The sequence below is a fragment of the Crotalus tigris genome, unplaced genomic scaffold, assembly GCF_016545835.1.
Source record: "Crotalus tigris isolate CLP2741 ecotype Arizona unplaced genomic scaffold, ASM1654583v1 scf7180000018829.1913635, whole genome shotgun sequence".
NCBI lineage: Eukaryota > Metazoa > Chordata > Lepidosauria > Squamata > Viperidae > Crotalus > Crotalus tigris.
The window spans coordinates 1,711,034-1,913,635 of NW_024097219.1; the positions used below are offsets into that span (position 1 = coordinate 1,711,034).

The window sequence follows — 202,602 nt, forward strand, 5'->3', positions numbered from 1 at the left end:
ATTTTTATGATCTGGAACAATGCACATGAGGGCAACGAAGAATCAAGTAGGGAAAAAAAGTTCCACCATATTCAGGAGAGATTGAGAGTTTGGCCTGATCGGAAATCGCAAACAAAGGCTTTGCAGTATGCTGCATTCCCATTGCTGAGAGTCCCTTTGGAAGAGAAGTCTCTTGTGTGCCTGGTTTTGTGTAATGAAGTACCCTGGCATCGACTGGGGGAAGTACTGCAAACACAAGGGTCATGCGAGCTATTACCGATTACTTTATATGGCATGTTTTCTGACTTTGGAATGCTCTACCAAAATCTTAATTCTATCTGGGCCACTTCCCAGACTGCCGCACATCAGCTTAATCTACTCTACTTAGGGGAGAGGATAAGATGGACTGCGGAAACAATCCCCCGAATTTCAAATCCTTCCCCTTTGAGTTTATTTTTTTGCATTTCTGTACAATTCCTCCCCCCCCTTTTTTTTTTGAAATAGAAACAGTTTACAGATGGTTTAAATTTAAATCCAGAGGTCTTCACTCCTCAATTGTGTGAAGCAGCAATATGTAACGTTTCTGTTTTCCTCCAGAAAGAGTAACCACAGCCCCCTCCTCCCCCCCCCAGTATTTGTTTTCAAATACGGCAACCCTAAGCGTCTCACAATTTGTTTCTTCACAAAAAGGTTGTCAAGACCCGGCTAGCCGAATGTCAACCCTGGGCGCCCCACCTCTCCACCAAACGGGATCGCCTTTCCTGCTTATCCAGTCCCGCTTGAAGTCACTGGCGGCGCCCACGCCGCACCCTCCCCGGCGACATCACCCCCAGCAGCGACTCCAGGGGGAGCCTTCAGGCCGAGGAGGGGCTTCCCACCGCCGCGCATGCGCTCCTAGCAAACGGCGCTCGGGCTGGGCTGAATGGTGAGGTGGGCGGGGCTATTCTATCTGGGCCGAGAGGAGCGCGAGATATATATATAAGGCTCGCTCTCGTCTGCGCGGCGTCGGCGGCGAGCGCACTGAAACCTCAGTGGCCCCTCCGTGAGCTGAGGCGGAGAGACTGCCCTGCGCGGGCCCGGCAGGTAAGTAGCCCATTTTATGGAAGAGAGGGAAAGGTGGTAGATTTGGCCTTTCTTGGGAGAGCTCTGGCATAGCCTCGGGGGGACGGGACGGGGGGGGCGGCGCGCCTGGCCATTGAAGTAAGTCCGGAGACGTGACTTGTATCTCGGTTGTAGCCCGGATCGCGTCGTAGCAGTGCAAAGCGAGCGCCCTTGAGCAAACGGTGGTGGGTCCCGCTTGCTTTCCTCGCTCACTTTCTCGGACCTCTCTGCCTCCTCCCCACCCCGCATCTTCGGCGCGTGTCCCGGAGGTGCAAAGAGCCGGACGCCCCGAGTAAGTCATCTACTATCCTTCCCTCCGAGCCCCGTTTCTATCTTGCCGCCGAGGGCCAGACCGTTGCAAGCGCGTCCGAGTCCGGGTTGCTGCGACACCGTCGGGGGTGCTCCGCGGCCCTCGTGGCGCCTGCCGCGATGGGCATGATCTTAGCTCCTGGATGTTACCGGCTTTCCCGGCTTCCTTTGCCGGATCGGAACGCCCGTTTTCTGGGAGTGAGCGGGGCTGCAGACGACGGCAGTCTCTCCTCTCAATCGGGGAAAGGATCGGGCTTTGGGTCCTGCTGCGGCCGAAGGAGAAAGTGGCTTCAGGGGCTTTTCGTGAAGGGAGGAAACGTGAATTTCCCTGAAATTAGCTATTTCGGTCTGTTGGACTTACATCCCTCGCACCAACCATCGATGCCATTGGTTATGGATGATGGGAGTTTTGTTGCCCAATGCATCTGGACTGTCCCAAGGTGGGGAAGTCTCCTGTATGTAGTAGTATTCTGTCACTGGTTACCTCCTAACAAATGGACCTTTCTGTGTTGTTATTTATATACAGTATTTTTATGCTCAAACTTAATACATTATTTTAATTGTACGGGTGCTAGCGGTATTTAGAAGAACCCAACTCCAGGTAAGCTGTGATATAGTCTGGCTTTTGTAGTGGGCCTGAGCTGGGGTGCTATTAAGTTGGTAAAGCATAGCTCTTCTTTGGCATTTTAACTATAGGACTTTTTTTAAAAAAAAAAATCTGATTGTGAATAGATTTGGAAGTGATGTTGTGATCCACACCAACAGTATACCTCTGTAAACAAGACAGTAGGAAGAATCCTAGTTGTTCTTTAATGGAGTTTTAGAAACGTTTGTGTGCCCACGATCAAGAAACAGGATTCTGAGCAAAATGATCTCTTGATCTTATCCAGTGGGGTTCTTGTTTTGATAGCTTAAAGAAATTGTTCTAGGGGAACAAATAAACTAAATGACATGCTTATATATGTGTGTTTCTTTCTTACTCTGGCATCAACTGTGGTGTGAAGGGACACCCTAACCAAAAGAAAGTTCAGTTCCTAAGTGTCAAAACTCTTTATTAATTTTAAGGAGAGTGCGGTTGAACAGGGCTATTGCATTATTAAATCATTTATCTTAAACAAGATTAGTGAGGAAAAAGATTTCCAAATGAGGTTGGGGTTGGGATTAATATTCCCTGGCTATTGCTCATCTGGTTCTTTCCATTTCGGAGAACTGCCAGCTGAATCCACATAATGAATAAACTTCTTCTGGAAATGTGCAGGGTTAGAGAGAAAGAAAGCCTATTCATTCTCCATGTCTTCCATTGCCCTCCACTCCAAAGTGATCTTACTCTGAAAAGCAAAAATGAAAGTTCTGATCTTTGCCAATATTAGGGATTTTAAACATGCTATCTCCTGGGACAGAACTTGCTTCCTTGAAGTTGAGAGATTTGTGTGCAAAACAAAAATCCATTGGGTCACTCTCAGCTAGGTAATGAAATAAGAGATATGTTTTCCTTTCCCAAAGTGAAGGGGGAAAATGTGAAGAGACATTTCTTTTTATTTCTAAAATATTTCTTTTTATTTCTAAAAGTTTTATAACAGTATTTTTGTGTTAAACTTTGCAAAGGAATTGGAGGCTACATATTGAAAACTAAAATTCGGTAGACTTTTTCTTTAGTGCTGGTAAATGTATGGAAAAGTTTCTGCCTTTTTTTTACTAGTACAGTGGACTCCAGCATTGCTGAGTGTTTTTACTTTCAAGACAGTGTAATAGTGCATGAGTAATTTTATTCTCTTCTGCTTCAAGGAAGAAGCCTCTCCTTATTCCCTACTTTTTAGTTAATGCCTGCTGGTAGATTGATTAGCTTTCCAGTTAGGTTTGTATTCTGCTTTAGGATCCTTTGATCATTAGGGATTCTAATAGGGATCGAGAAGGAGAAGCAAGTGATGAAATATGTGACTGACCTCATGAAATGAACTCTGACCCGGACAGAGTTTATCTCATGATGTTGGTATGTGTGTTATTATTTCCTTGTCATCGTGGTTGCCAGTAGATGCTATGCTATGGTCAACTTTCTTGGTGGAGTTCTTGGTGCTCTCTGAGCTTGGTTGTTTGCTTTCAGATGTTTCATTCCCTAACTAGGTAACATCATCAATGCGTGTAGTATTTTGGCAATGAAATGTTTGTTCAATGAAACAACCAACCTCAGAGAGCACCAAGAATTCCATAGTTCCAATAGAAGAGAGTATCTGTAACTCTGGAGTGGAGTTACAGATATTCTCTTCTATTGGAACTTCCTTAGTGCCTGTCAATTATTCTGCCTTGCCTGACCTAAGTTTTTGAAAGATTCTAAATTTAAAGCACAGGGATAGGCAACCAGGGCATTTGGGGGGGCTGTAGGGGGACAGAGCCTGGAGTTCAATCCTGACTGGCTCATGGTTGACTCAGTCTTCCATCCTTCTGAGGTCAGAAAAAGGAGGACCCAGATTGTTGGGGGACAATATACTGACATAGTAAACCACTCTTGAGTGCTGTAAAGTGTAAAGCACTATGGATCAGTATATAAGTCTAAGTGCTATTGCTATTCAGCCACAGTGCATTTGGGGTGGGAATTTTGAAAACTGCTGTAAAATAACTGCAGAATCAAGCTCAGAGCAGATTCCACGTTGTTTGCAAGTCTTAAGACTGTAGGCCTAAACATGTATTAAATATATTATGGCCATCTACTCTGAGTGGTGACAATATCCAGATATACAATTAAAGGTATCTATTGTAAGCCACAGTGACACCAAAATAAACCTGTGTCATAATACAAATGACAAAATTCTGTGCTTTCATCATGAGGTCTTTTGAGGTATATCAATCATATCACTTGCATGATGATGTTATGACACCTTTGTCATAATTTATTCTCTCATAGATTCTTGTGTTTGCAGTGTGTCCACAATTGCTTTAGCATTATCTTTACTTACAGATAATGATGGATAGTTACAGCCCATTCTTCTTTATAATAACCAGGTCAGAAAAAAAAAGGGTTGTGGAAATCATCCATTTGGGATGAATTGTGGAAATATTTTTTTTATTTACTTTTTGATAAATGAATGTTTTATGATTGGATATGCATATCAGGACAGCCATTTTGGGAAAACACTAGTAACAAGTACACAAAATTTCAAATATGCCTATCGGCTCCTAAAAGATTGTTAAGCCTGTTGAATATAATTTCTTCATTTCAACCTTAATGCTAATCTCAACACTTCAAACTTTCCTCCTAGCCAGTATAGATATGTATGCCTGCTAGTTTAGTTTAGAATAACACCGATGAAGTGATTTCAGATTCATGTAAACAAATACATTTGTTATTCTTTAAAAATGCCAGAGTGCTTGAGGGAAGCAGAGTCTCTTTCTGGAATCTCTGTGGTTCCTGTCTCCTTCCTTTTTAGCACACAAATCCTAGCAGTGTCTGTTGGTGTATGTAGGTATGTTACCCTATTTAACTGACACATTGCTTCAAAACTTGATCACTCCCGAAAAAAACATATAGATTAATAAGGCAGAAATTTTACTGTACGAAAACCTTTCTCTGCTTACTAGTGTTTTCCTGCATTTAGACAGAGCCTTTCTTTTTCTCAATGCCTCAATTCACCTTCCTTTCTCCATATCCAGTATGTTTTATCACAAGGACAGCTGACTCTATTATTGTAGTTTTCTAACTACAAAGCAAACAATGTTCCAATCAAGAAACTACTAACTCAGACAAATAAGCTAATACTAAACACCAGCCCAGTCAAGGAATCACCAAGTCCACTCTCATGAAGAGTGACAGAGCAAGCCATTAGTATATAAAATGAGAGCAAACCCCACTCCCTTACTTGCACTTATGATGTTACCTAGTTGATAATGAAACATCTGCAAGAAAGCAGTCAAGCTCAGAGAGCACCAAGGACCCCATAAGTAAAAAGACCTAAAAGACTTTCCCACTGTCTAGGGAATTCTGGGAGTCGAAGTCCAGGCATCTTAAAGCTACAAAGGTTGAGAAGCATAGAGGTAGCCTGAGACTGCAAGAGCTGTGTAACGCAGCATGCTACCACTCTTGAACCCTGGTACTTTTGGCTAGGGATGCTCTGGTGAATCTGAGGATGCTGTAGAAACCTTGCACCAGGCGGACAAATAACTGATGAGTGAGCTCTTGTTATGAGGCATAAGACATTCCTCCTGCCCGTCCAGGCATGTTTTGCCAACTCAGGTTTGGGAGGAGGTGGGAGAAATCTAGGCTCTCAGATTCTTCCAGCAAAGCATGTTCCTCTGCGATTCCCAAGGAGAAAAGATATTAAACTCTTGGAAATGTTTCAAGCTCTGAAGCACCCCAAGGGTGCAAGGAAAGGATGGTTCAAGCTAGTGTGCTGCCAGAATTTTTTCTCAGGGAGCGGATGGGGGTCATTATCCTCCCCCTGGGGGTCATTGTACTTCCCCTCCCTGTTGGTCTTCCCGATATACATTCCCATCTCTCCTGCCTTAAAAGAAAGCCACGTTTTGGGTGTGGGAGTACATTTTTTCTTTTTCCTTCTGATTTGGCCTGATTTCTATTAGATCAAATAAGAACCAAGTTGACACTTGGGAGAGTTCCCAGTGAGTGCTGCAGCCTTGATGAGCAAGCCTTGGAACATGACAGTAATGCTTGCCTTATATAGGCAACGCACTGCCTGTGGGAAATGGAGGAGGCAAAGGAAGGGCTTTGTGTTCAGAGGAAACCTTTCCTGCTTACAGTGCAGGGAGGAGATTTTAATCAGCTTATGTTGTAAGGAGATAGGGGATAGCCATATCTAAGCCATATCTTCTTTTTAAGTGATTGTCCACTAGGACTTCAAGGTCCTTCTCACAATTACTGTTTTTGAGCCAGGTTTTGCCTAATTTATACTTGTACTTTTAGTTTTTCTTACCTGTGTAAAAACCTCGCTTTTCTCCACATTAAATTTATCAATAAATTTATTAAATTTATTCATGTGTAGGAAGTTGGTTGTCAGTAAAGACAGTGTCTGTCTTGATCGATCAATCACAGTTTCTCAACTATGGCAATTTGAAGATGCATGGAATTCAACTTCCAGAATTTCCCAGCCAACATGCTGATTGGGGAATTCTGAGTGTTAAAGTCCACATATCTTCAAGCTGTAAAGGTTGTAAAACACTGCTCTAGAATTGGAGGTGCTGTTGCATCCTATTTTGATAGGGGAGATAGGAAGTTGCCTTAAACTGGATTGATTTGAGGTATGCAGGGAGAAACAGTCATATTGAGTTAAATAAATTGAAGCACCAGGTCTTTACATAACTGCCATTTTCGGCTTCAGGGACATCTACGTTATTAGAGGCAAAAATCCCCCAAATTAGAGTTTTTAAAAATACTTCTTGTTGATAAATTTAACCCAAGCTTTTAAAAACTGAATGGAACAAGGAGTTGGCAGATTTCCATTTTGCCTAAACAAGTGGGAAAGTGTCCAAACATCTTTACTGAAAGTTTCATTAAATCTTAGATCTTCCATCCTGATTGGGTCCCATTACAAAAGGAGAGTGTTGTTGGAGATGCCATGAGAAGAATAGATTTTTGTACCATTCTAAAATTGCTATCTTCTGACAAAATATCATTCCACATATTCAGTTGACTTTGAGGCAGATATCCTGGGACTCTAGCTCTCAATATTACCAATCAGCATGGCAAAATTTTCTGGATTTTCTGTATCTTTCTGTATTGCTAAATGGATTTTCTGTATCTTTCTGATTGCTAAAAGTCTTGCCTTTTCTCATTGGAAGCAGTTATGGCCCCAATTACTTAATGGATTGAAAACATGATGTTACTGGGAATTATGAAGTTGCTTACAAATGTATATTATGCATGGATATAGTAGTTCTAATGGAATATGGTAATCATGTACTCTATATAGTTATGTAAATACATGCATGAGAGGTGCTTGAATATCTATATTTATCTATTGTGCCATTTTGTTGTTTTGTTTTTTTATTGTTTTCCTTTTCTATTCTTTTTAATTATATATATATATACATACACACATGCATGTGAAAAATATTCTTTTTAAAGAAAAAAGTCTAGTCCAGGAGTAAATTTAGTGCCTAGGTATGTAGCAGCCTTATTTATGCAACTACTCCAGGTACTTAATAAAACCTGAGCAAAATTGATGGGAATATAAAACAAGCCGATCCAAACACCATGTAAATTGACCCAAAATATCGGAAACTCCTGTGTGTTAAGGCTGTTGGAAATACAACTTGGAAGAGAAGTACCTTGGCTTCTAGTAACTGGCTTCCAATATATTTTTGGACAAGAAAACCTTGTGGGAATTTTCTGTGAAGAAGTGATGGGGAATGAAACTAGCTCTGGAGCAAATGGAAGAAGTTTAATAGTGCAGTAATTGGGCAATGATATTTGCATAGAATAGCAAAATTCTAAGATCTTGCTCTGCAGCATGCTATCATTTGCTCACCCTTTGGCACCACGCCTCTTCTGCGTGCTAGGTATTTCTTGTTTCTACTGTTTTGTGTAACTGTTAATATTTTCTAACCCCTTAGATATGAGTGACATGGATTCATACAAGATTCTTCTGGATGGGCCAGCACCATGGGGGTTCAGACTGCAGGGTGGCAAGGACTTCAATATGCCACTCTCCATTTCCAGGGTAAGTAGTATCATCTAAAGCCCCGTTAATGGAACTGCTGTATTTTTCATTTCTCCCTCTACCATGCACACTTTGCAGGGGTTCTCAACCTTGGCCACTTTAAGACTTGTGGACTTCAACTCCCAGAATTCCTCAGCCAGCTTTGCTGGCTGAGGAATTCTGGGAGTTGAAGTCCACAAGTCTTAAAGTGGCCAAGGTTGAGAAGCCCTGCTTTGGAGGATATTGAGACATTGCAGTTATTGTGTTACTTCATCGTTTTGGTTGCAAATGTTGGAGTTAAAATGTTCACAGCAATTTGTGGGCTTGTGTTTTGCTCACCAAACCAAGCAAGGCCCTTCCCTCAGGAAACTGCCAGTTTGGATTGCTCCCATGATGTAATGAGAAGGTCCTCAGCATTTAGGCTGTTACTTGATATCGGGCTCTTGAAGCTCCCACACACTATTTTTGAGTCTGTGGCAATAGCTCTTGCCATGTGGCTAGGTGGAGATAGCAGTACAGGAAGGGATTGTGGTAATATGAATACACATGCCTGCAGTTCCAAATGTGTTGGCAAGATGTGTAATTTAGTTGATCCAGAGGGCAGCAGTTTCTGTTTGACACATTACTGGCAGCTGATATTTGTTGGTAGCTAATCAATCTTGGTTTTTTTTTCCAGCTGTTGGGTTTGGGCTTTTTTTAGGTTCCCTTTTGCAAATTCATGAGGTTTCCACTTAGGCAAAATAAGACTGAGTTTTGTAGCAGGATAAGAATAAGATGCACAGCTTCTCTCTCTTTTTTTTAATTAAAAGTTTTATAAATTTATTACAATATAAACCCCCCACCCCTTACCCCCCTTCTCCACTTCCCAGAGCTGATTACAGGGTAAAACAAAATAATACACAAATATAATCTAACATAAACCAACTATACTATCAGTCAAAACCATAACACACTTTAACTCCTTCTCAATACAAATATTAACAAATTAAGTCAAAAATAATAATATAATTAAAACTATTAATAATTATCTAAGATCTACTCAAAAGCAAGATAATACTTTTCAATTTCATATTTCTTCTGAATATAATCAATCCATCTTCTCCAAACCATAATATATCTTTCTTGTGAATGCACAGCTTCTCTTCTCCAGAAGATCTTTTTGGAGATTACTCGCTCTAAGCTCAGTCTCTGCATCTCCAAAATGAAATATATGGGAGCCACTCTCACTTTCCCTGTTCATTTTTTTTTTTTTTACATATTCTACAGGAAAGCCTACAGATTTTCTTTCCTGCTAGAGACTGTGGGCAGAGAAGCCACAAGACAGTAGAAATAAGGTCTTACTAACCTGGCACTCTCTGGTATTTATTTTATTGATTATTTATACTAATTCTTTCTGCTTATGTAAGCACCAAGCAGATATCCTGGGATTCTAGCTCTCAATATTACCAATCAGCATGGCAAAATTTTCTGAGTGGCAAGTAGGGTTTGAGATTACAAAGAACCATGTTTTGGGAATGTTCAATTCAAATATCAGTGCAGCTGTAATTTGACAAAACAGCATTAAGATGAATACTTTTTAAATGCCTCAGCTTCTCATGCCTTATGCAGAAATCTTAACTGTCTCTTTATAAGGCAATAATGAATGCATGAAGGGCCAGTTTGATATTGGGATTAAAACCAGGTGATGATGAGTTCTATTCTTGCCTTAGGCACAAAGCCAATTGGGTGACTTTGGGCAAATCAGTCTCTCCATGTACTGAGAAGAAAGCAAAGATGGACCATTTCTGATAAATTTCACTAAGAAAACTAATGGGCTTGTCTATGTAGTTCCTGGGACTGACATCCCCCCTCAAAAAAAATCATGAAGAAGGTTTCGGCCACAGAGCAAGTGCCACAGAGTCTGCTTTATTGTTAAGATTAGTAACCAACCGCCCCTTGGGATCCGCAGGTATTTTCTCAGTGTTTCCTTTTGTTCATTATTAAGTGTACCTTGGGCTTTGTTTCTGGGCTTACTGTCACCCACTGTGGATCGTTCTTGACCTGAAAGTGCCTCTCGGGGTTGATTTGGCTGCTTACAAAGCTGTCACTGGATGGCTTGCAGACAATTCCCCCCTCTCCTTGGAATTGCCTTATAAGCCTAGGAATGCTGAATGCAGCCACCGCTGACGCCTGCAGCTCTTTGGCAAAGCAGAAAGTTTCTTTATGAGCTAGAAGCCCTCAGGGCTGGAGAAGGGCACCATGAAGTCTCCCAGAGCCAGACACCTCCTCCCCGTGCAAACCCGCCCCTAAATTTTGTTTTTGTGCCTCTCACCCTCCGGAGCACCTCTTTCTTTCCAGTTTGGTTTGTCTGGGGCAGTCCTGTTTATATTCTCTGCTTGGCTATTCTTGCAAAAGTGTTCTTCTAGCCCATCTCAGGGGAATGAGCCCTGCTTTCCTGCTAGGAGGGTTTTCTGCTGAAACAGCCCCAGCTATTCCCACTCCCTCCCTCTTCTCGTTTTGGAAAAAGATTTCTCTTGGCTCACAGCCAGCTCTTAACAAAGCCCCAGCCTAGACAGGGTAGAGCTGTTCTGTGGCCAGACCCCAGCTAGTGCCTCCCACAAGCATACCAGACAAGAATTGTAGCCCCTCTCCTTGGCCCTAGCATGCCACAGCAGCCCATCCCTTTTGCAAGCGAGGTGGGCTCTTCTTTAGTGGTCAGGCCTTGGGAGAACTTTGCTTCCTCTACTGCTGTGGCTCGCTGCATTTGCCAGCAGGCATCATGGCTAAGAATAGTCGGTATCCCTCCCTCCCTCCCTCCCTCCTTCCTCCCTCCCTCCCTCCCTCCCTCCCTGGGCAAAGGTAGATGGCTACCACTAGCCTATGTTCTGGCAGAGCACCATTGTCTATTTTGGCAAGCTTCAGAGGGAATACGGTGCAGGGATTCATTGCTGATTCTGGCAGTATTACATATTTCCATTAGAGTTGCCTCGTTTTACTTTTGTCCTTCCAAAAATGATGTCTTTATTTTTCAATATATGCTTTCCTCTTTTTGGTTAAAAAAATGTTAATTTCCTTTTCTGCTTAATAAACGCTGGGAAATTTGTGCAACTTCCGGAAGGAGTTGGTCAGGTATGTCGATTATGATGTATCAGGAATGATTAAGTTGGGATTTTTTTTCTGTTAAAAATTAATAAGGCATTTGGGTGAAAAAAATGCTAAAGATGCCTTTCGGTCAAGCTGGATATTCTGTGACTACATGGACCAGGTTGAGGCTTATAATAAAGAGGAAAGGAGCCATAGAGCTATTCAAAAACTGAAGGTGAAACTTGTTGCTTTCTAAAGGAAACTGAATTGCAATTCTCAGCCAGTGTGATCTTAGTCAGGACTTTGGGATTTGTAGTTCAGTAAAACCTTTGTTTCATAAAACTCGGACGGTATGTGAGAACTTGATGGAGTTTTGTAAGACTAAGAACAAAATAATACGCTCCGCTGCCAATATTCTATCCCTAGAGTTTTGCCTCTTTCTTTCTTTTTAAATGGAAACTTAATCCATGTGCAGGGGCCATACTAATCATCTCTATATCATTACAATTTTAGTATATGTGCTGCTGAAGCAAGCACACTAGAGCTTTACTTCTTGATTAGAAATGCTGGAAAAATTATCTTTAACCAGCTTCTTGGTCTAAAACAGTTTGAAAACCCCTGATCTTGATGGCTGTAGTACCTCAAGTATGATATGAGTAAAACCATAGGGCAGAAGACAGAGGTTTCAGGGCACAAAATGCAGAAACTTCTGGCATTGAAAATAAATAGTGGAATGCAAATAGTGGAATGCACTTGGCATCTTCCATTCAAGTATTAGTAAAAGATCTGTGAGATATTGAACATACCCTTAGTCATGTGTGCAGGACTGCCTAGCATATTTAGAGTTTTCAGTAGACGTGATCACATACAAGTTTCTATAGTCTCTAAGTCTAGAGAATAGCAGCTTTGTTATTGTAAAACAAAACAGAATGGCAACAGCTAAATTGTATATTATATAGGTAGCAGGTGGGGAATATCTAAAAACCAAATATGGCTATTCCAGAATATGGTTCATATATTGTTCAGCTTGATTGATTAATAGAGGTGATCCTCTTGGTTTGGAAGAACATGAATTTTAGCTTTCCTGAAACCTGAGCCTTGTTCTAGGACCAAAAATGTGAAGAGGAATTGATACTTTGCAGCTTCATAGCATTGTCTGTAATAATTTTATTACCACTGTAACATCTTAGAAATATATAATTTCTTTTTGTTTCTGGTTTGCGTTTTTACAAATGCTAGCTTGGACAACATGATGCTGTGTCTATGGCTCATAGGTTATGGCCATTTGGAAGAGGTTTTAAAGATGGAAATGTATAGAAAATTCTTCTATTTTTAAGTATAGGAGTCCTCTTTTGGGACTGCTCTCTAAGGTTAGGGTTTCTGTAGTGCTTCTTAGGCAGAATGTTCAATTCCAAGACCAGGTGCTCATTCTGGATTAGTTGCCTCTATCCTAACCAGAGTAATCTTTTTTTTTTCCAGACTGAATCAGAATATTGTGATGAAGGATTGTGCATACTTTTCACATGTTTTGTCCTTTGCACTCTGAAGAATGATCCTTGAAGATCAGAAAGTTGGTTCAAGTTTAACTTGGGAATAATTATCTTTCAAATAATCCATATCCAGTTCTTAGTACTTACCCATAAATGACTAGGAAGGCAGTCAGTTACTACTGCCTGAAAGCGAAGTGAGTTCCCTTTTGGAGTTGTGATTTTAAGGAATTCTTGGCCCAGGATGACTGAAATGGATTTCTAGAGCCCATCTGTTCCGGGATGGCTTTGTTTTTTTTATAAAGTATTTTATTAGGTTTTATAAGGGTGGGAAAGGAATGGGATCGGTACGGGTATGGAAAAAGGTAAAGATAAGGGGTTAGGGATTAGGTAAGGGTGGGTACCATAATGGGGTTGTCCCAAACAGAAATGTTGAAGAGCAGAGCTTGGCTAGTGCACTCTGCTTAGGGAGCTTTCTTCCCCTTAGTTCTCTGCTCTCCCTGTCCTTAGCCTGCATAGCTCGTGGTTAATGGCATGAGGATGGGAAAGAATAGCTTAATAAGACCAGTTTAGTGAAGGCAGTATAGCTGATATCTTGAATGGAGATGCATCCAAAATAGAAGCAGCTCTCTAACATTTTAGTGAGTGATTCTGCAAAGATGAATGTGGGTCTTTCTTGGAAGAGACAGTTACCTTCTTTAGCATCTCCACCCAACTCTGCTATGTGTGTGGGCTTCTTTCCTGCAATTGTTGGCATAAGTATCTAGTAGAGAAAGAAGTGAGGGATAATGGGAGATGCTATTGGAGCAGGCATTCCGTTTCAGATATTAGGAGTGGATTTGTATTATGTATTCGACTAACTTTTTGTACAGGCTCCCAGGTATAGGCCAGTTCGACTGAAATTAAGTTTAAAATTATACCTTAGCTAAAGTCATCCTTTCTACATGAGTTACCTGGTATCTGATGGAAACTAGAACTGGGTGGCCTATTCTCTTAACTCATTCCTTACTTCTAGCTCAGACAAAGTCATGCAGCTTGGTCAGCCCCAAGTCTGGCTTTAGATAGGAGTGACGAGGAATACACAATGAATTTTTTAAAAGTATTTCCTGCTGTAATACACAAGGTTTCTTCTGTGATTCAGTAACTTTTAGACAACTTTAGTCTAATTTGTAAACCTCTTGACCTGTCAAAAATCTACAAGAGAGTAGTAATGCTGTGGTGTTCATTTAGCTTTGATTTATAAGCAAACTGCAGTACTCAGGGCATAGTATCTTTTTTTTAAAAAATATTTATTTATTATGAAACTTCTAAGCTGGCCATCTTGCCGAGGTAACTCTAGGCAGCTTATGGTCAAATAATTAAAATATGATATGTTTATTCATTGTCTTAAGGTTTTATATCTTTAAAATTCAGTTACATTTTGCCTGAAAACTACAAATAAATACATTGGGATGCTGCCTCTGACCAGTTTCATACTGGTATATGTGGTTGTATGCAGTAACAACTTAGAAATATAGGCTAATTTTATTTCTTTTTCTATCTCAAAATACCTTTTGAGGCCTGTAATTACCATGTTTCCCCAAAAATAAGACAGGGTTTTACAATACATTTTTTTGGACCAAAAGACCCATGAGGGCTTATTTTTGGGGGATGTCTGACTTTGTGGCTGGCCGCCTGCTCCCTCCTATCATCTGCTTGCCCCCAGCCCCAACGGCTTAAAGGACAGACGCTCGGGAGGTGAGGGCAGTGCTGGCGGAAGGGGTCTTCAGATGAGGAGAGTGGTGCAGACAGGTGGGAGAAGCCGAAGGACCTGGCAGTGCAAGCCTCTCCTGCCGCCTCGCTCCACCTGCCACACTCTTTCCTTTTGCAAGCAGGTGAAGCTTCCAGTCTCCGTCAGTTCTCCGTCAGGGTGAAAAATGTTTGGGCACCTATGGGGGATCTTGATTGCCAGATCAGATCTGTTCCCATGAATGCTATCCTTAACTACTGCAGTTATCCAGGAAGAAGTTAGTAGAGAAACCTACAGTAGCTACAGTACTTGCTATAGAGCCCTCTATAAATATAGAGCAGGTTCATTCATTCATTCAGGAAAAAAATAGCCAAAAGTCTATTAAAAGAATGAAAATAAAAGACATGACTGACCAATATAGAGGGAGTTTGATTTCTATGTTCTTCATCAGGTAGATCTTCTGCATAGATATGACTTCTTTTAGTCCAGTGGTTCTCAACCTGTGGGTCGGGGCCCCATTTGGGGTCGAACGACCATTTCACGGGGGTCGCCAAACAATGCAGTCCGCCATTTTTTTCCCCCTTTTCCTTAGCTGTGCTACTCCCTTTTATTCTATTGGCTTTTGAAAGCCAATAGAATAGACTCTCTTGAATAGAGTCTAATTCTATTGCCTTTCAAAAGCTAATAGGAATTGTCCAGGGTGTCTCTGCCCTGCTGAGCCCGCCAAAAGTCCCATTCTGCAAACGGTGCTGCACCAGTTGAGTAGTCCTCGACTTACAACTGGTTGAGTAGTCCTCGACTTATGACCGGTTGGGGGTCGCGGCATTAAAAAGGTTGAGAACCACTGTTTTAATCTAATGTAAACAGCTAATTTACCTCTATCAAGTTCTTAAAGTTTCTGCTGTTACCTAGTCCTGAGCAAGAGGCTGAGTTTCTTTTCTGGAAAGTAGAGATTAATAGTTCTGAAATTTGATGGTTTCCAATAAACCATTTTAGGAATTAGAATTGAGGCTTCTTACGTTTTAAAAAAGAAATTATTTGTTGGGCCAATTTCTCTATTGTTTGAGTGGTCTCTTCTGCAGAATATTCAGAGATGCTGTTTTATTCCAGACAGTAGAACACTAAATAATCAAGATAGCTAGCTCATTTTGTCTATGTGGTTAGAGCATCCTACCAGAGATGGAAGAAGCTGTCTTCCAGGAATATGGAGTTTAACATCTGTCTGGTTTCTGCATTGTGGGATAGATACTAAATAAACATTCAACAGTTGCAGTACAGCAGAACCTATTGGCTCATTAAATTCTATGCCCTAGAACAGTGGTGGCGAACCTATGGCACGGGTGCCAGAGGCAACACTCAGAGCCCTCTCTGTGGGCACGCATGTCGTTGCCCCAGTCCTAGGCCTTCAGCTGGGTTTTATAAAACCTTTTCGCTTTAGGCCTCCACTGCCGTGTGCAAAAAAAAAAAAAAAAAGGTTCAATCAATCAGTCAATTTCAACTTCTTGTGGGAAAAAAAAAAGATCTTGCAAAGTTGGCATTGATTGATTGAACTTTTTAGTCCCACCCAGTCTGCCGTTACTACCACAGCCACACCCACCCAATTGGCCACACCCATCCAATGGGCCACACCTACCCAGCACCCGACGATGTATAAGTGGGTTTTGGGTTGCAGTTTGGGCACTCAGTCTCTAAAAGGTTCGCCATCACTGCCCTAGAACTTGAGGGTTCATGGAATGTATGACTGCTCTGGGCTGCCTGTTTCCTTTAAATCATTGTGAGCTTGTAACTTTTGCATAGTTCAAGTGTGCAAGTAGAAAGATGTATGAGTCACACGCTGGCAAGTAGATGAAATATTTTTGGTTTCCTTATTGCAGCAATTGTCAGAGTGGTCTTGCAACTCATGTACAGCTGGAGAAGCCCAAGCTTTTTGTGTTTATTCTGACATATCTAGCTTGACACAACTTGCCAAGGAGTATGAAGCTGGATGAATTCCATTTCTCAGGTTCCTGGCTCTGTTCATCATACCAAGTGGTCTGCTTTTTCTTGTGCCTGGTGCCTCTCTCCTAATAGGGAAAATGTGCTATAGGAAGGTTATTTGAAGAATCACATAAACCAACAGCCAGGATGATGATATTGTATGGGGCATAGATGTCAGATCCCTGCCCTTCCAGAAGAATGAGAGAATGGTCGATGACAGAAAAAAGCAGATGGGATGATTTATGCCCGACTTGTTCAGCTGTCCCAAAGCTGAGTTCTGAAAACCAGGGAGGACTGCTGAGGTCAAATGGAAAACAGGATAAAAATACACTCCTTGCTATTAGATAAGGCTGAAGCAAGGTGGGCATTTTCCAAGGAAGTTCATTGGCCAGATGGAAGAGGTGCCTCCCCCAGGTGCTGCATATGTCCTTATATGGGACATTTTCCCAATTTGTCTGGTAGCTTGGAAACTAGATGCAGAACTGCTGTTTACTGAGAATGGGATCATTGACAGGTTTCTGAAACCCTGGTTAGATACGTTATGCACTTGTTGAAGTTTAATTCTATCAGAACTACAGAGGGGAAAGGTTGCAATCTTAGAGTTTGGCTCTATAAAGCAGAGAAAGTTTGTTCCAGGGTTGGAAATCCAGGTAGAAATCCATGCCAGATGCTTTGAACTGCCAGTCATACAAGTCAAGTGAAACTGCAATGGGGTGAGGTTTTTTGATCAAGATGAGAGGCAGAACACTGAAGTCCTTCCTGAGATGCTGAAGGTCAATATAATCACCCGTTGACTTTCAGGTTTCTGCCAGATATTTTTGCTGTCCTTTAAAACATGTTTTCATTGAGGACTTGGCTCTTCTTCCCCAAACTGTCCCTCTATATCATTTTGATTCCTGCATATATAATTTTGGGCCAGATGAGATGTTGGTTGAATTTGATGGATGCTATTCAATTGAGGAAGGCTGGCCTACTTGCCTGAATGCATATCAACAAGTACACATGCACATGCACACATATACACTCACACAAGCATGTTAAACTAGAAAAAGCCCTAATAGTGATATTCCTGGAATGCTTGTGAAGATATATTCCTATATTTGTAAAACGCAAATACCAGTTCCTGAAAGCAGCACCAAATAAGAACAATACAGATGAGTTTTAATACACATATTAAATGAGCAACATATCACATTTAACCTTCCTTGCTTAAATATTAGTAACAGAAGGATAGCAGTTGGCTCCATAATATCTGTTCCACAAGAGAGCCAGATATTTGAATGGAGAGCCAATTTCAGAGTCTTGATTCCTCTTTCAAGGTTGGCTGCAGCAAGCAGGTATGGAACATCTAATGGGAAGGTCATCATCATTTGGGAAGATCAGGGAATGAAGAAGCATGAAATGCAGAAAGTTGCAAAAGGAAAAGCCAGTGGGTGGAGAGTGAAGGAAGGAAGCCGAAAACCAGGTGTTGTCTGAGGCAGCTGGCTTCAGGACTGAAACCTCAACCCAGGCAGGAAGTAGGGAAGTGCTGGCTTATACTGTAGAAAGAACATGACCTGCCTGCTTTCCCTGGAGTGGAGATTGTGGGGCCTCAGCGATGATATGTGCCTGGGAATAGACTGCCTGTCCATAGGGCAGACCCTGGAGCCTTGAACTTCCTGCCCAGCCTGATTAAGTATACAGCCAAGAAGAGGGCAGTTTGTAGACTTATTTGGTCTGTAAAGAAGGAAGGAAGTGGGGAGGAGGGAGAGAATTCAACTGTGCCAGAAAATGGAAGGTTAATGCATTCTTGATATGTGCTTGTTGGCCAGCTTCAGGTCCTGTGATTTTCCTGGTTCTTGCTTCGAGAATTCCAGGCTCTTTCTTTGCCCTGTAACACCTGGGATGGTGGGTCTGTATGCACTGCTTGTCCTTTAAAGGTTTCTTCTGTGTGTGTTATGCTGTACAGTATTATACTGTAGTCACATTATGCCAAAGGATAGGTTCCAAAATGGTGATCCGTGTTGTGGCTTGAGCTCCTCAGTATTGTGGAAACTGTTATGGGTCTCCTCCAATATTGCTCACATCTAAAGAGTTAAGATGATCTGATTTGATTACTCCATTCCTAAAAAGCCCATAAGTTTCACCTTTCTTCTATACTTCTCTCTGAGTCTGCCCTACTAGGTAGACCAAACAAAGACCCCCCTACATCGTCCTACCAATAGATCTTGCATACTTCCATCGTCATCTTCCTTACTCTGAATATTGAATGTTTTCTCAATATTAACACTCCTGACATTGTTTCTTCTAATGTTACCAATATATGGCTTTATAGAGCATTCTTTCCTGGTGTGGCATTCTGTGGGTTGTGTTGGTTTCCCAACATTTCTAGAATTTGTCTCAAAACTCCTGGAATTGTAGTTCAAACATATCTGGAGACTGCTATTTTGGAAAAGGCTGGTGTGGAGTAACTCTTAGAACATAAAAGTCTGACTCAACCTCTTCTCAGTAGTAGCATAGAAGTCATTGCCAAATATTGGCTTCCCAATCTGCTGCTTCCATAGCCCCAACATTCCCTGGAGCCCTCCAATCTAAGTTCTAAAGCCGCTTCACGTTCAAGATTAGCTGGAGTATGTTCAGTGCTTCCATCCAGTGAAATAATGAGAAACTAAGCCATGGCAGGCATTCTGGTGTTGACTTTTTTATTATGGGAACTTATAGCAGTGTGTATTTCTTGCAGCAGTTTTCCTTTTATGAAAATATGAACTGATGAAGCATCTGTTTACCTGTGGAAAACATTTAGCTCTGAAGAATGTTTGCACTGGCAAATATCAGGGCCTAAATTCCTTTGTAGCTCTACCTCATTATCCATTCTCACTTTTCCAGCTCTACTAGAGCATTCTCTCCTTGGTATTGCTTGCAGGTCTCTTGGGATCTGTTGTCACGATGTTAAATGTGATATTTACAAGCCCAACGACAGTCTGAATCTGCGTCAAGAAAGTCGGGCTTTACTGCTGGGCTTCCATGGAGATTTGCCAGCAAGCATTCATTCCTTTTATGTTCATGTTGAACTGGACTTACAGAAATACTTTATTCTTTCCCAAGTACTAGGACGGGTAGGCAACCCAAAACACTCAAAGAGCCACTTGAACCCGTTTCCCACCAAAAACAAAACACTGGGAGCCGCAAAACCCTTTTGAGATCTAAAAGGAAGATAACACTGCACATATCCTTTTTTACCTTATACATACATACATAACATACACACACACACACACACACACACACACACACACACATCTCATAAAGGTAAAAAAAGATATATGCAGTGTTACCTTCATTTTAGATATCAAAAGGGTCTCTGTGTCTTTCTCTCCCTCCCTCTCTCTCCCTCTTTCTTTCTGCCCTTGGTCTGCCAGGCAACCTCGGCTCTTTTATGACTCATGGACTTCAATTCCCAGAATTCCTGAGTCAGCATAGCTGGGCTAGCTAGCTCTCTCCTGCCCTTCCTGCTTCCTGCTTTCTGCAGAGACGCAGCAAAGGCAGGAGCCACGCCCCAAATGATTTTCAGCTCGTCGGAGAACACGGTGAGTCCACTCTCTTTTACACACACACACACACACACACACACACACACACACACACAGAGAGAGAGAGAGAGAGAGAGAGAGAAAGACAGAGAAGCAGGGAAGCTCAAGTGCCTCTCTCTGTCTCTGTCTCTCTCTGCAAATGGCAGAGGAGGCTGGGAGCCACAGGGGAAGGCTCAAAGAGCCTCATGCGGCTCCAGAGCCGCAGGTTGCCGGCCTGTGTACTAGGAGATCTCCATTCCAAAGCTGCAGGAGCCACTAGCATCTTTAAAATACATATTTTGTCCTATTTTTCTGCCTCTTCAAAGTTTTTTTAAAGAACAGCTTCATAGAGACAAAGGAAAAAAAAAAGTCTGTGAGCGTGATGGGAAACCCAATGGTTGATGTGCTTGTTTAATATGATATAGTGACATTTCCTAAACGTATGACTCCTTATTTGTGTGTTCACACCAGGTGGCTATAGTAGTTATTGAGCCTTACTTAGGAGAGTTGCTGAGAAACATGGTTGCTTGGCTCTTTAGAGTAGACTACCATGGAAATATTGATGATGGCATTGAAAACATGCTGGGATATTCAAGGCAAACGCAGCTTCTTCCAGAAAAAGCCATACCAGCATTTGTGTGGAGGAAATTCATACCCTGTTAGGAAAATCATGGTGGATTCCATTTGTATGCGTATTATCACAATCAGTCTTTTCCTATAATCTCTACTGCTGTAACCTGAGATGAAGGCAGGAACTGTTACTGGGTTGAGGATAAGCATGTAATTGTACCTTTGAACCCCAGTAGAGTGGACCTTTGCATTCTTTTCAATCCATCCAGTAGTGAGCACTCTTAGTATTAATATGAATAGAGCATCCCCTCTCCCCAAATGTTCATCATGTATTCTGCTTGTAGAAGTTCCTCCCAGTCCTGCTTTAAAGGCTTCTGGGGCACCCTTCTTCTTCCTTGTGGAAGGCTGTGGAAGAAGGAAGAGTATGAGAAACTTTTGTGTGCAAGCTGATGTACTCCTTTCCATTTTTATTGGGAGCAGGGAGGTGGGCTTCAGCACTTGCAAGGTTATGCTGATTCCAGGACCATTTTGGGAAACCAAGACAAAGCCTCCTTGCTCTAGACCAGGGGTGGGAAATGATGACTCTTTTATGACTTCTGGACTTCTGGGAGGGAGTTGAAGGCCACAAGTCATAAAGGGGTCACCCTTGCTATAGACCAGTGGTTCTCAACCTGTGGGTCGGGACCCCATTTGGGGTCGAACGACCATTTCACGGGGGTCGCCAAACAATGCAGTCCGCCATTTTTCCCCCTTTTCCTTAGCTGTGGTACTCCCTTTTATTCTATTGGCTTTTGAAAGCCAATAGAATAGACTCTCTTGAATAGAGTCTAATTCTATTGGCTTTCAAAAGCCAATAGGAATTGTCCAGGCTGTCTCTGCCCTGCTGAGCCCGCCAAAAGTCCCATTTTGCAAACGGTGCTGTAAGTTGTCTGCAGCGAAGGCGAGCTGTCTGGAAGTTTCCACCCTTCCCTGCTGAGCAACTACTAAAAATGTAAGTAAAAGAGGGCCAGGGGTGGGAGGTGGGAGGCTGGCGGGTGCAGGGAGGGTTGCTGGCGCGCGTGGGGCCCGGCAGGTGCCTTACCTCCCTTGGGCTGGGCCAGCTGGTGGCCCAGCCGGTGGTCGGCCTGCTCCGTCTCTGCCGCTTGCCAGCTATGCCTCGGCTGGCGCAGGGAGCGGCACCACGCATGCGCGGCACTCCCGGGCAGGGAAAGTCTTCGACTTATGACCGGTTGGGTAGTCCTCGACTTACGACTGGTTGGGTAGTCCTCGACTTACGACCGGTTGGGGTCGCGGCATTAAAAAGGTTGAGAACCACTGCTATAGACCTATAGACATTGAAAACAAGGAGTTTCCATGTAAAACTCTTTCCCTACAGTCTGTGCAGATGACTGTATCTATGTTCTCCAGTTCAGCTTCCTGCTTATCACTGTTATATATTGCACTGGTGACTGTCATGTCTCAGACCTACCAAAATGGTACAAGAGCACTCCTGCTTTCCTCCGCTTTGACTGCTGCCTGGGGCCCCTGTAGCAAGAAGGCTTTGAGTTAATGGTTCCCTGCCCCCAGGGTAGGTATTGCATTGCTGCTGATGAGCTAATGTCTCTGTTTGCTGACAGAGGGAGATAAATTAGTTGCTGGGAGAGGTGAGCCCTGTGGAGAGGTGGGCTGATTGCAACCCCCTCCGTTTCACAGAGCAGATGTAAAAGCTTTAGGAATTCTTGTGGGTTGGTAGCTCTGAGAAGCATGAGTGTGACCACATGGATTGTGTTAGAGAAAGGTGTTGATTCACTCCAGTGCCCTGTTCTCTCCATAAGTCTGGTGATGGTCTGAAGATGCTGGAATCCATCAACCCGTCCTTTTCTGAATGAATCAGGCAGGGAGAACAGTTCACTGGGTTCCTCCAAATTGTCTTCTGTACTTTTACAAAGATGGATACACACACTGGTTGTGTATGTGTGAGAACTTTCTTTGTAGGGTATAGAATGGGATTGGGGTAAGAGAGGAGGACACAAAGAAGTACTTATGCAGTTAATCAACTCACTGTCTGTCTGAATTGGCCCATGAGGAAGAAAACATAAGGGAGACTACAAAATAGTTGTTTCTAACTGGAAGTTAGCTGCTGTCCCCATGTTAATTTTATTCAACTTGGTTTATGAGAAAGCATATGATTGTGGTGCATATAGGCAATTTCTTTTCTGCAACTCTGGATGAATCGATCAAAACAGTGGTTAGATATCAAGGTAAGTTAGGATTAATGTTATGACATTATTTTAGTATTCAGTTCTGGAGATAGGAAATGGGAATGAAGGATGCTGGTCCTTCTCCAGTTAAGCTATCTGAAATTTCTCCTGTGGCTGTGCAAGGGTTAAGCAATGGACAAGTGGCCTTTATAAATCAAAGTTTTACTGAGATCATGATTTCTCAGTTTGAAGAAGATAGGCAAACCACATGGTGATTGCATTTTCCAGGATATGTCCAGATGATCTATGAACATGTGTACTAATCCAGAAATAACCTTCAAAACTATACAGTTTTCCTCCATTTCAGTTCCATTAACAGAAGAAGTGCCTTCTATATTTTTAAAGATGTGTGTATATTTGTGTGAGGTGTTGGCAGAAAACTATGAGTTCTAGCACTGGAAAAAGTTAGCATGCACCACACTTGAACAACCTTGTTCCCTCCATATACAGTATGTTAAACTTTATTTCCATAATTCCTAGCCAGTATGGTTGTTGGCCATGTTGTCTGGGAATTATTGGTGTCTGACAATCTGGAAAGCATTTAGAAGAAAAACCGATGCCATAAAAGATTAAAAAAAAATCAGTTTTCATGACCGAGAGTTGCTCACAAATAACAATACTCAGGAGTCCCTGCTATATATTTCACACAATACCCAAAATAATCTGGGTGAACTTTCTTGAGGGAAATGTGATTACTGGTATCACAGAACCTGTTTGGTGTAGCAGAGAAGGCACTGGCTAGGAACCCAGGAGACTGTGAATTCTAGTCTGTCCTTAGGCTTTGTGACTTTGGATCAGTCACTCTTTCTCACCTCACTGGGTGGTTGTTGTGAGACTGAAGGAGTATTACATATGTCTATCTCCTTGAGTTATAAAATAATAAACGTGGGATTATTAAACATAATTAAGTGTTGAGTACAATCTGATGTACCTGAACTACTGTAGAAGACAGAAGCTTGGGGAAAAATGCAATTGAAAATCATTTTCTCTGAGGAGATGGCTGTTACTGACTAGAGCAGTGGTTCTCAACCTTTCTAATGCTGTGACCCCATAATACAGTTCCCCGTGTTGTGGTGACCCCCAGGGGTGTGACCAAGTGGGTGTGGCCACCAATAAGAGGGAGTAGGACAACTAGGGAAAAGGGGGAAAATGGCAGACAGCGTGGTTTGGCGACCCCCGTGAAATGGTCATTCGACCCCAAATGGGGTCCCGACCCACAGGTTGAGAACCACTGGACTAGAGCAAACTTGGCCCTTTTATGACTTGTGGACTAATTCCCAGAATTCCTCAGCCGGGCATGCTGGCTGAGGAATTCTGGGAGTTGAAGTCCACAAGTCATAAAAGGGCCAAGTTTGAAGACCCCTGGACTAGAGGAACTGAAGCTATTTTAGAGATTTAGAGACTGTCAACCAACATAAAGTAGGAAGCAGTTAGATCTGCATATCAGCCATGTTATTCAGATTTACCTAAGTGTAAATTTTCCCTTCAAAGATACCTGTTAAGTATCTTTGAACTTTGAAGGAAGATGTTTGTTTGAAAACAATAGAAAATAAAACTTGTAGAAAGACCTATTCTTAGCCTTCAGACAATAATTTGGTATAAATCAAGCAAATACAGGTTTAATTATATGTCAGAAAATTAAAATATATTCCCAACCCCTTTGGTGTTGTCTGAAAAATAAAATGCTTTTGAGCATACAGAGAAATGTCATCCAAACTAAACTGTAAAAATGAAAACAAGAAATTGTAGTGTCTTCCTCAGTTTTCTGAATATCTTGCCAGTAGATGCATCTGATTCTCCTAGCATGATTTCCAATTCTATAAATTATACTTTTACATTCTTGGCTTGAAATTTTAGAAATATCAGGTTATGTCTGTTTTTAAAGCAAAATAATAATAATAATAATAATAATAATAATAATAATAATAATAATAATAATAATAATAATTTCCCCACCAGTCTCTCTGCTCTGTGAAGCAAATTAAAATATTTACCTGACCTGCAAACTCTTTTATGTTTTAAGGCTGTAAATATTTGAACCTAAGTTGATACTTTTCTGAAAATTCCTGGACTCCAATTTAGTAGTTAATCCACAATTGCCCTATTGTGAGGCAGAATGCAGATTACTCAAAGGTTAGTTCTCAGGTTAGTTCTCATTCCCAGCAGTCTTCATCGTTAGTCATTAAGTGCTGCTTATCTTCCCCATCCCTCACCCCTTTTCTTTCTCAATAAAGCACTCTGTTTTTCTGCTTAAACTGTGTGGGTTAGTCCATTTAGAAACCTATTGCATCATGATATCTGAAATACTTAGTGCAGCAAGAACTTTGCTAAACTAGAACTTGCTTTCCTAGATTTACAGATACTACAATCCAGTACAGGCTTGCAATCTGGGGTTTAAATGATGGTCAAACTGCAGAATTATATTCTTTGCATAACTGCAATTATCTTTAGGCCTTACTTGTAGACTACCGATAGCCCTATTTTAAAACTATCTTGGGGATGCTGTTTCTGCAACTTTTGCTGATTCCTTCTGCAAAAAATAAATACATAAATAAATCCAAATTTGTCATGAAAAAGGGTCATTCTGAAAGTGTGTGGCTTATCTGAGTATCAGATAAGTACTCAGACTTTATGAATTTTAAGAAAGTCATAAAATGACAGCAATGGGAGTATGTGGCCAGTCACAAATATCCCATTAGGCAGAAGAAAAGATGGATAAAATAAAGATGAGGGATTTCTCCAAACACCTGGGTAGAAGGTATAAGTAGAACAGCACACAAAAACCCCCATTCCTCTTCTATTCCCAGTTTTTGCCTTCAGCTGGCCAACCATTCCATAAACAAGTTCCCCTCAAATTAATTCATTATTCTGCCTTTTAAACTCCAATAAACATGAATCTCCCCGACTCCCAAAGCAAACTCACACATCCCACCCTGCAGTGCGCGAGAACCATGCTTGTGCTTTGGCCTTCTTGGAACATGTTTGTGCAGACATACTATAGATCATTGGTGGCGAGCCTATGGCATGCATGCCAGAGGTGGCACTCAAAGCCCTCTCTGTGGGCATGTGCGCCGTCACCCCAGCCCCGCCTCCCCAGCAGCCCCCCCCCCCGAGGAGAGTCACCTCTGGGCACAGCCTACACGGAGCAGCACAGCCAAGGACATGGCAGCCAGGCAGCAGGGACAAGACTCCGCCCTTGTGTCCCGTCGGCGCGCAGATGATGCTGCGGGGCGCGGGTAGAGGGCGTGGCCGCTGTGGCGCTGCAGGGCCCCTTGGGCGGGCTGTGGAGGCAGTGGGTGCGGAGGCAGAGCAGGCAGGATGGGGGCGGGGTGGGCAGCAGAGTGGGGGGTGAGTGGGGCAGTTTTTGGGCACTCGGTGTCTAAAAGGTTCGCCATCACTGCTATAGATACAACACCAAATGATAGGATTCATTTCCACAGGATGTAATATTTAGATCAAGTCACGTCAGATGTGACTATTAGATGCACATGGTCTATCTCAGTTGTTATGCACAATATCAGAGGAGGGACCCATCAAAATCAGTTGGAAGGCAATAAGAGTAGAAGAGTGTTATTATGCTTTCTGGAAGTGACACATTTGCTGTGGTCAAAAGTGTGCCTTGTGCCCAATTCAGAAGGCTGTGGCTGTGTTCTGATACTCAGAAAGCAGAGGGGAAGGTATTCCAATTCCCTGTGTGATCATTTAGGGTGGATGTAGCACACTTTAGGTGCTCTCAACATGATCATAATCTGTTGGTTTTAGAAAATTGCCAGTTTCGGGGTTGCCAGTTTTTTCCCCCTGCAAATTCAAAATTTTAAATCAACTTTTTAAACAGACATTCTGTAATCACAGGAAGGTTTACTTATTACAACAGGCAGGTGCACGTGCTTCATTTCTGCTTTTTTAGTTTAAGACGTTTTGATGGGGAAGGAAGAATAACAGCGCAAACAAGCAACCAGCCCAGTTCTAATTTTGAACATTTTTCATTTGGGCTTCCAGATTTCCACAGAGGATTCTAATTTTGCAGGGAAAGTGGAGACTTTATTCTTCCGTTAGAGCAGTGGTTCTCAACCTGTGGGTCGGGAGCCCATTTGGGGTCTAACGACCATTTCACAGGGGTCGCCATTTTTCCCCCCTTTTCCTTAGCTGTGCTATTCCCTTTTATTCTATTGGCTTTTGAAAGCCAATAGAATAGACTCTCTTGAATAGAGTCTAATTCTATTGGCTTTCAAAAGCCAATAGGAATTGTCCAGGCTGTCTCTGCCCTGCTGACCCCGCCAAAAGTCCCATTCTGCAAACGATGCTGCACCAGTTGAGTAGTCCTCGACTTACGACCGGTTGAGTAGTCCTCAACTTACAACCGGTTGGGGGTCGCGGCATTAAAAAGATTGAGAACCACTGCGTTAGAGGTTTAGACTTCCGATCCTGCAAACAAAATCGATCTTCAGAGCCTCATGTGAAGGCCACCTTTCAAATTGTTTACAATAGTGTGACTTAGGTGTACAGATAGTTGTTTTCTGAATATGATTGTTGTTTGCATTTCTAAGAAGGTAATGTGTAAATACATCTAATTAAGGCAAAAAGAGAGCAAAGAGGTGGAGCCGAGGACAGTCCAATCTGAAAATTGGAGAAATATTTTATATTTGTTTCTCCTCCTGTTTTCAAATAGTCTTTAATATACCAATGGTATTTTTTTTTTTAAATTCAGTATCCTTTCAGGAAATTGGGTTCCTGTGTTCCAGTGTTCAGAAGCTAAGGAGTTTTGTCAGCTTGTTCAGGTAGTCTTAATTAGGCTGTCCTCAGAGGACCGTTTGTGTATGTGAGCATACAGCTGCTAAATTTGGGAATGATGCAAATAGAAGCAAAGGGAATATGAAGCCAAATATTTTATGGGGAGGCGTGTTGCTAGAGGGCAATGGCTTTTGGACTTACCTGGCTTTAATAGCTGACTGTCACAGATAACAGCAGGTGCACCATCTCTGCCACTTGGCTGACAATTGACGTGCTCATATTTTAAAGGCCTAAGGAGTCCACTCTGGATGGGCAGCTGGCACCTGCTTAACTATGCTGAGGTGGTTCTGCCTGGTTTGCTGCATTCATCAGCAAGTCTAAACTCTCCCACAGCCTTGGGGGTCTTCCAAAGAATGTGCTTTATTGCTCAACCACTGTGCATTTGTTGCTCAATATTTTTTTTTTTTTTGCAGTGGTTTCAGATAAGTTGACTGCTGCAAAGGGTAATGGAGAATCTGCTGGGGTTACCAGCTGTCATTTCTACAAGATTCAGCTTCTGATGCAGGAATTAAAAATTTAGCACCTACCAAAATCTCTACATCTGTACAGATGTTGCAGTGGTAGCATCCTGGGTCATACCGTTTACCTCTTTTAGCTCTCATCTTGTACAGATTCATTCTTAATCCGTCATTATGTTGCTTTGGTTGCTTATATTGACTTGCATTTTTTGTTTTTGTTTTTTATAAAAATCAGCTTGATAACAATCTCGTAAAGTTGCCCTGAAAAATTCTACAAAAACTAATATGATGAAACCATGACTACAACTCCCTCTTAAGGTAGACCAGTTACAACACATTAATGTAATGCTGCAACTCCCTTTCTCTTTTAATCCTGGTTGAAAGCCCAGAATCACTTTCTTTTTAGGATTGCTAATAAGTACTATAGTTAGCGCTCTCCCTTCATTGTGCACAAAGCCAGTTTGCTTTTCACTGTCCTGTTAGCCAATCCAGGGAAACAGTAGAGGTTTGCCACAGATTTGCTACTGTACAATTTAGCTTAAGGTCTGGTTAAAAATACTTTCCTAAGAATCAAAGAAAGGGATAATGGGAGAAAAAGAAGAGAGGAAAAGAAATGGTAAGATGTTTGTTATCCTTTGCTCTTGGAAGCGAAGCTGCATATTTGCACATTTGGCCAAAGAGATTTAGCATGGAACACACTCAGATATCAAAGAATGGGGTGCTGAAAGAAAAGGGAACTTGTTCTGTAATTATTATGATTAGGCAGGATAGACCAACACCCTCTTGAATAAGCTCCAGGCAGGAAGGCAATCTTAGCACCCTTTGCATCTTAGGATATTGTGGTAGGAAGATGTTAATGAAAAAAAGGATTGCTTTCTGAGCTGCCTGAAGCCTCAAAGAGATCAAAGGATTTATCAAATTCCATGTCTGAAACTGTTTTTATTTCAATGCCCTGAGCAGAATGAGACTAGCTATGAGGACCGTGTTGTTTGTGTATTTGTTTTTATTGTTTTTTTTTTAGTGAAAGAAAAAATACTAGGCAAGACTTCTCCTCCATAGTAAAGGAAACAGGACAGTGAAAACGATTAGCCCACTTACACTTATTTCTCCCTGGCATGGACACTTCTACTATAATACTTATTTTTCCCTGGCATGGACATGTAATGCATCTACAATAATACATCTACTGAGTTTGGCATTGGTAGTACTGTAATATTTAAGTTTATAGAACACGGGTCTCCAACCCCCGGTCCGTGATCCGGTATCGGGCCACAACATGCCAACAATTGGTCCGCACAAACAAGCAAAGCCCCCATCTGCAGGATGCAGGCAGCACACGAAACCACACCCCCTCCGGTCCACGGAAAAATCTCTCTCCATATAACTGGTCCTTGGTGCCCAAAAGGTTGGGGACTGTTAGAGAATACAGAATAACAGAATTGGAAGGGACTTTGGAGGTCTTCTAATACAGGGCTTTTCAACCTTTTCCCCCATTGTACCACTTTTAGGATATGGCAACATATGAGTACCACCAGTCGCCTAGCAAGGTGTCAAAAACGTGATGACCAAAAAAAGGAAAAAAGTGATAAAGTACAGGTAGTCCTCAACTTACAACAGTGACTGTTTGAAGTTACAATGGCACTGAAAAAAGTGCCCCCCAAGCCACAGCCAAGCAAGACACGTGCCTGCCTGCCCGGCGGCGCTCTTCCTCCTGTCCGAGGTTTTCATTGTTGTGAGCATTTCTGTTGAGGATTGGCAGCGGGGGTGGGGTGGGGGGTATTTGGTTTTTATTCCCTCCATCTGCTGGGTGGTTGCAGCAGGTTTTGATCACTTCACATGATCCTGTGACACCGTGACCGTCATAAATATGAATCAGTTGCCAAGCATCTGAATGTAAATCACAAGACCCTGGAGATGCTGCAACATTCCAGCTGATCGGTGCTTCTTCTGGGCTCAGCAGAAGTGCCAGGATCAGTGCTGCTTTCCAGCTGATTGGTGCTTCTTCAGGGCTCAGCAGTAGCACCAGGATCAGTGCCGAGCTCCAGCTGGAGCCTGGCGCTGATCATGGCGCTTCCGCTGAGGCCTGACAGCCCTGCAGCTCCAGCCATCTCTCACTCAGCCTTGTGCAGTACTGCCACCAGTTCAGCTCATTCCCCTTGCCCACTATCACTTTTCTAGGATGGTCACGTACCACCTGCCAGATGCCAGTGTACCACAGGTGGTACCCTTACCACTGGTTGAAGAGCCCTGTTCTAATCCAATGCCCTGCTTGAGCAGGAGACCCTATACCAGGGGTTGGCAACCTCGGCTCTTTTATGACTCATGGATTTCAACTCCCAGAATTCCTGAGTCAGCAACAACAGTCAGCATAGCTGACTCAGGAATTCTGGGAGTTGAAGTCCATGAGTCATAAAAGAGCCAAGGTTGCTTACCCCTGCCCTATACTTATAGTCATAGAAGACTGCTATCATGACGTCCCTACTCCTTCCCTTCATTAGACGAGACCAGGGTTCTCCAAACTTTTCAGTCAGAGGGCCGCATTGGGCATTTTGCAAAGATTCAAATATGGGGGGGGAGAGAAACAATTTTACAAATGAGTGAATAAAATTTAATTGAATAAGTGTGTCTTTATTTTGCTCAATGTAATATGACACATGCACACCCTCTTCCGTCAGAGAAACTGTTTCTCTGAGGGAATCCTACCTTCCTTTCCAAACAGTGGTGAACACAGCCCTGCTTTCTCTCCCTGCACTGCTTGGAAAGGATGGGAGCACAGCACATGGGAGGAGGTGGGTGGGCCAGAAGGAACCTTCCGGAGAGCCGTAGGTCTCTGGACTAGACATTCCCAGTCCCCACAAATGTTCATTATATGGTTTAATCTCCAGTCCCCTGATCCTCTTTGTTGCTGTTTTCTGAATACTTTCTAGAGTCCCAATGTCTTTTTTGTATCCTGGTGACCAGAACTTAGTATTCCAAGCGTGGTCTTACCAGTGCAGTATAAAACGATACTAACACATTTGAAAGTTTTGGAGACACAACTTGATGATGAGCAAATCTTTGGACTATTTGAGTTGTAAAAGATGTTTGCTGTTTACTGTTAGTGGTTTGTCTTCTTGCTGAAAGATAGCATCAGTCCTGTTTGCTTGTAAACAATGAAGGAGTAGCTCTAGAGTTCCAGGAAGACAGAGCCAATAGCAGAAGCATCTCTGGCGTAGCTTATTACAAAATCATCTTTTATTGAAACTTAAAAAGGATCTGCCTGAAAACATAAATCAGTCTCTTGATAGTAAAGAAAATAGGTGTTCTGTAGCGGATACAAACTTTTTTAAAATGCATATTTTGTCTGACCACTCTGAAATGTCCCTCTGAGATTGGCGAGACTGAGAAATATGACTTAGCAAAGGTATGGGTTGCCACCATTTGGAGATGTCCCTTAGCTTGCTACATCACCCTGCTCCCAAACACCATTATCTTTTAAGAAACTTCTTTGGGAATAAATAAGTTTACTACACATGTACTTTAGCAAAAAGTATAAGGGCATAGAGAAAAACGAGAATTCTGTCCGCTTCCATTTCTCCTGGAAGGATTGGAAGGATGTTTGTGATAGGTTCCATTAATGATGTCTTCATATTGGGAATCATTTTTCTTTCCTTGCAGCTCACCCCTGGGGGCAAGGCAGCCCAGGCAGGGGCTGGAGTTGGGGACTGGGTGCTCAGCATCGATGGACAGAGCACCAGCACCATGACCCACATTGAAGCCCAGAACAAGATCCGTGCCTGTGGGGACAAACTCTCTCTAAGCTTAAGCAAGTAAGTAGCTCTTAGGCTGATGCTGGGCTTTTTCTTTTAGGAACATAATGTACATGTTGGAATAATTATAACTTGGTTTCACCCAGATGTTTATTTCATTCAGACTCAGTTCTTTTGGATAGCAGTTGGCTTGGCAGCTTTCATTTTGGAATTTAATAAAACAAACAGCCACCTGCCTAAATTTTACATCCTGAAGGTAAAAAGGCTCCTGAGTAAGACCAAATTGATAGGAAATGTAATCTGTATGTTCTATTTTTTTCCCCCCACAAGGCTTCCCAACCATCACATTCCCTGTTTAAAAACTTAAACCAAAGTAATAAGCAGTGTAGAAAGTTTTAGATCAGAGCATCTGGATTTTTAAACTAGGACGCCAGTTGCTCCTGTAATAAAGGTTCATTAGAATTAATAGGGGAGAAATCTATCTAGCTGGCTGCTTTAATTAGTCCATGTATTGTATTTTACTGTTTAAGCCCCTGAGCATTTGAAAGATAAAGCAGTATACAAATTTAATATTAATAACAATAATAACCCCAAAAAAGTGGCAGCTCAGTATCCAGAATTGTTAAGCATATTGTAGAGCCTCTAGACAATTTCCTGCATAATCAGTGTGGCTCTGATTCCAGATGTGCATTTTCTCCTGCAGAAAAGGGCTTTGACTGTCTTGTAATAGCGTGACTTCACATGGATTTCAGCCAAAGTATCCAAGCTGATTTCAGGCTACACAAAAGGGATTCCTAGATGAAAACAGGTGTGGATTTGAAATAATAAACAATTAGCAAGCACAGTGGTGGTGGTGCTGCTTGGTATTTCCTGAAAGTTTAGAGGCAGGGAAAATGCCTGCCAAAACAGCCTCACTTGTTAATTGTTTATTATTTCAGTTCCACACCTGTGAAACAGATAGCATGAAAAACGTTATAGCCAAAATAAATGTGGGCTGGCCAAAGCCTGGCAAATAAAATTATTTTTGGATGAACACAGGGCTTGTTGTTGGATTTCCTTATAAGGATAGCTTGGAAGTTGTAATTGGTACAGAATGTAGTTAGTAGGATGACCCTCTTATTTGCTATGAATTCTGAAACCCTTAACAGTCAAACATTCATAATTGTAGTTACTTGCATAGACTAAATGATAGGTGCTGGAAGCTCTGTTTTTATCACTGGTGGACTTCTTAATGTGATGCCAAAATTATGAAATGCTATCCCAACAGGCTTTCTGGTTTCAGAAAAAGCAGTTTAGCTGTTTTTAGCTGAGTGACTTTTAAAGTTTAATTTTTCTGCTATCTAATATAAATTTAATTGAAGTTTATCTTAATATAAAAACCAAGTGAAAATTAAGACTACAGAGAAAGTGAGCAGGGAAAAGAAAGGGGGAAAAGATGTGAGAGAAAGAAAGAAAAAAACTTTTTTGGTGCAGTTAAGATACAGAGGAAAGATACAATCTCAGCTTTCTACTTTTATATAATTAGTAATTATATAAACAACTATAAATTTTATAGCAAACTAATCTAATCATCAAAACCCAAAGTCAAAAATCTATTTTTTTCCATTTTGTGCACAAAATCCAGAAGCAGTCTCCAGGTAGAAACAAAATTGGATACATTTTTTTCTTAATTAGAACAGTTAATGTTGCCATCTCTGTTAGTTCCATCACTTTTTCCACCATTCTTTCATTGCGGGAACTGACGTATCGTTGAAATTTTGCATATGTAAAATTCTAGCTGCAGTGAAACTATATAATAACAAAGCTCAATTTTTTTCAAGATCTTTATACAATAATCCTAAAAGGAAAACTTCTGCTTTCAGTTATATATTTGTTTTAAGAATACAGAATTACTAAAATATGCACTGTATGTGTACATATGCCATAATATATATGTGTTCTTCATAAGAACAATGTTTTTTTGTCCTCTGGAAGAAGGAAGAGTCATGTGACAGGATTCCCCTCCCCCAGAAACATAACATGAACTCAAACAATCCATAACTGCAGTACAAAAATGGCAAGAACTATGGCAAAAAAATCAATAAAATTTATTCCATGTTATCATTTAAGGGACAATTGATATAAAATATTTTACAGATGGTTTATGACTCCATCAATAATTTTCAAGTTGGATAAATCATATAAAAATCAATGTTGGAAATGTTACAACAAAGAAGGAACATTTTATCGTATGTGGTGGTTATGCCAAAAACTCAACAGTATTGGAAAGCAATACATCAAAATATTCTGAAAATCCTAAAAATAAAATTTAAACTGAAACCACAAACATTTTTATTGGATACAACCCCAGAAAAAATAATAATCAAAAATGTTACAATTTACTAAGATATGTGCTGACAGTTGCAAGAACAAATTTGGCACAACATTAGGAAAGAGGGCCTTTGCTGACGATACCAGATTGGAAGGCCATAATTGGAGAATGTGCAGCAATGGCAAAATTGACAATATATATTCATAATAGAAGTCTGACCCCATGTGTGCAGTAATGACTTCCATATAGACTGCATGTTATACAGCAGGGCAAAAATTTAGACATTTAAAATAACGGTTTTTAGGAAGGAGGTTATGAGATTAATGAAAAAAATAGATGAAAGAATTGAATCAGATACTAGCAATAGCCTTATATGTTTAATAAGTTTGTACTGTATATCTAAGTTATGGTTAGTAGTTGGGGAAATATCTGAAAGGGAAGTGGAGAAAGTGTTATTAGAAAGTTACCCATAATGTTTTTTTTTATTTATGTCTTATTAGTTGTTGTTTCTTCTGTGTTATTCAATTGTTACTATCCAATATAGTCCTTTCTTTAAAAATCTTGTTTGTCAGGATTCTGTCATAATGCAAAAACACAGGAAAGCACATATATCTGATTTATTTCAGTTTCATCTTATGTCCCCTGTTATTTTCAGTCTGCAACTATACAGGCAGTCCTCATTTAGCGAACACAATCGTGACCAGACACTTGGTTGTTAAGCAAAGCAGTTGCTAAGTGAAACCACTACTGTGCTTACAATCTTACTTCAGCTTTCCTTTGCTTTGTGGATCTGTGAAGGACATAAATGATGATTGCTTACAAAATTACTTGTTCAACACTGTGGTAACTGAATGATTGCTATCCAAGGCAGTTTTTAAATGACTATAGAATCTTTGCTACTCTTTTGGCAGTATGGAAGTACATAGAGTATGCAAATACCCAAGGTGATATTTACAAGAGAGTGATCTGAAGTGATGAAATCGTTTTTTGTTTTTTTTAAAGAGAGTAGGTTAGAATGCAAAGGAGAAATACTATTTCTTCACTGCAGGAATTTCCAGACAGTCTGGGGGGGGGGGGGAACAGACACACTCATTGAACTATCTAAATTCTCATGACTGTTCTCTTCCAAAGCTTCCTTTCCAGATGTCTTATGGTGTGAAAGGAGCTGCATTGCATATACTAATTTGCTTTAGCTCTCCATGGTTACAGATGGTTGCAGCAACGTAGATCCCTTGCAGCGAAGGTGCTGATTTGCAGAAAGCTTTGATTGTAAATTGTACAGCTGAATTCAACTTCTTAGGCAGTGCCTCTGTTAACAACCTTTTTCTCTTGCAGAGTCCAGAATCTCCTAGGCAAACCTCAGAAGGTGCGTCTGTGGCTGTCTCTATCTGTGTCTCTCACTTCTCTTTGGGAAACTGTGAAATAAGTTTGGAGGTGGCCTCTTAGTTACAAAGAAAACTGCAATGCATAGTTACATAATGGGTTTCAAAAGCAGGATAATAAATGTCCATATATAGTTTGGATAGAAGTGTGAAAAATATTCCACAGTTTGAAAGCTCTGATCATGCAACATTTTGCAACTAAGCCAGACAATCTTTGTTCAGATAGTTATTTTAATACCCAAAAGAATAATAGATATAGGTGTCTCGAGGTATATAGAGAGCCTTCTTAGTCTAAATCAGGGGTAAGCAACCTTGGCTCTTTTACGACTCGTGGACTTCAACTCCCAGAATTCCTGAGCCAGCCATGCTGGCTCAGGAATTCTGGGAGTTGGTCCACGAGTCATAACAGAGCCAAGGTTGCCTACCCCTGGTCTAAATGGACATCCATGCTGAGTTCCTGAATAATTCCAACTGGAATCTCTCAGCAATGAGTAGAAATGCTGTGTTTGTTTGTTTTTGCATCTGGCAAACCACCCGGAGTCATTTTATGAGGGAGATGAGTGGTCGCTAAATATGATACAGATAGTCCTCAACTTGTGAACACAGCTGAGCCCAACATTTCTGCTGCTAAGCAAGGCAGTTGTTAAGTGATTTTTTTCTCTCTCGTTTTATGATCTTTTTTTTGCCACTGTTGTTACGCAAATGATTGCAGTTGCTAAGTGAATCATTCGGTCATTAAGTAAATCTGGCTTCCCCCATTGATTTTGCTTGTGGGAAGCCAGCTGAGGAGAAATGGTGATCACATGACCCCAAGACAGTGCAACTGTCATAAGTACATGCCAGTTGCCAAGCATCCAAATTCTGATCACGTGACCACGGGGATGCCACAACAGATAGTTGTAAGTGTGAAAACTGATTATAAATCACTTTTTTCAGTGCCATTGTAACTTCAAACAGTCACTAAACGAATGTTTGTATGTTGAGGACTACCAAGTATATAAATAAATAAATTCTCCTCTCCTTATACTCTTTCTTAGAATTAATCTAAGAATTAGAATTAATCTGATGTTTTAATTTTATCTAAGTGTGATGTTCTGATATAGGATGGCAATTTAAAGAACTATAGAACACAGTCCCTTCCCCCCCCCTTCCTGAATTTCCAGCTCACTGCTCATTGTTAGCTTATTTTTAAATTGTACTTCAGAAGTCAGAAATTGGATTTGGGCATTATCCTGGTGTAGCTGTGTACAATTCTCAAGGACAAATGGGGATATAAGCTCGAAGCTACAAGTGGGGGGGGGCATGTTGATCCCTGAATCAGGGTCTTTGCTTCTTGCAGTAGTGAGGCAAATGGTCAGATCCTGGCCTCTCCAAGATCTTGGTAGGGCTGCCCTGGAAGACCCCATTCATTTTGTCAGGTCCATTGGTGGAAGAGGGAAACGAGATGAGGCTTACAGAAAGAGACTTGCATGGTTTGGTTTTGCTCCTTAAAACGTCAGCATGTGCCCGTCAGCATGTGCCCGTGTAAACGTCTGTTTCCGCTGTTTGGATGGAAAGCAATTGATTACCTTGATTGCTTCCCTGCAAACCCTCTGGGCAGCCATAGAGGGGCCCTTTCTGCCCTTGAAGGGATTTGCTGAACAAGGCAGTGCCCTTTTAGGAATAAACAGAGGCAGAGAGAGATGGACCACTGGCTTACGTTGCAGCTGCTCTGTGCCAGCTTGTATTTATTGCCTTGGTGCTCAAAGAATGGCCTGGCTTCCATCCAGGACACTGTGGCCTCTGGCTCTGCCTGATTATTGAGTGCTCTTGCATGCTGCCTGCCATGCCAGCTTGGGCATTGTTGTTTTGTGTTTTATCTAGGACGCACTCCCTTCTTCTCAGGTCCCCAAATATAACTTCACTCCCAGTTCTGCCCTCAACAAGACAGCCCGGCCCTTTGGAGTTAACCCTGCTCCAAGCACTCAGCCCGTGCGGGTGACGAAACCCGTGCAGTATGTACCTCCTGCATCCGTCTGCACCACACAGCACAATGGGTATGTTGCTGTGCTTCTGACCATCTGGGATGGGGTGAGGGTGGAGTAGTGATGTGATTGCGAAACTCTGCACACTGGCCCTCCTCTAGACACCTGTGGATGCAAACTTGTGCATGTGTGGCTTTCCACTGAGGGGCACCTGGTGGGTAAGAATGCCCCTCCTCCCCATTGAAAAATGTAAACCTCTAATGTTGCAGTGACCTCTTGTGGCTGGAAAAAGATATTGCAATTCCTAAGTGAAACCATTCCCCAATTTAATGATGTTCATTCAGTCCAGAATGTCAGACTGGCAGCCCAGTAAATTGTGATTTTAATCGTAACAACTCACTTTTTAAAATTGAATCTTCTTACATGTTCTGGAAAACCCAATAGATGAATTTGGAAATATAATGCAATGTCCCAGGGAAAATGTTCTATTGTACATGTAATTCTTTTTACCAACCAATCGCAAATAATTCTTATCTCAGATAGTTTGATTGTAATGGTAGCATATTATAGCTAGTCAGCTGCATCTACACATTCATTATTGCCTGTCTTTATAAAATAGGGTAAATGTAAGTGGATGCAGGATGGATGGGGATTTATTAATTCGGTAAAATTAATAAACTTTGGAAAAGGAGAGGGGAAAAGAATATGCTTGGAATCAGCAATGTTGGCTTGCTTTTTCTGCCAGGATGAGCTGCTAAAGTGTGGAAGACAACCCTAAGTGCTTAACTGCATGCAAGTTGTTGGCAGTTCAGAGGTTGCTGAAAATAAAGATGCTTTAGGCGAGCTCTTCTACCTAGGTGTATTCAGCTGGTTTCTTACTTTATTTATTTAAGCTAATTAGTGGTACTGGTGGGATAATGAGAATACTTAGTTGTTTCAGCATTATTTCATTTCCCTAGCAAGGGATAGCTTTCTGTGCAACAATTTCTAGTACAGAAGAAGTTGTGAAGACTCAGTGGTGAACTGACCAGGTCTTTCTTTGTAGTTTTCAGTAAAGGGCTTCTATAAACTTTCTGTCACTTGTATGCAAATATAACTAGTGAGGACTACTCTTAATTTGTTTGGAGAATTTTTAGAAAGTAAGGGTTTTTTTCTTTGGATGGGAGACTCTTGTTCTAGTTTTTGTTTGGGATTGCACCACACAACATGCTTACTCAGCATTGTTGTAGGCCAGTGATGGCGAACCTATGGCACGCATGCCAGAGGTGGCACTTGGAGCCCTGTCTGTGGGCACGCGTGCTGTCGCCCCAGCCCCACCTCCCCCTGCGGCCCCCTCCTCACCAGCAGCCCCCCTGGAGGAGAGTCATCCCCAGGCTCAGCCTGCGCGGAATAGCGCAGCCAAGAACATGGCAGCCGGGACAAGACTCTGCCCTCATGCTCCTTCGCATGCTGATGCGGGGTGCGGGCAGAAGGCATGGCTGCAATGGTGCTGCAGGGCCGCCTGGGCGATCTGTGGCGGGCAGTGGAGGCGGTGGGTGGCCCTGCGGGCAGGCGGGGTGCGAGCGGAGCAGGGGGCGGCAGGGGTGGTTTTGGGGCACTCGGTCTCTAAAAGGTTCGCCATCACCGTTGTAGTCTATGATGATTGGTGATTATACCTGTCATGATTTAATATACTCTTTCTCAAATTGGAGCCCTCCAAATATGCTGAGGTTTCAGTTCCTGGTTAAGATGGATGTCATATTAGAGATAACAAGTAGGGGGATCCAGCGTTGGAAGGGGTGTCAATGAAATCAAAATGGGTGATCACAGCCTTGCTCCTTTTTACTTGCCTGCAGTGCATGTTAAAAAGGGCTGGGCTTCAATCAGCTGGTTGTGCCTGCCATTCTGCTGCTTTGACTCCCTTGTGGATGCTCTGATCGAAGGCCACCTGTTGCCTACTCAGAGAGTAGGGGAGCATTGTTTTCTCTGCTTTTGATTCTAATCTGTCTGCCTTTCCTGTCTTTTTTCTCTTTCCCTCTTTTTCTCTCCTGCAGGCACAGAATCCTGACAAGTCAGTAAGCTTTTGGTCTTCTCTGTAGCCTTTTTGCTAATTTGCATGATGTTTTTCCATGTCAGGTTTCTCCTTTCCCCGATCACCCCATTTTTGGGGGGTGGAGTATGCTGGTGAAAGGAGTGGGGAATTCTCCTCTCAAAGAAATCCTAAGTTTGTTTTGATGGGAGGGGGACAGAGAGCTTCAAAGCTCACAATGGGCTTAGATGGGCTGTTTTCACCTAGCAAGAAAAGCAAAATTCATTTGCACCTTCTTGATCAAATCCTCTTCATGCAGGAAGGTCCTGTTTTTGCCATTTTCCTGGGAATTGGAATAATTGGAGGTGAAAAGACCTCTTTATATGGCAAGAAACCATATTACCCTAAGGTTAAAGTTACAAAAAAGGTTTGATTTTTAAAAGAGGGTTCTGGTGCTTCTGCCTGCGGCTGGGACAGCAGTCTGGTGCACCTCTTCCTAGTCTACATTCATCTATAACTGTGACTGCCTGACCTAGATAAGGGTGAGGAATTGGTGCTAAATTTGGCAGGGAGCTTGTGGCTTCTCTCCTCTGCAGGGAAGCTGCAGATATCTCCAGGGACATTAACTGCTCCCTACGAGCAGCAGACTTGTGAATGTTCTTGCTGTGTTGGGAGGGAATAATATTTTCTTACCTGACTGGTACTTTGCTTTCTCTTATTCTTTGCTATTCCTGTCCTCAGGGTGATTGCTCACCCACCTGAGGTGAAGGCGGTGCCTGCAGATAACCCACCACCTGATTATGGAGATTACTACCTGGAGGACCAGTAAGACTTGGGAATAGAGTCCAGGGCTAGGATGGCTATGTCAGTAATGTTTGTACTGCATGTGGATGTTCTTGCCTCATAGCTTGCAAATGTTCCTCCCAAAAGTTGCGGGGAACAACCCCTGAGACACCCATGGCTACAATTCAAGTATTTAAAAAAACCCCAAAACCTCGGGTTAAGAGGATATATTAGAGTGTCACCTGGCAAACTAGGCCACTTTATGACATGGAAGCTCAGGATTCAAGGCCTATCTCTTACAAAGCCAAACATTAGTCCAGCTAGCCCTGTGACTGCCTAATCTAACAGCACTGGAGCAGTCCTGTTAACAAACTCAGTGCTTTGTTAACTCAGAATCAACACACCATCCCATGAAGCAGTTCTTATTTAACTCTTGATTACAGTTTAACTGATTACTGTTTTCCAGTCCTCAAAAGAAAATCCAGTTTTCCCTCTTGAGGTGATTCCTTTGTGGGATCAGATATTTTCAGGTACCTCTCTCTTGAGCCATTCTTTAGGTGAGGATTAAAGTGTTCCTGCTTTCTTTGATTGTCCTGTTTTCTCTACCTCAGTGTTTCCCAAACTTGACAATTTTAAGGCATGTGGACTTCAACTCCCAGAATTCCACAGCCAGCATTGCTGGCTGTGGAATTCTGGGAGTTGAAGTCCTCATGCCTTAAAATTGTTAAGTTTGGGAAACACTGCTCTACCTGTACTGCTTTGCATGTCCTTGGGTTTATAGTTCCCCTCCGTCAAATGGGGAGCCTCAGCCAGGCCTTGAAGGCTGTGAAGCGTCCTCCCTCTTTCCCTCCTCCCTCCCTCCCTCCTTCCCACCCTCCAGCCAGATTGCAATTTACAATTCCGAATGGCTGTTGCGTTTACAGCAGACAACCAGAAGGTTTTTGGTGGTGTTCAGGGTAGGAAGCACTAGTTTTTTTGTAGCCTTTCTGTAGATGGGGGTTGCCAGGACACACCCACATAAACCCCACACTCACACACCCTTAGCCCCACACAAATAGTCTTTCTTTGCTTCTCGGGATTTTTGAAGGAATTTCTTACAATCTGCTGGCTGTTCTGGCACACATTTTCCCCTTATTCTGGCCTGCAGAAGGATTTCCATGCATTGATTGGGTTAGGGAAAAAAGAAAAAAAACAAGGTCTGAACTTTGCTGACGTTTAAAAACTAGTCGGGACAAAACAAAATGAGATTTAGTTCACAGTAAGAGCTGTACAGGCAGACACTCTATATTTTAAGGGTTGGCTTTAAAAATGGCCACAGAAAGGGCTGAAGACATTGATAAGAAAGGACCTAGAATAAGTCACTTCACAGCTACCACTTATATTCCCTAATCAGCGCCTTCATATTCGGAAGCAGTACATCCTAATCAGAAGTGAGAAAATGTCTGCAGCTTTACATCAGGGATAGTCAGCTGTGTGCGGCTCCTCAGAGCCCATCTATGTTCACTGCTGAACAGCGTTTAGAAAATAATTTGCCACTGATGCTAACAGTGACATACCAGCTCTCTAGCCTTCCCTAGTCAGGTGATCAGCCCCCTGATGAAAAGGTTTCCCTTCTGCTTGAAGGAAGTGCAAATATGAGAGCTTCCTATTTCCTCCCAGAGTATGGTCCGCCTAGTCTCCCTTCCTCCCAGTAAGTAGAATCACGGGAGCGGGGAAGGATATTAAAAGCAGTCTTCGGAGCCTTCACCCTTCATATCCGTTAAGATTGTGACTCTCTGGACTGTCAGCCATCTGCAATTCTAGCTGATGTATTTCTTTAGCTACAGAAAATTAACCACTGTGGACAGACGGATGGGGTGAGCTTCAGGATCTCATTATTACTTCTGAAGGACAGGCTGTTTATCCGGCCCTTTAGAGTGGCCTTGTCTTGATTCATTGCTGTGTGTATGTGTGTGTGTTTGTGTGCAATACATGGCTGGCAACTTCTCTTTTTAGTGCAGTTCTGGCTGAGTGCCCTGGTCTGTTTGTAGGCACTCTCTGCGGCTGGTGAGCCTGCCGGCTTTCTTTCCCAGCGATGCCAGTAAAAAGAGACTTGTTGAGGACACAGAGGACTGGCGACCACGGACTGGGACTACTCAGTCTCCTTCCTTCCGCATTCTGGCCCATCTCACAGGAACAGAATTCAGTAAGTGCCCCTTCGGTGGAAACTATTTAAGGGCCATGGCAATTTTCCCATCCCTGACAGTGGCCAGTTCCCAGTAGAGACTCAGGAGAAATTGCAAGCTTTTCAGATCTGCCCCTTCAAGAAACGGGTGCAGTGGTGCCTGAGTTTTGGTGACAGCTCTGGTCCTTCTCTCGCTCAGTCTCCATGGTCAGTGTGAGATGCTTGCATTGTCCCTCCTCCTCCTCCTCCTCCTCCCTTGTATTCCTGCGGATGCCCCCTTGGCCTTATGCAATCTGTCTGGGGATGCAGCTAAATGTTCTGCAGGCATCTCCTTCTGCTTCCCTCACCCCAACTACTATGCTCAGACCCCATCTCTCTTGGGGATAGTCCTAATTAAATCTTGTTTTTTCTTTCCATCTGCCAACCTGATTGGCCCAAACTCTGATTCTCTCTCTTTCTCCTTTCCTTCTGCTGCTGCCAGTGCGAGACCCAGATGACGAGCATCTTAAGGCGGCCAGGTAAGAAGGGCCAGACCTTTGGGGCGTGGATTTCTTAGGGTTAGATGGAGGATTTCTGCTGGAGTTCCTTAAGTGCTATAGGGATGCCAGCTGAGATAAGTTTAGGGTTTCAGACTTGCTTATAGAGATACTTTTTCTCTCTTATCACAAATAGTTCGTACAATACATCCATAGTTAACCATGATTTATCAAGCCAGTTTTCTGGGTTCACATGACAGACTAGATCATAAGCTAATGGCTTAAATCAGGGGTAGGCAACCTCGGCTCTTTTATGACTCATGGACTTCAACTCCCAGAATTCCTGAGTCAGCTAGGCTGACTCAGGAATTCTGGGAGTTGAAGTCCATGAGTCATAAAAGAGCCGAGGTTGCCTACCCCTGGCTTAAATTGTTGTTTAATTGTTACTGATTTGAGGTGGTGTATGAATAACTTGCTTCACAGCATTATTGTCTGCTGGGGGAAAGAGAGGGGGGGGGAGAGAGGGAGAGAGAAGTCCTTTTTTTCCTCCTTGAGGATGGGGTACCATCGAAACAGGTTGGGCATTGTGTGACGCGTGTTCTGCATGCGCTCTGTTTCTCTCTCCTCTTCCTCCCCCCCCCCTCATTACTGTTTCCTCTCCACTGTCTGTCTTCCCTTTCATTTTCTTTTTCCAGAGAAAAATTTGTCCAGGAACTCCAGAGCCCCCGTTACACTCACCTGCGTGACTGGCACCACCAGCGATCAGCTACCTCTCTGAATGTGCTCTCCTAGGATGTGTAGACTGATCTTGTCTTGCTCTTCTGACTCAGCCCTTCTGTTGATTGTATGCCCATGCAGATGTTATAGGGAAGGCAGATTTCTGCCTGCTTCCTTCCGGCTGTTGAGTGTAACTTGAATATAGGAAGTCCCTCCCCCCCCCCAACTCCTGGAATGTAACGATTGATCTGTGCTGGAGAATGACTTAGTTAGGGATGAGAAATAAGCAGGAGACTTTTGTTTTACAGACTCGCACTTTGAATTCCACGCCTCACTTCCTGCACCTACGGAAAGAAACTTTAGGATCCAGCTTTACCATTGGAGAGGAGGGCTAGTTTCCCCACCTTAAAGAAAGGTTCTGATGCAAGGAAGCTATTTCCACTGAAGTGGGAATTATTTCCTGAATTAAGAAACAGCATGTACCCATATACAGCTGGCATTTTCTACCAATGCAAGAAAGATCATCTGGATTTCTCAGGCTGCGCCTTGTTTTTACGAGCTGTCAAAATTTTCCCTCCTGAACAAGCATTACAGGAAAAGGGGGCATTTTTAGCCATTTGTTTTTGTTTAGGCATTTATGACATTTATAAACTAGCCTCCTTCCAAGGAATGTAAGATCACATGCATGGCTGGCTCTCTGCCCTTTCCTCATAATGCAGGGCTGGGTGCAGGAAGAATGACTGGCCCAAGGAAACACAGTAGTGTAATTCGTGTTTGAACCTTGGTCTTAGTCTCCAATACCTGCACAGGTAGCTCTCAGTTTAACCAACTCAAAAATCTCCTTGGGCGGCATAGAATCTTGGAACAGTAAGGGCTGTACAGTCTACCTTTGCCACTTTCTGATATAGTTTCTCAGCACTGGACTGGAAATGGAGAAACACTCTTTTCCAGATAACCCCTCTCCTTCTGCCTCTCCACAACTGTTAGAGAAAATGGGTCTTCCCTCCAGTCTTCCACCCTGCCATGGTTATCCTTTTCCTCTCCTTGCTCCCTTGGCTATGAGTGTTGGTTTGTTTGCTACCTTCAGGGAAGGGTAGACATTCCTCTCTGGGTGGGCTGTTGAGATCTTGAGAGATTGCAAAATTATCTTGCTGCCCGTAATTTGATTGGAGATGTCTATTTTGCACTTGATCTATACCCAGGCACCTTAATTTGCAAAAAAACAAAAACAAAAACCCAACCCTGTTTGAGAAGTGCCATACAGATGCTCTTGCTGGGATCAGAGCAGACTCAGGAAAAGGGGTGAATTGCTCTGTCTCTCTTTCTGCATCGAGAATGTCCTTTTCCCTAATGGAGGGCATGTTACATGCTCCTCTGTTGACTACAATCCTTGTTGTAAGAGTTTTGTCTATGTTTGGCCTATGTGCATGATACAGAATTATCTGTACAGTGCTATAGCCGCCTACTGTTGAGTGCCTGAAATGTAGTCAAGACTTTGCAGTCTAGATGGAGACTCGCTTACTACTTTCCATTTTGTAGTAAAAAATAAATGCTTCTATTCTCATATCTGGCTCCCGGCTATTTATTACTGTATAGGCTACTGAAACTGGAGATGCGGAGTCACTGGTGAACTAAGCCAAGCCGTGGGTGAGCAATTGTTCTTCACTGGAGTATCAGCCTATGTGTCATCTGAAAGGTCACTTAGGATGCAGTTGGGAAAGCAGTCTCTGTTCACTTGTAAGCTTGGAATTTTCTAACTTTCTGGTGCTGGTTGACATCAGTCTCTGCTCTAAGGCAGGGGTAGGCAACCTTGGCTCTTTTATGACTGGTGGGCTTCAACTCCCAGAATTCCTGAGCCAGCATAGCTGGCTCAGGAATTCTGGGAGTTGAAGTCCACGAGTCATAAAAGAGCCAAGGTTGCCTACCCCTGCTCTAAGGGTTAGGTCTGGAAGAACTAGAGAATTGCTGGCCTCTGTGGCAACTGGCAACCATAGGCTTGTCTCAAATAATCACTGCTCCTATGCATGCAGATTGGCCTATGTTGAACATTAATTTTCCTCAAAACGGTTGGGCTGTGATCCAGATGTGGAGGGCGTATCTATCTCTTTGTTGTGATCAGATCGTTTCCTGGTCCATTTGAGATGTACTGCTATTGAGGACTTCTGCGGACGCTGTAGCTTATTAAAATGGTCTGTCCAAGGCAGGCTTCTGGGAGGTACTTGAGAAATTTCTCTGCACCTGATAGGCAGTTTCATTTATTGCCAGGCATCAAGAGGTGATTCAGACTCTTGACAAGACTGTATTCACTACTCCTAGAGTATATCTTAAATTATTGAGGAACTCTGGGAGAGATGAAGCAGAAAATGTGACATTTGGGAGTGTTGACGGAGAAAAACAAGGACCCAACCTGAGTATATGGGTGGGAGCTCAAACTCAAACCTTTATCATGGCAGTAAAAAAGTGCAGCTCTCCATTGTAACATTTGTTTGTTTATATCCTGTCTTTGTTATTTTTATAAATAGTTCAAGGTGGTGAACATGTGCAACATATCCTCCTCTTTCTATTTTCTCACAATCACACCCCTGCGAGGTGAGCTGGGTTAAGGAGAGAGTGAGTGAATGACTCGCCTAAGGCACCCAGCTGGCTTTAATGGTTAAGGGAGGTCTAGAACTCACCGTCTCTGCTTTTTAGCCTGATGCCTTAATCACTAGACCAGGGGTAGGCAATCTTGGCTCTTTTATGACTCATGGCCTTCAACTCCCAGAATTCCTGAGCCAGCATGGCTAAGCATGGAAACCTCTCCTTTTTCCCTCAGCATGGCTGGCTCAGGAATTCTGGGAGTTGAAGTCCACGAGTCATAAAAGAGCCGAGGTTGCCTACCCCTGCACTAGACCAAACTGGCATAGGTGGGCTATTGATTAGAAGCTTCATTTTGTATGTCTAGGTCTCTCTTGGGGAGCATGAATAGGTGTAGTTCCCTCCTGGCCATTGTAGCTGTTTCACACAGCATTTTCTGATATATTTACTCAGAGTTGCTGACGTTTTGACTCTTTATGGGTGATGTCCAGTGAGGTGATTCAGGTGACACCTTACCATATCCTTTTGACCTACAGTATTGGTGGGGGCATAACTGGCTGGATTTGGAAGATGACAATGCCAGCAGTCTTGAAGGAGGCTTTTGTGGAGCCTCTCCTTAATAGATTGTGCCCGTACAGTATCTGGTTATTTTTGACAGCTATTTGACACCTCCTTTTAGGGAAGGTTTTTGAGTGGGTGGTTGGGAACAGTTCTCACACAATCAAAAACAAACAACTTGATACCAATCAAAAACAAACAACTTGATACCACATCAAAACATGGATCAAATGGAAACTTCCCATTCCACCCGAAAGAGAGTCTCTTGCAGGCATGTATACTGAGCAGGTAGGAGAAAGATGCAAGAATTTAAATATTGATTGGACTACAAGTAGAAATTGCTGGAATTGTTTTGCAATAGTTTCTTAGCTTTTCCACAGTAATTCTCATGTTCTTGTACCTTTGGGTGCTTGTTTATCTGTTCTAGTCCAGCTCACTGGGAAGATGTTTGTCAAGGATTCATTGAAGACCAGTCCAGTAGAAGCAGATTATTTGAATGTATTTCAGTTAAAGGTTAGTTTTGAGCATAGAACAGAGCTGGAGTTGGCCATGATTTTATTGAGATTTGCACGGAAGTGGTGCATCCTTCATGATCCTTTTAGAGACTTTTTTGTGGCTTCAGGACTGTTAATTGTGGGGAGTAGAAGCACTGTTTATAGTGGTACTGTTTCTTCCTCAATTCCAGTTGGTTGACATTAAGAGAATGGTTTGAGTCAATAATCATTCTCTTGTAGGGTGGCACAAGGTTTGGTCTTTTGCAATCTCTTCAGCATTAACATAAAGCTACTGGAAAAGGTAATCCACTGTTCAGAGGTGAGATAGTAAATATGCAGATGATACTTAATTGTACATTACTACCCTGGGCCTGCCAGAGATGCCACTGAAGCCTTGTCCTGATGTCTGGTGGTTTTGCGTCCTGCATAGAATAAAACAGAAGGTTAAAGATGAATCCACTGGTGAAGTTGCTGTTTGTTCACTGAGGTTCTTCGTTGGTTCCAGTGTTTTCTTGGGGAGGGACAGGGGACGGAGCACTATGCTTGAAGGAGATCTATATTTTGGAAACCTTCTGCTGGATGAGATGGGCAGATGTAATTAGTTGTGGTTAGGAGAGGTTTGTATCTTCATTTAGTATGCCAATCGTAACCCTATCTTGAGTGGACCATGAGGGAAACTTGGGCCCTTGTTAATGCTTGTTTGGAATACTGCAATGTGATCTGCATGGATTGCTTTTGAAGACCACTCAGTAACTGCAGTTGGCTCGAACACAGTGGTCCATTTGGTATCTGCCTTTGTGGGGGGCATGAGCATATTATATCTGTGCTATGAGTGGAGGACGAACTGCTGGTTTTAACCTACATTGTAAAATACTTAATAGCTTGCCACTTTGGTATCTTGCGAAACCATTTTCTCCAACTAAAATTGACCTATGTAATACAACTATCCTGGGGAAATATATTGATAGAATCCCATATTTATGAGATGAAGTCCAGGAGACACTTCTTAGTACTCATACAAGTATTCTGGATTATTCTAGATTAGTTCTGTCTGTGGTAGCCTTCCATAAATTAATGAACAATAGACTGTTGTTTATGACTTGATTACTGTTTCTTTCCTCATTTTCTTTATATTTATTTTTTTTACTAGGGATATTTTAATTATTTTGTCTGGTTTTTGTTGTGCTGCTAATAGCTGTGAGTCTTTGGAAGTTATGGCTGTATATATATTTAAGAAATAAGTATTTTCAGATGCTGTTTTATCTTGGCATCTTTGGGGGCAGAAACCAATCAGCAATCTGGAGTTTTCTTCCCCCCCCCTTTCCTCTGTGGACTGTTTTCTGAGGATTACATTATTAGGTAGTGAGTAAGAAACAGGATGGTGGTTGAGCCTTCTGTTCTTGTCATGGAACAGAGATAGAAAAAATACCCTTTGGGCAAATCATTGTATGAGTAGAGGTAAATGTGGATTTTTTTTTAAAGAAAAGGACAAAGTCCCTTGATGTAGAGCAGAACAAACCACTACACAGCCTCTGTAAGGTGGCAACATTCCGTTGTTTTCTTCAGCCTGGGAGGATGTGGGGCAGATCTTGCTGAGCTGTGCCACTTTTCACTGCAGGTGGGGGTTAAGTGTGAGGAACAATCTGTTAGAGAGAGAGAGAGAGAAAGAGAGAGAGAGAGAGAGAGAGAGAGAGAGAGAGAGAGAGAGAGAGAGAGAGAGAGAGAGAGAGAGAGAGAGAGAGAGAGCCTGGTGATACAAATATGTGAGATTCCTCAAACATGACAGTCTCTGATGTGAAGAAACGTTGCCTGTGTGTTTTAAAGGTGTGTGTGATCATTTTCAGATCTACAGTCCATCACTTTCAATCAGAATGGTAGAGTTTAAATAAAATCACATACCACAGTTGTCGTTGCATGGGATGGGTGGGGGCGGTGGCTGTGCACTTGGACCCTGAGGAGGTGTTTTCTTTCAGCTCACCCCAACTAGATATCTTAAGAAAGGGGAAGGAAATAATTGATGAGTATCCTGGGATATCTGTGTTTTAGTTTCCCTTCCAGGAGTGTGTTCTGCCTCTTTACTTCATTTGACATTTCTTCAGTTCATTATCTTTCTATTTTTGGTGAGCTTCTGTTCCGATGCAGGCCCACTGCTCCTTGCAGGCCACATTTTCTGCTGAAGTGCAGGTAGCATCTTGCTCTCTTCCTCCTGGATCATCTGCTGGGGAAGGCTGGCTTCAGGGCTGAGGTGGCTTCCTCTGTGATTCATCACACAAACACAAACTGCCACTTGATTTCATCTCTTCTCTGCCACAGACCTCCCTGCGGTAACATTTGGCCTTGAAATGTCCCCCTAAGCTCTACACTGATGATTTATTTCTACTCAATGATCTATGTATAAGCTGGATGTCCTTTTTTTCAGGCACAAGGCCTGAACATCTGGGGAAATCTAGCATGGTCCTATTATCCTGTTGGTTTGGGGTGGGCATATGATCCCATTGAAACACCACTGACTAGAGTTGTATGTGAAAACAGCACGAAGCTGTACCAAAGTATACATTACATCCTCACCCTGTCCTCCCAACATACTTTATCAGATACCACACATAATTTATCAGATATCACAAAAAGCACAAAAAGCATGTAATCGTCAAAGAGAGATAAAGGTAGCAAGAACTGGGTTGGCTAATTTTCTTAAAATATTAAGAATATAGTTCAGCATCAGTCCAGTATGATTCCGAAAAGATGGAGTGTTCTGTGGGTGCTTTCAAGCAGCTTGGTTTTTTTTTTACAAAGCTGCCTCCTGACAGTTACACCGGACACACAGCTTAAGTGTAAGTATAAGTTGCCAACTACTGTTGTTCCTGACCTAGTCGCAAATGCCTTCAATCAGAGGTACTGGATAACGTTCTGTGCCTTGTTTTGATCAGGATCTTCAATTCTGCTAACCCACCTGAGTGGGACAGTCCTACTACCTCCTGCAGGGAACCTTAGTGGAGTTTGCTCTTCTACAACATTAATACCAGGCACTGTTTCTATATCACTGTTTAATGACTCAGGAACTGCCCCAACAGAACAACTATTTAAGAGAAGTTTCCTTTATAAGCGTGCAAGATACACACTTTCCCCTACAGCCTTTGACTCAATCTTGACTGCCCTGGAGGAACATGGTGGGCTTGGAGAAGAGCTGGCTGTTGTTTCCTGTGTCTCTTTTTAGGAAGGGAACCTACATAGAGGAATAAATGTTCTTTCTTCTGAGTGTATGTGGAGACAACAGTCCCTGCCCTCAGCGCTGTGTACAGTAGTTCTTTAAACCTTCTTTTGAGGCTAGTTAAACTGAACTTTTCCTTGGTCCTGTGGAGGACAAAAGAAGGAAGCCACCTTTCCACATAAGTTGGAAGAATACTTTTCTTCTCAGCCAGCTTTGGACTTTCTGGGCTCAGAACTGACACTTGCCATTTAGTTTCATGGACTCCCCTTCCTTTACCTCTACTGTATTGGGGAACCAAACCAGCCAACAGGGGTCACTGCTACACAGAGAACGCAGCCTATGCTTTCTTTGTCCTGGTTTTAATTCCTGCCTGGGGAATGGGGAAGCCCCCCCCCCCAAGCCTAAGAATTTAGGTTGGGTTCTCTCCTCTGTTAAGTGTATATGAAGGGCCAGCCTCTGCTTGAGTATAAGGTAAAAGGCCAGGTCATTTGGAACTAATTGGTTATTTTGTAGCCAGGTCTCCATGCCAGATCTGCCTTCTGCACCCGTCTTGACAGTGGAACCTGAATATGGTAAGCAGGAGCCTTGCATGCTAGGGAGAAAGGCAGCTGGAATGGTGGTCCCTCAGCAGGAAAGATGAGGGGTGGGTGGGTGGGGGGGAAACCTCAAAGGAATGTCCTTTCCTGATTGTGGAAGCTGCTACAGCTTTCAACTCTGTAAAACACTGAGCTAATTTTTAATTGTTCTTTGTGCATGCATAGATTAGAAGCAGATTTATTTGCTTCCCTTAAGAAAAGCTGAAGGGTAAGGTATTCCCAGTGACCCACATAGAATCATAGCATTAGCCTTGCCCAGTTTGGATCACACAAACACCCCATAAAATGTGAAGTGCCAGATACCTTGTGTAATCCCTCCAGGCTCTACTGCTCCAAAGCCTGCACCTATCACAGGACCTTCTAGTCGTCCACCCTGGGCTGTGGATCCTTCCTTTGCTGAGCGATATGCACCAGATAAAACTAGCACTGTGCTGAGCACGCACAGCCAGCCAGCCACCCCAACGCCTGTGCAGAACCGCAACTCTATTGTCCAGGCAGCACAGCAAGCCCCGGAGAGTGCTAGCAAAACACCCATCTGCTATCAGTGCAACAAAATCATCAGGTAAGCCATGGAGTTTTTCATCTAGGGTGGGGGACTCATTGAGGTCTCCCCCTGCTGCTGTATTATAGCTCCAGCAGCCCAGCCAACATGGCCAGCGGTTAGAAATGCTGGTGATTGTACTTTAGCAGCATCTAGTGGGGCCTGCTGTTCCTCTCTTTTCTCTCTCATCACTTGATTGAGGAGATAAATGTACGAATTGCCTTTGCTAATGAGGATTGAATATCTGTGAAGTGGAGTCTCAGAAGTGTGCTTTTTGGCTTCCTGCAATGTGCGTAATGGAGGCTGGTGAGACCGCAACTGAAGAGCGTTGCTGCTAATCCTCCACCAACCCTTTCTCTTTGCTTTCCAACAGGGGGCGTTACTTGATGGCTCTGGGGCGCTATTACCACCCAGAAGAGTTCACCTGCTCACAATGCAGGAAGATGCTTGATGAGGGTGGCTTTTTTGAGGAAAAGGGCTCCATCTTTTGCCCCAAGTGCTACGACATGCGCTTTGCCCCCAATTGTGCCAAGTGCAAGAAGAAGATTACAGGGGTGAGTTCAGGTGAAACGTGGCCTTTGGGGTAGCAGGTTACAGCTTCGGGTATGCTGTAAGTTAGGGACACTTAGGAAAGCCTGATGACTCTTAACCTGTCAGCTGTTCCTGACTTACAGTTCCCTTCCTTCCAGTTCTTTAGTCAGTCTGGCTGAGCCAATGAGAGTTGGAAGTCCAGCAAGAACTGGAGGGCCACCCTTATTTATTTATTTTATGAGACTTATATACCGCTTTAAGTGCAAGCACTCTCTAAGCGGTGTACACCAGTAAGCAATGTATATATATATTTACATTGCCCCCAACAATCTGGGTCCTCATTTTACCTACCCCGGAAGGATGGAAGGCTGAGTCAACCTTGAGTCAGTGAGATTTGAACCGCTGACCTGCTGAACACAGTCAGCTAAAGTGGCCTGCAGTACTGCACTCTAACTGCTGCGCCACCTCGGCTCTTTTAAGCTTACATTGTATTAATTCAAGGGTGGTTCATGCCATAGGAGAGAGTAATATGGTTGTTTTGTCAAGGCCTGGAACAGAAGTGAGTGCTAAACTATTGGAAGATTCAGAGCTATAAGCTAGAACTTCCTGGTCTGTCTTTCTCCAGGCATATTTATCAATCTCCTGTTTACTCCAGCCTCTTCCCTGAGCATATCCTGGCCTAGGATTATCAAGATGATGGCTGTACAGCATGTTCAATGCTAAGTGCTCCATAAAGCTCTTTTTTCCCTAATTATCTCCTCATATTGGCCAAGAAAGTGCATCCATTCACTGGAGTGACTCACATTCCTGTGTATTGCTCTAGGAAATTATGCATGCTCTGAAGATGACCTGGCACGTTCAGTGCTTTGTCTGCGCTGCCTGCAGAACACCCATCCGCAATCGTGCCTTCTACATAGAAGAGGGGCAGCCCTACTGCGAGAGAGGTACTGCGTACTGAATGATTGAGGGATGGCTCCATGTTTCAAGCCTTCTGAAAGCCTTTAGCTGCCGTTCCAGCCTGATGAGATGGAATGTGTCCTGATTGGTCCTGGTAGCATCCGAGGATCTTGTACCAAAAAGGAAAGCCTTGGGTGAAAACATATATCATACAGTGTATTGTTAGCCCTGGATTTTCTATCCTGGGCAGCAGGAAGAGCTTGCAAAATGAAATATTTGCCGTGCAATTCTCCCCTGTCCCTGGTTTGATCACCTTTTGTTGATGGTTGCTGGGCAGTACAAGTTCTGCTGGGTTACTATGGAGATGATAGTTTAGTACCTGCCTCACATAGAATGGCAACAAGCATGCTGGGAATTGTTGTTTTTTTTTCTCCCCCTCCTTTCATTCTGGTTCTGAACAGTGCTGCTCTGGAATATTCCATTAGGAAATAGGGGGAGGGATGTAATTTCACTAACAAAATAGTCCCTCTTTCCCCCTCCATTCCGTTATTGGATGCTGTGAACAAATCTGGTATTTTCCCAGATGAACAAGCAGCTGCCTTTCATCAGAAAATGGGTAGGGATGGTGCACAGGATTCTTAATAGCATGTGTAGCCTTGCTTGACTTGAGTGTGAGGATTGTCAGCCATCTCTAGCCCAACAAGCACAACAGTTGTTTTAGACCATAAGCTTAGCTTATAATAGCAGGGAGCTGGAGCTGGAGGAGGGAGGTCAAATAATGGAATAGAAGCAGAAGGAAACCCAGAATGGAAATAGTAGAGTTGTAGATTGGACTAAAAGATGTTAAGTAGAGCTGGTAGTATACTTGAGGAGTGCAGGCACTGGAAAGAACCAATGAACTGTCAATTATTTTGAAGCATTGCCATGTTAATAACAAATTAGAAAAGCAGTGCCAGAAGATCCTGTGCTGAATTTTCAGAATCTCCTCTGGGCTTAGAAGGACTCCAGTCTGGAACCATGGAGAGTTTTTGATGCTCAGCATTCCTTAAGTAAAATAAAGCTGCAGGATATGAACACTTTGGGACCTCTCTAGATGCTTTGAGGGCCTGGCCCTCTCACCAAGCCATCCAAACTTCTATTCCATAGGAAATGCACCTTATGGGAGCCAGTACAAGCAAAGCCCCTTTTCCCCAGCTTAGGTACAATACTGTGTTTGAAAATGTTGGCTCAGGAATAATGTCATTTTCCTGTCCTCCTATCTCTCCCCTTTGTGCAAGATTATGACAAGATGTTTGGAACCAAGTGCCGTGGCTGTGATTTCAAAATAGACGCCGGTGATCGTTTCCTTGAGGCCCTGGGCTTCAGTTGGCATGACACTTGCTTTGTTTGTGCGGTAAGACAGTTTCTTCCCTCTTTCCCTCTCTCAAGTTTTAACTAATCTAATTCTACTAACTGCTGCTGGACGTCAGGGAAATGTATTCTAAAAGAACTGCAGGCTATTATTCCCAGCCAGGGGCAGGACTGGCTGGCATAAGACGTATTTTCAGATGTGCTTCCTTCTTCCTATGCATTGAGATTGGAGCTATGCAACGTGAAGGTCTCCTGCTGAAGAAATATAACAGAGAGCCAACGTAGCACAACAGTTGAGATGTTGGATCAGGAGCCGAGAGACCCTTTCAAAGCTTTCCATGGAAAGTCACTGCGTGGCGTAGACCCAGTCTTCTTTTTCAACCCAGCCTACCTTGCAGGGTTGCTGTTGCAGAGCTCCTGGAGGAAATGAGGACCTACAGTTATAATGAATGTTTGGGGGCAACTGCAATGTGCAGTAGGCAGAGTTTTCCAGACTGATTCTCTCCCCCCCTTCTTTCATCTACCCAGGCCTTTCTTACTAAGCTGAAATCAGGGGAGGGGGAATGAGGAACTGATGTGAATTTAACGGAGAATGTCTTTTTCCCACAGATCTGCCAGATCAATTTGGAAGGCAAGACGTTCTATTCCAAAAAGGACAAGCCACTATGCAAGAGCCATGCTTTCTCCCACGTGTGAGGTGGAGGAGACCTTAAGTGCTCAAGCTGCTGCCTGCCCAAACTCTGCATCCCTCTTTCCTGTCCTGAGAGAGCTCCCAGACCAGATGGCTCACTTGACCATTTTTTCCCCATAGAGGGAAAAGGGTAAAATGCTCAGGGTCCTTTTATTACTTTGGGAGGTTGACGACTATTGTATTTTTACCTAAACTGGTGTTCTTCGTATGTATTTGACTTTATCTCCTGCAGACTCCATCCAACTTGTGATTGAAATTGCTAGACATTTGGAGAGTTGAAGTCCAGGACTTCTAGACACCAGCTTAGGGAAGGATACTGTAGGGTTCTGTGTCCTTTTCAGCCAAAGAAAGTCTCAAGATGTTTCTCCCTAGTAAAGGATCCTAAATGATAGCATGCATGCTTGAAAGGAAGCATCAGCTGGCCTCCCCTAGAAGTCATTAACTCAGTGAAAACTTGCTATTAATGCTCCAGGGGAAAGGGGGGGAAGGCAGCTTTCCCCAGAGTTCAGTAGCATTACTTTCTGTCCCCTTTGCAATGTAATTACCAACAACCCTCTGCCCTCCCTTCTCTGAGAAAGCATTTGCAAAAGACTTCCATAAGGCTCTGCCTTTTGTTCATTATGTATCATGTATTTCCACTCCCAAGTCCTGTAGACATCTATTCCTAGCCATGTTGCTCAATGGAATTGCTTTTTCCAAAAAATAAAATAAAAAAATCCCCAAACCCTAAATCTCTTTTCCTCCAAACCACTTGCTAGTAATAAAAATATGAGACCCCCTGCCACAGAAAGCGAGTGGCTTATTTAAAGGATTGTGTTGTAAGTTTCCACAGAGCAAGAAAAAGCTTATTTCGAAATACCATGCAGGAAAGAACAGTTTCAAGATCCAGCTTCTTCACACTAGCAAAAACTGCTTCTTCATCATGAGATGAACCTGGGACTCTATACCTAGGAACACAACTTTATATATATTGTAGCACACAGCTTCTGAGGTCAGTGGTGGCCCCAAAGAACTCCTACCAAAGACCTAGTATTTGTGTTTTGCTCTAAATGTATTTCTCAGAACTGTGCTGTTCAGCTAGGAGTCTGTGATTCCTTGCCACATTTGGTGCCCTAATAAAATATGTCTTTTAATTCTTCGTCCTTGTGGGCTCTGATTGTTTAGGAGTTCCTAGTACTTGGAACATTGGAAGTAGAGAAATCAGATGCAAATAATGGACATTCAAAGCACAGTGTGGTTGCTTTCTTTCTGTCCCTTGTCCTCTAATGGTGCTTAGAGAGAATTTCAAAAGAGAGTAACTACTATAGCTGCAATTCAGAAACCACATATTTTATTTTGAAAAGAGGCAACTAGCGAGGTGGGAATATGATAAGGAAATGGCCTAAACTGGAAGAAGATAGACAGAATATTTTTACTAACCTAAGTAGACAGATTGTTTCTCTTCAGCTGATAGAATAGTTCAGTGAAAAATAAGCAGTTCTGGAGGGTGAGGGGGAAAAAAAACCCTAAGTCAAGTCTGTTTAGTGCAAAGACTGTCCATGGCTTTATAAAAATAATGGGAGAAGAGCCACAGTGGGATCAACAGAAGGAAGATACTAGAGTCAGCAAAACCTCATGTGCTAATGTTACTTAGTCAAAAGTTTATGATGGATTCCTAGGAACACGGCACCTGCTGAGATATCATATAATTCAAATTTTGTTTGGAGATGAGGAAAGGTTCTCTTTTTGCTCCATTCCTCCACCGTAAATTCTTCTATTTACAAATTATTTATCGTTTTAAATGAATCATTGCATTAAGCTTCATAACCTTGAGAAGTGTTTTCTGCACTTCCTTGTTTGACATATATAGTATATATGTCTGTTGTGATTGTTTCAGTTTTGGTGTCTACTTTGGGGGTTCTTTTGATGTTTCCTTTGTGCCTTTGATGATTATTAATCCTAATTTTTATGAGAGATTTATTGTAATGAGGTAACTTTTCAATGGAACACATTTTTCTAGGGAAGCAAAGCCTCATCAAAAGCTCACACTAGATCAATGCCTTGGGGTCATTGTTTCAAGGAAAGTTAACTATAGGTAGACTGTAAGATAGATGATAACAAGAGTTTAGGATACATGGAACCCTCTGTTAAACTCCATTCATTCATAATTGTTGCTAAGGAGTAAAGGCCACCTCAAATTGAATTTGACTCCTGGGGATGATATGGACATATTTTTTGGAGCAGCAATATAGTTGTTTGCCATTACCATCTAGGATATTTTTTAACTTCCATGATATTGTGTGCAGGTTTCCCCTCCCCCCCAATACTAACTAGACCTTTACTGCTAGGATTTTTCTTTTATAAATATTTCTGAATACAAGTAGCTTGGCAGACCCTGGTTCTGGCAGGTTTTTTTGTACTTGTTTTTATGGAGGGGGTGGGGAAAAGATTTGCTTGTTGAGTTTTGGAAAACACAGATGGAACAAATGGGCAGTGTCAAGCAGGGACAATTAGTTTCCCTCTACTCCTCACCTTGTCCAGGTCATCTTTACAGCAGTTCAATTTGATTGCATTGCCACTAGAAACCACATGGGCTTTAGCTGGAGAAGCCAGGTGACTAGAAAAGAAATGCAGGGCTAAGGGGGAGAAAAACCTCTCACTTGATGGATTTTGCAAGGTGCCATGACAGCCCAGCTGCCACCCACTCATTATGGGAATGAGCCTTTGTCTGACTTAGCAGTCCCAGAAAATGACCTGGAGAATCTAAACAGGAGGCAGACATCTTTCAAACAGGCAGACATCTAATGCCTATGAGAAAAATCTGGTAGGGGTAAGCATCCTGCACTTTTCCAAATGCAGCAAGCAGTACTTAACACAGATTCCCACTGTATTCTTTTTTAAAGTTATCTGAAGGGGGGGGGGAAACAAAATATGCAGCTGCTCTTGTCTGTATTGATGCAATTGTTCTGGTGTAAATCATACGGGCTGAGGATGGCTTCCCTGCTCAAGTCTTTTCCCAGCCTGATGATAACCAGATGTGCTGGATATGATTACCACCATCCCCCACAGCCATCACGCCCGATGGCCTTTGCAATGGGAAACACCCCAGAAGGTGCAAGATTAGGGAAGTTTCCGTTTTCCTTAAGAGTTCATACTTTCCTGTGATCTGGACCAGAAAATGCAGTTTGGAATTAGTAAACCGGTCAGTTCCTTTCTGGCCGGTAATTGTGAGTCAGATCACAACCCGAAAGTTGTTTTATACAAAACATCCTTTTAGTGTCAGTGCAGAGTGCCGCTACTGGGTGAAGTTCACCCTGAAGCTCTCTATACACAGTTCCGAGCGGGTGAAGAGATCTTTTGGGAGCGCCCATTTCTTACGCCCCAAACTTACACCTGGAGGGTGGGAAGGGAAAGTTCGTTCTCTCTCGTGCTGGCCGGACCTTTTGGCCAAGGCTGTTAGGGATGCAAGATGGCCGATTCCGCGCACCCACGTGTGGAGAAACCGGGAGGCGGCGGTTTCTGGTGCTGAAGAGACGGGGCAGGGGCGGGAGCCCGTGCACCCGGCGCTAGGACCCAGTGCGCGCACAGGCGGAGCCTCCTCTGCTCCTCGCCCGCCCGGCTCCCTCGCCGCTGCTGCAGTGTCTCCGAGGCAAGCAGGCAGGCGGCCTGTCTTATCCGAGCGCGGCTCCGGCACTGCTCTCTGCTCCCGAAAGCAGCATCCCTCCGACGGCGCCGGCATGGCTGGCGTGAGCTTCAGCGCGAACCGCCTGGAGCTGCTGGCCTCATATCAGGAGGTGATCGGGGAAGACAGCCCCACGGACTGGTAAGCCCCCCGGGGAGCGGGCGATCCAGCTCTTTGTCCCCTCGGTGGGGAGGGGGGCGGTGGCTCCAGCCGCTTTGTACAGGGGGGCGTGGGCGGTGTCTGCCTGCCTGCCTGCCTGCCTTTCTCTGGGAAATCGCTCTCCCGCTCCTTCCCTGCACGCTCCCCGTTTAGCCCGGAGGATGATCAAGGGAATTCCGCGCCTCCCACCGGCAAGATGCTCCTGAACGTGGGACGGGCGGGCGGACGCAGCCGGAGGAAGAAGCCATTAGCAACCCCAAGTGGTGCATTGGCAACGCCACTTGCCGGGCGAGGTGGGGCGACGGCTTTTTTTTTTTTTTTTTGTGGGATGCAAGGAGGGCACTGGCTGAAGATGCTCCGACGGTCTTTTGTAGTCGGAGCGGAGCTGAAAAAGACGCCCCTAACGACAGCGCCCCGTTTGGGCGAGGGATCAGCCCAGGAAGCCTTCGCTTTGAGGCTTGAAGGCACGTCCTAGCAGTTGCGCCCTTGTCCGGACGCTCCCTTCCCGGCACTTTGTCTCCGGCTCGGCGGGGGCGGATCCCCATCGCTCCTTCCACCTGCTCTGCTGCCTGAGCTTCCCTAAGCCCCGCGGCCGTAGCCCCGCACAAGACAGCCCCAGGCCGTCATCTTGGAAGGCTGCCCCCTGCTGCGGTCATCCTAGGGCCCTTCGTGGCCTTGCCTTCCACTCTTTTCCCCGGTTTTTTTGGGGGGTGAAAGTTCTCCGATAGGGATCCGCTACACAAAGGAAGGTGGGGCCGGGCAAAGAGGGAGGCGGGGGTCTGAAGGCTTGAGGGGAGGGACTGGTGGACTGGGAGGGGGAGGAGGAGGAGGGTCTGAGAGGAGTAAAGGGAGGCATCCAGAACTAGGTATCTCAATTCAAGAACTGCTGGGCTCCATACTGTAGCAGTCTTTCATCCCAGCTGCTGAGGCCTGGGTCTGCAGAAGAGCGGATTTTGTGTGTTTTAGGCCTTTTTCTTCTCTGTGGAAGAGGAAGCCTATATGAGTCCTGGTGTACCATTCAAGCTAGTCGAGAGGCTTGAGGCTGGCTACTCCTTCACAGAGCAACCTTGATTTGAAGGCTGCCTGCTGAAGCCATCTCCTTTCAAAGACACAACACAATTGGCATCTGCTCCATTTTTACAGTTCCCCTCCCCTCCCAAAAAAAACCCAGGATGGAATAAGGCAGGTTTTAATAATGAGACTTGCTTCTTCATATTTCTAGCTAATAGGTATTCACAGCTCTGAAGCAGAAGGAATCTTCCTTTTATCTCATTAATAATTTTCAGAGATTTAAAGCAACTTTTATTGGTCAGTGATGGCACAGGCTACTGAAGATTATTCCCAGGCAGTTTAGTATGCATACTTTCTGAGGTGCAGACTTGACTGGAGAAGTTCAGGTAGCCCCCTAAATCAAGGTACCAATACTGCATTTAACCTGAAATTATAAGTTAATCAGGTACCTATTATGCAGTAAAAAAAAAAGGGAGGGGACTGCTTTTTAATCTTTAAAGCAATTGTGGCCTATATCCTCTATGGGGTTTTTGAATGAGTCTTTTTTTCAGCATCAATTCCCTACTGGTGAAATCCAGCATTTTCTCTTTTATTTAGATAAGTAAATTAAGGAACAATAGAAAGCATGTTGTACTATACCTGTGTGACATAAGTGACTGTAGATAGCTGGATTCCACCCTCTGTAGACTTCATGATGTGATATCTTTTAAGGCACCTCTGTGGAGTTAGTGGTTTTTTAAAAAATAATTTAAATAATCCTGCATTTGTTTTCATAGCAGCTTTTCCCATGTGGGTGCCCTCCAGATGTATGGCTATTACCTTCTTATTCCCATGCAGCTGGGTGATAGTTAGGAAAGATTATAGAAAAGTACTTATTTAGAATTTAAATGAAAGTGATTAAAGTTCTAAAATTCCTGTGAGGAATTATTTACCTTGCATATTGACCCTCACATTTTCAATGTTTGTTTTAATGCAAGATTTTCCCTTTCTGAAAACAGTTTCTTGAATCTCCTGAGCCCGCTACATCTTCTCCCTGTCTATCTGCCAGGAAGATTACTCCTTCTATCATTGTTGAGGTTCCCTTTCCCCACTCAGGTTGTTTGAAAGCTCTGGTGCACCCATAAGGTATAATTTCAGCAAGAAATTTCAGCATACTATGATAAGAAGTAAATTGTCCAAGTTGAGTTTGACCCCTAGTGATTTTACAGACACTGCCATACAGTTCTTATGATAACAACAATGACATAGTTGGCCATTGCCTTCTTCCTGGGTAGGGTTTTTTTTAAACTTCCCAGTTTAGCCTACAGCTCTCATAATCCCAGATAGCTTTCTATCCAAGTTCTAACTTGGCCTTCCTATGCTTGGTTTCCAAACCTAGAGAGAGCCAGCGAGGTGCCACCAACATTTTTTATTTCCTCGTTCCAAAGATGAGGTGCAAGATAGTGTCTTTCATTTTCTTTGGTCTTCTTGGCAGGATATGACTTTCGTTTCAGAAGCAGAAGCCAACCCTGTTCTGTGCTTTGAACGTGATCTGCCCCTATTTCTCCTCCTCTATTGCAATGTCTTTGAAGCTACCCATATTATCAGCAACATTGATTGCAGAAGGACAGCTAGTTCCTGTCATCTCCTGCTGGGCCATGAGTTTCATACACATTTCTGGAGAGGAAGATGGTAGACATGGCTTTCTGGGGATAGTAAAAGCCTTCATCTGTGCTTTACTCTTTTCCAGCCTATTGGTTTTCTTCCCCTTTTAGTACTCCTATTTTCCTCCCTACCATATGCACACACATACCATGTGCTTCATAAGGGGAGGTCTTCTTTCTTTGAAGCTCACTCCTCTTCTTCTCTTTCCTCCACAGCAGAAGGTCTCCAGCTGTTCTTTTGCCTACTTCCTTCCCTTTCAAGGCTCAAGCATTCTGAGACCCTCCTCCCCAACTCCAACTTGGAAGCTAGGGCCTGATGGACTGTTTAGCCGGAGATGCTGGCTATAAATCACTGTACATCCACTTGCTAACAATAAAGAGGCAGCTAGAAGAACATATATAGTAGGGTTTGTGGTAGGAAGTGGAGAAACAACAATGGGAAATGATCACAGCATTGTCTTGTGTGAAAAAAAAAATTATGCTCAGAAGAGTAAATCTGAAACAGGAGGAAAGGTCTCCTGCAAAATGAGTTAAAAGCAAGCAAAGACTATATATCACATGTAATCATTCTTTTGTTCTGCTCCCACTGTCAGAAATCAAGCTGTCAGCTTTTTAGGATAGTGGCCTGTCATTTCCTCTTCCCACATACTGTAAAATTGTGAAATTAATAATGCTGCCTAAGTAGCAATACTAACTGGGAGAGTTGGAGAAGGAGTAAATTATATTCATGGGATCTAACATGAAAAAGCCATATCTCTAGGAGAGCAGGCTATTTGGAGTTGTAGGAGTAATAGTGATCAGCATGAAACTGCTGTCAACAGCTTAGGGAGCAGGTAAGAGGATCAACATGAAAGAAAATTCCTTGAATTAAATATAGGGTCATATCTAAAGCATCAATTTTTAAAAAATTGGGCAGAGTGTTGCAATAATATTCATGGATTTGCTCCTAAGAAAAAATCCCTTCTCTAAAAAGAGAGTACAAAAGACACCCACCCGTAACAGAAGTAGTTCTGCTGTGTTTTTAAAGACAAGAATCGTGTAATTTTGATCTCTCCAGAAATGTGTGTGGCTGGATTTTGTAGGGAGAAGTCCAGCTTGAAGTCAGTCAGATTTGGTGGCTTGGCAGTTAGTTTACTGGCTTTTGTGACATGACGTACTTAAAGCTCTTTCTCAAGCTTCTTGAAATTAGATTCCTGGATCTTTATAAGCAGGCAGGCAAATAGCGCATGTTAAATTTAACAATTTAAACTCCTTTCATGACATTAATTCTGCCCTGTAAATCAATTTTTGAAGATGGCATTAGCTATCAGTAAATCCCTCCCTGAGCTTTCAGAGATGCTTTCAATTATACCATTGTACTGTGAGTTGGTCAGAATTTAATTAAAGATATTTGCTGCTAACCAGCCTCTCTTTTTGAGTCCCATTGATCCAGCTACCACCCTCCTTTTTGAGGCTCCAGTAAGAATATTAAAATCTCTTGTCAATTTGCTGTTGGATCCTGGAATCATATCCTTGTAATTTTTCAAGTTTTTATTACCATTTGTATTTGCACGGTTGTATTAGCCATCTTCTTTTACCAGTTTTAGGCCATTTTATTTTCTCCTTCTTCCAAAGAGCTTTGGATGGCATTTTATACTAATAATAACTCTATGAATTAACAAAACTGATAACTTATATCAGTGGTCCTATAAAGATCTTAATTGTGCAGGGATCTGAACCTGGGAATCCCCTGTCCTAGCATGATCTTAGTTCCATACCCCATTTTTGGCTCTTCTTTTTTTCCATTTGCATTAGTTTTCTACTCATGCCTGCTATCCTGGCCCTGAGATCTCTCCCCTGTTGGCTGGCCTTCCTTTGTCCTCTTGAAGCATTTTCATCCAGCTTGCTCTCCAAGGCTGCTGGGTGGGAACAGCCCCTTCTATCCAAAGCTGCAGCAGAAAGTCTTTTTCCTCTTGCAACATGCCGCTTCTTCCGCTAGCATTTTAAAGCCTTTTCCATTTGGAACCCAACGTTGGACTCTGCCCAGATTTTCTGAAGTGTGTCTCATCCAGTTCACTCTAGCAGTGAAACAGAGAAGGGATGATATCAGTGAAGCTGAGAACATGTAGCTAAAAAAACCCTGATGTGACAGCTGCAGAGATTTTGGGGTAGACAATGGGGTTGAAGTATGATGGAATTATGGAGGCTGGGTTGGCTTTGATGAATTTGGTAGGTGGAAATTGCGAAGCCACGTAGCTCAGAAAAAATGGGTGTGTCCACAGGGCTCTAAACGGGAAGAGTGAGTTTCAAGGGAAAAGGAAAACCAGGGCTTCCTTTGGTTTTGATCAAGTGCCACCTTTGAAGAGGGAGGAAGATTACTTGAGCCTAAAGCTGGTTTCTAAGTGGAGGCTCTCCCTCTCCCACCTCTTTTAAATAGCCCACTATTTCCCCCCAGTTATTGTGTGGTTTGAACCTATCGGGTCATTGTTGCTCCAGGGCACATTCAAGTGATGCAATGCTTTGCCAAAGGACCAAGAAAGCTTGCAAACCTCTAATTTTTAACAATAAATGAGCCCAAGGCTTCAGCACCCTCTAGGATCCAGTCTCAGCACTAAAAGCAACATCTGGACACCGTGGGACAAAAGAAACCCTACCCACATTTTTAAGAAAGGGACCAAGAAAAGTCTGCTGTCTGGATCTTATTCCCAAAAGGTGCTGGAGAAGCCAGCTGGGAATGGTTGGGGTGGGGCTGAACAATTAACTTCTTTATGCAGCAAGCTTTACCCTGGCTGGTAGGCAGCTGTCCACACAGCAGGCCCCATCCTGGAGCAATTCATCCCCAGAGTGTGGTGGAAGGACTGTTGGAGGGCGGCAGTGGGCAGAAGGCACCTGGCCGCCTTCTCTTGCGGCTCAAGGTCATTTGGGTGACAGACTCCTGATCTTGGGAAAGGCTAGCCATCCCTATTCCCTGGCCGTGCTTGGTTAGTGGGCTGTGGGGCATCAATTCAATTACCGAGAGGAACGGCTCCTGACTGGGAAGCAGAAAAGTGCTGAACGCGGCAGAAACTGCGGGGGGGGGGGTTGAGAGCGAGGACGGACAAAGGCTCTGCCTCTGCGCTGCTCTGGCGGGGCGGGGCGGGGGGGGGGATGCGGGGCGGGAGCGAGCTCCCTCCCACCTACCTAGCTGTGACCTTCGTCAAAAATTAGTCCGAGTTAGGATCTCGGGGCGCGGGAATTTGCGGGGGGGGGGAGCGGGGAGGACGTCGGGGCTTGGGGTCAGAATGTATACTCTCTGGACGTCCAGTCGTGGGAATCGCACGTGGCCGGTTTGTACGTCAAAACCGAGAGGGCGCGACGCGGGGCGTAGGGGAGGAGTTGCTTGGGTGCCGGCGTTCCGCTGCCTCGGAATTGACTTGGGCTCCGGGGGGGGGTTGGAATTGGGTGTGGGGGCAAGAGCGCGCTCAGGGCCGGTCGAAGCCCGCCCCAGGAAGCCGCTCCGCCAGGCTTCTAGAAAGGCCGAGAGCAGCCACGACCTGTTGGCCTTGCTTTCTCCGAGCGTCGGTCCAGCTAAAGCCACGCCCTCTTAAGGCTCGCCTTTCCCCAGGCCGAGCAGCTGTGCCCCTTCCCCCAAAAGGGAGGCTGAAGGAGGCGTGGTGCTTTCCCCTCCTCCACGCCTGGGGTCTCGCCAGCCGCCCTTCCTCTCTCGCCCCCCCCCTTGCGGAGGCTGTTGGGGCCCATTACTTGAGCAGAAAGGAATTTGGTGCCGTTTTCCGTACGCCGGCGCCCTGGGGCTCGTGGTGCATTAGAAACACATGTGCGTGAACCCCCGGCTCCATAAGGCGGCGGCTCGGGGGTGGGGGCGCTTTTCCGAGCAGGAGTCCGCGCGGGGGTGGGAGGGGAGATTGGGCCTCTCCTGCAACCAGAAACCCGGATCCTCTCCCTGGGCGGGGAGGGCCAGATTTAAGGCAAGCCTCTCTTCTGAGCCTAGCAACCAGCTGCTGATCCATGCCGGGTCTGGGTCCCGGCTTTCTTTTCTTGAGAGGAGCAGGGTGGGAAAACATGCAGGGTTAAACATTTTCTTTAATTACAGGATTTAGATGCCATTCCGCCCCCCCCCCCAACATTAGCAAAAACACTCTGGTGGCTGTCATTTTGAAAAAAAAATTAAGTTTAAAACTTAGTATCACAAATTAATAATAGGCTGGAGAAAGAGGAGCACATTTACAGACTTTACATGCAGGAAGAGGAATTTTGCCAAAGCGGGTCCCTAGGAAGTACATTCCATTGCCTAGGAACAGTGCAGGAGAAGGCTCTATCCTGCAGTGGAGAAAGTTTGGCCTCTGAGAAGGGGTAACTTTGTATTTTAAGGGCTGGACAAGTTCATAAGTTCAGAAAGGGAGAAGCACTAATTTAGGTAATCACATCCTAAGCCATTGGCTGGGTACTAAAGACAGGCTGCCAACTTTAGATGATAGCAAAGAGATGCAGAAAACTCCTTGCAGTTCTGACTTCTGGTTGTCCTGATCTTTTTTCAAAGGAAATGTGATTACTTTAAAAGTAAATATCAACCCATTAATCTGTGTCCTAGAAACAACTGACGCAGATCTTTCAGATAGGCCTGGCTGCTGCCTTTTTCCCCCAGTTGCAACTTCTAATCAATTAAGACTTGTTCCATATAGAGTGGTCAGATGTGATTGTAGATAATCACAATTCAGCTGGCTCAGAAAGGTTTTCAGTCACCACTGTACTGCAGCCTTCCCTGCGCAAGTGTGCTTCTCACCGGAGGCACTGCCAGCAATTCCAGTGAGGGTAAAGAGCTCTGCTGATGTGTTTCAGGTGTAGTACAACTATTTCTAAAACCCCAGTAACTGAGTTTGATTTTCCAACATAGGAATAAGGCAGATAAGTGAATATATAAATTTGCACTAGGAATTAGCCACCCACACCCTAGTCCCATGGTCCAATGAGGATTCAGTGACATGCAAAGTCAGAAAACTGGGACTTGAATAAACCATGGTTAACTTAGCTGTTTATGTCCTGCAAACAAGGCCTATGTGTAATTACTTTTATACACACAAGTTGCATATGGGTATTGTAGGTCTTTATCATATTGCTATTGCCCACTGTACATGACGTAGGAGTTAGCCAATTCCCCCCCCCTAGTTTGGAAGGTGTATCTTGTATTAGAAGAATTTCATTTTTTCATAAAGGTGTTAAAAATCAACACCAGAGAAAGTCTTGAGTAAGGTCAAGGTTGAAACCCTTCCTGATGACCTGGTTAGGGTTATCCCCACTTTTCTCCCTTTTGGATAGTCCCCTGATGTAAGATGCAGGAATGTAGGCTTAGGTCCTTGTAATTGATCTCAAACCAGAAAATGTGCACTCTTACCGGTTCCTTTTAGGACAGAATGAAGGGAAGGCAGTTGTCTCTGTGTCAAAATGACAGTCCGACAGCAACTGGCTAAAGGACAAAGAGCAGAGCAGCTGGCAATGAGAAGTTGTGCATGATATCTCCACCCAAAGCACTGCCTGCTGTTGAAGCCGGGAGATGTTATACAGCTGGGAGAATCAGGGTGAGACTGTACTTAGTGGAGAGTAGCAGCAGCTGCTGCATTTCCATTCCCACCCGTGGGGAACAATTATATTTCAGGGTTAAGTTGCATGCAGCTCTTGCCAGCAGCTTAATTGCTGAATTCAGGAGCATTGCTCCTTATGACAGGCTGTGCCCCTTTCTGTCCAAATACCCATGGAAATTTTCTATCCAGCACTTACCGGCTAGCTAAGCGCCAAATTAGTAGTAAATGGAAGTTACTGTAATTAGTGACGCATTGTTTGAACTAAAGGGAGTGTGGGTGCCTCAGTTGGTGCCAAGCTGGGCTTTCTCTGCACAGTGACCTGGAAAAAGGGCACAGAGCAATTCTGGACTTAGAAATAACAAAGCTCCTGTACTGGTAGTCCCCCATTCAATCAGGACTACAGTAAGGTAGTAATAAAGTTCTTCCGATGAGATGCCTGTCTTCTGCCTTGAAATTAGGGCTCCGTTTTCCCAAACCCAGCACTATACTTTGTAATGTGGCATAATGATTAGGAAGTGTGGTACCAGGTTCAGCAAGAAGCAGGCTTAAATCTTTGCTTGGCTCTTTTGCCAGGTGACCTTGAGTTGGTCTCCAGTTTTCTATCTGATAGTACTATTGTGAGAATAAAAACAGGAGTATAAATCTCTGCTGTTAATATTTTTATTAACTGAGCCTAGCTATTAGCTGATTTTGGATTCAATAATGAAGAGATGAAACATCTCTCATTCTCAGTCCTGGACCTCCATTTTTCACAGATGGTATTTTTTCCACCCATTTTAAAAATGATTTTTCTTCTTGATAGAAACATTCAAGTCGTCTATGACCTCTCAAGATCATACTAGGCACAGACATGTCATAAATGAATATGTTTGGGGCACTCACCTTTCTTGGTGTGCAATAGAAGCCATGAATTCTCAAAACAAACCTTAAACTGGAAAAAGAGCCGGTTGAGGAAAGTAGATTGAGTGACTTTAAAAAGCAAGCAAGCATTTCTGCTAGGTTGATAATTGAAGACACTGCTAAGGAAGAAAAGTAATGCAGTTGTGTGAAACAATAAATAACCTAATCATACTGAACATGGTTCATATAGAATGAGGGAATCTGGCAGGGCTCTGGCAGGCTGTCAAGAGGAATTTTTCTAATTCCCAAACAGCTGTAAGCTAACTGCTTTGATGGCAGGATCTTGCTACTGCTGCTTAGAGGTGTGCAATCTAACTCTTACTGGTCCTTTGCCATATTTGCACTTTATGACTTATTACAGCAAAACCTGAAACAGATCCAGAAAATCTGTGTATATGTGCGTACATATGAAAGAGAGAGAAAAAATAGAGAAGGGGATACCAGTTCTAAGTAGTGACACTTCTGAAGTTAATCATCCCACTTTAATTCTTTATCCTTTGTCTTCAATGTTTCAGGCATAGTGGTAATCAAATAATATTTTTCAAAGTACAGGGGGTCCTCGACTTAGGACCACAATTGAGCGCAAAATTTCTGTTGCTAAGCTTAAGGCAGTTAAGTGAGTTTTCCCCACTTTATGACCCTTTTTGCCACAGTGAATCACTGCAGTTGTTAAGTTAGTAACACTAACTTAAGTGAAACAATCAGGCTTCCCCATTGGCTTTGCTTGATAGAAGGCTACAGTGGTGATTACATGGCTGCAGGACCCTGCAACCATCATAGGTATGAGCCAGTTGCCAATCACCCAGAATTTGATCACATGACCATAGGGATGCTGCAATGGTCATATATGTGAACAATGGTCATAAGTCACTTTTTTCAGTTCCATTGTAACTTCAAATGGTCACTAAATGAAAGCTTGTAGATCGAGGACTACCTGTGTCAATAAGGAAAAGGAGATTAAAGCAATTTGCAGCTAAAACCAGCACAATCTATTTCTAAGATAAACTGCAATAGGGCACAGTAGATACTTCTGACAAAATCTGGTGCTAGAAAGGATGAGGTTTTCCTTTTGTCCTCTTCTTTCCAAATATTGAGTGAAGATGAAAATAGCTAATCATAGGTGTGGTCCCATTTCTGCGGAATTGCGTTATTCATCTTTCTAGGAAATGCAAGTGACTAAACCTTGTGACTTATACTCTAATCAATTTTCAGCCCACAGTAAGGTTAAACCACAGGAGGAATTAACTTTGACTTTGAATATGTATTTCTTTACTGGCACAAAGGGATCCTAGAAAGTTTAACCCAGTCACTGGACCCACGGATAAGACGTTGAGGCTAAGAAGTACATAATGTAGAGCTAGATGTATCTTGATAGAGTGTGCTGTGGGAGCACCGAGGATAATAAATGATTCCTTTGATATTATTCTGGGCATCTTTATAAACTCATTAGCATAATATGCTTCCTGCAGGAAAATACCCCTCAATTCCTAGCAGTAAAATAAGTGAGTTGAGGTCTTCGAAACTATTATTTTCTTTTTTGCTCAGCAAGAGGTGCATTTATCTATTTACAGCCTCATTTTGGTGTTCCCTGCCTGTACGAGTCCCACATGGTCCAGGAAGCCCCAAGTCCCCTTGTTATCTGATGGGGCTGGACTCACAGCTGCCCTGCTCTGCTGTCTACAGAGGGCTGTTTCTTCATTTGAGGCAGTTACCATGTAATTTGATGCTTTTGAGGGAGATGTCAATGATATATATTAGTTCTGCTTCGTTGGTACCTTGCTACTAACTCTCAAATCAATGAAGGTATTCTAATCTCGCAGGCTTGGCTTCCGGGATATTGGTTAGATGCCTATAGGAAATAAAACAGGCAGGCTGTGATTAGGATTTCCTAGTAATACATAGGCAGAGAGGACATTAGAATGGAAAGAAAACACCCAGGCATTGAGCTTCTACTGTGTTGACTCTTTGGGGAGCCTGGATTTCTGAACCAGGATTGTATACCGAAAGATCCACTGGTGCTGTTACAGCCTGGTACCTTTCCTTAGCTCTGCGTGGCCTCAGAAGGCAAGCATCTGTTTGATCTTCCAGCTTCCAGAGTTGACAAGCTTATCAAGCTTATCACACCTTTTTTACTAGCACTTTGTAAGCACCTGAATGCGGCACAAATGGATTGTGTGGACCAATTAAGGTTTTCCTTTCTCTTGCTCTCAGGATCCAGAGGGCCTTTCTCCCCAACAAATTAGCTGTACTCATGTTCAGCATTGAACTGACACAGGATTTGGATTTCCCATCCAGAGTCCCTCTCACGTACTCTGCCCTCTGTGTCTAGCTGTCTATAGGGTGGCAGTAATCTTGCCAAGCACAAGGAGGCTTTCCATGATTATCCTGTAACTTGGATCTTGGTGGCTCAGCAGAAGCAAACTGGGTGCAGGATGATTGGAAAGTGAATCTGGTGGATTCAGTCCCTATCCTAGCACTGCCAGGCTAACATTTCTCTTTCAGTTTTTTGCTGTTTCTACTTACACATTTTTGATACTTTATAATGTCTATTTTTGCCACTGTAATACTACCTTTAGCTCTCTTCAGAAAGACTTGAATTTTCAGAGGTGGCTGGGTTGTCACCATGTTAATTCAGAACCTGAAGGGAAATGTTTGCTCTATTTTTGTGTACCAGGGCAGGCCTACCTATTCAGAAATGCTTAGTCAACACATTCATTATGATGCTGCAGTCTTGTGAGTGCATTTACCAGGGATAGGAAACAAAATTGAGGACAATCCCTTGACACACTTCTACATAATGGGAACTTCTGCTTATGGAGAAAAAAAGAAACCAACAATGTTTTCTAGCAGGGTTTCGCAACCTTGGCAACTTTAAGAGGCGTGGACTTCAACTCCCAGAATTCCTCAGCCAGCTATGGGAACCTGCATAGCTAAGCTGGGGAATTCTGGGAGTTGAAGTCTACCTGTCTTCAAATTGCCAAGATTGAGAAACATTGTTTTATGCTATACCATGGATAGCTAGGATTTTTCTCAATTTATTCATTGCAATATTTATTAGCCATTGTTTGTCCCACACAGAGGTCTAAGTAATAGACCAACATAATTCTTTATGTAAGACAGTGCCAATTTGAAGGGCAAAGCTGTGAAATAAAGTTCAGAGTTGCATTGCTGCAACTGAAAAGGATCCGACTCTGATTTTGTTTCTTCTGATAGTGGCATGTAGAACAGTCCCTTAAAAGAAGATGGGTTCTACAAGCAAGCAGCTTTCTAGAGCAGGAAACATCAGATAACATGGTATCCAACATTTTGAGCCTTATGAATAAAAACAAGCTCTCTAACAGAAGTTGGAAACCAACCAGAAGTTAGACATAAGGGAAATATAATACTGTATGGTTTACAAACTGAAAACTAGGAAGCAATCTAAACTGCAACTGCAATCTTCCAGTCATGGTTTCCTAATATTCTTTTCAAGGGAGGCCATGTAGACAATTGCTGTAATGGAAATGTGAAGCACCTTGTTCAGTCCATGCAATAGCAAGAGCATGCCTCATTCACACAAACTTATGTGTATAGCATGCGGCTTCATGGGTTTCCTTGCCACAGAAAATGTGGCTGATCAAAGGAAGCTTGCTACATTACAGCTAAGTTCCCAAGGCACAGAATTTATGCAAACATTGTGAAGGCAGTCCTTCAATGATGTTTTTGCAGGTGTGTCTTCTCACCACGGTCCCATGCACATACACTCATAACTTTTGTTTCCCTCAGGTGTAGTGCGCAGCTGTCTTTTTATTGCAATAGCAGATGCAACCAGCCTGGTGTGAAATATTTGCACAAGCCAAAGGGGTTCTTGGAAGCATCAGGAACTTTAAATGCATTCAAAATTCATAGCTTTTCAGTGCTTTTCCTTCCTTGTCTGTGCTCGTGGGCTTGCTTTCCTTTACTGCCCTCCCTTTTGTGCCCGGGATCATTTGAATTGTTGTGTTTCAGAATTCAAGACAGGATCTGAGTAACTGGGTTTTCATTGGGGGGAAACCAAATTTTCTGCAATCACTTTGAGCTTAAGGTTATAAAATGGCCACATCTGCTTTGAAAAATGACTCCCCACTACAGAACTTTAAAAACTTCATTTCATAAGGGTAGAAATTCCCCTGTTCAGATATGATGGGCAAAAATGCTTGTGGAAGAAGGACCAAGTATGAAAGAAAGGTAGAGACTGCAAAGGGTGGGCCACAGCTCCAAATTGCTGCTTTTGCTAAACTGAGTACTAATTTGCAGAGCACTTCTGCCTCAATGCAGCAATATACATCCTCATTGACATTAAATGAAAAAGAAAGAGGTAAACTTGCTTACTACTATCATAGAAATGAGTCTCCAAACTCTGGAAGACCTACCCTGAAGACATCCCCCAAGACTCCCATGTTAAAAAATATAACATGGATAACCTGTAAAATGGACTCTTGATGAAATCCTGAGCAGAATGGCTCACTGAGAAATGCACGTCTGAGGGCTCTTAGCCAAATGAGTCTTCGAAGCTATCAGTCCAAGCATCCCAGAAGGATCCCATGTTCAGTAGTATCAAATGCCCCTGAGAAATCTAGCAGAAGCAATATGGATGTCTAATTTCTGAGGTAGCTCGTTCACCAGTGAGCTCAATGTTGTTACAGCCCCCAAACTGAAAAATAAACTGGAAAGAACACATGAGTTTAATCTGTATTAAACTTCAACAAGTGAGCATAACAAGAGGACTCTAATTATTCCAATATCTGTGGAAAGGCAAATTCTGTTAAGCATGGTTTTTCCAGGAAATTCTTGAATCTTGTTGATACCTTTTTTCTTCAGAGAGCAAAGGAAGGATCAATAAGACTTGATAACTAATCAGTAGTAAACTTAGTCAAAGATGTGGGAGAATTGCTATATCTAATTTGAGGGAAAACTGAAACTAAGTGCAGCTGAATGCATACTTTAGAGTTCAAGAAAGTGGTTTGCAACAAAAGCAGAGCAATATAACCAGGATTCCAAGGCAAGAGAAACTAATAGGATAAATAGTTCAAAACTGGTGGGACTTCTTTAAAAAAAAACCTGTCTTGGTTGAGAGGAGGAGGGTTCAAGGAGGCAAATGGAAAGAACAGGATGAATGAACAGTATTGAAACTGGAGTCTGTTAGAAATATGATCAGAGAATATTAGTTTAAACTGAATGTTTAAATCTTTTTGACCAGTTGAATTGTATCCTAGGGTATTGGAGGACTTCCTGGTTTTATGCATTGAGAAATCCTTAGGTACCAGGCAACTAGAGGAATGTCCCTATCTACAGGAAAAAGAAAAAATTCTAGAGAGATCATATAATGTGATTTATTATTAATAATACCCTGCCAGACTAACCTTATTTCACTTTGGCGACAGTGAAGTTATTACCAGGAAACATGGATTTTTCAAGAAGCCATTGTCAGATTAAATTAATTTCATTTTTGGGTCAGGTGATTTCCTTAGCATCTATAGAAATTCTGTAACATACCTTGCAAAGTATTTGACAAAATATTCCACAATACTCCCATTAGCAAGTTGTAGAAAGTATGACATGGCAATTAGGTGGATGTATAGTACCTCAAAAATAAAAACAGATTTAGAAGACAACAACGATGATCCGGGAACAAGAAAGTCCTATGAAGAGTGGCTGAAGGAAGGGGGAGTATTTAACTGTGACAAGAAAAAACTGATAGCACTCTTCAAACATCTAAAAGGATGTCACACAGCAGAAAGTTTAAAGCTTAAAATTGCCAGAGATGCTAGAGACAGAATAATTAATTGAAGTTAAAGGACAGCAAATTGACTGTATGTTAGGAAAAAGTGAGCATAAAAGTAGTTTGACATTGGAATTCAATTACACAGAGATGTGGCATATTTCCCTTTCAATCTGGCTTCCTTCATGAAGCAAAGGGCTGGACTCTGTGGCTCAAAGGGACCGTACCAACTCTTTGAATATGTGGGGATAAGTGGTAGTTACCAAGCCCATGTTTATCAAACTATTGCTGGGTGGGATGGGAAAATGTAATGCTTTCTATTTATGCCAATTTTTCTTTACAGATACTTTGGGAATGCAGAAGTAGGTTGTTTTTCTTCTAGCTGGCTGTTTTTTCGCTCTCTCCAGCCATTGACTTGCAAGTAAAATTGGCTGGGTACAGTTGGCTTGTATCAAATTTCTAGTTTTCAAGAAGAATTTATTATAAATCGTATTCTTAAAATGTCCCAACTCCCCCACAGATGTAAGGCCAATATGGGGCCAAAAGCCCTGTTTTTGGCCTAAAGTGTTTTATGTTGCTGCTTCGTAGAAATACTGAAGTTTCCATATACTATATTGTCATAGGCCGTGCTGTTGCTTTCATAACAAGGAAGTATTTGGAATAAAGTATGCACATTACACAATTTACATACCTCTATTTGGCATGGCTTTGTTCCTGTAATTAGCAGTTAACAAAAACTAAAAACAAAATTATAGGCTTGCAAAAGAATTATATGTTAGCAAAAAGAGGTAAGAGGTAGACTTTCAGCATGTGAAGAGGAAATCACAGCTAAAAGGCAGGTAGTGATTCTAGTTAGGGATACTAAAATTCTGTTGGGAGCAAAAGTTCTACATTGTTCTAATGAAAAACAAAAAGTACTAGCCTATATGAGACCAATTCCATTCCAGATGCTAATTAATTTTTTTTATCTTCATAGAACTTATGTATGCTCATGTCCATGGTTCATCCACCTTAGGGTGCAATACTGTCAAATCATTGGAGGCTTGAAGTAGAGTCTAGATGCCCCACTAACACCAACACTTGGGGCAAGGGAGAACCATTCAGAAACCCAGTCCTGCTTTCATTAACTCTTAAATCCATGCTGAGAGCAGAAAGTGGTTGCTTCACCTTGCTTATTGCAGGGCTGGTCTTGGACATACAGATATATAAATGGTGAAAAGTAAACCTAAGCATTGCAGACAGTAGAGTTGGAAGGGATCTTGGAGGTCTTCTAGTCAAACCCCCTGCTCCAGCATGAAACCCTATACCATTTCAGACAAATGTCTGTCCAACCTTTTCTTAAAAACCTCCAGTGTTGGAGCATTCACAATTTCTGGAGGCAAGCTGTTCCATTGATTGTTTTCATTGTTGGAAATTTCTCCTTAGTTCTAGGTTCTCTGTTTGGTTAGCTTCCGTCCATTGCTTCTTGTCCTGCCTTCAGGTGCTTTGGAGAATAGGTTGAACTCTACATCTTTGTGGCAACCCCTTAGATATTGGAACACTGCTATCACGTCACCCCTATTCCTTCTTTTCATTGAACTAGACATATCCAATTTCTGCAACTGTTCTTCTATGTTTTAGCCTCCAGTCCCCTAATCATCTTTATTGTTCTTCTTTGCACTCTTTGTATAGTCTCAACATCTTTTTTATATTGTGGCGACCAGAACTGGATGCAGTATTCCAAGTGTGGTCTTACCAAGGCATTATAACGTGGCATTATAAGTAGCAGAATTCCAAGTTGAATTTCAGCAGGAGTCAAGAAACCATGAGCTGTGTGTGATTCCCCAGGTTTCCAAGATTATAATGCTGAAATTTAGCAATGCTGTAAAAGTGGGAATAAGGAGCAATAGCAGCAGGAAGCCCCTAGGAAGCTTCTTTATCCTCATCCACACAAAGACCCCAAATTAGCCTGATGAATTAGGTAGTTTTAATGCTGTTTCTGAAGGACGAGATTTAAGAGAAGGGATAAGAGAAAATTGGCTCTAAGAGGCCCTCAGCTCCTATTCCCATCCTTAAAAAGAAAAGAAAAGAAAGATCAAAAGGTTTCAGCCCCACCCAAATCCCCAGATACCCTTCAGAAGAGAGAAATCCTGAGCTGCAGTCTGTGGCCCTTTAGAGCTCACTGCATTATTCTTTCTTATAGGCCTGAACATTTAAAATAATGCCTGGAGCAGAAAAGCAGGCTGGGTTTTGTGCTTCTTACTTCCATTACAGAAATTAAGACATCTGCTGGTGGAAGAGAAAATGTTATAATATCCATAACATGTTCATGTGCCAAAAAAAGAATATTAAGATGCCTCTCTCTAGAAAAAATCAGGAGAAGGAGGATTTGGCTGAGAGCAGGCCAGTTAACTAACCATGTTTTTTTATTCTCCCTTAATTCTAAGGATTACTATGTGGTAATATTAGTTTTTCTTACCCAACTGGAAAATTGGCATCTAGGAGAATATAATACACTACATATTATTTTAGCCAGCCTTTTGAACCTCTAAAGCAGGGGTGTCAAACCGCCAGCTCGTGGGCTGGATGCATCATAGCAAAACCGTGCCCACCCCATTGCCAGCAATGGCAAAAAACTCACGATACATCGTGACACATCACATGACGTTGTGAGTTTAACACCCCGGCTCTAAAGTGAGTGCCAAGTGTTTGTTGGATTTTGACAAAACAGAACTAGGTCCAGATTGCTGGCCAGCTGTGATTCTCATTGACCAATCCTATCTCGGCATAATGTAGTTTTGATTGGGTCTTGTAATGCTAATATGAAAGAGCCCCAGGTATACAATCTAAGATATTTACCCAAAGATCAGGAATGGGATTTTATTTAATTGATTAAAGAATCCACAATATCCAAGGGCAAACTCTTTGTTTCCCTGTCTATTTACTAATTCTGTCTGGTAAGGATCTCCAAACTCTCTGCTATGTTCTACCGATCACTCAATTGTTTAAATTAGTCCTACAGTGCAGATACTCTATAATTAACATAATAATACCCACTAAAGCTGAGGATAAAAAATATTTGTCCCAGGAGTTTTCATATTAGAATAAAGCAACCATACCCAGTCTGTTGCCCTCCAAATGTGAGCCACGGCAACCATCTTCCTTTCCAGCCTTTTATTTTCAAATATGGCTTATAAGCAGCTAATTGAAATCTTAAGCCTTCCAGGGACATATGGCACCCATTTCATCTCTTGAAATCACTGGAAATCTACCCCACTCCCTCTCCCCCAAAACATGTGTTGGATTCTTCCATTTGTAGAATGCAGCCCTCAACACGGTGCAGTGCTCAGGCTGATGAAAGTGTGTACTGCTTATAGTAGTGCAACACCTGAAGAGTATCAGATTGGGGAAGGTTGGTGATAATCTATAGCTGTAAGCCTTTGAACTTTATAACTGAGCACCAGTTAACTGGCACTATCATCTCTTTGTCTTTCTTGCTTTTCTTCTTCTCCTGCTTAAAAAAAAATCCTCTGATAAACTGAACGCAGTACCATGTTTAACATCACACTCAGATATTTTGAGTGTCACTCCAAGATGTTTAGATAAAAATATGCTTTTCTATGAACCAACAGGCTGCCAGCTTTTCAGCTGATGGAAATGCTTTCGGTATAGAGATCACCTGTCAAATTGTTTGCTGTATAGAAGGCAGAGATAGCAATAAAATAACGTACATAATTCCAGGAAACATTGATGGCTTCGCATGATTGAAACCGCTGCAGGCATATGTAGTTTCTCAGTACAGATGCTTTTAGCACATGTCAAATTCCATAAACAGCCATCACTGATGGAGACAGATGACTTTTAAACAAGGTTAACTACCTTTTAAATATACATTTGGATTCTTAAAATAAACAGGTTTCTTGGTTAATGTCAGCGAAGAAATGGCCAATCAATTCAGGTTCCTCAAATTTAGGTCATAGCAAATCTTCTTACTTTGGAAATAAATTGCTAACCCTATTGTTACTATGGAAAAAGAGAAACAAGCCAGCAGGCACCCTCAGAGTCTACCTAGAGCCTGCTGCAGCAATAGGAAAATAGGCGTCGAAAACCAAGGGTACAGGTAAAGGCACTGTGTCCCTCTTATAACAAATAGGAAACTGCCCATTGATCAACCACATTCTTCCAAAGGTGTCATTTGCAATCTGGCAAACTGAGTGATAAATTAGAGGCAAACTGCTGGCAAATGTTAGTCGAGTCTCAGGGCAGAGTTTCACAAAGAAATCTCAGTGATGGTGGTGGTTGGTAAATATTGTTCTGTATTTCTCTGCTGTTATCTAATAGTCAATCAAATTTTTCCCAGTCAAGAATGGCAACCCTTCTTGATTGATGATGTTCTATCAAGTTGATGTTAGCTCTTAATGACCACCTATATATATTTTCTCCCTAATGATACGCCCCTAACTTGGTCCTTCGGGTCTTCCGATGGTGCACTTATCATTACCAGAACACCAGAATAATAGTTGGAAGGGACCTTGGAGGTCCTCTAGTCCAACCGGCTGCTCAAGCAGGAGACCCTATACTATTTCTGACAAATGTTTGCCCAATCTCTTCTTAAAAACCTCTAATATTGGAGCACCCACACGTTTTGGAGGCCAGTTGTTCCACTGATTAATTGTTCTCACTGTCAGGAAATTTCTCCTTAGTTCTAGGTTGCTTCTCTCCTTGATTAGTTTCCATTCATTACTTCTTGTCCTGCCTCCAGGTGCTTTGGATAATAGCTTGATTCCCTCTTCTTTGTGGCCAACCTCTCAAGTATTGGAACACTGCTATCACACCATCCCTGGACCTTCTCTTCATTAAACTAAACATACCCAATTCCAGCAACCGGTCCTTATATATTTTAGCCTGCAGTCCCTTTTTTTTTTTGTTATCTCACTGCTGGTCATTTTCAGTCTCCTCTTTCTTTCCATCTTTATCCCCTGAGCTAGTTCTTTGCATAATGTGTCCAAAATAGAATAATTTGAATCTTGTAAAATTCCCTGTTCTGATGTCAAAGGAATGGACACATTGCCAAAAAGCTGGTTGTGTAAATCTAATGTTTTTATGAAAGATGAAGTCCATATTAAGTTCTTTAAATTCTAGCAGGACTTTGGAGCAAGAAATGGAGAGCAGATGGAACATAGTCTATGCTGGAAGGCGTGCAGTAGAAAAAAAATTAGCAATTCAGCAAATGGAGCACACGGTATCCAGAAAGAGACCTTACTCAGTAAACTCCCACTTTAGCCATTAAATACACAGAAGCGAAAGTGCCTCTCGATTTGTAATGCCATAGTGGCTCTGTACATGGCAGGAACCGCATACGGCCAAATGTCTCTCATCCCCCACTCCCCTCTAAATCACCTTCTTCTCATCATATGAACTGTCTCCTGCTGGATGGCAGTGTAGTTGCCATGGTGACAGAGAGATGCTGGTTGCCTTGATAAGCTGAGATTTAAGTCTCTCCACCCACGCAGCCTAGACCAAATTCTCTGTGCTCCTTCCTCCTCCTTCACAGGAGGCCTTCAGATGAGGTGGTAAAGAGAACTGAACCCCCTGTGCATGGGAGGTTGTGCAAAAGCATTTGGACTGGATTCCTGCTGGAAGATTGGCAATGGTGGGCAAATAGGCTTCCCTCAGCAGATATGGAAAAAAGGGCGGTATCTTAGAGACTGTCTCCATGGAGGCTCCTTCACACAAACCACGATAGCTCATTAATATGCAACTGCTGCTTTAATTTCACCACGCTCTCTCCCCTCCCTCTCCTCCTCCCTCCAGTGCTTAATGGGCCTGTCCTTCACTGCCAGAACTGTGTGGGTCTTTAAGCCCAGGTGGGAGAGCATTATGCCATTCTGTTTCTAGTTCTTAATTTGCTCTTTCAGTGGAAATCTTCTCCAATTCACAACCTTGCAAAGGACTGTCAATTTACATGTAGAAGAAAATGAATTGGGTTACCTTGCATTGGGTGCCTTGATTTGGGGGCTCGACCCATGCTTTTTAACTACAGTGCACTACAGTCACCCTCAGCCCGCCAGTAGCTTTGCTGCTCCAGGTTGAGAGAAACTGCAGTCCTGCGCACATGGAAGGCACTATAATTCGGTATCTTTGCCCTGTCATATTGCAGTTGGAATTGGACATGGGCAAAAAGTTCACCTGACTGATTGTCTAAATCAATCAGTCAGTTGCCTGATATAGTTGCCTGTCTCACAGCAGTGATTCTGAATCTTCACTCTGTCAGGCCAACTTCCCCTAAGTAAAGCATATGCCTTGGAAAATTCTGAGATGAGCTGTGTTCTAAAATAAGAAATGATAATTGCTCTTCTTTTAACACAATTTTGTGATGATCATTATTTTGCAGAAACTGTTAGGAAGGTAACTCTCTTTAGAGGCTGAGCAGTCGACACCTTGGTTTGCAGCCAATTATTAATCTGTCATTCTAACCAAAATCCCTGAAATACTTTGACAATATAAAGTTAAAGATACAAATGGGATTGTCTCATTTAGACCCAGACCTGCCTAGCCAATGCTGTCCTCAAAATGGCCAACCAGATGCTTTGGGGAATTTATTGACATACGTGATTGTATGTCACTGCCAAGAAACTTGAGAATGGGAGGTCCATAAGACAGGCATGACACAATAAAAATCTCCCATCATTTCTCCCATGATAGTAGTTGCTTCCAATAATAAAGCCATCATGACTAGAAAGTGTTGATAGCTTTATTTTCAAGAAATGTGTCTAGTCTTGTTTTAAAACTCTTCAAGTAGATTTCCAACATTACATTTTTGTAGAAACTATGTTGCTTCTCCTTTAACCTTCTATATGACTTAGAAAATTATTATTAATAATGCTTTTCCATCAATTTATTTGGGGCATACTCTGATCAGCTAACTGGTCAGCTTTTTATTGTTTCCTCTCCAAATCCTATTTTTTAAAAATTAGCATTATTTTAAGTACTTTCATATTTTCCGGTACAGAGGATGATATTTGGGATGCTTTTATTATATAAAGGTGCTGAATTGTTTTGGATTAAGGACCATTTTTGAGTGGAATGCCAGGAGCTATACTCCAAAAATTGGGCAGGAATAGGACAAAAATTAATGTTGATTTAATTTTAATTGACATTTATCAAATTAACATATTTAAATATAATTGATATTTTTCCATTTATTTTCTGTTCTGTTCAGTGGGGTCTGCAGGGGGCAAGAGAGTTAGAGTGGCAGAAGCAGCATCATGATGAAAGACCATCCTCTTTTCCACAATAACCATAAGGTTACATGAACTTAAGGGCAGGATGTGTCACCATGCTGCAATGCTGCTTTGATCAACTTGGCTAAGGCAGTGAGAGCCTCTGGATGGTGCTGGTTGTATTTTTTTTTTTTTTTTTTGCAACATTAGTGTGGGAGGTGCTTTCCACCCTCTTATTAGAAGACAAGTGATTTCACATCTGAGTTATTTTGAGATCTCCTGAGGAATTACATTCTGGACCCAATGATGCTTGGTATCCAGTTTTTTTTTTTAAGGAGGTTTTTAAGGAGGGCGTAGATTCACTCTTTGCCTTAATACCTTGACACAAAGACCTCTAGTTTCTTACTAAGGAGAGGTCAAATTCAACATAAAAATCTGAGATTTGAAATGACAATATTTTTTTAAAAAAGGCTCTGTTAAAAAAAAACTGATGGAAGCACTTCAATCTCACAAAATATTATTAAACTTAAGGTGATGTCCAGGAACAAAAATGTTTCAGGTAGGTATTCAAAAATCCAGAGTCAAGTAACAATTCACCCAGAAGCTTAGTTCTATCTTCTGAAGATGGAATGTTCCCTGCTTATTTAATTTCTATACCATTGCAATTTGCATGGGCTCTTGGAATTTGCCCCGAATAAAATAAAATTGCATACAATCAATAACACAATATAGATATAGACAATAAGACTATACCAAGGCATCATTTCCTGAATGTTCTTGGGAAATGCTCAGTCTTCACTAACTTCCAGATAGCCACAAGTGTATGTGTTATCCTGGCCTTGAGAGGAAGAGGAAAGAGTTCCAAAATAGGGATTTGCAATAAAAATGGCCAGATTTGGGTAGGGAGCATACATCAGGTAGGTGGAAGTGCTCCTGAGATTCTTTGAAACCAAGCAATGTAGGGCTTTATAAGCTAAAACCATTTATAATTAGAAACAAATTGCTAGCCAGTTCAGCCCCTTTGTTGTTGGGTGTCATGTAGCTATGGTGATATTTGTTTGCCAGCAAGTACACCATTGCATTTTGCAACAAACACAGTTTCTGAGTGATTTTCAAAGGCAGCCCCATAGAGAACCTCTTGCAGTAGTCCAGTTGTGTGATAAGTACATAAGTCACTGTTGCCAAGAGTTCCCACTCCATGTAGGGAACAACTGGGACAAAACTGAAGAACTCCTGACCATGCTTTCTATCCATCCATCTAGCAGGCTGTGAGTTTAGAATAAAGTTACACCTGAAGCTGGTAGAGAGCCCTTCTGAATAAACAGTAGCTCAGATTTGCTGTGGTTTAACTTCAGGCTGTTTAGTTCCTGAACCTCCAAACAGAGGTTGAGGTATACAGGTGGAAAGGTGGAGATATAAACAATTTAAATAATCTGCTTCCTCTAAGGCAGAGGTCTTGACTCTTTTATAACTTATGGACTTCAATTCCCAGAATTCCTCAGCCAGCATGCCTGACTGAGGAATTCTTGGAGTTGAAGTCCACAAGTCATAAAAGGGCCAAGCTTGAAGATCCCTGTTCTAAGGCATTTGATAACTAATACCTCACCATCTTCTGAAGAATTTTCCTCAAAAAAGGGAAGGTGAAGACCAGGCAACACTTGTCCAAAACAGCTGGGATGAAGGAAGCCTCTTGAAAAGGCAGTGTACCAGTGCCTCCTTCAAGATGCTGACAACATTCCCTCCCTTAAGAGACTGATTATTTCTTGGTCCCACTTAGTATGTGTCCCAAACCATGCATAAAACTAAACAAACTGAAGGAGCTAAGAGAAGCATGGATACAGTCTCACAAACAGCAGGGTTAAGGAGCACCTTGTCCACTTCATTAGAGCCCATCAGCTGAAAGAAGTCCTAGATAGCATTACAAGACATTATCCGGCATCACTTATGTCTTTGTCCATGAAAAATCCAGACTGTAGTGAATGTAACTTTTATTAGCGAAATGTTGGAGTAAGGAGTCATAGAAGCCAGGGGGAAGCTCTTCCTGCTCATCCTTCCCCTGGCAAAAATTGAACAATCTAAAGCAAGATTAGCAGGCCAGGATTGATGCTTTATTGCTCTTACTGCTATTGTGTAGGCTTGAACATAAGCTTATGCCGCTACGCAGTCATATTCACATTTCATTTTCCTCCACCAGCATTCCAGGCATAGTTACTGCTTCTTCATCTCCTAGTTTTTTTCAAAAAACTCCCTATAATTGGCTAATGGGAAGGGTCCACTTGGGAGCAATCGTTAAAGATGCCTCCTGAATCCAAAACTCTATGGCATACTCTAAGATCACTAAGAAGATTCCCAAATGCCCTCTGGAATCCACCTGCATCCATTAGGCTCCTGAGACAGACCTGCCTTGCAGAGGTCCTGGGCAACCATGAATCTCATCTGGAGCAGAGAGTGATCTAATTACGATGAAAAAAAAAACTTCAACCAAATGCCCTCCACATCATTAACTGTTCTGAGAAAACAATCCAGGTATATCTATGTGTATGAGCAGATTTATGTGGGAGATGCCTGTGGTTGTCCTGGAATTTCTGAGCCTTCCCCAAAGCTGTTCTCAAGATATGAAAATTAAAATTTCACAGCACTAAAAAGCTGGGGAAATTTCCAAACTAATTTTAACAGGTAGGTTTGAAAAAGCATCCTATTTAGCAGCACAGCAGTCAGAACATGAGCAGGACTGCCAACATATCCTTGTTGCCCAATCATACACATAGGCACACATGGTCTGTTTCCCCACAAGTGAAACCTTGGCCACAGACAAGATGTGTCTCATAATCAACACTATACCCCACCCAGTCCTGGAGTTGGTTGCTGAAATACTCAAAATTAGAGGGAGGGGAATTTCAGGATAACATCAGGGCTCTTCCCCCCCCTCCCCACAAGGTTTTGATAATCCATGCAAGATCCACTTGGATATTCAGTATCAAAGTGTGGATGAACATGTTTAAATTACAAGTAGATCTGGCATCTATCATTAGTAACTCAAGGCCAAGATCACTAGCAGTTTTATTTCTTAGATTTTGGATTGAAGTGTTTGGGCTAGAAGTGGGAACCAACACCAAATTTTTGGCCCTCTTTCTCCTACAGTAACTTGCCTAGTTCTTCAAGTCATGTCTCTCTCAATCCATTTCTTCTTATTATTATATTTATATTTTCCCAATAAGTATTGTTTTTGTGCATGACTCCTCTTAATTTCAGTGCATGAATACTTGTATTTCCTGATTTCATTTTCCCCGATTTCACTTTTTACAATCTCTCCATAAATCTAAAACTCAGACGATGTTTCAGATCTTGATGAAACAGACAATCATTCATGAAAACATATGTTATAATACTTTTAATAATTCTATTGCAAAAGAAAAAAACTTCAGCTGGGAAGTGAAATTCTGTACAGAAAACAATATATTTTAAATAAGTCTTTCTTCAAGGCCGGTATGGCATGCATTCTGTGCAGAGAGCATGCAAATTAACTCAGCATCAGACAGCAATTCAACTTTATGAGCCACATCTTTCACTTTTTGAAAAGCGAAAGGATCCCAAGTGTGCTTAGTCCTTGGGAAGTGTGAGGTTCACTCTGGTCTGTTGAAATCTCTATTCCAAATAATTAAGATAAAGTGTTTTAAAGCCATCCACAGTTTTTGGGACTGCAGCAGGGGAACAAATAATCAGCATGTACAAAACTACTGCAATACAAGCCATCACATTGTCTTTTTCTTAATAGTGACTCCAGCTTTCCTTTTGTGTAGGTTTGGGAGAGCAGGAATAGTCATACTTCTATACTGTGCTTTCCTGTTCCAACGTGTTTGCATTTATTTATTTTTTTTAATTCCAGGGCTCTGTATACCTATGAAGAAGATTCTGATAATCTGAAGCTGGCAGCCTCAGGAAGTGAGTATTGGAATCAAATGCTACTTTGTCTTTAGTCCAAGCAGTTTTTGCCTCCGAAAAAGGGATTTGCTCCTTCCTTCCATAGAGCATAATTGCATAATCAGAGGGTTGAATTTGGGACTGAGCTGCTCATGACTTACAACAGGAATCTCCCCAGATGGCTGAGAAAACAGATTTCATTTTATAAAGAGTATCCTAAGCTGAAAAGCAGAAAGGTCTGACTGTTGCTTTGTCCCATGAGTGTGTTGCTTTCTCTCCCCAGCTGGTGGCCTGCAAGAGCTGTCTAGCCATTTTGAGAACCAGAAGGTGATGTACGGATTCTGCAGTGTCAAAGATCCCCAGGCCACCCTGCCTAAATATGTCCTCGTTAATTGGGTAAGGCCTAAAAAAAAGCCTCTCTGGGGAATAGCTCACTCTTCTTTCCTGAAGGAGAATGTTTCATTTATATGCATGATATAAAACTGACTAGCCTAGAAGGACAAATTATGCCGTATTTAAAAGATATACCAACCAGAGACACTTCCTTCTCCCTCCTCCCGCCCTCATTTGATAGAACACTCAAGTAGTCCTATCTGGATTGACACTCGATAGGTAAGGCTGAGTGGCCTATCCTTGCTCTCACTATTTTTGTTTAAAATAATCTGTAAACACATTCATGTGTCTGGTTTAGGTAGAATTGTGTGTGCGCATAAATTCTTCTAAGGGGTTGGGAGAAAGAGGCCCCTTCCTAAGCCCTACTCAAAACATGAACTTGATCTGGATCAAGCAATTACATGTTTCCCTCATGGTAAAAAAAAAACCTGGACATAATCATTTTAAGCTGCACATATTGTGTGGTTTGGTCCTGAGTGGACTTAGCTATCTTTCAAGAACTGGACAGGAGAAGAACTTCCAAGTGATGATTTCCTGGTCACAAAGTCACATTTTTCCCTCCCCTCCTTCCTGCTCTTACAACACAGGAGTCTTTTGGGGATCTGTGCTAACAGCCTTAAGATTTAGGTAGGATTTAGGTAGAAAGTGACCCTCTAATATCTTGAAATTGATCCTCATGATGAAGGTTGATATCTTTCCAAACTTTTGGACCAGTCATACATGACCATTTTTCAACACAAGATGATCTCTTTGTAAGAGCATCTGGGCTTTCTCCTATTCAAGAAAACATCAAGATGGCTCTGAGGAAAAAGCCAGTACTTTTAGCAGACATATTGCTGGCTTCCATTGACTACAGTAGATTGTACAGTATTGCCCTCTAATGGAATTACTGTGGTAATAAACAGCATAAGTTTAAACTGCCTGCCTCACCATTCAGAAACCGCCCATTCTCACATTACCATTCTGTATTTCCTTCCTTCTTCACTCCCTAGTTTTTAACCTACATTTTCAGCACCTAACTTAGACCTTGGCTAATGGAAATGTTTAAATACAATATTCTTTAGGGAGAAAATAGCTTGTCAATTTTTTTTTAAAAAATAAGTGAATTCTCAGCAGGAATATACATGGCATTTAAAAAGAAGGCGGTGCTATTTTCCAGTTATTCAGGAGAAGCCTAAGAATCTTGAACAACAGTTTCCCACTGCTGTGTCCACACTCTCAAGGATTATCTCCCCCCCACCAGATGATGTGTTGGATTATAACTATAATTACCACCAACCAAAATAGCTATAGTTGTGCTGCTTGAAAATGATGGAAGTTATATGGAATACATTTGAGGATGCCAGGCTAGAGAAAACTATTTGAGGAACATACTGAAAGGATGTTCCTTGGTGTTTTGCAGTAATTGAGATGGCAAAGAAACAGCTGAGTGTATTTGTGAATTGCGACCATGTCTGGCTGCCTGGAGGTGATGGCATTTTCCTGGATATCGCATGTTTGAATACTGCTGAGGAGCAGACCTTCCCATAAATGCAGCTGCTTTGCTTTGAGATTAAGAGCAGCTACTGAGCTGCAAATTATTATCTTAATTTAGAAAGTGAAAAGGGAATGGACAACATGCCCTCAGAAGAGCTTGTCCGCTTCTCCACTATGAGAGGATTCAGTACAAAGCAATAGAAGCTATATTAACTGTATGAGTTCCAGCTTCCTTTTTCCAGATGTTGCTACGAGAGTCCCCATGGAGACACCCCCTATTTGTATTGATAGGCACAGCTGGAATTTCACAAATGGAAGACTAAAGGCTAAAATGGCTCTCACAATAGTGATTGGGGTTGGGGGTGGTCACAGAACTGGTGAGATTGTTCTTCCCCATTCTTCCAACCTCTCTGTTTATCTTTGTAAAAAAATTTTCCTGGGTGGGCAAACATCCACACAATGCTTTAGATTGCTGCCATCCGTGTATATACAGTATTTTTAAAATTTTTCTAAGAATGTCTCTAGACTAGAATTTGTCTATGGAGATTCTCAGTCATCCAGGTCATGGTTGTCCCAAAGGTGCTTTTTCAAAAGCAACTCTGGGCTTTCTTGTTTTTCCTTGAAGACATTTCTCTTCTCATCCAAGAAGCTTCTGTTAGAATTGAAGAAGCTTTTTAGCGAGAAGCAAAAGGTCTTTAAGGAAAAACAAAATCCAGTTGCCTTTTGAAAAAGCACTTTTGGGTCTCTTTGTAACCTGGAGGTATCCTTAGAAATATGTATAATGCTTTTCTTTTCTTTGCTTTCTGTTTAATGAAAATTGTATTGACTAAAAATCAGGGCAATTGGAACGCCTCAAATGAGGGGAACACCTTGGCACCCACAGAATTTAAGAGAGGTCGGAGGGAGAGGGGCGTCACTTTTCTACATTGCTAGCAGAATGATAAGGCTTTTGTCTTAAGTATCACATCTTTTGTTGCTGGCCCAAATGTATGAGAGGAAAACCTTTCATTTCTGAAACCTAAGGAACGCTACTAGTTTTCTCCTGGTCTGTTGCCATCTTTGTTTCTGTTAATTCTTCTGGAGAGCCTGTGTGTGCATGAGTGACATTTCTCAGCGTTAATCTTTCCTATCATTCTTCCTTTTCATTCTTGGCAGGTGGGAGAGGATGTAGCTGATGCCCGCAAGTGTGCCTGTGCTAGCCACGTGGCCAAGATTGCAGAGTTCTTCCAGGTAGGTGAGAAGTTATGTGAATGGACCATGCAGGTGGAAATGAGACGCAGGGTGGGCTAATGATCAAGAGTTGGACCTGGACTGGGGAGACTCATATGGATGATATTGGTCTAGTCCCTCGCTCTCAGCTCAGTCTATCTCACCACATTGTTCCTGTGAGAATAGAACTAGGAGATAATCTCCTCTAAGCTGCTCTGAGCTCTTAGAGAAAAGATGGGGTGTAAATAGAATAAATCAATAATTAAACTTCTGCTGTTCCCGAAATGTTGAGATAACAGCCTTTTTACATATAGTGTAATGCAAGCATGACATTACTCTATAAAGGATAGAGCAGGGCATCCTATTGCTTTAGAAGTACATGTAGCTTGTATCATAATTTCAGCCTTTAAAGAACTTCTTTCCCCATTGTCTCTTAAGGGGAAGGTTGTTGGTTGCAGAGAAAGCTGATACAAACACAATGCAAAAAAGGGGGGGGGGAATCAAAGAATGAATGATTTGGGTATGATCCCAATCGCAGCTTGCTTTAGTCCTACCTATCATGCACACCTCACTAGATGACTCCTAAGTAATACATAGGTAATAATAAGACTAAGAAGGATAAGAAATAAATATTAAGAATTCTCAATAGCAAAAGATGGTCTTTACCTAAAATGTGTTGATTATGAACTATTGGAAAGTGGGCCCAGTTCTACATGGTGAGTCTGGGGTGGCCAAGTCTTGTCTCAGAAAAGTTGATCCTGAATACTTTTGTGTGATTTTAATGCTTCCTCTGACAGGGTGTGGATGTAATTGTCAATGCTAGCAGTGTGGAAGACATAGATCCAGGAGCTATCGGTCAGCGACTCTCCAATGGCTTGGCTCGCATTGCCAGTCCAGTGCTGCACCGCCTTCACCTGCGTGAGGATGAAAATGCCCAACCTGTGGTAATATTTCTTCTACACTCTTCACTGAGCCAACCTCACATTAGTTTTTCTTTCCGAGTTTTACTGGTGGGATAGGAACAGAAGCAACAGGACCTCAGCTTATTTCTCGGTCTCAAGGACAAAACACTTCATTTTCAAGAGTGAGAATACAGAAGAACAACAGTTCTTGGGTTGATCTGTTGTTACATGTTCCTTCAGAGGAAGTTATATATTTGGGGAAATTTCTAGGCAGTTATTCCCATGCAATTATGATCATGCACAATGGAAGAAATCATTCCATTAAGGTGACTCTAGCAACAGATGATGGCTTTCTAAGGGGGATAGCAAACCTAGAATACAAACACACCTCTCTCAATGAGTCTTATCTGACTGACTTCTGAATTCTAGGGCACGGTCTATCAGAAGACAGATGCAGCTGTGGAGATGAAACGTCTCAATCGGGAGCAATTCTGGGAGCAAGCTAAGGTTGGTCATCCTCCTTCTAAACAGCTCAGGCTCAGACACACATCTGTGTGGGCGCCAGTGTGCCTATGGACTTGCACAAAACACGCAGTCGGTCCTGGCTTCCTTTGATCACCCCTGCCGTGGGACGGGAGGCGGTTTATGAGTGGAGTTGGCCCTCACTGTCCCTGTTTCATCCTTTGCAGAAAGAGGAAGAGCTACGCAAAGAAGAAGAGCGGAAGAAAGCCCTGGATGAGCGGCTGCGTTTTGAGCAAGAGCGCATGGAGCAGGAGAGGCAGGAGCAAGAGGAGCGTGAGAAGCGCTACCGGGAGCGTGAAGAGCAGATCGAGGAGCATAGGCAAGGGAGGGACTAGGAGGAGGAGGAGGAGGAGGGTGGTGGAGGTGCTGGTGGTAGTAATAATAGTGAGGGGGGGAGGCAATAGCCAGATCCGTTGCATTCTCCAACTGAGGCAAAAGCTGCTTCCTCCCACAGACGGTGGCATTTATGAGCAGCTGTAATTTTGCCCATTATTCTTTGACATGCTAGATTTAGAATATTATATACTCCTGTGGTTTTTCTTTTTTGATTTTTTTTTGTGAATCATGGTTATGTGGCACAATGTTTTTCATGGTTTGATTGATTTGGGTACGAGATTGCTGGGTGAAGTTCTGCCTCTCTCTGCCTCTCTTTGGGAGGTGTCATTGATGTTATGTAGAGATGCAAGGATGTTTCTTTGACACATTTTCACATTATTAGAAGTAAAAATTGTCTTGTCTCATTGCTTGCCCAGTTGCTTTTCCTTCTGTTTGGCTTGTCCTCAGTGTGTCCCAAGTTGTCTCTCAATGTTCTGCCTGCATCACCCTAATTTTAAGAAACCTGTTGCAGCTAGATGCCCACATGATTCTTCAGTACTGGGGAAAGGCCATACAGGAATTCAAGCGTACAGGCTATGTTTTGATAATAGAAAGCCCCAGGTTCAAGGGCCGCTGCCCATCAAAAATGGGCTTGAATAGCTTAGTAAAACCTATTTCATTTCCTGACTGATTAGCCTTTTGCTGTGTGTGTATTTAATTGTTTAGTAAGCTATAACTTGTCTTACTTATTATAATAAAAATATTACAAGGAATTTATTCTCCCAACATGTCTGTGGGTTGCTTAGACTGAGATACAGTGACTGCCTATAGGGCTCTCGGATGGTTTTTAAAAGTGGGGATTTCAGCCTCCCCAGTCCATGTATAATTTTTCAGACTGTGCTTTATGGCACTCTTCGGTCTCTTGGAAACTTATGACAACTAGAAACAGCAGCTCTTTTTTCCTGTGTGCCCTGTGGTGAATACTTACAGAAATCTGTTGGGTAAAGCACTAGAGCACAGGTCCCCAACCTATGGGCCATGGCCCACTACTGGGCCATGGCCTCTTGGCCGCCGGGCCGTGTGAGTAGCTGGGCAGTGCACATGCGTGTGCGCATGCTCACCCTCCCTCATGCCACCATTGCTGCAAGTGTTGTGTGGGCAGCAGCAGCACCGCTAGTATTGAGTGGATGGCGGCAGTGCCGCAAGTAGCAGGTGGCCCACGGCGTGATCCTTGCGCAGGGCGGGGGCGCAATCCGCGTGCCGGTGGCCTTACTGTGGGCCGCAGCACAAGCCTCCCGCGGAAGCAGCAGTGGGAACCTCACACCTGGGTGGCATTGCTGCGGGCCGCGGTGCAATCCTCACATTGATGGTAGCATCATCGCGAGCCTGGAGGCAGCAGGACCATAAGCCTCACACAGATGGCGCCATCCCTGAGAGCCTTGCACACATGCTCCCAGCCCCATTTGCGTGGTGCACATGCTTGCAGCCTGTTTGTACGTGTGCACACACGTGTGGTCACATTCACGTTTGCGCATGCACGCGTAAGATACCTGCCCCTGCCTCTCCCACTGGGCCGCCGAAACAAAAAAGTTGGAGACCCTTGCACTACAGCATAATCTCTCTATATTTTTAATGGAGTAAATGGGGAAGCCCCTAAATCAATTGATTAAGCACCTGATTAGGCACCTGTGAGAGGCATCAGATAATGTCCCCATCAGAACCGAAATTGTCCAGCAGTCCCATCGTCCCCAGAGGGTCTGCTGAGGGACTCCGTCCTCTCATGACAGGCTGGGGCCTCCTGGAGTGACATTCTCAGTGGGAGACAACATGTTGTGGAATGCTCTCCCCTGAAACTACGTGGTTCCCAATTCCTGTTTTAATTCATTAACAAGTGAAAGTAATATCATTCGAGCTGATTTTGGACCCTAGTTGATTTGGGTGCCTGTGATTATATGGTTTTTAATTGCCTTGTGCCTTTATATATTATTGTTTTTGCTTTGCCATTCCCTGCTCAAGGTCCATTAGGATTGGGGCAAGCTAAAGTATAGATAGATAGGCAGTGCGACAGAGACAGATGCAATTCTACTTATACAGTAGTTTGTGGTGGCTCTGCAAGGTTACCCCAGCAATCAGGGTGATTTGAAAAAAACCCCACCTTTCCGCTTGTTACAAGCTATCTGTGGGCCTGTTCTTTCATATACTTAAGTGGGCCAGTTGGGAGAATATGGTTTGTTGCAAGAACAATCTACAGTTAATTGACTCCAGTTAGCAAAACTCCAAACTCAAAACTTACCCCATATGGACAGGTTAAACTAAGTCAGCCAGCCGTGTTGGAAGATTACCAAAACCCTAGCAATTGCCTTCTGGGGGAAAAAATTGCTGAAGAGAAAGAATGGCCACAAAGGCATTACAGGAAGTACTCATTTAGTGACTGCCTTGGATGTGAACGGTTCACGGTTAAGATAGTGATAAAGTAACTTTGCAACCAATCCTCACATTTATTATCTCCGCAGACCTGCAAAGTGAAGGAAAGCTGTAGTAAGATTGTAAGCGTAGTCATGGTTTTACTTAGTGATCACCTCACTTAACAACAGAGTTGCCAGTTCCAAATGTAGTCACTAAATGAGGACTACTTGCACAGAACTCACTGCTAAAGTCTGCCAGTGGAAGACATACCTTCCCAACGGTGATCAGCTACTAGAGTCAACTCACACAGGTTGCTAGATAACTGGTCAATGGGGAAAAGGCTAGAGATCTCATGAAGTATTGCCAGTTTTCTTCTAGAGCCTTTGGCAACTTTAAGATACGTGGACCAATTCTTTCAAAGAATTCTAGCTGGGGAATTCTGGAAGATGAAGTCCACGTTTCTTGAAGTGGTTAAAATTGTGAAATTCTGTTCTGGTTAAGATATCTAGTTAAGATATGACTTAAGAGAATTGTATTTCAGTGTTTATAAAGCTGGCTGAGCTAATTGGTTTAGGGGAGAGGTTCTATCATTTGGTTTATTCTTTATATGAGAAGTGTCTTTTCTATTATTATTATAGCAGCCATTATTTACAAAGACGATTCATGCAGTGCTTCCCTTTGCCTTTGACTACTACGTTTAAGATAGCCCCTCTGTTAACAAATGAGAGAGAAGGGATGTTAAAAAGAGACAGTTTTAGCACTCTCTGCCTAATTTTGCAGCAGGAGGCAGACAACTGGAACCATCTGTCAAAAAAAAAAAACTGTATAAGGGTTTGTGGTTTTGAGTTTAGGTATGTAAGAAATTGTGCACATTCTACAACTTCCCAGAATTAAAAACATTTTTACTACTCTTTAGAGACTCTACATGCAAAAATGGCATTTCTAATCACTCAGTGCCAGGAAACTGCAAACTTCAGCTCTGTAGGTTTTCAAAGTAGCTCTGTAGGTCTTACTTCAAAGTAGCTGTACTTAAGGTCAGTTAAAACTTAAAAATACCACCAGAAAATAAGTTTATGTTCACATGGGTGAAACTCAAGGGATTTTAATGGAGATAGCTTGACCGCAGCCCACATCTGTATTTCAGAGGGTGATCTTCATACAGGTACTCCTTGACTTACAACCATTGGTGTAACAACCCAACCGAAGTTAGAACAGCACCGGAAAAATGATTTGCAATTCTGGCACTTATAAAAGTTGCACCTTTCCAATTTTGTCATAGTCACATGATGAACATTCAGGTGCCTAGCAACTGGTGTGTATTTACAGTGGTTGCCATGTCCCAGGGTCATGGGATTGCCATTTGTGACCGTTGCAGCCAGCTTCCGACAAGCAAAATCAATGAGGGAAGCCAGATTTGCTTAACAACTGCACGATTCACTTAACGACTACAATGGTTTGCTTAAGAATTGTGGCAAAAGTTGTAAAAAAAAATCAAGCACAACTCACTTAACAAATGCCTTGCTTAGCAACAGAAATCCTGGTCCCAGTTGTGATTGTAAGTTAAGGACCAATTTTAGCTTAATGTAGACCAGGGGTAGGGAACCTTGGCTCTTTTATGACTTGTGGACTTCAATACCCAGAATTCCTAAACCAAGCATGCTGACTCAGGAATTCTGGGAGTTGAAGTCCACAAGTCATAAAAGAGCCAAGGTTCCCTACCCCTGATGTAGATCAATGTAGCTGAAGGCCTAGGAAGACTTAAATTAAAAAGAATGATACTTTATCATTTCATCATTGAAATAGTGAAGACTGGCTAACTTTCAAGCAGGCATTAAGCTACAAAATCAAACAATAAAAATGAAACACAGTTGCTTTTCAAGAAACAAGGTAATAGCCAGAGTCATAAAATGTAACACTATACACAGAAACAACATTCAGATAAACAACAATTTTAAAAGAAGGTACTAAGGTAAGTTGAGAATTGAAATATGATGTTCTTGCAAAACAGTTTTTCTTGAATATAATATGGTGAGAATGTTTTTTCGCTTTGACCCTTCAGTGTAAAATGGATGTGAGCAATCCACAGGTTAAAGGATGTTTATAATTTCTAAGCTCTGAATAAGAGTCTGTATAATTTTCTGTTGAATTCTGGCAGGACCTTAAACGTTTTTACAAACCAACAGTCCTCAGAATTTCCACAAATTTTTTTTTGGGGGGGGGAGTAGAATCGGTCTGGAAATTTCTCCCTTCATTTTGGTAATGACATTATATGACTGCCATAGTCCCCTTTAATTCTTGCTGCCAAATAAACTATTACACTTGTGCCTCCTCCCTCAGCTGCAAAGGGTTATTGCCAGAAAACAAGAGGTTTTGCAAAGCCAGTTTTAGAATGGATTCCCACTTTCAGGAATGAAAGACATAAGACAAATGAAACATTTGGACCTGTTAATGAACACTGAAAGAAAGAAGATGCAATAACAGGTTTGATTTAAAAAAAAAAAAAAAAAAGGTCCTAGAGCCTGAAATGCTCTCTGTGATCTCTGGATGGATGAGAATACTGAATTGTGGACATTTCATTTAATGTTAGGAAGCTTAAATAATAGCCTGTCAACTCTACCTAGGATTCTTGAGTCAGTGTCGCCAACCTCCATCTTTCCTTTACCACTAGGCGAAAGCAGCAGACTCTGGAAGCCGAAGAAGCCAAGCAGCGATTGAACGAGCAATCCATCTTTGTAAGTGAAGCTTCAGGAGCTGGGTGAACTGGTTGCCCAGTTGTTCAGCTGGCTCCCCCCAGGATCTTGGCAGGAGGAAGAATGGAGCACCAAGTCTGGCTGGGGACTTTGGGGACTGACTCTGCAGCCAGGGAGAGGGCGTTCTTCCCAAGGGCTCTCCCTTGCTCCAGCTTAATGCTAGGTCAGGGCATAAATAGGGCCTTTTGGTGTGGTTGAGGTGCCCTGGGGCTGACGCTGACCTCTCTCCCTAGGGGGAGCAGGAGGACGATGAAGACAGGCAGCAGCCCAAAAAGTCTGAGTCGGAGGTGGAGGTGAGTGCGGCCCCGGGGCACAGCATGCATTGTCTAGGCAAAAGACTCCCATTGCACCCTACTAGAGTACTGCTGCATGAGGTTGTGGCATTGTGTGCAAAGATTCGGCAGGGAAAGGTAGGCTTCAGTTTGGTGGCTGTGATTTAGCTGGAGTTGTATATTGATGAATGGAGTTTTGTGCTTAAGCAGCAGGGTTGGACCTGAGTTTTATCTTGGGGAGAAACAACGTGTGTTTGTTTATGTGTGTGTGTCTGTGTGTGTGTGTTCTCCTTTGCTTTGTATTCATTTCTCTGAAAGCCAGTTTGTCGTGCTGTTGCTCTTTATGTCACTCTGTGCCATTGTTCCTGCTGGAGGGGCATGGGGGCACATTGCATATGCGTGGCACGTGTCTACTTTTGTCATTCTTGACCTGGCTACTGCATGGAAAGGATGGGGCAGGGTGTTCGGTCTGTATTTAAGGCAGCGGGTATACGAAGGGCTGTGCTGTGCTTGACCCTTGTCTCTCCCCCCTTCCCCTCGCTTCCTGGTAGGAGGCAGCTGCCATTATTGCTCAGCGGCCTGAGAACCCTCGGGAGTTCTTCCGACAGCAAGAACGAGTGGCTTCAGCCAGCTCTGAGACACCCTCGCCCTTCAACAGAACAGGTAGGGAGCTTTCAAGGTCTCCTGCTCTGGAAAGAGAAAGCAAAAATGCAACAGTGGCTTCCAAGGGACGTACCACGGAAACTTGGCAATGAGGGTTTTGGAAATTTATTGTCAACCCTTAGGTGGTCTTTGCATTGGATGGTGAGAAAATGCACTTTGATGTTTAAAGCACATCAAATATCAAGAGACCTTGGGAACCTCTGCCACTGGAGAGAATCTAGGCAGAGAATGATTGTGGCAGAAAAGACAGGCTGGGTGGTGGTTGTGTTTTGATATAGGCAAGCATCTTAAGCCAGCACCTTAATAGCAAATTTAACTTTAGAAAGGGGGAACTGTCTAACACAAATAGAAGGACACCATTCCATTTAACATACAAACACGTTTTGAAACTCACAGTCACAGAATATGGTTGAATTCAGTTATTCCGTAGAACAGTGTTTCCCAAACTTGACAATTTTAAGGCATGAGGACTTCAACTCCCAGAATTCCACAGCCAGCAACGCTGGCTGTGGAATTCTGGGAGTTGAAGTCCACATGCCTTAAAATTGTCAAGTTTGGGAAACACTGCTGTAGAATTTGATATGTATGTGCATTGATTTTGAAACTTAGTTATGTGCACATGCACAGGCCTCCGTTCCTAACCACAGTGATCCCAGAAATGACAAAATATGTCTTTGATATCACAATACATCATTATATTGCACCAAGGGTACAACGGGAGGAGTTGATATCACGATGTCACAACATTTTTTTGTCTACTTGCTCTGTTTCTTCTCTTCACGTATTAATGTCACAAAGCATTTGTACTTTCGGTCATGGATAGTACGGAAAGTATGAGGAGGAATGAAAAATGTTGCTTTATTTATTCTAATATTTAAATACTGCTCCTATCACCAGGCTCCAGGTGGTCCCGAAACAATAATCTATAAGATCAAACAAAATCCAAGCTCATATCACTATCCTTGCAAAATGAAAATCAAATTGTTTAGCAAACTATTCAAAAGGCACTTAAATTCCGAATGACCACATAAGGTTACCTTTGTTGCTTCCTGGAGACAGTGGTGGGGCCTTCTTGGTTTCTGGGAGAATCAATTTCACAGTATGATGGGTGGTGGTGTGCAAAGGCTGCCATTGGATAAGAAGTGCAGGGCCAGCAGAGAATAACCTTCTCCACAAGTAAGCTAGATCTGCTGCTTAAGACAAAGTTTATTTATTTATTTATTTATTTATGAGACTTATATACCGCTTTAAGTGCAAGCACTCTCTAAGCGATGTACACCAGTAAGCAATGTATATATATATTTACATTGCCCCCAACAATCTGGGTCCTCATTTTACCTACCCCGGAAGGATGGAAGGCTGAGTCAACCTTGAGCCGGTGAGATTTGAACCGCTGACCTGCTGAACACAGTCAGCTAAAGTGGCCTGCAGTACTGCACTCTAACTGCTGCGCCACCTCAAAGTCACAGTCTTTGAGAGGAGGAGCTAAACTGAAGGCTTTTGATGAAGTCGGGATGATGATCTGGGATGGCCAATAACATTCATGCATGTTACAATCTCCTGAGCTGCTTCTGCAAGACATGGGAGGTAGGCAGCTCACGGCAGCCATTGTCAGTCTACTGTTCGTTTGCTGCACCTCTACTGTGACTTATTCTGGCTCCTTTGGGGTTGACCCCAAGAGCTGGCCAACCTGCAATAAGTCAAAAGCCGTGCTTTCTGAAATCTTCTGCATTATGCCTTACGGTTTGGACCTCCACATTGTCTATTAGGTTGGCTCTTTGGGGACTCAGATACAGTTACTTTAAGTACAGTTTCATTTCCCATCACTGCTTACATCTCCTGCCTCTTGGCTCTCTCTTTAGTTCCCTCAACCTTCCTGCCTAGCTGCTCAAGCCCTTCACACTGATCTGTCTTGGCCCTCCCATTCCATAGTCCCCGACCTTGCTTCCCATTTCCACCCTGGTACTGTCCTCTCGTTCTCTTTGGCTTCTCGGGGCCTCGCCTTCTTTCCCTGCTATCTGGCCCTGGACTTGAGTCTGGACAGCCCAGTGGCAGGAGACGGGGGTGGGTAACGGAGTGGGGCTGCTGGAGGGAAGACTGACTGTTCTCTTCTGCTTTCTCTGTCTTCGTCCGTCTGTCTGTCTTTCTCTCAGCAGGTCGTCTGCACTGTCCTTTCATAAAGACACCTGACAGTGGGCCGCCTTCCTCTTCCTCTTCCTCGTCCTCCCCTCCACGGACTCCCTTCCCCTATATCACTTGCCACCGCACACCAAACCTCTCTTCCTTCTTCCCATGTAGGTAGCCAGGTCCCGGCTGGGCTTTGGGAAGTTGATTTGAGGAGGTGGCTCCTAAAGGGGCTTTGATATACCCCTGGAGGCTTTTTTTTTTTTTTTTGCCATGTCCCATCTCATCTCACCTCTGAAAGCAGGAACAGGAGCCAGTAACTATGCAGGAACTATACATCACAGACTGGCTCAGGAAAGCCCCAGGGATTGGCTCTTCTTTCAGCATCCTGCTTGAGGGCCGGCTGCATGCCTCATCGTGAACGATAGCCCCCAATGTCTGGGTTTATTTATTGACACCATTTCTGTCCGGCCACAATTCAGAGGCTTTCAGCAGCTTACCTAAAGTATAAAACCAAATTTGGAAAAAGATGCAATTAAAAACAGTAAGACAAGCCCATCCAGAGTAAAAACTACCAACGGTAAAAACTGAGATGTCTTGACAGAAGCAGGAAAAGGCTCTCCAGAACAACTTGGCATTTAAAAGCTTCTAAAATATGAATGTGTGGTGGGGTGCTACCCTAGTCAAAACCAGCAGGGTGTTCCACAGCATCACACTGTCACAGAAAAGCAGTGCCTTCTCGCTTGAGATGAAAGCTACGGTGCTGGGAAAAGTGAGGTCTGAAATGAGGTTTCCACAGTAACAATCTTCAGAGAGTTTCTCCATTCATTCGCCCTCCCTCCCCATTAATACAATTTTGGCACACGGGTTCCTCCAGGAACTCTCCTACATTCAACCATTGGTTCCCGGGCCAAAGTATTAACACCACCTGGGGGCAGCCATAGTTCAGCTTTTGATGTGAATTTCATTTGCTGGAAGCTAAAGCACGCGTGTGTGAAGACCGACAGCATTTACACACAGCAGGCCTGTTTGGGGGTGGAGGGGAGGAGGATCCCTGTGTAGATTGTGTTGGTGGGGAAAAGCCAAGGGTGGCACTCTTGGGTTAATCAGCTGCCCATGTATGGTTTGGGAATCCTGAGAAGCTGGCGCATCCTATGGCTTGCTGTGGGCTGTGCTTCCGAAGGCAGCTAAAAGAGGGGAGTACAGGATGGATATAGCCTGTTATTTAAAATGTCATTTGAGTCAGGCCCTTCTCTATTGTTCTACGATTCCAGGGCTACATCTGCTTTTTCGTCCTCGGTCCCTATTGAAAGCCACAAAGGCAGGGGGGGGGAGGTGTTTCACTGCTCCACTTCCCAGCATGTTTGTCAGTGAAAAGTAAGGAATATGACCTGGCACTGCAACTGTTCTTGGAGGAAGAGAGAGAGAGAGAGAGAGAGAAAGAAAGAGAGTGAGAGTGAGAGTTGTATATATGTGTGTGTGTGTGTGTGTGTGTGTGTGTGTGTATGTGTGTGTTTTCTGAGGTTTTTGCGGATGTTTGTATGTAGGTCTTTGGTTATTCGTGTTTTCTCCCGAGTAAAATTGGAAGTGTCTTGGCGACGTTTCGACGAAGTCCCATTCGTCATCTTCAGGCTGGTGTTTTCAGCTTCGTGCTCCTCGAAGCACGAAGCTGAAAACACCAGCCTGAAGATGACGAATGGGACTTCGTCGAAACGTCGGCAAGACACTTCCAATTTTACGCGGGAGAAAACCCGAATAACCAAAGACCTATGTATGTATGTATGTATGTATATATGTATGTATGTATGTATGTATGTATATGTATAACTGGGAGGACCATGGGTTTCTATCCTTGGCTATGAAATCATGTGTTTTTGAAGATGCTGTTAGATCTTGCTCTTTTGGTTTCAAGTGAAGGTGCCACATCTTTTCTGTATGCACTTGGGGGCCCCTGTGCCTTAGGGACTTGTGGCTTTTGCCTTGTCCGCTCCCTCTTGAGTGCCTATGTGGCTCATTCACAGGCAGCCAGACGGAAACACACAGAAAGGCCTCTGCCTCTGCTAGTAGCCCTTGTGACTCCAGTACGGCTTCCACGCCAGTGGGTGAGCAGATTGAGCGTGCCCTGGATGAGGTGACGCAACAGGATGCTTTAAAAGGTAGGCGCTGCTCCCGTCTCCACAGTCAGTGTTGTCCCTGTTTCCCAGATTGAATTAGCAGGACGTTGGTATCTTTGCATTCTGTCCAGTTCGCAGATGCTCAGCCAGCCCTCTGCCACCCTCCAAACACCCCCTCTTGCTTCCTCCTTCTTGCAGACTCCTCCAGCCCAAGCAGCGAAGAGGCAGGCATGGCATCTGCTATGAACTGGGCTCCCCCCAGTGAAGAACAACCAGTGGAGAAAGCAGAAGAGCCTCCTGGGGCTACAGCCTGGCAAGGTCCTGACTGGACAGAACCACCGCAAAGTGGGACTGACCCCGTTGAAGACGTGGTGCTCCCAGAGGCCAAAGAAGAGCCTCTCTTCCCAGCAGCCCCACCTCCAAAAGAAGAGCCTCAGTTCCCAGCAGCCCCACCCTCTGTGCAGAGTGAGGGTGCTTTAGATCTGGGGGAGGCCTTCGGTTTTTCACAACCACCTGCACCCCCCTCTGAGAACATTCTTGACCTGTGGCAGAATGACAGCACTGTGGTGGAACCCAACCCTCCTGACGCCTGGGAGCTCCAGCAGGGTGGACCTCCCACTCCGGCCCCGTGGGATCTTCGTGATGGGCCGCCCATGCCTGCCCCCATGCTGGTTGAGGTGGATGTCCCTCCAGGGGCACCAGAGCCCCCATCCTCCACAGGCCTTCCTGAAGATAACCTCTTGAACTTCAATGACCTGCCTGAGCCCCCAGCAACTTTCTGTGATGCAGATCAGGACGAAGAGCCAGCAAGCATTATTGCTGTTGAAGGGCTGCATCAGATGACACTCAGCTACCAGCATGCCCTGCAGGAAGCCTCTGGGGTGCACCAGGAGCCCCAACTGCTCACTAATGGGGAGACTGCCCAAAAGGAAAGCACGCAGGTAAGTCTGACAAGGCTTCAAAACAATTTTGCAATTCCTATGCCGGCCTCCGGATGCAGAACAAAGCTCACATGTTATGCTACTATAGGACGGCTTTCTGTGGCACCCTTTCACAGACAGGATTCAGACCAGACTTAGCTGAAACGAGTTTGAGTGGCTTGTGCTGGAGAGCACTGTAACAACCCAGTTGTTGTCTTAACATATTGTGTAAACTGGGCTGTCATATTATGCCAGGATATGATTGAAGCACTGAATGATATACAAAAAAAATTAGTGGGTTTCGTTAGTTTGGGTTTAAATTTAGCATTTTCTCTGAACTTAAAAAGTATTTGTTAACCTTGCTACTGGAGAAGTGATATATCTAGAGTTTCCTGTCCTGTAAATGAATGAAGAGATGGATGAATTTCTATGCAGTCTTAAACAGTGTTTGTTCCATTCGTGTGGATTAGTTAATCTTTGATGATTTTTTTTGTACAGTAAGATTTTCAAATGCATGTTAATAAATAGCAACCTTTTGTGCACATTGTATTGAGTAGGCAAGCACAGATTATGGTTATTCTGTATTCATAATTTGGAAATGGACACTTTGTACATATTTCAAAGGAGAGCACATGCAACAATTTGATTTTTTTTCTTCCAGACCAGTGAGGGCTATTTTAGCCAATCACAAGATGAAGATTTTAACCAATCAGAAGAACTCTCTGCTAAAGCTCCTCCTCCAGTGTTCTACAATAAGCCCCCAGGTAGGCTCTGAGATTTATAGGTGGTCTTGGAGAAATCCATTCCATAACAAAAAAACAAGAAATTAATTTAAATGGGAGAAATATAAAATACTGCATTTTACTGGGGGAAAAAATGTAAGGTACAAATATAAACTCTGGCAGGCCTTGCTTGGCAGTGGTACCTGTGAAATGAATCTGGGTGTCCTTGTCAACCACAAGTTAAGCATGAGTCACCAGTGTGAAACAGCTGTTCTGAGGTGAATTGACGGGAAGGACATAGAATCTAGATTGGTGTTTTTTCAAAGTTGGCCATGTCCCAGAATTCCTCAGCCAGCATAGGGTAAAATTACAAGGTTGAGGCTAGAGATAAGGAAAAATTCCTGACCTTAGGAGCTGTCAGCCAGTGGAATAGGCTGCAACCTGATGTGATGAGTTCTTTCTTGGTTGAGGTATTTAAACAGAAGGTAGATGGCCATTTCTCAAATGGGCTTTAGTGCCGTGAATTGAACTGAATAACCTCTGTGGTCCCTTCCAGCTCGGAGATTCAAAGAATGGCTAATTGTGAATGGCAATATAAACAGATATACATGGGCCTTGCATGACCATACTGCTATAATAGACAGGGAAAGTCTGAACAGAGTTAGGTCAGACACGAAAACAGGATTTCTTGTGACTGGGGACTCAGGGAATGCTGTCCTATCCTGTGGATCATGGTTACTTCATTCAAGCATGACCACCATTGTCCTTCGGGCTTCCCCAGCAACAGAGGGAATGAAGAAGTGGATCTGGTGGATGCATCTCCATTGTAGCCTGCTCAGTCAGACATTCTTAAATGCCTGAACACACTTTAACCTTCTGTCGAGGCATAAAATGGGTTCCCCTCAGGATTCCTGAAATGGAAGCATTAGTGATTTCCTTGGAGAAGGCAAACAGCCGGCCTTGCTTGCAGCTAATCTTTTTTTGTTCGTTTGTTTCTTCTTTTTTCCCCCTCAGAGATTGACATCACCTGTTGGGATGCTGACCCAGTGCCAGAAGAAGAGGAGAGCTTTGGGGGCAGCGTTTAAGGCTGACTCTCAGGCCAAACTCCTCAACCCTGCACCTAGCAAGTCCAGTGTCTGCAAGCCTGGAGCAGCCGCAGTGAGGGCCTGGTGCCCCCTTGCTCCATATTGTAGCCCTGCGGTCCATGGCCTCAGATTGTACCCCGGCCAGATAGAAAAATCTGGGAGGGGTGGATAACTTTTTCCAGTGCGCGCTCTTTCTTTCTCTCTCTCTCTCTCTCTCTCTCTCTCTCTCTCTCTCTCTCTCTCTCTCTTTTTCTAATGGTGTCAAATAGGAAATGTGTAAATCTGCCTGGTCCTCTCTTTGTTGGTAGCTTCCCTGCAGATCCCTTTCTTGTTGCCTTTGCCTATGGGGATTTTTCAGATCCCTCCTGTCCCAATGCCATTTATGCCATTTGGGTTGATCTCTTGGGGGGGGGGTGAGGTGTGCTGCTCTTGGGGAAGGATGGGAGGGCCTTTCCTCCACTCAGGCCCTTCCAGAGTTTTAAGTATTTTGCACGAATTTAAAATAAAATATGGCAATAAAATGGCCCTGTGTGGGCAAGGCACTGGCTTCCATCTCTTCCCTTCTTCACCTGGTCCCCAGAAGCCTTGTTCCCAGGGAAGCAGAAGCCCTGTCCATTCTGGGTTCCAGCAAATGTTAGCAGCAAGAGACGTTCTTTCCCCCACAGCTCAGCTCAGCTCCGTGGCCCTCTGTCCGAGAGTGAGCCTGTTCCAGACCCTTCTCCTCAGGTCTTTATTTGCCCTGAGAGCCTGGGACAAGGAGAAACTCTGGATGGGCACCCTTCTCTTTTCTCTTTCTTCTTTCCTCATCCATTCCATGCTTCGTTTTCTTTCCCTCCCGTACAGTAATTGTTTTTTTGAAAGCACAAATTCTGTAACAGCAATGTGCTTATGTATGTTAATAAATAAATTGAATCCAAGCAGGGCAACTGGCTTTGAAATCCAGGATGACTTTATTGAAAAAGAGAAACCATGGGGGCGGGGGGGGGGAGGGAAGGGAGAAATGGCTGAAGAACTGCAGGGGCCCAAGTAGTCTGGCTGAGTTCTACAGAAAATCATTCAGGGCAAGTCTATTGTCTGTTTTTATTTCCGGTAGCGTCCTTTTTTCTGCTACCATAAATGGTTAGAAATGTGCTTTATAAGAGCGTCGGGGCGGGAGGATTGTGCAATTTTAAATTCATGTGGCAAGCAAGCGTTTATGTGGTAAGGGAGCACTGAGGAATGGTGGTAAACATCAGTCCACTGACCAACCTTGCATGAAGGTAAAGAACGCACCGCTAGGTGGAGCTGGTGATAAAGGAATGCTGTTCTGGAACAGGCTGTACCACTGAACACAGAGAAGGAAAGCCACTGGGTCTCTGGATTGGGAGGCATGGGCTTGCTTCACTTTGTACCACTATACATGGGGATTGCTTTAAAAGGAAACCACATCCACCTTTGCTTGTGCACAGACTCAAGCAGCTAGTACCAGGTTTGTAATAAATCAGGTTCCACAAACTTTATTGTTGTCAAAATGTAACAAACAAAGATAGGAAACGAAGTTTAGGCCAAGCCAGAGGCCCCCCCTTACAGTCAGCACCAACAGAGCCAGTAGTGGGCCCAGAGAAAGGGAAGTGGTTGAGATGGGGAGACCAGCCCCACTCTCGCCCTGGCCAAGAGGTCAGTTGCAACGGGGATTTTTGCGCTGTGAAGACTGTGGCCCAGACACGTCTGGAAGGCTTGGACTACGGGACTTGGTGGCTCCCCCAGGCCAAGGGAACAGGCTGCTCAGACCCATGCAGCAACCAGAGTCCCACGTAGGTCGCAATATGGCATGCTACACTGCCGTAGTCCTGCCAAATAAAGGCATTGAGACGGGCAGATGCCAGGGCCCGGACTCGTAGCTGTCTCTGGTGCTGAGTTCAGAGTCTGTCCAGCTTGGGAAGATACGTTGTGAATGCTCTGACTCCAAGTAGAGGTTGGTGCAGGTAGGGCCCTGGCTGGCTGAGCTTGGCAGGTGGAGGGCTGAGCCGTAGCCCCGATCCAGGAAAAGGGGCTTATAGCTGGGCGGCTGCTCCTGCTTCTCTGGCTGCTCGTGGCTCAGGAACGGGGCGTTGATCTTGCGATACAAGCCACGTGTGTCTGTCAGGACTTCGCTGTACGGTGGTGGTGGCTCAGCCATCAGCACTGCTTCCTCATAGCATGGAGGCTTAGATGGGTCTGGCTCTGCAAGCAAAGTGATCACAGCTGTTGAGTGGAAGCAACAGTTGCATTGGTAACATTACCATCATGCCCACCGACTCGGATTTCAGTAAATAAGCTCTCTATAGCAATACTGGAGGAAGTAGGAACAAAGGCTGGAGGAAGATTCCCCCTCCTTTCCTTCAACTTTTTTATAGCAAGATCCTCTTATAGCTGAGGCACTTGGAGGGGGGGGGGGAATTAGGAAATTCCTATCCAGCTTTCCTCTTCAAGAAGCATCTTCACACATGGGGCATCAGACTGATTTAACCCTTTGAACTATCCCAGAGTCCCTCCCATTCCACAAGAAAGGAACTGAAATTAGGTGGAGTATGGGAGATTTATATCCCTCTGCTACAAAAGACAAGTATGGCTAACTTACGGGTTTTAAGCCAGCAGCATAAAACCCATATTGCACTAACTGAAGAGAGTACATGCCTTCAGGTTAGTGTCAGCTCTTCTAGGCCTCCCTCTGAATCTGGCATGGCAACCCTCTTTTCACCCCTTAAGAAGTCATCACAAGGGCATCTTCTGGCTCTTACCATGCCTACAGCTCCAAGGCCTTGGGGGCGGGAGGTGGTGAGGGTGGTGGGGCTCAATGCGGAGTCGGTGGGGCACAGGAATGCCTGGTGGGCTTCTGATGTAACCTCCCCCATAGGCAGGGCCCCCATAGGCAGGGCCCCCATAGCCCTCGTAATGCAAGGGCTCCATTTCCAACGTGCGCAGGTGCTGCTCCCGCAGCCTCTCCTCCTGTCGCCGTTTCATGCGTCGTCGCAGATAGCTGCAGAAGCAACACAGCAGCACAATGAGCCCCCAGATAAGCCAAAAGCCAGCAAAGCAGGTGAGGAAGGTGTAGGTGCCGTGGGACATCACCATCTTTACTCTGGGAACTAGGGTAGGGCCTCAGAGACTTCTCTTGACAGGCTCTGAATTTAAAGTCCTTCTTAGATCCAGCTTGGAGGGAAAGAAAGATCTCACTTTCTCAGGTCTCTTCTGCAAAGAGGCAAGGAAAGGCTTACTTCTGCAGGTGAAACTGTCTCTGCCTTCCTTGCAACCTATTCATGCCGATGGGGCCATAACAGTTCCTCAGTCTCCCTGGCCTGCTCTATGGCACAGACCGGAAATCCAGGTGCTACTTCAGTCTGGGACAGTGCTGGTGGGATCCGAGGTCTGAGTGCTGCCACTCTTTCACTCACACAGTCTTCTGTAAGCCCTTGGCAGTTGTGGCCATGGAATTGGTTCGCCAGATGCAAAGACCAACTCTTGAGCCTTTCACGAAGAAGAAGAAGGAGTTCTTGCCCCTAAAGGAGCCCAATGGAGGAAAGGAGAATGCTGGGAAAGTTCATGGACACAACCATTGCTCTTTTCCTCAACTGCCCAAGTTCTTGGATATTTGGGCTGACACGACCAGTAACACCAGCACCCAGCCCAACTTCTTCCCATTGCTAGGTTAGGGCTTTGGAGAACTGACGGCAGTGCTGATGGGAACGCTTTCTCTGCAAACAGACAGACAATGCTGGTCAGAGAGATATACAAGTTTTACATTCACAGAGCCTATGTTAGATTTGCTACCACTTTCCTAGTGAGCAATTCAGTGTAAATTCACAGAAGGAAGCACAACTGTACCCAGGGTGCAGGCACCCTCCTCCCCAAAACAAGAAAACATTATAGCAGGACTACATTATACAGTTACTGTAGGTGGCTTGCTTGGTTCTGGATTATTGTAGTGTGTGGATTTATTTGCTGCATATCATTTACAACATACTGTAGAGCACTGCGTGAACCCAACCACTGCAGCTTATTCAATAAGTTAAAACCATGTCTTAGTACAGTGGTTCTCAACCTGTGGGTTGGGACCCCATTTGGGGTCGAACGACCATTTCACGGGGGTCGCCAAACAACACAGTCCGCCATTTTTTCCCCCTTTTCCTTAGCTGTGCTACTCCCTTTTATTCTATCGCAGTGGTTCTCAACCTGTGGGTCGGGACCCCATTTGGGGTCGAACGACCATTTCATGGGGGTCGCCAAACAACACAGTCTGCCATTTTTTCCCCCTTTTCCTTAGCTGTGCTACTCCCTTTTATTCTATTGGCTTTTGAAAGCCAATATAATAGACTCTCTTGAATAGAGTCTAATTCTATTGGCTTTCAAAAGCCAATAGGAATTGTCCAGGCTGTCTCTGCCCTGCTGAGCCCGCCAAAAGTCCCATTCTGCAAATGGTGCTGCACCAGTTGAGTAGTCCTCGACTTACGACCGGTTGAGTAGTCCTCGACTTACGACCGGTTGGGGGTCGCGGCATCAAAAAGGTTGAGAACCACTGTTCTATTGGCTTTTGAAAGCCAATAGAATAGACTCTCTTGAATAGAGTCTAATTCTATTGGCTTTCAAAAGCCAATAGGAATTGTCCAGGCTGTCTCTGCCCTGCTGAGCCCGCCAAAAGTCCCATTCTGCAAACGCTGCTGCACCAGTTGAGTAGTCCTCGACTTACGACCAGTTGAATAGTCCTCGACTTACGACCAGTTGGGGTGTCGCGGCATTAAAAAGGTTGAGAACCACTGTCTTAGTATGATCTCTGTATTTTCAAGCACATACAGGGAAGAATGCAAAGCTTCTTGCTCAATTAGACAGAGGCACTTAGCTCAGTCAGTCTTCAGGTCTTCCGTCTTCCTCACCTAAAGCAGCCCCAGAAAGATGTCAGCCTTGCTCAAATCCGCAACCCAATTCTATGCTTCCACTATATACCCATCGTTATCTGTGTTCACACAAGAGTCTTGGATGGTTTGTGGTCTTTGAGGAAGACCGTGTGTCCCACTGCTACAACTATAAAGATGATGAGTGTCAGGGACAGTATGAGCTACGCTGTCTGGCATGCATGGACCCAGGATGAGAAAAAGGGCTTCAGAAAATTATGAAACAATCTAGTTCTATGGACAAAGCCTGAGCACCAAAATGCTGCCTCACCTCTCCTGATGGCATTGGCAGCCAGCTTCCCCGCTCACCAACAACCTTCCACCCACACACTTCACAGCTTCACCCTCAAAGCCTGGCTGCCACATGGTATGTAAGCCTAAATTGCCAAGATTTATTCAGTGTACTATTCCTACACCCAAGTGGGAATATTAGTGCTATTTGCGGCTTGGTAACAAAGGCGTTAAAGAAGAATTGGACACTTTCATTTGGAAGAACCCTCACAATTGTTAGCATTGCCATTCACCTCATATTCTTTTCCTTCTTGTCCCGAGTTGCTCAGAACTAAGCTGTTCTACTTCCCAGCCAAATATACATATTTTAAAGAATATTTTGGAAAAAGAAATTCTCAGCCCATATTTTCAGAAGCACATGTGAAATAGAAGATTTCTCTAGCACTTGTACCGGAGACAACTGCCAGCTTTTCATGGTCTCAGAAATTGAGGGAGTGCTACCATAGGACTTCGTCTAGTGTGGGATGGATGACATGACAATTGAACTCACAGGTGTCCTGAAAATCACACTCAAAGGATGCTCTTTGACAGTTTTTCATCAACAGGAGGAAAATATCAGGTGGAGGGGCACAAGGGTTAATCTCTTCAACATTTTTCTTCACTACTTGGATGAGGTAAAGGAAATGCTTATTATATTTGCAGGCAATTAAATTAGAAGAAAAAACAAAAACCCTAGAATCTTTATACTGTAGGTTAGAGAAAGTCAAATCGGCTGGAAAGTCAAAGAATGGAATTTAATGAAGAAAAATGAAAAGTTACCACTTAGGAAATAAGAATCCAACACATAGAATACATAGAATGGGCAATTCCTAACATGGCAATAGTGTTTGTGAAAAATACTTTAGAGTAATTCTTGACTAAGAGTCAGCAGTCTTATGGAGATGCGACAAAAGGCAAATAAAGCTTTAGGCTGCAAAAACAGATGTATAGTTTCCACATTTTAAGAAGTAATAATTCCACTTTATTCTGCATTTATCAAATCCCATCTCAAATAATAAATATCTCATGTTCTGGGCATCATATTTCAAGGAGTATTCATACAAAATAGAACACGTTCAGCAAAAGGCAATAAAGATGAAAAGGGGGGCAGAAATAGTGGCCTGTGATGAGACGAAGGAACTGAGTCTTGAGAAGAGACGGCAGGAGGTGGGTTATGGTAGCAGCCTTCAAATATCTGAAAAGAACATCCTACACAAATTCAGAACCTATCCATTACTGTTCCAGAGTGTAGTATTTGGCATAAAGGAGTAAGATACAAGAAGACATATTCCAATTGAATGTTAGGAAAAACTTCCAAGTAGTAAGAACAGTTCAATACTGAAACCAGTTACCAAGGGATCATTCAAAAAGAGGTTAAGCAGTAATGTGTGGGAATGCTTTAATTGGGACTCTTGCACTGAGCAAAGGGTTGGATTTTATGATCTAAATGGATCCTTTCAACTCTTATGATTTTAGTTTTACAATCCCTCAGGCACACACTTCTTTGTTGTTTTCCTAACTGGCACCCTCTAGATGTATTAATAGTACAAATGACAGAATTCCTTTCAATATCTTGTATAGGCACTAGATTTACCACAGAACTGGGTCACTGTCTCACCTTAACATTGAATTACATGGCTTAATAATACAACCAATAGCACAATTAAGTGCATACATTTTGAAAATGCCCTTATGTGAGAGCTGTTTATATAATAGCTTTTGATACTTTAATAAAACCTAAGCCAATCAAAAATTAATAATACCTTTAATCAAATTCAGTTACAAAAATTAACTGAAGCCTTTGTAGAAATTCTACCTGTGTGGAAACCTCTTTCATGTTAAAATCAGCTCTATCTCTGTTGAAGTCCACAGTCCACCTGTTGGTGAGGCTAGAAACAAAAGCAAGTGAAGTTCTGACTCCAAGGCCTTGGAACTAGACAGAAAGATAAATTTTGGAAAGTGTCCAAAGATCCACAAACTCCCCCAACCACAAGCTAATCCAAGATCTCAGGCTACCTTTAAGCTATAGCTTCCCTATTTGAGACAAATTCTAAAAATAGACCCAAATAGGTTTTCTACTTTGCTGATAAGCTATAAAAACCCAGAAAGATTCTGAATGCTAATTAATCCAAATTTTTGTATCTACAAAGTCAAAAGGACGACTATAGAAAATGCATAAGGAAAACTGAATGCAAGGTTGCATCTGTGCCTACCAATGAACATAGCTTCTTCTGCCTCTTTAATCACAGTCACTCAGAAGCATTAAAAAGATCAATCACCTCAAAAGAGAACTATTCCCTTCCCCCAAACTTTATTACCATTTAGGTTAAACTACTGTATCCCAAATCTTCAGAACCCAAACTAATCCATAAAATAGAAAATGTGAACTGGCTTCAATCTTGTATGTCTACAGTACTTCATTTTTGCTGAGGTCCCCATGGCTCACAAACACAATTTTAAATTGATAAATCAACATTACAGAATATGTTACCCTTAAAATTAAAGTTTGTGATGGGCGATTTTATATAAGAACAGCTTCACTAATTTGGGCCTCTCCAAATGTACTAGGATACCATCTTCTAGGACAGGGGTAGTCAACCTTGGCTCTTTTATGACTCGTGGATTTCAACTCCCAGAATTCCTGAGCCAGCTTAGCTGGCTCAGGAATTCTGGGAATTGAAGTCCACGAGTCATAAAAGAGCCAAGGTTGACAACCCCTGTCCTAGAACTCCTTGCCAACACACTTAATATTTTTACATTTTAGCAGATCACAGAAAAGCTTCTTTCCTAGAAAATTCTTAAATGTCAACATTTCCTGGACTTAAAACAGTATCCTGTATTGTTTGGAATTTTATATTCTGCTAGCTTTGTGATTCTCCAGTGATTCCTTTCAACATGTTATTTTCATTTTTACAATACACTGGAGCAAAGTATAAAACGTCCATCTGAGCCAAAGCGAATTATGATTTTACCTGTCTTCAGCAAATGTTACTATTCAATAACATTTATTTAGTCAAGACAGCAAATAAAATTGGATAGAGAACAGATAGACAAACATTCCTGTTTTATACAGCAGATATGCGCAAATTGAAAAATTTGTTTTTCTTTGTCAGAAACTCTTAAATTGTTAAAATAAACCTCACTCTTTGCTTTTATCTTATGTAAATCTTGGTTTGGCACATTGCTCTGGTCACCAGTTTGGGGGAAAAGTATAGAGTTTCAATCATATCCTAAGTACAGAATGTCAAGAACTGAAACAAAGACAAGATGTTAATAGCAGAAAAATATTCTTCCTGTGAGCATATTTGGTCCTTATAAAAAAAGCTAAAGAGCTTACAGTATAAGATTGTTCTGAATATTCTCCTCTAGTATATAGGAACAGGACAATCCCAATTAAAATAGACTAGTCCAGGGGTAGGCAATCCTGGCTCTTTTATGACTCGTGGACTTCAACTCCCAGAATTCCTGAGCCAGCCATGCCTACCCCTGGACTAGAACAAGATAAAATATACAGAGAAAATATGTGACATCATAATTGCATCATAGGCATCATAATTGAAAAAGCACAATGACAAATTGGAACAAGTCCAGAGGCCAGAGGTCTGAAAACAAAGCCCAATAGTTAAATTAATTAATTAAGGGGAACAGTTAAATTAATGGGGTATGTTTAGCCTACAGAAGAGACAAGTGTGAGGAGATATGACAACAATACACAACTACTTGAGGAATGTCACAAAGTTGAAAGACTGCACTTATTCTCTAATGCTCCAGAGGACAGAATCAATGGGTTAAAATTACTGGGAGCCATTTCAGGCTAGACATCAGAAAGAACAGTGGAACAGACTGCCACATGAACTGTTGGAATTCTCCTTCGTGGAAGGTCTTCAAATACATGCTGAATGGTTCATGTGTCGGAAATGTACTAATAGTCCTGCACTCAGTGGGAGGAATCGGTTTAACTGGCCTTCTAGTACCTTCCACACAAAAATTCCAACTACAGATGCCATAAAGCAGGATACAAGATAGTTGACCCTGGATTATGGTCTTGATAATTTTGTGGGTTCACAATAAGGCAATTGTGTGTGATGTCATGAGCATGAAAGCTTTTCCAAAGCAATGCCAGCAGTTGCTTTTATATTCTACTGAATTTGGGAGTTCAGGAAACTAGCAGAAATATTGTTGCCAACAGAAAAGGCCAGAACAGCTAAATTTAACTGAACTTTAGATACAGTAATACATATTATGTGTGCTTTAATTCTTCATACATATGGATTTTTAAAACGAGTCTGTTATGAATGTTCTGTGTTGTGTGAGAAAAGTGACTCTTCTAATAGGAATTGTGCAGAACTAAGAGTTCAGTTCAGTACCTCTCCTTGTACCCACTCCCAAATAAAAGGGACGCCTGTACTGGGCGCTGCAGATTCCAGCACCATATCATGACCATAAATGTCAATGTTTTAGCACATTTTGGCACAGATTTTTTTCTTAGCACGAATCTGGCCTAATGCAAGCTAGTATCAAAGGGAAGCAATAGAAAATGGCTGTAGCTGGTGGAAGAGTTAAAAGCAATGCATCAAAAGACTGGTCTACCTGAACAGCTATGCCTCAAAGCACAGACGGCTTAGCAAGAGATAAGACCCTCATCAATCCAGCCAGAACAGAGGCCTCTGACCTACAGCTGGAACTTCTGGTGGCTCTTGATAAGGGAACTTCCTTTCTTCTCCTTTGTGAGGCCAAATCGTGTGTCCGCTTAGCTCTATAGCTTCTGACATGGGGTCAGGCTGAATGCTGGTTTTGGAGATAAAGTGCCTTACAGCTCATTTCTGGGCTGCCTTAGTGCAGTTATCTTGAATCCTCAATCCCTGCTCCAGATTCTTCTTGTGGCTTACCCTCACGTATTAGCTTTGTTCATCCAAGCCTGTCGTTCTAACCTTCCTTGTGTACAGGCAAGGAAATAGAGATGTTTTCCTAGATTTGGAAGTGGGGGAGTAAAGGACAATTTTGTGGACGTCTAGACAGACTGGGAACTAATCACCCCTCACTCTTATCTCAGAGACTAGCAGAGATTGATTTAAATTATTCTCTTCTAGACCTGCAATGAAGGTGAAATCCTTGCCTTGAATTTGGCAAGGATTCAGACTCAAGGTAAAAACTCAGCAGAAAGACACTGTTGTTAGACCTCGCCACCATCGCATACACATACATTGATGTCTCCTTCAAGTCAAGCTTGATTCTGGGAGACTTCAGGGAGATAACCATGTAGGCAAGGAAGTCAGGGAAGCACACCGCCAGTCCCTTAAAGGGATTCTCTGGAAGCACTTGCTGCCTCAAAGGGAAAGAGCCATTCCTGCCCTACTGTACCTGCTCCCTCAATTATGTCCTAGTGCAGCCCTGGAGGTTAAAAGGTGTTTGCACAGAGGCATTTTTCCTCTTTCGTTGTTTTCCATAAACCTGGAGCCAGATGAGAACAAATGGTTCATAACAAAAAACTAAACCTGGAATGGCAGGTTTAGCCGACAAGACTACATGCTATGAAAAGGAATTAAAGATCCATTGCTTGGTATGGATACTGTATGCAGAAATGTGTCTTGAAGAAGCAGGAGGGTTGAGAAAAGGCCATGCTCCTGAATGTGGTTAATCTCTCCTAGTAAAGAAAAAAAAAAAGAATACAATGGGAATTCTGCTCACCCACCCACCCCCATTCCCAAAACATCTTTTCTACTAACTTTAAGCTCTCCCAAACACAGCATTGGGACAATCAAGGCTGCGGACGATATAGGTAGGAAAACCTCTTGGTCTCCATTCAGAGAAGGCAACTGGGCGTAAGTAGGGCCCCCTCCACCCTCCCCCCCCACCCCACCCCCGGTCTGCATTTCCACCAATTCTCCTGATCTGTGATGCACAGAGACCAGCTCTTCAATCTACTGTTGTGTTGTACCGGTGTCGCCCACGCTTTACAACCCCCACCTCTTAGCTGCCCGAGACACACTGATCCTAGATTTCTTGCGCCGCGAAGCCGCCACATTTGCGCGTATACACACCACACACACACACACACACACGAAACGCAGAGCCCAGCGCGCGCTCCCACAAGCAAACGAGAACGCGCTAAGCTTCCCTCTGCTGCCTCCCACCCCCCCCCCGTTGAGTTCCTCCCCCATATATTGCCAATCGCCACCTGGCAAGTCCATTGCCAGCCACAGGAAATGCTGCCACGATCCCAACCTGTGCCAAGTCCCCAGGTGCCCAAACACCAGGAGGCAACGACTCCCCAATTCCAGAAGATGGTCCGAGTCGCTTGGCACGGGAAAACGCTCTTAGGGCTGACACCGGCACATGGAGAGTCGAGGACAGCCTCGGGGAAGAATGTGTGTGTATGTGTGTGGGGGGGCAGAGAGCAGGGGCGCAGAGCCCCTAGAAGGAGGACGGCGCCCGCCCTAGCCCCAGCCTTCCTTCTCGTGCGGAAGAAGGTCGTTCTCCTCCTCACCGTTTCTTCCAGCGCCGAAATCAGGGGTCGCTCGTAGGAGCCCCATATCTCGACGGCTGCAGAGCCATCCCCCAGCCTTCAGTCCAGGCACGCAACCTAGCAGAGATCAGGGAGCGCGGGGGCCGAGAGGCTGGCCCGCTCCCGCCTTGCCCATGGCCCGCCGCCGCAGCCTCCACGCGGGCGGTGCCGGGCTCTCTCTCTCTTTGTCCTCTGCGCTGCGAGCGCTCACGCGTCTCTTTCTTTCTCTGGCTCCTGCCTAGCTCGCTCCCTGCCAGCCCCGCCCACTGGCTCCACCCTCGGCCGCCGCCGCCGCCACCACCACCACCGGCAGTTTCCAGTCGCTTCCTGCCCAGTTCGGGGGGCTCGCAGGGCTTTCCCTGGGAGAGATCCTTTGGGTAGGGAGTGGCGGGCGAGGCGTCGAACCGAGCGAGCCACCTGGCAGCCACCCACCCAGCCAGCCACGAGCCCGGCCGCCACGGCTTGATCCTGGGCGACGATCCCGGAGGCTCCTGATCGGAGTTTCCTGCCGAAATTCTCTTGGCTCCCTTAGGATCGTTCCCCTCCCCCCCCCCGGTCCCCCGATCCGGGCGGGCCTCAACGTCACGAATGCGGCCTCCCTTGACACCGGGTAGCACGCCAGGGCAGCGGGGAAAAGGGGAGGGGGGGGCAGAGCGGAAAAGGCTTCCGACGATAATCCACGAGGCTCGATTTCAGCCCCCACAGAGAAATCCGTGCTCGCTATCCCTCCCCGCTTTCCGAGCCAAGAATAGTGCCGGGAATGGAGGTCTTGATTCACAGCCGCCTTCTCCCCCACCCTTCCTCTCCGCCACCCTCCACATAGACGCAGAATGAGAGCTATTCCTAGAGTCTGTGCCGCTAAATAGAGGAGAGCTGAATGGGGGGGAGGGGGGAGCGCTAGAGCTGTGGGGAAGTCCTGTCACCTGAACGGGCACGGTCTCCTCATGAGCATGCCGGGCATAGGCTGAGGATCGTGAACTCTGAGAGCCTCGGAGGAAAATGTTCCTGCAGTAGTTCTATCTATTGTGACCCTTAGGGAACCAAGACTGCCCCATCCGTGCACAAGCAAGCTTGGGAGAATTTCCTCTGCCTGTGCTAAAACACAACCACACCACTGAGAAAAAGCCACCTACACGTCCAATTGTGAAACTATCCAATAAAGTCTAAGCCTGATTAGTGATGACCACACAACACTGACCAGGACAGAGATTATTTTCCACGAGAAAAGGAAGATAGGAGGAGGAGGAGGAGGAGGTTGGCTGAAACTCTATAGGCACCTGGCACCTAACATACTTTGCTAATGATTCCATATGATTCCATTTGTAATTTGAAAATTTCAGCAACTACCTTTGTGCTATCTAAAGGAGCTATTTCTTAAAGAACTATGAAAGGTGTAGTGGTCTTTGTCTCCTTAAAAATAGTGTAAGATCAGCCTCAGCCACTACAACTAGTAGAGCCATATGCATTCCCTCCCTTTACCAGTTTTTCTTTCAATGAATCCCAGTGCAAAAGTTGCCTGTCAGAGACAGAATGGCTGTAGCAATGGGGCCTCTATGAAAATGGAAGGGCAGTCCTTAGTCTGGCTTTCCTGTCCTTCCTTCAGAGTAGAGCAAATAAGGTGCCTTGTAACCCTGCTTTCCCTGCCTGAGGAGGTGCAACAGTCTGGCCTTTATCCAAGGGTATGCCATCCCATAATGGGAAACCAGACAGACTCTAGAGTTAAGTACAGATAGTCCTTGTTTAGTGACCTTTCACAGTCATGATGATGACAAAAAAGCAACTTTATGGCCAATCCTCACATTTCCAACCTCCACAAGTCTGTAAAACAAAGGAAAGCTGAAGTAAGATCACAAACACAGTGGTGATTTCACTTAGTGACCACTTTGTTTAATGACTAAATAAACAAGGACTAACCTGTAAATGCTTTGAATGGCTTGGTAGCCGCTGACTGTAGCTCATGGGAGTTGTAATGAACATAGTTAGAAGGCCCCAATTTAGGGGATGATGTGTTTGCCCCTAAAGACCTCCTTCCTTGGGGGGCCCATTATGAGATGCAGAGGAATTACCCACCCTATGGCTCTATGAAAGGGTGGAGCGAGCAGTCTGTGGCTTCCTCCCCCCCCCCCATCTATATGTTCTCAGCAGAGCTGACAGCTGCCATTCCTGACTGCCGAGAAGGAAGCCCCCTTCTCTAGAATGACAATGCTGCCTGCAGGCCTCTCTGTGCTGCTGCCATGGCGACAGAACCCAGAGAAACATACAAAACCACCCCTCAGTAGTTGCTATTGAAAAGTGTCGTGCTTGCTTGGCAAAGCCTTGGAAAGCTATCATGGGCCTGTCAAAGAGATTTAAGGGGGCAGGTTTTTACACCTCAGTACAAGGCAGATACAAAGCAAAAACATTGGAACCTGATTTACCATTATCTAAAGAAAAGGACAGTGTAGGCCCACAGTCAGTTTAAAGGTGTAACAACCACGTGAAGACTAAGAACAGCCAGGCTGCCTGTAACATTTGGCTGCTTTCCTGCTTCCCTTACACAGTGAATATTCTTGTGAGAGCTGGCCAATATCTTCATGATGTGGATGATGCACATCACACCAAACTACCAACTTCTAACGAGGGGGTATACCAGTTTGTTAGCCTGAGGGTCCTGAATTCCACACCCCAGAAGAAATGGAGATCAGGGCCCAGTGCTCTGTCACTTGAGATCGGTGACTGCTGGCATTCCTTGACCTCCCCATATTGACACAGCAACTAAAGTCCCCAACTGCATCCTTGCCCAACGGTCTTCTACCCTCCTGTCTCCCTCTTTGTGCTTGCTGCATCCTCTTTCTGTTGACACTGGCCCAGCTGCTGCCCTGTGCAATAGCTTTGTTTCTCATGTGTTAGTGACATGGCTGTTTCCTGATCTAAATCAAAACTATTATTAAAATTTTCCACTTTTTGTGGTGGAAAGGTAGAGGTCAGCCAATCAGTGCTGTTAATGAAGGTTTTGTGAAAAACAGATCTAGCTGGTTCTTTATGAATCTTTGGAACTTGCCAGTTCTGGGGATCCAAAAGGTGCTGTTTCAAGAGGCAACTGGACTTTCTTGTTTTTCTTTGAAGACATTTTGCCTCTCATCCAAGAAGCTTCTTCAGCTCTGACTGGATGGTGGGGAGGGCAGCATTTATATTCCCTGCAGACAGGTCATTTGCATTCTTTTAGAGAGTCGTTGAGGCCACCTGAAGGTTTATCTATGTCCTCAGGGTCACTTGAGTAGTGCAAGTGGGTGTCTGGCTTGAAAGAGGAGTCAAAGAGTCCATCTATGTCAAAACTGAACAGCCCTCTCTCAACAGAGGGGGAAGGATATGACATCATCTATCTCCAGTCTACCACACAGTCCTTTCAGCAGTTCCAAGAAGGCTCCACACTCATTTGCATTACTCAGGTGATCCTGGCAACACCTCCAAGTGGCCTCAACAACTCTCGAAAAGAATTAAAATGACCTGCTGTCTGCCAGGAATATAAATCCTCCCACTCCTCACCATCCACTCAGAGTTGAAGAAGCTTCTTGTATGAGAAGCAAAATGTCTTCAAAGAAAAACAAGGAAGTCCAGTTGTCTCTTGAAAAAGCATCTTTGGGACAACCATAACTTGGATGACTGAGAATCTCCATAGACAGTTCTGGGGATGACTTTCACTGCCAGCTTCAGGCTCCCCACAGCAGTATGAACTGCAACTGTGTAACATATGCTTATGTGTGCAAGTGGGGAGCTACTGTAAATGAAAGAAGGGGACATACATTCTTGTTCTATGTCTCCCAATTCATTGGATAACAGTGCTGACCTATGCCACCTTTGCCATAGGCTCCTTTCATGAATGGGCTGACTAAGAATCTCAAAAGCCACATGCTGCATGGGACAGAGCATACAGTTCCTTGTCGTGAGTCAGCTCCTTTGTGTTGTGGGTATTGCCCTCTGTGGAATGTGACCCAGAATAGCGCTTCCTCTGTGTGGGTAGGAACTTACTCAGCACTAACTACAAAACATTATTTTCTTACTGGAATAGACACTTGTGGATTCCCATTTTTGAGCAAAAGTGGCTTACTCCTAAATGACTTTAGCCTACTTTGTTTTTATTCACTTTGGTACACTGAGAAATGCTTACACCATCTGGTAACACAAAACACTCCAGGGTTAAAAAAAAAGAAAAAGATATGTCCTCTAATGTCAGCTATTGAAAAAAAAGCATCACATCACCCTTTGAGAGATCATATTTGGGTCCAGTTTATGGCCGTGTTTTCTCCTACCAATTCATGCTTCCCTTCAGATGTGGGGGCAGAAGCCTCCTGTGTCACTTGAAGCATTTGTACCTTTGTATACCATTGCTTGTTTTGCATGAGCAGCAGAGCTGATGGTACTTTGAATGGGAGGCTACCTGGACCTGATAAAAAGCTTTGCTTCTGCTAAATGGAACAGGGGAAGGGAAAATTGGACTAAGATTCAGGAAGATAGCAAGTTGTATCTAGATTTTTCTCAAGTGGACCACAGGGCCAATGAAATGCGTGGGACAGGTCTAAGGGACAAGTCTACGTTCTGTTGATTTGGCTGGTCTACCCTAAGCATAGTTCAAATCTGGATCCACCCAAGATATTGTACTACACCAATGGTTCTCAACATTTTTAATGTCGCGACTCCCAACCGGTCGTAAGTCGAGGACTACTCAACCGGTCGTAAGTCGAGGATTACTCATCTGGTGCAGCACCGTTTGCAGAATGGGACTTTTGGCGGGCTCAGCAGGGCAGAGACAGCCTGGACAATTCCTATTGGCTTTTGAAAGCCAATAGAATTAGACTCTATTCAAGAGAGTCTATTCTATTGGTTTTCAAAAGCCATTAGAATAAAAGGGAGTAGCACAGCTAAGGAAAAGGGGAAAAAAATGGCGGACTGCGTTGTTTGGCGACCCCCGTGAAATGGTCGTTCGACCCCAAATGGGGTCCTGATCCACAGGTTGAGAACCACTGTACTACACCATCTCGTATTTTGAATTGGGCTTGTGGAGCTCTGCTTAGCACTGCAGCATTTATGACTGCTACTTTCTCCTGCTTAAAAATCAGGCAGCTTAACTGCATAAACCAAGGCTAGAGCTGAGAAAGGGGAGGGAGCATCCAAGAAAAAGTGCTGCTATCAGCCATGTGTGCTATGCAAGATGAAAAGTGTTTCCTAGCAACAGCTGAGAGCATCGCTTGCCCAGCAAAGGAACCTCCTACAGCTCGTCCCAGGAAAGTAACACATCAGGTTGTCGCAGGGACACAAGGGTAGTACAGCCAAAGTCCAAACAGAAGTCAGAGGGAAGAGAAGATCATTTGAGATACCATTAAACGAAGATTATTTCCAGCATTTGAGTGTGGTTGCCAATAACGCACCGTTCAGCCATAGAATCGGCACATCTTCATTGTAATCATCCGAATCGTGACTTCAGCACTTGACCTCATTCCAGGAATGACAATAGAGAAAGTGACTGTTCGGCAGTCTCCTGCAAAATGGCCGTGGTTGGACCTGTCATAGATTATCTAACCAAGCACCAGAAGGTAACATTCTCCAAGCGTGTGTGGGGGGGGGAGGGGGGCTTTCCACAGGCACCCTTTGAATTTACAGGAGGGGCTCTCACTTGTAACAGTTTATCCTGAGGCGGGACAGCATTTCTCCCCATCGTGTTTATGGAAAATCACAATGGCTCTAAAAATATAGCAAAACACTTTTGACACATTTGGCACAATCATTCTGGAAGCAGCTTGTTTCAAACTCAATTGTCCAGTATCCTGTTCACTTGATTTTTGTACCTCCCAAAAAATAAAAAGCGTTTTGGAGTGTACAAGAACCATATTGTTTCAATGATGAGCAACACTATAAACCAAAATGAGAGAACCTACACCACCACTTTAAGTCCACAGCATGCACATAATATATTACATGCATACTTAACGATGAATACTTCTTTTTCCATTCCCTTTTGCTTAAGTCCCTTTTACTCTGTGGGTGTAGAAATCTGTACATCCCCAGGGCTGCCATTGTTACTATTTCACACTGTACTGAGATGAGAGTTTGTTTTATGTTCACATATTGACTATTGTTCATGGGTGGCCTAACCATATAGGTGAATTAGGCAGTGCCTCCAGTGACATGTGAAGGGCCCATCCGTGTTCAAAGAAGAAAAATCAAATTAAAAAGAAACAGAAAGTGAGCATAGGATCACTGATTACATGTTCACTCATGACAGCAAATTAAGCCAATCACCAAATTTCAAGAAATACAAAATACTATTAGCTGTTACAAGTTTGGAACTAAGATCAGTAACAAATATGATCATATATTGATATCATATACTATATATCCAACAGATGTATGATAATAAAGCATAGGGAGAAATATTTATTGGGATAACATTATTTTAGTTCTAGTTCTTTGTTTTCCTCAGTTAGCATTAGCTAAATCAGAGCAGATTTCCTTTAGAATTATAAGCATATAGCTAATATAGAAGCAACAGATTCTATATTGTTTGCAGATTCCTTGCTGGATACTTCGCATTTTTTTATGGGTACACTTGATTACTTATCTTCTGCACTATTTCTCAATATCCTTTGAAATCTTCCGAGCAGATATTGCTTTGAGTGTCACTGTGCTTTTCAAGGTGAGAAAGAAGATATGGAAAACGTTTTCCATGTTGATGACCGCTGCCTATAAAAACCCATTTGGTCAGTTCACTAAGCTAATGTAAACTGCTTACCAGGAAAGCACTTAGGTGATTAGTTCACTGCAATATTTACAAGAACTTTTACCACCAATAGGCTTTCTGATCCCAGCACTCCTTCACCGAGAATTATTTGTAACTTGATCTGTATTCGTTGCCACAACAGTCCTTTGACTGAGAGATGAGATTATATTTGACTGAGAAACGAATGGACAGTTAGGGTATCCTTAACAACAAGAGTACAACTTAGTGAATAAGAAAATTGGGGGGAGGGGGAGTCAGGATACGTGGGGCATGCTGTCTTTGTCTTGCTTGATACCCTTGTCTCAAACACACGATTGTACGATCTTAAGGATATGCCAAATGGTACCATACTATTTTTTAAAGGTACAAGTTCCTAGGTTAAGTTCTTAATATACTCCCGTGTGAAAATGAAGTACACGGAGGGTAGATTAAATATTTAGAGAACTCTTGCCAGTCAGTACTAATCTGTAATATCAAGAAGCAAAGGATGGAAACTAATCAAGGAGAGAAGCAACCTAGAACTAAGGAGAAACTTCCTGACAGTTAGAACAATTAACCAATGGAACAGCCTGCCTCCAGAAGCGGTGAATGCTCCAACACTGGAGGTTTTTAAGAAGAGATTCGACAGCCATTTGTCCAAAATGGTATAGGGTTTCCTGCCTGAGCAGGGGGTTGGACTAGATGACCTCCAAGGTCCCTTCCAACTTTATTATTATTATTATTATTATTATTTAATTGGATTTCTGACAGCTTCCTATGTTGAATCTCTTCAGATATCTGATGCATCATGGTCACTGCAAGTGGCATTCTGAGAAAGATTTGGTAAAGAGTAAAGAAAGATGAAACAAACAGTGCCATTTTGTCTTGATTACTAGTTGCAGACAGATGGCTTCTCCCTCCCTCTCAAGCTGGGAGGTCAAGGGTCCAAAGCTGGATACTGGAGTCAGCTCTCCACTGTTGTTAGCTATGCCAATGCTCCAGAGTAGAGATTATCCAAAGGATTTTTTTTTACCTAAAATGCCCCCTTTTCCTGTTACTGAAAAAAAAAAAAATCCTCCCACCTCTGCCGGTTTCTATAGCAACAGTTCCCAAGATAACAAACTGCACTTACCAGTCTCCTGAAAAGAAGTGCAAAAAAATGTGGCCTGGAGGATGTAGCCCACAGGCTTCAGATCATCCCCTGGAAAGCAAAAGGCCAGAGAAGCACATTGAATCTTTATCTTAGCCAACTGTTTGCACTGAGCCTTGGAATGGCCAGACTGCCTGGTCTCGGCTTAATGGAATAATGAGCAACCTTTACATGTTCAAGGGTCAATTGCTTTCTTTAAAAAATATCAGCCAGGGGAAACCACAAATTGATATAATCTCTTACTAATGAAGTTTAGCAAACAGGCAGAGCCATGATATTTGATCCCCCTTTCCTCTTTGCATTTTTTTGGGGAGGTGGGGTGGGGTTGGAAAGATTTCTTCTTATTTTTTCCACTCAATGGTAGAGGATAGAGTTGCCATGGTGAGACGGGCAGCTGTATAAATCAAATAGTTATTCTGTAAAACACTTTTGAATTACGCCAGTGCAATCTTGAGGGCCTGGAGGGATGCTGAAAAGGAAAGTGGGGCTTGCATATAATGGGTTTAATGGCTCCATTCTCAAAGAACCTTTGGGAGGCTCTGTCATAAAGGAAAGTAGGGGCAATCCAAAGAAAATTGGATTTCTAAGCCAGTTCTAGGTAGCATTTATGCTAAGTAGCATAAGGCCAGTTGAATCTAAAGGGATCAGAGTTTTAGGTCCCAATAATCACAACAGCCTCTTGACTGAACCCCATTTTGGGGGTCACCTGGTCTGTCTTTTGAACAACTGTCAATGGAAAAGCTCAAGCCTTCTAAACATATGGCTAAAACATGCCCTGCATAAGGTGAAAGAAGCAATCCTTCAAAGCTCCCTACTTGGCCTTTTATGGTTCCTCAAATTCTTGCAGTTTGACCCCAGGGTTTGATTTGGAGAGAGCTCAGTCAAAGCTCAGTGTAGCTCAGGGGTAGTCAACCTTGGCTCTTTTATGACTCGTGGATTTCAACTCCCAGAATTCCTGAGCCAGCTAAGCTGGCTCAGGAATTCTGGGAGTTGAAGTCCACGAGTCATAAAAGAGCCAAGGTTGACTACCCCTGGACTGTAGCTGGTTGTTTTTAGCAGGAGCTTTTTGAGTGAGAACACTAAACTCTGATTGTCTTCTCTTGGAAGGTTAAAGCACCCATAAAAAGAAAGAACCCGCTTTGCTGCTGCTTCTGTTACTAAGCAAGGAAGCCAATCTGGTCCTCATTTTTTTTTTCCATCATCACTTTTTTTTTTTCAACCGCAGGTGGCAGATTTGAAGTCAGTATAAATGTATCCAGAATTCAGCAGACAGCCTTCTACCCCACGTAGCCTGTTCTCGGTCGGAGAGGCGGAGCTGTGACTGGGGGGGGGGAAGCCGAGTAGCTGAGCGCTGAGTTGGAAATACGTTGGAACGCGTGTCGCCCCGTAGCCTCAATTCATCTCGCCTATTACCCCCACCCCACCCCCCCGCGATCCCCACCGCGAGGCCCAATTCCCAGGGTCTGCGTGCGTCCTCGCGCGCGTGGCGGTATCAAAAACAGGCGCCAAGCCATCCAACTCGGATTCTCCGCTCCCTCGAGAAAACAATTAACTTTAAAAGACAGGAAGCCGGGCAGGGCCAAGGTTACGAAATACGTCGTTAGGACAAGGACGTTGCAACAATGGAACACATGGCCTTTGGGAGATTGGGAAATTCTCTCCTTGGGGTATTTCTACGCAGGCCAAGGTGGGGCTGGCTTCTGCGAAGGCACGTCGGTCGGAAGCCGCAGCCTTTGCAGCCTCAAGTCGGGGGTGGGGTGGTGGGGTGGGGTGGCACCAGGCGAGAAAGGAGGGATCTTGGAGTAGCCTGTCCCGAAGTTCCTGAACCAATGTTGTAGCGTGGCAAAAGATTCTTCTGTGATCCAAGTCGGTTCTTTCTCCCGTGTTTCGGATCTTACCTACTAGATGTCTCTATTTTTCCAGCCTTTTCTTTCCTTTTGGGTAAGCCAACGGTTCCAAAGGAAAGAAGGGTCCGAGTTGGTGGAAAGGGAGGAAGCTCAGGGTCCTCCTCGCCAGCACGCCCGGAGAAGCGGATTGTCAGGAGGCGAACCGCTTCGCTTTTATTTTAGCCCAGCACCGCCTGGTGGAAAGGCGACGAGAACTCACCGAAGTCGCATAAAAGCCCGGGATGAACTGAAACTCTCCGGATCCTGGGCGAGCCTCTTGTTGCGCCAATCCCGCTCTCAGGGCTTCTTTCCACTCCAGACACCGCCGTAACCTCCATCCCGATCAAGCCACCAGCAGGGGTAGGCAACCTTGGCTCTTTTATGACTCGTGGACTTCAACTCCCAGAATTCCTGAGCCAGCCATGCTGGCTCAGGAATTCTGGGAGTTGAAGTCCACGAGTCATAAAAGAGCCAAGGTTGCCTACCCCTGCGACCAGCCCTTGTTCAAAACAGTCCCGGTCCCAACCGCGCAATAACCAATCAACCCCTCCTCCCGCGTTGCAAATCAACGGCTGGCGAGAGACAAGAAACGGGGCTGGGCAGATCGGAGAGCCGCGCCCCGCTCCAGGAGCGCCGCCTGCTACCTTTGCAGGCTCCGACCCACCTTGGCGCCTACAGGCTCATCCTCTCGGAAAGGTGGTTGGGGTGTATGTGTGTGTGTGTGTGTGTGGAAGCAAGCAACTAGGAAGGTTCGGGATTGGCAGCCTCTTCCCGGCGTGGAGACACCCCAAAGGGATGAGTTCTCCGTTCCCTGGCCCCTGCTCGCCCTGGGGTAGGGCAGGCCTTCTCAAGCGTATGACTTTTAATGATTCATGATTTCTCGCCTTTCTAAAACCTCCGAAGTCGAGTGATCCTTGATGGGAAACGAAGCAGAGAAAACCGCTCTAAAAATACGTGTTAACAATAAAAGCAAAACAGACCCAGCCACCTGTTCCGCATGAGATAAGAGCAGCTGGCATGTAGACAACGTCAACTTTGCGTTGCCTCCACCTTGGCTGCCTTCCAAGAAGGAAGAAGCGTGGTTGCTGCAGATCTGATCTGACTAGGGCTGCCGGGAGGAGGCTGATCCTTAGGGCAGGGACACCACCGAAAAACATCGTTCCCCAGACCTCACTGAGCCCACCTGTGCAGAACAGGAACCTGTAACTTCTCTCTTGTGATGAATGAATATACAGGACGTTTTCGCGCTACCTGGGCTGGCGGTTTCTTTGAGCATTCCTCATCTCCTTGCTCTTATTACCTGGCAAGACATGACCCTGGAAGAGGCAGACAATCTGGGTCTGATTTTTTTTTTCTGTTCCTAGACCCCCATCCTGTCAACTCCAGTAAATGAATTTGAATGATTCCACGTATCCCCAAGGGATAGAATAAGAAACTGAGGATACACTTATCAATGCAGAGTGCAGGTGCAAAATGAGAGACGTGCTGAATTTCTCTCTCTTTATAGCTGTGGCAAGCCCAATAGGCAGAATCTTTGTACAGTATGTGCTATCACATGAATTTGTTTTGCATTACACTCATTGCCTCATTAAGTGAAGCATGTGGAGATTTTAAAATTGTCAAGCATTTCAGATAGGTTTGGTCTGAATTCCAGAAGAATATGAATCATCATTTAAGCAGTATATATTATATAAAATTGTTTAGGTATATTAAAGTTTTAAAGAGAACATTTCAATCTCCACCTTTTTCAACTGCTTTGAAATTGGACGCAAAGGTTAATATGGCATGCATAGACCCATATTCATTACATTCTGTGATGTGGAGTTCAGAAAAGAAGTAAAAAAAAATGTAAGCCAAAGAAACTGAAGGCTTGAGGTAAGGAAAAAAGGGATATACGAGTCAAACTTATGCCAACATCTTCATTGCTTTACACTACTTTATACGCTGTGTTTTGTTTTTTAAACTTCTTACCTCTCTCTTTTTGAAGCTCTCATCAACTCTAGAGAACCACAGAAGTCTTCATCCTCTTAACAAATGTTTAGTCACCTTTCATATATTTATTCTGAACCTCAATTCTTATTTATTTTTTCTATATGGCCAAACCATCTCAACTTACTTCTTTCCTACTGGTCACTCACTTTTGTATTCATCACCTATTTCTTCTCCATCCTCTTATCAGGCAACTTCTTAGGCAGAACCACACTCTTATACACAGCCCCCTTGATTTTTTCAACAAACATTTATTCCTCACCACAGACCATAAACTATCCATTCCTTTCTGCCACCATTCTAGCAAATCTTAAAGACTGCCATTTGTATTCAATTTGAACTCATTTGTTTTTATTTGTTTATAAAGATTTGACTTTGTGTTAATCTGACTGATTTTAAGTGGCATACATTCAACACTATACACAAGAACAGTAAAATAACATAGTCATAAGAAGCCTGATAAATAAAAGGTACCTATACCTATATCATTCATGGTACAGTATCTCATTTGGGCAGTGAAACCACTGCATTTAGTTTCTGAAAGTCTGCGGGAGTAAGCAGGAAAGGGACCACCCTAGTCTCAGGGGGCAAGTTGTTCCATCAGAGTAAAGCCATCTCCCCACCCAAAATTGCCTTCTTCTGGCCACCCATTTTTTGTTGGGAACCTTCAGCTGACAGCCTCTGTACACGTTGGATGGGGGATTCTACCTTTAGTAGGTGGCCTTGAAGATACCTTAGTCCCAGGCCATGGAGGACTGTACAGGTAAAAAAAACAGCACCTTAAACTGCATTGGGTGCTAACTGGTAGCCAATGCAGTTCCAGTAATGAAGGTGTGACATAATAACACAGGTCTCACCCATTATTAGATGGACACTTGGATTTTGGAGCAGTTGAGATTTCCAGATCATCTTAAAGAAGAGACCAGGGTAAGCCTGTTACATTATCAAACATAGCATCTTGATCTTTGATACATTAATTCTGAGGTCTATACTGCTTATTGCAGCATACAATTTGTCTAATATTTGTTGTAAATCATCTGGGTTCTCAACTAACAGCACATTATCTGCATATAAATGAACATATGTGTTAATGCTACCAATACATCTCTAAATAAATTTTGCCTAACACTTTGGCCATGCACTTAATAAAATAGCTCCCTTTATTTTCTGCATTGGCTCCTGTTCCGACTTCTGTGTACCCAATTATTTTCTTTATGGTGCAGAATAATCTCCTGGAGTCCTACTTTCTGTTTTTGTTTTGCTACAGTTACACTTATAAAGGGGTTGGTGCTGGAATAACCAAAGGCCTCCCTCTTTGGGATGTCCGTGCTAACTACCCAGTGTATTGTTTTCAGTGGTTCTTGAACATTCTGTTCCTTTAGATATATACTGCTCAAAAAAATAAAGGGAACACAAATGTATAGGATCCTATACGTTCGTGTTCCCTTTATTTTTTTGAGCAGTATATATATACTGTAAGTAACTAATATAAATTCTTGTTTCTTGGTCATCTCTCTCTTTCTTCCTTTTGCCTGCCTTTTTTCTCATTTTGTCGGTTAACTTTTTAATGCTGACTGATGTTTAAGAAATAAACATCAAGCTATCCCAAAGATGCTTTTTTTCTCGAGGCAACTGGACTTTCTTGTTTTTCTTTGAAGATGTTTCGCTTCTCATCTAAGAAGCTTCTTCAGCCAAGAGCTGAAGAAGCTTCTTAGATGAGAAACGAAACATCTTCAAAGAAAAACAAGAAAGTCCAGGTGCCTTGTGAAAAAAAAAGCACCTTTGGGATAACTATGACCTGGATGACTGAGAATCTCCATAGATATTTAAACCTCAAGCTGCACCCACTCTCTGAGTAGCCTTTCTGCTTGCACTAAAATGGATATAGGGACTGTAGATTTCCTTCCGTATTGACAGCATTCTTTCAGTTGTCAGACAGTGAGGCTGTCTTCGCACATACATTAAAGGAGGTGCACAGACATCCCACAAGCAAGCCGCATCTATATTGTAACACTTCTCTAGTTGCACCATCAACACCTGGAGCTTTATCAGTTTCAACCATTCTCACCACAGTTTGGACTTCCTGTTCCCATTTTTTTTCTTAGACACTGATCGTTATAGGACTTATTTCCATTCTACTTGTTGACATATTGCAATAATTCCCATACAAAATCTCTAAAGTATCCCTTGCAGCATTTCCTCACCTCAATTCCACTATAAATTATTTCATTGCTTCTGTTTTTCATTTTTAATTCACTGCTGGAAGTGAAGTTTGGAAGCTGTGGAAGTGAGTAGAGAGGGTTGAATAATATGTTCTTTCCATGAAAATAATTTGGCATTGTTGCCAAGTCCATTTCTGGCTCTCTTTTTTTCTGACTGCATTCTACGCAGCTTTTTCTACCTAAACATGTACCATATTCTTCTACCATTCTTCTTTTTTTGCTGCATTCTTTTTCTAATACAGTTTTTTTCCTCATCCACATTTTTTTTTACACTACAATATTTTACTTCATAATTTCATCACATCATATCTCAGCTGTCGATTCAGATGTTTCTACTGCAGTCCAGAACACATATTTTTTTACTCTGTTCTAAGCAGCTTCCACACCTTGTTTCCTCATGTTCACTTTCCACTGGTTATGTTGGGAGATTAAATTACAACCTAATCCTTTTTTTATACAGGTGTTGTACTTCCTGCAGTCCTTCTACTTTTTCTAGTTTTTTTCTCTTTATTCCTTTCTTTCATTCTTATTTCCTCCCCCCAAGATCCACTCTTGATGTATTGAGAAAAAGGTCTGTCTCATGTGTAGAAGCTGTCGTCACCCTTCACTAATTTTCTTAGTCTTTCATCATGACAACAAAAATAAAAACCATGTTTTTATTCAGTCCTTTGTAAAATGGACATAGGAACAGATTTATATTTAAACCATGTTTATGAAACAGATGGACCCTTTTCTAAGCAGCTATTAACTGAGTTTCAACATGCTCATTCATTCTTGAATTTCCAACTGGCACAATATTTTTTTTTTATTATTCTCATTTCTCATTCTGCACCTAGAGCCGTGATCGTGCAGTGGTTAAAATACAGTACCACAAGCTAGCATTGCTTACTGCCAGCAGTTCGATCCTGACTGGCTCAGTTGACTCAGCCTTCCATCCCTCCGAGGTGGGTAAAATGAGGACCCAGATTGTTGGGGGTCAATATGCTGACTCTATAAACCATTTAGAGAGGGCTGTAAAGCACTATGGAATGATATGTCTAAGAGGTATTGCTATAATTTTTCACAAAACTCATATCTTGTTTTTTCATTATTGCCAGTCACTGGGACATAAAATTTAAGTATCACCAACCTATGAATGCCTACTTTCACATGAATCCATCACAACAATCTAGAGGTCACCAGTTGATACCTCTTGATATCCAGTTTAGCTCTTCCGTTCATAATGAAATCCATATCTTTTGTTTACTCTACTCCACAAGTGCAGCCCATTTTCATTTGTATTTTTGAAATAATTTCCCCTTCTCTTAGTTTATTATACCTACCAGATTCTTATTCTGACTAAAGTAGGGAAGAATTCCCTAATGGAAAGGGTAGTTCAGCTGGAGAACCAGTTATCCAGACAGGTGCTTGGATGCCCTTCAAGAATGTGGTGGATCTGAACAGAAGTTCTTTGTAATGGACTGTATTAATATTTAAATCAGCAATAGATATTTTAATAGTAGCTTTTTCTAGATTCTATCATACATAAGGGTAAGTAGTCTTATCTAGTTTGTGAACCTAGCACTTTGGGCATTTACCTTCAGTAATATAATTCACATTGTGATAGTATTAAAATATTGGTTAATTTGAGAGAAACTCTAGTGGCAACATGTAAAGTACCTGGACCTCTAATTGATTTGGTTTTACCAACTACCCAAGGCAGTTGTTATCATTTTAAACAGAGGTAGGAAATGGCCCTTTTATGACTTATGGAATTCAACTCCCAGAATTCCTGAACCAGCCATGTTGGCTCAGGAATTCTAGAAGTTGAAGTCCACAAGTCATAAAGGGACCATGATTCCCCACCTCTATTCTAGATGAAGATTTGCTTTAATGGCACAATTTGCCCTGCCTTGTAGCCTTATAAAAGCTCTCACTGCCCTGTGAAAAACTCATGATTCAGAATAGATGATTGGTGGTTTAAATACTACTCTCATTAGTAAATTCAGCGTATGTGTTTGACTGTTGTGTGTGTGTATGTGTGTGTGTGTGTGTGTGTTTGACTGGTGTGTGTGTGTATGTGTGTGTGTGTTTGTTTTGTGTGTGTGTGTGTGTGTGTGTATATATATATATTCTGAGGTTTTCACGGGTGTTTGTATGTAGGTCTTTGGTTATTCGGGTTTTCTCCCGCGTAAAATTGGAAGTGTCTTGGCGACGTTTCGATGAAGCCCCATTCGTCATCTTCAGGCTGGTGTTTTCAGCTTCGTGCATCGAGGAGCAATGTGTGGTCTTAGCTGTTTCTTCCTTTTAACTGCCAGTGGGGGTATGAACTGATTGCGTGGGAGCTTGGCTGTGTTCTGATTGGGTGGAGGTGTGTTCTGATTGGTTAGGGGTTTGGCTGTGCTCTGATTGGATGGGGGGTTGGCTGTGCTCTGATTGGATGGGGGGTTGGCTGTGCTCTGATTGGATGGGGGAGTGTTCTGTTTGGGTGGAGGCTTTGTTGTGCTCAGGTTAGTCTGAGTTGCAGGGGGGTTTAAGATGGTGGGCTGCCTTGCTCTTGTTTGGCTTCGTGTTCGTGGTCGTGCCTCATCTTCATGGTGGGTGTCAGTTTGCTTCATGTATGGATTGGAGGGGTTTAAAGTGGGTAACGATGCAGCTGTGGTCTGTGATCACCCCTCTCACCTGTCATTGCAAACCTCTACATGGAACACTTTGAAACCCAAGCTCTAGAAAAATCGGATCACAAACCCAAACTCTGGCTCAGATACGTAGACGACATCTTCATAATCTGGCCACATGGGAAAGAAAAACTGGATAACTTCCTCACACACCTCAACAACCTACACCCCAAAATACAGTTCAATATGGAAACAGAAGCTAATAACTAACTTCCCTTCCTGGATATCTTAATCTACAAGAAATCCAATGGCTCCCTAGGACACACCATCTACCAGAAGAAAACACACACAAACTGCTATCTGCACGCTCTCTCACACCACCACCCAGCACAGATCAACTCCGTAGCCATGACTCATCTCCAGAACAAAATGCTTAGCTGACGAACAACACCTACAAACCGAACTACACACTCTCACCAATGTACTAACATCCAATGGATTCCAAAGAAATAAGATTACAAACCTAATCCAAAAAGAAACCCCCACTAAAATCTAAGACAGAGAACAAGAAAACGGCAAAGCCCTCCTCCCATACATAAAAGGCACCACAGACAGAATCAGCAAGATCCTCCATAAACACAACATCAAAACAGCATTCTGCACAAACAGAAAAATATCTACCATCCTAAGAAACCCCAAAGACAAAATGGAATTAGAAAATCAAGGAGTATATGAAATCCCATGCATCGCTTGTCCCAACACATATATCGGACAAACCAACAGAAGAATAAGTACACGCATTGAAGAACATAAGAACTCAGTCAAAAAAGAGGAACCAACATCTTCCCTCTCCAACACCTTAAAGGCACAGTACTTGAAATTGACTTTAAAAATACCAGAACTATCGCCAAAACTGAACATTTTAATAACAGAATAATCAGAGAAGCCATCGAGATAGAAAAACGCCCACACAGCATGAACAAACAAGATGATAACTCCTGCCTACCAGCCATTTGGAAACCCGCCCTTATTGACAAACAACTCCCTAACACAAAGAATGACACCAGACCCACACTCACTAAAACCACACAAGATGTCACCACCACATATCACGCAAAAAGCAAACCCAAAGCCACACTGATGATGAGGCATGACCACAAACCAGAAGCCAGACCACAGCTGCATCATTAGCCACTTTAAACCCCTCCAATCCATACATGAAGCAAACTGACACCCACCATGAAGATGAGGCACGACCATGAACGTGAAGCCAAATAAGAGCAAGGCAGCCCACCATCTTAAACCCCCCTACAACTCAGACCAACCTGAGCACAACAAAGCCCCCACCCAAACAGAACACTCCCCCATCCAATCAGAGCACAGCCAACCCCCCATCCAATCAGAGCATAGCCAACCTCCCATCCAATCAGAGCACAGCCAAACCCCTAACCAATCAGAACACACCTCCACCCAATCAGAACAAAGCCAAGCTCCCACCCAATCAGTTCATACCCCCACTGGCAATTAAAAGGAAGAAACAGCTAAGACCACACATTGCTCCTCGAAGCACGAAGCTGAAAACACCAGCCTGAAGATGATGAATGGGACTTCGTTGAAACGTTGCCAAGACATTTCCAATTTTACGCGGGAGAAAACCCGGCTGGCTAGCAACAATCTTTTAAACTATTTTTCTAAAGATGCAACATGAAGAGTTTGTTAGGGAAAGATAATTCAAGGAACAAAGGTGTCCAAAACCTGGCTGAAGTAAAGCAACCAAATCTCTTTGAATAAATGACACAATTTTATTAAGCACGCAAATACAGTGTACATTGGCAGCTTGTTGGGTAGTCTGACAAAAGCAGAACCGGAGCTTATCTACCCTTGGCATGCTACATTACAAAGGTAAGACAAAGGTAAAGGCAAACACAATGGATATTGCTACATGCCATTGGAATGTTTTTGATAAACCTACCTGGGTGATGTTTTTATAATTTATCCCTTCCTACTAAGCTGGCATGCAGCCATACTACCTCTGAGATATGGTCAATGAATATAAACAATTTGGATTTCCAGGCCACGGGTTCCTGACTGATTCTTTCCCTGGCATCACTCAGGCTCAAGTCAGTTTGCTGTGACTTGTTTTTTTTTTCCAAAGGCACTTCAAGCAGTTTACATGTATTGGGCAGGGGGGAGCATCTCATAAGTTTGGTAGTGAGTGCAGCTCATATGTATCTAGGGAGAAACATTTGCCACCACAATGCATTATCTACTAATCGTGGTGGTGGTTGGGAGGAGGAACAGAAAGAGACAGAATAACTCTCTCTTGTTACACAATCAAACCCTGAATACCACAAACAGCTAGTTTGAAAATCTTGTCCCAGTTCTGGTTGTAAAATATATCCCAACTTTAGTCTTTAACCAAAAAGAACCTAAGCAGTACTGCAAAACTTACATCCATTGAGCAAACAGTTTCAACAAACATTATTCAATAGATATTATTTGAGAACAGTATAAGGGGTAAAGAATCTCATTCAATTAAATTAGGTTCTCATGTTTTTATTTGTCACAGGCAGCTTTATTTTAGGAGAAGCACATCCCCTTATCCCAGACTGTCTTTTCTTAAGTGGTCTTGCCATCCACAATCTCCAACAAGACCAGAGCTGAGTAGAACAGGTGCTAAGCCAAACAGGATTCCAACAAGGCCTCAAAACCACGGCCGTGTTTGTACACCTATCTGTAGTACATGACACAGTTTGGAAGGATGGGTTGTTATGCCGATTGTGCCATATTATCCCCTGCAAAAATCTCTGTCAACTAATTAATTAAGATGCTGAGTGATGGGTCCTTTCAGATAATAATGGGGGGACAACATAAATAAGGTCAGAAGAGTAAACAATAGCCTCCCACAAGGCTCTGCAATGGCTCCTACACTATTCAGCTTATATACCATATATCGGATATGCTGTGCAATATTCAGATATTCAGGGACTGACTGTGGAGCCAGAAGCATCCTCGTATGCGTTGCTGTAGGTTTAATGATTCAATATAATGTATTATTAATTGTTGCTATTTTGACATCTGTAAACTGTCCAGAGTCCACTAGGATTGAGGCAATGGGTAAATTAATAAATAAATGATGTTTAAAGAGGAGCCAACCCATATTTAGTTATAATAGATTCTTTCAACTCTGAAGCTTCCATCATTGGCTACAGTCTACTCTACAGGTACTTTGTGTACTTGCTGATTGAAAACAATGTTCGGAGAATGAATCAGTCCGTACATTAGTGCAATTCACTCTTACAAATAATAGTGATAAAATGCAACACTGACAAAACATAATAGGTCCTGATTGTGTATTTCTTACCACATCAGCAATTCTTGCATTAAATCAAGTCAATTTTAAACAGTTTAACTTTTAGCAAATGCTTTTTTAAAAAAAATATAACAGAAGGAAGGGAAAGTATTTTGGTCAATTAGTAAGAGGGAGTTGGTTTAGAGATTTTCTTGATGCATGTAGTCTGCAGAATTTCTTACCGGATTATAGACTTGATTGATAAAAATCAGTATGTGTCTACAACATAGAACACACTTTAGTTTGTTTTAAGTTAAATATGATGGAAGACTTGTGGATCAGATGAAGGAGCTGAGCCAATGTCAGAGGGTAATGGATTGGGCAAGGACTGGATAAACCCAGTTCAAGTCTTTTTAAAAAAATTTTTTTTTCCAAACTCTCCCCCAGACATATACCATGATATTTACCAGATGTTAACATACATTCTTTTTACATTCATATATAAGATACTTTTAATAAAATGAAATAAATACATACACATGACTTTTGGTGTTGCTCGCCCATTTCCCCTTTAACTGTATCCACACTCCTTCTTCTCTACCTTCTTTCTCCCTTTCTTCTCTTCTCTCCTTCCCTCTTCTTCCTCTCCTCTTCTCTTTCCTTCACCACTCTCCTCTCCTTTCTCCCCACTTCTCCTCTTCTCCTCCAACCTTCCTACTTCTCCCCTCCTTTACTCTTTTCTCTCTCCTCTCCTTTCTTCCCTCTCATCCCTCTTCAGATACAATTCAGGGGTAATGTCCGAGCAACTCCTCTCTCCAAATTTCCCTATCTGTATTATATACAATAAGATTAATTTTCTCTTACATTAATACTTCTATTTATCTAACCTTCTCGGTATATATTTCTAAAAATAGTTATACAACCTCCAGTTATTCAATACTGTGTCGCCTGGGTCTCCCTCCTTATCTGCTCCTTCTTCTTCCATCTAAATTGATGTTAACTATCTTTTAACCGTATTCTCTTTTCAGCCAATCATAAAAAGTTCCCCAGATTTCATAGTAGTCTGACTCTGTCTTCTCTTTAATTGTCATTGTTAGTCTATTTATTTCTGCACATTCCAGTATTTTCCCAATCACCTCTCCCTCTGGGGGGGGGGGCACCCAGTTCAAGTCTAATCTCAACCATAGTAACTCTCACTGGGTAACTTAGGCCAGTCAGTCTCTGTCAGTCTAATCTATCCAAGGATTTTCTCATTGTGTGGATAAAATAAATGGAGATCCTCTTATAAGCTCTCATGCCCTTCAAGGAAAACTAAGATAGAAATCTAACACATAATTAAAAATAAATAGTGTTTTAAACAGAGTCAGCATGGCCACATGCAGTATTAGAAAAGGTATAGAAATGAATTCCCTTTGACAGCAGGGGGTATATTACATTTCTCAGAGCCGCTTTCACCTCCAAACATTTTATGAAACTGCTGAGCCCAATGTTTTTCTACTCTGGCAATTCCTAATTATCTCTTACTTTTATTCTAAATGAGGGCATTGGAGTAACAAATGGTTGGTTGAGGGCTAAGAAACAGATGCTCACTTAAAATAAAAATAAGACATCATTTGAGAATGCTATATGTACCTGGTATTGTTTTACACTAAATCACAATCCAAAATATCTAATTTGTAGGCTGTGATTCAGCCATGAATCCAGGACAAATGCTTCCCCCCCATCTCTGAGGCATCAGCTGCTAATAACCTGGATAACATGAGCACATCATGATATGTGCCAAAGGGAGCTGCCTTTTACGGGTGGAAAATATGGCAATAAAATTCATAGGAAACATGAGAAAACCCTGCTGAATCAGGCTGAAGACTTCTTCAGTTCAGTATTCTGGGTCACCTGGTCTACCAGATGCATTCTGGAAGCCATAGAAAGGAACAAAGAGGTAATCTGCCCAATTGTTACTTCATAATAATTGGTATTTAAATAATGCATTTTTAATTTTTGGAACTGAATACCATTATCAGGATAAATAATAGCCAGCTTATATGTACCTTTGCCTTAATTACTAGGATACTGTTTCCAGGCTAAATGTTTCTTATGTATGTATGCTTGCACTTACACCTGAATGTAAATACTTAATTGCAGGCACTTTTATTATGCTGCTTTGGTCCACGGAATCTAAGAGGCGTACCAAAACCGTAGCTCAAAGGACTGATGTTGTCTCTGCTGGCAAGCTTTGTAGAGGTAGGTAGATTCTATTTGGAGGAGGTGGTCTCAATGATATAGATTCCCATGCCAGGTAGAATTATTAAACAGGATTATCTAAAAGAGTTATGGTTTCTCATACATGTACTGCGGAGCAAATCATCCTTATGTTTCTCAATAATATCTCAAACACATCTCAAATAAATAGATGTGTCAGCTCTGAGTCTAATTTCTTTGCTGTCCTTTCCTTTTCAAACTCTTGTCTTATCAACTTCTGTTCAAACTTAGCCAATCCTTGGAAGCATAAAGCAATAAACCTGCTTGACTTTAAAAGTTTGTTGATAGTTTCAGTACCCAATATTTACTGTTTAACCCTGGTATGTTGATCTTGTCTCCTGTTTCAGGAAACTCTAAATGCAACCTGCCATTTCATTTATACTTATAACAGTTCATTTATACAATAACATGGTTACTGTTTTACAATATACTAGGGGATTAAGGACTCGCTTATCTTCGCATTCCACGAGTGTGTGCTGTAAAATTCTTCAGATTCAAAAGGGAAAAAAGCATTTTGGAGCCTGTGTTGGGTTTCTTGGAGTACCTATTGGCAACTTTTTGAATCAAATATCTGACGTTGCAGCTAGTGATCAACATCACGCCAGGAAAAGAGGCAATTGCATGAAAACTTGCACTCATTTGCAGGTATCACTTGAGTTCATGAGCAGAACAAAGGTTATTAAAGTTTCTTCTTTCAGTTTTAAAATGGGGTTTGTTGTATTTGGGTTCATTTGCTTTTAATATATATTTAATTTATAGGTTGAATAAATAAGTACATAGCTTTATTTAATTCCTTTCCCAACTTGGAACCAATGTCCTGGCTGTGTTCCATCTACACAGTGGCTTTTTGTCCTGTGTAGAGATTTCATAGAAGGACAAGATATATTTTGGGATTCCAATTTTCCTAAGGATGTTACACAACTTGACATGGCCAACAATCTTTCTATAATCAATGAAGCACATATTTACATTTTGGAGGGTATTTTTTTTGTCTTCTAAATTATCCAGGATGCATTCATATGGTTTCTTGTTTCTTAGCTTTTTAAAAACCAGCTTGAACATCTGGCATCACTCATTCCATGTAGGGCTTTAATTTGCATTGGTAGATTATAAGCATTATTTTGCTAGCAAGTAAAAATTAGGATAGTTTAGACCTTCTCGTAAGTCACCTTTCTTTGGTATTTGTATCTAAACAGATTTATCTTATCCATTTACTATTTTTATTCAAATTCTGGGTCTGCCCATGTAAAATACATGACTTTGGGTAGCTAACAATTATGAAAACAAGATAAAAACAATGATAAAAAGTAATAAGTAAGATATATAGCAAGCAACAACAATTAGCACAGCCATATTATAGACAAGAGGTAGGCAACCTTGTCTCTTTTATGACTTATGGACTTCAACTCCCAGAATACCTGAGTCAGCCATGCTGGCTCAGGAATTCTGGGAGTTGAAGTCTACAAGTCATAAAAGAGCCAAGGTTGCCTACCCCTGTTATAGACTCAAGCATATTCTCAGGACCCCAAGCTCGTTAGCAAAACCAGGTCTTCTGGGCCACTCTGTTCTCCACATGTGCTGGCACAGTTTGGTTAGAACTTTTACTAATTCTTCTGTTGCTTGCCATACTTCTGAAGATATCCCATCAATCCATGTAATCTACTAATTTGGTAATGTCTTTCTTGGCTTCGGCTACTCTTCTCTTCTTAGCAACTTCCACCATCTGTTCTGAGATACAGTTTGCTTTCTTCTGTTTCTTTGGCAGTCTCTTTTGACATTCATCTTGAACAATTTTGATTTAATTCCACAATTTTTCTGGTTCTTTGTCAATGAAATTCAGAATTTCTAAGTAATTTCTCCTTTATGTTCTCCTTTGAAAATGGTGAGTATGTGCTCAATATCATATCTTGGAAATTGATTGGATTAGTTCTTTTGCCTTTGCTTGACTTGCATATGAAGAGTTCACGATCCATTCCACTGTCAGCCCTGGCCATGCCTTTTCTGTTCTAATTGAGCTTTTCTACCTTTTGCACCAATAATTTGATTTCTGTGCGCTCTATCTGGTGAAGGCTATGTATATAGTTGGAATTTTGCTTGTGGAGGACAGTGTCAGCAATGACAACATCATTGGGTTTGTAGGAATTGATAAGTCACTCTCTTGTTTCATTTCTGCTTCTTGGGCCCTATAATCAAGCCATGTTTTCCTTGGTATTTCTAAGATTGGCAGTCTAGTCTCCAGCCACCAGCAGCACATCTTCTTGGCACATTGTTTCAATTTCATATTGAACTTGGCTATATAACTTGTCAATTTCATCTTCTGTATTAGTGGTTGGAGCATAAACTTAAATAATTGCCATATTAAAGGGTTGTACATGAAATCTAGTTGATATCATAAAATCATTGATGAAGTGGGCACAAGCAGCACCTGCATTTTCTGCGTCGCATGAGAAAAGTACATCTTCCTTCCCCTGTCCTGACCACTTTCTACAGAGGGACAATCAATAGCATCCTGTCATATTGCGTTACTACCTGGTTTGGAAGCATCACTGTTTTGGATAGGAAGGCAGAGAGTGATGAGGATGGCAGAAAAGATTATTGGTAGTTCACTTCCTTCTATCCATGACATGGCACATTAGCATTGCTTGAGCAGGGTCCACAGGATTGTCTGGGACACTACACATCCTCTTCACAACCTGTTTTCTTTGTTACCTTCTGGGAGGAGGCTTGTGTTATTTGAAGCAGAACATCCAGATTCAGTCACAGTTTTGTTCCATATAGCATCAACCTTGTGAACTCTCAAGTTTTCTCTTTCTGCTATGTATTCAAAATGATTAATATTTATATTTATATATTTAGTATGGGAGTGTATGTGTGTGTGTATGCATATGTATGTATGTATATAGCATATGTATATGTATGTTGTGTATGTGTATGGGTAGATGCATACTTTCTTTTGAAAGCAGGCAACAGAATTTCATTTTAATGTGAGCCAGTGTGCCCATAGTGGAAAATGACAATATCTTATCATTGTCTGCACTGTAATCAAGGACTGTCTTTGCTATATTCTTCCTGATTATAAAACAATGCCATTCTTTCTTCTTTTTTTAATGTTCTGAGTGGTAAAAACAGTATGATGTTCTGACTAAAAATGCCCAATCCCAGTCCATCTCAATTTTCTGATTCCTAAGATGTTAGCCCGCAGTTGTTTCATTTCATTTTTCACTGTATTGAGCTTTTCTACATTCATGCTTCTTACTTCCCATGTTCCCACTGTAACTGCAGCTTTGGATTTTTCCCCTGCATGGCAACATCAAAAATTATCCATCAAAAAGGCTTTATCCTCGGCAGGTCACAAACATTCCATTAGCTCTACAAAGGATTTTCAGCTCTTACTCAATAGTATATTGAATACCACCTGACCCGAGGGGAACCATCATCCAGCACTATATCATTATTTATTCAATATAAAAAATAATATTATTTTATTTATATTTTCTATCCATGTGCTCTTCTTAGTAAAATATAGAAGTGGTTTACCATTAAAGCCGCCATAAAGTTATTTAATTAATTTATTTGATTTCTGTAGCCACCCAGGGTTGTTTGCTGAGATGAAATCAAATAAATATATTAAATTCTGACACGGCAATATGAAATTATGTTTTTGTTGTTGTCCCTAAAGTGATCATCCATCTCCAGGATTTTCCTATATTACTGCTGCCAAAGTTAGGTGCCTGTTTGCTTTAGGTGGGCAGCTGAGATGACTGACCTTCAGTGCCTTGAGTGACCTGCTGAGAATACATGTATTTGTCATAAGCTCCTGCTCTCCTTTGATCATCTCTCCCAGCTCATACCCTGCCACAAGGAGACAGCAGCATAGCAGGGCTTTGGTGGTGAGAGGCGTTATTCTCCTTGCTACATGCGCTGGTATAAAGACATTATCAGGTGCCGTAACCTTCTGTGTCCTCCCGAAGGTGCTTTTCCAAGAGGCAACTGGACTACCTTTGGGACAACCATGACTTGGACGACTGAGAATCTCCATGGACTCCTGTGTCGTCCTCTCAGTCCTGTTCTCAGCAGTTGGTCTCCCATTATTTTTTGGCTTTCTTCCTTCCACCTCCCAACTTCAGTTTAAAGCTCTCCAGATAAGCCTTGCAAGGTGATTTCCAAATACGTTCTTCCTACTTCTCATGCAATACACAGCATAGCCTATTTTGCTAAGAGTCCCATTAGCACCATCTGCTTGGCCAACTACTCAGTTTCAGTACTCTCTATTTTTCTGGACTACTGTATGTTCCTTGATAAGAAAAAAGTGAAGGAAAGGACACTTGGCCTGCAGGGCCTCCATCCTCTTACTCGCTGCTTCTCAGCACCTAGCGGTGTCTTCAAGGATAGATCATTTATTCCCAGGTGGATCTGTTGAAAGGGGTATTTTTCAGTGGGCTTGAATGGTCTTGTGAGACTTTCTCTCTGATCCAGACCTAGAAAGATCTTCTCTTGAAGGGGTCTCCAGCCAACAGATTGCTGCTGCTGTTTGCTTATTTAGTATCCTACTGTATAACTATCACCGAGTTTGTATCTTATGTTTTATGACGATTGTATTTTATGATTATGATGATTTATCACTTGTTGCTTGTATGTACACCGAGAACTTATGCATCAGAGACAAATTCCTTGTGCGTCCAATCACATTTGGCCAATAAAGAATTCTATTCTGTGCTGTACCTCTAAAGGTTCCTTCAAATTTGGTGTTCACACCAGGGTGAAAATGCTCCATTAACTGTTTCTCAAGGGCATAATTCTGCAATGTCATTTTTAACCCACCTCAGACCACCAGAAAGTAGCCTGTCCTCGTCTTCCCTTGCTCTGCTCCAAGTAATGTTCTTTCAGTTCTTTCAGCTCCTTCCAGCACAATCATGTCATGCCAGACACTCTGTCTGGGATGAACTGTTCCAAAGCAAATCTGTCTTGCTCCTTTTAGCCATCCAAGGTTATTGTGGGTGGATTTCCACTTCAGTTTCTGGCCACTGATTTTCATTCACTTTTTGGCAACAAGAGAGCCGGGGCTATTCCCCAAGCTGAAAAGCCATTGCTTCCACTTCTCTTGGCAACCCTTAGTGACAGGAGGAGCATGGGGAGATGGAAGGAGATGGGTCTCTTGGATGCCAGTTCTTCCAAACACTGAAGCCTCAGCAGCATCCTAGATAAATATATACAGGTAGTCCTCAGTGTACGACCAGAATTGAGCCCAAAATTTATGTTGCTGAGTTTTGCCCCATTTTACGACTTTTCTTGCCACATTTGTTCAGTGAATCGCTGCAGTGGTTAAATTAGTGACACGGTCGTTAAGTGAATCTGGCTTCTCCATTGACTTTGCTTGCCAGAAGGTTGCAAAAGGGATCACACGATCCCAGGAGACTGCAACAGTCATAAATGTGAGTCAGTTGTCAAGCATCTGAATGTAAAACACCTGACCTATAACAGTTGTAAGTGTGAAAAATGGTCATAAATCACTTTTTCCATTGCCGTTGTAACTTTGAACGGTCACTAAGTGAACTGTTGTTAAGTTGAGGACTACCGGTGCTACCTGTACAATGTCCCCCTGCAGCTTTGGCCCTGCAGCATCTAAATCCCAAGGAACGGGCAGCTTCACTTCAGCATTGCCAACTGGACAGCTGCCATTGGCACCCTTGCAATGAAGCCGTTGCAGTGTCGCTGATGCAGGCCGTCAGCAGAAATTGCAACGTGTACCGCAGCTTTCCTGTGAGACTGCCAGCTGCAGAGTGGCTTCCATCCCCCTTTCCTCTCCCTGTGGGAACAGAAGCAGGCAGAGGTAAGCAACTCTTCAGCTGTTGTTCTGTGGCAGGAAGTGGCTCTTTTTGATACAGACCTCCAACTTCTGCTTCTTTTCTCTCTCAGCTTTGCCTGCCATCCAGGGGTATCAAGATAAAGAGGGTGGGAGAAGTTTGAGGAGAATGGCTCCTTAGCTTCCATTTCTCAGTCTCACAGTGATTACTCTGGAGAACTGATAGCGGAAGGCCTGCTTCTCTGCTTCTTCCCATGGCAATAAAATAAGTGGGGAGCAAAGGGAGGAATGGGTCTCTTCCTTCCCCCATCCCTTTTGTTCTGGGAGAGGAAGGAGCAGCAGATATTCCTACAGAGCAAACACTGCCAGGGATCAGGGAACTGACAGCAGAAAAACCTATGGAGCTCCTGCTATCAAAACTAGTAATTACATCTCTATATCTCTCCACCCCACATTTCTGGTGCAGACTTCCTATATATTTTGGGGTCAAGACAGAGAGGAATTGAAGGTATACATCAATCCTTTTGAAACGGCTATACATTTCTGCTAGCTCCCACAAAGGACTAACAGGAAAAGATGTCTGTGGTTTTGAATCAACCAATCAAGAACATTCAAGTCCACGAGTCATAAAAGAGCCAAGGTTGACTACCCCTGGACTATAAACTATATTTTAGAACTGCTAGCACGAAAGTACAGAATCTCCAACTACTGTTGCTTGTTGCTTCTCCTTTGAGACAGAAGCAGGCATCCTTCCCTTTGGATGACCCGCAGACTCCTCTTCTTCAGTTCCTGGACATGGGCAGCTGTTGTTTCTGAAACATTAATAGTGGGGCTCAGAAGTCTGTTATCAAAGTCCCAAGTATAGGAAGTTTGCTTGACAGATGTGAGCCTTTTGTGTCTCACTGCTCCATCTCATCTGTCTGGCTTTATCTTCTCAGAAATTGCTTTTTTTCCCCTCCCCAAGCACCTCTTGCATCTGATTCAAAAATTCCTCACCTCTCCCAAATCCTGAAAGTTAGGTTATTTGGTGTCTAGCCTCTTCACTTTCTCTTCCAAGAAAGCTCTCTATCTGCAGATACAGTTCTTGTGTTGTGTTCAGGGAAGAAAACAGATACAGCAAATCCCTGTAAATCACGAGAGCTGTCCTATCCATCTTGCTGATCATCTGATGAACAACCAAGAACAATAATAAAGTATTCCCCTGTCATATTCCTATTTTTTTTCCCTTTTGTTTGTTTATTTAGTGAGATTGATCTCTGGGCAGCCATCTTCTTCATGGAGTATGTCCCTGAAAATGGCTCAACTAGATCAATAGGAAGCAAGGCTCTAATTACACACAATGGGCAATCAGCAGCACTCAGGAAGCAGCAGCCATCAGTCAGCCAGTAGTCTCTTTCTCTCCTTAGCTCTTCCCTCTGTATCTTTTCTCTGTCTAGTTCAGGGGTTCTCAACCTTGGCAACTTTAAGACTTGTGGACTTCAACTCCCAGAATTCCTCAGCTGAGGAATTCTGGGAGTTGAAGTCCACAAGTCTTAAAGTTGCCAAGGTTGAGAACCCCTGCTCTAGTTGAATTCCTCTGCTAAATCTGCTTGGTCAATCATTGAGCTTCAAATGCTTTACAATTTATAAGGATTCCTTTGCTAGACTTATGTTTAAATCACATATTTGAAACAGACCTTTTTTTTTTTCTAAGCAGATATTCGTTAACCACCATTCTTACTCAGTCTTGGATCTCAGAATGGCACCGTTATGCTTTCTCTATTTTTTCATCTTTTTCTCATCTGTCCACTCTCATGTCACAACAGAATGATTTCCCCCTGAAGTGTATTAATTCAGAATGTCCATAATTTTCCCTACATTCATCTCTGAGTCGCTCATTATCCCCCTTCACTGGAGTGTAGCCTGCAGTTATCACAGCCTATCCTTTTCTACTTTATACTTTCTCACACATATTTTAGCCCTCTCATTCAAAACACTGTACTACATGACCAGGCTACATTTTCATTTAGATTTGTTATTTCCTTCATCATATTTTTTTCTCAGAACCATAACACATTTTTTTATTCATTCTTATGGCCTTTGCCTTTTGTTCCTCTTATAACTCACAATCTTCTATATGCCTGGTCATCACCAGGGGTATTGAACACCATTACCTATAGTCAACTGAGACTTTTATGTAACACTTTTTATCAATGTAGAAAAGATGTAAATTAGATTAACAGCCTTATCACATCCCTGCTCCGTGCAGCATTTCCTGCCAACAGGAAGGATCGTTTTGATCTGTTCTGAAATATTTTGGCTAGTATGCCACAGTACAACCAAAGCTGAGTTTACCCCAGCAAGCTCATGCAATAATACTATGCAAGTGAAGCTAGAGAATACCTTGCAAGTTGCAAGTCATTTGGAACAAAAGTGACATAAAGTGATTAAAATAGAGCTGGGCTTGCATGAATAAAGAAAATATTGCCTCTCTTTCACTGGTTCAGAAGTACATGTAGTATACTGACAATACTTTCAAGATACCCACTTTCTGCCAACAAAACTATTCTATTCCCTTAATAATTCATCTGTGTAAGAAATAGAATTTAATTCTGTACAATAAGAATAGAATTAGTTCAGTCATCAAGGAAAAAGCTGTTTGGAGTTGAATTCGACTCTTTGCTTCAAGAAAAGGGGCCAATAGTTTTCTTGACGATAATTGTAAGGACCCACCTCAGCTAACCACCCAAGAAAGCAGAACTCTTGAAACAGGCATTGTCCCAAAGGGAAACTTTTATTAGGGGTTAGTGACAGTAGGGAAGTCAAGGCATGATCTGGGGACAATCCCGCTTAAACGGTATAATTAAACCAGCAATATTCCTCCTCCCACCAGAGCCGTAATGTCCATTTGAAATCCTGCCAATCCACAGGGGGCAGCGATGTTTGGATAACTGGCACAGCTGGTGCGCATCTCAAGGTCTTCTCCAGTTTCCTTTCTCTGTAACCATCTCCCTGATAAGGGAGACACATTCCTTTGTCAAATGGATAGAGGTGGAAGGAGAAAGGCAGAAAGCGAAAATTATCCCAAGCGAAAGTAAATATTCCCTCTCCCCCCCAACTAAATGGCAGGCCCCAAAGCAAAGCATAAGAATATATATGGGAGATAAGGAGATAATAAGGATTTGGGGACCTGACAATAATACAAAGATGGTTTGTCATTGCCTTCTTGAGTTACTAGTCAGAAATACAGCCTTTGGATTTCCTGATACTCTCCATCCAAACACTAATAAGATCCTTTCTAGTTAACGTTTTTAAAAGAGATCAGAAAATCTCAGTTACGTAATGTCATTTGTTATGTTATTAGGGAAAATGCAGAAGAGTCCATTGGCCAAGGTCAGATTATGGCTTTGGTTTTATGAAAAACACAAAAGTATTACAGCTGAAGTGGGCAGAAAAGAGTCTGGAGTTTATGATTTGCTGTGGCTCAATAAGTGTTCTTCACTTGATGATTGTTTAACAGCTAAAAAAAATAACATTTTTTTGTCTTCAGCAAATAGGATTGGTGAAATGGAAAACACTTGCTCTAACTAGGAATGGACTTGATTTAAAGGACTGTGTGATTAGGTAAGTCTAATTCCAAGAATAGGTTGTCCAGATGTATTCTGTTGATGGAACTTTGGTTTGTATTAAAAAAGAACATCTGAAGAATCTGAAGTCTTTCCAAGACTGCTGTTTTTCCAACAGAAATCCAAGATTGTTTTATAAACAATTGTAAAACTAAGGCAATACCTGATATATAGGACAGTGGTGGCAAACCTATGGCATGGGTGCCAGAGGCGGCACTCAGAGCCCTCTCTGTGGGCATGCGCGCCGTCGCCCCAGTCCTAGGCCTTCAGCTGGGTTTTATAAAACCTTTTCGCTTTAGGCCTCCACCACCATGTACAAAAAAAAATTCAATCAATCAATTTCAACTTCTCGTGGGAAAAAAAAAGATCTTGCGAAGTTGGAATTGATTGATTGAACTTTTTAGTCCCACCCAGTCTGCTGTTACCACCACAGCCACACCCACCCAATGGGCCACACCCACCCAGCACCCGATGATGCATAAGTGGGTTTTGGGTTGCAGTTTGGGCACTCGGTCTCTAAAAGGTTCGCCATCACTGATATAGGACATGGATAATTCCAGCAAAATGAATAACCAATTTCTTCTGTCTTCAGTGAATCTTATTTCATAGCTAAGATGAAGGTATGACATTCAAAGATACAAAGCTGAATTAGAAACTATGAAGTTGTCCCAAAGGCGCTTTTCAAAAGGCAACTGGACTTTCTTGGTATTTTCCTTGAAAATATTTCACTTCTCATCCAAGAAACTTCTTCAGTTCTGGGACAACCATGACTTGTATAATTGAGGATCTCCATAGACAAACTCTGAAGTTGATCTGAAGAGCATGCATGATTCGTAATGTACTTAAATCTCCAAACAATTTAGGAGAGAGAGATGCCATTCCAACAAATACTTTCCAAGTATTTTCATAAATCATGCTTGCAACCGTTCATCTTATGAATGCATCCACAATAGGATCTTTGAGGAGGTCCTTTTATATTCATGGAATTTTGCTCAAGGGAAGATGGAGTGGACAAGATAGAACAAAACAGTTCCAGAAACAATCACTCTTGAAGGAAATAGACAATAGCATGTTCTAATTTCTTTCTGCAGATGTATGTTTTATATAGTGCATATCTTCACGGTTTTATAATTTTCTTTATGCACCTGTTCATTGCTGCTATGTAGACACAAAAACACAGGGATTAGACCAGGGGTCCCCAACCCCGGTCTGTGGACCAGTACTGGGCCACGGCATGCCAGCAACCAGGCCACACAAAAAGCAAAGCCCCATCTGCAAGATGCAGGCAGCACACAAAACCACACACTCTCTGGTCCATGGAAAAACCTCTCTCCACGGAACTGGTCCCTGGTGCCCAAAAGGTTGGGGATCTCTGGATTAGACGGCAATTGTCAGAAAAAGAGTAAAGATTCCATAAAAGTGCTGATACCCAGGATAAAGCAGGTTGTTATTACAAAGGAGAATCTAAAGATACAATTTTAAGCAGCATCAGGGAAAGCAAACAAACGGACAGCTACAAATTAGGTTAAAAAGAAAGGAGAAAAAGAATGTAAACCCTCAAAAAGGAGAGAGAGAGAGAGAGAGAGAGAGAGAGAGAGAGAGAGAGAGAGAGAGAGAGACTATTCAAATGAAACCAGAGTTTTAGCAATCATGCAGAAAAAAAAGAAATGAGCACAAAATGTAAAACTGTTCCTAATTTTAGAGCATCTGGCTTCTACTATAGCTTGGCAGGGCATGAGCCTGAAAACAGATACAAGGAAAAGACAGATCTCTAGCACGTTAATTATAGTTCTAATCTTAAATTAAATCAAATAAAAACCAAATACCTAGTTGAAAGTCTAATTGGAGGGGCTATCAGATTAGAGGCTCTATACCAGTGATGGCGAACCTATGGCATACGTGCCAGAGGTGGCACTCAGAGCTCTCTCTGTGGGCATGTGTGCCATAGCCCCAGCCCCGCCTCCCCCTGTGGCCCCCTCCTCACAGCAGCCCCCTCCAAAGGAGAGTCACCCCCGGGCGCGCCTGTGCAGAGCAGCACAGCCAAGGACATGGCTGCCAGGCAACAGGGACAAGACTCCACCCTCGTTCCCCATCATGCTGAGATGCTGCAGGGCGCAGGCGGACGGTGTGGCAGCCATGGTGCGCAGGCTGCCTGGGTGATCTGCAGTGGGCCGTGGAGGCGGTGGGTGGCCCTGAGAGTGGGGTGGGGGCGGGGCAGATGGGTCAGAGGTGGAGTGAGTGGGGTGGGGGACGGAGCAGGGGTGGGCGGGGTGGTTTTGGGGCACTCGGTCTCTAAAAGGTTCGCCATCACTGCTCTATACTAGGCTGTTGGTACAAGATACATACAAGATACTCTAGCACAGTGGTTCTCAACCTGTGGGTCGGGACCCCATTTGGGGTCGAATGACCATTTCACGGGGGTCGCCAAACAATGCAGTCCGCCATTCCCCCCCCCCTTTTCCTTAGCTGTGCTACTCCCTTTTATTCTATTGGCTTTTGAAAGCCAACAGAATAGACTCTCTTGAATAGAGTCTAATTCTATTGGCTTTCAAAAGCCAATAGGAATTGTCCAGGCTGTCTCTGCCCTGCTGAGCCCGCCAAAAGCCTGAGTCTGCAAACGGTGCTACACCAGTTGAGTAGTCCTTGACTTAACGACCGGTTGAGTAGTCCTCGACTTACAACCGGTTGGGGGTCGCGGCATTAAAAAGATTGAGAACCACTGCTCTAGCAGGAATGTCCACAGGGGTGTGGTTAAAAAAATAAAAAACCTTGACTAACAAACATGCAATGCTTTCATTAACTATTGTGGATGCCACCTTGACATTTTTGACCATACCTTGTGGACACCTCTGGATGCCAGATTCAGTATTTTGAAGCTGTTCTTAAAGAAGAAATGTTAGTAAAAGCTGACAGACCCCGAGGAACCATTGCCACTTGGAGCAGACAATCCTGGTTAGTGAATACTTTGGAAGCAGCCAAGTCCTTGTTCTCAGGAAGAACCCTCATACCTCAGGTTATTCCCCAATTCCAGATTTGATTAATTTTTTCCCCAGCTTGTATTGGAAACTAGAATACAAAACTGATATTAGAGCTAGGCTGCTCTGCCTTTGCTTTTTACTCTTAGACCTGTGGTCAAATAAATCTTGTACATCGGAATCACATCTAGTCCTGATGGAACATTATTTAAAACAAAACAGTAATAGAAAGTAATTCATACTCCCAGATTTAATTAAATAGAAAGATGAAATTTCCTTCTTAGCAACATAGAGTAGTTTTATTAAATCAAAGTAATCTCACACTTGAGAAACTCTTTCTTTCATTAATGTTTTTACAATATGTACATTTAAGAAATCACATTTTAAAAAAATTCAAAAACGACCACAATTGAAATGATAAAATTATAAACAACATTACTAATTGTGCAATACACAGAAATTTAAATATTGGGATTCCCTGTAATAGATCTGCAACCTTGTTCCTGTAATGTCTGTGCAAGCGTGGTTGCAGCATACTTTTCTATTTTTAACCTTACTCTCTGACTTAAAATATTGCTTGAGGCTTAGTCATTTAAATCCATATAGAATATTCTCAACCATTTTCTTAAAAAAATAATTTCAGATGACCAGAATGAATTTTGAAAGAAGGATCAAGTGAAAGGAAATAGTAAAAGAAAGACAAAATGCATAGACATGCGTGTTGAAGAGGTCTGAAGTGGCATACGATGTTCTGCTAGAAATTCCAAGGGGGAAAAAAAACTAAGACAGCAGATATACTAGCCAGGGGTAGGCAACCTTGGCTCTTTTATGATTCGTGGACTTCAACTCCCAGAATTCCTGAGTCAGCATAGCTGGGAGTTGAAGTCCATGAGTCATAAAAGAGCCAAGGTTGCCTACCCATATACTAGACTGTGAAGAGCAGTCTCTTAGAGGCATTAACAAGTGGAGAGGGTGGCCAAGGGTAAAAGGCAGTCACCAAAGCATTCAGACACACAGAAAGTTTGTGCAGGGTGGCTGCTCTTTATAACTGAAAGGCAGGGTGGTTGATGTTCACATTCTTAGAGTGCATTGACCGGAGATTTTTCAGCACCTATTGATGTATTCACGCCATCTTCTTCTGTACCACAGCAATGACGAGTCAGTACTTAACAATTAACACAGTAAGAATAGTTTCCGTATTGCCAGTAGAACACAATACTACTGTGAGGTACCACAAGTGAACGATGAAATGGAATTACCTGTCCCAAAACAAGACAGCAGCTGCACAAGTACAGCACGAGGCTGGAAATAACTGTGGGGAGACGAAAGATTTGCACTCTGGACAGGGGTCAAGAGAAGACTAGAAACTTTAATCCCAGCATTAAGCAGGACTGAGAGAGGCCTGCTCAGGAGAGCATCGTGAAGGCACAAGTGCAGCTCTGGGTGGGCCCAGGGCTCCAAGTCATGGAAGACCACATACGAGATTCCATATGGAAAGCAGGTCAGGACTTTGGGTCAGGTTACATGAACTCCAGGGCACCTGTCTTTGGATCTCCCAACATGTTTTGTTTTTACTGTGCTCTTGGCCAAAGGGCAAATTAATTGGTCCTCCAAAGCTGCATTTGTCCCTTAATCAATTGCAAGCCTAACAGCAGTCTGGGAACTGCTAGTTTGAATGAGGAAGTTGTGCAAGTGAACATGATTAACTTCAGCAATGTTGCTCCAAAAATTAAAGACTTCTAACTGCTTTGCAAAGCAGATGAAGATTTCAAAAGATCTGATCTGAAACCACCCACTTCAAGATAGCTTGGCTCTTTGCTCAAGCTTCTAGGCTAGGGAATATGCATTTGCTATCATGAGTACAGTTGGCAATTTGCAAATCAACCAGGACTAAAAGTAATGGGATCATTTCTTTTCTGGAAAGGAAAGAGGACAATGTGCTACAAGAAAGGGAAGGAGAAAGAAGAAGAAGAAAAAAAGTGGGCTTAGTTTTCCATGAAGGCTGGGAAGAGGTCGTACTCTGTTTGGTTATATCAATCCCTATTGGAGTTTCACAACAGAAATAAAGCTAGAAACCAGTGTAATGCCACTAGTATTGGAACTATACTGGATATTCTAAAATTTGTTATTCTCATTAAGCCAAGTTCCCAAGGTAAAAATCAGAGATTGTCATCCAAGAAAAATTGATGGTTGCTGCCTAAACGATAGACGTATCTGCAAATTCAAAGGGAAACGTAAAATTTGCCATCATTTCTACAGTGCCTTGGGATTACACACCAACTCAACAGCTTACAATAGTGGAGGGTTGGCTAAGAGAGAAGAAGAGATGTGCAGAGACAGAACCCTCCAGTTGTCCTTGCAGATCAGATACACCAGCAATGGCAGCTCTCTCGTTTTCCCTGCCACACTTAGCATCTTCCATCATCGTATCCAGCGGAAGGCCGGTGCAGGCTCTTCACTATGATGAAGCGGTGATGATGGGCTAGAGAGGGAAGTGCAGAGAGAAACACCAGAAGGACCCTTTGCCCAACCATTAAGAATGTACATATGCTTTATACATACATTCACATTTACAGTAATATAAATATATTAAAAAAAAAAACACCAGGAGATGAGCAAGTCAAAAATTGGGGTCAGGGCCAGCCCTGGGATATTCCGTATTCACTCCTGCCATCATCGCTCTCTCATCATGGAAGAGGAGTAGCAAGCAAGACGGCTCTCTTGCAGTACACTGAAGGTTTCTGCAGAAGAGGTTCCTCTTCTGCCTGGTCTACGAACACTTCCCCTCTGGGGTGGGAATCTGCTGCCATCCTGAAACAACAAGTTGCACACACACACACACACACGCTGGTGGTGGGCATGTGTTTGACTGTGAGCGAGTGCCTTCTTTTCTGGATCAGCTCATAAGCGAGTTGGTTCCTCTTCACTTTCACTGCAATTCCCGCAACAGTCCTGGAGAATGGAGGGAGGGAGGGAAAGGGGAAACAGAGAGCACACAGCAAGCATAGAGTGAGTCCAGTTATTCAACAAGCAGGTGGCCACAGGATTTTATTCCCACTCCCCACAGAGAAACGCCATTACTCAGAAATATGCTTTTTGGCCCAGCCCCATTTAAAGCAAGGCTGCCAAAAGTATTGCTTTTAGAATACAAGTAACACTCTCCGGAAGCCAAAACTCATTGGACCTTCCATTACATTTCTTTCCGGCCACTCTGTGCATTTCCCATGGACCGGTAACGCTTTACTTATGGATTAGGGAAAACGTAAATGCCATTAGCGGCCATGAACAAAACAAATATCACTTTGTATTAGTGAGCCCAGCCCAAAGATCGGAATGTAACTCAGCTCAGTAAAATTGCAGCTGGAAGATGTGCCACACAGAACCATGAACCACTTATTCCCTCGGACTAAGGCAATTAACCCAGGAACCTAAGTGCGGAAAGTTGCAAGGATCCAAAATGTTAGCAAGATCTTAGAAAGCCCTCAGGACCTTTGGTACGAGTTGAAAGAAGAAAAAAACCCTTTCATTTCCTAGTAATGGGACTACATAGATATGGGAGCCATAATAAATTGAGTTCCCCCTCCAAATCCATACCAAACAATCAAGATAAAGCATTCTTGGTGTTTTGCAGGAAGTAGAATTAGTGACTTGAGGGATTATTGATGCAGAGAAGCAGCATTTCCGGAAGGGCGGGGGGGGGGGGAGGGGGGGTAGGAAGGAACGGAAAGGGTTAGAGTCCACATTCCTTTCCCTTGTCTTGTCATGCCTGCAGTGGAGTCTGGAACAGCTGGGAGAGAAGAGGTTCCTCACCTCTGGAAAAAAAAAAGCAAACTTGCTGTGAGAGGCCCAACCAGGGATCCCTGCTCCGCCAATCAAACAGAGCCACTGGAGCAGGCTACTGAGTTTTACTGCAAAGCAGCAACTTCCCACAGAAACGTCGAGGCCAATTCAAAAGTGCCCTTGTTTACTACATGCAAAGTAAAATAAATAATTAAAAGAAAGGACACGGCATTGTTCTTAAACTACATGGTAGCTGTGGGTGCTGTGGAAAATGCTCTATTTTTAAATCGTGAAGCCAGGCGGGAGAGAAGGAACAACCTTGGGAGAAAACAATGGGACAATGGGACTTTCAAGTGTCCCGAGCTCTCCTGCTTCTGTCAGCTTGGAGTTTTCCCAACGGGACGCAGAAATTCTGGCCCAGTATGGACAATAGGCCTTTGAGAAGGCACAGCGTTGTGTCTCATTTCTTAAGAGGCACTTCAGCAGCCTCAGACTCATCATCCTTTGAAGATAGGGCTATAAAACATGATGCTGCTGGCTGGGCCAGGAGGTTTGTTCCTTGCAAAGAGGGACTTCCTTACTTCTACGCTACTGTCTCAGGAAGAGCTTTAAAAGCATTTGGTTGTGGACATACCCACACATTCAGGAGCAAATGGAAAGCTTACATTAAATCAGGGGTTCTCAACCTTGGCAACTTTAAGACTTGTGGACTTCAACTCCCAGAATTCCTCAGCCAGCAAAGCAAAGCTGGCTGAGGAATTCTGGGAGTTGAAGTCCACAAGTCTTAAAGTTGCCAAGGTTGAGAACCCCTGCATTAAATGGACCTTCGTGGAAATGACTTCACAAGTGATTACCATCATAGCACAGAACAGATGGTAGGCTTTAAAACTCATTCCTCCATACAGACCGCTACTTCAGGAAGGAAACTGAGATAACTACAAAGTGGTACACGTGACCTTAACACAGAATTACTGTATTTGAGATGCAAAACTCTGGATGACCAGAAAACCTCCATTAAGAATTGCTATTAGCAGCCAACTAGTTGTGGTCCAGATTTTTTTAATTCAGCTATGATAGCCTTACTGCATTTAGGCTCCTGATCAGTTACTGGGAAGTCATCACTCACCCAAGATTTGATTTTCGATGAAGAAAACAGATCTAATATACATCCCAGAGATCTGACCAATAGAAAATGGATAAGTATTTGACCTTCCTCTGTCTACCAAGTAGAACTGGGAGGAAAAACAGGAATGTGTGGGAATGCTAAATGTCTAGTCAGATGAACCATTCAACAGTCTGCTAATTTTGATACATGAGGTGACAGTGATCCCCCTTATGACTTGCTGCCCAATTGTTTCAAATTCTAAAGCAACATGGAACACCTTTGGGTGTTGATGCTGGACCAACTCAGATTACTTTGTCTTGGTAATTTAACAAACCCATCAAGTTTGCTCAGTTAGGAGGAGGGGTGGGCAATTAATTTTCCCAAGGGGTCACATGAGAAACTGGGACTGTTGTGCAGGGCCAAACCAATAGGACTGTGAAGATGCATAAGACGTGCATGCACACACATATGTAAACGGGAGAAAAATAGCAACCGCCTTCAAAATAAAAAAATGCAGTTGTATTGTGTGCATGGCATACACATATTTACATTTGATTTCTACTTTCTGGACACAGAGAGCCAAAGGACCGGATGTGGCCTGAGGACCGTAAAATGTCCAAGTCCAGTTAGGAGTAACCCAGAGTTTCATGTCAATCAGCAACTAGTGCCACTGAATATGTGATACAACAGAGCACCTCTTGATTTAGTAATCTGATGGATGGAATTGATACTCTAAAGGAAGAAGAGTTATACGAAGTAAGCTATAGCTCACAAAAGTGCATGTCTTTTAATAAAATTGGTTAGCTTAAAAAGGTGCTGTTAAAAGCCCTTTGATCTATGTTTGTTTGATGGTCTGACAGCATAATGGCTTATGCTGGATGTGTTATTAATATGGACTTTACCCTAAACAGCAAATGGATCAAAATGGCCACTTGAAGGTGTTTAGGAAATGTTCTGTCTCATTTAGAGAGTATCAAAGCCTGCTTGTATGGAAAGAAAATAGAAATGAGAAAATAGCTTATTCCTATCATTCCTAAATTTGACCTTCCCTTCACGGCAGAATTAGATCATTCTTGTTAGATGAAAAAATGTTCACCCTGACTGAGACTCCATTACTAAACTGAATTAATAATGGGTTAAATTAATATAACTTACTATATTAACTGGCAACTACTTCTCTGCTTTCTTGGAATCCTTTGAGCTTAAGGAGGTGAGCAGAGAATCTACAGCAGTGAAGCCTACTACATGTTTGTCTAACCATCGCCGCTCCTTGCTAATCAAATAAGCAGAAAGGATTAATATCATGGGAAATGAAGAAGATTATGAAAGGTTGCAGGAGGCAATAAATAAAAGCTTTTCTCCCGTGATCTTGTACAGGATTGTGATGTGGCCCACCTTATTCAACGTCTACATGAAACTATGGGGAAGAAATTGCATGGAATTCTGGGATGAGATATCACCCACCTGCTGATGGAATTTAGCTCTATCACCCTCGGGCAACCAGTATGAAGGAAACAGCTCATATCCTTCAATCCTGCTTGGGCTCGATAAGAAGGAGCAAGTTTGTAAAGTCCAGTTCTGCTGCTGAAGAGGAAGTCTGGTTCAGAGAGTTCTTGTTTTGAAAGAGGTTGCAACCCTCCGAAAGAGCAAACTCATAACTTTGGCAAGACGTGTTTGCACAATTACATTTAATGTTCCAGCTGTGACCTTTACTGGGTCGGTATAATTTGGCATGATTATTTATGCTCTTTAACGCAACATGTGAAAAGCATCCAGAAACTTATATAAAAGGTGGCATGCAGGCTTTTGTCTGTTACTTAATATTAATATTAGCACTCTATTATACCAATATTGAAACATCTGCATAATTGCTCAATGTTTTCTGTCCGTTCATCTTTAAAGTAGCCTTAAAAACTTATAAAATGACTATTTAAAGGGCACCCTGCTTCTTTATAAATTTGTTTGGTTATCTGTATATACAGAAGATGCCTGAGATGACCTAATTTGCAAATATTGTTTATTAGATACATGTCAAAGAGTTTTCTTCTTGCTGCCCCCTAAAATATTAAATGGTTTTAAGGGATGCAATTGATTCTAGCTCAATTTCAGGAACAAAAATTAAGAGATATATCTTTTCAATCCTATTTGCTAAAGTGCTCTTAGCAGTTTCATTTTATGGTTAAGAAATAGCGGTATCCCTTTGGTGTAATAATCTGACAATATTTTTGTGATTTAATTGGCTTTTAGTTGTTGTACATTGCCTTAAAATGCTTTCAACTGAAAGGCATGATAAAAATACCTCAAAATCAGACAATTAAAAGGAACATGACTGTTAGTTACCAACCCATATCAAACAAGCCTAGAATAATTGTACTTTGCTGCAAGTCATACTTAACTTCATTCCAGGTTTACAAACTGAAACCTGTTGCTTACTTAACAGATTTCTGAGGTTTATTCAGAAAATAAGTTGCTTTGGATATTAAGGACTCAAACCTTAAGGATCTTGCCAATCAACTAAATTTTAGCTGATGTTTCCTAGTTTGGGTAATGAAATGTCTGCAAGGAAACAACCAGGCTCAGAGAGCACCAAGGACCCCTCATTTCAACCCTGAGCTACAAATATTCTCCTCTATCAGTAAATTAACTATGCCCTAGAGATGCTCCAATAGAGGAGGTGGTGGGAAAGCTGAGATGAACAACCATCTAATGGTAAGAGCCATTCCGAACAAATGTGTCTCAAGGGAGATCTCATCAGGCAGTACCACTCAACCCTGCCAGATGAATTACCTGTCGGCTGAAGAGACGCTGGAGTAGGCCCTTTTTGGGCAGGGGAGGCTGCTGCCCTTTCCAGTCCAGGTCAGGAGGTATGATGCCATCTGGACCAAATACATTCAACTCCTTGAAACATTCCGTATCTATCATCTACAAAATAATAATAAAAATTTCAGAACTTACTATAGTACTGCCCACTTGTTTCTCAGAGCAGCATCCGAAATCAGCTACCAGTGCCAGTTTTTGCGGCAAAAGCAGATAACCCATTTTTTTAAATAAAAAGTTCTGCTTTCAGAAGCACCATTTCCCAGAAGAACACCTACCTCATTTTGCCAGGGAATAGAGACACTTCCCGTTGCAAATTTATGATAGAAGTCATGGTCCGTTGGTTCTAACTCTACCCCTTTGACTGTGGAAAACTGCTCAATATCCAGGACATCTTTGCAATAAATAGCTTGGGGCTAGAAGGAATAGATGGAAAAAGGGTATTTAAAACAACAAACAATATTATAAGAGCACAAAACTTGACTACACCACACATACATTTTCAACTCACATCAGGTTTAAATGGTGGGTCCAGCATCCCAGCTTCCAGCCGCTTGAAATTCAGATTTTTAAACAGAGGATGATCTTTCACTTCTTGTGCACCAGACCCTCGACAGCCCAACCGTTCCAAGGGCTCTTTGCACAAGAGCTAAAATGCAGAACAAGAAGTTCAAACACAAGACTCTATACAGTTATGCAGCTTCCATTAAAAGGGGAAAAAAATTAATCCAAATTTAAACTGTTAAAAACTACTTTACGGGGCAAAAAATACTGACATAAAACTTAAAGTATTCTTTGCGGACTGTTTTTTGTCCTGCTTTTTGCTAATCCCAAAATTCATGTTATATTTTGGCTGATTAGAAATCAGTGTCAGGCTGGCAAAATTACTTTTTATCTTTTACATCCTTACCGTTATTTACCATAAAATAAAAAATGGCCCCCAACATAGTAATTTATTAAATGTTTATAAGCCTTTAAAAAAAACCCATGATTTACAACAATATCACAAATATGTGATAAGACAAAATAAAATTTAACTGAAAAAAAACACCTTTAAAAAAAACAAGACACAAAACCAGATGGGGGGAATTAAAGAAGGCCAATCAACATATACCTAAAATGCAAGAATGTTTGGCTTTGATTTATCAAGAGCCCTTGTTGAGCACGCCCATTTTGGAAAGTTTAGAATGTATGTTTTAGCACCTTGAATCTAGCTCATTGGCAACCAGGGATACGTACAGATAAAGCACCCCAATGAGGAACTCAACCATTCCATTCTGCATTAGTTAAAGCCCCCAGGGGGACCTCCTCCCCTAATGCATGAATCATGGTGACCAAACTCTGCCTGTCTGAGGCCGGCATAGCTGGAGTATCATCTTCAGTTGATGAAAGTGAATCTTTTGCCTGCTTTATTTTTCTAGTCTTTTAGGCCTCTTTATGGATCATAACAGAAGTTTATACAGGTAGTTCTTATTTAGCAGCCACCATGGGATGGGCGACTTAGTTGTTAACCGAAGCAATTGGTAAATAAAATGGCCTGTGCTTATGAACTTACTAGTTTTCTTTGCTTTACAAACCTGTGTCATAAATATGAGAACTGGTAGTTTTTATCATTGTCGCATGTTTTAGTGAATGGGATGAGGCAGTCATTTTTTTCCTAACATTTTGGCTCACTATTTGATAGCTAACAGCCTTTCCAGGCTTCCTCATACACTGCAATTACACTTAAGAGACAAAAATTAAGACCAAAATTAAGATACCTAATGAATCTGGCTCAGAAAGGTTTCATTAATTTAATTAATATCACAAGGTGGTATTAAACTCTCATGGTGAGGGACCTGTAGATTTCTGATACGTATTTTCCTCTGATTTGAGAAAGGTGTGCACGCGAGTGAGGGAAACTGAGGCCCACAGTGGGAGCTTGATTTCACCTTCTATTGTCCTTCTTCCATGCCCCTCTCTTGTTAGTCAAAAATGTGCAGAAAGGATATTTGAAACAATGGCTATTTATTTACTAGTTAGTAAACTGGGAAATCAAGTTTATTCTTAAACAAAGGAAAGTTTCAGAATAAACATCTATACGAGTTTACACAAGGATACAAAAAATTTAAAGCATGATTTAATTGCTTTCTGACAGGTAGATGTCAGGTAGGATTAGTTTGTATACAGATATGTTGAGATGTGCAGCAGCACAATTGCAGGAAGATTGTGTTACATACTGATCTAAATACAGGTTTGCATTTAACTTTAATATATAATATGGTTTGTTTTGCTTCAACCTATGCAGGTAGTACATTGCCTCTGTGATCTATAAACCATCTTTAATGGTTTAGAATCTACTAAACAATAATCCATGGTTTAGTCAGTGGTAAAAACACAGACACTGATCATTGATAATGAACTGAAATTCTTGCACTTAACTGGCTATCAAACTACATTAAAAGTATTTTTGTTCCTGTTTTTTATTTTTAACAATTTAACACATACAATTAAAAAAAATCTTTGATTTTTGTTTTGGCTGAACCCATTCTGGAGTAAGCCAAAACAGCAAATTCGGTTTTAATTATATTATAGTTTCCACCCTTGAAAAGGAAAGGGGTTTTGTTGTAAATTCTAATTGCCTGATGGTCAAAGAGGCAGCACACATACCATGGAACACAGTGAGCGGGAGGCAGGTGAGAACTTCTCAGAATACTCTTCCTGGACTTCCTTCACCAGACGTTCCACTTCTTCACGCTTGATCTTCTTCCTGCGCTGCTGGAATGGAGACTGACCCTCAATCATCTCATACAGCAGGCATCCTAAGGCCCACCAGTCTGGGCTGAATGTGTACCGTTCATTCTTCACAACTTCAGGAGCTGCAAAAAGAACCATTTCAACCACATCTTTACACAGTCTTTACTGATCTTAGGGAAATGTCACATGCAAAACACCAGGGCCACACATTAACTTTCAATTAAACTGATTTATTGCTCACGCCTATGCGCAGGAATCTACTCAACTAATAGATAGCATTTTTTTGGCGCTAGATAAGGGCTAATGGAATTCAAGAAGGGTTGAATTTAGCCTGTTTCTGACAACGTAGAGACTCTAGGCTGATTCCTCTTTTGACGTTGTCCCTGGGCTATGGCCACTCCTCCTACAGGAAAGCTCCAAAACTCAGTGGTGTAGTAGTGTTTTTACATGCATTTGTTTGTTTATTTATGCCCTTATCTTATAACCAACTCTTGGCAACTCCCAACAAGTACCTCCTACCAACACCCCAGTTTTGGTACTAGACAGGGCTATAAAAGCCCGAAATCTTGAAGAGCCATTGCTGGTCAATATACAGAACACCAAATTTAATATATCAGCAGTCCAGTTCAATGTAAGACAATCTTCTTAATGGCTCCAATGCACTCTGACCCAAAATACTGTATTTTCCCAGCTTCATATTTACTGTAGGGTGGGCGGTAATAGTGCAAGATGGATACTTGCAAGGAAGAAGCAGAAGTAGTAAAGGATGCATTTTCTATTTCCCCTTACTTGGGATTCAGAGATGTAACACCAAATGCAAGAAGGAGCCATCTCTTTCTGTATCCTATTGTAATTACAGGCTCCAACCTTTCTATACTGTTTGCACAGCATTGTCACAAAACTGCTGATTTCTTCTCTTCCATCAATATCCAGAAGATGAATGCAAGCCAATTTGTACTGTTTATTCCAACTACAATTATATTTCTAGTCTGCAATCCTTGGATGGTTTGGGACATAGAATGTGCAAATAGTAGTTGACAGCAAATGAAATTCTGCTTGTTTGAGTTACTCTGATTCAGTGTATCTGGATTTGGGCACTGATGTTTCAGGAAGGAATGCTGCTACACTTCTACACAATCCTGCAGCTGAACATTTAGAAACCCTCCACAGTCCAATGTTTGAAATGAAGATTTATTTCTGGGTAATCTGAAAACACCTTCCCAAGTAGCCGCCTCAGCTTTTTCAACAGGCCTACCTACAGATCTGCAGAAACGTGAGGGATTTATTTCTTTCACTGGTACTGTAATATTTCTGTTGGCCCCACAAAACAAACAATACTGGGAGTCCAAAGGTAACCCTGAAGGAGAAATATTTGGATCAAGCAAGTTATTGTCAAAATAGAAGCAAATGGAGCGACAAATGCATTTCCTTATTCAGCCCTGGAGATCTAGCATATGTGACCGCTTTCTACCAGTTATTCAAACTTAAGCTCAGATGCCCTTCAGGATGACATTCACCTGTTTTGCCCTGTTAAGTTGTGACAAAATATTCTGTCCTTGCTCTGATGGGCTTCACGATTTCCATAGTTTCCAGTCAACACCCCAGAGCCCTTCTTGGATACTCACCCATGTAGCCAACGGTTCCAACCCGACCTTTTATTGTCTGTTCTTCCGGAACATGAACAGCTAGTCCCAGGTCAGAAATGCGGATATGACCTTGTTAGGGAAAAAGGAGACACAAGAATGCCTTGTTTACAGATTTCCCTCGCTTGCTATAAAAAGGGAGTAGCATCAACTTGCCCATGGAGGGGATCAATCGGTCTGTGAAAAACATTTACTCACCATGGTCATCCAGGAGAATATTCTCTGGCTTCAAGTCCCTGAAGAGGAACACAGTAAGAATAACATCATCAAGATGTTCACACAACATATTTATCTATATCTTGGGTAAAGGGAATATTGATCAGGCAGGTTTAGTTTCTTTAGATTTCACCAGTACATATTTTCACTTCCTTCAGGAGGAAATGCATCTGACCAGTTTCTGAACAATAACTGTTATTTTACAGCAACAGCACTCAAAGTATTACACAATCCTTACTGAGATAGTCCCCAACTGAATTCCAGCTATGCCCAGAATAAAAATGCATTCTCACCTGTAAACTATCCTCTCTCGATGGAGGTCTTCCAAGCCACAGCAGATTTCGGCCGCATAGAAAACAGCCCGTGGCTCTTCAAATCCTGCTTCTCCCATGTGGTAGATGTGGAACTTCAGGTCTCCACCGTTCATCAGAGTCAGGACCAAGCAGAGTGCATCTTTTGTTTCATAGGCATAGGCCAGACTCACCTACAATAAAATCAGATCATTTCAGGACTAAAACAAACCTAACATAGCTCCAGAAAGCACAGCACCCAGATACAAATATGCAGAACTGTGCTGACTATTCATCTTTACAAATACCCCAGATATGCAGAGACAGAAAAAGCTCTTGAAACAAGATGTTACTCAAGCAGGCATTAATGGTAGTTAATAGCTAACTGCATGCTATAATGTTTAATGTAAAGTTAAGTGGTGCAGAGGAGCTAAAAACAATGGAGGAAACAGCAGGAGTAGTGAAAAGGCCAAATATAAAGAGGTCGCTGCAAGACGACACTGTGCAGTTGATTTCTCTTCAGTGAAATAAGGACAAGTACAGGTAGATAAGGTTGCTCAGTTATCTCAGTGCATCCCCTTTGGGATCTTTTCAGAGCTGGTTTCAATAAAAGCTTCTCAGTGGAAAGTCCAGCAGACTGCAGGCCAGGCCAATTGTGTGTGTACTCTCTCCCATCAAATATGGCCTGATTTACAATCAGCTGGGAAGGACGGGACTCATGAGACAACCCTTCCTATTTAGCCTAAGTTTCAAGTGCTGCACATTGATACTGGGACTAAAGCCATGGAACATTTTGTTAAATGTAAGTGCAAAACAGGAAGGAAGGAAGGAAGGAAGGAAGGAAGGAAGGAAGGAAGGAAGGAAGGAAGGAAGGAAGGAAGGAAGGAAGGAAGGAAGGAAGGAAGGAAGGGTGAATGGTCCAAGAAGAAGATTGAGGAAGTCATAGTTAGATGGAATTGATAAGATTCTTAGCACAAAAGAGAGGTGAGAAGCTTAAAAAACAAAATATATGAAGCGATGCATGAACATGGTTTTCAAGGACCAACAGGTATATAGAGGTATACTAAATATGTTGGCCTGGTGTAGTTTTAACTCTATATGTTTTCCTCTTCCCACCTCCTGCCCTAACTGCTTTGGCTTACTTTTTCTAACTCCTTTTCTGTGATCTACATAATGTTTCAATCCCAAAAGGGTGTAGAGTGATCCATCTCTATGTACAGTATGTAAGCCTTAGATATATGGAAGAAGGAGCAGAGTTATAGGTAAAATTGGCCATTAGCATTTAGAGCTTCCACAAAGCATTTACTGGTAGTTCCAAGATCCCATATAAACAGATGTATGAGAGATGCCGGTAGTCCTGTAGCAGCTATAGATTTAGCATTATAGGTTTATAGGACAGGAGGGGGAAAATCCAACATCCCCTTCTTGCCACTTGACTAAGGAAATCCCACTTACTTTAGCCCTGTCCATCATGGAGCAGAGACTGAGTGAGTGGACAGCAAGTATTTGTATGACCAACCCTTTCTCAAACCGGGCAGAAGTAAAGCAGTTCCTATGTACTTACTACAAACCTACTGTTCACTTTCTCCAGTATCTGCTTCTCGTTTAAGGCCATGGCTTCCCCCTTCCGCTTTTTTATCCGTTTTTTCTCAAGCTTCTTGCAGGCGTACATCTTTCCGGTGGCCCGCACCTGGCAAGCACAAACCTTTGAAGGGAAGAAATGAAGGGTGATGGTTTTGGCAGTTCACGAAATTTTATCAGCGTTATCAGTTAAGTGGTTTATTGGATTCTGAAGTCATTACTTTGATATCTTCAAGCAAAAATGCTGTGATATCTTAGCGATTAAATGGTTTATTGACTCCTTCACAAAAGTCTCAGCTTTTACTGCAAAAAAGAAAAAAAAAAACACAAGTTCATAGCCTTCCTGCTGAGAATAATATGACAGTCCTGGAGCTCAGAATCAAACCTAAATAAATGGGTTAAGATCTCATTCTTGCTGAATCCTTATATGTTTTGCAGCCATTGGTATTTCCCTGACTGCAAAGTTTGGGGCATCAAATGTAGGAAGCAGCAAGAAAGGGCTTTAAATACTTAGCATATCAGTCATGCTATTCAGAAAGGTACTTGTGATCATCATCAGCTCTAATAACCAAGATCACATTCTTGTGAAGTTCTTGTTCAGAAGCAGAAAATTATTCCATACAGTGGCTTCCTAAAAGCAGGCAGGGGAGCTGCCTCCTGTGGTTGGTCAAATTACATACCTCTCCAAAGCCTCCCTTCCCTAGCACACGATATTGGCGGAAAGTGTTCTTGGTTACATGCTGCCTAAGAGAAAAACAGGTAAATTGCCCATTAGAAAGGTGAAGCCTTAGTTCTATTCTCCTTTGAGCAATACAACAGGCAAGCAAAATTTTATACGTGAGACCAGTGAACCGGAATAAAGACGAAATCAAGCTCTAGCAGGCTAATGAGGAAAAAATCCTGATAAGGATTGGATTTGTTTTCATTATGTGACCAAGATTCCCACTCCCACCTAGCAGTCAGTAAGATTGTTAAGGGCAGGAAATAGGCTCTTTAAACTATATACTGTATAAACAATAGATCCAAAGAAGCTGGATCACAAGTACCACAGAGTCCACAATAAAATAAGATTTACCTTTCCAGATACTTCCACTGTAGGAAGCGGTTGAAGTAAACGCTGTCAAGATAATCAGCAAAAGGTGCCGCACTAAGATAGTCGTGGATGAGCCTAGAAAAGGAACTAGAGCCTCTTAGGGAAATTGAAGTCACCCCATGCAGAAAAATAAAGATGATGAATGAGCCTGATGCTTCAAAAAAATTGACTGGACGCAAGTTGGAAAACTCTCACAGAATTAGGAAGGCTCATAATTTATTTGGTCACGGCAATTCCAAAGACACTATCCTATAGGAAAGCCAAAAATGTAATACCCAACTTAGATAGCACTAGGAAAGTGATTCTCATTTATAATGCCTGTTAGAAAGAGCAGGAGTCCATTGATTCATTACCCATTTGATAAAACTTTTTTCCACAGATGCAGTAGAGGACTAGAAGATCGTTGCTAGACAAATTTGGGCCAGTACCTGTTACCAGATAATATAGAGGTTTGAGATATAGAACTTCCTTATTTCTATATGCCCTGCCTCTCTTGAAATCAATATAATGGACAAATGGTGTCTAAGGGATCTCTAATATGGTTGCTAATCAGTTTGCAAACTGGCTTATTTGGGGGAGCACGCCCTCAGCTATCTAAGGAAGGTATAGTGTTTTCCAGGACAAGGAGTATGACCCAGAAGAAAATGTCTGAATCTGAAACATAAGGTTAGGATCTCTTCTTTTCCACCAGTTCTCAAAGCTTTAACAGCTCTGCTAACAATCTAAATATTACTTGTTAAGAAGATGTGCACAAAGATGTTCTGCTCTACGTTGCCTAGTAGCTCTTCTATGACAGAAAAATGAATAATACTATACAATGGGTTCTAAAATTTATCAATAACAAATTCTCCATGCATTTGATGAAGAGCAAGCTTAGACCTTGTTGAGTGACCAATTAGTGTCCAGGAAAGGTACACAGTATTCATCAAATTCCACCCACTCCCCTTGCTCACTTGGTAGATTCCTTAAAGAGTTCTTTACTTGATTCCTCTTCCAGTTGCTCAGAACACAGATTTAACAGCTCCAAGGGTACTTCAGGGACGTGGTCCACACTCTGAGGACAAAGCATCAGTGTCAAATGAGGATTCACAGTTCTGCAAGAAGCAACGGTTTCTCTCCCAAAGAACCAGTCTTTGGCAGAATTATCATGGGGCTGGAGGGAATGGGGCAGGGCAGCAGCAGGAATAAACAGGAAGAAATTACTGTAGTCTCTTGGTGTTTCTCCTTGCATTGCTAGACCCTTACAGGTTGTTGTAGGATAGAAACTTTGGCAATGAATGATGTCGATACTCGGTGATATTGATTGTTATTCTACAAGAACCAGGCACTGAATAAGAAAGGGTTGAAATGGGCATTTGCATCATCATCACAATCATCTCAAGACTGCTGAGTTGTGACCATCCTGACTTTTACACACACACACACACACACACACACACACACACACACACACACACACCACAAAGCCCTGATAAAAGACCAATAGAGTTCTCTTTAAAGCAATTGCTCTTCCCAAAGCCCAGCTTATTATTAGAGTAACTCACAATGAGCCCCTTGGCTCCTTTGCTTGGCGGCCACAACCTGAGAAGCCTCTCACCTTAGGGTTCAAGTATACTTCAATCAGGCGCTTCCCACATTCTTTCCGTTTCTCATCAGGGGTCACTTCATATTCAGCCTGCAATGAGAGCAAATGATACCATTGTTACAGATCTCTGCTAGAAATAAAAACACATCTGAAAAGGTCCAAAACAGCTATTCTGTGTACAAAGAGACAAATCAGGGAGAATATTCTTTGTGTGCTCAGTATCAGTAAGCTGTCCAGATTTCGATGAGTGGCAAATAAATTGAATGAGTGAATGAGTGAGTGAATGAATGAATGAATGAAATATCTTGAGGAGAATCCGCTACTGCAGTACATTTTGGGGATAACACTAGACTTTGCTCTGAAGAGAACAGAACAAGGAAATAGCAGCAGGGCTACATGCATAGTATGAAATGGATGCACTGTGGAACCCCTGATGAAAAAATGTGTAATTAGTGTCCCCATCCCCAACAAATGCTCATATTGAGTTGTGCTTACCACAGCATCCAGGAACTTGACACAGCGCATGAGTTCCGGTCGTGTGTTACAAAAATGCCGGAAAAGCAGACATCCAATTGGCTGTTTATCACACAAGCTGTGGTAGTCCCGCTCTGGAAACAAAATAAACATGGTCTCATTATGAAAATACTTGAATCCTCTTTCACTGTGATATGGCTGAGTATTTTCATAATGAGACATTGAGACAGCACTTAAAACCACTTTTCAACACATTGACTTGCTGGCTGAGAATTTTGAAAGTTGCAGTTTGAATACATCTTGTGGGGGAGGGGGGATGTGCCCTTTTGGGAAGGCTGTGCAGCATCATTTATCACATCTAAATAATTATGTTCAAGAATAAAACCAAACCCACAATTGCCCTGAAAAAGCCATCTTTTCACACTGAACAGTCTCCAAGAAAGAAATCTTCTATTTCCTATCAAATAATCTCTCTGTAGTTGTATGACATATCCTTTGTCCAACAAAATTCCAAGCAGGCTTTCCTTGAGAGAAAATCAGCTCAAATAATTGCTTCCAGAGAAGATTTGGTATTTTGTTTTAACCTCCTGGTGACTATTCTCAGCTAGAGAGGAAAGGAAGGATCTTATCTCTATTCATGACTTTTGAAGTTACCCTTTTGTTTCTTTACTGCAGAAGCAAAAAAGAGAAGCCTACCTCCCTCAGTTACTTGCCAGAATTAACCCATCATGTTTTCATTAATATTTTTCTGCCCTTTGCTTCATTTTTACACCCAAGACATTGAAGCTCTCTCTCTTTTCTCTCTGTCTGTTAATTCCAAAGATAAACCTCATTCCAATCTTTACCATTATCAAGAAAGCATAGAGGGAGAGAAAAATAAATATACAGTTCATTTGTTGAATTGTTCTCTCATGGTCTTTGTTCCTGCTTTGGGCATGTCAATACGAAGGAGGCAAACATTTAGGAGTGACTTCTATCAAGGGGCAACAAGATAGCTTTTCAATGAAGGTTCTGTTGCATCAGCTTTAATTAGGAGATGACATAACGATTTGCCCATATCAAGTGAGAAAAGGAAGATCATTACTGGGACCCTGGGCAGAGAGAAATAAACAGCTTTATCTGAAGGTGTGTTCTTAATCCTCATAGGTAGGTGTCTAGTCCACCATCTAGTTTGATAAATGATACACAAAACTTAATGGTGTTGAGAAACAGATTTTATATAATTCAGGGACTGATTCATTATCTAATAATTCCTGTGAAGACATCCAGATTTTTTTCCTGGTCAGAATGCCTGCTAGATCAGCTGAATTGAACTGAAATATATAGACAATGAGAAAATTGTTCTAATGTTCTAATAATTTTGAGAAAGTCCAATTTTATCAATTTATATGTTGGAATTATACCCTCTTTCCTTTGGGATCTCACAGTGGTGTACATAGCACTTCTTTCCCTAATAACATAGCACTTCTTTCCTCCATAGCTGAATGTAGACGTGAACTGGCATCTTCCTGACCAACACCTTAACTATTATTACTCAGTAGCTACTCCACAGATATCCTACAAATCCAAATGATTACAGAGTCACGTTTGAATATATCAGGTATTTCATGCATACTTTACACAGTAGATTCCTCTTCTAAGTGATTACTAATCACATCATCTCTATAATTATCCATAACTCTGTACTTTATTTTTTATCACTCTCCTTCTCTCCACAAAGGTTAGTACAACATCCTGTCTAAAGAGATTTTCCTCCAGTATTACCTCCATTTCATCAGTAATTAGACTTAATATTGAAGTCCAGAAATGAGGATCACAGCATAACTGTACTAGCATATATCTAACAGCAAATGTAATAAAATGGTTTCATGCTATAAGCCCCCCCCCCAGAGCTGCTTTGGAATGAGTTGGGTGGCAAATAAATTTAACAAACAAACAGCTCCAAAGAATGCTTGAGGTTTAGAGTTAAAGTATTATTTGAAGACATTTGTTCTCAGAAACACACTAACACAGTTATGCAATGGACCTCATTTCTGCATACACTTCTAAGCTGGGATTTTGAGAAAGAAAGAGCAATTACAATTTGTTAGACACCATTAAAGGAAGGTCAATAGTTTTGTGCCCAGTAAAACAATGTTTAAAGATTTTTCAAGTTGGTATTGAGCAAAATGCCCAATAGTGCCCTTACACATATTCTCAAAATTCATGGTGTTGTTTCATTATCCTGCTGCATTGTTGGAATCAGGACTAATCATAATTTCCCAGGAAGCCTCTTGCCCATAAATCAGCCTGCCCCAACCCTCTCATGGCACATGTTGTAAGACTCTCCTTCTCTGTGCAGCAGTTTCTCTAAGGAAGCTGTGGTTTCCTGATCTGTGAAGAAAAACAACACCAACTCCAGAAACATGAGGGGGAGGGGCCCCATACAAACGAACCATTTCTTCCTCTGATAGGAAATGAGTACACTGAATGAGGGAAGGTGAGGGGTTCAGAGCCTGGCAAGATTATTCTTCAGATCTTAAGAACATGGTCAAGCCAAACACAGGCAAGAGTTACGTGCTAGACAGAAACTTCATATTAGGTTGATTTGGCCCCAGGGCTCCATTGAGGGAATTGAGGGAAGTTAATACATTATAGTTGAAAAATAGATTTCCCGAGAGATGGGAAGTTTCACGCTTTTCTCTAATCTTTCAACCACAGATTGCCAATTTCACACAACTTTGCTCGCTATATGATACAACTGCACAGATTAGAAAACCTACATGCTGTTCTGTGCCCCGCTCACAATCTTTAGATACATCTATCTAGGTCTAGAACAGTGGTTCTCAACCTTTTTAATGCCGCGACCCCCAACCGGTCGTAAGTTGAGGACTACTCAACCGGTCGTAAGTCGAGGACTACTCAACTGATGCAGCACCATTTGCAGAATGGGGCTTTTGGCGGGCTCAGCAGGGCAGAGACAGCCTGGACAATTCCTATTGGCTTTTGAAAGCCAATAGAATTAGACTCTATTCAAGAGAGTCTATTCCATTGGCTTTCAAAAGCCAATAGAATAAAAGGGAGTAGCACAGCTAAGGAAAAGGGAAAAAAAAATGGCGGACTGCATTGTTTGGCGACCCCCGTGAAATGGTCGTTCGACCCCAAATGGGGTCCCGACCCACAGGTTGAGAACCACTGGTCTAGAACATCAAGGTTTTAATGTGTACCACCTCGACATATACAATAGCATTCACTGTGTCATCAACATTTTTGATTGGGCATTATAAAGAGTTGGAAAGAAAACAGTTAGATATTACAGTTATATGACAGTTAGATATTACTCCAATTTCAAGATGGGGAAGAGAAAAGTGTACTTTCCTAATTAACTCAGGTCAATATTATTATTCCTAAGAGAACAAATAGCTAAGCTATGCAGAAAACGTCCAGGTTTTTACGGTCAGCATTGAAATATTGGCCGAGACCCAAAACTGAATTTTCCTCTTCCATCAAACACAAGATAATGCATCAGAAGGAATAATTAAGTAAAACCACTCAAGGAAAAAGCCTAAGCATTATTGTGGACAGCACAAGGAAGCCCTAATTCAATGGTGGCGAAGCTATGGCACGGGTGCCAGAGGCGGCACTCGGAGCCCTCTCTGTGGGCACATGTACCGTTGCCCCACCCTTGCCTCCCCCTGTGACCCCCTCACCAGCAGCCCCCCTGGAGGAGAGTCACTCCTGAGCGTGGCCCACGCGGAGCAGCGCAGCCAAGGACATGGCAGCCAGGCAGCGTAGACAAGACTCTGCTCTCATGCCCCATCGCGCACAGTTGATGCTGCAGGGTGCGGGCAGAGGGCGTGGCCGTCATGGCGCTGCTGGGCTGCCTGGGCGATCTGCGGCAGGCCCTGGAGGCGGTGAGTGGCCCTATGGGCAGGCAGGGTGGAGGCAGAGCGGGGGTGGGGCAGGGGTGGAGTGGGAGCGGGGCCAGTTTTTGGCCACTGGGTCTCTAAAAGGTTTGCCATCACTGCCCTAATTCAATGCCCAGCTGGGATCAATAAGAAAAATGGTTATATGGGAACAGAAGAGAAACTGGACTTAATGAGTCAGTGGTATAATAATATGATCTGTATTCAGTAAGTCCCACATTTAATCCTTTGACTTGAGTTCCAAGGAATCAGTGCAAAGTTTGATGGACAACAATCTAACTCAATACATATCCTTCATCTTTAGAATGAAGAATAGGAACAGACTCACCATGATTCTGTGTGTAAAAAAGCAAGTTTGGGGATGAGCTTCTGTGCTTCAGCCTAAGTTTACGCCATATCATAATTATGTCAATGTAAAATTTTCAACTGGTGCCACTTCTTTCAGATTCCTTATTTAAGGTTCAAAAAGCCTCACGTACAGGTATCCATGAATCCATTTTCCAGGAAGAACATTCTTAGATTCTAGGCAAGCAGAATCCCCATCACCAACTAGATCCCAATTTCCATTGCATTTTTCAAACAAGTAAGAAAATTCCTTTCTGAGCAATGAAAGGAGCTCAATTATTCTTTTGCTACTCTGTGCAAAGAAATTCCTGCCACCTCCTTCCAGTAACATTCTATATATGCCCAGAGAGAAAAAACTGGAATCAACAATTGTGGATCAGCATTCATCCAAACTACCAGCCCCTTTGATTTTCCTTAATGCAATTATAGTACTACAAAGTTATTTTATTTTCTGGGAGAGAAAAAAGTTTCAAAATAGTATGGTGTATACACTCAAAACAGCCAACTCTCCATTAAAATATAGGAAAACAAAACAAAACAAAATCAAGTCTTATGTAAAAGAGTTCCTTTAAATAAAAAGCAGTAATATTTTTTAAATCAGAAGTATTTATTTGTTTATCAAATTTATATAACTGCCCATCTCACAAATGCCCATCTCGTGTCCTAGTGAAGTGGGAAATGGTTACTAGATTTTTAAAGCTGCCTAAAGGAACAGCACAGACTGAAGCTTAAGCCTGTTCCTCAACATCCAGATCCTAAGAGCTTCTCTAGCACTGAGACCGAACTTGGTTGGCTACAGGCCAAGAGACATAACTGGGCATTTTCAGCATATTGAGACCGTGCTATGGGATCAGCTTGACCGAGAGCCTCGTGTGAATGTTAAATAGGCAAGAAGAAAGTGCTGCACCCTGAGGAACACCAGAAAGCAAGGGACGTTGACTCACCCTCTCCTCCCGCCCCCCAATGTTGACTGGAACTGATCGCAGAGGAAGAGGAGAACCACTGCAATGTAATTCTCTCCCTGATCCCTAAGGCCAATTCTAAATGATTGATAGCATTTGTACTCAAAGCTGCTGAGGGATAAATTCAGGAAAGTTGAATTGCCCTCATTTTAGTCCCACTAGACGTGTTCAACAAGCAGAAGCAATGCTGTTTCCAGTGCTGAACATGTCTGAAAAGATAATCCACATCCTCCAGATTTATCAAAAAGTTCAAAACTTTCTACTAGCATAGATTCTCATATGGTCTTTAATTGGGTTTACTGTAAAATGTTAAAATATTATGCACATTTAATGTGTTACAGCTGTGCTTGGAACTTTTGAAGACTGCGGTGTGAGACTGAAACTTTGATCAGTGACCCTTTTAGTAACTATGAATCCACATGCTCTCGCCTACTCTGAATGGCAGTTGCTCATAAACAATTCAAGCAGGTTTTTTTCGAGCCTTCGTCCTTGAGACTGTCTCTGAATTTAGCACACTGTAAAGTACAGATGTGCAAAATTTACCATTTTAGGAACAGAACATTAAGCAAATGGAATGGTCCATTTCCTCTCTGGACCATGCTAACTGAGCCGCACTAGGGATAGTCTGGAGATTTTCTGAAAGCAGTTTATAGTATTCTAGACTTAGTATTCTGGACAAAATAAGAGAAACTCCAAGATATTCCTTGAAAAACAAATTTTGTTTTGCAATTCCCTCCTATAGAGGTAGTACTCAACTTACGACCATAATTGAGCTCAAAACTTCTGTTGCTACGTGAGGCATTTATTAAGTGAGTTTTGCCCCATTTTACGACTTTTCTTGCCACAGTTCTTAAGTGAATCACTGCAATTGCTAAGTTAATAACAAGGTTGTTAAGTGAATCTGGCTTCCCCATTGACTTTGCTTGTCAGAAGGTCGCAAAAGCTTATTACATGACCCTTGGATGCTGTGGCCGTCATAAACATGAGTCAATTGCCAAGTGGCTGAATTTTGATCACGTGATCGTGGGGATGCTGTAATGGTCATAAGTGTGAAAAATGGACATATCACTTTTTTCAGTGCCATTGTAGCTTTGAACAGACACTAAATGAACTGTTGTGAGTCGAGGACTACCTGTATTCTGCTACTTTGTATTGTCCCCTCATAAGACCATCAGCAGGTCATAATGAGAAGACACAGTACAAGGCAAGTTAGGTAATAATGTCAGAAATATTTTTCATTCTAGTGGCACCATTATGAAATCCAGCACAGTTGTGCAAATAGATAAAAGAACACAATTCACAGAGGATGAACGAACACGATCTCGTTCCAAGCATTTGAAGTCTTTTTTTCCTTACAACCAAGCAATCCTTGTACCAGTGAAATGGGGTCAGTAAAGTTGCAGGCAAAATCTTACTCCTCACCCAATGTATGCCGAAGATCTTCACACTGGCTGATATGTGGGAACTGCAGCATTTGGCGCCATTTCTTACTCTTGCCTTTTCGATTCCCACCTCCACCTACATGAGACAAAGAAAAAAGAAAACACCAGTAGAGAGTGCTTGCACTTAAAGCGGTATATAAGTCTCATAAATAAATAAATAAGTCTCATAAATAAATAAAGTAGTGACAAAACCAGAACACATTATTTATAAATACCCTGTTTTTACCAATTGTTGCTCACCATTGGAACTCAATCAGTGGTCAAATCTACCCTAATTTTTTTCTGAGCAATCTATTATTAGATCAGAGGTAGGCAACCTTGGCTCTTTTATGATCATGGACTTCAACTCCCAGAATTCCTGAGCCAGCCATGCTGGGAGTTGAAGTCCATGAATCATAAAAGAGCCAAGTTTGCCTACCCCTGATCTAGATTGTAGAACATTTCCAAAGGACTCTCTGCAGACATAAATGATGAAAGTATAACTGTGAAGAGCTTCATTAAGATCACGGACCATCTCCCTGTAAATAACCTTCAATGACATAATGCATTGAAATATGATCTCCAGGATTTTCTTCCGTATCACAACTGCAGGTAAACATTACACTCTACTTGGTGCCAAGTCCTGAATATGCAAATGAACTTGCTTCACAAAGTGCCAAAGGAAAGGAACTTTAAGATTTTACCTCATAGGGCTGTGCAGTGCTTGAGATCACATGGGGACCACACAGGAGCATAAATATAGCACCTATCTGAAACTCTTTGAATAAATCACATCTCTAGGACTGAGTGCAGCCACAGAGAGCAGCTGTGTGATTCTGGGAAAAGATGCCACTTCTTAAAAGAATTGCAGACTGATGCTATATTCACACACTTCAGGGTACCTAATCCAAAGTCTTTTGCACAGCCTTACTGCTAAGCAGTCAAGTCAATTTATGGCTTGCCAATATAATGATCACTTGAGTTTGGACATTAAATAAGGATACGGTCTAAGCCTAAACCAAAGTAGCAATATGTAATTTACAATGCTAATAAAAAGAAATTAAAGTTAATTGCTGACTTCCTCTAAAATGCTCTTAGGTACTATGATGGATTATAGGAATGTAAAACTACTTCAGTTTCTATACGTACCAGTAATTCGTCATACAGTATCCATCAACCAATTTTTTTCCACTTAGGCCTTTTTATTGCCTTGAGTACCTAGACAGCATTAACCCATACAGATGCTTTGCAGAAAAACAGATTCCACCCTGTGTTCCCCACAAACACCTCCATAACAGTACAAGCTACACAGGGTAGTTACAGTCTTAGTATTCTTACAGCAAAGGAATAGAAGATTAGAAATACTGATATGCAAGACCATCTAATCAGAATATGTCAGGATTTATGGCTAATAGTCATTTTTTCTTTCAATGCTTATACTTCTAAGAAGGAAGCAAAAGGGAAGTTTATTCTTAAGAAATATTTGTCAGCCCGACCTTTAGTTACAAACCAGAATGGTTAAACTGAAATAGGTTGGCCAAGTTTCCTGTGAAACTCTTTACAAGAAGATTTAAATGCATCTATAGAGTGGAGGAAGACAACAGTCAGCTCCGCTGCCCAGAAGTTAGCAACTGCCTCACTAACTGAAGAAACTGCGTTCATTACTTTTGCAGCTTACAAAGAATGCTGGTTCTTTGTACCACCAGCATTCAGTCCATCCTTTATGTAATCTATGGTAATGGATTGAATGGAAGATGAGCAATATTGCTAGAAAATAAACCTTCATGTTTGAAAGACATGTACAGTACAGATAATTTGTTATATTGAAAAAAAGGATATTTAGAATTAACACATCACAGTTCTGAGACTCATTTTACTGCTTTGGCTGATCTCAGGAATTGACTTGGTTGGCTCTAGTTATTGCTTAAATGGGGGACCATCTTCAAATTCCAAGGGTCTTGACCAGGTTAGGAAGTCAAGAGGATATCCTGGAACAATAACGAATCATTTCTGGAGCACTGCTAAAAAATGCATGAATGAAATCATGACGGTTTCAGCTTGAGGGCAACTTTACCTGGAAACTTAGCCATGGGGTACAGAGAGCAGGAAAGGGACAGAAGAATACAAAAGACTGATGTGTAGCAAACCCTTCCTTTTCTTTTGTATTAGAGAAAAGACATTGCTTAAAATGGCACAAAATAATTGTGCCATATGATTGACTATACAAATCTAGGAAGGAAGTGAATCAAGGCAATGGGCAGCCGGCTGTACAATATTCTCAACTGCAGCTCCATAAAGGGAGATGATAACGAGCACCAGAAGTAAATATTCCTTATAAAGGTCTATGTTGTAAAAGTTTTAGCAATGCAAGGCTCCCGGAGCAATCATTTACCAAACCCCTGCACCAATCACTTTTTCCTTCCAAAGAAGAAATCCATTGCAAAGAAAAAGAAGACAGCAGATCAGCCATTCTACTCATCTTATCTCTGCAGAACAGTCATCTACCATGGCAGAATTGCTCAAAAAGGGGGAAAGGTCCTCCAATTTCTCCCCTAGTAAAATCATTACTAATTCCCTTTAGAAAACATTTGTACTGTAAATAGGATTCACTATGTGTGCATAACTGTAAAGAGGCATAGCTTAACAAATGCAGCTTAGATTTTGTAAGTTATTTTGAAGTCTAGAGGGAATGTATAAGGAGAAGCGAGCCAAAGAGAAGCATATCATAAAGATACACAAAGCTGATGTTCTCTTTGATGAGCAGCAGAATGCTGTAAAATCAGAGTGCATATGTATTGCTGAATGTATATTTATATATGAAAAAAATGTAGAATGTTTAGCTATCGTAAAGACTCCTTAAAACTGTGATTCCTTGTATGTTCATAGATGCATGATTCTGTCAGTCTGAAAACCAAGAATGACACGTAATAACTCTTCCCAAGCTTTATTGTTCTTTATTGTTTCAAACCTATAGACAAAATCTTGCCAGACTGAGCACTCTAGTTACAGTAGCTACATCTATAATATTCTCTGTTAACTATTAGAGAAAGGCTGTCTTCACCCTTTTTCTCTCACATTTGCTGTCTGGGCTGAGTTGCCTTTTACTCCTCTGGTATTTCCCCCCCCCCCTCCTTCCTAGGGATCTACCTCTTCACTACATTCCACCATATAATGTTGCTGTACATCTATAGGACTTATTATTGCTGCATTCAAGATCACTATCTCATACATTTGGAACCCCATTGCTTCAGTTTCATCTTAGTATTGTTGCATCTCAGGGTTGGGAACTTCATCTTTTTTCCACCTTCCAGAGTCTTCACTGATATGACTGCTAGTGTAATTATTTGCCATTTTGAAGCAGGAAACATTAAATGGTACTGTAAGCTCTATAATAGGCTTGATTATGTGCCTTTGAGTTATTGTCAAATCTTAGTGACCACACAGATTTTTTCCTTAATAATCTGTCCCTAATCTGGTCTTTCTTCCAATGGTGCACTCAATGCCATTGTAATTGAGTCCAACCACCTTACTGCTGGCTGACCTCTACTTTTCTTTCCTTCCATCTTTCCCAGTATTAGTGTTCTTCAGAGACTTCAGTCTTCACATAATGTATAACTTGGCTGTTTGTGCCTCAAGTGAGAATTCCAGATTGGTTTGTTCAATGGTCCAATGTTTATTTTCTTGACTGTCTTTGGTATTCTTAGGAGCCTTCTCCAACAACAAAGTTCAAAGTTGTCAATACTCTACCTATCTTACTTCTTCAAAATCCAACTTTTGCTTCCATAGAGTGCCATAAGGAACACCATCGCTTGCACTATTCTGATCTCTATAAGTATAGACTGAACATGGCAACCCATTATCTTTTCCAAGGTGTTCATGACTACTCTACCAAGTGCTAGTCTACAACGTATTTCATGATTGCTTGTTCATTTACTGCTGATGGTTGATTCCACAAGGCAGAAGCTATTCAACACTTTTGACATCTTCATTGTCAATTTTAAAGCTGGTTTTTCTATTAGATTGATTTTCTTCATATTTAATTTTTTTCACGGTGCTCTTTGACTTTTAAAAATAGAAAAACTTTACTTCTCTCCCAAGCTCAGGAAATAAAAAAAAACACCAACTCTTTTTATTTGCATTATTATCTCATCTTATTCTTTTATTTCCATCAAAATATTAAATACAACACTCAGAGGCTGCCTAGCTCTGTTGTAATGCAAAATTGCTGCCATCAAAATGCACGATATTGACCAATATTGAACATTAGATTATGGGTACTTTAGCAAAAAAGGATGAAGATTTCATAGACAGATCGAACACCAAAAGTGAAGGAGGGTTAATGTCTACAGAACATAGTGTCACTTTTCTTAAAGGTATGTCTATACAAAAGAGAATTTGAGAACTTATTTAGCCTTGATGGCTATTTTTAATAAAGACTTCTTATTCAGAAATATAATTTGATTGGGAGCCACCCACACTTGGTTGAAAGATGGGCAGCTACATAAATGTTTTAAATTAGAAAAAAATCATGCAAGAATTTACATACAGATCTTATACAATAACCAAACATGTATTTATTTTGCTGTACGTACAACTGCAGCAAAACCAGAGCCAGCTGTATAGTATTACTGTTTGTTGTGCTCATTGAACAAAGCAAAACAAAGAGTTACTTTACAAAGTGAGATGGGTGGCATATAAATCTAATAAACAAACAAATAAAACAGGCCTCCAAGCTCTTTGGATGCCTTTTCCTACAAACTATCAGTTTTCATATTGGATTCAAATTGGAGCTTCTCAAAGATCATAAGAGTTCCATTTTATTCACATAGCTACTTAAGCCATCTCAATATACTGCATAAAATATATGGAAATAGTAGATCTCTGTGCCCTATAAATGTAAACGGTTTTCTTTTAAAATTGAAGCATGGCAATTTTTCAGTAGGATAAATGGTTGTACCTATGAGACAGTCTGTAGATAGAAACCTAATGTTATTGTATCTACTCTTTGTAACTCTCCCTATAAACAAGCTTGTGCATTTCAAACACAACTCTTTGCACACTATGCAAATGACGAACATGGCAGGGGCTGGGGCTGGTTGCCTCACATGCATCCATACTTTTGCAAATTATGTCTTATAAAATGTATTGCTTCATTAGAACTAAAGTTCTATGTGAATTTTTGAAGATTCATTGTCACGATACTTCTGCACAAAAGAAACTTTAACATACATAAAAAAACTGCACCCCCATAGATGTATGGCTCGCTGGATTTACTTTGAAACACACATAAGACTGCAGATTTAACTAAGATCTTGAATCTTGATAAATACATAAATACCTAATCAGTCACATTTTCTCCTGTACTTTTAATGGACACAGTTTAAATTATATCCAGCTGTATTTGGACAATGACTGACATAAAAAAGTAATCTAAGTCTACTGTTTGAAAATCTTCCAGAACTAATAGCATGGTGTCTTCTTTTTTAAAAAAAAGCTAAGTATTTTATAGAAGATAGTGCATGGCTATTATTTCAAACATAATACAAACCATTCCCTCTTTATGACCAACTTAAAATTATGTACTGTATAATTCTATACCTTTATAAGAAAACTATTATTACAATGATCCAGACATTTTCTTTTCCTAATTCAATTTTTAACTTTCCATCTGTTTCTCTTTACTATCCCAAAGCATTTCAGCAGCAATTGTTCATTATGTCAATCCTTTCCTATGATTCAGGTGGTTTAATTATTAAGGATTTCAATTCTATAAATTTTGATTATTTACAAGTTTTTAAAATCTAAGACTTATTCAGAATCTTAATTTTCACACAGCTTATCAAAATAGCTACTAAATGATGAGGAAACACTTCCTGTTCTGATTAAAAGAAAACTAGATCTTTTTTGTCATACAGAACTCTTAAAAGTTCCCCATTGTTTCACAATAGCTTGCAGTCTTTTAATGACATTTTTAAATTTAAAAAAATTAAGACACTTTGGACACATTCCTACATGTGTTTCCTTTGACATTTTAGTTAGTATAATGAGTCTTGCTTAGGTTTCAATGATATCCATACTTTCTTGAGAGCATGTCCCAATGATATATGGCACAATTTCTGAATAAAATAAAGATTAGTATGCTGCCATAGTCTGAGTAATTGATTCTAATTTCCCACAAATTGTACATATAGGGAAAATAATCCTGTATAAAAACAATATAAATCTTATATAAAAGCAAAAGCACCTTTAAGAAAATATGCGTGGATGGCAGAGAGCTAAAGAACGTTTTCCAGCAATAAACTCGTAAACATCTACATGGCTTTTAATGCAAAGTCATTGCCTTAATAGAAATTAATCCAAAAGCTACTTTTTCTCTTTTGCAATTCAGCAACTTGGTTGATGAATTCAAAATTCAAACTGGCATTCAATGTGTTCATTGTGACCATAGGAATTGAATTAGAAGAACCAAGAATTTCACAAGTCAATAAACCCTGCTCCACATAAGCAGAACTGAAACAGTTTAGTAAATCCACACCCATAGATCTATACAAATTTATATACAATGCCTCACAGTCATATCAAACCTTTTGCAGAGAACAGATGTTATATGCATAAGTCTACCTGCCTATAAAAGCATAATGATAGATTTGCAATAGCACCCACGTAAATTGTTGTGGCCTGGTCCACTAAGTCTTAAGAGATTCGTCTGGTAAATACAATATGTTAAACTATAGCTTGTTCAATGAAACATGATTAAATTCTGGGTTAGTGTTATATGAAAATGAAACGTATCTGTCAGAAGCATATTGCTTTAATAAATTTGAAGGGATTCCCTTAGAATTGGGTTGTACACTGAGGCATTTCTAAGCTCCTCTCAAGCATGGGAAATACACTCTTGAGTTGAGGTAAGACTTCTGAGGATGCCCTCTTCGTGTCCAAATTGATACTAAAGTCCAAAGAAGTTAATCGTTTTAAACAGAAGAAGTCGGAGCATTTCGCTGGTATCACCCCGAACTACAGGTCCACCACCATAACCCATACAGCCCCTTTGATCAATTTCTCAATTGCAGTATCTATACTTGTTTCCACTACTTCGTGGACAGCTCCTCTGCCAGGCCTAGTAAACGTCCACTTCTCTTGGCTGCTAGTTGGTGTCTCGGAAGCTCTGCTGCCTGTTATTTCCGATAGCCGGGCAGCTCAGACTGCAAGAGCTCTCTGGCCACCGTGCCACAACTTCCTTCACGCGGATGCTTTTCAAACAAGCATCACCCTCCAGCCCAGTCTCCCCTCCGCCTGACCACTCAAGCCAGCCGGGCTGGCCCTCGGGACCTTCCACCGCTACCTTGTCACTGAAGACCACCCGGTCCTCCGCCCACTTGCCAGCCAAGCCATCTAGCCAGCCAGCCAGAGCACAGCTCCACCGGCCACCCCCTCCTCCGAAGACGTCGTGCACTGCATTAAGGACCGCGGTGCCCAGACAGGAGAGGGGACGCTGGGCCAGAAAGGACCAGCCTTGGCTCAATCCGGAGAATGCGCGGGGTTCCTTCCCTGTCATCGCCCAGCCTTTCCCAGCCGAGACCAGGTTCTCACCTTCGCGCGCCTTGAGCAGCACAGTGTTGGCCACGATATTCTCCAGCTCCATTGGGGCCAGCCCGAGGCGCCGCCGCCGCCGCCGTCGCTGCTGTCACCTCTTCCCACCCGACCGCTCTCGTTCACCCCCACCTCCGACCGCTTGGTCCGGCACCCAGCTACTGTACCTCCATTCTTAGCCCGCCCACTGCCTGCTCACTCCGACCAATCCCCGCGCGAGCATGGCCCGCATCGGTCCCTAAATGGCCCGAGGAACTCCCCCGCCTCCACTCTGCCCTTCTTTCTCATTGGTCGCCAAAAGGAAAAAAAAGCCACATAGAAGGCATGGGCCGCAGGGTGATTGGCTGAAACTGTTTCGCGAGGCGGGGGAAGCTCTTAAAAAGAGAGCTGTCGTTCGGGTCATCATGGTAAAGACTTTGGTTGAAAGGGCTGGGCTTACTTATCCAAAAATGCAATTGCTTGCGAAGGTTGCTAATCAGAGAGTAACAGGTGGCTTCAGAGGTCGTGAAACAAAAATATCACGTGTAATTCGCCTATAGACGAATCAGAATGCCGAGTAAGTTTCAAGGATTTTGGCTACTTGTGTAACTTAAAAAATATCTCCATTGAGTAAGACAGAAGCAGCAGCCTCTTCTCAGAGACAGATGTAAAGATCTTACAAATGAAAGCCCCAGTCGAATTTTTGGAGAATTGCTTTAGATGGAATTGGAATGAGTGTAGAATTGCAACTTTAATCCTTGAAGAACAAAAAAATATTATGTCTTGAACACTATACTATTCAACATTGTAATTGCTGAGCAAATTGGTAAACTTCTAATTTTGATCCATATTTTGGATGCAAATGCTGTTGTAAGTACAGACTCATTCTTCTTCAATTACTTCCTGGCCTATTTTTTTAAAGGATTGTTCTAGTGGTGTTAAAGCTAGTGGTGAATGTTTGTATAATTATTGCATTGATACAGTAGTGTGTTAAATATACCCCGATATAGTAGTTTCGCCCTGTTTTATGTCTATGGAGATCCTCAGTCATCCAGATCATAGTTATGCCAAAGATGCTTTTTCACAAGGCAGGTGGACTTTCTTGTTTTTCTTTGAAGATGTTAGGCTTCTCATCAAAGAAGCTTCTTCAGCTCTGACTGGATGGTGGAGAATGGAAGGATTTATACTGCTTGCAGACAGCTGGTCATTTGCATTCTTTTAGAGAGACGTTGATCTCTGTGGGTTTTATATACAGATCAATATTTACATTTTGAATCTCACCACCATTGGAGCACAAAATGGGACTTATCAGAACCCTACACCACCAAGCTGAAGGCCTGCCTACCAGCAAAGATGGCAGAGAAAAAGAACTAAAACATATCAAGGAAGCCCTCAGAATATGTGGCTATCCCAAGTGGGCCTTCCTCAAGTCCCCCAAAAGACCCAGCAGGAGCTCCTCCATAACAGAAGAAAACAAACAACAAAGCAACATAGTCATTCCATTCATTGCAGGAATATCGGAAAAGCTCAGGAGGATCTTCAGCCAACGTGCACACTTCCAACCCAAGAATTCACTAAGGCAGAAGCTTGTCCACCCCAAGGATAAAACACCTAGACATAAACTGAGTAACGTGGTATATGCAGTACCATGCAGTGAGCTATGTGCAGATCTGTACATTGGGGAAACAAAACCATGAAAGCCAGCTGGGTGACCTTGGGGCAGTCATTCTCTCTCAGCCCAACCCTTCTCACAAGGGTATTGTGGGGAAAATAGGGGGAGGAAGATGTGTTGTATGTATCTGCCACCTTGAATTATTTGTAAAAATAATAAAAGTGGAAAATAAATAAAATAAAAATACTGTAAATCCATTTGTGTTAATATATTCTGATATTTCTTTAAGCATAGACAAGACCATTTATTTTAGCTGCACGAAATAAAAGTTTAATGCTTTGTGTAACAAAAAGTGAGAATGCTAAAAATGAAGTCAAGTCTGTTAATGGATATTTGTTAAGTACTGTACATGAATAATCTACCATGGCTACTCTCTGACATGACAACAAAGATGAGATAAGATAAGTGCAGCATTGTTGGTCCAACAATTCGGTAGCTAGATGTGCTTTCAGTCATTTATAGTTTCCATAGTTCAATCAGGCTTCTGTAAGGAAAAAGGTGTACATGGCAAAATTAAAAGAAAAAAAAATGATCTCGGATGACGATCCAGCAACGTTGTCTTAATGTTGCAAAGAGTGATATTTATATGAGAAGTCTGCATCATACACTGTAATTAAATGCATTCTTGCAAATGGTTTCAAATCTAAGAAAAATAGGTATATTTAATAATCACAACATGTCCCTGTATCTAGGAGCAATACCAGCTCTAGAAGCTCTAGTAAGCTAAAAAGGTATATGAGTAATACTGCCTAATGAAAGGCTTGCCAATTCTTGGGTCAGTTTTATCCTATGTCACAAAATTCCCACGTTATCCAAACTGAGATTGAATCTGTACCCATTTTGGGACAGTAAATTCAAGTGAATTTAATATTATTAAATTTTTACTGTATGTGGCTGCAACATTTTACAATGTAGCAATCACTATATGGTTGTACAGTACCTATGAACAAACTAACTAAATGTATTTCTAGCCAAGAATTTACTCTTGGCCCTGAAAAGAGAATTCTGATTGCCATTTGAATGGCATATTAGATGATGTGGCTGCACAATTTGTACTACTACTACTACAAGGCAGTTGCTGTACTGGCAATTGGCACAACTGTTAATGTATATGTCAATTAGGAAACAATATCCTTGCTTCTAAAGCAGGAGTCTTCAAACTTGGCCCTTTTATGACTTGTGGACTTCAACTCCCAGAATTCCTTAGCCAGCATGGCTGAGCGTGGCTGGCTGAGGAATTCTGGGAATTTAAGTCCACAAGTCATAAAAGGTCCAAGTTTGAAGACCCTGTTTTAAAATCATGGCTTGAGCAATTCCTGTGACCCATGGCAGGATGTATTATAGAAATGGAAGATTTAAAAAAGTGAAGCCCAAGTACTGGCTACTCTCTGAGATATCAAAAAAATCTGAGTCACGACTATGAAAACCTATTTGGAATAGGAAGAAACCCAGAATAAGATATAAATATTAAATTTGAGATGATAATTATGGATGGTAAAGGTTTTATAGCAACTCGGATTGTTTTGGATTTGGATTTTGTTAAAAGGGAGGCTATTATGAAATGATTTAGAATTTAATACTGAAATGTAGCAAGAATATGCTCCTTTTTTCTCTCTTTTTCTTCTTTTCTCTTTGCTCTTTATTTGTTCTTTCTTTTTTTGGAATGAGATGGAATTAATAATTGGAGAATTTTTGAAAAAGAATAGATTTAAATAAGAGAAACTTGGGGTATCTGAATAGTAAATATATAGGTTAGTTTAAATTTTAACATTTGAAAAATTAATAAAGTATAAAACAGGATTTTTGGGATAGATAATGAGTTCTTCTAAACGCTTATTGATTAATGAAATTCATATGTAGCAATATAAATGAAAATTCATTTTAGAAATGTATTAATGAGATTATAATATATCTTAAATAAATGGAGAGTTTCAGTTTAAGTTCAAATATGTGAGAAATTATAGATTTGTATAGAATAGACACTGAGCAGTTGAAAGTTTTGATTGATTAAGAGAATTTATATTTAGATACATTAATGAATGATTTTATTCGAATCAATTTGATTATAATATTATATATAGAGAGGGAAATTTTAAGAAATATTGTGTGAACTGTATATTTATAATGCTATTGTTTTCTTTTTGTAATTGATCACCATATCTCCACGTTGGTTCTTAAGCTTCTGTTGGTGCAAAATGGAAAACTAACAAAAAATTGTTTAAAAAAATCTGAGTCTAACCTTCATATATGCACTTTTGGACAGAGAGGATGAAAAAAGGGAGATGAACTGCTCAGTTAATAGTAAAGAAACCAACCATTTTTGGAAAAAAAAAACTTGTCCAACAACATTCTTAATATTTTTAATTGATTAAACCTTACACGTTGACCTCCAACAGCCTTTGCAGCATGCTACACTATAGGGAGTAGCACAGGAAGAATCATTGTTTTTGTGTGCCTTTGAGTCCGGTGTTGACTCCTACGGTTTTCTGGGAAAGATTTTTGGAAGTAGTTTGATATTGCCTGCTTCCTAGAGCTGAGAGGGTATGATTGGCCCAAGGTCATTCAACTGATTTCATGTGGGACTAGAAGTCATAGTTTCCTGGTTTACGTATGTCCTATAAAGTGGGCGTGTAAAGAGATGGATCGATATCCATATGAGAGTTATAATTTTGCAATGGGCTACTATTATCAGTATCTCCCTATAGCACAGTGGTTCTCAACCTTTCTAATGCCGTGACCCCATAATACAGTTCCCCATGTTGTGGTGACCCCCAAGTAGGTGTGGCCACCAATATGAGGGAGTAGGACAGCTAGGGAAAAGGGAAAATAATGGCGGACAGTGTGGTTTGGCGACCCCCGTGAAATGGTCATTCGACCCCAAATGGGGTCCCGACCCACAGGTTGAGAACCACTGCTATAGCAGATGGGATACTGTATGCAGAGAATTATTTAGAATAATTATTTAGAATAATTCTCAGTGTGATCCATAATTCTTTCTGTTTCATCCTGCCCACAGTGCAGTTCCTGAGGTTCTCCAGTTTTAATAAACTCTTACTAGTCAATACACACAGCATGAATTTTCTGTAACCTCTTTGTTGCCATCTAGTGGTTGCTCAGATTTGTGCAGCCCAATTAAAGTAGCCCTACTCTTTCTTAAAGGCAGAAACTTGACTGATCACCTACCTCCACCAGTGCTTTGGGTTAAGAACTCCTGGAAAAGTGTATCAAATTAACTGGTAGCAATTGGTGTCACACAATCAATATTGTCATCAATGATACAACTCTTGCAGGTAGTGAAGCCACTTTTGTAAAGACGCAGCATATTTAATTAATTGTTTGATATATAAATGACTTAACTTCAAAAGAGAGAGAGTCAGTAGTATAGTGGTTAAGGCATCAGGCTAGAAACCAGGAGAATTATGTTCTAATCCTGCCTTAAGCATGAAGTCAGCTGAGTAACCTTGGGCCAGTCATCCTCTCTCAGCCCTAGGAAGGAAGCAAGGGCAAATTGCTTCCAAAATACCTTGCCAAGAAAACTGCAAGGACTGAATCAGCACTGACTCTAAGGCACGTGCGCACGCGCACACACACAACCTTCAAAAGTAGCCTAAAGCAGGGCTTTTCAACCTTTTCACCCATTGTACCACTTTTAGGATATGACAACATCCGAGTACCACCAGTCACCTAGCAAGGTGTCAAAAACTTGACACCCCCCCAAAAGGAAAAAAGTGATAAAGTACAGGTAGTCCTCAACTTACAACAGTTCGCTTAGTGACTGTTCAAAGTTACAATGACACTGAAAAAAGTGCCCCCCAAGCCACAGCCAAGCAAGACACCTGCCTGCCCACCCAGTGGTGCTCTTCCTCCTGTCCGAGGTTTTTATTGTTGTGAGCATTTCTGTTGAGGATTGGCAGCAGGGGTGGGGGGGGGGTGTTTGGTTTTTATTCCCCCCCCCGTCTGCTGGGTGGTTGCAGCAGGTTTTGGTCACTTCACATGACCCTGGGACACTGTGACCGTCATAAATATGAATCAGTTGCCAAGCATCTGAATGTAAATCACAAGACCCTGGAGATGCTGCAACATTCCAGCTGATCGGCGCTTCTGGGCTCAGCAAAAGTGCCAGGATCAGCGCCAAGCTCCAGCTGGAGCCTGGTGCTGATCCTGCCACTTCCACTGAGCCCTGACAGCCCTGCAGCTCCAGCCATCTCTCGCTCAGGCTTGTGCGGTGCTGCCACTGGTTCAGCTCATTCTCCTTCCCCACTACTTTTCTAGGATGGTCGCGTACCACCTGCCAGGTGTCAATGTACCACAGGTGGTACCCGTACCACTGGTTGAAAAGCTCTGGCCTAAAGCAACATAAACAAATCTGAAATCACATCATAAAATTAAATAAACAAAAAGAAACCAATGCCAATAACAAACGGCACACATCAGGAAAGTTAGAAACATGATTAAAACATAACACAACTAATTTGGATTCACAGATTGCTCTGCCTCAGAGCCTGCTGGAAAAGCCATGTATTCAGAACTTTCTTCATGTCAGGATGGTGTAGACCAGCTCCGGTTGCCTGTCTTGTGAAAGGCCCAGTGATACACAACAGAAAGGGAAGGAGGACAAGTTTCTTCCCTTTACCTTTATACTTAGTCAATGGTGCAAGACAGCTTGGAACCATTAGGGAAAATACCGTGCAAACACTATCAACTTATATCTGTATGTGTTAAGCCAATTATTATTTTGCTACAGATGAATTGCTTTTTAGTAAATTGGACTAAGAAAGTATTCCCCAAGTGGCTGCTTACAAGATACACTGGAATGACACTTCCCTCCATCTGAAGGACACCTGGTGGAAAAACCTGTCCTATGTATTTATTAGTTTTCATCTAGCCCAGTGGTTCTCAACCTGTGGGTCGGGACCCCATTTGGGGTCGAACGACCATTTCACGGGGGTCGCCAAACAACACAGTCCGCCATTTTTCCCCCCTCTTTTCCTTAGCCAATAGGAATTGTCCAGGCTGTTTCTGCCCTGCTGAGCCTGCCAAAAGTCCCACTCTGCAAACAGTGCTGCACCAGTTGAGTAGTCCTCAACTTAGGACCGGTTGAGTAGTCCTCGACTTACTACCGGTTGGGGGTCGCGGCATTAAAAAGGTTGAGAACCACTGATCTAGCCAGACATGTCTTTGAACTCTAATTAGTGAATTTCTGCCACATGCCTGAAGGGGAATCAATATTCTAACAATACTACACAACTAACCTAGAATTCTATATATCTCTGACCTTTTGGGAGTCCCCAAATACCCTGTCAGAATAGCTTAAGACTCTGGAGTTTATTTATTTATTTAAAATATTATGTGGCCACCCATCTTTCAACTAACCTTGTAGTTCCAATCAAGGACACACAGTAGGAAGGTGCTATTCTATAATGATAAGCAATCATTTCTCAGCACCATTATTTGACGTTCGTGAAAGATAGGATCTGTCGAGCCTCTCATCTAGACAACTTTTGCAAAATTGTCACAAGGGTTACCGAAAGACCCAGGAAAACTCTCTGTTCTGGAGTAAAATGCTTTGGTTGAAAAACAAAAACAGTTTGGGTCATAAAAACGTTAATCAAAATGAATTCAGATCATCCAGAAATGCCTATCCAGATGACCTATTGCCTGCCTAGCCACATTGTGTGATAATGGGCAAACCAAAGTACAGGCTTTAATTATTTAGATCATAGGGGTAAAGAGGGCTTTTTGAGAAAGTAAGATCACATTTTCTTGCAGAGTAGCTTTTATAGATTCTTGATTTTTTTTAAAAAAAATCCAGTCCTCTCGCCCTCCCACTCCACCCTCCAGCTAGAAGTTATCACTAGAAAAGGACAAGGGTCAAAAGGTTACATGGGTTTCTGAACAACAAAAAATTAAGATCCCTTTCACAGATACTATTTTTTCACCTAATCTGTACTATTACTTTTGCTTTTTCCTGGCTAGGTGTAAAACCTTGCTTTTCTTCACATTGAACTTCATGTTGTTGGATAGAGCCCTTTGTTCAAGTCTGTCAAGATCTTTTTGGATCCTGAGCTTGTCTTCTGGGGTGTTGGCTACCTGCCAGCTTAGTGTCATCTGTAAATTTGATGAGTTCTCCTTCTGTTCCTCATCTAAGTCATTTATGAAGATATTGAAGAGTACTGGGCCTAAGACAGAGCCTTGTGCTTCCTTCCTTCCATGTAGATGTAGTACCATTAAGGACTACTCATTGAGTATGGTTTGTCAACCAGTTACAAGTCCATCTGGTGGTGATGCTGTCTATCCCACATTTTTCTAGTTTAGGTTGTGGTCTACTTTGTCGAATGCCTTGCTAAAATTTAAGTATACTATGTCCACAGCATTTCACTGGTCTACTAATTTAGTCACTCTGTCAAAGAATGAAATAAGATTGGCTGGCTACTAGTTATAACATTTGTTTATAGATGTTCACAGATCTGTTTTTTGATTATTTTTTCCAGTATCTTCCCAGATTATGCTGTTTGGTCTGTAATTTCCTGGGTCTGTTTTTTTTTTTCCTTTTTTGAAGATGGGAACCACATCAGATTTTTTACAATCCTCTGTTAGTTCCCCTGTCCTCCAGGATTTTTTTTTAAAGATATGGTACAATGGTTGTGAGATAACATCTGCCAGCTCCTTCAGAACTCTGGAATGTAATCCATGAGGTCTCCTCTAAACATGGTGGCTTATAAACAATTGAGAAAGGAAAACTGACATGGCAATCCAGTTTCCTTATGGGGATTGAAACCTCTTTCTAGATGCTGGTTTCTTTTTGTTTATTGAGAAAGAAGTAGTAGGATTTAGCTCCCCATAACTATTGACAAATATCAAAGACTTAGAATTTAAACACTGCGCCCGGTCTAACAAAATGACATTCAATGTAGATAAAAGCAAGGCTAGAAAAACCAACTGTACAGATAAAGACTAGTTCAAATTTGGTTCAATGCCAGCAACTGTGAGAGTGATCTTGGAGTCCAAGTGGACAATTATTTAAATATAAGCCAACAATGTGTGTTGGCAGCCTAAAAAGCCAATGCAATCCTAGACTGCATTAATACAGGAATAGAATTAAGATCACGTGAAGTATTAGTACTGCTTTACAAAGTATGGCCACACTTGGAATACTGCATCTAGTTTCAGTCACCACAATATAAAAGAGATGTTGAGACTCTAGAAAGAGTGCAAAAAAGAATAACAAAGATGATTAGATAGCTGGAGATTAAGACATATGAAGAAGGGTTGCAGGAATTGGGTGTGCCCAGTTTAAGGAAAAAAAGGACTTGGGATGACATGATAGCAGTGTTCCAATATTTGAGGGGCCATCACAAAGATGAGAGGTGCAAACTTTTTATCAAAGCACCAGAAGGCAAGACAAGAACCAATGGATGGAAACAAATCAAGGGAGCAACCTAGAACTAAGGAGAAATTTCCTGACAGTTAGAACAATTAATCAGTGAAACAACTTGCCTTGATAAGTTGTGAATGCTCGAATATGGGAAGTTTTTAAGAAGAGACTGGATAACCATTCGTCTGAAATGGTATAGGGTTTCCTGCCTGTGCAGGGAGTTGGACTAGAAGATCTCCAAGGTCCCTTCCAACTCTGTTATTTCTGGTAACCTTGAACTAAGGAGAAATTTCCTAACAGTGAGAACAATTAACCAGTCGGATGCCTTGCTGGTATGTCCCGAGCCTTTGCAAACGGCTCGGGCGTTTGCAGGCAGTCCCGGGCAGGTGCAAAGCTGCCCGGGACCAGACAGGCTGTCGCCAGCGCCGTGCGCATGCGCGGGTGCTGGCGCGGGAAAAGTAACCCATTTACCCGGGAGTTGCCTATATAAGAGGCTGCGAGGCGTTTGGGCGAGGCTGAAGCCATCTTCCTGTAAGCTGAACGCTGAATAAAAGAAACTGAGAACTCCAGCTGCTTCTCGTGTCTGTTTTCCCGCCAAGGACGCAACACTGGCGACGAAGGTGGGATGCCTTGCACTACCTGGAAAGGAAAAAGTGTAAGCTTACCCAAGGAGTCCTGAGCGGCGGAAGAGAACGGCGTCGACTCGGCAGCTGCCCGCCAATCCGGTGCGCATTCGGGGGTAGGCTGGCTGATAGACCCGTCTCCTGAAGATCCGAAGATGGCGAAAATCGGAAGGCTTTCGGAATTCGACGTCTCACATCCAGAGCGGTGGGAGTCCTACGTATCCAGAATGGAGAACTACTTCAAGGCAAATCAAGTGAGGGAAGATAGCTTGAAGGCCGCCACCCTGCTTTGCGTTTGCGGCCAAGACGCCTTCGAAATCGCAGAAAATCTTGTAGCACCTGTTCCAGTAGAGTCTGTAAGCTACGCAGACCTGAAGAAGCTGCTGAAAGAGCACTTCCACCCCAAGGTGTCCGTTATCTCATGGCGCCACACCTTCGAGCAGAGGGATCAACGGTCCGGTGAAACAGCCAAGGAATACATCGCCGCGCTACGGAAGGCCGCCAAGCCCTGCGAGTTCAAGGACCTCGAGGAACGACTGAGGGACCGATTCGTGTGCGGGCTAAGGCATCGAGAGCTACAACAGAGACTTTTTGCCAAGGAAGAATTATCCTTCCAAGACGCCTTAAGGGAAGTCACCGCAGAAGAAGCAGCAGGCGGCGCCATCAAAAACATGCGGCCGATCAGAAACAGTGCAGAGGGTGCGTCCGTGCACCAGGAAGACGTCCGACGAAACTCCGAGGAGGATCCGGACGAGGAAGTCGACCGTCTACACCCCGCGAAGGAAGAGAACCAGAAGGGAAGCTCTTCGGCTCTGCTCAAGTGCATCGGCTGTGGAGGTCGCCACAGGAGAACCGACTGCAAGTTCCGCTCCGCTACCTGCCGGGCATGCGGCAAACAAGGGCATATTGCAGCTGTGTGTCTGAGCCGACGAAAGGCACAACCCCAAGAAGAACGCCTGAAAGGTACCAGATTCCCCAGCCAGAATAGGGTAGGGTTTTGCGCTTCGCGAAGAAGCATCTGTAGAACAGGCACACACAAGCCCATGAAGAAAAAGCTGTCACTCAACGTGAAGCTACAAGGGGTTCCATTATCTATGGAACTAGACACAGGGTCTGCCCTGTCCATCATTTCATTGCATACATTTAGGAAGATTTGTTCCAGTAGTGGGTCTAAGGCCAAGTTAAGGCCTTCTGATATTGTATTAACAGATTTTCAGAACTCAAGAGTGTGTGTTAAGGGGGAGGCCACCCTTAACGTGCAATACAAGAGTTTTGAAGGTCCACTAGACTTATTAGTAGTAGGGGGTGAACGAACGAGTCTCATAGGACTCGATTGGTTTGAGGCCCTGGGGATACACGTCACAGGACTCAACAGCTTACAAACACTCGACCTACAGGAAGTCTGCAAAGAATTTGCAGATGTTTTCAGCCCCCAGCTGGGCACATTCAAAGGACCACCTGTGTCCTTAAAGCTAGACCCCACTGTCACTCCCATTAGGATTAAAGCAAGAAGGGTCCCTTTTGCTTTAAAAAGTAAGATTGACACTGAATTAGACAAACTAATCCAACAAGGAATCCTAGAACCTGTTGATTCCAGCCCATGGGAGACCCCCATTGTCACGCCTCTAAAGGCAAATGGGGACATTCGCATTTGTGCTGATTACAAAGCACACTCAATAAGGCATTGCAGCAACATGCCTATCTGTTCCTGTGGTCAGTCACATCCTGGCCTCTCTCAAGGGGGGGCGTGTTTTTGCAAAGCTTGACCTAGCTCAAGCATATCAACAGCTGCCTGTTGATGATGATGCTGCCATAGCTCAGACCATTGTGACCCACAGGGGAGCCTTTAAAGTAAAAAGGCTACAGTTTGGAGTAAATGTCGCTCCTGGGATTTTCCAAAGCGTAATGGAAAACACACTACGAGGTATACCAGGGGTCTGCCCCTACTTTGACGATGTCTTGATTGCAGGAGACTCCACACACATTCTAGCTGAAAGACTTAGGGCTGTCCTGTTAAGATTCAGGGAATCAGGCCTCAAGCTCAGAAAAGACAAATGCAAGATCGGGGTGCCTTCTACTGAATTTCTGGGATTCAAAATTGAGGCTGCTGGGATTCATCCTGCTGAATCCAAACTAACTGCTATTTTACAAGCACCCAGGCCAAAGTCTAAGGCCGAACTTCAGGCCTTCCTAGGCCTCCTGAATTTCTACAATTCTTTTCTTCCACATAAAGCTAGTGTAGCTGAGCCTCTTCACAGGCTACTAGACAAACAAGCTGTGTGGCTGTGGTCACAAGCACATGAGGCTTGCTTTAAAGAAGTCAAGGCCTTGCTCACTTCTAACAGTGTTCTTGCACATTTCAACGAGTCTCTTCCTGTGTGCATCGCTTGTGATGCATCCCCCTACGGGGTTGGAGCTGTCCTGAGTCACCTCAGGTCTGATGGAACTCAGGTTCCTATTGCATACTACTCCAGAACACTGTCTTCTGCCGAGCGCAACTACGCTCAGATAGACAGGGAGGCTCTGGCTGTTGTTGCTGGAATTAAAAAATTCCACGATTTTCTATATGGCAGGCATTTCACGGTCTTCACGGACCATAAGCCTCTGCTGGGACTGTTTACCACACGTAAGCAGACTCCCCACATCATTTCCCCTAGAATGCTTAGGTGGTCTATTTTTCTTGTCTGCATATGATTTTTCATTACTCCACAAGCCTGGGAAAGAAATGGGCCATGCTGATGGCCTCAGTAGATTGCCTCTGCCAGTAGTAGAAGCTGACCCCGCGCCAGCTGTCACATTCTATCAATCCAAGCCTTGCCCGAGCTCCCTCTTAGTGCCAGGGATGTTACCGCTGAAACAGGTACAGATCACACACTTTCACGTGTCCGCTCCTGGGTCCTGTCCGGGTGGCCTGAGCACTGCCCTAGTCCTGAGTTTCAGAGTTTCTGGTCCAAAAGGAACGAACTGTCCCTTTCTCAGGGTTGTCTGCTTTGGGGAAACAGAGTTGTCATTCCCACCTCAATGAGGACTAGGGTCTTAGAATCCCTCCACGAGGGTCATCCTGGCATTGTTCGTATGAAGGCTCTTGCACGAAGCCAATTGTGGTGGCCTGGTTTAGATAAAGATATTGAAGCTAAGGTACACGCATGCCACCTGTGCCAACGATCTCGCCCAGAGATGCCCCAAGCTCCTGTGCATAGCTGGGAGGAAACACAGTCCCCCTGGTCTAGGGTGCACATTGACTACGCTGGGCCCTTTCAGGGCCAGTTCTTCTTGGTCCTTGTTGACAGCCATTCAAAATGGCTTGAGGTTGTGCTGTATCATCACCACCAGCAAAGACATTAAGGTACTGAGGGGGATATTGCTGCACACGGGCTGCGCCGGATGTCATTGTGCCGCACGGGGCCTCAATTCACCTCCTCCGAATTCCAGCTTTTCTTACAGGCAAACCTGATTCGTTCATGCCACGCTGCGCCCACCTTTTTTTTCACCCATCCACCAACGGTATGGCTGAACGCATGGTGCACATCGCAAAGGACGCCGTGAAGAGACTCACCTACGGGGACTGGCATCACAGGTTGGCTGACTTTCTCCTTTCTTATCGCACCACACCGTCCACTTATACAGGGAGAAGTCCAGCTGAACTTCGTTGGGGGCGCCAACTTACTACGAGACTTGACCGGTTGCATCCGGACAGACTGCCTTCATCTACCTCACATCCTAGGGAACCTAGACCACTACTTGTGGGTGCCCCGGTTTGGGCTCGCAATTACGGGCCTGGTTCCAACATGGGCCCCGTTCTGTGTCCAGGAATCCACAGGTCCTCTCTCCTACAGGTTGCCCTGGACAACGGTCGTGTCCGCGTCGGCACATCGACCAAATTCGTCTAGGCGAGACTTTTCTGCGGAGACTCCTGCGGTACTTTCCAGGGGGGGAGGGGACACTTGGAGCAAAGGGTAAGGGCAAGAGCTACTGCCCACCTCCCAATGAGGAGCCACAAACGGGCTCGTCCAAGAGATTCTGAATTGCTCCGAAGAAAGTTCATGGAGAGAAGCTAAAAAGCTCTCATCTCAGAAGAAAGCTTACCCACACAAACAGCAATCACGCCTACTCCAGCCAGGGAGTCACCCCGGGGGCATACTCACTTTCCACACACATCACACCGCACTCCAGCAACGGAGGATACCCGGGGGCATCCCAACAAATCATTCCCCGCAAGAGAACTGGCACACAATTCCCAAGGTTGGCCTGACCTTACCCCAAATTCTACAGGGGGTCAAACATACACAGAGTTAGTCGAGGAACCAAGTCCCGACTACAACAACCCTAGCACAAATCAGGGAACACCTGAGTTTTGGGAAAGTACAGAACCCCACACGAGCCCGAACACAGACTGGGGTTCAGGGAATGGACAGCCTCCTGACAGGTCTTGGACTGACCTAGGAGGTTCTACAGAGACGCCCAGCAGCGGCTATCACTTCAAGGGGCCTGAGGGTCTACAGCTAGGTAGGTCAACCAGGTCACAAAGTAACAGAAGCCCTGGCCTGACGAGCCCGGTGGGCAAGAAAGCAGGCCAGGCATCGGGGCACAGTCCTTGGAAGACACCAGGACACAATAGAGAGAACAGGCTCACGCCTCCCTCCAGTCAGGGGACTTATGCCAGTAACCCACAGCTAAGAAGGTCACAGAGAGCAAAGAAATCTCCTAAGTACCTAGAAGACTACATAACATTGCTGGCAAGGCAAAGGCCAGTAAACAGGGGGAGCACTGGGGAGCAAAATGTCATATAAAATAAATGTTGTATGTTGGTAGTAGTTTTAGCCCGGGGGAAAGGGGTGTTATGTCCCGAGCCTTTGCAAACGGCTCGGGCGTTTGCAGGCAGTCCCGGGCAGGTGCAAAGCTGCCCGGGACCAGACAGGCTGTCGCCAGCGCCGTGCGCATGCGCGGGTGCTGGCGCGGGAAAAGTAACCATTTACCCGGGAGTTGCCTATATAAGAGGCTGCGAGGCGTTTGGGCGAGGCTGAAGCCATCTTCCTGTAAGCTGAACGCTGAATAAAAGAAACTGAGAACTCCAGCTGCTTCTCGTGTCTGTTTTCCCGCCAAGGACGCAACACTTGCGTTCAGAAGTTGTGGGTGCCCCATCACTGGAGGTTTTCAAGAAGAGACTGGACAACCACTTTTCTAAAATGGTATAGAGTCTCCTGCTTGTACAGGGAGTTGGACTAGAAGATCTCTAATGTCGCTTCCAACCCTGCTATTCTATGTTCTATAACCTTGGCTTTTGAATTCATCTAATGAAGAAGAGCCAGTGACCTTGCTGTGTAGCTCTAGGTCAGGGGTAGGCAACCTTGGCTCTTTTATGACTCGTGGACTTCAACTCCCAGAATTCCTGAGCCAGCTATGCTGGGAGTTGAAGTCCATGAGTCATAAAAGAGCCAAGGTTGCCTACCACTGCTCTAGGTCATCTCCCAATAAGCCAAGGAAGCTTCAGAGTCAGCTGCTGCTTACTGGTGAAACACTTTCATTAGAAGCTTAAGTGGCTGGGGTTGTAGCTGGGCCCTTTAACCACAGTTTACTGAGTAAATATTTCTTACAGACTGAATTTACATAACCTGCCACGTATTAAACCCAAAATTCAAAAGTGTACTTCAAGGGGAACATACTGTTTGCCACCAACTTTTGGCAGCTCACTAAGCAATCCCTGAATGAGTAGACTTTTTTTGCCGTCTGGCTGGGTTTGCAGAGTGAAGGTTTATCAAGTAGATCTTCAGCACTGCCGATTCTTAAAAGCAGGCACTGCAGCCCTTAAATTTTTAAAATCTACCTTCAAACAGAGAAGCAATCTGATGTAGTGATTAAAGCGTCAGACTAGAAACTGGCAGGCGGTGAGTTGTAGTCATGCCTTAGGACCAGACACTCTCTCTCAGTCCTAGGAAGAGGGTAATGGCAAACCACTTCCAAAAATCTTGCCAAGAAAATTGCAGGGACTTGGCCAGTTACCAAGAGTCAAAAACTGACACAAAGGCACTGAAATGAAATAAAATCTTAAAATAGGCCTTGGCCTAACCCATTTTTGAACAAAGACCTTCAGCATGCTTTGCAAATTCTAGTGTATCCCTCAAGCCAAAATAAGTTTGCATACTTCCAATAAAACACAGTGGATAAACCACAAAGGTTTAATTCATACAACCCAGCCACAGTGGGACTTGTGATTTTAGCTTACTGGGTTGTATAGCTAAAATCACAAGTCCCACCGTGGGCTTTGTTCAGGGACTGAATCCAGGTTGTATCTCCCCACACTTTTTACAACTTTGGCTCATATGTGAGTTATCTGGATGGAGAGGGCTTAGATACAGTCGCTCATGTTTTGTGTCAACCTTTGATTTAGATGACCATGCATTATAAATGGGGCTGGTTTAACCCAAAACGTTCAGTTGCAGTCAGAGTCTGGGATGACTGACAGTTGTATCTATATGCTTTACCTCGGCTGTGTTTTTAAATTTTCGCCTTTAAAAAAAATGGAATGCTAGTCAACCAGGTTAGTAAAGAGTCTCTTGGGTTGGAAGAAGAGGAGGCTATAGAGAGCATCCTCATCGTTGGGCAAGGTGGTCCTCCGATGGTCCTCCTATAAACAGAAGATGGTCTTCCCCGCAGAGTCATGTTGTGACATATTCTTAACTTTCCTGGGGTGTTCACCAACCCAAAGTGGTTGGTTACCCGATGGATTTGTCTCCTGCTGTGACAGACCTAGAGCAGCAGGTGGCACTCCAGGAAAGGAAGAGGGGGGGGGAGGGGGGAGGCAGCTTCAACTGAATGGGAGAGATGAAACTCCACTCCTTGCTGTCTTCTCTGAAGTTTAATTCCTGGGTAAGCATCTGTTAGCAATTTCTGCTTTTTTTTTTTTCCTTTTTGCATCCACGAGCTTAACATTATTCTTTATGTTTTATCAGAAGCCTCCCAGAAGGGCCGATGTGGCACAAATAGGATGTTCTTCTCTGGAGATAACAGTTTCCCAGAGGTGCAAGAAAGTGTGAAGGGGATGATAAATGGCTGGGAGCTGGATTGCAAAATGGAAGCACACCCCTCTCCCCCTCCAGCTGGGGAAGAGATATTTGACTCTGAATGAAAGTGCTGGACCAAATGCATTAAGATCAAAGCTTTCAGTGAAACCTCAATAGCTCGTCCCAGTTGTAGCTTAAGGCTGGGAATATTATACAATTCTCCTTTAACTGGGAGGAAGCCTCTTTGATGTACAAATAATTCGTTTAATGACCATTCAAAGTTACCACAGCACTGAAAAAGTGTCCTATGGTAGTTTTTCACACATGGGGGTGCAGCATCCCCATGATCACGTGATCAAAATTCAGCCACTTGGCAACTGACTCTTATTTATGATGGTCACAGCATCCCGGTGTCAAGTAATTACCTTTTGCGGCCTTCTGACAAGCGAAGTCAATGAAAAAGCCAGATTCACTTAACAACCATGTTACGAATTGCAGTGATTCACTTAACAGCTGTGGGAAGAAAGGTTGTAAAATGGGGCAAAACTCACTTAACAACTGTCTCACTTAGCATTGGAAATTTGGGGCTGAATGGTGGCCAAGGACTGCCTGCACTCTGTTTCTGAGTTAGTGTTTGTTTGTTGTATTTAAAAGTCCAGCTTTTCAGTGGCTTCTGTAGCATTGACACTGACCCCCAAATAGTGGTACGCAGGATGATGACATAATCACACCTAATCTGACACATATGTGTAAATGGTAGCATTTGCATGGTTACAACATCACGCAGGTGTTGTGTTTGTCCCTCCTCCCACCACCTTGCAGAAGCCCATGCACTTTTTTCCCCAGCATGTACAATTTTGCCTTCAACTTCTGTCATCAAAAGAACCCTGTGGATTAAACTCAAGGGGCTGGTTCAAAGTAACCCAGGAGTTTCTCACTAAATGAGCATCTGACTCTGGACCTTCTTGGTCCATGCTTAACAATCACACCACACTGACATTGTTAATCATGAAAACAGCTGAACTTACAAAATAGCACAACCGTGCATACCAGTCTTCTCAAATTGTGGCTTTGTTGGGACTAAAATGCCCCAAAATTTCAGCCATAAGAAAGACACAATTGCATTAGAAAATGGCAGCTTAGAAAAGGCTGGGAGTTCCTTTACTATGACTTCCAAGGAGGGGAATTTCACCCCTTCCCACCACCTGAAACCTTCTGCATCTTGTTTGCATATTTTTTCCCCTTTGCTACTCCAGCCTACAGACCTGGATAATAGAAGCAAAATGATATGCTGAGAAAAAAGCAACCCACAGTAATTAAAGCATATCATAAAGCTTAATCCAACTAAGGGGGATATTTAAACCTAAAGTATTCATTTCAGCTGTGTTGGATATAGTCCATCATCTCCTTAGAGAATGTTACAAATTGTGTGTGTGTTTGTGTGTATGTATGTGTAAAGCCCAGGTAAACATTGTATGGTGGCAGCTGGGAGAGAATTAAATCTGTGATGTCCAAATTCTCTGAAAACATCCCAAAACAGAACTGCAGAAAGCAAATTTACAGCAGACAGAAAAGATGCTGTGACAGTTTACAGCAGTGTTTCCCAAACTTGACAATTTTAAGGCATGAGGACTTCAACTCCCAGAATACCACAGCCAGCGTTGCTGGCTGTGGAATTCTGGGAGTTGAAGTCCTCATGCCTTAAAATTGTCAAGTTTGGGAAACACTGGTTTACAGTAATGACTAAGAGTAAGAGAGGTAAAATGTGAACCAAATATCCTGAGTTTAATTCTCCTTCCTAGAGGGCCATGGAAAAGGTGCCATCATATGGTGTGGTGGAGCAGTGGTTAGAATGCCGTACTGCAAGCTCAGTGCTTACCCCAGGAGTTCAATCCTGACTGACTCAAGGTTAACTCAGCCTTCCATCCTTCTGAGGTCGGTAAAATGAGGACCCAGATTGTTGGGGGCAATATGCTGACACTTAGAGAGCGCTGTAAAGCACTATGAAGCAGTATATAAGTCTATAAGTGCTATTGTTATTGCTATATCTCAGACTTAGCCCTTCATTCACAGTGTGTGCAAATTACTAATACTGTGTACAAAAAGCCTTGGATTCTTGAAAAGAATTCTCCTTATTCTCTTCTTACTTGTTAATAATGGGTGGGCTGGAGGTCTCTTGGCAGATGCTGGAGAGCGGTCTCTTGAGAATGCTCTAGCCTGGATTGAGAAGGAATTCTTGGAATCAGGGAAGGCAACCTGCAGCCATTGAGCCATATTTAGCCCAGGGTTTGGGTTTTTTGCAGACTATAAGACCTCAGAATAGCAGCAGTGAGTTTTTTCTAAAGATTTTCTGCTGAAAGAACAAGAAACAAGGAATATGAAATGTTTCATGAGCTTAACCACAACTTCAAGCATAAAACAAGAAGGGAAATGTGTGGTGCAACAATGAAAGAGCTCTACTTTCTCAGTCCCAGCAATGCACTAGGTGCTTGGCTAGTCATTTTCACTCAGCCCAACTTACCTCATGGGGTTGTTGTGAGAAAAATGAGGAGGGAGAATATAATCTATGTCCTTTGGGATCGTCAAGGAAAATCAGGATGCAATTCTGATGCAATTGGTCAGAAAATATAAATCAAGAAATCAAGAAACAAATTTCTATTATGTTGCAGCTTTCCCAAGAGCAGATATAATATGCTTGAAGAAATCTCGGTTTTATAGGCACAGAAATTGGAAGTCGGGATATCTTTTATTTCCACTGCCTATAATGAATCTTGTAACCCTATGGTCTCAGCCAGTGCTTTTTTTGTAAAAAAAAAAAAAAAAAAAAAAAGGTGCCGGAACTCACACATGTCATATAACCCGCCTTGCCTACCCTACAAGGTTTCATCCCAAAAAAAAGGTGCCGGAACTCCGTTCTGGGCGTTCTATGACAAAAAAAGCCCTGATCTCAGCAATGGTAAATACCACAAATGTTCTTAAAAAACTATGCCAGCCTAGCCTTGAAACAGGAAACCAGGACAGAGTGATAAGGTGCCTATAATGTTGTTTCAGAATAATTCCCACCCATTTTCATCTTGTCCAAGTTCCTTGAGACAGCAAAGGAGCAGACATCTTCTAGATCACTGAAACACCAAAGGTATGGATATTGCAGATAGCAGCAAGAATGCCAGAGTAATGGTGGTGTTGAGTCCGTCGCGAAATGGTAAGACACGAGAAGCAGTTGTAGTTCTCAGGAAACCTTTATTCTTCAGTTCAGCTTACATTGGAATATGGCGGCAAAAGCCCATACCTCGCAGCCTCCTTTTATAGGACTTTCCCGGGTCAATGTGTTACTTTTCGCGCGCCAGCACTTGCGCATGCGCAGAAGCACTGGTGACAGCCTGTCTGGTCCCGGGCAGCTTGCACCTGCCCGGGACCGCCTGCAACGCCCCGAGCCCACTTGCAAGGCTCAGGACATAACACCCCTTTCCCCCGGGCTAAAACTACGACCAATGCCAAATAATACACAACCCACTCTTAGTACAATGCTCTGCTCCCCTCCATGTCGGAGTTCCCCCGTTTCCATTGCCTCAGTGTTTCTACCCCTCTACTGGCTCTGTTTAGCCAATAGTGTTATGTAATCCTCTAAGTACTTAGGAGATTTCCTTGCGTTCTGTGACCTCCTAAGCTCTGGGTGTCTGACAGGTACCCCCTGACTGAGGGGTGATGTGTGCCTGTTTCCCTTGTTATGCCTTGGTGACTCCCAAGGACTGTGCTCCAATGCCTGGCCTGCTTGCTTGCCCACCGGGCTCGTCAGGCCAGGGCTTCTTCCAGTGTATGACCTGATTGTCCCGCCTAGCTGTAGGCTCTCTGGCCCTTCTAAGTGACTGTCACTGTTGGGCGTTTCTGTAAAACCTCCTAGGTCCGTCCAAGACCTGTCAGGATGCTGTCTATCCCCTGAATCCCATTCTGTATCCGGGCTTGTGTGGGTTTCAGTACTGTCCCAAAACTCAGTTGTCCCCTGAGTGTAGTCAGAGGTGTTGTAGTCGGGATTTGGTTCCTCGACCACCTCCCTGTGTGTTTGCCCCCTTCTAGGGACAGGGTTGAAGTCAGGCCAACTAGGAGGAGTGTGTGCCAGCTCTCTTGCAGGGAATGGATTGTTGGGATGCTCCCGGGTATTCTCTCTGACTGGAGTACTGAATGATGCAGGTGAAAAGTGATCATGCCCCCGGGGTGACTCCCTGGCTGGAGTAGGCATTGATGCCTGAGTTCTAGTTGGGCTCCATGACTTCCTGTTGGGAGCAATTGCGGAATTTTGGGATGGGCCATTTGTGGCTCCCTCATTGGTACAGGGCAGCATTCCATGCCCCTCCCTTTGCCCAAAGGGCTCCCCCTCCCCCCCCTGGAAAAGACCCAAGAGTCTCAGCGGGAAGGTCCCGTCTAGGGCGAAGTTGGTCAATGTGCTGACGCAGGACACGACCGTTGTCCAGGGATACCTCGTAGGATAGAGGACCTGTGACCCTGGATATAGATGCGAGGACCCATGTATGACCAGGCCCGTAATTACGAGTCCAAACCGGGGCACCCACAAGTAGTTGCCTAGGTGCCCTGGGGTGTGAGACAGAAGGAGGCAGTCTGTCCGGATGCAACCTGTCAAGCTTGGTAGTCAGTTTGCGCCCCCAACGAAGTTCAGCTGGGCTTCTCCCTGTAGAAGTGGACGGTGTGGTGCGATAAGAAAGGAGGAAGTCAGCCAACCTGTGATGCCAGTCCCCGTAGGTGAGCCTCTTCAAGGTGTCCTTGGTGATGCGAACCATGCATTCAGCCATACCGTTGGTGGACAGGTGGAAAGGTGCAGAAGTGGCATGACGAATCATGTTAGCCTGCAAGAAAGCTTGGAATTCGGAGGAAGTGAATTGAAGGCCGTTGTCAGACACAATGACATCTGGGAGCCCGTGTGCAGCAAAAATCCCCCTCAGTACCTGAATAGTCTTTGCAGTGGTGGTGGAAGAGACAGGTACAACCTCAAGCCATTTTGAATGGCTGTCAACGAGGACCAAGAAGAATTGACCCTGAAAGGGCCCAGCGTAGTCAATGTGCACCCTAGACCATGGAGACTGTGTTTCCTCCCATCTATGCACAGGAGCGTGGGGCATTTCAGGGCGTGAACGTTGACAAAGGTGGCAAGCATGCACCTTAGCTTCTATGTCTTTGTCTACCCCTGGCCACCACAAGTGGCTGCGTGCAAGAGCCTTCATTCGAACAATGCCAGGATGACCCTCATGGAGGGAATCTAAGACCCTAGTCCTCATTGAGATGGGAATGACAACCCTGCTTCCCCAAAGCAGACAACCCTGAGAGGTGGACAACTCGTTCCTTTTAGACCAGAAACTCTGAAACTCAGGACTAGGACAGTGCTCAGGCCATCCAGACAAAACCCAAGAAAGGACACGTGAGAGTGTATGATCTGTGCCTGATTCAGCGGCTACATCCCTGGCATTCAGGGGGGACTCGGGCAAGGCTTGAATGGAGAGAATATTGATGGCTGGCGCGGGGTCAGCCTATATTACCGGCAGGGGTAATCTACTGAGGCCATCAGCATGGCCCATTTCCTTCCCAGGCTTGTGAAGTAGGGAAAAATCATATGCAGACAACAAGATAGACCACCTGAGCATCCTGGGG

General features: G+C 42.7%; 4 protein-coding genes, 2 long non-coding RNA genes and 1 other non-coding gene across 16 annotated transcripts; 3 read left to right on the plus strand and 4 right to left on the minus strand.

Annotated features, from left to right (window-relative positions):
• Positions 1-909: 909 nt before the first annotated feature.
• On the plus strand, positions 910-56,031 carry PDLIM7 (PDZ and LIM domain 7). The gene is made up of 14 exons (XM_039356777.1): positions 910-1,062; positions 7,948-8,054; positions 31,554-31,705; positions 35,292-35,322; positions 37,202-37,332; positions 41,031-41,042; positions 42,166-42,278; positions 42,739-42,775; positions 50,801-50,859; positions 51,205-51,445; positions 51,798-51,978; positions 52,779-52,899; positions 54,130-54,245; positions 54,812-56,031. Exons 2-14 carry the CDS (start codon positions 7,950-7,952, stop codon positions 54,896-54,898), a joined length of 1,386 nt encoding a protein of 461 aa, XP_039212711.1. The 5' UTR covers positions 910-1,062; positions 7,948-7,949; the 3' UTR covers positions 54,899-56,031.
• LOC120314090 lies at positions 11,527-11,633 on the minus strand. The gene has a single exon (XR_005558337.1). It is a non-coding gene; the product is annotated as a U6 spliceosomal RNA (small nuclear RNA).
• Positions 44,586-46,205, minus strand: LOC120314089. The gene is made up of 2 exons (XR_005558336.1): positions 45,376-46,205; positions 44,586-45,232 (listed from the first exon to the last, which is right to left on the minus strand). It is a non-coding gene; the product is annotated as an uncharacterized LOC120314089 (long non-coding RNA).
• Positions 56,032-58,346: 2,315 nt separating the features above from the next.
• Positions 58,347-103,489, plus strand: DBN1 (drebrin 1). Of its 6 annotated transcripts, XM_039356769.1 has the most exons (15): positions 58,347-58,695; positions 84,651-84,706; positions 84,969-85,081; positions 87,710-87,784; positions 88,561-88,707; positions 89,095-89,172; positions 89,355-89,506; positions 94,577-94,640; positions 94,892-94,951; positions 95,482-95,593; positions 97,747-97,887; positions 99,739-99,873; positions 100,030-100,772; positions 101,413-101,515; positions 102,488-103,489. In XM_039356769.1, the coding sequence occupies exons 1-15, from the start codon at positions 58,610-58,612 to the stop codon at positions 102,556-102,558; spliced, it is 2,136 nt and encodes a 711-aa protein (XP_039212703.1). In that variant the 5' UTR covers positions 58,347-58,609; the 3' UTR covers positions 102,559-103,489. The 6 variants fall into 6 exon arrangements, with proteins under 6 accessions (XP_039212703.1, XP_039212700.1, XP_039212702.1 ...); XM_039356766.1 differs by lacking the exon at positions 94,892-94,951 and having other exon boundaries at positions 58,478-58,695; XM_039356767.1 differs by lacking the exon at positions 97,747-97,887 and having other exon boundaries at positions 58,480-58,695.
• Positions 103,490-104,025: 536 nt separating this feature from the next.
• Positions 104,026-124,378, minus strand: PRR7 (proline rich 7, synaptic). Of its 4 annotated transcripts, none has more exons than XM_039356695.1 (4): positions 124,230-124,378; positions 122,106-122,174; positions 105,318-106,271; positions 104,026-104,760 (listed from the first exon to the last, which is right to left on the minus strand). In XM_039356695.1, the coding sequence occupies exons 3-4, from the start codon at positions 105,649-105,651 to the stop codon at positions 104,372-104,374; spliced, it is 723 nt and encodes a 240-aa protein (XP_039212629.1). In that variant the 5' UTR covers positions 105,652-106,271; positions 122,106-122,174; positions 124,230-124,378; the 3' UTR covers positions 104,026-104,371. The 4 variants fall into 4 exon arrangements, with proteins under 4 accessions (XP_039212629.1, XP_039212630.1, XP_039212632.1 ...); XM_039356696.1 differs by lacking the exon at positions 124,230-124,378 and adding an exon at positions 124,022-124,201; XM_039356698.1 differs by lacking the exon at positions 122,106-122,174 and having other exon boundaries at positions 124,230-124,368.
• A 17,738-nt stretch (positions 124,379-142,116) lies between these two features.
• On the plus strand, positions 142,117-155,092 carry LOC120314051. Its single transcript, XR_005558328.1, has 3 exons — positions 142,117-142,198; positions 145,701-145,774; positions 154,212-155,092. It is a non-coding gene; the product is annotated as an uncharacterized LOC120314051 (long non-coding RNA).
• On the minus strand, positions 149,028-180,460 carry GRK6 (G protein-coupled receptor kinase 6). 2 transcript variants are annotated; one of them, XM_039356692.1, is made up of 17 exons: positions 180,295-180,460; positions 172,706-172,801; positions 166,093-166,205; positions 165,610-165,687; positions 164,966-165,066; positions 163,995-164,087; positions 163,600-163,663; positions 162,903-163,043; positions 161,342-161,532; positions 161,031-161,068; positions 160,815-160,904; positions 159,103-159,311; positions 156,965-157,102; positions 156,732-156,869; positions 156,424-156,558; positions 155,101-155,220; positions 149,028-151,703 (listed from the first exon to the last, which is right to left on the minus strand). In XM_039356692.1, the coding sequence occupies exons 1-17, from the start codon at positions 180,344-180,346 to the stop codon at positions 151,653-151,655; spliced, it is 1,848 nt and encodes a 615-aa protein (XP_039212626.1). In that variant the 5' UTR covers positions 180,347-180,460; the 3' UTR covers positions 149,028-151,652. The 2 variants fall into 2 exon arrangements, with proteins under 2 accessions (XP_039212626.1, XP_039212627.1); XM_039356693.1 differs by lacking the exon at positions 155,101-155,220 and having other exon boundaries at positions 180,295-180,458.
• Positions 180,461-202,602: the final 22,142 nt, after the last annotated feature.

Bases quoted from the DNA above. Each gene is read 5' to 3' on its own strand.
- PRR7 (XM_039356695.1), bottom strand. From the start codon at position 105,651: ATGGTGATGTCCCACGGCACCTACACCTTCCTCACCTGCTTTGCTGGC. The intron at 104,761-105,317 runs GTAAGAGCCAGA...CTTTGCTTGCAG, and splicing joins GCCTTGGAGCTGTAGGCATG to AGCCAGACCCATCTAAGCCT.
- PDLIM7 (XM_039356777.1), top strand. From the start codon at position 7,950: ATGAGTGACATGGATTCATACAAGATTCTTCTGGATGGGCCAGCACCA. The intron at 8,055-31,553 runs GTAAGTAGTATC...CTTTCCTTGCAG, and splicing joins TGCCACTCTCCATTTCCAGG to CTCACCCCTGGGGGCAAGGC. The intron at 52,900-54,129 runs GTACTGCGTACT...CCTTTGTGCAAG, and splicing joins GCAGCCCTACTGCGAGAGAG to ATTATGACAAGATGTTTGGA.
- GRK6 (XM_039356692.1), bottom strand. From the start codon at position 180,346: ATGGAGCTGGAGAATATCGTGGCCAACACTGTGCTGCTCAAGGCGCGC. The intron at 165,067-165,609 runs GTGAGAGGCTTC...CTTTGTCCTCAG, and splicing joins AAGTATACTTGAACCCTAAG to AGTGTGGACCACGTCCCTGA. The intron at 151,704-155,100 runs GTGGGTGATATC...TCCATTCTCCAG, and splicing joins GAGCTAAATTCCATCAGCAG to GACTGTTGCGGGAATTGCAG.
- DBN1 (XM_039356769.1), top strand. From the start codon at position 58,610: ATGGCTGGCGTGAGCTTCAGCGCGAACCGCCTGGAGCTGCTGGCCTCA. The intron at 85,082-87,709 runs GTAAGGCCTAAA...CATTCTTGGCAG, and splicing joins AATATGTCCTCGTTAATTGG to GTGGGAGAGGATGTAGCTGA. The intron at 101,516-102,487 runs GTAGGCTCTGAG...TTTCCCCCTCAG, and splicing joins GTTCTACAATAAGCCCCCAG to AGATTGACATCACCTGTTGG.